Here is a 284404-nt window from a genome sequence, read left to right as displayed (position 1 = left end):
ACATTAAAGTAAAAGCATAACAAGTTTTTCTTAAAGCACCAATCTGCTCTTTAGCAAAAATTATAAAAGATTAAAAAGAGTCTATAAAATCTTACCTTATGGTCAAACATTAAAAATTAAATAAATATATCTACAAGGTTTTATTAAAATTAGGTTTAACATTAATAGCACACTAATATAAAGATAACATTTAGCTTATCTGGTATAAAAATCATATGAGAAGCATTGTTAAATGTAAAATGGTATTTGGCTTTCTTTGGTTTAAAAACTAATAAAAATAGGTGCTTAAGGAAATTTCTCAGTAAAAAGGCACTAAGGACTATAAAGTCCACTCCCAAGGTCCCCACATTTAAAACAAAAGGTCAATTTCTTAAAAATTATATACTTGTTTTATCTTCCACTTTCCTTTCTCGCAAAAAAAAAACTAAAAGTCTTTTAGCACAGGTACCACCGCTAGAATTTCCAGTAAACCAGCACCAGCCTGAAGATCACTTTCTCATCGAAAGGTGGAAAGAAGAAAAACTTGAGCCAGCCTGGGAAGGACCTTACCTTGTGCTGCTAACCAGCAAGAGTGCTGTTCATACAGCAAAAAAAGGAGGGACTCATCACACCCGAGTCAAGAAAGTGCCACCCCCTCCAGAGTCATGGGCCATAGTCCCAGGGGAAAACCCTACCAAACTAAAGGTAAGAAAAATTTAATTCTTCTAATCTGTTCTATTATTCTTTCTTCTTTCCTCATTCTATTGCTGACCATCTAGTTATTAATATAACCAAGTCAATTTCACCTCAAACTATTGCATTTAATGCTTACCTTGTTATACCCTGTGAGGACTTGCCAATTCAAAGACAGCTTTCTACTTCAGAAAAGTACTTCTGTCCCTCCTGACTCTCCTCAGACTAGGCATTAGTAAACTAGGACCATTTAATCTGGGGAGATTTCGATAAAGACCCCAGTACCAACCAGGAGTGTTGCCCCCTGATGTAGAGCTTTCATGCCAACATTCTGTGGACCACTAAAGAGCAAGGATGGACTGCCCCAACCGGTTTTTGTAATTTCCCTAAAACTATACATTCATTTTACTAGAGGATCATAGAAGTTAAAGACTTAAAACACACTTTAGCAATTAAGACAGGATACCAAGATGCAAATACCTGGTTAAAATGGATCAAATATTCCATCTGTACATTAAACAAAAGCAATTGTTATGCTTGTGCACATGGCAGGCCAGAGGCCCAGATTGTCCCCTTTCCACTAAGGTGGTCCTCCAGTCGACCAGGTGTGGGCTGCATGGTAGCTCTTTTCCAGGATTCTACAGCCTGGAGTAATAAGTCATGCCCAGCTCACTCTCTGCTATATCCCAAAGTCCCGCACCCTGCAGTTCAACCCCCGAGGGCCATCCAGCTTCCATCTCCCAACACTAAGTTCACTTCGTGTCTCTCATGACAGGGAGGAAACTTAGCATTCCTTGGAGACTTGAAAGGATGCAGTGAGCTTAAGAATTTTCAAGAGCTTATCAGTCAGTCAGCCCTTGTTCATCCCTGAGCGGATGTGTGGTGGTATTGTGGTGGACCTTTACTAGGCACTCTGCTGAATAACTGAAGTGGCACTCGTACTTTAGTCCAGTTGGCTATCCCTTTCATCCTGGCATTTAATCAACCAGAAGGAAAAATAATAATAAGACACCATAAAGACCCTTATGGGTCTTCCAACTCTCATGTTTATTTAGACGCAACTGGAGTCCCACGAGGAATACCAGATCAATTTGAAGCTTGAAATAAAATAGCTGCAGGATTTGAGTCAATATTTTAGTAGGTGACAGTTAATAAAAATGTAGATTAGATAAACTACGTCTATTTACAACCAACAGCAACGAGCTTTTCATGAATTAAAAGAAAAACTCAGGTCGGCCCCATACCTGAGGCTACCTGACCTGACAAAACTCTTTAACTCTATGTGTCAAAAAAAAAAAAAAAAAAAAGGCAGTTGGAGTTTTAACCCAGAATGTAGGGCCCTGGCCAAGGCCAGTGGCCTATCTCTCAAAACAACTAGACAGAGTTTCCAAAGGCTGGCCACCATGTCCAAGGGCCCTGGCAGCAAAGGCCCTGTTAGCACAAGAAGCAGATAAGCTAACTCTTAGGCAGAACCTAAACATAAAGTCCCCCCCGTGCTGTGGTGATTTTAATAAATACCAAAGGACACCATTAGCTAATAAATGCTAGACTAACTAGATACCAAAGCTTGCTCTGTGAAAATCCCCACATAACCATTGAAGTTTGCAACACCCTAAACCCCACCACCTTGCTCCTGGTATCAGAGAGCCCAGTTAAACATAACTGTGTATAAGTATTGGACTCAGTTTATTCTAGTGGGCCCAACCTCCAAGACCATCCTTAAACATCAGTAGACTGGGAGCTGTACACGGATGGGAGCAGCTTCACCAACCCTGCAAAGTGACTCTGAAAAAGACGACAAGCCCTGCTCCAGTCACACCTGGAAGCTGACTAGTCCATGCATGGCCGAAGCATGAGGAAACTCATCGTGGGACTCATTTTCCTTAAAATTTGGACTTGTACAGTAAGGACTTCAACTGACCTTCCTCAGACTGAGGGCTGTTCCCAGTGTATACATCAAATCACTGAGTTGGACAAAAGGTTGCTACAGTCCTATTATTTTATGGTTATTGTAAGTGTACTGGAACTCTAAAAATAAGTTGTTTGTATAATATTATTCTATACAAGGTACGTAGCCCAGGAAATGACCAACCTGATATGTGTTATGACCCATCTGAGTCTCCCATGACCACAGTTCTCAAAATAAGATTAAGAACTAAGGACAGGTGGGAGCTCATAAATGATATGAGTAAAGTGTTAGCCAAAACAGAAAAAAAAAAAAAGGTTGCCCTAACAAGTCACCTTAAAATTTGATGCCTGTGCTATCATTAATAGTAATAAGTTAGGAATAAGGTGTGGTTCTCTTAGTTAGAAAAGAGGCTACATTGCAGAAAATAAGTACATCTGTCATAAATTAGGACTGTGTGGAAATAAATGTAAATACTGGTCTTGTGTCATTTAGGCCACTTTGATAAAAGAAAAAAAATGATGAAAAGGATCCAGTCCACCTTCAGAAAGGAAAAAATGGCCCTTTCTGTATTAAGGGACAATGTAACCCCTTAGAGCTAGTAACAACAAATCCTTTTGATCCTTGCTGAAAAGAAGAGGAGTGTGTGACCTTAGGAATTGATGGGGCCAGACTAGATCCTTGAGTAAATATCTTGGTTCGAGGAGAAGTGTACAAACGCTCTCCTGAACCAGTGTTTCAAACTTTCTATGATGAACTAAATGTACCAGTACCAGAAATTCCAGGAAAAACAAGAAATTTGTTTTTTCAATTAGCTGAGTATATAGCCCAGTCTCTCAATGTCACTTCATGTTATGTATGTGGAGGAACTGTAATAGGAGATCAATGACCATGGGAAGCCCAAGAATTAGTGTCTACAGACCCAGTTCCTGATTAATTCCCAGCTCAAAAGAACCACCCTGATAATTTCTGGGTCCTAAAACCTCAATTATTGGACAATATTGCATAGCTAGAGAAGGAAAAGAATTCACTCACCCTGTAGTACGTCTTAGTTGTCTGGGACAGAAACTGTATAATGGTACCACAGAAACAGTCACTTGGTGGAGTTCAAATCAAACAGAGAGAAATCCAGTTAGCAAATTCCCAAAGTTGCAAACCGTGTGGACCCACCTGGGGTCCCACCAGGACTGGACAGTCCCCACTGGATTGTATTGGATACGTGGGCATAGAGCTTATGCCAAATTACCTGACCAGTGGGTAGGTAGTTGTGTTATTGGCACTATTAAACCACCTTTCTTCCTACTGCCCATAAAAACAGGCGAACTCCTGAGCTTCCCTGTCTATGCTTCCCTTGAAAAGAGAAGCATAGCTATAAGAAATTGGAAAAAAAAAAAAAAAAAAAAGATATATGGCCCCCTGAGAGAATCATACAGTATTATAGGCCTGCTACTTAGGCACAAGATGGCTCATGGGGATACCGGACCCCCATTTACATGATCAACCAAATCATAAGGTTACAAGCTGTCTTAAAAATAATCACTAATAAAACCGGCAGAGCCTTGACTATTCTGGCCCAGCAAGAAACTCAGAGGAGAAATGCTATCAATCAAAATAGATTAGCTCTCGACTACTCAGATGAGAAATGCTATTTATCAAAATAGATTAGCTCTCAACTACTTGCTAGCAGCTGAAGGAGAGATCTGTAGGAAATTTAATCTTACTAATTGCTGCCTACACACAGATAATCAAGGGCAAGTAGTTGAAGACATGGTTAGAGATATGACAAAACTGGCACACATGCCCGTGCAAGTGTGGCATAGATTTTACTCTTGGGCCATGTTTAGAAAATGGCTCCCAGCACTAGGAGGATTTAAAATTCTTTAATAAGAGTTATAATAGTAATAGGAGCCTACTTACTGCTCCCTTTGCTACCTGTACTTCTTTGAATGATAAAAAGCTTCATTGCTACCTTAGTTCATCATAATGCACAAATGTGCTATATGAATCACTATGGATCTGTCTTGAAAGAAGACATGGGTAGTAAAGATGAAAGTGAGAACTCCCACTAATAAAATGAGTGAGAGTCTCAAAAGAGGGGAATAAGGGAGGAGACCACCCCTCATATTGTCTTATGCCCAATTTCGGCCTTCAAAGAAAAAAGAAGTCAAAACTAAAAGGCAGAAATGAAATCCACAGCAGACAGCCCGGCACCGCACCCTGGGCCTGGTAGTTAAAGATCGACCCCTGACCTAATTGGTTCTGTTATCTATAGATTACAGACATTGTATAGAAATGCACTGTGAAAATCCCTATCTTGTTTTGTTCTGATCTAATTACCAGTGCATGCATCCCAAAGTCACGTAGCCCCTGCTTGCTCAATCAATCTCGACCCTCTCACATGCACCCCCTTAAGAGTAGTGAGCCCTTAAAAGGGACAGGAATTGCTCACTCAGGGAGCCCGGCTCTTGAGACTGAAGTCTTGCCAATGCCCCAAGCCAAATAAACCCCTTTTTCTTTAACTCGGTGTTTGAGGAGTTTTGTCTGCTGCTTGTCCTGCTACAGTGCCAGCGTCCCCACTTCCCAAGACAGGGTGGCTGGTGTAGGTGCCAAGAGGAACCCTTGGTCCTCTCAAATTTTGATGAAAAATTGCAAAAGGCTGGGTGTGGTGGCTCATGCCTGTAATCCCAGCACTTTGTGAGGCTGAGGCCGACAGATCACAAGGTCAGGAGGTGGAGGCCATCCTGGCCAACATAGTGAAACCCCGTCTCTACTGAAAATACAAAAATTAGCCTGGCATAGTGCTGCATGCCTGTAGTCCCAGCTAGTCAGGAGGCTGAGGCAGGAGAATTGTTTGAACCCAGGAGACAGAGGCTATAGTGAGTCAATATCGTGCCACTGCACTCCAGCCTCGGCAACAGAGCGAGACTCTGTCTGAAAGAAAAGAAAAAGAAAAGAAAAGAGAAAAGAAAAGAAAGGAAGGAAGGAAAGGTTGCAAAAGGCAAATCAATTGGAGTAAAGGCAGACACATTTATTTACTGTGTCTACACAAACCTAAAGATATGGGGGAAATCATTTTGGTTTTTTTTTGGAGACGGAGTCTCGCTCTATCACCCAGGCTGGAGTGCAGTGGCGCGATCTTGACTCACTGCAACCTCCGCCTCCCAGGTTCAAGTGATTCTCCTACCTCAGCCTCCCAAGTAGCTGTACTACAGGCGCATGCCATCCCACCTGACTAAGTTTTTGTATTTTTAGTAGAGATGGGGTTTCACCATGTTAGCCAAGATGGTCTCGATTTCCTGACCTCGTGATCCACCCACCTCAGCCTCCAAAAGTGCTGGGATTAGAGTCGTGAGCCACCACGCCTGGCCAAGATATGAGGGAAATTGTCCATTTTTATGCTTAGGTTCCTCAAGGTATGGACAGCCGTGCAGAAATAGAATTGGGCAAATAGGGTCGGATCTAATGAGAAAAGCCTGAGTGGGGACACCCAGCCAGGCCTGTCTGTGTAGATTCTTGTGGCCTCTCTGAGCAGTGCTCCTTCCTTCCTTCCTTCCCTCCTTTCATCCATCCAGGACCCTCTCTGGAGTGAGGGTCTTAAGATCTACAGTCTAACAAGGTAGGTCAGATCATTTCTTCATGGCCGGGTTTTACACAGAAAGGCAGAAAGAAAATTAGAGTCATATTTTTTAGATGTTATGGCTGGCTTTGGGTTCTGGTTTCCATGACTCCCCTTGGGGAAGAAGGATCCTAGTCTCTATGGCCAGATGGGAGAATGAGGGGCGAGAGACAGGAGGGCCAGAGAAGGTCAGGGAAAACATGTTGCTTCTGAGGCTGCTTAGGATGCTCTCATTTTGGATCTTGTTTTCTGAGCCACCTGGCCCTTCTCCACCCAGCCTCCCTCCTCTCTACCCTCCAGATTAGAGAATGAGCCTGATGCCATTTGAGCACTCAGTTGGGTGGGGAAAGAGTACTCCTCCTCCCTCATCTGCCTTTTGAACTGTTTGGAAAATTGAAGGCTCTCACTTTCTGATCAGAGACAGGATCAGAGTGGGCAGTGGGTTTTTTTGTTTGTTTGTTTGTTTGTTTTTTCTCAGCATGACATCTCATAGACTCCACAAAGACAGAAGAACATTGACGAGTGTTGGATGTCTCTGGGCTCTTGAATTCCCATCGCATTAGCATCACCAACTAAATAAGACACCATTCTGCCACAAAACGGTGCTGGGTGCCAAACCATCATCTTCTCAGGATAATATTTTCAACTGATTAATGTAAAATGTTTGGGAATTTCACTGGCAACCACAAAAGCATGTGAATATTTTCTCTAACAGTGTGGTGAAGTCTTTTTTTTTTTTTTTTTTTTTTTTTTTTTTTTTTTGTGAGACGGAGTCTCACTCTGTCCCCTAGGGGGTGCAGTGGCACAATCTCAGTTCACTGCAACTTCTGGCTCCTGGGCTCAAGCAATTCTCCTGTCTCAGCCTCCTGAGTAGCTGGGACTACAGGCGCCTGCCACCACGCCCAGCTAATTTTTGTATTTTTAGTAGAGACAGGGTTTCACCTTGTTGATCAGGCTGGTCTTGGACTCTTGACCTTAGGTGATGCATCTGCCTTGGCCTCCCAAAGTGCTGGGATTACAGGCATGAGCCAGGGCTCCTGGCCCGTCTTTTTTTTTTTTTTTTTTAAGGCAACAGAAACAACCAAAAAATGGACAACTAGAAGAGATGTAAATGATCCTAATTACAGGAAATTTTTGAAGCAGTCTGTCACCCAGGCTGGAGTACAGTGGCATGATCTCGGCTTACTGCAACCTCCGCCTCCCGGGTTCAAGCAATTCTCCTGACTCAGCCCCCCTAGTAGCTGAGACTATAGGCACACACCACCACACCAGGCTAATTTTTGTATTTTTGGTAGAGATGGGGTTTCACCATGTTGGCCAGGCTGGTCTCAAACCCGTAACCTCGTGTGATCCACCCGCCTCAGGCTACCAAAGTGCTGGGATTACAGTCGAGAGCCACCACACCCAGCCTTAATTACAGGAAATTTTAATCCCACATTTACCTTGTATATTTGATGTGTCTTTTGTTATATGTATTTTATGGCATTGCGGGTTACCCTATTTAAAATTCTAGTCTCACAAATCAGAGTATACAAAAGCAAATGTTGAAGAGGCCATAAGCTGTGTATTTAGAAGAAATATGGGAGATGCAAGGATGTTTGGATAGGAAGATATGACTTGGGAAATCTCGTGTCTGGCACATGGAAAAGGAATCTGAAGTAATTCATTTTCATTGCTCCTAAAAGGCAGAAATACAACTAAGAAACACAACTTCCTACGTGGTATGAAATCACTCTGCTCTTCTGCCTGAGAAAGTTGTCAGAATAGAAATGGAGTCACGAATGTTCACAAAACCCTGATGAATAGAATTGGAGAAGTCCTGAAGAGAAGATTGCCAGGCTTGCAGGCCTGATTAAAAAAAAAAAAAAAAGACTACAAAAACCACAGCCTTGCTCACAGGCCACCGCCAGGGTACACAAAAAAGACTTCTGCAAGGACATCTCCCCAGTAACCTCCTGTTTAACTTCGGACTGGTGTCACCCTTGTTATTGATATTTCTAACCACAGATAATTATTTCAAAACAATTAGGTAATTCTTCTTATTTTGTCCTCTAAAAACCTTTGTCTTCCTTTACCTCTCTGAATACGCACTTAGTGTTTACCATGGCACATGTATTCCCATTGCAATGCTTTATTCCCAAATACATTTCTTTTAGAGAGCTTGTCTCGGTTTATTTCAGTTGACACCAAATTTTCTATGTGTAAGTGAAAAAAAGGTAGGGGGGAATCATAAAGTGTCAAAATTGAGAGATGTCTTCCAGATGGTTCAGTCAGTCCCTGTGTCTTACTAAAGGAGACTAAGCATGTTAACACACACACACACACACACTCCAACCTGCTGAAAATAAAGTCTCTTTTTAAACACTTCTGTCTACATTGTTCTGCTCTCTGAATTGCACTGGAGGACACCCAGCTGGTGTCCACTGGGGAATCTGCAGAGTTGCTTGCTTGGTGTGTGGGGAAACACACCTGCCAACATCTGGTGGCAGAAGGGTTGTGTTGAGTGGAGAGTTGGAAAAAACACATCCATTGATTTTTCCTGTATGTCTTGAGTTGCAGGGGATGGAAACGCCTTTCCTTTAAGCAAGGAAAGTAGGTTTAACTGTCCCCTTCCTCCTGGGTGGTCCCCCTACAGCCCCAGGCCCACTGGCCAGGTCGGGCTTCCATTAACAGCCACTCCAGCCCAGCAAATCAGAGCTCCCCTCCTCTAAATATCCAGGGTGGGTGTTGGGCTAGGCACTGATGACATTATCATGACCAGGGAAGGGCCTGAGGACCCAGTAGTCAGACCTCCCATCAGGGGCTGGACCAGCTCCGGCCAGAGAAAGAGGATGCATTTGAGAAGGGCCCAAGCCCAGAGCCACACACCAGCTAGGGGCCAAGGGATAAAAGGAAGGAAATGATGAAGGGGCTGATTTAAAAAAAAAGAAAAAAAAAAAAAAAAAGCCTACAAAAACCACAGCCTTGCACAGATGCCATCACCACCATAGACAAAAATGACGGACTGTGGTCACCTGCAGGGCCAGAGACAGCTCAGGTGGGCTGGGCTACCATCCATACCTCAACATCCAGGAGCCCTGGCCTCCCTCACTGCAACCCTCCACGCAGGCAGAGATAACGTTCACAAAATTAACTGCTACACTTAAAGATGGTGAATATTAAGCTAACTGTATTATCCAATACTATGGATAGCCTTTGTATAATTTTTAAACCTTTCAACTTAAAAACTCATGTCAAAACCAATTACTCAATGTTTCATTTTAAATGCAGTTGTAATGGTAATCTTTTCAATATTTCAGATGTCAAAATTGCTCAAAAAATTAGGATTCTAAAAATCTAAATATACCTGTGAAAGGAAAATAAATCTTAGGGCCCCAAAGTCACTTGGCTAAAGAGAAAAGTCAAGCTGGGAACTGCTTAGGGCCAACCTGCCTCCCATTCTATTTAAAGTCACCCCTCTGCTCACTGAAATAGATGCATATCTGATTGCCTCCTTTGGAAAGCCCAAACAGAAACTCAAAAGAATGCAACTGTTTGTGTTTCACCTATTTGTGACTAGGAAGGCCCCTTCCTGCTTTGAATCTTTCTGCCTTTGCTTCAGGTTTTCCTGCCTTTCCAGACTGACCCAATGCACTTACATATATTGATTGATGTCTCATGTCTCCCTAAAATGTAAAAAACCAAGCTGTGCTGCGACCACCTTGGGCACTTGTCGTCAGAACTTCCTGAGGCTGTGTCATGGGTGCCTGTCCTCAACCTTGGCAAAATAAACTTTCTAAATTAACTGAGACCTGTCTCAAATTTTCAGAGTTCAAATACCTAAGGTATTTCTATTTTATTTACTTATTTAAGAGATGCATTCTCAGTGTCCTTTAGTTCAATTTAATCCTATGCCTACCAAAAGACAAAATTACAACAAATTTAGAGACATAATGGTTTTATTATTATTATTATTTTGAGACAGGGCTTTGCTCTTGCTCTGTTGTCCAGGCTAGAGTTCAATGGTGCAATCAGGGCTCACTGCAGCCTCCACCTCCCTGGTTCAAGCAATCCTCCCACCTCAGTCTCCCAAGTAGCAGAGACTACAGGTGTGTGCCATCAAGCCTGGCTAAGTTTTAAAATTTTTTGTAGAGAAGAGGTTTCACCATGTTGCCCAGGCTGGTCTCAAACTCCTGGGCTCCAGTGATCCTCCCACCTCAGCCTTCTAAAGTGCTGGGACTACAGGCATGAGCCACCATGCCTGGCCTAGAACTTAAGCTATTTCTCAACTGAAAGTAATCATAATAATAGGTATTATTATTATTATTCTCAGCCTTTGATTATCTATAATTCTAAAGCAATTCCATAATCCTGACCCAATCAAATATGGTTTTCTCTCCCAGGGCCCTGAAGTGAATGAATGATAGTCTCTGTTCAGATCCCATCACTTGGTTCCCAGCTTGAACTGGGATGTTGACAAAAATATGGACTGGAGCACAAAAGGGCCTTGCTTGTCTTGCACACCCTTCAGACATAAGTTACAGCTCTGTGGTTTCTTCCATCTAAAACTTGCAACTTCCCTGTCTCAATTGGTTCAGGCCACTGTGAAAGGAAGATACTTTGGGCCCCTTCAGGCTGGGAACCTCTCAGGTCAAATCTACCTCAAGTTCTATTCAGTCATCCCTCTGCTCACAGAGATAGATGCATATTGTGATTGCCTCTTGGGAAAGACTTATCAGAAACTCAGAAGAATCCAACCATCTTTCTCTCTCATCTACTTGTAACGTGGAAGCCCCCAGTACAGTGGGGGTTGGGGGGCCTTGCTTTGAGCTGTCTCTGCCTTTTTGGATGGAGCTAATGTACTTCTTACATATAGTAATTGATATCTCATGTCTCCCTAAAATGTATAAAACCAAGCTGTGTCCTGACCACCTTGGGCACACGTTGGCAGGACTTCCTGAGGCTGTGTCATGCACATGTCCTCAACCTTGGCAAAATAAACTTTCTAAATTAACTGAGACCTGTCTCAGATTTTCAGGGTTCACACCACCATAACACTGCAGTAGAGAGACTAGGTGCCGTAAACCACAGAAGTTTACTTTCTCATGGTGCTGGAGGCTGGAGTCCAAGATCAAGGTGTGAACAAGGTCATTTCCCCCTGAGGCCTCTCTCCTGAGCTTGTAGATGCAGTCTCCCCACCAGTCCTCATAGGGCCATCCCTCCTTGTGAGTCTGTGCCCTAATCTCCTCTCCTTATGAGAACACCAGATCTATGGGATTAGGGCCTATCCAAAGGAACTCATTTACCTTTATTTCCTCTTTAATGGCTGTGTCTCCAAACACAGCCACATTCTGAGGTCCTGGGGGTAGGACTTCAACTTGTGAATTTCAAGGGACATAATTCACATTATAACAGCCCCCTACCCTAACAAGCAGGTGAGCACCAGTCAGGTTTCCTCCTGGCTCCTGTTTGAACTGGACTCGCTGGCCCTCTGGGGATACTTGGATTCTTGCACTGACTGAGGGTTTGTGTGCCTCTGAGGTCATTGTTGGCAACAGCCCTCTCTCCAGACATGGGACATCATAAGATGTGGGCTAGCTGGGCGCAGTGGCTCACGCCTGTAATCCCAGCACTTTGGGAGGCTGAGGGGGGCAGATCACCTGAAGTCGGGAGTTCGAGACAAGCCTGACCAACATGGAGAAACCCCATCTCTACTAAAAATACAAAATTAGTCGGGTGTGGTGGCACACGCCTGTAATCCCAGCTACTTGGGAGGCTGACGCAAGAGAACCTGGAAGGCAGAGGTTGCAGTGAGCCGAGATCGTGCCATTGCACTCCAGCCTGGGCAACAAGAGCGAAACTCCGTCTCAAAAAAAAAAAAAAAAGATGTGGGCTAACTGCACAGACCTAGAAAGTTGGGGGCAGGGGCATCAAGGATCAGGATGTTACTGGTGTGTCATCAGCATTGCCCTGTTTCTGATCAACAGGGTGAACAGCTTAGGAGCCAAGGGAAAACTTCCCCTTTATCCTCCGAAGTTTTGTTGTAAAATCAACTGACAGAAGGCAGATTGCTACGAGGAAAGGCTTACACATCTATTAACGTGCATGGGGAGAATCACAGGGTGGTTACCTCACCATGCAATGAGGTGCAGAGTCCCTTATTCTCCTCTTAGGGGAAAGAGAGATAGGGAAGCGTGCATTATTTGAGGGGGATAGTAAATATTTTTTAGGGAAATTCAATGGGCTTGAAGAACGTACAATGGCCTGGGACAGTCTGTTGGTTTGTGACAAAGACGGCTTCTCCCAGGGCCAATTTTATAGCTAGAAAAAAATATTTACAGCTAGAAAGAAAAGGTCTGTCCAGGCGTGTTGACCGACTTCAGTCCTCATTCCTGTGATGAGAGTTCAGCCGTTGGAAACTCAGGGAAGGGATCAGAGGCCATTGTTTTCTGCTGCAGCAGGTCTGCACTTTAGGCAGATAGGGGAATTTCACAGAACAGCCTCATCCAGTGCTTTGGGAGAGACAGAAGTTTGGGAGACAGGAAGGAGGGGAAGGTCAGAGAGACCTGGAGGCTTCTTATTCAGTTCAGCATGTCAAAGCGCTGGGGTGTCAGTTTCTGAGTCCCAACAACAGCAAACAGCATTCCTGGCAGAAAGAGGAATGCAAGTATAGTAACCATGCCTTTGATTTTCTGTATTTTCAGATGCTTTGACATCCAGGGCCTCACTGGCCATGGAGGGATGGCTTCTCCCAGGGCCAATTTTATAGCTAGAAAAAAAAATTTACAGCTAGAAAAAAAATGTACTGGGATTGTGCATTTCATATACAAACTCACCAACCTCATCTATGGGGGCTGTCACACTCCAGGCCACTATCATCTCACTCTGTTATTTTGGTTGACACTCCAAATTTTCTATGTGTAAATGGAAAAAGGGTGAGGGGGATCACAAAGTGTTAAAACTGAGAGATGTCTTTGAATGGCACAGTCCAGCCCCTGTGTCTTATATAAAAGGAGACTAAAAGGAGCACATCAGGTTAATACCTACACATATTGCCAACCTGCCAAAACTGAAGACTGTTTTTAAAATTTCCCATTTGCATTTTTCTGCTGTCGGAATTGCATTGCATTGGAGGACACCCAGCTGGTGTCCACTGGGGAATCTACAGAATTGCTTGCTTGGTGTGTGGCCCAAAGCACCCAAGGTTAGGCGCCCAGAGCCTGCTGGGCTTATTCAAACCAGCCAGTGTGAGCTAGCCTGGCCTGCCTTGCCTGCTCCTTCTGGTGAAAGCCACAGTAAAGGCTCCTGCCCACACTTTCCCCTCCCTCCATCTGCCTCTTAACTGACGCTGGCGCTATCCCACGTGGTATCGAAGGCATAGCAACCCCCTCCTCTTGGGAACTGTGAGTAATAAACTGTCTTTTCAATGGTGTTTGTCTCCTGATCTGTTGACCTCACTGTACCTGAGTAATTTTTTTTAATTTTTTTTTTTTTTTTTGAGATGGAGTCTAGCTCTCTCTCCCAGTCTGGAGTGCAGTGGCACGATCTCAGCTCACTGCAAGCTCTGCCTCCTGGGTTCATGCCATTCTCCTGCCTCAACCTCCTGAGTAGCTGGGACTACAGGTGCCCGCCACCATGCCTGGCTAATTTTTTGTATTTTTTAGTAGAGACGGGGTTTCACCATGTTAGCCAGGATGGTCTCGAGCTCCTGACCTCGTGATCCACCCACCTTGGCCTCCCAAAGTGCTGGGATTACAGGTGTGAGCCACTATGCCCCGCCTCTAATTCTATTTTTAAAAAGTGAGAGGAGGCCCAGAAGAAGAGACAGCATGGAGTCCTGGCTGGGCTGCAGAATTAGGATTGTGGGTGGGGCATCCAGGGACCATGTACATAGTGAGGGCTTACACAATAGAGATGTGACCAGGTGCTGGAATTTCTCAGTGCCCCAATGCAGAAACATGAACTGGTTGGAGGGAGACCAAGTGCCAGGGAGGAGGTTCCTAGGCCAGGTGGGGGACTCATCTAGAATGCCTGCCCGTGTGTGAGCAGCATCATGGTGCTGAGCTACGGAGAGAAGTGTGGCCATTGACTAGAAATGGAGAAGAGTGAGAAGACACCACCAGGGTTTCCATGGGGTGTGCAGGCCCTGGAGTGGAGAACTGGGGTGAGAAGGTGAGTTCAGTTTTGTAGAAGATTCAGCCTGAGGCTAGGGCCTTTGAGAAGTTTTTTTAAATCTCACTGGGGGCCGGACATGGTGGCTCACACCTGTAATCCCAAGACTTTGTGAGGCCAAGGCAGGCAAATCACTTGAGGTCAGGAGTTTGAGACCAGCCCCCCGAGGATGTGGAGTAAGAAATGTTAGGTAGGTGTGTGGATATCAGAACCACATTTTGGGAAACCCTCCCCAAAAATTGTAGAGCCCATAAGGAGGAATTTAGGGAAGTTGTTACTACAGGTGGGGACAGGGTGGTGTGAGAAGCTAGACAGGAAGAACAGGAAGGAAACGCACTCGGAAAGCACTTGTGTAATTGCATGCACAGCTCTCCCTTGGACAAGGCCGCATGGGTTAAGGGTGCTGACTCCTGTCCAGTTGAAAATCCAAGTATAACCTTTTTTTTTTTTGAGTTGGGGTCTCATCTGTCACCCACGCTAGAGTGCAATCACAGCTTATTGCAGCCTCGAACTCCTGAGCCCAAGCAGTCTTCCCACTTCAGTCTCTCAAATAGCTGGAACCACAGGCATGAGCCACCATGCCCAGGTAAATTTTGTATTTTTTATTTTTTGTAGAGATGTGATCTTGCTATGTTGCCCAGGCTGGTCTCAAACTCCTGGCCGCAAGCAATCCTCCCACTTTGGCCTCCCAAAACATTGGGATTATAGGCATGAGCCATGGTGCCTGGTCTTCACATACAGTTTTAATCCCCCAAAACTTAACTACTAATAGGCTACTATTGGAAGTCTTACCAATAATATAAGCAGTCTATTAAGGCAAACTTTGTATGTTCTATATATTACATATTGTGTCCTTACAATACAGTAAACTAGAGGAAATAAAATGTTATTAAGAAAGTCCTAAGAGGCCGGGCGCGGTGGCTCAAGCCTGTAATCCCAGCACTTTGGGAGGCCGAGACGGGCGGATCACAAGGTCAGGAGATCGAGACCATCCTGGCTAACACGGCGAAACCCCGTCTCTACTAAAAACACAAAAAATTAGCCGGGCAAAGTGGCGGCGCCTGTGGTCCCAGCTACTCGGGAGGCTGAGGCAGGAGAATGGCGGGAACCCGGGAGGCGGAGCTTGCAGTGAGCTGAGATCTGGCCACTGCACTCCAGCCTGGGCGACAGAGCGAGACTCCGTCTCAAAAAAAAAAAAAAAAAAAGAAAGTCCTAAGAAAGAGAACATGTAGTTACTCTTCATGAAAGGGAAGTAAATCATCATAAAGGTCATCCTTGTGGTCTTCACACATGAAGTCTAGTTAGTAGCCCTTGCTAATGCAGATCCCCTGGTAGCATCTCCAGTCAATAAAGGTGCAAAGTTATCTTCAGGGCTAACCTCCCTTCTCCCTGGTGAAGTGGGGTGGGGGCTGGATGCCCTCTGTAAATCCATGTCCTGCCTTTAGCCACCCAGAGGGAGGGCAGTGAGCTCTCCTGTATACTTTCTTCTCCACTGCCCTGAGCCCAACGATCCCTCATCTTGCAGGAGGCATATTCTGGGCTTCCACTGAAACAAAATGCCCCCTAGGGGTGACTTCGGAAGACGGCAGGGTGCAGAATCTGAGGCCACAAAACAAGACTAGAAGACTTGGCTGGGGCATCCAGTTTAGACTCAGGTTAGCTTTTTTTATTTTTATTTATTTATTTATTTATTTTTTTTTGGAGGCAGGATCTTGCTTTGTCACCCACGCTGGACTGCAATGGCATGATCACAGCTCACTGCAGGCTCGTACTCCCAAGCACAAGCTATAGTCCCGCCTCATCCTCCCAAGCAGATGGCGGACGATAGGCGCAGGCCACCACGCCCGTTAACTTTTTAAATTTTTTTGTAGAGACGAGGTCTTGCTATGTCGTGTCACCCAAGCTGGTTTCGAACTCCTGGCCTCAAGTGATCCTCCAGCCTCCTTTGGAGGACACAGATGGACAGGGACGCGGTGGTCAGCCCATTTTCCCATCCAGGCCTGGGAAAGAAGCGTCAAGTGCACTTGGGAAAATAACTCACTTCACTTAGTTAAGGTCTTGGGCAGTTCTGGGAAAAACGTTTCTGCGCAGTCCAGAGACCTGGGCCTCCATCTCTAGCCCGCGCCCCCCGGAGGCAGCACTGGAGCTGGCTTCCTTAGGTGTGTTGGTGACGTGCTGGTCGGGTCTGGCTGACTAGTCTTGCACTTCTTCAGGCGCAACGCGGCTGCGCTCCGTCTTGGGTTCCTGCGCGAAGGGGTAGCCTAGGCTCAGGGCATGCAGCGCCACAGTGCTCTGCTTCACGGATGCCGGGGTACCGCAGTGCTGGGGTGGCGGACGCAAGGGTGTCAGATGGGGTGCTGCTGGGATTATAGGAGTGACCAATTGCAGGGATGCTGGGGTCCCTGAGTGCAGGAGTGCTGGGGCGCCGGGGTGCTTGGGTTACAGGGGTGTGGGTGTAGAGGATATGAATGCAGGGGTGCAGTGGTACCCAAGTGCAGAAGTGCAGGGCTGCCGGGAGCAGAGTTGTCAAATGGTGTGGTGCTGAGTTCACAGGGGTGCCAGGGATAAAGGGAAGCCCCGGCACTAGAGTGCAGGAATGTTGGGATGCTGGGGCTGCAGGGGTGCGGGGGAAGATGGGTACACAGTGCAGGGGTGCCGCGGTTCTGTGACGCCCCAATACTTAGGGGTGCAGTATCCAGTTGGTTCTAAATTCATTCTCACCCGCCTCACACCACAAACCAATTGGCTGATGCGCCTTCTCGAGCTTTCCAAAGCCACCCTTCATTCCGTTGCCTCTGTGCGACCCTTGGTTTTGTTTCTGAGTTTGGAATTTTTTGTATTTTATGCATGTTTGTGCCTTAATGTTTTCTCTCCAATCTTTGGATGTCACCAAGACTCTCTGACACCCCTGTGGCACAGGGATGAGGCTGCTTCGGGGTTTGCAGGGTGGAGGCGGCCGGCTTGGGTGTTCCTCAGGGTAAATCGGGGATCAGTCCAGCTCCCCTCCCCACTCATCCCCCGGAGGCCCTGCCCCCACTCCTGCTCCCCTCCCCGCGACCCTCCCCCCATCCTCCCACCCCACTTCCTCCCAGTGTCCCTCCCGGCATACCTTTTGTCTCCCATCTGAGAGCCCCTCCCCTCCCAACCCAGCCAACCCGGGTATCCCCCACTTTCCCACCTCCTCCCGCACTCCCCCTGCACCCTTCCTAGCCCACCGTAGGGCACCCCTACCCGCACACTCCGCGGTTCTCCCTTCCCTGGTGGAAACCACCTCTCCTGGTTAAATAATAAATATTTATTATTTATTATTTATTACATAAAATGCCCTTATGTCTTGTGATACGTACATTGCCGGTTTCCATATCTTCTCCAAATGGTGCTTGAAGCCACCAGCTTCGCAGTCAGCAGCCGGTAAGATATTTAATTGCAGTAGGTAAGAAGAGAAATATGTGGTATAATATTAGCTTGGGGAGGGGAGATCACTGGCGCTGAAGAACTTTTCGCCAAAAGCTACTGTAGGGCAGGAGCGGCCTCGCTGTGTGGACAGGGCCACCAAAGGCCGCCGTTCAGGTTACCCCAGACGCGCTGCTCCGGGAGCACACCTCGGGTTCCCAGGCTGGTGCCCTCGCCCGGGCCTCACCGCTGCTTCACTGATTGTCTTTCACGCTCCTGCTTTGCTTCTGCATCCACACCACCTGCCGCTGGCATTTGCAGCTCTCTTCTAAGTACTGAAATGCAATGGAAATGAGCACAAAAGCTGCTTCTGCGGACTTGGGCGTTGGGAATCAGCCGATGTGCCTCCTCGCCTTCGTCAGAGGGCCCGCTCTCTTGGGCGCCAGGTCCCCAAGGGCACCGGCCTTTGTCCCCAGTGCTGGGCTGGGGAACCCCCAGGTGCTGGCCCGGCGCAACCCAGTGCCTTTAAGCAGGGTGGTGGCGCGCCGGGAGGAGGTTGCCCTCAGGTGCCCCAGGAGTCGCCCCTGATAGAAAGGCACCTTGGCTGTGGCAGGAAGGCCTTTGTCTATAGGCTGTCAACTGGAAGCCCTGCGAAGTGCAAGGCTGCCCAAACCCTTTTTTCCTTCTTTGCAATCCTGCAAGCATTACGGGAGGCCCCAGAGTTCCCTGCAGAACTCCACAGCTCACCCTGTCATTTCAGCCACCCCCAGTTCCTCCTGCTTTAAATCACACAAGGTTCCCTCTAGTCCTTGGGAAGCCTAGAAGCCTGTCCTCTCTCTATCTGCAGAGTACTGTCCCCCACACAGATCCCACCCTACCGGTGGGGTCTGGATGGAGCATGTACATTTGCCATTGCAACGTGCAATTTTATTAAATGCTTAAAAAAAAAAGAGACGGGGTCTCGCTGTGTTTCCCAGGCTGGTCTTAAACTCCTGGACTCAAGGGATCCACCTGCTTGGGTCTCTCAAAGTGCTGGGATTACAGGCCTCAGCGAACATGCCCCGCCTGTGTTAAATGCTTGTTTGTGAGACTTAAAGGGAACTGGCTTCTTGACTGGTGGGGAAAACGCTCACTGCAGGAACCCCTTATCCTAGTAGAGAAGGATACATCATCCAGAGCTGCACAAAAATCTAAGGTGTAAAGATGGGCTGATTTCATGCATTCAGTTATTCATTCAACACATTTCTAGACTGGCTTCCAGCCCAGGTACTGTACTCTAGAACCATTAAAGAAGTGCGAGGGACAGGGGTAAGGTGTTTATTATTTTTCTTAATCATCTAAACCCAGTCACTAAGCTAGAGGCCACTGTTTCTTTTTCTTTTTTCTTTCTCTTTCCCTGTCCTTCCCTCCCTCCGTCTCCCCAGCTCTCCCTCTTCTTTCTTTCTTTCCTTCTTTCTTTCTTTTCCTTCCTTCCCTCTCTTCTTTTTTCCTTCTTTTCTTCACATGAGGAAAGCTTCAAGTTTACTCCATAGTGTCCATCTGCCAATACATCATGTTGGTCTTGATCCAAGACACTGTCTCAGTTGGCTCAGGCTGTTCTAACAAAATGCTACAGAAGGGGAGACTTAAACAACAGAAATTCATCAAAGTCTTTGGGAGAAAAGAGACCCGTGTGGGAAACAAAGAAAGACCCTGTCTCTACCAAAAAAAAAAAAAAAAAAAAAAAAATTAGCCAGGCATGGTGGCATGCACCTATAGTCCCAGCTACTTGGGAGGCTGAGATAGGAGGATTGCTTGAACCCAGGAATTTGAGGCTGCAGTGAGCTATGAATCCCACCACTGCACTCCAGCCTGGGCAACAGAGCAAGACCCTGTCACCTAAAAAATAAAAAATAAAGACATTTAATACAAATTGCACATTACAATTACACAACACATACATTTTGTGTCATTATTTTCCCCCAAAGAGTGCTGATTATCCAAGGCTAGAAGTCTGAGATCAGGGTGTCAGCAGGGTTGGGTTTTGTAGGGTCACTCTTACTGGTTTGCACCTAGTCACCTTCTCACTGTGTCCTCACATGGTGCTAGAAAGCGATATCCTAAAATGAAGACCTCAGAAGCAAAAAACTTTCTCTGATCTCCTGCCTTCCTATCTCAGTCCCATTCTCCCCCAGACTGGCCATAGAAACTAGAATCCCTCTTCCCCAAGGCAGGTCATAAAAACCACAACCCCTTTTTCCCAAAGCCAGACACAAATCCTAAAAATATTACTCTAACTCCTGCCTTTCTGTGCAAATGCTGACCATAAATTCTCTGGGCCACCTTGTTTGGTTGTAGGTCATAAGACTCCCATTTCACAGAGGGTCCTATCTCATACTCGAGAGGAACGAATGCCACGCAGAGAGGCCAAGAAGAATCTAGACAGACAGGCCTTGCTGAATATCCTCACTCAGTGTATTAGCAGTAGATCCTGCCCGATCCTATTTCTACATAGCAGTCCAAATTTTGTTGAACCTAAGCATTAAAATAGACAGCTTCTTCTGTATTCATTCTGAGGGATTTTGTGTCACACAAAACTATGATCAAATAAATGTGTATGCCTTTTCTCTTTTAATCTGCCTTTTGTCAGCTGATTTTTAGTGAACCTTCAGAGGGTAATGGGAAGATTTTCCCTTGGGCCCTGCAGCAGAGAGAAAGAGAAAAGCCAGCTGTCTTGTGTCTCTTCTTATAAGGGCAGGAATCCTACCATGCCACTCCACCCTCATGACCTAATCATCCCCCAAAGGCTCTACCTTATAACACCATCACCCTGAGGATGGGGGTTTTCAACCTAGAAATTTGGAGGGAACACAGACTTTGAGTCCCTAGCAATCACCCATGAGAACCAGGGCTGATTTCCTGACACCACCAAGCAGCCGCCAGATGGTGGGCAGAGAAAATCCTAAATCTTAGCACCTGAAAGACATATTCTTACCCAAAGTCCTTAGAATGCCCACCTCCTGTCCCACTCCAAGTTTTGTTTCAAACCTTCCCATACCAGTAGGAAGCCAGGAAGCCTTAGTAAGAACCTGGTGGGAAGACCAGCTTCTCACTGGGCTGGCAGGACCAAGACAAGCAGTGCTATATATGTATATATATTAACACTTGTTAAAGCATGGTGAGGAAGATTTCATTCAGGATGATGGAGTAGGATTAGGACCATTGCAGTGGGATTCTGCAGCAGGGTAGAGAAACTGGGCTCAACTCTGAGTACTGCACTGACAAGTGGAAATGTATAGACAGGAGTAGGGTAGATCAGTGGATAGAACAGTATTAAGAGGAGACATCAGGGCTGGGCCGGGCACAGTGGCTCATGCCTGTAATCTCAACACTTTGGGAGGCTGAGGAGGGTGGATCACTTGAGGGCAGCAGTTTTATGGCGAAACCCTGTCTCCACTAAAAATACAAAAATTAGCCTGGCATGGTCATGCATGCCAGTAATCCCAGCTACTCAGGAGGCTGAGGCAGGAAAATCACTTGAACCCGGTAGGCGGACGTTGCAGTGAATTGAGATTGTGCTACTGGGTGACAGAGCAAGATTGCATCTCAAAAAAAAGAAGAAGAAGACATCAGGGGTGAGGGGGATTCTGGGTAAACCAACTTCACAGGGCTCTTGCTGGAGGCAGGCAGAGTGATCAGACATCACCTGGGGATGGAGGATGAGGTACCCCATCAGATAGCACAGAGGGTGATCAGATATTCAGAATCAGGGGTTCTGATTAAACTGACTTAGCGGGGCTCTTCCTAAAACTGGATTTCACAAGAAAGTGCACAGATGGACTCAGAAGGAGGTTCTGGAGCCTGACCAGAGTTTGGTCAAGCAGAGAATCTTAGTCGAAGGGCTGTTTGAGAACTAAATTGAATCAAGTATTTATTAAATGGTTACCTAGCCAGCTCTCAGTGAGCACTCTAGAAATGCTTGTTAAATCAACACATATTTCAAAAGGAAACAGATAAAGTGCTTAATGTTGGGTATGCCCAAAGCCACTCAGGGAACCCACAGTCTCAAGATGCCCAGAAGACCTCAGAGGACAGACTTGAATGTAGAAGGCACTGCCTCAGCTCACAGGCTTATTCACAAGCAAATACTGACTGGGCCCCTGCTGGGTGCCACACTCTGTGCTCTGGAGACTCAGACATGAAAGCCACATCCTTCCCTGTGAATTAAGCTCAGTCAGCATGCTGGTGAGAGAGAAAGGTTCGTGCTACATATTTATGTGATGGATCTGCCCTGGGCATACAGCATGCTCTGCTGAGGTAGCCCAAGCTGCTTATGGCTGGATCAGTCCTAAGAAGGAAAGGCGCTAACAGGAATTAAGCACAAAACAGATGCTGGGCACTCTGCCCACTGCTTCACACTCATTAATGCTCAGCAACGCTATCAGGTGGGCACTGGCAGCCTCATTTCACAGATGAGTGTATGGAGGTATGGAGAGGTAAATTATCTGCCCCAGCTAGGGCAGATAAATGACCTCTGGACTAGGGCTTCTCAAATTGTAAAGTGCGCACAAGTCTTTTTAAAATGCAAATTCTGACTCAATCAGATTGGAGTGGGCCCGAGATTCTGCTTTTTTAACCAGCTCTTCCGTTGAAGCTGAAATACACAACACCTTACGTTTCTTCATTGGGAGTTAATATAATGGCGGGGAGAGAGGCGCAGCTCGGAGACAGTGCCTTCCATAAGCCTGCCCTCTGACGGGTAATCGCAAGCAATCACAGTACCCACCTCTCGGGGACACTGGGAAACAAATGAGATCGCCCATAGCAAGCCCTTTGCATTATGGCTGTCACTTCAAAGGGGTTTGGGGGGATTTTTAAAACAGTAGAAAGGACTAGGTTTCATTTGAAAACCATTCAATTTCTTTCTCCAGTTAAAACTCTGCCTCATGACTACAATTCCAATTTAAGTACGTTTGTATGTTTTCTGTACTATTTTCTGTATTTCCTAACGAACCGTTTGGATTTACAATTGAATTCTGAGAGGAATGCATCCCTTTGATCTTTGGAGGAATGGAGGGAAGGGCAAGATATGAAGGGTTAAGGTCGTTGCAAACTGCCATTCCCACCCCCACCTCCCCTTCTAAATAAGCACTAACTACCACTCCTTAGCTGTGTGCCTCAGGAAAAAAAAAAATGCCCCCATGTATGTGCCTCACAGCCAGAGAAGACTGCAATTTGGGGTTGAAACCGTTTTTCAGTTTCTTTTTAGCTACGTCCAGAACCGCTGCGGACACAAAAATCTCCAGGTTTAAAACAAAGGCTTTGAACAAAGATGCGCAACCTCAGCTCCTGTGCGCGGCGGATATGCCTTGGGATTGGTTGGACCACCGTCCAATAGGAAAGAAGAACCGGACTCTCCTCTTTGCATAAATTCCTCCCGGTGGCGGCCTCGGCGTCAGGCCGTCCAATCAGACCGTACAGATTTGGAGCCTTCATTTGAATATAAAGATGGCAAATAGCCCTGCCCGCCTCGCGTCCGCGTTCGTCTAGGAGCTCTTGTCACCCCGCCATGCCGGAGCCATCGCGGGCGGCTCCGGCTCCTAAAAAGGGCTCCAAGAAGGCCATCACCAAGGCGCAGAAGAAGGACGGCAAGAAGCGCAAACGCGGCCGCAAGGAGAGCTATTCTATCTACGTGTACAAGGTGCTGAAGCAGGTGCACCCCGACACCGGCATCTCGTCCAAGGCCATGGGCATCATGAACTCCTTCGTCAATGATATCTTCGAGCGCATTGCCAGCGAGGCCTCCCGCCTGGCGCACTACAACAAGCGCTCCACCATCACGTCCCGCGAAGTGCAGACGGCCGTGCGCCTGCTGCTGCCGGGCGAGCTGGCCAAGCACGCCGTGTCCGAGGGCACCAAGGCTGTCACCAAGTACACCAGCTCCAAGTGAGGCGCGTCCCGGCGCCCCGAACCCAAAGGCTCTTTTCAGAGCCACCTCCAAGCTCAAAAAGGAGCGTGCCACCTGGTCTGGTTGTGACCTGTGATTTAACTGGAGTAACGGGAGAAGGTAGAGTGAGTTGTGGAGGCGCAAGTCTTAGAGATAAAAGTAGTCTTCCTGTCTGTAATGGCGCATTTCCCTTAGAAAGGCTGCGTTCGTCTTCTCTTGGCCACAGGCAAAGTCAGAGAGGGCGCAGTACAGGAGATTGAACCATGGATCCTATCCAAAGATCTGTGTGTGGCGCACGCCCTGCGCGTGAGGAGCGTGGGTCACCTCCAGGAAGATCTTGTGCCACTTCCCCTCCCCCAGTGCCTCCTGGTGGCTGAGACTGGAGGACGTGCTCACTGAGGTCCGGGGTTGGGGGTGAGGGGTTTGTCGCGCCGTCTGGGTGCGGGTGCTTGGGTCCGTCCTTCTCCCGCCCCTTTCCTCCCTCCTTAGCCACAACTAGACACCGTGAGCTTCTAGCCAAAACCTTTTCAGCGGCGTTGCGCCTAAGCAGCTCTTTATGCCACGCCTTCCTGCTTGAAACATCAAAACAGCAGGCTCACATATCTCCTTATCACTCAGTTAAAATTTCCCCAATTAAGGGATTCTGGTACTTTATCCCAAAAATGTGTGTGTATGTGTGTGTACGCAAAATGCACAGTGAAAGATTATTTTGAATAATGCAAATATAGTGCTTTTTAAAAAAATTCCAGCAAATCATAGGCAAAATAATTATGATCTCTGGATGACACATTAAGTAAAAACTAAGGCATGCAGGCCTGACTGGGGCCCAGGCTGTCCTCTCCCTAAAAATACCGCGTACCTGTGTCACCCCAACCACCCTCTAAGCAGAAACGTTGCCTGGAATTAGGATTCAGATTCCAGGCTCAGTTCCCACTGGTAGAGGATGCACTCTACCCAGGCTCAGTTCCCACTGCACACCCCCAACACAATGACAGCCAAGCATTTATCAACATTTAACCTCTATGGTCTCGTAAAGTATATCAATTTTCTTGGGTTAGTTTTTTCTTAAAGGGAGTTTTCTTTCCTCCAAATTCTTTTTGTAAATAGGTTTTATTTTTTTATTTTATTTTATTTTATTTTTTTATTTTTTGAGACGGAGTCTCGCTCTGTTGCCCAGGCTGGAGTGCAGTGGCACTCTCGGCTCACTGAAAGCTCTGCCTCCTGGGTTCAGGCCATTCTCCTGCCTCAGCCTCCCGATTAGCTGGGACTACAGGCACCCGCCACCACGCCCGGCTAATTTTTTTGTATTTTTAGTAGAGACGGGGTTTCACCGTGTTAGCCAGGATGGTCTGGATCTCCTGACCTCGTGATCCACTTGCCTCGGCCTCCCAAAGTGCTGGGATTACAGGTGTGAGCCACCGCGCCCGTCCTAGGCTTTATTTTTTAGAGCACTTTTTCAGAGCAATAAGCTTTTTTATTAGTAGTACATAATAATTGTACATATTTGGGGGATACATACGATATTTTGATATACGCATAGGCATAACAATCAAACCAGGGCAACTGGGACATCCGTCATCATATTCACCCCCTCTTCAGGTCGAGATCATTCCAATTCCTCTCCTCCAGCAATACAACTAATTATTGTTACCTGCAGTCACCCTACTTTTCTAACCAACACTAGATGTTACTATTTCTCCTAAGTGTATTTTTGTACCCATTGATCGGCTTCATCTCCTCCTTTCCCCACCACTCTTCCCAGCTTCTGGTAACCAGTAATCAACTTTCTACCTCCGTGAGACCCATGTTCTTAGCTCCCACGTATGAGTGAGATCATGCAGTATTTGTCTTTCTGTGCCTGATTTGTTTCACTTAATATAATGTCCTCCAGTTCCATCCATGGTGCTGCTAATGATGGGATTTCATTATTTTTTTATGGCCAAATTGTATTTGAATGTGTAAATATACCACATATTCTTTATCCATTTATCTACTGATGGGCATTAAGGTTAACTCTCTTTCTTGGCTATTATAAATAGTGCTGCAATGAACATGAGACTGCAGACATCTCTTTGATATACCGATTTCCTTTATTTTGGGTATATACCCAGCAGTGGGGTTGCTGGATCATATGGTAAGTCTGTTTTTAGTTTATTTAAGAATGCCCATACTCGTCTCTATAGTGGCTGTACTGATTTACATTCTTATCAGCAGTGTACAAGCATTCCCTTTCCCCGCGTTCTCACCATGTTATTTTTTGTTTTTTTAATCAAAGTCACTTTAATTGGAGATGATTCCATCCAAATTATTTTATTTACTGCATAATAATTAGCCAATCTGACTTGAAATTTCCATCTGATATGGGTGAGGGGCAATCTCTTAAATACATTTCAGATTGTATGCCAGTCTGGAGGGATTTTGTAGGCATACAATCTGACATGTATTTCAGTGATTGTCACTCACTCATCTCAGATAGGTGAGATATGAACCTTAGTTTAAAAATCTGGCTTAGTTTGAGAATCTTGGCATGTCTCTCCAACCCAGAAAATGCTTCCATTTTGTTGAGTGGGTCCTAATTCCCGTGGATTCTGACATATTTGATGTGCACTCCGTTTATCATTAGCATTTGTCTTTCTCCGTTGTAACACTATAATTAGAGAAATGGGTTCTGGACACAATTGCTCTGAATTTTCTCCATTATAAAATCTCAGTAGCAGGGATCCTGTTTTACCTTCTTTGCCTCTCCCTTAACAGATTCCTGTCCTGGGAGAGAGGTACAAATCCCATGCATTCTGGGCCTGGGGGTGCTAACGCAGCAGGAAGAGACAGACAGCCTGTTTTTACTTCAAGTTTGTGTCAGGGGAATCAGAAGGACTGAGATATGAATTGACTGACGTTTGACATTATCCATCACAAAATGCCTTCTTAGAGAATTACACTTGGAAATGGTCATGAAATGTTCATCTTCTGCCTTGATTTGATCTCTGGCACCAACCAGCGTTGTTGCCTTGTGCTAACACAATCATTCACTCTCTCTGCTGGAGACTGGTTTCACTTTATTAAACCTATGTTTTAAGTTCCTTAAGGTGGAGAACTATATGGATCTGTGAGAGTAATTTCACAGCTGCAAATGTTTAAGGTATTGACTTCCAATCCATGCTGACAGGAGGCTGAGGGCTTGGATGTTCCAGTCATTGGGCACCTGTTTCATAGTGGAGAGGGCTGGATTCAATAGCTTTTCATACAAATTCTATATTTCTTGAAAATACTAAGGGTGTTGATAAGTCCGACTTACTTTTGATGATGGATCACTGTTTATTATTTGGATTATAACTGGGGATGCAAAGAATGGAATAAAATGCCTATGACAAAGTTGCTGTTCCTGTGCATTTTTTCTAAATTTTTTTGGAGCATACATCAAAACAAAACAGAATGGAAATGAGCCCGTGCACTGCTAGCATTGTAACCATATGGAAATGATCCCATGCTCTGCTAACACTGTAACCATATGAACACTGCATGCATGCAGTCACTGAGGTGGAAAGGGGAAGAGAAGAGTAGATGCACCATCCAGCTCATTAAAAGAGTCAGTTTCACTAAAAGTTTATGTTTGATAATAATCTATCAAATTATTTATGTTTTGAACAATTGTGTACTGTCAAGATGATTTTTCTAAAACACTGAGAGACTACCCAGAGGTAGTTTAAATTTCAATGTAGACTTTTTTGCAGAGAACGATAATAGACAAAACACCATTAAACATACAATAGATATATTATGGTAGGGTGAAATTGTAAGGCAAATGGAGAATAGAAATAGGCATTCAGGAAGAAAAAAATCATCTGAAACTTCTCATTGTCAAAGAAAAATTTGGTCATGTATTTTATGAATTAATTATACTATCATATTGATATTCCAAAAGGCACCTTAAGACTGATGTGAGAATTTTGATTTTTAAAAAGTCCCATATTGATATTTGTATCTTTGCAACTATTTTAATCGTAAATAAAAATATTTTAGATAGCTTTAAAATATGCAAGGTTCTCAAAGATTCTTTAGAGGAACCACGCAGGAAAAAAGGTGGGGAGTAGTGGACAAAGCCATTTTGGTAGAGGATGTTCACATTGACCTTTCCTTCCGCATCCCAGGCACACGACGCGTTCCCTTTGGAGAGATGACTTGGGGGGAAAAATAGTTTTCATTTAATTTTATTAAAAAATTATTTCTCGGCCGGGAGAAGTGGCTCACGCCTGTAATCCCAGCACTTTGGGAGGTCGAGGCGGGTGGATCACGAGGTCAAGAGATGGAGACCATCCTGGTCAACATGGTGAAACTCCTTCTCTACTGAAAATACAAAAATTAGCTGGGCGTGGGTGGCGCACGCCTGTAGTCCCAGCCACTCCGTAGGCCGAAGCAAGGGAATCGTTTGAACCCGGGAGGCGGAGGTTGCAGTGAGCAGAGACCCCGCCATTGCACTCCAGCCTGGGCGACAGATCAAGACTCCGTCTCAAAAAAAAAAAAAAAAAAAAAAAAAAATTCTCATTTAGCTTTATTGAATTTTTATTCCCTGCTGGAAACGGTGACACAAACGCTCAATACTTCGAATTTTCACAATGGTTTGGGGAAGCAATTACTGGAAATCTCCTTTTTCTAAACAAGAAAAGCCAAGTCATGAAAACGTAAACAATGCCCTTTCCAGAGCGAAAACTCTTCGTGCCAAAGAGCTTTCCTGCGCCAAAATGGCAGTCCCCAAATAAATGCCGTGAATTTGGAGGGGGTAGGAAAGGAATTCTGTGTTGCTAACGCCTCGCAGAAAACAATGTGGTAGAAGAGGGAGGTAGCTACATTTGCTCAGAAAAAGGGAATTCTTTCCCTCCTGAATTAACCCTTCCCCCACCCCCACTCCCATAAGGGTTAAAGCTACCGGCAGCTGGGGTCGCTTATTACATCCGGCTCCCCAGAGCAGGGCGCTGCTTTGACGCAGCGCTTCGATTCGGTATCAAACATCCTGCCATCGCAGTATCCTGCCAGGAAAATATCCTGCCGGAATGTTCATCACTTAAATCTAAGTATGTCTCTCTGGTCCAGGAAGGGATGGAAGTCTTAAGCAAATGCAGAGCCAGGCACCACCGCCAGGGGAACGTGACAACGCCCATGGCCTCAGAGCCCGTGGTCTTGAGCCACGTCTGGCCTCACCCATGGGGTGCGGGTAGGGATGGGGAGGTTGGCACAGGGTCTTTCTGGGGGAGGTGACCCGCACCGCTCACGTGCACCGCGCACGCCAAGCTCAGTTGGACACGGTCCTGAACCGGGCGCAAGCGCTCAACATCTAAGAATGCACCACTTGCTTATAAAAGACATTTGGGGTCGGGCGCGGTGGCTCACGCTTGTAACCCCCGCACTTTGGAAGGCCGAGGCGGATGGATCAACAGGTCAGGAGATCGAGACCATCCTGGCCAACATGGTGGAACCCCGTCTCTACTAAAAATACAAAAATTTAGCCAGGCGTGGTGGCCCATGCCTGTAATCCCAGCTACTCGTAAGGCTGAGGCACGAGAATCGCTTGAACCCAGGAGGCGGAGGTTGCAGTGAGCCGAGATTACGCCACTGCACTCCAGCCTAGCGACAGAGCAGACTCCGTCTCAAAAAAAAAAAAAAAGTCTCGTCGCGTGTTAATATGTCCGCGCGGAGGGAGGGGGTGGAGAGGGGGTCCTTGATTGGCTCCCAACATTACTGAGCTACATCACCTGAGCACTGTTTCTACCCCAATTTCTGTAATGAGCAGTTTTTCTCGTTCTCTGCCGGCGCGCGCGCACACACACACACACACACACACACACACACACACACACACACACAGAGGAGGCTCACATTCGGCCGCACCCGGCAACCGCTAGGGCGCATGGAGACATATTAGGTTACATAACCCTTCACCGTGTTCGAAACCCTTTCTCGATCGTGTGGGTGGCTCTGAAAAGAGCCTTTGGGTTCAGGACGCCGGGAAACGCCTCACTTGGAGCTGGTGTACTTGGTGACAGCCTTGGTGCCCTCGGACACAGCGTGCTTGGCCAGCTCGCCCGGCAGCAGCAGGCGCACGGCCGTCTGCACTTCGCGGGACGTGATGGTGGAGCGCTTGTTGTAGTGCGCCAGGCGGGAGGCCTCGCTGGCGATGCGCTCGAAGATATCATTGACGAAGGAGTTCATGATGCCCATGGCCTTGGACGAGATGCCGGTGTCGGGGTGCACCTGCTTCAGCACCTTGTACACGTAGATAGAATAGCTCTCCTTGCGGCCGCGTTTGCGCTTCTTGCCGTCCTTCTTCTGCGCCTTGGTGACGGCCTTTTTAGAACCCTTCTTGGGCGCAGGAGCCGATTTGGAGGGGTCTGGCATGATGGCTGTGTCTCTCCAAAAAAACGCGCAGCGCTCGGAGTAACTCTATTTGTACGTTTTGTATTCAAATGAAGGCTCAGGATTTGCTCACTTCTGATTGGATCAAACGTTGTTCTACGTCATCGCTGGGAAAGGAATACGCAAATTAGGAGTGCCAGGTTCTTTTTCTGATTGGCTACCATAGCCATCCAATCGAACTCCGCGGTCTAGCCTACCTCCTTACCATAGATAAGGGCTCGCTGGAGTTCTCTTCCCTCTTGTTTTCGGTCTGGCTTTTGGATTCTTGTTGTCTTTTGCCCTTGAATCGGAAATGTCCGGTCGCGGTAAGCAGGGCGGCAAGGCGCGCGCCAAGGCCAAGTCGCGCTCATCGCGCGCGGGGCTGCAGTTCCCCGTGGGCCGAGTGCACCGGTTGCTCCGCAAGGGCAATTATTCCGAGCGCGTGGGGGCCGGCGCCCCGGTCTATCTGGCCGCGGTGCTGGAGTACCTGACCGCCGAGATTCTGGAGCTTGCCGGCAACGCGGCGCGCGACAACAAGAAGACGCGCATCATCCCGCGCCACCTGCAGCTTGCCATCCGCAACGACGAGGAGCTCAACAAGCTGCTGGGCCGCGTGACCATCGCGCAGGGCGGCGTCCTGCCCAACATCCAGGCCGTGCTGCTGCCCAAGAAGACGGAGAGCCACCACAAGGCCAAGGGCAAGTGAGGCCGCCCGCTGTCCCCGGGGCCCCTTTGATGGACATAAAGGCTCTTTTCAGAGCCACCCACCATCTCGAGAAAAGAGTCTCACTGAGCCTGCAGTTCTTTATAGGACGGAGTCCTGATCACCCTAGGCTCATGAATGAGCGCAGTGGCCACGGGGAAGGGCGCAACGGGAACCGAGACCCTGGAGACTGATTGGGTCGCATACTCGCCTGGTGGGCAACGTGTTCTGTTAACAGCAAGGAACCCTCGCCCACAGGTGGCTACCCCTTGCTCTTGAGTCCCATCGAAAACCTCTGGTAGGGGTTTTAATACGCTCACCGTAAAGGTGTCTTCATAATTACTAGTGACAAGTTCTCTTGACTCCGGCAAGGTTCCAGTGTGGTCGTCGAGTACAGAATGCAATTTCTTAATGATTTATCTGATATTAAAAGTATTTATGATCTCTAAGTAGTTTGCACTTTAATTCTGAAGAGTGAGTCTATGGATTCTATTTAAATTGCTAAGTTTTAACAATGTGAGCTCCACCAGGGTTAAGATTTAATCTATTTGGCTGGGAATTCTAAAGGTCATGAGGAAAGGTTCAGTACTTAAAAGGAACCAGATTAGCAGATGCTGAAAAGTATAAACCTTTTAAGAAGACTTAATTTGGAATAGGATAATTATTTAAAGGAATTTAGTTTGTTTAATTCCAGTTGGTCAAACATTAATCAAAGATCCGCTTAAATTGATTGCTAAAATCAGAACAAAATAATTTGTACACTGATTCTGAAAAGGAAAACTAAATCTTCGAGTTAAGCAAATTTACAATGAGTATTGTTAGAACCAGATGAATGATGACACATGTGGACTTGAGGAAAATAACTGTTTGTAACTACATTTTTCCTTATAAAAAGGAGGGTTTAAGAGGGTCAGAGACCTCCAGGCAAATTAACTGAAATGGCTGTGTTAATAACCTCTAAATCTTGGAGGAGAGAGGTTCATTGATTTAATCCATTATAATCCCTTAAAAAATGTTTGCCACAAAATCAGAGCTCAGAAAGTGTTACTCTTCTGTTGTTATCTGTACAGTTTTCATTAATCTATTTCTCAAAATATGAATGATTCCTACTTTGTTTTTTTTCTTTAATCCCCAATGTGATAGTATTTAGTTAATTGACACCTAACAATTGTATATTGCATGGGGTACATAGTGATATTTTGAATATATTTATTATCAGATCAGGGTAATTAGCAATTATTATTTATTGTAATAACAAATATAGGCCAGTAAAATGATTCAGGAATATTATATAATTTATATTTACCCTATTAAAATTGGGTCTACTCAAGTCGCCTTCCTGGACACCAGCTAACCACAAATCTGCGTGTCTTTAGAAAATATCCCAGTGCTATGAAACTATTTGAACCAAAAATTGGTAAGCAGCTGCTCCAACAGTGTGGATCTAAACAGCACAATATTCACAGTGTGTGTCATGAGTGGGCAGCATTTCAGTAAAACAAAACTGCAAGGACTGGCCAGGAAAGGAAGTAGCCTTCAGAGCTCTTTTCATTATTTTTCTTGTGAAAGCCTTCATTTTCAGTTGAAATTTATCTTTATGTATTTATATCTATGTAGGTCACTCTATCTCTTCAAATACACTTTAATGGTATTTAAGGTTTTTGCAGGGTCTGGGGGCTTTAAGTGTTTTGATTATCACCATGGATTTCCAGATTTTGTAAAAGGTTCTCAAATGGAGTGAAGGGGGAGGTAGCGTAGTGGGAGGGCTACTTTGGGGTAGCACTGCGTTTGTTATCTCTGAGGCTGTGGTGTTTCACACACAGCAACGAACCACACAGGCTATTTAATTTTCAGATAATTAAAATTTAATACAAAATGTAGTTCATCAGTCATCTTAACCACATGTGGCCAGTGGATACCATGTTAGCACAGATACAGAATGTTTCCAGCATCACAGAAAGTTCCACTGGATAGCTTTGGTCTAAGATCTGGTTCTCTATCCGGTTATCCGATTCAGAAATGTAGTAAATTACCCAGTGCTGCCTGCTTCAGTAAAAGAAAGTTCATTAGACTCTTTTTTATTTTTATTTTCATTTTTTTTTAAGATAAAGCCATGCCCTGTGTCCCAGGCTGGAGTGCAGTGGAGTGATCTCGGCTCACTGGAACTTCTGCCTACTGGGTTCAAGTGATTCTTCTGCCTCAGCCTCCCAAGTAGCGCCCGCCACCATGCCTGGCTGTTTTTTGTTTGTTTGTTTGTTTTTTGGTTTTTTTTTTTTTGAGATGGAGTATCTCTTTGTAGCCCAGGCTGGAGTGCAGTGGTATGATCTCAGTGGAGTGGCGAGATCTCAGCTCACTGCAACCTCTGCCTCCAGGGTTGGAGCAATTATCCTGTCTCAGCCTCCCAAGCAGCTGGGACTACAGGCGCCTGCCACCACGCCTGGCAAATTTTTGTATTTTTAGTAGAAACAGGGTTTCACCACCTTGTTGGTCAGACTGGTCTCAAACTCCTGACCTCAGGTGATCTGCCCGCCTTGGCCTCCCAAAGTGCTGGGATTACAGGCATGAGCCTGTAATGGAGCACTCAGCTTCATTAGACTCTCACATAAAGAAGACATCACCGTATGGTCCTGCAATTCCAGTCCTAGGTATATATACCCAAGATAAATGAAAATATACATTTATTCACAAACATGTACACAAATGCTCATGGCAGCATTATTCATGAAATACAGAAGGTAGAAACAACCCAAATGTCCATCAACTAAGGAATGGGTAAGCAGATTGGGGTCTATCCAATTACAATGAAATATTATTCAGTCATTCAAAAGAAATGAAGCACTGACATGCTACTACAGGGATGAATCTTGACAACATGCTCAGTCAAGTAAGCCAGATACAAAGGCCACAGATTGTCTGAGTCCATTGATACGAAATGTCCAGAACAGGCAAATCCATAGGGACTGAAGGCAGACTGTTGGCTGTCAGGGGCTGGAGGAAGGGAGTGCCTGCCTAGTGGGGATGGCTTCCTTTAGGGGTGATGAGGATGTTCTGGAACTAGACAAAGGTGATAACTGCATAACATTGTGAATGTACTAAATGCACCTGAATTGTGTATTTTAAAATGGTACATTGTGTGTCATGTGAATTTCACCACTCAATGTTTTTAAAAATCTGAACCTAATACACGAATGTGTACCAAATCGTCCCGTAACCAGGAGAACAGAAAGGAAAGGCAAGAAAGCCTGGGGTCCCAGAATGGCTGCGGGGAGGGTAGACCAGATGCCCGAGAGGAGAGAGGCCCATTCTAGTGCTTTCCAGGATGCTACTGGCCTACCCCAGGTATAAAGAGGGGCAGCAGGGACTGCCTTTGGTGCAGCAGCCATAACTTGGGGACCTTGTGGAGAGAAGAGGGTCCTGTTGGTGGCTGTGGGCAGCTCATCTCCACAGGGCTGGCTGTCTTCCTGTGGATGCATCGTGACCTTTCTCTGCCCGCTGCATTCCCAGTATGCACCCACCTTCTCTGGAAGTTTACTCTTGATACTTCACACACCCCTATGGGCAGGCACTTTATGGAGGAAGAAGAGAAAAGGAGATATGTCCCAGAGGGAGAATGCAGCTGAAGCCAGCCTCAGGAGTAACCCACAGAGAGAGCTTGCAGTTTTGCAGAACGCAGCTTGGCTCAGTAGTGTTCCACATCCCTCTCCTCCCCTCTTCTGGCTGTGGGTCTCTCCCCAGCCCCAGCTGGTCAGTTCCCACATGGCTCAACACCAAAATGCTTGAGTCTTCCAATTAAAAAGAAAACAAAACATAAAAAACTACCACCTTCTTCCCTGCAATTTCTTCCTCTCCTGAGAGGCTGCATTAAAGCGTTTGTGATGCCAGTCCTTCAGGAAAGCAGTTTTGGGTACCTGCTCTGACCCCTGTCCAGTGTGGGTTGTACTGAACTCATCCTCGTTGTCCCTGTCTGTGTGTTTTCCCATCTCACAGGGCCCCCAACTCTGATCGCCAGAGTAGGCCTGGGACCTGCCTGAAAGAGTCTCTAGTTTCCTGCATGCCACTCACCAAGCGTCAGCTGCAGTGGGATGCTGGCCATATCTGTCTCACTGCTGCCTAGTGGCAGCTGCTTCTGGGCAGGCGGCTGGGAACACCAAGTCCAGGGCACCACCTGGCTTCCAGACCCTGGACCCAGCAGCCACCCCTCGTGGAGCTGCCCTTGGGCCCCAGACCATCTTTGTTGCCCAGTGGGCTGTGCCCTCAGCCCACTCATGGCCCTGAGTGGGCCCTACTGGTCACTGGCTGGCCAGGCCCAGGTTTCTCCTGTCAAGATAACAAACTAGCCCAAAGCATTGTGGCCGGTGGGCCTGTGGGGCTGAGGTGAGAGCCAGGCTTCCCAGACAGCAGGTATCTGGTGAACAGGCTAGACCTGGCTTCTGGGCCTTCGCCACCCACCGAGGGCCAGCGGAGGGTCAGGAGGGGTCAGGGAGGAGTTCAGGTGGTGAGTCAGGGAAGGGTCAATGGAGGGTCAGGAGGAATCAAGGATGAGTCAGCTGCTGGGTCAGCTGGTGGGTCCATGGTGGGCACGTGTGGCCACTGAGACACAGGCTGTCCTGGCCATGCCATAGAGAAAGGTGGGCTGGAATGGTGATCCCAATGGGAGTGCCTCAAATGAGCCAGGCCTGTTTAGCGTATCCTGAATATTCACTACCTATTGTATACTTAGTGTTGTCCTGAATATTTAGTGCCTCTTGCATATCTAGTCATCCTAGATACCTAAGCCTCGTGTTTATTTATCTTAATATTTAGTGCCTCTTGTATACTTAGGGATCATTAACATCTAACATGTACTGCATCTTGTATATATAGTGGTCATAAGTATTCAGTGCCTCTCATAAATTTAGCAATCCTGAATATTTAGTGCTTCTTGTATAGTTAGTGATCATGAATATTTAGTGCCTCTTGTACAACTAGTCACCTTGAATATTTAATATTTAGTGTACTTTGTATACCTAGTGAGCATGAACACTTTGCCTCTCATACATTTACCAATCCTGGATTTTCAATGTCTCTAATGTATTTAGTGATCCTGAATATTTAGTGCTTCTTGTATATTTTGTGATCATTAATATTTAGTTTCTCCTATGTGTTTAGCGATCCTCAATATTTAGTGTCTGTGGTATATATATATATTTTTTTTTTCTTTTTTTTTTTTTGAGATGGAGTCTCGCTCTGTCATCCAGACTGGAGTGCAGTGGCACGATCTCCGCTCACTGTAAGCTCCGCCCCCCCAGTTCATGCCATTCTCCTGCCTCAGCCTCCTGAGTAGCTGGGACTACAGGCATCCGCCACCATGCCCAGCTATTATTTTTTGTATTTTTAGTAGAGATGGGATTTCACTGTGTTCGCCAGGATGGTCTCGATCTCCTAACCTCGTGACCCGCCCTCCTCGGCCTACCAAAGTGCTGAGATTACAGGCATGAGCTACCGCGCCCGGCCTGTTTTGTGATCATTAATATTTAGTTCCTCCTATGTGTTTAGTGATCCTGAATATTTAGTGTCTCTGGTATATTTTACGACTATGAATACTTAGTGCCTTTCTGTTGTATATTTAGTGATCCTGCACATTAAGTGGCACTTGTGTACTTAGCAATCATCAATGTTTAGTGCCCTGAGGCCCCTGAGGCCTTCTGTTTACTCACTATCTCCTGCATATTCAGTATTTTGGTCCTGCCACCGCCTCTGCCTTTGAGACCCACAAACTCTACTTATGACTTATCTCTGGATCTTGTACTCCAGCCTCCAGAGCTGTGAGCCCTAAACCCTATTGTCTTTAACTTTCCCAGGCTGTGGTGTTTTGTTACAGCAGCCTGCATGGACAACTTTCATTTGTCTATTTTACTTAACTGAGTGACCAGAGAAGGATGGAGCCATTCCCGGGCTGGGGATGACTGAGGGAAGTCTCAGTGTTTGGGTGGGGCTGGGGCATGGAGAACCTTCTGTGGGATTCTCTGCAGGGTGGTCAGGCCCCTTGAACAGATGTGAGTATCAAGTGGGTGAGTATGAGCCTGGAGCTCTGGGAAACATCCACAGTCCATGGCTTGTGGTCACTCAAGTCGTGGTTTGGATGAGCTCATGGGAAAAAGGAAGTGTCAGGGTGGAGCCCACAGGACCTGTGGTGAGAGGTCCCCCCACCCTGGCACACACGGCCTTGGAGCTGTCCCTCAGCACACCACACCAGGTTGGCCTGCTGACTTGCTGTGACCCCCAGCGTGTGGCCCGAGGGACAGTGAGCAGCTTCCAGGCGAGGCCCCAGGGGGCCTTGGCCCCACCACCAACCCACTGCTGAGTCACTGATGACCCCTTCTTAATGCTCTGACTGACCCCTCCTAACCCTCCCTGACCCCTCAGCTGACCCCTCCTGACCCTTTGGGTGACCCCTCATTTCTCCTCCCTGACCCAGCCCTAACCCCTCCTGACCTTCCACTGACCCTTTCCTGACTCACCAGCTAACCCATCCCTGACCTTCTGGCTGACCCCTCCTGCTCTTGCACCTGAGCCCTGGTCTTCGTAAGCAGGACTTTATCTGGGAAAAGTCTGACAGCAGAGAGAGACAACACCTATGGACACCTGACCCCAGGATAGGAGGTGGAGAGGGGTAAGTTGACTCGCCTAGCATAGGTGTGACACCCTTACTCTAAAATTGTCTGTGAGCCCTTCCATGCCACGACCTGTAGCTTCAAGGTGACTTTTCATGAGTCCCTCAGGCACAGCAGCTGTTGGAGGCGACCCCAAGGCAAGGGAGCCCAGACACACTACTTTCCATCCAATCACCACTTTACCTCCCTTCGTGGCACTGAGTGGGTGACTGTCACATCACTCCCGCCATAAGCCAAGCTCTGGGATGGCAGGAGAAACCCCTCCTGGCTGCATTCTCAAGGACACCTGGACAGCGGATAAGTGCAACCAGTGGGACTATCCCTGCAGGTGTGCGGGGCAGCATGCTTGTGCATGATAGACTTGCCATCATCATATTTGTTTTGTTTTCAAGACAAGGTCTCATTCTGTTGCCCAGGCTGAAGTGCAGTGCAGTGGCAACAATCACAGCTCACTGCTTTCTCAACCTCAAGCGATCCTCCCACTTCAGCCTCCTGAGTAGCTGGGACTACAGGCAGGCTCCCCAAACCTGGGTAGTTTTTTGTATTTTTTGTAGAGACAGTGGTTTCACCATATTGCCCAGGCTGGTCTCCAACATCTGTGCTCATGCATTCAAAGGCCCTGGACTCCCAATTACAGGCATGAGCCACTGTGCCTGCCCCTATCATCACAGTTATAAAACTATCACATTTCCAACCCCAGGAGCTTTACCCACACAGTCTCAAAGCCCTTGCTTCTTGGAAGGCCTCACAGGGCCCTACAAAGAAAAGCCCCACTCTCTTTGTTGTTGAGAATGCTTTATTGGTCCCTTTTTATTTTTTCCCAGCTTCATTAAGGTACTGTTACCAGAAAGGGGGCTCAATCAAGACCCCAAGAGAGGGTTCTTGGATCTCATGCAAGAAAGAATTCGGGGCAGATGCATAAAGTGAAAGCAAGATTATTAATAAAGTAAAGGAGCTTTTCACAAGATGGCACTGAAAGCAAAGAAGGAAGCTCCTGCCCCTCCTAAAGCCGAGGAAAAAGCAAAGGCTTTGAAGGCCAAGAAGACAGTGTTGAAAGGTGTCCATAACCACATACAAAAAAAGAAGATCCACATGTCACCCACCTTCTGGTGGCCCAAGACACTGAGACTCCAGAGGCATCCCAAATATCCTCGGCAGAGTGTCCCCAACAAGCTTGACTACTGTGCTATCATCAAGTTTCCGCTGACCACTGAGTATGCCATGAAGAAGATAGAAGACAACAACACACTTGTGATCACTGTGGATGTTAAAGCCAACAAGCACCAGATCAAACAGGCTGTGAAGAAGCTCTGTGACATTAACGTGGCCAAGGTCAACACCTTCATCAGCCTGATGGAGAGCATATGTTCGACTGGCTCCTGATTACGATGCTTTGGATGTTACCAACAAAATTGGGATCATCTAAACTGAGTCCAGCTGGCTAATTCTAAATATATATATATATCTTTTCACCATTAAAAAAAAAGGAAGAAAGGAATAAAAGAATGGCTATTCCATAGGCAGAGCAGCCCTGAGGACTACTGGTTGGCCACCTTTATGGTCATTTCTTGATTATATGCTAAACAAGGGGTGGATCATTCATGTGTTTCCCAGGAAAGGGGTAAGCATTTCTTGGACCTGAGGGTTCCTTACCTTTATAGACCATGTAGGGAAACTTTCTGATGTTTCCATGGCATTTGTAGATTGTCATGACACTAAGGGGGGAGTATCTTTTACTTATAATTAATGTATTATAATGAGCAGTGAGGACGACCAGAGGTCACATTAGTCCCCATCTTGGTTTTGGTGGGATTTGGCTGCCTTCTTTACCACATGCTGTTTCATCAGCAAGGTCTTTGTGACCTATATCTTGTGCCAACCTCCTATCTCATCCTATAACTTAGAATGTCTAACCTCCTGGGAATGCAGTCCAGCAGGTCTCAGCCTTATTTTACCCAGCCCCTGTTCAAGATGGAGTTGCTCTAACTCAAATGCCTCTGACAGTATGATCCACAAATAAAGCTCATACATATTCAAGGTGCACAGCATGATGTCTTGGTACATGTCACATGGTGAAATGATTACCACAGTCGAGTCAATTAACACACCCATCACTTCATGTGGTTACCTGTGTGTGTGTGCATGTGTCTGTGTGTGTGCATGTGTCTGTGTGTGCAGTGACAACATGTAAGATCTACTCAGTTAATTTCATGTCCATGATATATTATTAACCAGAGTCTCCATGCTGTGCTTCAGGTCTCCAGAACTACTTGTCTTATAACTGAAGCTTTGCACTCCTCCTCACCCAGCCCCCGACTTTTTCAGACTCCATATATAAGATGGCTCATGCAGTATTATTTGTCTTTCTGTGCCTGGCTTATTTCACTTAGCATAATGTCCTCTGGGTTCATCCATGTTGTTGACATGGTTTCCTTCTTTTTCAGACCTGAATAATTTTCATTATTATAGTATAGTATAGCATGTAACAATAATATCTATACCACATTTTCTTTATTCATTCACGGATGGACATTCAGGTTGTTTCTGTATCTCAGCTATTGTGAATAGTGCTGTAATGAACATGGGAATACAAGTATCTCTTTATGACAGTGATTCTATTTCCTTTGGGCAAATACTCAGAAGTGAGATGGCTAGATCAACAAAATTAAAAGGCAACCTATGGATGGATGAAAACATTTGCAGACCATACATCTGGTAAGGGGTCAATACCCAAAATATATAAGAGCTCGTACAACTTAATAGTAAAAACGAAACAAAACAAGGACCGAATAACCTAACTTTAAAAATAGAAAAAGGACCTAAATAGGCATTTCTCCCAAGAAGACAGACATATGGCCAACAGGTATATCAATAGGTGTTCAACATTACTAGTCAAGGAGGGCCCATGCGGTGGCTCATGCCTGTAATCCCAGAGGCTGAGATGGGAGGATTGCTAGAGCCCAGGATTTGGAGACCGGCCTGGGCAACATAGGAAGACTCCCTCTCTACAAAAAAAAAAATTTTAAATCGGCGGCGCGTGGTGGTTCCTGTGGTCCCATCTAGTCCAGAGGCTGAGAAGGGAGTATCCCTTGAGCCGGGGAAGTCTAGGCTGCAGTGAGTCGAGATTGCACCACTGCACTCCAGCCTGGGCCACAGAGGGAGATCCTGTCGCAAAAAAAAAAAAAAAAAATTCAGGAAAATGCAAATCAGAATCAGAATGAAATGTCTCCGAACACCTGATAGAATGGCTACTATCAAAAAGACAAGAGACAACAAGTGTTGGTCACAATGTGGAGACAAGGGATCCTTCACACACTGTTGAGGGGAACGTAAACTGGTGCAGCCATCACGGAAAACAGGACGGAGGTTCCTCCAAAAACTCAAAACAAGGTCCAGTCTTTCTGAGGCCCCCTTCTGCTTGCCTGTGACCACCCTTCTTCCAACCCTCCAGCTCCAGGTCCCCTCTACTGCTCTTAGAGGCGGCGTCTTCGCACTCTGGGCCTTACGGCGTTTGCTCCTCCAGGTTTGCTCTCCAACTGCAGCCTTACCTGTCCTGCGCGACCACCGGCCTCCTGGTGTCCTCTGCCTATAGTGGAAACCCCTCCAACACTGTGCCATCACCTCCGTTTACTCTCACCGCCTCCTCCACTTAATTGCAAGCTCCAGGGAGGCATGTTTTCATCTGATGCGTTCACCCCAAGTACTAACAGCTATGCCTGGCACATAGTAGATGCTAAATGGATATTTGATGAACTTAAAAACAAAATTCAAACGATTCCTTTCCTCTCTGGTCAATGGAAGACGGAGAAGGAATGAAATTGAACTCCAATAGGCAAAACAAAGGGCGGGAGGGTGGTGTGCTGACCGCCTCCTCCCGCACCCCGCTGGGCCCCAACCCACCCCGCCCGGCCCCCACGGGATCCTTTTCTACAAGGGTGAGAGGAGCTGACTCCGGTTTGGACTGGAAAAAAGTTTCCAAGAAAATAAAATTAGTGGCCCAAGCACATACCCCTCCTCCGCCCCGCGCAGGCTCTGAGATGCGTTCCAGCAATTGCCCAGGGACTTGGAGGGAGCGGGCATTTTCAGGGTCACAGAGGCCATCTGGGGAGAAAGGGTGCGGCTGTTTTGCTGAAATGTGAAAAGAGATGTCATTTGGAGCCCTGGACGCCATTTCCGGCTGGCTACCTGAGGTTGCGTGCAAGGGGCGGGTCCTTAGGCATGAAAATGACCCGCCCGGCCGCAAAGGCGCACAGGCCCAGGGCCGCAGAGCCCCTCCAAGCCGGGATCGGTCTTGGAGACCTGCGCGATGCAGCAGACAGCGGGACTGCGGGGCGCTGCAGTGCAGGCTGTACAGCTGCAGAGGAGCCGGGAATACAGGGGTGCGGGGCGCAGGGATGCCGGGCGCCGGGGACGGTCACTGTTGCTTTCTACTGGGTTGTGCAGGCTCAGGTTCCCAGGGCTGGGTGGTTGCTACTCTGCATAAAACGCTAAGACTTTGAGGCCCTTATTCATTCTAGGGGACGTCTCCCAGTTGGTCAATTCAAAACCTCTGGGCCAGGTTGCGTTGGTTGCAGATTCCACCCTCTGAGTCTCCGTACGCTGCCGCTGCAGCTGCCTCGGGTCTGCTCCTCCTCCGGGGTCAGAACCTCCGATGCTCTCCTAGTTTTACAAGCGTTAAGTCACTGGTTTCTCGCAGCATCGCGTGTTCCCTAGATACATGGGCTGAGGCTTATTCTTCCTGAAAGTGAGGCTTTTTTCCCTTGGGCTTTCCAGAGCCAGCCCGCGTGGGGAGTGACGAGTGACAGGCGCCTTTGTTCTGGGCTTGCATGGGTGGGACGTGCCCCCTCCTCAGCACTCAGCCCGGGCGAGCCTGGCCCGCCCATCGCCCCTTCTCAAGTGCATTTGTCCCGGGTTCTCGACTTGGTTCACTCTTTCCTGCTTACACAGATACACACACACACCCAGACCTAAACTTTATATAAACAGACATGAACTTAAAGAAACAAAACCCCCATTATGTGTCAACGCGATCCTTTTAAACAAAATCAATAAAAATTCAACACGATGTTATTTCCATACTTTTGTTGTCTTATTATTAGAAACGTGTATGTTAACTTTCCTCCTTTTATAAATGAGACATGTTCTAATTAACCATTTGTATGGTTGTTTTTAATGCTCAAATGGTCACACTGCAGGCCCAGGGAGGTATTTTGAAAACGCTGCTGTCCTTTTGGGGTCACCCTGATTGTTGGAAGCATCTTTGCTTTTGTTTTTGCTTTGTTTTTGTTTTGCTGAGACGGGGTCTAGCTCTGCCGCCTAATCAAGCTCACTGTGGCCTCAAAACTCCTGGCTCAAGCGATCCTCCGGCCTCAGGCTCCCAAGTAGCTGGTACTACAGGTGAGCACCACAGCGCCTAATTGGTTTTGGTTTTGTGTGTGTGTGTGCGTGTGTGCATGTTTTTGTTTTTTTTGTTTGTTTTTGTTTTGTTTTTTGTTTTGTTTTGTAGACGGAGTCTCCCTGTATTGCCCAGGATGGCCTTGAACTCCTGGGCTCAAGCCGTCCTCTAACCTCAGCCTCCCAAAGTGCTGGGATTACAGTTGTGAGCCACTGGCACCCGGTTCATCTTTGCTTTCTGACAGCAAAAAGTTATTTCAGACCTACCATGGGTGTTTTGTTTTGTTTTTAGTTTTTGGTTTTTTTGATTCCAGATATGGACTTAACTGCACTCCAAGGAGTTTATGTTGCTCTTCATGAAAATTAGTATTATAGACAAAATTGAAGCTGGGAATTAGCTGCTTTTGTCTCTCATTTTCACTGTTCTCTCTCTCTTTTTTTTTTTAGACAGAGTCTCACCCTGTCTCCCAGGCTGGAGTGCAATGGCACAATCTCGGCTCACTGCAACCTCTGCCTCCTGGGTTCAAGCGATTCTCCTGCCTCAGCCTCCCAAGTAGCTGGGACTACAGGCACTGCGTCACCATGCCTGGCTAATTTTTTGTATCTTTAGTAGAAATGGGGTTTCACAATGTTGGCCGGGCTGGTCTCGAACCCCTGACCTTGTGATCTGCCTGCCTCAACCTCCCAAAGTGCTGGGATTACAGGCGTGAGCCACCACGCCTGGCCACTGTTCTCTTTTTTTAATGATGGTGTAGATGTCTACCCTGTGGAGATATATTGATCTTCAAAATCACCGTGATAGTACAGTTATTATGGAAAATATTATTAAATTCAAAATAGAACTCCCAAATGATACAGCAACCCCACTGCTAGGGATATATCTAAAGGAAATAAAATCCGTATCCAGAAGAGAGATCTGCACCATGTTCACTGCAGCACCATTTACAATAACTAAGACATGGAGCTAACCTATGTATCCATTGTCGGATGAATGGGTAAAGAAAATGTGGTACATATGCACAATGAAATACTATTCCGGCCTTAAAACATAATGAAATTCCCTCATTTGGGACAACAGGGGTGAAATGAGAACATTATGTTAAGTGAAATTAGCCAGATATAGAAAGACAAACACTGCATAATCTCACTTCTATGTGGAATCTAAAGAGGTTGATATCATAAAGCAGAGAGTGGAATGATGGTCACCAGGGTCTGGGGGCTAGAGACGCTGACTAAAGGGCATGCAATTTCAGCAACACAGGAGAAGTCAGTTCAAGACATCTAATGTGCAACACAGTGACTATAATTCACAGCAATGTAGTACATGAAAATTCCTAAGAGAGCAGATTTTAGGTGTTGTCACCACAAATAAATATGTGAGGCAATGTCTGTTAATTAGCTTGATTTAGCCATTCCCCAATCCATATTCCAAATATAATACATATTTCAAAACATCAGCTTGTATACCATATGTACAATTTTTGTCAGTTTAAAGAAATAAAGAAGAAAAAAGTCACCATGATCATTGGTAGTCCTTCCATGATAATGCTGATGCCTCATCCTCGAGTGAGGACATTTGTTTCAGTCACTTCAAGCTGCTATGACAAAACAGAGACTGGGCAATTTGTATACAGTAGAATTTTTGCTCACAGTCTGAAGGCTGAAAGTTCAAGATGAAGGTGTCAGCAGGGCTGGGGTCTGGTGAAGGTCCTCTTCTGGGCTGTAGAGGGCAGGCTTGTGGTTGCAACCTCATGTGATGGAAGGGGTAAGGCAGCTCTCTGGGGTCCCTTTTACAGGGGCCCTAATCCCATCAGTGAGGGCTCCACCCTGATGACCGAAGGCCCAACCTCCTATGCCATCCTCACATTGAGGGTTGGAGCTTCCACAGATAAGTTTGGGCTGGGGACACAAATGTCACAGGAAAGGGGTCCCAATCCAAACCCCAAAAAAGGGTTACTGGATCTGGTGCAAGAAAGAATTTGAGGCAAATCCATAGAGTAAAGTGAAAGCACATTTATTAAGAAAGTAAAGGAATAAAAAAATGACTAATTTATAGGCAGAGCAGCGGCATGGTCTGCTGGTTGCCCATTTTTATGTTTATTTCTTGATTATATGCTAAATAAGGTGGGGATTATTCATGAGTTTCCCAGGAAAGGTGTGGGCACTTCCCAGAGCTGAGGGTTGTTCCCCTTTTTAGACCATATAGGGTACCTTCCAGATGTTGCCATGGCATTTATAAACTGTCATAGCACTGATGGGAGTGTAGCAGTGAGGATGACCAGAGGTCACTCTCATCGCTATCTTGGTTTTGGTGGGTTTGGGGTGGCTTCTCTACTGCAACCCGTTTTATCAGCAGCATCTTTATGACCTGTATCTCGTGCTAACCTCCTATTGCATCCTGTGAATTAGAATGCCTTAACCTCCTTAATCTCCTGGGAATGCAGCCCAGCAGGTCTCAGCCTTATTTTACCCAGCCCCTATTCAAGATGGAGTTGCTCTGGTTCACACGTCTCTGACACAAACATTTAGGCCAAAGCAACGTTGTGGAAAGAAAGGAAAGACATTTCTGAAAACAAATGTGTGGTTCTGCCTGATGGTTCCGGTGAATCTTCCGCACTTGCTATGACAAGCAATTCAAGGAAAATAATACGTGAGAGTTGTTTTATGAAAAATGCTGCAACTTTGGCATTGTTGCTACTGCAGTTTGGGCCCAAGGTCTTGCAGATTGGGGTTTCACCCTCCTCATTTCACATAAACCCAGGGCCAGCCTTCACTGGATGCTAATTGGCATATCTACAAATAGGCCAGCCGGTCTGTGTCTCCTGATTTAGAGACTGTAAACTAAAAATAAAATCCTAAGCACCCCCAACCAACTGCACAGACACTCTATTGGTAAAAGGGACCCCATAGAACCTTAAAAACTGAGTTTTTGGCCATGATAGGATGGGAGTCAGACACATCTCATTATACCCCTTTCTGTTGAGGTTTAGACACAACTGACAGCATTCATGTTAACATAGAGACAGTCCAGGTGAGATTAAGAGAATTTTTTTAAAAAACATAGACACAGGATGGAGTCTTTGTGGCAATAAGTTGCCAAATTGTAAACAAGACCTAAGGGTTAAGTCAGCACCCTACACTTAAAGAATAAACCATGTTCTCACTGCTGCAAGGGTTTTCTTGTACTCCAGCAGCTAAAGAACCACCAGCCTCCAGCTAAGCAATATTAAGACAATTGCAGCTTACCCAGCTCACAGTGGCTGACTCTCTGACCCCCTGCTCCACCAGCCATGACGGCAGCATTCACTGGACAAGACACGACTTCAAGAGCTTTCTCCTGATGAGAGACCACAACCTTGGGCTAGTCCTGGCCAGTTTACAGAGGCTGTGCACTTGAGCACCTTTGAGTCTTTGAAAGACCTAATTGGAATACATTTACATGTGAAGCCTCCAACCCAAGATAAGCATGCATCACATGTCATGTGTATGTGTGTTCTGTGAACATATGTGAGGGCCGCCCTCACGGATCTCCATAGCCTTCCCATAGGCTGTGGAATATGTGTGTTTGGCAAAGCCAAACAAGCACAGAGCTCCTGCCCCAACTCCTCCCTTCCCCAAAGTGCCTGGGCTTGGTTGGGTTTGGCTGAGGCTGCGCTTCCCTGCCCAAGGGATGGCCACCTTGCAGGCTGTAACCCTTTACAAGAAATGAAATCTGCATTTCCAATTTATAGATCCTGTGCTTTTTTCAGTTAACACAAAGATAAAGCTGGACATTAAAGCAGTGAAAACAGATTTCCATTCAGTGCCAGCTGCAGTCAGTACAGAGCTGCCTCCATTCTAATTTGTGCAGGGGTAGTGGGGTGTCTTAAAGGGAAGGAGATGGGGTGAGCAAGGGCTCTGTGCCAATCAGATGAGACCATCTGCGTCTGCTAACCAGCTAGGCCCAAAGTCAGGATTCTACCTACTAGCAGAGACTGAGGCCTTCTCCCTCCTGGTTTCAAAGGAATGGCTCTTGAGGAGCCACTGCTGGATTGTAGGAGATACATGGACATCTCAAAGCGCCAGAGGAAGCATTCCCAGTTGTGAGCTGGTTTCAGTAAATGCTCTAGGAAAGGAAGAGCCTGGACCAGTCTTCAGGCATTGGCTGGAATAGAGTGCCAAATTCCTGCCACAGCTGCTATGGTCTGAATATTTGTGTCCTCTGATGCAGAAAAAAAACAACTGTTTTTCCTCTGATCTCACAACACAACAACGAACACAGAAGACATCTGTGACCAAACGTGTAAGGATTTCTCCCTATCAGCAAGCAAGCAACCAACCAACGTTGTAGTGGGCACCAGTTAGGTGTCCTTGAATCCAATTTAATTCTGACTCCAGCCAGGCACAGTGGCTCATGCCTTGGTAAACCCAGCTTTGGGAGGCAGAGGTGGGAGGGAATTGCTTGAGCCCAGGAATTGGAGACCAGTCTGGGCAACATAGAAAGACTCTGTCTCTACAAGAATAAAACAAGTAGGTGAGCATGGTGGTGCACGCCTGTAGTCCCAGCTACTCAGGAGGCTGAAGTAGGATCGCTTGAGCCCAGGAGTTCCAGGCTGCAGTGAGCTAGGGTATCACCACTGCTCTCCAGCCTCAGCAACAGAGCAAGACCCCATCTCAAAATAATCATAACAATTTAAAAAAAACTAAATAAATAAACAAATTCAGACAGTATCTACCTGGAGATTGCATCAGATCCCATAGGTTGAGGGCTCAGTCCCCAAGGATGCCTCCATGGACACCATGGGCAAGTCCAAGCCTCCAGAACTTCTGACGAGCTGTAAGTTGGGGTTCCCACGACCCCCTCTTTAAGCTTGATTAATTTGTTAGAGCGGCTCATAAAACTAGAGAAACACTTACTTACATTTACCTGTTTATTTAAAAAATAGCTTAAGGCTACAAATAACCAGATGAAGGGATGCAGAGGGAGAGGTCTGCAAAGGTCCAAGCACAGGACCTTCTGACCCAGGGGAGTTGGGCTGCGCCACCCTCCCAGCCTGCAAATGAATTCTCCCTCACCCTTCCTGCAAGCCCCCACGTGCTGAGCCCTCCAGAAGCCCCCAAAACCCATCCCTTTGGGCCTTTTATGAAGACCTCATTGGATGGACATGATAGAAGACAGCTGTGTAGAAATGTGACCGGACAGAAAGTGTGTGATGTAACCCCAACAGACTGAGCGGGGAACCCCAGCAGACCCCATGTATTCAGACTCTTCTTGGCCTCTCTGGGCAGCATCCTTCCTCCTGGGTATGGGGCAGGACCCTCTCTGAACTGGGAGTCTTATGACCCACAGTCAGAAAAGGGAAGTCAGAAAATGTCCTTATGGCCAGGTCCAAGACAGAAAGGTGGGGAAAGATTACAGTTTTCGTTTCTGTGGCCTGCATGGGGAGCAAAAGGAGTAGGTAAAAGCAGGGTGGGAAAAGATCAGAGAGAGAGGTTCTGTTTCGGAGGCCTGAGCACCCCAACATTCTAACAAATACTGTTGCTGCAGGACGTTTCCTTAGTTCAGCTAGAGAACTCCGGCCTGTGTAGCACCTTCAGCTAAGGCAAAGAGTGAAAGATGCAGAGGAGGGGAGTTACGGGAAGCAGCGGTGGAGAGGGCCGGCGAGTAAGGCCTGGCGTGCAGATTTCACTGGTGCTGTCTCCTGGCTGATAAGGGTCTAAAGTCATCTCACATGATTAAATTGATTCCTTCTTGGTAGAGAGACAAAGACAACTTTGTCCATTTTGTCCTGTTTTTAGGAAAATAGGGGTGAGCAGAAAGCTTTTTTGCATCCGTTGTTTCTCTACAACAGATTATTATTGGCCTTCAGCTCCAAATAATCCTTGTGCCAAAGTGACATCCTTTGGGGAAAGGGTGGCATCCCTTGAGGAGGGTGGCACCTTTTAGAAATGGGGTGGCATCCTTTGGTGGGGTGGCATCCTTTGGTGGGGTGGCATCCTCCTCTGTAGAGTGTGCCATCCTTTGGAGGGGGTGGTATCATTTGGGGAGCGAATGGCACCCTTTGGAGAGGAGGGGGCATCCTTTGGAGGGGGTGGCATCATTTCGGGAGGGGTGGCATCCTTTGGAGATGGGGTGGCATCGTTTGAGGAGGGTTGGCATCCTTTGGAGAGGGGATAGCATCATTTGAGGAGGGGTAGCATCCTTTGGAGAAGGTGTGGCATTTTTGAGGAGAGGTGACATTGTTTGGGGAGGGGTGGCATCTTTTGAAGAGGGTGTGGCATCCTTTGGGGAGGGGTGGCATCCTTTGGGGAGGGTGTGGCATCCTTTGGAGAGGGTGTGGCATCATTTGGGAAGGGTGTGGCATCCTTTGGGGAGGGGTGGCATCCTTTGGGGAGGGGTAGCATCCTTTGGGGAGGGGTGGCATCATTTGGGAAGGAGTGGTATCCTTTGGGGAGGGTGTGGCATCCTTTGGGGAGGCTGTGGCATCCTTTGGAGAGGGTGTGGCATTATTTGGGAAGGGTGTGGCATCCTTTGGGGAAAGGGTGGCATCCTTTGGAGAGGATATTCTATCTTTCAAGAGCAATGTACGTTAAGTGTGGAATGAAGAATAATGAATTATTGTGACAAAGATTTGGGCTCCTTTAGATTTAATATGGTCCAGCTAATGCTGACTTCCCACCTCTTTCAATGGGATGAGTAGCATTCCCTCACTCCTAAACTAAGAATCCCCAAATAAGAGGTGCACTAATTGCACCTGAGCACCTCCCTTTCATTTGGGGGCCCTGTTGCCACTCACAGACCCACAGGCAGGAAAGGCCAATTTGCGGTTGTGGGGTTGTTTGTTGGCAGTTCATCCCTAAATACTGGCTAATGTGGGAATCCAGGTCCCTGATTTAGCACACTAGAGATAATTTAGAAGTCTATAATAAAAAGCTGACATTGTTTTATTATCCCAACTATCCTAAAAGGAACTTTCTTTTATTCACTGGCTATAAAACTCCTTGAAGTTTCAGGTTCTCATTGCTTAACGGCTTGATTTAGGGGCCAAAGTGTACATAAGGCAGATTTTGATATTTACAAAGTGACTCACGGTTTTAACCAAATAGAAATCCAACATATGGCTGACCTGGTCTAGAAAGGAGGTAACATTTGCCTAAGAAATTACCCCCAAAACTTAGCAGCTCCAGACAACGTATATGTATTGTCCCACAGTGTCTGTGTGGCAGTCAGGAATTGCAGTGCTGCCTAGGTGGGGCCTGTGGCCCAGGGGCTGTCAGAAGGCTGCCATCAGCACTGTCCAGGGCTGGAGTCATCTCAGACCTGACTGGGGCAGAACCTGCTCCCAGCCTCTGGCCTGTGACTGTCAGCGGCTTCAAGATCCAGTTTTATTTATTTATTTATTTATTTATTTTGTACTTTATTTAATTTGTGTTTTGAGATGGAGACCCCAGTCTGTCGCCCAGGCTGGAGTGCAGTGGCATGATCTCGGCTCACTGCAACCTCGGCCTCCCAAGTTTAAGCGATTCTTCTGCCTCAGCCTCTCAAGTAGCTGAGATTACAGACATGTCACCACACCCAGCTAATTTTTGTATTTTTAGTAGAGATGGGGTTTCACCATGTTGGCCAGGCTGGTCTCAAACTCCTGACCTCAGGTGATCCACCAGCCTTGGCTTCCCAAAGTGCTGAGATTACAGGCATGAGCCACCGGGCCCGGCCAAGGTCCACTTTTAGACTCATTCCTGTGGGTTTCTGTTCTGGGCTGCACACAGCCTGGCTGCCAGCTTCCCCAGACGGAGCCACCCAGGGAGAGAGGGAGGGAACACCCCGTGAGAAGCCAAGGTCTTTCTATAACCTAATCCCACAAGTGTCATCACTACTGCCAGAACCCACTTATTTAAACCAGTCAGTAAGTCGAGGGGTGTGGACCGCCCACAGGCACAAACACCAGGAGGCAGGAATCCTTCGGGCATCTTAGAGGCAGCTGACCGCAGGGGGATTCCCTCAAAGGCCCATGGCTAGGTTTGTTTGACAACTGTGATCAGGGGTCAATTTTTTTTGTTTGTGGTGATTCTATGAGATCTCACATCTATAGTGACTGTGTGCTATAGGCTAAATTATGTCACACCACAAAATTTACATGAATATTGGAAATAAATATGTCCTGGCCCCCAGCACCTCAGAATGTGACCTTATTTAGAGATAGGGTGTTCACAGAGGTAGCTGAAAGGAGGTCATTAGGGTAGGTCCTAATTCAGTGGGACTGGTGTCCTGATAAAAGGGAAATTTGGACACAGAGACACGCTCAGAAGGAAGACAATGTGAGGAGCCACAGAGAGAAGATGGCCACCTGCAAGCTAAGGAGAGAGGCCTCAGAGGGTATCAGTACTGCCCACAGGGTGATCTGGACTTTCCACCTCCAGGGCTGTATGACAATAAATGGGCTTTGGTTTAACCCACTATATTTGTGGTAACATGTTATGGCAACAATAGAAAATGAACGCAAAGTCTGTTTTAGAGGTAGCCAGAATAGTTTGGGTTAATAGATGCTTCTGGAATTCTTTTTTTTTTTTTTTTTTTGACACGGAGTCTTGCTCTGTCGCCCAGGCTGGAGTGCAGTGGCATTATCTCTGCTCACTGTGACCTCCGCCTCCTGGGTTCAAGCAATTCTCCTGCCTCAGCTTCCTGAGTAGTTGGGATTACAGGTACATGCCACCATGCCCAGCTAAGTTTGGTATTTTTACTAGAGACTGGGTTTCACTATGTTGGCCAGGCTGGTCTTGAACTCCTGACCTCGTGATCCACCCTCCTCGGCCTCCCAAAGTGCTGGAATTACAGGTGTGAGCCACCGCGCCCAGTTGGCTTCTGGAATTCGTAAGAATAGACAGGGCATATCTGAAGCCCTGTCTAGACAATGTTTTTGTTGGTATTATGAATTGATGGTGCACAGTTACTACTAAATACACATAATCTGTGTAAAGAAGGAGAAAGTTACTATATGAGAGCTTCAGCACTCCCCTGACATGAAAAAGAGATGAGCACTTCATCCCTTTTACCTTGCTGTACTCATCCAGGCTGTATCCATTTAGTCCAGTTCCAGGTGAGGATGCTGATTTCTATCAAATAGCCTTTCTGGGATTTCTAAGACTCAAGAGAGAACATAAGATTGCATACTGTGTGTCAATAGTTCAGACTTTCAGAAAGAATGAAATTCCTCATCTGCATTTCCTCCTTTCTATCAAGAATCCCATCGTAGTTACCATGTTTATTATACCATTAAGGAGGAGGAGGGGGTCGGCCCGAGTGCACAAAATCAACAGTCACACTAGGAGCTGGTATTGTCAGCTATTCCCCTTGTTTTTTCATACTAACTTATTTTCTCTCCACATTTTTGTCTTGTAGATTCAGAAATCCCTGCGCCAACTAGAACCCTTTGAAACTAACCCTGACTATCATCAACAAGGAATGTGGCTGCTTCCATAGCATATTTGAAGTACAGAACTCAAGAAAATGCTTCCTACTGATGGAGTTTCCTGCAGAGTGGGCCGGAGAAGTGGGGTGCCAGATGGAAGGGCATATTGGATGGAGAGAGAAGGCATTCTTTCTAACAGTGGGAAACCCTAGTGCACACTGGCTTTGCAAGAGTCTTTGGAGGACAGAGCTCACCATTGCTTTGTGCACTTTTTACCCCCGACCTAGAAGGAGTGCCTGTTCCTGTAAGACCCCCTCTCTGCGCTTACAGTGAGTTTGTGAAAGTTCAGATGGTTTCAGCCTTGCTGCTGCCCAGACTAAGGAGAAATGCCAATTGATAAATTGGACAAGCGATAGCATGTTGTTGGCTGATAGGAGTGCTCCTAGAGATGATGCAACATGACCAACCATGTAGGACCCCCAAATCTCAAAGAACTTTAACAAGAGGACACAAGGCCCATTATTGCCCCAGCTGTACATACAAAACCATGGGCAGAGAGAATGAGGAGACAGAGAACACACACTGATTTACCGAATGCGTGAGGCCTTGACAGACCAGTTCCTTGGGAGGAATGTTTATATCTCACACTTTCTTCAGTTTGCAGAGGAAATCTCTCCTCTTGGGAAGTTTTCAGGGGACATTTTTCTATGGGTCTTGGTCCTTCTGGGGGTTTTAACAACATAGAACACAATGATTGGAGATCGAGAAAATGAACTGTTCGGCTGATCATCTAAAAAGAGCTTTTACATGTAATATAGAGGCTGTTCTCAAGCCTTGCCAGGGGTGGGTGGGTCCGCATTTAGGCAGCCCTGCATTCTGTGCTTCGTGTGAGTGTGCATTTGTTTGCTCAGACACATAGAACCAGGTGGCATCCTGTGCTATGTCTGGGTGGTTTGGGGGCTCAAAGCCCCTGAGAATCTAAAGGCAAAAGCCCTTATGACTGGAAAAGTGAGGTCGCAGACATATGCCCAAAACCTATGAGCCTCTTGGATGCACTCAGAGAACTGGCCAAGCCTGTGCCATGCTCCGCAGAGAGGCCTGGGCAGAGTCATGAGGCAGAAAGGGCTGCTTTGCAGGTGCTCCTGGGGAGGTCGCTGCAGGTGCTCCTGGGGAGGTCGCAGCAGCTGCTGGTAATCCATCATCCGCCCATCATCAGCCCCATTAGCCCTAAGGACACCTGGAGAGTCCCAAGGCTGCCCCTCTCGAGTGAGAGACAGCTCCAGGAAGATCGAACATGTCCAAATCCTCACAGGCAGTTAAACGGTTGAGCAGCATCTGGTCTGGCCAGGTCAGACCCCACATCGTTTACACCAGGGGTGAGCCTGGGTGGACTTCACAGGTGGATGGTCCTAGGGTCCTTCCACATGTCTGACCAGCCAACCAGACCCGATGAGCAGAGAGCAGCAGGCCTTCTGTGTAAAAACCACTGTCCAATAAAAAAACCAATCCAGACTTAGTAAGCAGAGATCTTTATGCAAAAGGATATCGCAACAGGAGACACCAGAATACTGCAATAGGGAGAAAGCATTGACCTTAAGGTCTGCAAGCTCTCAAAGGTGACGCAGAGGAGTTTTCTCATATAGGGAGGAATGAATGCGGCTGGAAAGAACCAGGTCTGGGGAAGTGGGGTGAAGGGTGGCTGAGGGGACAAGAGATTGAGGATACTTTACCCTGAGCCTGGCCTGCTCCAGGAGGGGCCAAACATCAGGGCCCTGGGGGAGGGGAGAAGCTGAACCAAGGCTGGGCAAACAAGCACCTTGTGTGGATTGACCCATGGGGACAAGGGGTTCAGGTAGTAATTGATAAGACAAAGATGGCAATGTAGTGGGTGCTATAGTTTGAATAAGGTATTTGTCTCATTAATTCTCATGTTGAAATTTAATCTCCAGTGTTAGAGGTGCAACCTGGTGGGAGGTGCTTAGGTCCTGGGGGCAGATCCTTCATGAATAGACTCCTGCCCTCCCTCGTGGGGAGTGGAGTTCTTGCTCTATTAGTTCCTGCCAAAGCTGGTTGTTAAAAAGAGCCCAGTACCTCCTCCTCTCTCTTTCCCTGTGACCTCTGCACACAGGGGCTCCCCTTCATCTTCCATCATGAGTGGAGGATTCCTGAGGGCCGCATCAGAAGCAGATGCTGGAGCCTTGCTTCTTATAGAGCCTGCAGAACCATAAGCTAAAAAATGTTTTGATAAATAACCCAGCCTCTGGTATTCCTTTACAGCAATGCAAAACAGACCAAGACAGTGGGCCTGTCATGCATCAACAAGGGGCGCTGTAGGGGAGGCAGAATTCTACCTCCCTTATCTTAGGGTCCAGGCTGGGCCCAAGAATTAGACTGACATTAGAGAGATGAGCAGGAGAAAAACATACAGTTATTTAATACAAATTTAATGTGACACAGGAGCCCTCATAAGGAAATGAAGATGCAAAGATGCAGTTAGGATCACTTATATACAGAGGTGGACAAACACTAGTAAGTTGTGAGATTTGATAAGGCCACGGGGCTTGGGTGAGGATAGTCAATGGGGTGAAGAAATGACTAGGTCAAAATGCTTACACACTAGGTTGAACAAAGAGTAGTAACTGTGGCAACAACTAGGAAGATAAGGGTTAGTTTAATAAAGTTTGTTTGTATAGATTTCTCTTGGCTTCTGTCTTAGTCTGTTTCGTGTTGTTAAAGGAATACCTGAGACTGGATGATTTATTGGAAAAAAAAAAAAAAGGTATTGGCTTATGGTTTCCCAGGCTGTACAAGAAGCACGGTGGCTGGGTGCAGTGGCTCACGCCTGTAATCCCAGCTACTCGGGAGGCTGAGGCAGGAGAGTTGCTTGAACTTCCCGGGAGGCGGACGTTGTAGTGGGCTGAGATCACACCACTGCACTCCAGCCTGGGCAACAGGGTGAGACTCAGGTCAAAAAAACAAAAAAAGCACGGTGGCCCAGCATGGTGGCTCAAGCCTGTAATCCTAGCACTTTGGGAGGCCAAGGTCGGGGGATCAGTTGAACTCAGGAATTCAAGACCAGCTTGGTCAACATAATGACAGCCCATCTCTCCAAAAAATTTAAAAATTAGCTGGATGTGGTCCCAGCTACTTGGGAGGCTGAGGTAGGAGGGGCCTGGGCAACAGAGCAAGACTGAAAAAAGAAAGAGAGGAGGGGAGGGGAGGGAAGAAGATAAAAAGAAAGGAAAGGAAGGAAGGAAGAAAGGGAGCGAAGAAGGGAGGGAGGGAGAGAGAAAGGAAGGGAGGGAGGGAGAATGGAAGGAAGCAAGTATAGGGCCCACCTCTGCTTCTGGTGAGGGCCTCTGGCTGCTTCTGCTCATGGTGGAAGGTGAAGGGGAACCCATGTGTGTGCAGAGGTCACAGGACTGCACAAGAGAGGAAGCCAGAAAGAGAGGGGAGGGGAGTGCCAGGCTCTTTTCAACAACCAGCTCTTCAGGGAACCAACAGAGTGAGAACTCACCCTAAAGGAGGGCAGGACTCTATTCAGAGGGTGACACCTCCAGGACCCACACACCTCCCACTGAGCCCCGGCTCCAACTTTAGGGATCAAATTTCAGCTTCAGAGTTGGAGGAGATTTGGAAGCTTCCACCTTCTGGTCCTTGATGATAAGAACGTTCCCTTCCTTTTACTATAAGGAGAACATCTTTCATAGGGGAATTCTATTTCTTGCCTTTAAGAAACAACAAGAAATTCAGAATGATCTTCCTACACCTGCCTCTTTTTTTTTTTTTTTTTTTTTTTAAGTGCCTTTATCTCAAAAGAGTTAATATGCCAGAAAGGCATATCTTTACCTTCTTCAGCATCCTAAGGCTCATCTGAGCCATACAGCAAAGGGAGTTCTTTGCAGGTCATAAAAAGTGGAAGACTCCTTTAACTCTGGTTGGATCCCAGAGCTGTATCACTGTGTAAAAGTGGAATGCCGGCTGGGCGCGGTGGCTCACGCCTGTAATCCCAGCATTTTGGGAGGCTGAGGCAGGTGGATCACGAGGTCAGGAGATCGAGATCATCCTGGCTAACATGGTGAAACCCTGTCTCTACTAAAAATACAAAACAAAATTAGCCGGGTGTGGTGGTGGGCGCCTGTAGTCCCAGCTATTTGGGAGGCTGAGGCAGGAGAATTGCCTGAACCCTGGAGGCGGAGCTTGCAGTGAGCCGGGATTGCGCCACTGCACTCCAGCCTGGGTAACAGAGCGAGACTCCGTCTCAAAAAAAAAAAAAAAAAGTGGAATGCCAGCTGGGCCTGGTGGCTCATGCCTGTAATCCCAGCACTTTGGGAGGCCGAGGCAGGTGGATCACCTGAGGTCAGGAGTTTGAGACCAGCCTGGCCAATATGGTGAAAACCCATCTCTTTGTGGTGGATACCTGTAATCCCTGTAATCCCAGTTACTTGGTAGGCTGAGGCAGAAGAATCGCTTGAACCTGGGAGGTAGAGGTTGCAGTGAGCAGAGATCGCGCCATTGCACTCCAGCCTGGGCAACAAGAGTTAAACTCCATCTCAAAAAATTTTTTTAAAATTAATTTTTAAAAAAAGTGGAATGCCGCATGCTGGCTTTCGGAAGGCTCTTCCCACCCAAGTCATGAGGAAGGGAGAAGAGGATTGCTGAGGAGACACGAGGAAGCTTGTGCTGGAGAGAGATGATCTCCACCGCCGTGGCCTACCCGCATCAACCCTTCACAATGCTGGTGCTAGCTCTGGTGGCCACGACCAACAAGCACTAATATAAGGGAGAGGCGGCCGAGTGGCGTGCCCTGTGGACCAATCAGAGAGTAGGGGGCCATCACGCCACCTGAGGCCAGCCAATGAAAACGCGGCAAGCTCTATAAAAGCGGGCAATCAGCTTAGGTCTGGTCAGAGGACACAGCAGAGACAACAGTTTCAAATTCATGGCCCGAACCAAGCAGACTGCGCGCAAGTCGACGGGTGGCAAGGCGCCACGCAAGCAGCTGGCCACTAAGGTGGCTCGCAAGAGCGCACCCGCCACTGGCGGCGTGAAGAAGCCGCACCGCTACCGACCTGGCACAGTGGCGCTTCGCGAGATCCGCCGCTACCAGAAGTCCACTGAGCTGCTAATCCGCAAGCTGCCCTTCCAGCGGCTGGTGCGCGAGATCGCTCAGGACTTTAAGACCGACCTGCGCTTCCAGAGCTCGGCCGTGATGGCGCTGCAGGAGGCGTGCGAGTCTTACCTGGTTGGGCTGTTCGAGGACACCAACCTGTGTGCCATCCACGCCAAACGGGTCACCATCATGCCCAAGGACATCCAGCTGGCACGCCGTATCCGTGGGGAGCGGGCCTAGGAGGGCCATCTCGCCACCTGAGAGGTTGCGCAACGTTCACCCCAAAGGCTCTTTTAAGAGCCACCCACCTGGTCGGAAGAGTTGCTGTAGCAAGCCAGGCTCTTGGGTTTTGGGGGTTCCTTCCGCTGGCCGGTGCTGGCTTACCTAATTCTGATTAGGGTGGGAGGCTGGCGAATCCTGTGTTCACCCTGTCCAGTTAGGAGGCCAGCTACTCATGCGCGTTACCTCCCAGCCTGTCTCCAGTTACAAGTCCAGCTAGTCGTGTGTGGTGCTAACTTGGTCTATCCCTTTAGATAAGAATCATGGTTGGTCTGTTTGGGGACGGGGTGTTGAGGGTAGCGTAACTGGCCTATCTGCAGTTAGGTAAGCAACCCCAGCTAGTTGTGTCAACTCAGCCTATCTACAGTTAGGTTGGAAGGCTGGCTGGTCTTGTGTGTTCTCAGCTCAGCCTCTTTCAAACTGTTACAAGTCCTGCGTGTGTGTGTGTGTGTGTACACACAGCTTCTTTCCAGTGAGGTTACCAGTCCAGCTAGTCTCCTACCTAGACAGCCTGTTAAGGCCAGCAAGTAGTATGTGTTATCTTGGCCTATTTTCAGTTAGAAGTCCAGCTACTTCACCAGCGTGGCAGCTCAGGTCTGTAATCCCAGCACTTTGGGAGGCCAAGGCGGGTGGATCACCTGAGGTCAGGAGTTCCAGACCTGCCTGGCCAACATGGTGAAACCCCATCTCTACTAAAAAGACAAAAATTAGCCAGGTGTGGTGGCACATGCCCGTAATCCCAGCTACTTGGGAGGCTGAGGCAGGAGAACTGCTTGAACCCAGGAGACAGATGTTGCAGTGAGCCAAGATCATGCCACTGCACTCCAGCATGGGCAACAGAGCGAGACTCAGTCTCAAAACCAAAAAAAAAAAAAAAAAAAAAAACAAAGTCCAGCTACTTGTGTGTGTTAACTCAGCCTACCTCCTGTTAATTTAGAAAGCTGGCTAGTTGTATATCTTGTTAACTTGGGCTATCTCCCATTAGGTTAGAAGGCTGGCTAGGGGTGTGTGTGTGTGTATGTGCGCACGTGCACGTGTGCCCATGTGCACACACATATGTAGCTGTGATGTTGGCCCATCTCCAGTTAGAAGTCCACGTCATTGTATGTGTTAACATACCCAATCTCCCATTCAGTTAAAAGGCTGGCTAGTCATGTATGTTGTTAATTCACCCTATCTTCTGTTAGGGTAGATGACTAGCTAGTTGCGTGTGAGAAGCGCAGCCAGGCATGTGCATTGTTAATTCAGCCTAAGTGAAATCAATACTGGGAAACCCCAGCCTAAAGTTCAAAGAGGGCACTCTGCCCTGGAAGTCAGCTTACTGAGCAGTCGCAGACAGGGGTGGCCCATGTGCCCGGCACTTTGAAACAGGCTTCCCAGTGCCACAAAGTAGTCTGGCAGTGCTCTGGGGATGAGAGACACAGAGACCAACTTGCTGAGAAATCCTACAGCTAGGGCAGCAGGCCACAGATCCAATAGTAGACTTATGTCGGGAAAACCTGAGGATGGCTGTGAGGATAAGGATGTAGGGATTGTCTCCCTCTGGTACAGGTTGGAATCATTTATTTGTTAAAGGCTTTATTAAACTGAATGAAGCCAAGCACTACCCCATGCTGGGATCATGGAGGGAATAAAATCCATTTCCTGTGGGAATAAAATCCAATCCCAGAATGGGCTGCTGCCCACTCTGCTTTCAAGGTGCTTATGCTTGAGTGAAGGGGGCCTGTATTGTGTGTAGAAGCAATGATAGTAAAAGATGCTCTTAAACATAGCAAGGGGTGTGCGCAAAACGCTATCAATAGGCAACAGTGGATTTTATAAGTCTCTTTGAATCCAATTTATAGCCTGTAGACTCAAAATTCAAAAGCTTCATCAATTTATTAGTACACACACAACTGAACATCATACCTTTTAAATCTCAGGATATATTTAAACTTATGAGTGCCAAATCCTTGGAGAGCTATCCAGAAAGCCTAGAATATTCAGGGAGAGCTGTGTTCTGGTTTTGAAAGTCAGTTCTGACTTTCAATACTAGACTCTTTTGGGATAAATTTAAGTTTTCCCTTTTTGTTTTTTTTTGTTTGTTTGTTTGTTTGTTTGTTTTGAGACGGAGTCTTGCTCTGTCGCCCAGGCTGGAGTACAGTGGCCGGATCTCAGCTCACTGCAAGCTCCGCCTCCCGGGTTTACGCCATTCTCCTGCCTCAGCCTCCCGAGTAGCTGGGACTACAGGCGCCCGCCACCTCGCCCGGCTAGTTTTTTGTATTTTTTAGTAGAGACGGGGTTTCACCGTGTTAGCCAGGATGGTCTCGATCTCCTGACCTCGTGATCCGCCCGTCTCGGCCTCCCAAAGTGCTGGGATTACAGGCTTGAGCCACCGCGCCTGGCCCCTTTTTGTTTTGTTTTTTCAGAGACAGGGTCTTGCCATGCTGCCCAGGTTGAAGTGCAGTGGCTATTCACAGACATGAGCATAGTGGCCAGCCTCGAACTCCTGGGCTCAAGCCATCTTCCTGCCTTAGCCTCCCAAGCAGATAAAGTTCAAGTCTTCTATACTTTACAAAGCCCTTGTCCTGATAAAGTCTTGCCCAGTGGTGGAAAGCTAAACCTATGTAACCTTGCTGATGATCTTGCTGGGCAGCCTGGAAGGAGCAGTAATTTGGGCAGCTAGCTACATTTACGTAACTGGATGCAGATAATGCATTCTTGACAGGATCATGATCAAGCTTTGCCTTCTGTAGGACACCAAGCCACTTGAGCAGCCCCCTGTCATTCTGGTCTTTGTATGAGAACAGAGCCTAAGTTTGGCAGTGTGGCACATGCCTGTAATCCTAGCTACTGGGGAGGCAAGAGGATAACTTGAGCCCAGGAGTTTTTGAGGCCAATCTGGGCAACAGACCCTGTCAAAAACAACAACAACAAAACAAAACAAAGAACAAAACAAAAAAACAACAACAAAAAACAAGAGCTTGGTCTTATATGTTCCTTGTTTTCACTGTTTAATGGAGTGGATAGTGCACGAATTGATGCCCTATAAAGATATAACAAGGCAACACAGGGCAATTTGTACATCAGAACTGACTGCTGAGGACCTAAGGTGAGGAGCTAAGGAAAGAAGTTTAGACACAGGAAGAAAGTAACCGAAGTCTTTCTGGGTTGTGTAAGCGGGTATTTGAGGAAGCCTTTCCAGCCAGGCATGGTGGTTCATGCATGTAATTCCAGCTTTTTGGGAGGCTGAGATGGGAGGATTTCTTGAGGCCAAGGAGTTCAAGACCAGCCTGGACAACATGGCAAGACTCTGTCTCTATAAAAAATATAAAAATTAGCTGGGCATGATGGCATGTGCCTGTGGTCCTAACTACTTAGAAGGCTGAGGTGGGAGGATCGCTTGAGCCCAAGAGTTCCAAGTTACAGTGAGCAGTAAGCAGTGATCACACCACTGCACTCCATTCTGGGCAACAAAGCCAGACCCTTACAATTACAATCAACACCTTTGCTTCTGTATCCTGCGAGTCCTAATGATGTGGGATAGTAACTGAAATGTGGTATCTGTTCACCATGTACTCAACTCTTCAAGAGCATATACACTATGGAGACAGCCTGAGCATGCAGTCTATAAAAGTGGAATGAGTGGTTCTAAATATCCAAAGGTTAAAATTCCAGAAATAAACAACAGAAAGGAGAGTTAGGCATTAAGAGATAGTGCCGCAGACCTTGGTGGACTGAACAAAGGAGGACAAATGTGGGAATAAAGACAAAGACAAAAGAGTATATTTGGATAAAGGGGTCAGGGGGCTCCTTGCTTCTAGTGAACAAGGGTCCTGAGCTGCTAGAGCCCTTCATATTTATTGAGTAAAGGAGATAGGGAGAAGGGGGTGGTTGTGGTCAGCTGCTTGACTTAGTGCAGGCCTGCATGACTACATTCTTTGAACAGTAGGCTCCAGATGTCCCAGAAGATAACCTCAAGGGGCACAGAGCCAGGGAATGAGGCCCTCAGTGTACCTTCTGGCAGCAGACACAGATGCGAGTTTGCCCACATCCTGCATTCATGATAAACAGTTTGCTGTTTAATCATATAGCTTCTAGTGGAGTGCTGAGTTGGTCACGACCCTCAGATTTTCGGCTCCCAACAAGATAGCAGAATATACCTCCCCAAAATATGCAGATTTGATATAAGAATTATTTTGAGCTGAAGGCACTTGAAGAGCAGTAGGTGTAAGAAGGGCCCTCTGGCCCCTCTTCCTGAAAGCAGGTGATGAACCCTCCATGGGAAAGGTGCTTGCCTCTACCAGGGGGAGAAACAGCATGACTAGGCATGGGGACTGAAGTGCAGTGAAATGTGTACAAACAGGCTTTGTTAAAATAGCTCTTATCACCGGGTAGAGTGGCTTACGCCTGTAATCCCAGCACTTTGGGAGGCCAAGGCAGGCAGATCACCTGAGGTTAGGAGTTCCAGACCAGCCTGGCCAACATGAAACCCCATATCTACTTTAAAAAAAAAAAAAAAAATTCAGCTGGGTGTGGTGGTGTGCACCTGTAGTCCCAGCTACTTGGGAGGCTGAGGCAGAAGAATTGCTTGAACCCAGGAGGTGGAGGTTACAGTGAGCCACGATCACACCACTGCACTCCAGGCTGGGTGACAGAGTGAGACTCTGCCTCAAACAAACAAACAAACAAAAATAGCTCTTACCTTCCTCCAGCCTCCCTGGGTATTCCAGTTGCTTTCTCATAATTACTACCCTTTATCCATCCAGTGGATAAGCACTTAGGCCTAACTGCTCTTGAGGTCTTCATTTTGCTGTGAAGGCTCCCATGTACATGTAAAAGTAAAACGTATATGCTTTCTCCCATTAATCTGTCTTCTTTCATTTTAGTCTATGCAGGCTGCTATAACAAAATGCTATGGGCTTGGTGGTTAATAAGTGACAGGACTTTATTGTTCACAGATCTGGTGGCTGGCAAGTCCAAGGTCAAGGTGCCAACAGATTCAGCTTCTGGTGAGATCCTGCTTTCTGGTTCACAGACAGGGCCTTCTCACTGTGTCCTCATGTGGTGCAAGGGGTAAGGGGAAAATAAATCTCTGGAAGGGCACCAATCCTATTCATGAAGGCTCCACCCTTATGGCATAATTACTTTCCAAAGAACCCCATCTCCTAACACCATTACCTTGGAGGTGAGGATTTCAAAATATGAATTTTGGAGACAAACATTCAGTTCATAACAATCTGGATTTGTTTTTCTGTGACCCAGTGGACTCTACTGTTGAGGAGTCTGAATTGAAGACATAAAGAGGCCATAGCTCTCTCACCCTATTTTCAGGAGCCCCTCTTCTTTTCTGTTTAATTCAGCACATTTTAAATTACATGAGCACTTAAATTTTGCTCTCTAATCTTTTCTACAATGTTAATAACTTAGTGGGGCTACATTCAATAAGGGCAAAGGATATTTACCTTGTAACAGTGTAAGTAAGACTTGTGTTTAAAGACTGACATTGCTGATCCTTTGCTTAAATAATTAAAAAAAAAAAAAAAAAGACAATCCACAGCAGTAGTATACAATTTAAGAATTCCAAAAGGATATATAGTGAAAATTGAGTCTCCCTCAATTAGGGGGTTCCTCAGTCCTTAATTTCCCTCATCAGATGGAGTTTCTTGTTTTTCAAGAGATACATATACAATAATTGTTTACCTAAATAGTAGCAAACTACATATATTCTACATCCTGCCTTTTATTAAACCTAACAATTTATCAAGACATGCAACTGCTATCTGATTTTTTTCTTAATGACTTGAGGATATGAAGGTTGTTCCAATTGTTTTATCATGATGATAGATTTCTCACCCCAATAACCAGGTGAGCCTAAAGGAGCATTAATAATGAGCATCTTGGGCTGATGCCACATTTTAACAAGTATTTGTTGAATTCCCCCACATCATGCTGGTATAGGGGGGAGCCTGTGAATTAAACTGACCAAAGACAGACAGGAGAAAGGCATCCACATTGTATTGATCTTAATATTTTTATGTGCATGGGGTGTACAGGAAAGAAGTGAAAACCCAAAGAAGTTGTTAGGCTCAGCTGCTTGTAACCCATTTGTAACGAAGGGTGACAAATTGTCAGCAGGTGACTAGGGCATGTGTGGTGCTATGCGAGATATATATATATATAGATATATATATAGATATATTCAATTTCCCCCCTAATTCTGTGATTCTGTTTTCCCAATTGAAGGAAACTTGCAGCTCACAATCCCCTCACTGATGCAAATGACAGGCAGAGGATTGGGTAGGGGTGGAGAGTGTGAAAGGAGAATAAATCTTGGGCCCCAAAATCACTAGCTAAAAGGAAAAGTCACGCTGGGAACTGCTTAGAGCAAACCTGCCTCCCATTCTATTCAAAGTCATTCCTCCGCTCACTGAAATAAATGTATATCTGATGGCCTCTTTTGGAAAGGCTAATCAGAAACTCAAAAGAATGCAACCATTTGTGTCTTATCTACCTATGACCTGGAAGCCCCCTCCCCACTTCCAGTTGTCCCGCCTTTCTGGATGGAACCAATGTTCATCTTACATACATTGATCGATGTCTCATGTCTCCCTAAAATGTATAAAACCAAGCTGTGCTCGGACCACCTTGGGCACATGGCTGTGTCATGGGCGTGCGTCCTTAACTTCGGCAAAATAAACTTCCTAATTGAAACTAGTCTCAGATATTTGGGGTTCACAAGGGTAATTCACTTAATCACCCAGTGTGCACAGCCAGCCTGCACCTGTCAGCACACAGACCCCTTTCTGTATGCGAGTGATGAGAGACCACGGAAGAAACACTCTACCAAGTGAGCCCAGGGAAAGCCAGCCATCTATGCCTGTGGCCAGCTGCCTACACCCGCACACCCAGGAGACTGCAGAACGGTGCCTCTTAGCCTTCAAGGCCCTGTTTTCCTGTCCGCCTGCATCCCCTGTGTGGGCCAAGCCTTAGTTTCTTCATCTGTTCTCTCTCCCCAATCCCAAGACTCTGACTTGGGGCACACAGGCCTCTGGCCCCTTTTCCTGAAAGCAGGAAATGAACCCTACATGTGAAAGGTGCATCCCTCTACTGGAGGATGAAGCATCATGACTAGGCATGGGGACCCAAGGCCAGAAGAAATGGCCACCATCCAGGACCTGGGCACGGCTGGGGGCGGCATTTTGGCTGAAACAGTAAGAGACTTTTTTTTTTTGAGACGGAGTCTAGCTCTGTTGCCCAGGCTGGAGTGCAATGGCCGGATCTCAGCTCACTGCAAGCCCCGCCTCCCGGGTTCACGCCATTCTCCTGCCTCAGCCTCCCGAGTAGCTGGGAGTACAGGCGCCCGCCACCTTGCCCGGCTAATTTTTTTTTGTATTTTAGTAGAGACGGGGTTTCACCGTGTTAGCCAGGATGGTCTCGATCTCCTGAACTCGTGATCCGCCCGTCTCGGCCTCCCAAAGTGCTGGGATTACAGGCTTGAGCCACTGCGCCCGGCCAGTAAGAGACTTTTAAACCAGAGTAACTCCATCTTGTATAGACGCTGGGTAAGATAAGGCTGAGAGCTGCTGGGCTGCATTCCCCAGAAGTTAGACATTCCAAGTCACAGGATGGGATAGGACGTTGGCACAAGATACACATCATAAAGACCTTGCTGACGAACCAGCATGTGGTGAATAGGCCGGCAAAACCAAGATGGCGACCAGAATAACCTCTGGTCATCACGACTGCTCATTATACGCTAATTATAATACATGAGCATGCTAAGAGATACCCTCACCAGTGCCACAACAGTTTACAGATGCCAAGACAAGGTCACACTTACCCTATATGGTCTAACAAGGGGAGGAACCCTTAGTTTCTGGAATTGCCCATCCTTTTCCTGGGAAACTCATGAATATCCCACCCCTTATTTAGCATATAATCAATAAATAGCCATAAAAATGGGCAACCTGCAGCCCTCCGGGCTGGTCTGCCCATGGAGTAGCCACTCTTTATTCCTTTATTTTCTTAATAAACTTGCTTTCACTTTACTCTATGGATTTGCCCCGAATTCTTTCTTGCCTAATATCCAAAACCCTCTCTCAGGGTCTGGATCAGGACCTGTTTCTGGTAACAAAACCACCTGGGGTGTCAGCAAGACCCACCCTGTCCCCCCTCGCCCCAGGTGACCTGACCTGCCAGGTGGTCCCTCCAAACCGTTCCGCCCACAGGATTGGGACGCCCCTCTCTGGACCCTCAGCTTGATGCTGACTGCCCACCATGTGGGCAGACCTGGGGGCTGGCTGCTCCTGGGGACCCTCTTCATAGCTTCTCAACCGGCACTCACTCCTGCTGCCTCGCCCCCACCCCAGCCCCCACAAACTCCTCTCCATCCCCTACCCCGACCAACTTAGCCCCCACCTAACCCTCCAGCCCGGGGCTCGTGAGCCCTCCCGCAGCCCCAACCCCAGGTTGAGAAGCCTCTTCCAATCCCACTCCCCGGACCCTGACGCTCGCATGGCTGCCCCTTGCCCCACCAGCTGTCCCCACTCCACTCCTAACCCCCAAGTAACCCCCCAACTCCCATCCCCCTCCACACTCCCTTAACCTCCCCTAAAAATCCCACCCCAGGCCAACAAGACTCCTCCCTTCGCTGGGCTGTGAACCACATCCTCCCCACCGCCCAGTAAGCTCCCCGCTGCGCCCTCCCCTGGCCCGTCCTGAGCCTCCCACCCCCGCCACCTTCCTTCCCCAAATCACCCCCAACCTCTCCTAAGAGGCGCCGCCCCCATCCCGGCCGACGCTCTCTCCCTTGCCCAGCACTCCCCTTCCCCGGCTCCCACCGCCCCACCGCTGACGCCACAAAGCCCCTGGACCGCCCGACCCCACGCCCCCACACCCCCACGCCCCGGGCCCGGCCGTGGCCCCCTGGACTTCGTGGGGGCAGAGCGCTCGGCCGGGTGCGCTAGGCGCTGTGCAGGGCCCCCCCGCGGTGAGTACCCCCGCCTAGGCCACCCTCCTGTGGTGCCTGGGCTACGACTTAAGCCTAACCCGGTCCTCCTCGCCCTCCAACGCCCGGCCTTCCCGCCTCAGCCGGCCGCCGCGTCCCTACAGGGGCTAGCGCGCTTGGACAAGGTAACTCTACCGGGACCCTAGCGGACCAGAGCGGGAAGGATGGCCATCCCCGCAGCCAGAGCCAGAGCCCCACGCCCCCTGCCGCTGCCCCTGCCCGACTTCGGTGCGGGTGGACTGGGTGCCTCAGTTAGGGCTCTTGGGGGGAAGGAGGGGGCCGGCGCCGGGTGGTTGGCGTGCAGAAAGCTCCGAGAAAATGGAAGTGGGACAGAGCCGGGGAAGTCTGAGACCCCTAGACGCCTTCGCTTTAGGGGATGGCAGAAGGGAAGGGGAGACTCCTGTTTGCAGTGTAGACGCGATTTTCAATTCCCTTTGCCACTGGGTCCCCATAGCAACCCCGTGGCGTAGGCGGAAGGCTGTGACTCTCCATTGCCCGGGGTCGCGAGTGTTCAAATTGCAGGGGGCGTCTGTGTGCACGCTCGTGTGCCTGTGCGTGGGTACGCGCGCGTACCTGTGTGTACATGCATGCATGTGTACAGATATGTGCATCTGTGTCTGTGTGTGCTGTTTGTGGATGCGTGTTTCTGTGGATGCGCGTTTCTGTATGTTTGTACGTGTGTATTTGTGTGGTGTGTATGCGTGGGTGTGCGTGTGTATACATGCATGGGTATGTGTATGGGTGTGTGTTCGTCTGTGCGTGTATGCACGTGTTTGTGCGTGTGGGCACGTGTATGCACACACGTTTTTTCTGAACCCCACCTCACTAAAAGGAAGAGAGCTTCTTTCCTCTGAGAGCCCATCCCGTTTTCCTTTGGTGAACGGGGTTTTGTTAAAGAAAAAATTCTTCTGACGCTTTAAAGGCTCTTTAGTCAGGTTACTTGCAATGGGAGTGTTGGCCAGCAAAGCCCGCTGGGGATGTATGCGGGAATGGGAGTGGGGATCTGGGGGTGGTTAGTGGTTGGAAAGTGATTAAGGGAAGGCTCCAAGGGTAGGGGCTTCTCCCTAAGCTGACCTAGCAGGCTGCTCCAGAAAGGCAGGTTGAAGGCCTAGAGGAGGAACTGATCAGATGTGGAGCTGGGGGTAGCCAGCAGCAGGCAGAAGTGGTCCAGGCCCAGTGGAGAGGAGAGGCAGAGAGGCCTGGCAAGCATTGGTCAGGGAGGGTCTGTGTAGTTTCTGGGGAGGCATCTGTGTCGGTTATTGACAAGGCTAAAAAATGATGACTCTGGACCCTCTAACTGGACGGCAGTCCTAGCCCTCCTCTGTAAAGGCAGGCTGTACAGGAAGGTTGCACACTGCCAGCACCCAGAGCATCGGCCCGCTCCCTCCCACCTCTCTCCACAGTCCCTCAACTTGGGAACCCGCCTCGTGTCTCCCAGGAGCCATGGAGGCTGTGGAACTCGCCAGAAAGCTGCAGGAGGAAGCTACATGCTCCATCTGTCTGGACTACTTCACAGACCCTGTGATGACCGCCTGTGGCCACAACTTCTGCCGCGCGTGCATCCAGCTGAGCTGGGAGAAGGCGCGGGGCAAGAAGGGGAGGCGGAAGCGAAAGGGCTCCTTCCCCTGCCCTGAGTGCAGAGCAATGTCCCCGCAGAGGAACCTGCTGCCCAACCGGCTGCTGACCAAGGTGGCCGAGATGGCACGGCAGCATCCTGGCCTGCAGAAGCAAGACCTGTGCCAGGAGCACCAGGAGCCCCTCAAGCTTTTCTGCCAGGAGGACCAGAGCCCCATCTGTGTGGTGTGCAGGGAGTCCCGGGAGCACCGACTGCACAGGGTGCTGCCCGCCGAGGAGGCAGTGCAGGGGTACAAGGTGGGCCACAGGTCAAGGAGAGGAGGCATCCAGGGGTCAAGGTGACCCAGATCATGGGGGAAGGAGAAGGTGTCCAGGGACAAAGTGGCCCAAGTCAGGGGCTGGGGAGGGGGCATCCAGGGAACAAGGTGGCCTGGGGCTGGGGAGTGTCTGTGGGGACAATGTAGGCCTACACTGTATGATGCAGGCATTGCAAAATCTTACCTCTCCTCTCTTATAGTATTTTGGGTGGCCCTGAGAACCAAACTGATTTGAGACAGATGAGCAGAAGCAAAGCACTGAATTTCATTCCCTATAAGCTTTCCATGACCCAGGAGTCCCTCCTGAGGAGCCGGAGGCCCATGGAAGCATGTTAGAGCCAAACACATACCTGAGGAGGATGAGGGTTAGCTTAGCAGGGTCCCTTTGCACAGATTTCTCTGGTTTCGGCTTTCCTGCCCTTGGTAAGAACATGGCTTTCCTCCTGGCCTAGGGCAGGCCTATCCGGCATGGTGGGCTGTGCCTTCTGCTCTTAGGAAGGCCGAGGATCACAGCAATTCTTACACCTGCCCTTTTTTAAGTGCTTTTAGCTCAAAATAATCCAAGGTGGCACATTCTGGGTGATGTATTTTGATCCCCTGCCCCTTCTGAGGAGGGTCTCTGGGGTGGGTGCAGTTTCAGCAAGCACAACTGTACTCTAGGCAGGAGGTGGGCAGATCACTGATCCCAAATCCTGCGGTTTGTGTGTCCCACAGTTGAAGCTGGAGGAGGACATGGAGTACCTTCGGGAGCAGATCACCAGGACAGGGAATCTGCAGGCCAGGGAGGAACAGAGCTTAGCCGAATGGCAGGTGGGTGTCTGGGGCCGTCCAGTCCCTTTCCTGCTGCTGCTCCATCTTCCTGCGTTTACATGTCTGTGTCTGCCTGTGGGGATATGCTGCCTCAGTGGCAGGAAAAGAAAAAAGCTGCCTCCACCCTTCTAGGTTCTATGGCTGGCCTCAGAATGAAACTGATTTAAGACAGATGAACAGCAGAGAAAAAGATAAAAAGGCAATTTTAAATTACAGATGCACACATAGGGTGGGGAGAAGGGACCTCAAAAATCAGACTTAAAGAGGCAGCCAGAGGGTGGGGGCTCAGTACCACAAAGGAGGCAGCCAGAGGGTGGGGGCTCAGGAGGCAGCCAGAGGGTAGGGGCATAGGTCGGCACCACAAAAGAATAGGGCTTGGAGCCTCTGGGCTGGGGAGGCAGATAATGTTGGTTAAGTATTTAAGCAAGTGTCTCAGGTGAAGAGTTGTTTTTGGGAATCTTCCTGATGTAGATGCCTTGACCACTGGAAATTTCCTTCATGAAAGGGCACTTTTTTATTTTTATATTTTTGAGATGGAGTTTCACTCTTGTTGCCCAGGCTAGAGTGCAATGGTGTGGTGTTGGCTCACTGCAACCTCTGCCTCCCAGCTCCAAGCAGTTCTCCTACCTCAGCCTCCCAAGCAGCTGGGACTACAGGTGCCCGCCACCATGCCCGACTAACTTTCATATTTTTAGTAGAGACGGGGTTTCACCATGCTGGTCAGGCTGGTCTTGAACTCCTGACCTCAGGTGATCTGACTGCCTCGGCCTCCCAAAGTGCTGGGATTACAGGCATGAGCCATCACGCCAGGCCAGGCACTTTATTTTTTTAGGCAGCTAATGGGGGAGGCAAACAGGTTTTCCTGCTTCTGCGGGTTCTCAATGGCCTTTAGTTCACCCTAATCCTAATGCCTGTCAAAACACAAAATCAAAACAGATTTAGAGATGTGGAGCGCAGTGATGCGATCATTGCTCACTGCAGCCTCAAACTCCTGGACTCAAGTAATCCTCCTGCTTCAACTTCCTGGGTAGCTGGGACTACAGGCACTTGCCACCAAGATTGGCCTTTTTTTTTTTTTTTTTTGTAGAGACATGGTCTTGCTATTGCCCAGGCTGGCCTTGAACTCCTGAGCTCAAACTATCTTCCTGCTTCAGCCTCCCAAAGCACTGGGATTACAGGTGTGCAACTGCATCCAGCTAAGAGGAAAGATTTATTTGTAAGGCCACCGAGTGAGGAGGGAGAACAGCTCTTAAACTCGCCTCCCGAGTGATACAGCTTAGGAGTCTTTATGAGCTAGGGAGGCAGGGTGGTCCAGCAGGCCCATTCTGTGCAGGTGTCTCTGGGGTGCATGGCATTTCACAGGACACAGGTACCAGAAATGGCAGCCTTAGCATGATCTGAGGTTGGAAATTTTGGCCCTCTGACATCAAAAGGCCACCTCGGGCACTGGGGCCAGTCCACTTGAAGGGCAGATGGTCTCAACCAGTTTCAGCTGGACAGGAGCTGCCCCACGTTCCTGAAGTGACCAGTCCCATGGTGACCTATGAATATTATCTATAAAGCAGCCAGTGAAGGTTGGTCAGCATTCAGAGGCACGGCCTTCAGCTTCATGGAAATAGGAAAAATAAAGTAACAAAAAGCAATCAGGGCAGGCTGACCTGATCAATGAACCCCTTGGTTTCATTAGCACCAGTGACTCCATTCTGGTTGGGTCTGGTCTTCTGGGACCCAGCACAGGAGCCCAGTTCAAAACAGTGGCCCCTGACCATCACTTGAGCCCAGGAGTCCGAGACAGCAGTGAACCATGATCATGCCACTGAACCCCAACCTGGGCAACATAGCAAGACCCTGTCTCTAAAAAAAAATTAAAAATTAGCTGGGCATGGTGGTAGTGACACATGTCTGTAGTCCCACTTACTTGGAAGGCTAAGGTGGGAGGGTCACTTGAGGCCAGGAGGTCAAAGTTGCAGTGAGTTGTGGTTGTGCCACTGCACTCCAGCTTAGGCAACACAGCAAGACCCTGTCCCTACACAAAATTTAAAAACTAGCTGGATGTGGTGGTGCATGCCTGTGGTCCCAGTTACTCAGATGACTTGAGCCCAGGAGGCTGAGGTTGCAGTAAGTGCCACTGTACTCCAGCCTGGGCAACTGAGCGAGACTCTGTCTCAAACAAAACAAAAAACAATGGCCACCCATAAATTTTGTTTAACATGCCCAAGAGGCTTATTTGGGGGTGAACATTCTGAACCTCCTCAGAGCAAGGGTGCATGGGTGTTTGGATGTGTGGAAGTTGCAGTTTGGGGCTCAGAGGGTTACACTCAGTGTATCACAGGATAGCAGGGGTGGCGGCCTCTGTCACAGTTCCTGGTCCCCAACTAAAGCTCAGGTTGCTGGTGATCTGTGGGTCACCAGGGCCCTGGGGAGAGGTGCCAGCATCCCTGGAGCCGAGCCACCTGCTGGCGACATGCCGGGCTTCTCCACCCTGCAGGGCAAGGTGAAGGAGCGGAGAGAACGTATTGTGCTGGAGTTTGAGAAGATGAACCTCTACCTGCTGGAGGAAGAGCAGAGGCTCCTCCAGGCTCTGGAGAGGGAAGAGGAGGAGACTGCCAGCAGACTCCGGGAGAGCGTGGACTGCCTGGACCGGCAGGGTCACTCCCTGGAGCTGCTGCTGCTGCAGCTGGAGGAGCGGAGCACACATGGGCCCCTCCAGATGCTGCAGGTGAGCTGGTGGGCTTGGCAGGCACGGGGGGATGTGAGCTCTGACAGGCATGGGCAGCGGGGGCTGAGCTTGGGGAAGAGGCAGCCAACAGGAAAGGGCTGTTAGCTCCCCAGTCTCCTAGTCCTGGAGGCTGTGTGGCTGAGGCCAAGGTGTGGGCAGGCCTGGTTCCTCCTGAGCCTCTCTCCTGGACCTGAAGATGCTGTCTCCTCCCCATGTCCTCACAGCATCATCTCTCTATGCATGTCTGTGTCCTAATCATCTCCTTCTATAAAGACACCAGTCAGACTGGATTAGAGCCCACCACAGTGACCTCAACTCCCTCCTTAAAGATGCTATCTCCAAACACAGTCACATTCTGAGGTCCTGAGAGTTCAGGCTTCAACCTGTGAATTTGTGGGGACACAAGTCAGTCCCTTACAGGTTCCAACCTGAGACAGTGTCCCCATTTCCTTCCAAGTCCAGAGAAGTGGCTTGGACACCTAGCAGCCAGGTGCGGCTCTGGGACAGCGACTCCATGTCTCAGTGTGGGGGAGGCACACTGTCCCAGGAGTGAGTTGTGTGGCAATGGGAGTGGGGAGGTGAAGCAGCCAGCCTGCCTGCCGGGACCAGCTTGTGTGCCATGGCCCTGGAGAGGGGGCTTGATTATGGCTGACGAGACGCCATCTCTACAAAAACTTAAAAATATTAGCAGGGCATAGTGGCATGTGCCTATGGTCCCAGGACTTAGGAGGCTGAGGCAGGAAGATTACTCGAGCCCGTGAGTTCAAGGCTGCAGTGAGCTATTGCACCACTGCACTCCAGCCTGGGTGATGGTGAGATCACATCTAGGGAAAAAAAAAAGAAAAGGGAAAACAAAGCAGCCTGTTCACAACCCACTACATTGGTTTGCTGACCAACTGAGAGGAAAAGCCCCTGCAGCTGGTAGAAGAGTGCTCCTATGAGCAGAGGGCCAAGTGCGTCACCTGCATGAGAGTCCCTGCCAAGAGTTAGGGTCACGCTCTGGAAACTAGAAATATGGCCTTTGGAAAACAAGTCCCTTATAGCTTCCAGGCCAGAGAAGTGAACAGTGATCTCTTTAGGGAACTCTGAATCCCTAAAGAGGCTACAGAAAATCCTCAGGTGGCTCAGTCTGTTACCCGCCGCCCTCCCTCCCCAAACCGCACCCAATTGCGCCCTGACCCCATTCCTGCTGGGTGGGCCACAACCACCTGAAATGGGAGAGAAGGGTCAGTGTCGAGTGGCCACTTGCCTGGAAGGGCTCCCTCCGCCTCTTCTGAGTTGTAGGACCTCAGGTGTGTGACCGCGGGCTGACAGGGTAGCTCAGCTTAGGTGAGGCACTGGGGGCTTTGGTAGTAGTGGGAACCAGGGCAGTGGGGAAGGCTCAGGAATTCCATGAAGCTCAGTTGTGGGAAGGGAATGCCCAGGGGACAGGACGGGTCTTGCCCTAAGACACGGACAAGAAGGGAGCAGGGACGTTGAAGTGAGCCAGGAGCTTGGCTCACTCCCTACCCTCTGTCCCTGTCTTTTGCAGGACATGAAGGAACCCCTGAGCAGGTATGTGGTCCCCTCAGGCGGGGGTGGGGGCAGTGGCAGTGGTGGGCCAGAGGGGACAATAAGATTGTGGGACCAGGGGAGTCAATAAGACTGTGCCCACTGGAGGAAGAACAACGTGAGTGTGCAGTGCCCAGAGGTTGCCCCTCCAACCAGACCCAGGACTGTGTGCAGGGTTCCTGGACAGATTGAAGTGCTAAGAGGCTTTCTAGGTAAGTGGGCACCCAGGGCCGGGACCTCTGACCCAGGATCTCTTGGCGATGCCCCACTGCACCCCCCAGCCTCGGAAGCCATCAATGGGGGGGGGGTCTGCAAGTGCACTGCCTGGTGACGGTGACTGGCTATTCACTGTGCCTTCGTAGGGCGGTGTTACCGGTGGTTCTAATTCATGGGCTGAAGCTTGTTGAGTTCCCAGTGGTCCCTCTGCCCAGCCCCCTGTACCTTATTGCCACCAATACCCACACACAGTTGGGGTGTGGAAGCATCAAGTAACCCCAGATTCACGGCAGGGGAGGCCTCTGAGTTAGGGGACCATTTGGCCACATCCACCACTAGGGCCCGGGTGCTCCCACCGTTGACCCTGAATGCCCCACACCTTTCCCCATCTCTCCGCTGCCATGCCCATCTACAGAGGATGTGGTGCCTGATGCCACCTCCGCATACCCCTACCTTCTCCTGTACGAGAGCCGCCAGAGGCGCTACCTCAGCTCTTCGCTGGAGGGCAGCAGGTTCTGCAGCAAGGACCGATTCATGGCTTACCCCTGTGCTGTAGGCCAGACGACCTTCTCCTCTGGGAGGCACTACTGGGAGGTGGGCATGAACATCACCGGGGATGCGCTGTGGGCCCTGGGTGTGTGCAGAGACAACGTGAGCAGGAAAGACAGGGTCCCCAAGTGCCCCGAAAATGGCTTTTGGGTGGTGCAGCTGTCCAAGGGAACCAAGTACTTATCCACCTTGTCTGCCCCAATCCCGGTTATGCTGATGGAGCCTCCCAGCCATGTGGGCGTCTTCCTGGACTTCGAGGCCGGGGAGGTGTCATTCTACAGCGTGAGCGATGGATCCCACCTGCACACCTACTCCCAGGCTACCTTCCCGGGCCCCCTGCAGCCTTTCTTCTGCCTAGGGGCTCCGAAGTCTGGTCAGATGGTCATCTCCACAGTGACCATGTGGGTGAAGGGATAGAGATGCAGGCCGGGGAACTCGGGCATTGCCCCTGGCTCTGCAGAAGGTGTGGGCCTTCTGCTTACTACAGGCCACCTACCAGGGTTCTCTGGCATCAGGCTGGCAGCCATTAGACATGCAGGGGGGTTTCTCAAAGTCTAAATATAATTGTGATTAAAACTGTCAAACATTAAGAGGGTATATATTGACAGATGCTTCCTAGAGGAAACTTTTGAAAGCCCCTGCATTCTGAGTGGACCATTTCTAAATCCATATCTATACACCAGGAACAGCATGGTCACGTTTTCTTTAGCCACGCCCCCGCCCCCACTTTGGAATGGCACAAATCTGTGGCTCCCAGCCGCCCCCAGGGGTTTAGGTTACTCTGTCAAAGAAGCAGAAATATCCTATGGGGGGGAGGAGCGGGGTTGGTTAGGTTGCTCTGTCAGGGATGGTCCGAGGTTGCCCATGGAAATGTCCTATGCATCCTATTGGGTCCTTCGAAGGGGGAAAATGGGAAAGGCTGAACCTCTAAAAAGCCTCAGAGCTTCCCACTGCCATCCCTTTCGACCCCCGAAGCTGCACGAGCAGGGGCAAAATCCCAAAGAGGTTAGGATTTATGTAGGGGCCTCCTTTCCACAACGCCCTTCCCTTTTCTAAGGAATCCCCCACCCACCCCTGCAGGGTCAAGCACTAGCGCGGCAGAATTCCGGAGTCAGCGTACTCCTACCTTGACAAGGCCGGAGTGTCTGCGCGAGGGGCTGCCTGGAACAGCGTGCCCCTTCGGAGTGGTTCCCGCAGGGAGAATGTGGGCCTCCTGGAGGTCCTGGAGAGATGCCCCCGTCGCATCCCCCAACTCCAATCATTCTGACCTTGGCCTGCCAAGGCTGTGAGGGCTGGGCCTTCCGAGGATACCCGCCCTAGGAAGCACGGGCTGAGGGCTGAGGACGCACTAGGGGTATGGCGAGGGGCTCCAATGCCTCAGGCTGCGGGCTCCCTTAGTCCTTGCAGTTGCTTCCGTGTGCCCCGCCCTGAGCCCCCATCCTTCCTAGCTCCGCCCCCTGCCCCATCTCTCCCCGATAGCCCATTCTGTGTGCCCTATCTCTTCTCCTTGCCCCGCCCCCTGCTCCATCCCTCCCCTGCGCCCCGCCCCCTGCCCCTATCCGCCCCCTGTCCCCATCCCTCCCCTGCGCCTCATTCCTCCCCAGGGCAGGGGTAAAGACCTCGCCACAGGAACCGGAGCGGTGGGGACGCCAAGTCAGCAAGTGAACGCTCTCCAATTCCATCCCGCCTGCGGGCCGCGTGACGAGCAGCGGCCAATCGGAGGCAAAAGCGGGTTGTTCCAAAAAAAAAAAAAAAAAAAACCCACCCAGTCGCTTCCTGCTTCCGCCTCGGCTCCTCTTCCTGCCGGCATCCGGGATCCCTACGTCCCGCGTCCCCCGAGCACCCGGAGCTTACGCGCCCAGCGCTACCGAAATCCAGCGTCCTGCGCCCTGGAGTCCCTGTGCCCCGGAGCGCGAGCACCCGGGAGTCCCAAGCCTCGCGTCCCGGAGTGCCCGCGCCTGCGCCACCGCACCCGGATACCCCGCGTCTCCGCGAGCTCCCGAGTCTCCCCGCCGCCGCCCCACGGACAGTACCGCCTTCCTCCCCTCGGTCCGCACCATGGCCGCCCCCGACCTGTCCACCAACCTCCAGGAGGAGGCCACCTGCGCCATCTGCCTCGACTACTTCACGGATCCGGTGATGACCGACTGCGGCCACAACTTCTGCCGCGAGTGCATCCGGCGCTGCTGGGGCCAGCCCGAGGGCCCGTACGCGTGTCCCGAGTGCCGCGAGCTGTCCCCGCAGAGGAACCTGCGGCCCAACCGCCCGCTTGCCAAGATGGCCGAGATGGCGCGGCGCCTGCACCCGCCGTCGCCGGTCCCGCAAGGCGTGTGTCCCGCGCACCGCGAGCCACTGGCCGCCTTCTGTGGGGACGAGCTGCGCCTCCTGTGCGCGGCCTGCGAGCGGTCAGGGGAGCACTGGGCGCATCGCGTGCGGCCGCTGCAGGACGCGGCCGAAGACCTCAAGGTGCGCCTGGGCGGGGGTGGCGCGCAGGAGCATCGGGGGGAGCCGGGGACTGGGGAGGCCTGGGCAGGTGGGAGGTTTCGGGACTGCTCCGGGCGTAATCTGTCTCTGTCTAGGGCGGGGAGCTCAGGATGCAGCCTGCCCTGGGCCGGTGAGGAGGGTATCGCGCAAAGCAGCTGTGGGGGCCCTTGACAGCCTGTCTCAAGCAGGCCCCGTGAGGCTGGAGCCATGGCCGCCAATGAGACCCTGCTCTCGGGGGTGAGGGGCGTACCTCCCATAGATAGAGGCTAAGAGAGGAAGGTGGAAGGTGGTGGAGTGGGGGCAAGGAAAATGTGGCCATACACTGGCCAGAAAGGAGCCGGGATCAGAGGAAAGTGGGAGAACCTCAGAGGTGGACGATCCTAGATGGACTCCTTGCAGGGACTGTGTTATCAGGTCAGTACTTAAGTCCTGGGAAAGCCCCAGACTGAGCAGGATGAGGGGACACAGTCGTTTCCTCTCTAACCTCCCCTCCAGGGCTGCCCTGCATTTCGGGGTGGGGTACTGGGAGCCATCTCTGCCATCTGAGATGCCAGGGCTCAGCCTGCCTCTTCTTCCCTTATTTTGCTGCTTAAAACCCAAACAAACCCCAAGCTGAAGGGCCTGGGGCACACGTTCTCCTGGCCTGCACTCCCTCCCGCGGTACTTTCCTGGCTGACCTGCTGCGGGTGTGCTCCTGGGAGCCCACGTGTGGGGTAGATGGCAGCATCTTTGGAGCTTTCTTGATTGCACTTTGTGTGTTGCACCATGGTCACTTGTGTGTGCCAGATTAGCAGTTAAGCCAGTGTTAGTACTGAGCTGGGTTTGTCCCTATCACAGAGAAAACTTCTGGGATACTAGAATAAATCTGAATCTGTCCCCTTCTGCTTTGGATTTTAGCAGAAAGGTGGTTTAAAGCCATATCCGCGGGCTTGTCCAAACACAGGTTCTTGTGGGTTTTCTTTTCGTTTTTTGCCCATGCAGGAATGTCTACACCTCAAACATGTTAGCCCAGCAGAATTACCCTTCTGACACCAATTATCCCAATGGGTGCAGAGAGTGCCCAGTAGCTCTGTAGAGTTGATCTGATATAGTTTCATGGGATAGCACTTAACCGTTTTCTTTTGCAGGTGAAGAAAAAATTTCCCTCTACCCTGTTAGGTTCAGTGGCTGGGGGCTGCAAATTAAACTGGCACAAGACAAATTAACAGGAAAAAAAAATCATACAGTTTAATATTTTAAGTTTTACATGCACAAGAACTTCATAGAAAAGTGTATTTCAGCAAAGGTTTGTAAATTGTGGAGAAGTGACTGGACACAGAAACGGGATTCGGCGTCTAGGACTGATAAATTGTGGGAAAGTGACTAGGTCATTGTAATAAGGTCTGTTTAGGCAGAATCATCTCCCAGGATTAGAGTGCCCTCCTCTTCCTAGTGGAGGGAGGGTGCCTTTCTCATGGGGAATGAATACCCTACTTCTAGGCAGATAGGAGTACAGAGAGCGCTTCCTGCATCTGCTTTTACTCAGAATAATCCTTATACCACAGCAGTATATTTGGGGATGACATATTCTGTTCCTCTTCACTGCCTTAGGGCCTATGCTATGTTAACCGCAGGAAACTGGTTTTACCTGCCCCCATAGGCCTAGAAAGCTCAGTCCCACCTATGGGGCTGTGTGTCCACTTGCCAGAGTTGGGGCCCGTTAGCTCTATGATAAGTTCACTCCTTGCCTGGCCCTGACATGGGGTCATGACAGGTGAACAAGCCCCAGGCTGGGTTGCCCCGAGGTGGTAAACAGGAAAGTCCCCGTAAGATCCAGTTCCAGGAAGCAGCATCATAGGAAAGAGAAGACAGCCCCCAGATCTTTCTAGGTTGTGTATCAGATGGCACTTGGGTGGGGAGGGGGTTTGCCACAGGAAGGAGAAGGCCAGGGAAGATCCCAGGCCTGCACCAAGCCCCAGCGTCCCAGTTCTGACTACACACAGGGTAAGAGGTTTCCGTTCTAATCTGTCCAGAGACGCAAAGATGCAGGTACCTGAAATGCAAGATCTTTGCCATGCTGAGTACCTTGTGCTGCTTTACAGCCCATTCCATCTGATCAAATGCTGTTTGTAACTTTAGTGTTGAAAACTGAAAATGTTGGCTAGGTGTGGTGGCTCACGCCTATAATCCCAGCAATTTAGGAGGCCGAGGTGGGCGGATCACTTGAGGTCAGGAGTTTGAGACCACGCTGGCCAACATGGCAAAATCCCATCTCTAAAAAAAATACAAAAATTAGCTGGGTGTGGTGGCGGGCACCTGTAATCCGAGCTACTCAGGAGGCTGAGGCAGAAGAATCACTTGAACGCAGGAGGCAGAGGTTGCAGTGAGCCGAGATAGTGCCACTGCACTCCAGCTTGGGGGACAGAGCAAGACTCCATCTCAAAAACAAAAACAAAAACTGAAAATGTCACGTAGGGACTGAGGCATTGAGGGAGAAGTTGAGAGGCACTGGGCCAAGTGTTTGAGGTAGGGTTGGGGGTCACAGGGGCCAGGCGTGAGTTTTCTGGAACAGGCCGGTAGCAGTGAAGAGAGAGGCGGGGGGACAGGGACCCCCATTTGGGGTTCTTGTAGCTCACATGAGAGCTAAGCCTAGGCAGAGACAATAAAGCAGTTGGACATGTCCTTAGTGCTCCGGAGGTGCCAAGCAGTATTCTCGAATTGCGAGGCTAGGTGGTGAACCAAAGTGAGCCAGGCAGCTGGGCCCATGTCCTGGCTCTGCTACCTGGGCAGACTTGTGGATCCTCCCAGCACCTCCATCCTTCCAGAGCATGGATAGAGAGAGATGAGAGCCATGACTTGGGGTGACTGAGAAGCAAAGAGGTGTGGCCAGCACAGGGCCTGTTGCTGATAAGGGTGTCAGATGGGGTGGAAGTGAGCAGACCCTTCGCGAAGTGGGTTCAGGGCACCCCAAGCACACACAGTACAGCGAGCTTGTGTATAGGATTCTCACTGCTTCCTGGTATGCACTTCATGAGGAACCATGGGAATGAGAATTAAGGACCAAGAAAGCAGAATGCAAGTGTACCCGTCCTGGGGCTTATTACAGTGATAGCTGATGAAGCTGAAAATGCACAAGATCCCAGGTGGCTTAGAGAAAAGATGGGGTGGGCAACCAGGCATCTCTGTCCCTGCTGACTGTCCTACCAAAACACCATGGCTTGCACATGGCAGATGTATACTACTCATAGCTCTGGAGGCTAGAAGTCTAAGATCAAGCCCTGGCAGGTTTGGTGTCTGGTGAGGGCGCTTCCTGGTTCACAGACAATGCCCTCTCACTATGTCTTCACATGGTGAAAGGGGCGAGGGTTCCTTTATAACACTAATCCCATCATGGTGGCATTGCCCTCCTGACCTAGTCACCTCCCAAAACCCCTGTCTCCTAATATCATCACCCTGGGAGTTGGGATTTCAACCTATGAAATTATGGGGACATGGGGCAGAATTTTTGGACCCCAGCATAGGCTTAGCCCAAGGCCCTTATGTGAGCTGGTAGGTGAGAAGGGAGAGGAGGAGGAGACACTGGCTTGGGAACAGGAGAGCTCGACACCTTCAGAGCCAGCTTGGGGACAGATGGAGTGGGCAGCCAGAACCCTTGAGGTAGCTTTGCAAAGGGGGGTGAGGCCTGGGGTAGGGTAGCAAGGTCAAGGTCTAGAAACACATCTCATATGAGAAAAAGGAAAGAATGTGGCTGGGGCTGTCAGCCTCTGGCAAGAGGCTGCCCACCTACCATGAGGGCTCACACTCATTGGAGGGCATTGAGTTCCCTCATTCACCAGGCAGATTTCAGTTTGTCCCCATTGTCTCTGAGGAGGAACTCAGGACAGTGTGTCAGGTGCAAAAGGGCAAGCTTCTGTGACAGGACCGATGTCTCATGGCCCTGCCTGGCCTCTCCCACAGGCAAAGCTGGAGAAGTCACTGGAGCATCTCCGGAAGCAGATGCAGGATGCGTTGCTCTTCCAAGCCCAGGCGGATGAGACCTGCGTCTTGTGGCAGGCAGGTGCTGGGGCTTCCACGGTTCTGGGTGGCAGGGCAGGGGGTGAAGGTCCTGTATAGGAGACCCCAGGGGGCAATGCTGGCCAGGCACACTTGCCCTTGGTGCCCCAGGACCAGTCACTGCTTCAGCCTGGCCCCACTGAGCCCACTGAAGGGCTGGTCCTTCCCCATGTGCACCTGTCCTGCCAGGTCGCGGGCGTGGGCTCCCATACCGCAAGGGCCCCATCCTAGGGTCCCAGCATGCTTGAGTGGCAACTCTCAGGTGGATTTAGGGTCTGGGCCCTGGAGATGAATTTGCAGGTTTTGAGGGACTAGGTCATAGATGTGGGATTCAGCCATCCCGAGGAGTAGATTTGGGATCTGTCCAGTTCTGGGGTAGATTTGGGGTCTACCCAAATCACCTAGGAGGCCCTAGGTGGTGGATTTGGGATCTGGGCAGCCCCAGGGGAGAATTTGGAGGTCAGGAGGGACCTGGGTGGTAGATTTGGGGTCCAGCTGGCCCCAGCTGGTAGATGCAGGGTTCTACCAAGCCAATGGGTGGATTTGGAAGTTGGGGAGGGACTAGGTAGTGGATTTGGGATCTAGCTGGCCCTGGGGTTTAGATTTGGGGTCTAGCTAATCCTGCGTGGTAGAATGGGATTTGGCTATCCCTGAGTGGTGGATTTGGGGTTTAGGAGGTGCCACAGGTGGGTTTGGGGTCTGGCCGGCACCAGGTGGTAGGTTTGGGATCCTGCCACACCTGGGGCTGTGCTTGGGGTTTAGCAGGCCCCGGGGGGGAGGTTGGGTGTGGCCCGGCCTCGGGGTGGGCTTGGGGTCTGACCAGACTTGGGGTCCGGCTGGGCCTGGGGTCTGGCTTCAGCTATCCTTCTCCCTGGGCCCCACAGAAGATGGTGGAGAGCCAGCGGCAGAACGTGCTGGGTGAGTTCGAACGTCTTCGCCGTTTGCTGGCAGAGGAGGAGCAGCAGCTGCTGCAGAGGCTGGAGGAGGAGGAGCTGGAGGTGCTGCCCCGGCTGCGGGAGGGTGCAGCCCGCCTAGGCCAGCAGACCGCCCACCTAGCTGAGCTCATCGCTGAGCTCGAGGGCCGCTGCCAGCTGCCTGCGCTGGGGCTGCTTCAGGTGAGCTGGGTGGGGAGCAACCTGTGCTGGGGCTGCTGCAGGTGAGCTGGGCGGGGAGCAGCCATGGTGGCCACACGGGCATGGTCTGACCACACTGGGGGAGGGAGAACCAGAAAGTGCAAGAAGCAGGGGCAGAGGTTGTCTGGGCTAAGAGGTTAATGGCATGGCTGGATGTGCCCGGCTCTTGCCTGTGAAACGCTGAGTCAGCAGCAGGACAGATGTCCCACCCGTCCTACCCCCAAAATCCATGTGCTGAAAAAGGGAAGATGGATTGTCCTCTGTAGATGTAAACAGGTGGTGTTTCTTAAGTGCTTATGTAAGGTTACTCCATCTCGGCCTGACTGATGCTGCTGCTCCCTGTAGGCACAGCAGAGTGGGCGTGTGCTTGCCGGGACCACCTTGGGCCTCCCATAGAACTCCCGCCATGGTGTCCCCAGCAGGAAGTCCTCTCCCTTCACTCTGTCCTCGCCCCGCTGGCACACCCCATGCATCTCCATTATCAGGGGTGGTGTCTCCTCCTCCTCTGCTTCTGGGAGAGTCTTTCCCCATGTGTGGGCTCCACTACCTGAGCCGGCCCCCTGGGCCTGGGCTTTCCTTGGTGTGCCCCCAAATCAGAACCAGTTGATGCCCTGGCCTCTGGCCTGGCGGCGGGTCAGGCGGCCTGGAGTTAGCTCTCCCCCTTCGGCAAGTGTGCACTGATGAGGACTGATGGCACTCCCATGCTGAGAGGCCCCATGTGGGCTGGGAGTGTCTGCTGTCATCTTCCCGTGGGGTTCATCTGGACGTTTGTCCCACAAAATGGAAAATGTGTTCCATGCCCAGCATGGTGTAGACCCAAGGGGCCCCAAGATTCAGAGGGAAACAGGCCCCTAGGCAGTCCTGGCTCCCACAGAGGAGAGAGGTCTTGTGTGAGTGAATTCGGCCGCTGGTGGGGCAGGGCTGCCAGACTCAGGTGGAGCCTACAATGCTGCTGATGTGGCTGGGCAGCTTTGCACAGGGGATGACCTGCTGCCAGCCTCTGGAGCCCAGCAGAACATCAGTCCAGGCACCAACCAACTCCTGGTTTCGTTTGTCATTTCTATCGTAAGCTTTTTTCTGTATATATATTTTTTTAAATTATTAAATTATTTTTGTAGATTTAAGGGGTACAAGTGTAGTCAGAGTGTAGCCATCCCCGTATGGTACACATTGTACCCAGTAGGTAGTTCCCCCCACCTCCCACCTCCTACCTCTGAGTCTGTAGCATCCGCCCCTCCACTCTGTGTGCTGCGTGCACCAGCTTGTACATCAACTGGCTTTGAGCCTGGGAAGCGGGAAGGACACTCAGCTAGCGTCTGTAGGAAGACTGAGGAATAAGGAGAGGGTCCTGTGGTCAGAAAATTGTGGGGTGGGGAGTTACCCAGGAGACTGAGGAGGAGCCCTCAGGGAGGGCAGAGAGGACAGGTGTTGGAGAAGCCAGGAAGGGTTTAGAAGGAAGGTGAGTTGACCTGGAAATGGGGACCCATAGGGTTTGTGTGAAGATGCGATTTGGGCTTTTGGCTGAGACGTTGTGATATGTGGGTGGGTGGGTGTTGGGTCTCATACGCCCACCTGCATTCACCCTGCTGAGTGGCCCACCTGTCCATGCCTTGACCAAGCTCCCTGCCCAGGTTTGGCCTGGCTGCAAGGCTTCAGGGAGGTCCCTCCTGCCCCCCAAACCTGCCAGCACAGAGCTGGCCTGGTCTGCATGCTCTGGGTGTCTGCCCACATGGGGGTTGCAGGAGAGCAGCCCCAGCAACTGTGTGTTGGTGTGAGCTGTGTGCTGATTTGAGAGGGAGAGGGGGTGGCTTTGCACCCTTGGCCCCCAGTTGGGTTGGGGGACCCAACCCGGGTTCCCAGTACCCAGGCCCAATGGACAGAGACTGCACAGTGGAGGTAAGGGCTTGAGTGACTCCCAGAAATCTACCCACTGGGGCTCTGGCTGCTGTGGACTCTGGGGTCCTGGCTGCTGTGGACTCTGGGGCCCTGGCTGCTGTGGACTCTGGGGTCCTGGCTGCTGTGGACTCTGGGGTCCTGGCTGCCCCCTTCAGCAGGCCCTGCTTGTAGCCGCAGAGTGATTTTGTTCAAGTCAATGCTGCGCCTGGAGGGCCCATGTTCTGTGCAGAGACCAAACCCCCTCGTCGAGGCCAAGGTTCTCCTCCACCCCCAAGCCCTTCTCCTGCTGCCCCTGCACCCGGCCTTGTGACAGCCATCACCTGTCTCCAAATGACACCAGGGGTGGGCCCCCCACCCCAGGTAGAATAACCAAGGTGGAGCTGCTCCTAGCTGCCTTGCTCACACCGGCACCATCTGCCCTTGCCCTATGCACACCCCTCCCTCATCCTGCACACTTCCCCTCTGTCTACCAACAAATTCCTCTTGGGCTCCAGAACCCTACCAAGAGTCTCCTCTTTATTTATTTATGAATTATTTATTGAGACAGGGTCTCACTCTGTCACCCAGGCTGGGGTACAGTGATGTGATTATGACTTACTGCAGTCTCGACGTCCTGGGCTCAAGCAATCCTCCCACCTCAGCCTCCTGAGTAGATGGGACAGTAGACACATACCACCAAGCCCAGCTAATTTTTAAAATTTTTTTTTAGAGATGGGATCTTGCTATCTTGCTATGGCTGGTCTTGAACTTCTGGACTCAAGTGATCCACCTGCCTTGGCCTCCCAAAGTGCTGGCTTCCTTTTTAAAAATTTTTTGGGGCCTAGAGTGTGTTGTTGTCCCCCTAGACAGAATTAACTACCTGTATATGTGAAAATCTTCCTTTGCCATTTCTCCTACATGCAGGGAAACCCTTGTCTGGGATTATGTCTTACTGACCTCTGCATCCTGGCCTGGTAGCTGGCACCACGTGTGTTAGAATGAACATGGTATGGGTCATCTATTTGACAGTGTGGGTTAAATCCCTGCAGTGAACTGAAGGCTGCTCTAAGAGATACAAGACCATGCCTCCTAGGAGCTGATGTTCCAATACTTGGGTGTATCACGCCAGCTCGGGCTGCCACATTGAGTACCACCTGCCAGGAGGCTTCCCCCACAGAGACTGATTGTCTCCTAGTCCTGCACACTGAAAGACTGAGGTCAAAGCTGGTTCCCCCTGAGGCCTCTCTCTTGGGCTTATAGATGCCTTTTCTTCCCTGTATCCTCACAGGGTCCTCCCCTCTGTGGGTGTCTATGCCCTCTTCTTATGAGACACAAGTTATGTTGGATTAAAGCCCACCCTCATGGCCTTATTTTACTATGATTTCCTCTTTAAAAGTCCTTTTTTCTAATAGTCAAGTTCTGAGGTCTTGAAGTTCCTGGCTTCAACATATGGGTTTGGTGGGATAGACACAATTCGGGCCCTAACACGGAGTCAGATGCTGTCATGTATCAGGCAGTGACACAGGAAGGAGGCACACCCAGGTGTAGGGCTGAGCAGGGAGCCCGCAGGGCAGGCGGAGCTGGGAGAGGGAGCAGTGGGACTGCAGGGTTGGGCTCCGGCTGGGGTGAAGGCGCCCCTACACTGAAGGCTGGGATGCTTGCCTGTCCTGTCCTTGGCACCCAGGGGTGCCCACTTGGGGCTCTGGGGGAGTGAGCTGACAGCCAGATGCCCTACATCCAAGTGTTAGGCAGAAGTGGGTCTCAGTCCGCAGGACTGGACTGCACCCCATTGGTGATGCCTCCTGGCACATATGCTGGAGCCTCTGTCCAGCATTCCTGTCTGTGAGCCTTGCTGCGGGTGGTTTATGGCCCCCTGTGTGTGTTTTTGCTGCCTGAGGCTCAAATGTAGGAGAGGGGGATGGGGTGAGTCTCCAGGGGCTGGGTGGGGACTCCGGGAGCAGGCGATGATCACTGACATGGAGTGTGCTGTTTCTCCTCCCCACATAGGACATCAAGGACGCCCTACGCAGGTATGAGCCCAGCCTTTCCTGGAGGGGGTGGGAGTGAGGTGGGACCCAACTATTGGCCATGGCGATGACATCTGGGTTGTCCCCTCTAGGGTCCAAGATGTGAAGCTGCAGCCCCCAGAAGTTGTGCCCATGGAGCTGAGGACCGTGTGCAGGGTCCCGGGACTGGTGGAGACACTGCGGAGGTTTCGAGGTGGGTGTGGAGGCCCTAGGTGGGGAGATGACTCCAGGAGGGTACCCGCCAAGGACCTGGGCAGTTAGCCATGTGTTCTGTGCCCCTCCACTGCCAGCTCCAAACTCACAGTGTCATGGTGGTGGGTTGTTGGGAAAATGTCCTCTGCTCATACTTCTGACATCACTTTTATGGGTATTTTCACACCAAACAATTCTTCACCGTTTGGAAATGAATTGGGTATCAAAGGATTCCATTCAGCATTGAATGAAACTCACTTCAGATGCCAGTCACAACTTCCAGGGGCTGCCCATACTTCTGTTCCCTCAGCCCCTCTGCAGATGTGAGCATTCGCTAGCACAGCCCACGGAACTCAGGAGAGCATTTCACTTACTGTCATTGGTTTGTTGTGAAGGATACCACTCTAGAAGAGCCAAATGGAAGAGACACATGGACAAAGCCTGGGAAAGAGCACAGAGCTTCCCCGCTGTCCCTGGGTGCACCCTCCCAGCACCCCAGTGTGTTCACCAACCTGGAAACTCCCCGAGTCCCAAGAACTGTTTAGGCGTCTTTGTGGAGGTTCCAGTTATCATTGATAAAATCATTGGTCATTAGTGATGGGGCTCAACCTCAGACCCCTTTCCCCTTCCTGAGGTCAGGGGATGGGGCTGAGCATTCCCACCCTCTACTGACAGGATTGGTCTTTCTGGTGGCTGACCCTATGCTGGGCTCTCTCAGGTCCCTACCTCAGCCACTGCAGTGGCATCAACTAAGGTGTGTTGGAAAGGGGCGTCTTATGATAACACTAGATGCTCCTATCACTCAGGATATTCCCGGGGTTCTATGAGCTCTGCCAGGAACTGGGGACAAAACCCAAATCTGATTCTTGTATCACAGTCACCCAAAGGAAGTACTGTCCTCAGCCCTTGCTAGCAGGTCAGGAGCCTGTTGTGTAGGAACTGTGTGCAGGCCTCCAGAGGAGGATAGATCTGAAATCTGGGAGTGGTCAGGGTTGGGACAGCTGCACTTATTCACATCCTTCATTTGGGGATTGAAAGAAAAAACGGGCTGGATGCATTGGCTTACCTCTGTAATCCCAGCGATTTGAGAGGCTCAGGTGGGAGGATTGCTTGAGGCCAGCAGTTCAACACCAGCCCAGGAAACATAGCAAGAGTCCCATCTCTACAAATAAAAAACAAAAACATTAGCCAGCCATGGTGGCACATGCCTGTAATCCCAGCAGCTTGGGAGGCTGAGGCAGGAGGATCATTTGAGCCCAGGAGATCAAGGCTGCAGTGAGCCATGATCGCACCACTGCACTGCAGCCTGGAGACCCTGCCTCTTTAGAAAACAAACAAAAAAAAGCAACCAAGATTCCCTCTTGATTTCTGAAGGCAAAACATGGACCAATTTCTAGGATATTGTAAGTTGCAATTGGACGTGGCTAGGTGGGGAGGGAGGGGATGTCCACTTGGAGACAGTTACTCCAGGAGGTCGTGAGGCTGCAGGACCCCGGGGCAGACAGCCAGGCCGTCCGACTGGGAGGATCATCATACCCACATGCCCAGGACATGGGCAGGTGGCCCCAGCTTGTCTGTGTCTGTGCCTGGGTGACCTTGGGCCTCTCTCTCCAGGGGATGTGACCTTGGACCCGGATACCGCCAACCCTGAGCTGATCCTGTCTGAAGACAGGCGGAGCGTGCAGCGGGGGGACCTGCGGCAGGCCCTGCCGGACAGCCCGGAGCGCTTTGACCCCGGCCCCTGCGTTCTGGGCCAGGAGCGTTTCACCTCAGGCCGCCACTACTGGGAGGTGGAGGTTGGGGACCGCACCAGCTGGGCCCTGGGGGTATGCAGGGAGAATGTGAACAGGAAGGAGAAGGGCGAACTATCCGCGGGCAACGGCTTCTGGATCCTGGTCTTCCTGGGGAGCTATTACAATTCCTCTGAACGGGCCTTGGCTCCACTCCGGGACCCACCCAGGCGTGTGGGGATCTTTCTGGACTACGAGGCCAGACATCTCTCGTTCTACAGCGCCACCGATGGGTCGCTGCTATTCATCTTCCCTGAGATCCCCTTCTCCGGGACGCTGCGGCCCCTCTTCTCGCCCCTGTCCAGCAGCCCAACCCCGATGACTATCTGCCGGCCGAAAGGTGGGTCCGGGGACACCCTGGCTCCCCAGTGACTCGGGCCTTCCTGGAGGAGTCCTGTTGCCTCTCCTGCCCCTCCAGGCCACTAAGTGTTTTGTCCACTTGGAGGACCTGGGAGGAGGGAGTGTGTCCTTTGAGCAAGAGGAGGAACTCCTAGTGCCTTTCTGAGCCTGTGTGGGAGAAGCCCAATTCTAGCACTCCAGGAAACTGCGGGAGGGTATGGGGCAGGCTCTGTCCTCCTTGGGAGACCCCTCCAGCCACCGGGTGCTGCTTAATGCCAACAGCCCTTACCAAAGCTGGGAGCCCCATCGCCCCAGCAGCTCTGACCTGTGGTTCCAGAAGCCAAGAAAGCTCCACTGGGGCTTGCAGAATCCAGGGTCCGCCTAAGCTGCACAGTTCCTGCAGCTTTGCCAGCCCCACAAAACTACTGTGCACCCCACCTCTGAAGATGCTGGGGGAGGCAGCCAGGATGGGAGCCAGCCCCATGCCTGTCTGTGACCCCACAGTGGGTGAGAGCCCGTCACAGTCCAGGGTGTGGCCACTCTGGAAGAATTAGGAGGCAGACGTCATAAGAGTCTTCAGATGATGGGAGGGGCCAGTGAGGACAGGAACCGAGAGTAGATGTCCCAGAATAAAGAGGCTTCTGGGAGGTGCCCAGGTACAGATGTCTGTTCAGCAGGTGTGTGGGCCTAGAGGAGACAGCACAGCCCAGAAATGTCTTCTGCAGGCCCACGTTGTGACTTGAAGCTTTCATGGGCATGTCGCCATTGGGTTTTGCCCTTGCAAAGACTTCCTGGGTCTCCAATGGCCCCTCTGGACCCAGGGTCCCAGCTGCTGCTTGGGGATGTGCACTGCTGGCCACCAGCCTTGCAGTCTCCCTACCCTGGGGAGGAGCAGTGGCTGCCCAGAGCCCAGGGCATATAGCAGAAGACACGAGTTGATTTTTGTGTTGGGTTTGGGGTTTCTTTGTCCTCAAGGTACTGTTCTGCTTCTCTTTACTCCTCTGCTTTATTTATTGTAAGCATTCCCACGTTAAATAAACTTTGGCTGTTGTCTACAAGTCATCCTGCTGGTGCCTGCTTAGTCCAGGGACAATAGCGGGTGCCCCACTGTGCCCAGCAGAGGGCAGAGCCCCAGGGAGTCTGTTGATGGGGCAGGCAGGAAGCTCAGGCAGAGTAGGGGCTGGGATGGGCAGCCACTTCCCACACCCAGGCACAGATGGGTGCTCTGCTTTCTTTGCTCAGTATATATGTTCCTTATGTGGAGCTATTGCAGGAATGTTTTTCTCAGCTATCCTGGTAAATGTTAACTGTGTTCCATTGTGCTTAATGAGTACAGTCTCCTGAATATCATTTATTCAGTCATTCTCCCATTCTTGTATTTTTTTTGGCAGGGGCCTGGGGGGGCATTATGTAATACCATGTTGAACAAGATCAGCAGTTTCATTCGGCTGCAACAAAGAGAAGTCTGAGTGGAACCCAGGAGTCTGGGCGTTTCTCTGTGTTGGGGTGGAGTTTTTGTTTGTTGTTTTTTGAGACAGGGTCACGCAGGCTGGAGTGCAGTGGTGCAACCACAGCTCACTCACTGCAGCCTCGACCTCCCAGGCTCAGGTGATCCTCACACCTCAGCCTTTCGGGTAGCTGGGACTACAGGCACACACTACAGATGGGGCCATGCCCAGCTAATTTTTGTAAAGATGGGGTTTTGCCATGTTATGCAAGCTGGTATTGAACTCCTGGGCTCAAGAGATCCTCCTGCCTCAGCCTGCCAAGTAGCTGGGACCACAGGCGTACACCACCACACCCAGCTAATTTTTTTTTTTTTTTGGGAGAGGTGGGAATCTCACTATTGCCCAGGCTAGTCTCAAACTCCTGGGCTCAAGCGATCTACCTGCCTTGGCCTCCAAAGTGCTGGGATTTCAGGCTGAGCCACCAGGCCTGATGGGATGAGTATTGCCATAGCCTGTTTCCGGGTGGCCGTGTCCAGGGCTTTCCTCCAATTGAAGACTCCAGCTGCTACATTTGTGCCTCCTGGAGTGAGGCAGCTGCCTCAAAATTGCTGATCTTGTTCAATGTGGTATTGTATAATGCCACCCATCCCCCTACCAAAAAAAGACAAGAGTGGGAGAATGACTAAATAAATGATCTTCAGGAGACTAATGAAGCACAGTGGAACACAGGAAACATTTACCAGGTTATCTCAAAAAAAAAAAAAAAAACAATTCCTTCAGCAGCTCCACATAAGGACCGCACACCTCAGCAAAGAAAGCGAAGAGCCCCTCTGGCTGGTGGTAACAGCCGGGGGCAGCCTTGTGGGTGAGACCACAGGGTGCACCCAGAATAGTTCTGGCCATATCTTTGAAATAAAGCTGCACACTCCATAAGAGAAGGGCAGACTTCATGACTTATCTTTCCAGATGTCCCCCAGCTGACTGCTGGGGCCCTGTGGGTGTCACCCATGCTTCCAGGCAGTGGAGAGATGACGGAACATGCAGGACCCTGAGCAGGGAGCTGGTCTCTCAGAAGGGGTGACAGTGAACGGCCTGAACAACTGTGTCCTGCACTATCAGGGAGCCCCACTGTGTACAGCTTGCAGTTGACCAAATATTTAGGTTCCCCCAAATTCATACGTTGAAATCCTCGCCGCAAGTTCATGTTATGAGGAGATGGGGCTTTGGGGTTGTAATTAGTTCATGAAGGTGATGCCCTCATGAATGAGATTAGGCCCTCTGCAATGGGACCAGCTCTGGGGGTCTGCACAGTACATCGCCAATGCACCATCAAGCATGGTCCAAAGACAGGGTCATTGTGCAGGTCACCCATTGCATGTTATCCACACCTGCCGTGCCCACCTAACAGTAACTGGCCACCCTCGGAGTGCCCATAATGTCCCAAGAGCTGCGGGACATTGTCATGCTGCGGGCTGCGTGCAGGGTGCCCAGCACCACCTGTACAGCACCCAACTGTCCCGGTGCCCCCCACGCCCTCGAGCCCCCTGCACCCCAGTGCCCATCTTGCATGCTGCACCCTCCCCATCTCACCCTTGCCCACCACATGCTCCCCCTATGCGCCCAGTGTCCCCCCCGCCCCGCACCTGTAGCCTCCCAGTGAGCTCAGACCCTCCAGGGCCCACGGGTCGCCCGTGCGCCCTAGATCCCCTTATGCCCTGGGTGGCCACGAAGCCCAGTGCCTCCCATGTTAGCAGTGCCCGGAGCCTCTGGTCACCCCACACCCAGCCCCATGCACTCCAGGCACCCAGAGAAGCCCCGCACGCCCTGTTTGCTTCCACGCCCCCCACGTCCTGTCCCTTCCCAGGCGCCCTGTGTTCACTGGGGCAACCCTGCCATCTGGAGGAAGCAGTGCACAGCCACTCGTGAGCCTGAGGCAGCCTCCCTGGTGCTGGTGTGGAGCTCTGTCCCCACCATACCTTGGACCCCTGTGCTCTCCCTGCCCTACCCTGCCCTCTCCAGCCCAGAGTCACCTCTCCCAACCACTCTGACTTTTTGTAACAACTTAATTGTGGTATAGTTTTCACACAGTAATATTCAGCTATTTCAAGTGTACCATTAAAATGATTTTTACTAAATCCACCGTCATCATGATTCAATTTTAGAACATTTTCGTTACCTCAAAAAGATGTCTCTGGCCTATTTCTAGTCTCCTAATATAGCATATTTCATTACCTGCTTTCCCACCATTGAACCAGTGTTAGGTTCCTGGGGTAAATCCCACTTGGTCCTTTTACTGTCTTGCTCTATGCAGTTCGCTAATACTTAAAGATTTTTACACCTATACTCGTGAGGGATATTGCTCTGCAGTTTTCTAAAAGGACAGAGTCTCACTATGTTGCCCAGTGGTCTTGAACCCCCAGCCTCAAGCGATCCTCCCACATGCCTCCCCAGTTGCTGGGACTACAGGCCTGAGCCACCCACTGGGCTGTGGTCCACAGTGTTTTCGTTGGTGCCTTTGTGTGGCTTTGGTACCAGGGCGATGATGGACTCCTGAGTTAGGAAGCATCCTCCCCCACTGTCCTGAAAGAGTTTGGGAGGGTCACTTTCTCCCTTTATTTAATGCTCTGTAATCTCCAGTGAAGCCATCTGATTCCAGCCTTTCCCTTGTAGGGGATTTTAAATTACTAGCTCAATTGCTTTAATTGTTTTGGGACTGCTCAGATAGTTCATTTATAATGTCAGTTTTGGTAACTTTTGTCTTTCTAGATATTTACTTATTTTCTCTTGGTCAGTAAAACTAACATTAGGTCACAAATGGATCTTTTTTTTCTGAAACAGTCTTGCTCTGTTGCCCAGGCTAGAGTGCAGTGCCACAATCTTGGCTCACTGCAACCTCTGCCTCCCGGGTTCAAGTGATTCTTCTTCCTCAGCCTCCCAAGTAGCTGGGACTACAGGCACGTGCCACCGTGCCTGGCTAATTTTTGGGTTTTTAGTAGAGGCAGGATTTCTCCATATTGCCAGACTGGCCTCGAACTCCTGACCTCATGATCCACCCACCTCGGCCTCCCAAAGTGCTGAGATTACAGGCGTGAGCCACCACACACGGCCACAACTTTTTATTTCATTTAATATTCTCTATTATGTTTCTGTTTTTTATTTCAATAATTTCCACCTTCCTCTTTATTGTTTTCTTTCTTTTGCATGCTTTGAGTTTAGTTTGCTCCTCTTTTTTTCTGAGATAGCATCTCATTCTGTCCCCAGGCTGGAGTGCAGTGGCATGATCTCAGCTCACTGCAAGTCTCAATCTGCAGCGGGCTCAAGCAGCCTTCCCACCTCAGCCTCCTAAGTAGCTAGGACTACAGGTGCGCACCACCATACCCAGCTAATTTTTAATTTTTTTTTGTAGAGACAGGGTCTCCCTGTGTTGCCCAGGCTGGTCTCAAATTCCTGGACTCAAGTAATCCTCCCTCCTCGGCCTCCCGAAAATGTTGGCATTACAGGTGTGAGCCACTGTGCCCAGCCTCTTTTTTTTTTTTTTTTTTTTTTGGAGACAGGGTCTATTTCTGTTGCCCAGGCTGGAGTCTAGCAGCATGATCAAAACCACTGCAACTTCTATCTGCGAAGCTCAAGCAATCCTCCCACCTCAGCCTCCCAAAGCACATGAGCCACTGCACCCAGCCTTTTTCTGCTTTCTTAAAATTGAAGCTTAGGCTGGGCACGGTGGCTTATGCCTGTAATCCCAGCACTTTGGGAGGCTGAGGCAAGTGGATCACGAGGTCAGGAGATTGAGACCATCCTGGCCAACATGGTGAAACCTGGTCTCTACTGAAATACAAAAAATTAGCCAGGTGTGGTGGCACGTGCCTGTAATCCCAGCTACTCGGGAGGCTGAGGCAGGGGAATCACTTGAACCCGGGAGGTGGAGATTGCAGTGAGCCGAGATCACGCCACTGCGCTCCCGCCTGGCGACAGAGGGAGCCTCCGTATAAAAAAAAAAAAAAAAAAAAAAAAAATTGAAGCTTAGGTTATTGATTTCTGATCTTTCTTCTTTTCTATTTATTTATTTTTGAGATGGAGTCTCACTCTTGTTGCCCAGGTTGGAGTGCAGTGGCACAATCTGGACTCACTGCAACCTCTGCCTTCTGGGTTCAAGTGAGTCTCCTTCCTCAGCCTCCTCAGTAGCTGGGATTACAGGTGTGCACCACCACACCCAGCTAATTTTTGTATTTTTAGTAGAGACAGGGTTTCACCATGTTGGCCAGGCAGGTCTCAAACCCCTGACCTCAAGTGATCCACCCACCTTGGCCTCCCAAAGTGTTGGTTACAGGTGTAAGCCGCCCAGCCTCCTCTTTTCTAATGCAGGAATTTATGGCTATACATTTCCCTTTAGGCACTACTTGAGCTGCATCCCATGACTTTCAGTATGTCATTTTCATTTTCATTTGGCCAAAATACTTCCTAATTGTGTTTGAGATTTCTTCTTTGACACACAGTTTATTTTAAAGTGCATTGTTTAATTTTCAAATATTTGTAAATTTTCCAAGTTTCCTTCTATTGTTGACTTTAATTAAACTCCATTTTGGTCAGAAAATGTTCTTTGTGTGGTGTCAGCTGAGACCGTTTTTATAGCCTGGCGGATTGCCAGTCCTGAGAAGGCTCCATGTGCATTGGGAAGAACATGCATTCTGCTGTTATCCATTGGAGGGTTCTGTTCTGTCCATGACTATACCCAGAGAGTTTAATTTATGGAGATGACTGAATGACAACAGGGAGAGCCTAATGTTATTAAAAGAAGAATTCATGGCCAGGCATTATGGCTCACACCTGTAATCCCAGCACTTTGGGAGGCTAAGGCAGGCAGATCACTTGAGATCAGGAGTTTGAGACCAGCCTGGCTAACATGGTGAAACCCTGTCTCTACTAAAAATACAAAAATTAGCCTGGCATGGTGGTGAAAGGACACAAAAACACAAAGACATACCCACCCCCCCTTGCTCCCTATTGCTACACCCTTTGTTCTGCTTCTGCTTTCTTATCTCTGCACGTACCAGGGGTTTCGAAAGTTCTGTAAGTACCTGTTTTTCTTTCTGGGGCTAGGTCACAAGACATGTTTAAGTAAGATAAACTCATGCTGCCATAAACCGGTTGTGCAACCTGACGCAATATAATTAACTGCCTTTGTACAGAAACTGCTCTTCCGTCTCAAAGGTTGAACTGAGATACCAGAAATGGCGGGAACCAATCATAGTTAGCCAAATTACCTTGTTCAAACACCAGCCAATCATACATCTGATCTGTATAATGATTCTATGACCACTCTTTTTAGACTATATAACACTGTTTAATGCTCGGTGGAGGGAACTCTCTCTCTCTGGACACTCTCATTTCGAGAGTGAGTGAGAGTTCCGGGTTCGAACCTGTAATAAAGATCCTTGCTGCTTAGCTTCAACTCTGGACTCTGGTGGTCTTCTTCGGGGAATAAACGGACTGGGCATTACAATGGCACACACCTGTAATCTCAGCTACTCAGGAGGCAGGAGATCACTCGAACCTGGAAGGCAGAGGTTGCAGTGAGCCAAGATCGCACCATGCACTCTAGCCTAGGCGAAAGAGCAAGACTCCATCTCAAAAAGAAAAAAAAAAAAAGAAAGAAAAATTTATCCCTTACGTTTCCCAAGAGAAGGAGCATGCCGGGACACCAGGGCCACACAAGGAAGCACCAGGGTCAGCCAGGGTATAAAGGAGCAGGGGCAAGCCTGGGCCAGAGCCTTTGATGGGATTTCTGTGGGAAAGACAAGGCAGGACAGGGTAACACTTAGGACTGGTGACTTTCTATAATTCTGGTGGGCTTTGGGCACAGAGAGTGTCCCTAGCTGCTGGGTGCCTGGCCCTAGGTTAATTTAGGAATATTGTCTTGTGCTGAGGGTTTGATAAAGGAGTTTGTTGGGATCTGGGCTCTGGATTGGTTAGTCTGGAGGTTAAAGGTATGGTTCTGGGCAAGACCCTTGGCTGTCTCTGAGAAATGGCCTGCCCTGGGAGGAGGAGGCTGTCTCTCCCCTGCCATCTAGGCCACATGTTCAGAGCAACAAGAATATGGAAAATAAAAATATATAGTGAATACAGTTGGCACTGTGATGACAGGTTGCCAAATAGACAAATCTAGAATCTTGGAACACACAGTTGTGGCCAGGCATGATGGCTCACACCTGTAATTCCAGAACTTTGGGAGGCCAAGGCAGGCAGATTGCTTGAGTCCAGGAGTTCGAGCCTAACCAATGTGGTGAAATCCCATCTCTACTAAATATAAAAAATTAGCCAGGCATGATGGCATATGCCTGTAATCCCAGCTACCAGGGAGGCTGAGGCAGGAGAATTGCTTGAACCCAGGAGGTGGAGGTTGCAGTGAGCCAAGATCATGCCACTGCACTCTAGCCTGGTCAACAAAAGCGAAACTCCGCCTCAAAAAAAAAGAAAAAAAGAAAAAAGAAAACACAGAACATTTATGGATGTCAGTTTTGCCCAACTGGCTGATAGTGGTTTGTAAGTCTTCTATATTCTTGCTCATTTTTTCTAGTTATTTTGTTCATTATTGAGGAAGTGCTATTGGAATCATTAACCATTATTGTTGAATTGTCCATTTTTCCCTTTAGTTCTGATAGCTTTTGCCTCATTGATTTTGAGACTCTGTTGTCAGGTGTGTGTATGTTTATAAGGCGATTCCAATCTTCCTAAATCTATTAATACTTGTTTTGTGGCCTAATAATGGCTTATCTTGAGAATGTTCCCTATGTGCTTGAGAAGAATGTGTCTTCTGCTGTTGTTAGGTAGAATATTTGTATGTGTCTTTTAGATCCAATTGGTGTATAATGTTGTTAAAGTTTTCTGTTTCCTTATTGATCTTCTGTCTGGTTGTTCTATTCATTATATAAAGTGGTGTATTGAAATCTCTTACTATTATTGTGTTAGAGTTTCTTCCTTTAGTTCTGTTCATGTTTGCTTGGCTGTTAGGTGGGAAAATGCCATTTAGCATTTCTTGTAAAGAAGGCCTAGTGGTGATGAGCTCCCTCAGCTTTTGTTTGTCTGGGAAAGTCTTCATCTTGGCTTTATTTTCAAATGAAAGCTTTGTTAGGAATAAGATTCTTGGTTAGCAGTTTTTTTTCCTTCAGCACTTTGAAAATATTATCCCACTCTCTTTCAGCCTGCAAGGTTTCTGCTGAGAAGCCCCCCAGTAATCCGATTGGAGCTCCCATGTATGTCACTTTCCTCATGCTGCTTTCAAAATTCTCTCTTTGTCTTTGACTTTGGCAATCTGATTATAACATGTCTTAGTGCAGACTTCTTTAGTTTATCATATTGGGGGCCATTTAGACTTCACAAATATAGATGTTCATTTGCCTACCCAGATTTGGGGAGTTTTAAGGCATTATTTCTTTTTTGTTTTGTAGGGCATTATTTCTTTAATAAGCATTCTGCCCCTTTCTCTCTCTGTTCTAGGATTCCCTTAGGTTTTCTTTATTCCTTTTTATTATTATTATTTTGGTCCTCTAACTGGATAATTTTAAACCATTTTTGAGTTTGCTGATTTTTCTGTTTGGTCAAGTCTACTCTTGAATTCCTCTAGTGACCTTTTCAGTCCACTTATTGTATTCTTCAGCCGAATTCCTGTTTGATTCATTTTTATATCCCACAAATTTTGACATATTTTGTTTCCATTCTCATTCGGTCTCCTTTGTCATTTCTGCTCTGACTCATGGATTACTTGGAAGTGTATTTATGTCAAATACTTGGAGATTTTTCAGATATATTTAACTGGTTACTGGTTTTCAATTTAATTCTGTTATGGGCAGAGAACATATTCTAAATTATGCAATTGCCTTAAATGTATGCATCTAACTATCTATCTTTGTATATCTCTACATCTCTATCTTCTATATCTCTGTATATCTGTCATGTCTATCTATTCTATTACATCTGCCTATCATATAACTGTCTCTATCTTCTATCTGTAGTATTTATATCCATCCATCCATATCTCTAACTAGCATATCTATCTACCTATCTGTGTCTATCTTCTATCTCGATCAATCCATTTATCTATAGCTGTAGATATCTATCTTCTATAGCTCTATTATCTATTTTTCAATATATCTTTGTCTCTATCTCTACCTATATCATCTATTTATCTTCTCTATCTTCTAGATCTCTATCATATCCATCTATCATTTCTATATTTATCTGCCTCCATCTTTATATCTTTGTATCTCTATCATATATTTATATCTGTGCATATCTATATACCTATCTTATCTCTTAGCCCAGTTGCCCAAGGCACCAGTATCCTTATCTGCAGGTGAGCATGTGGACATCTGTGTTGAAGACACATCAACCTTTGGATACAGAATGCAGGGTCTCAGGATATAAGCCAATTATTTGCATTCTGAATGCCTTTTGTTTCTGTACCATATGGTAGTAAAAATTTGCATGGTATTTTAAAAACTTGAATTTTTCATTTAATGTTCTAGGTTCTGCAGTAATCTCATTTTCATGTTACCAAAGGAAACCTGTTATGACCAGAATAAAGAATTTTCCCAACATTAAACTAAGAATTCCTAGAGCTGGGGAAATAAAGGAATGTCCTTTGCTGCCAGCCTCCTTCCTTCCTCCTTAGGATACCTCTTTAAAATTAATTATTAGTTTGGTTTTCCCATTTAATGGAGAAATTATTTAGGATGTTTTCTAAAATGGCCAAGTGGCTAGCTATAACTTGCTGTTTATTCTTTGATTGACAGTGACTAATGTCATTTCACAGTGGCCAGGAAATGTGGGCTGTATGATCTCCACTTTGAGAGGATTTTGACCCAATACCTGGTCATTTATGTGGATGGCCTCTGGATATCTGAAAGTAATATGAATCCTTCATTTGCTGGTTTCAAAGTACTGTCTTCCTGTCTATCACATAAGTGTTTCCAGTGATGCCATCAATAGTTACAGAAATTGATTTATTTGTATATATATGACCTATTGATTTCTAAACTATTAAAATCTTCTACTATGATTACCAATGCACCAGTTATCAATTTTGCCTTTTATTGCCATAGCTTTCTATTTCCTAGATACTAAGTTATTGTGATTATATATATGTGTGTGTGTGTGTGTATATATATATATGTTTTTTTCACCCACAGTTACTGGCTCATAACTCATAAAATCCTTGGGATTGCCAGAGTGTCTTCTTTAGAATGCCTTTTGTCTGATAGGTTCCAGGGTGGGGCTGGTCCTTGGAAAGATAAAGGCAGGAGTAGAGAGTTGGGACTTTCAGCCCCACACCCAATCTCCAGGGAGGGGATAGGGGCTGAAGGTCAAGTTGCTCACCAGTGGCCAATGGTTTAATCAATCATGCCTATGTAATGAAGCCTCCATAACCCAAAAGGACTGGGTTCAGAGAGCTTCCAGATAGCTGAACATGTGGAGATTCCTGGGAAACAGTATGCCCAAAGAGGGCAGAGTGGTTCCGTGCTTCTTCCTTCATACTTTGTCCTATGCATCTGTATCCTTTGTAACATCCTTCTTAATAAAGCAGTAAACATAAGTAAGTGTTTCACTGAGTTCTGTGAGCCACTCTAGCATATTAATGGAACACAAACAGGGGCTTGTGGGAACCCCAACTTGAAGCCAGTTGGTCAGATGTTCCAAAGGCCTGGACTTTTGACTGGTGTCTGTGTGGGGGGCAGTCTTGGGAAGTGAGCCCCAATCCTGTGGGGTCTGACACTATCTCCAGGTAGATAGTGTTGGAATTGGACTGAGGACACCCAGCTGATGTCTGCTGCTTGGTGGTGGGGAGAAACCTCACAGGTTTGGCCACAGAATCTTCTTTTGTGCTGATTGCTGCTGTGGCGTGAGAGCAGAGGAGAAACGCCATTTAAGAGAGCTTTTCCTTTATACAGTTTTGATATATTAGGATAATATGAGTAATTTCCCTGCAGTAATGCCTAAAGCATAACAGGTGCTATAAATGGTGTTAAGCCCTGTTGTTAGTGTTAATTGTTACTATTTACCATCATTTTGGTCGGTTGGTGCCCGGGCTGTGTTGTATTTGTCCTTACTGGAAAGTTACTTGGGACAAGAGACACAGTCCTAATCCATCCTATGTGGCCAGTGTTCTGGTCCTTGAGGGGTTTCAGATTCAGACCATGTTTATTTCACACATAACTCTCTGAGCGGACAGTCCAGCAACTCCTATGGTGACTCATGCTCATTCCTACGGTTCTTGCTCTGGTTCAGACACATTTTGTCCTTCCCGCTATCCACTGTGATTTTCTGACTCCCTCAAGATGAGTGAGACCTGTGAACAATAAAACAGCCCTGAGAACTATTCGGGAACTCCTGATGGGTCTGAATGTTGGCACTGCACAGCCTAGTCTCTCAGTCAAGCAAAACCACCATGGATGAACCTGGAAGACATTATGCTAAGTGAGATAAGCCAGTCGCAGAAGGAAAATACCACAGCACTCTACTTACGTGAGGAAATGTAGCAGGACGAGCCGCAGACAAAACCTCTGAGACACCGAGTTGTAGAAGGAAACGCTTTATTCAGCTGGAAGCGTTGGCAAGCTACTGCCTTAAAATCCAAGCTCCCCAAGTGCACAATTTCTGTCCCTTTTAAGGGCTCACAATGCTAAAGATTTCATATGAAAGGGTCATGATTGATTTGAGCAAGCAGGGGGTACGTGACAGGGGCTGCATGCACCACCGGTAGTCAGAGTGAAACAGAACAGGGCAGGGAGTTTCACAATGTTCTTCTATACAATATCTGGAATCTATGAATAACATCGGTTTCTAAGTTATGAGTTGATTTTTAACTACTGGATTTAGGCCAGGCAGGCCCAGGCCTGGTTTTGGGCCTGGCGCCAGGCTGCCCGTCTTTGATTTTACTTCCTTGTTTTTTCTTAAAACAGGTACTGAGTATAAAACAATATAAAACAATATGAGAGGGTCTCTCTCTTTCCTCATTTCCCCCCTTTGAGACTCTCACTTTTTATTAGTAGGAGTTCTCACTCTTATTTTTGCTACTTATGTCTTTCTGTGCAATAGATTGATAGTGATTTATATATATAGTACACTTGTGCTGAAGCATTTGGTGAACTAAGGTAGCAATGAAGCTTTTTATCATTTGAAGAAGTACAGGTAGCAAACAAGGGAGCAGTAAGCAGGTTCTTATTACTATTATAACTTTTATTATAAGAGTTTTAAATCTTCTCAGTGCTGGAAACTAATTTTCAAACATGGCTCCCGGATTAAGTCTGTGCCACACTTGCATGGGTACATGTGCCAGTTTTGTCACATTTTTAACTATGTCTTTACTTGCCTTTGATTATCTATGTGTAGACAGTAATTAGTAAGGTTACATTTCTTATAGACCTTTCTTTCAGCTGCTAGCAAGTAGTCGAGAGCCAATCTATTTTGATAGATAGCATTTCTTATCTGAGTTTCTTGCTGGGCCAGAATAGTCAAGGCTTGACCGGTTTTATTTGTAATAACTTCTAAAATAGCTTGTAACCATATGATTTGGTTGAGCATGTAGATGGGGGTCTGATATCCCCATGAACCATCTTGTGCCCAAGTGGTGGGTCCATAGTATTGTATGATTCTTTCAGGGGGCCATTCACCATCTTTCTAATTACTTATGGCTATGCTTTGTTTTTCGCGGGAAGCATAGACTGGGAAGCCCAGAAGTTCACCTGTTATTATGGGCAGTAAGAAGAAAGATGGTTTAATAGTGCCAATAACACAACCACCTGTCCACTGGTCAGGCAGCTTAGCGTAGGCTCTATGTCTACATATCCAGTATAACCCAGTGTGGGCAGTCTAGTCCTGGTGGAATTCTGGGTGGGCCCAGACAGTCTGCAACCTTGGAAATTTACTGAATGGATTTCTTTCTGTATAATTGGAACTCCACCATGTAACTGTTTTTGCGGTGCTATTATACAGCTTTTGCCCAAGACAACTAAGCCGCCCTACAGAATGAGTGAATCCTTTTCCTTCTCTAGCTATGCAATACTGTCTGATAACTGAGACTTTTAGAACCCAAAAATTGTCAGGGTGGTTCTTTTGGGCCGGGAATTCATCAGGGACTGGGTCTGTAGGAACTAATTCTCAGGCTACCCATGGCCATTGATCTCCTGTTACGGTTCCTCAACAAACATAACATGAAGTGACTTTTAGAGACCAGGCTACATGTTCAGCTAATTGCAAAAACAAATTTTTAGATTTTCCTGGAATCTCAGGTACTGGCACATTTAGTTCCTCATAGAAAGTCTGAAATACTGGTTCTGAAGAGTGTCTTTGAACCTCTCCTTTTATTAGGATGCTTACGCTAGGATCTAGTCCTTTTCCATCAATGCCTAATGTTACGTATTTTTTTAAATTCCATTTTGGGTCTGAGGGGTTTGTGATTACCAATTCTAAAGGGTTGCAGCTCCCACTGGTGCAGGAGGGACTGACTTTTCCTTTTTGGAGCCAAACAGGATCTTTTTTATTTTTATTTTTTTAAAGTAGCACAAATGACACAAGACCAGTATTGACACATCTCACCTAAATATGATTCTTGACAGATATACTTATTTTCTGCTATGTAACTTTTTTCCCAATCTAGAGAACCGCATCCCATCTCATGCTGCTTACTATTAATAGCGGCACAGGCATCAAATTTTAAGGTTACATTTTTGGGGACCCCTCTTTCTTCTGTTCTAGCTATTACTTTATTTGTGTCACTTAGAAAAGGACCAGCCCTTAATTTTGTTTTAAAAACTGTGATCATGGGAGGTTCAGAGGGGCCATAGCACACATAGGGCTGGTCACTTCCTGGATTACATACTTTGTACTGGGTGTCATTATATAAACAAGTTTCTTTTAGAGTCCTGGTACACTTATAATAACCATAAAATAATAGGACTGTAGCAATCTTTTGTCCTACCTTAGTGATTTGATGTATATACTGGGAACAGCCCTCAGTCTGAGGAAGGTCAGTTGAAGTCCTTACTTTACAAGTCCAAATTTTAAGGAAAATGAGTCCCACGATGAGTTTCCTCATGCTTCGGCCATGCATGGACTAGTCAGCTTCCGCGTGTGACTGGAGCAGGGCTTATCGTCTTTTTCAGAGTCACTTTGCAGGGGTTAGCGAAGCTGCTCCCATCCATGTACAGCTCCCAGTCTACTGATGTTTAAGGATGGTCTTGGAGGTTGGGCCCACTAGAAAAAACTGAGTCCAATACTTATACACAGTTATGTTTAACTGGGCTCTCTGATACCAGGAGCAAGGTGGCGGGGTTTAGGGTGTTGCAAACTTCAATGGTTATGTGGGGATTTTCACAGAGCAAGCTTTGGTATCTAGTTAGTCTAGCATTTATTAGCTAATGGTGTCCTTTGGTATTTATTAAAATCACCACAGCACGGGGGGACTTTATGTTTAGGTTTTGCCTAAGAGTTAGCTTATCTGCTTCTTGTGCTAACAGGGCCATTGCTGCCAGGGCCCTTGGACATGGTGGCCAGCCTTTGGAAACCCGGTCTAGTTGTTTTGAGAGATAGGCCACTGGCCTTGGCCAGGGCCCTACAGTCTGGGTTAAAACTCCAACTGCCTTTTTTTTTTTTTTTTTGACACATAGAGTGTAAAGAGTTTTGTCAGGTCAGGTAGCCTCAGGGCTGGGGCCGACATGAGTTTTTCTTTTTAACTCATGAAAAACTCGTTGCTATTGGTTGTAATAGATGTAATTTATTTAATCTACATTTTTATTGACTGTCATCTACCAAAATATTGACTTAAATACCGTAACTATTTGATTTCAAGCTTTAAATTTATCTGGTATTCCTTGCGGGGCTCCAATTGCATCTAAATAGATATGAGTGTTGAAAGACCTATAAGGGGCTCCTCTCACTTTACAATGTCTTGTTATTATTATTTTCTTCCTCTGGTGATGAAATGCCAGGGTGAAAGGGATAGCCAAATGGACTAAAGCACAAGTGCCACTCTAGTTATTTGGCAGAGTGCCCAGTAAAGGTCCACCACAATACCACCACACATCCGCTCAGGGATGAACAAGGGCTGACTGATTGATAAGCTCTTGAAAATTCTTAAGCTCACTGCATCCCTTCAGGTCTCCAAGGAATGCTAAGTCTCCTCCCTCCCATGAGAGATACAAAGTGAACTTAGTGTTGGGAGATGGAAGCTGGATGCCCCTCAGGGGCTGCCCCGCAGCGACTTTGGGATATAGCAGAAAGAGCTTGGCATGACTTACTATTCCAGGCTGTAGAATCCTAGAAAACAGCTACCATGCAGCCCATGCCTGGTCGACTGGAGGACCACCTTAGTGGAAGGGGGACAGTCAGGGCCTCTGGCCTGCCATGTGCACAAGCATAACAATTGCTTTTGTTTAACGTGCAGATGGAATATTTGATCCATTTCAATCAGGCATTTGCATCTTGGTATCCTGTCTTAATTGCCAAAGTTTAAGTCTTTAACTTCTATGATCTTCTAGTAAAATGAATGTTTCCTTTAGCACCTATTTTTATTAGTTTTTAGACCAAAAAAACTAAACACCATTTTATATTTAATATTGCTTTTTGTATGAGTTTTATATCAGATAAGCTAAATTTTACCTTTATATTACTGTGTTATTAATGTTAAACTTAATTTTAATAGAACCTTGTAGACATATTTATGTCTTGTAGACCAATTTTTCATGTTTATCAGGAGTTTATATAACATTTTTTGCATAAAAATTTTTTATAACTTTTTTTCTTTCACAACTTTTTCAATTTTTTGACATGTCTTAACTTTCTGACTTATTACAAACTTTTTTTAAATTTTTAAATAAGCAGTTAATTTATTTCAGGACAAGAATTTACCATATAACATTCTTTTTATATAAATTCTGCCTCCCCCCTTTTTTTTTTCCTTTCTTGAAATTTTTCAACATAGTTCCTAGTAGGGTGGGCCTATTTGTGCCTGACCCATGCTTCTTTGAGACAAAACACCACACTCACACAACGCGCACACCACCAAGCAAAAAACAGGTAAAAAGAGCACACACACACTTCTGCAGTTGACACCAAACCAAAATCAAAACCAAAATCAGAGTATCCAGAAATCCAAGCCAGGTCAACACCAAAACCAAAGTATCAAGCAATCTAAGTCAAGTCAAAAACAAAAACCAAAGTGCCGGTACAGGCATACCATGGGCGATCAGGCCACGCTTCTACTCAAATGTAGGAGGCAAGTTTCCAAGACCAGTCCTGTCAAGCAATTCAAACCAAGTCAAAACCAAAACCAACACCAAAGTGCCAATAAAGGCACGCCATGGGTGATCAGGCCACGCTCCCACTCAAATGGAGTGGGCAAGTTCCAAAGACTAGTCTTACCAAGTTTCAGATCTCCAGACTCCAAATGCCAGTTCCTTCCCGGTGTTCAGCCACTGTGTTAATCCTCCGCGGTGGTCTGCTATGCACTGCTCTGGCAAGGCGTTCCACCCGGGGAATTGCCTACCCTGGAGCGCACTTTGGATCACGTCACTCGGGCTGACCAGAGTCCCCCACAGAGATGCTCCACAGGGCAGGCCTAAGCCGCCTAAGGGGCTGCCTCAGCCGTCTGTCAGTTACCTGGCTTCCCGGTCAGGGAACCAAGAAATGTAGCAGGACGAGCCGCAGACAAAACCTCTCAGACACTGAGTTGTAGAAGGAAACACTTTATTCAGCTGGGAGTATCGGCAAGCTACTGCCTTAAAATCCAAGCTCCCCGAGTGCACAACTTCTGTCCCTTTTAAGGGCTCACAACACTAAAGATTTCACATGAAAGGGTCGTGATTGATTTGAGCAAGCAGGCGGTACGTGACAGGGGCTGCATGCACCGGTGGTCAGAGTGAAACAGAACAGGACAGGGAGTTTCACAATGTTCTTCTATACAATGTCTGGAATCTATGAATAACATTGGTTTCTAAGTTATGAGTTGATTTTTAACTACTGGGTTTAGGCCAGGCAGGCCCAGGCCTGGTTTTGGGTCTGGCGCCAGGCTCCCTGTCTTTGGTTTTGCTTCCTTGTTTTTTCTTAAAACAGGTACTGAGTATAAAACAATATGAGAGGGTCTCTTTCTTTCCTCAGTATCAAAGGAAATCAAGTTCATAATGACAGAAAGTAGAATGGGGGCTACCAGGGCCTGGGAGGAGGGAGAATGGGTTTTAATGAGGACAGAGTTTCAGTTTTGCAAGATGAAGAGTTCTGGAGATGGATGATGGTGATGGTTGCACCACATGTGAATATAATTAACAATACAGAAATGTACACTTGGCTGGGCATGGTGGCTTATGCCTGTAATCCCAGCATTTTGGAAGGCTGAGGGGGATCACCTGAGGTCAGGAGTTTGAGAACAACCTGGCCAACATGATGAAACCCCATCTCTACTAAAAATACAAAAAATTAGCCGGGTTTGATGGCACATGCCTGTAGTCCCAGCTACTTGGGAGGCTGAGGCAGGAGAATTGCTTGAACCCAGGAGGCGGAGGTTGCAGTGAGCTGAGATTGTGCCACTGCACTCCAGCCTGGGCAACAGAGCAAGACTCTGTCTAAAACAACAACAACAACAACAAAAAACTGTACACTTAAAAATGGTTGAGTGATAAACATTATGTGTATTTTATCACAGCTTAAAACTTTTTTAATTTAACAACTTTTGCTCTGTGAAAGACTCTGTTAAGGTGAGGTAGCTCACGCCTGTAATCCCAGCACTTTGGGAGGCTGAGGCGAGAAAATCTCTTGAGCCCAGGAGTTTGAGACCAGCCTGGGCAACAGACAGTGAGACCCCATCTCTAAAAAAAAGATAAATAAAGTAAATTAGCCAGGTGTGATGGCATACACCTTTAGTTCCAGCTACTCAGGAGGCTGAGGTGGGAGGATTTCTTGAGCCCAGGAATTCAAGACTGCAATGAGCCATGGTTGTGCCACTGCACTCCAGCCTGGGCAACAGACTGAGATGCTGCCTCAAAAAAGAAAAGTCTCTGTTAGGAGGAAGAAAAGACAAGCCCAAAAGTGGGAGAACATATTTGAAAACCACATATATGGCAAATGGCTGGTCTCCAGAACATACGTGGAACTCTTCATCCTCAACATTAAGTAAACAAACCATCCAGTTAGAAAATGGGCAAAAGACATGAATGGATATTTCACCCACAAGGGGATACAAAACTGTCCAATGAAATGACAACACAACACAGCCGTTGCATTCTTGGGCATTTATCCCAGAATAATGAAGACTTATAGTCACACAGCAACCTGTACATGAATGATTATAGCAGCTTTATTTGTAATCTCCCAACACTGGGAATGACCCAAATGTCCTTCAATGGATAAGTGGTTAAAGAAACAGTGGTGTATCCATAATATGGAATATTCTGCAGCAATAAAAAGGAATGAACTATTGACACATGCAGCAGCCTTCATGAATTTCCAGAGATGCCAGGCAAAAGATACCACATATAGGATTATTCCATTTATAGAATGTTCCTAAAATGACAAAGTTATATTAGTGCAGAACAAATTGTTGAGTGCCAGGGTTAAGGAGTGTTGCCGTGGGAGGAAAGTGGGTGTGGTTATTTTTATGCCTTTTTGGGCAGCATAAGGGATTTCTCGAGATGGAAATGTTCTCTGTCCTGACTGTACCAGTCTTAATGGTCATCATATTGTACTACAGTTTTGTGAGATGTCAGTGATGGGGCTTAGAATGTAATACCCCAAAATATGGCACCTTGACATGCTGAGTATCTCATGCTGAAGGAAATTGTCTCTCTCTGGCCGTCTCCTGCCTTTCTTCCTTGAAGGAAGCCATAAGAGAATTATCTGACCTACCTCCCCCAAAAGCAGGTCATAGGATCCTCATTCCAGAGGCCAAGAAGAATCTGAATAAACAGGCCTTGGCCAGTTGCCCCCAGTTTATTACCATTAAGTTACACCTGCTTTTTTTCTAAGCGTATTTTTACATGACTGTTCATTCTTCATCAAACCCAAGCATAAAAAATAGACAGATTTGCCTGTTTTTTTGGGTTTTTGTTTCTGAAGGCTCACTTGTCACATAAAACTTTTTGTTAAATAGATGTGTGTCATGCTTTATCTTGTTAACCTGTCTTTGTGATTGGGGCCATACATGCAAGGTTCATCCATATGCCTTGCAATGGGTGAGGAAAAGATACTACCTTCCCCCCCACCCCACCCTGACATCAGCATCATGGGAAAGTGAGTGCACGGTGCCTGTGCCCTTTGTGATGCATTGAGTGGTGACACGCTGACTCTCAGGAGGTCGTAAAGGAGGAGGAAGGTAAAGTCAGAGGCAGTGTGGGGGCAGAGGGAGTGAGGGCAGTCAGTTCAAGTTAGAAGATGTTTGGATTTGTTTTCTTTTTAGAGACAGGGTCTTGCTCTGTGGTCCAGGCTGGAGTGCAGTGGCACAATCACAGCTCACTGCAGCCTTGACCTCTGGGCTCACCTCCCGAGTAGCTGGTACCACAAGCATGCACCACCACGCCAAGCTAATTTTTTATTTTTTGTAGAGACAAGGGTTGTTGCCCAGGCTGGTCTTGAACTCCTGGGCTCAAGTGATCCTCCTACCTCAGCCTCCCACAGTGCTGGGATTATAGGTGTAAGCCTGTAATCCCAGGCTTGCCTGGCTGATGCTTGGATTTTAATTCAAAGTGTCCTGGGCTTAGTAAGATTTCAGGGGAGGTGTTCAGCATTTGGACACTGCAGAATGAACCCATCAGCATTAGGCCCCTGAGATGAGCTAAGAATCAGGAGGGCAGAGACTGCGGTCTACACCCTGCAGCCCCAGCCCCCCAGAAACGAAGCTGTTGTCCAACAAGTTGGCCTTATTGCTGGGGACAGTGGAGAACATATCCCCACCCTGGGAACCCTGGGGCTGCTCGAGAAGAGGATGCAATGAAGAGCTGAATGTTTTGGTGATTAAAAGGAGTGTTTAAAACAACCGGGCCTCACTCTGGGTTGCATGCTGTCAGAGAGAGCCAGGACAACTCCATCACTGGATGTCTCCATAAATCTAAGCTGGCCAGGAATCACCATGAGTCATTTTAGCCAAGAGTGGTCGGTTAGCCTTCTCTCCACCTGTGCTCAGACATAGGTATAAGTGGCCTGGCCTTGTGTCTGAGGGACCTCTGCAAAAGGTTTTATCTGCAAGAGGAGAAGGCCCTCCCTGCCAGCTCCCAGGTCTCCTGGGCTGCACCTATCTCAAGTTCCCTTTCCCACGTCAAAGAAGAGTAGGAGAAAGGGCGTTCAGGAGCGTTTGAGCGACAATGCGCACACCCCACGGCCCTGGCTTCCCGCACTCCTGGCAAGGGGCAGGGCGGGGCTCGGCCAGCGCAGTCATTGCCCCTGGAATCTCAAATACTGGGTTTTCACCGAGGCCACGCGCCAGCGACTCTGAAGCCTTCTCTCCGCCAGCGGATCGTGGCCCGCGGCTCCCCGCCCTCGCTTGCACGCTTTGCCCAAGAACTCTTCCTGGGGCAGAGAAGTTCTGGAAACAAGCCGCTGGCCCGACGGCGGAGAAAGCGGGCTGCGGGGCTGGAGGTCAGCGTGATGGAAGAGAGGAAGGCGCACGGCGGGTGGAATAAACGCGCACGGGTGTGAGGATGGAGACGCCCCGCGGGGCTGAACGCGCGGAGCATGGGAGTGAGGGAGCGACCCCTAAGGACGCCTTCTAAGGGCCTCGCAGGCCCAGACACAGCTGGGCAGCCTGATCGGCGTCCCAGCCAGAAAGGCGGGGACAGAGCCCTCACTCCCTCCCCTTCCCAAAAGAAAATAATGCAAAGAGACGGAAGACTTCTCGCCCGGCTGTGCGTTTTTATTGGCGCGTCTGCAGCGAGCCACAGCGGGGAGACCGAGAGGTGCGGCCCCGAGCGACCCTCAGCGCACCTGGGCCAGGTTGTGCCTCTTGTACAGCAGCGCCCGTCTCTTCTCGCGATCGCGCACGAAGACGCGCAGTCGCGCGGTAGGGAAGGTCACGGGCGCGGGCCGCGAACACGCCGGGCCCTGCTCTGTCAGCCACGGGCACTGCAGGCAGCTGGACGCGCAGGGCCGGCCCCTGGAACCGACAAACAGCGCGTGGCCCAGCGGCTGGAGGGGTGTGGGGAAGGGGAGTGGAAAAGGGGAGAGGGACGGGGAGGGGAGAGGGCGGAGGGGAAAGGGAGTAGCGGGGCGGGGCGGGACGGAAGGAGGAGAGGGCGGGGAGAAGAAGGAGGAGAGGGGCGCGCCTTACCAGGGCTGGGCGCACAGAGTGCTGCGCAGGAAGGCCACGGCGCCCCCGGACAGCCCCGAGTAGCAGCGGCTCAGCCGGATCAGCCCCTTGCGCAGTCCTCTCTGCAGGTCGCGTGCACCCTCGCTGCTCACCGGGTACTCGGCGCTCAGCCTGCACAGGTGGCAGGTGCACAGGCCCTGAGGTCACCCTCCTGGGGTAGACCAGGGCGGAGGGGGAGGGGATGCAGGAGCACGGAGGTCACCCACGGGTGGCTGGAGCAGGGGCCGTGAGGTCACCCTCGGGTGGACGGGGATGCAGGGGCCGTGAGGGCACCCTCGGGTATGGGGGTGCAGGGGCCGTGAGGTCACCCTCGGGTGGAGGGAGGAGACTACCCAGCCCACCTAGTAACCCCCAGACAGGCTGGAGGACTCACATGATGAAGGCTGTCACACCGATGGCCCAGATGTCTGTCTGCGGAAGAGCCCCCTGGCCCTCCAGGAGCTCTGGAGCTGGGAGGGGCACATGTGGTTGGGCTCAGGTGGAGGGGCACAGGTGGGACAGGTGGAGGCACAGGTGTGTGGGCCAGGTGTGCGGCTGAGTGGGTGGCAGTGGAGCTGGGAGAGGGGACAGCACTGGAGGAGAGGGGGCTTCTTCCTGCCCCCCGCCCCAGGTGAGTTCCCCCCAACTGTCCACACACGTACCCATGGTCTCTAGGTAGTCCTTGAACTTCTCTGAGGGCAGCACCTTCTCCTGGCTGAGGCTCTGTGCATTGCCCAGGTCCACGACCTTGAGCAGGTTGTATTCGGTGATAATCATGTTCTCAGACCTCAGGTCCAGGTGCAGGATGTGCTGGGCGTGCAGGTATTGGGTGGCGCTCAGCATCTGCCACAGGTAGTCCTTCACCTCCGATTCTGAGTAGGAGGCCCTGGGGGGCAGAAGCTGCTCAGCCCAGGCTCCAGGGTGGGGGCCACCGGGCTGTGCAGAGGGGCCTGGTCCTCGGCCCCACCCCAGAGGCCTGCGTCCATCAGTCCATCAGCTCAACCATGCCACCCCAGGCCACCCTCACCTCTCAGCCAGGCAGGGGAGCAGCTCGGGCCCAGAGCACAGCTCCAAGATGAGCACCAGGTGCCGGGGGCTGAGGTAGGCTGCATGCAACTGGGCCAGGTGCGGGTGGCGCAGGCCCTTGAGGGCCTCGTATTCACGCAGCACTGCCGTCTTGTCCTTGGGGCGGTAGGGGATGATCTTGGCCGCCAGCGCCCGCCTGCTGGCCTTCTCCCAGCACTGCCGCACCACACTGAAGCGGCCCCTGCTCAAGGGGACAGCGGTCAGGCTGGTGGGTGATCCCCTCCCATTCCCCGATTCCCAACACTCAGAACAGCAGGAGCCCAGCTTAGCGAGAAGGTGAGTGTGGGGCCATGGGTGGCCAGCAAGGGGGGGTCCAGGCCCTGGCCCCACCCGCCTGCAGCCCCCGAGGCCCCTGCACCTCCGGATCTGTGTCTGGAATGCGAAGGTCTTTGTGCTGGGCAGGGGTTGGGCTGGCCACCCCTGGCTCTCCTCCTCAGAGGCTGTGGGAGGAGGGGCAGGCCATAAGAGGGGGTGAAGAGGGCATCCCCACAGCCCCAGCTCTCCCCACCTCTCCCATCACCCTTTCCCAGGTACCCTGACAACTGGGGCTTTGAGCTCCTACACACTCCCACCTTTTGTTCCTCAGGTTCTGGGGGTATGGGCACAGGGAGGGGGTACAGCAAACAGTGAGAGCCAACCTGAGTGAGGGTGTGTATGAGGGCTGCAGGGGCATTTGAGAATGGACCACCCATAGCAATCATGCCCTCTCTGTCTGTCTTGAGCCCAGGACAGACATTACTAATCAACCCCAGCATTCCTCCACCAAAGCTAGAGGCAGCAAGGGGCAGTCACTATCAACACTCACTACCAACATTCAGCATGAAGCAGAATGGACTTGTGGGCTCGCCAACAAGTGTATGGAAGTGTAGGTGAGTGAAGGGGGGGCCTTGGGGGTGAGGTAGCCCCTAAAGTGTGTAGGCCTCGAATGCCAAGCCCAGGAGCAGGTCTCTCCCCAGAAGGAAGTGGACAGCTATGGAGACCCTGCACAGGAGGGAGCATAATCTGGGTCTTCCAGCTGCTGTTCCCACCCTCCAAGCCCTGAGTGTGGTGTGGCTCACCCAGGTGGCTGGGCCCTCCCAGGAGGACTTGCTCCGAGGGGCTGCTGTAGGGGCCCATTCCTGCCTTGCTGACACATGCCGTGCGGAAGGTGTAGGTGCCGCCCCGGGAGAGCTTGCTGGTCAGGTAGCAGCAGTCAAAGATGTCGGAGGCCAGTGTGGTCCAACTGCCACCTGGCCACACAGGAGCACGTGAGGGGCTACTGAGGCCTCTGCACACCACATCAGTGGGGGTGGAGAAACCCTTCCCTGAGGCCAACCACGGGCACAGAGCAGGCCAGGCACCTCCCCAAGGGCCCCTCGACATGGCCCCCATGAGGGGTGGCCGGAGCCTTGGGCGCAGGGGCCACCTCATACCTTCTAGGCTGCACTGCACAATGTAGGTCACAGGGCCATAGGATTCCACGGGCTTCCAGACCAGCAGCACCCCATCCGCGTACACCTCCCCAATATCCGGGCATGGCGAGGATGAGGGGCGCTCTGCAAGGCACTGCCCAATGGTCAGTGACTCCAGGGTGGGCACCCAGCCTCCAGGGGGCAATATCTGGCTGGCCCCTGCCTCACCCTGGCAGCTACCAGGGCTCTGGAGCCCACCCTCCCTGGTCCTGTTCATTCAGGGTCCAATCACAGTGAGGAATGGTAGGAGGGGCCTCTCCTGGCGAGGGGCTGGGGAGGTGTCTGCCCTGCCAGAACCCGCTCCTGGGCTGGCCCATTCACCGCGGTGTGACCAGAACCCTGTGCAGGGGCCCAGGCTCTGGTCAGAGGGGCCCTGGTGGGGCTGCTGGGCTTCACTGGGTTGCCCTACACAGGTTCAGGCAGGCTGGCCCACTCTGGTCATTGGGCCAGGGGTCCCAGAGCTAGGCCTGTAGCCCCCATCCTGACTACCTCAGAAACATGCCCAGGGAACTGTGTTGTGCTTGGAACTCAACTTTGATTGAGATATGGAACTGGAAGCAGCCCACTCCTGCATGGGCTGGAGGGATGGGCGTGGAAGGAACATGGGAAGATGATGCAATGGGTCATGTGCCCAAGAAACTCAGTTCTCCTGGCAAGTGGCCAATGGGATGGGCTTTCTCCCTGGCAGGGAGCGTGGATGAACAGGCTTCCTTCCGAGCCCTGTAATGTCAGCAACTGCATCCGGCCGTCCTTCCCAGGGCTGGTTCCTTCTGCTGGAACCAGCTCAGGACCTCCCGCCAGCCCAGGGCAGCCCGTGTGGTCAGAACTCTGTTGACCTTCTCGGGCCTCCTGCAGCCCTGGCCGTGTGCGGTGCCTGGCCCCATAGGGACGTGGGCTGCTCAGGGTCGGGGAGCGGCCGCCTCAGCGGCCAATGCACGGGCCCGGAAGCATTCCACGGAGGATGAGGCTTCCCAGCACCCCTGGCCCAGCCTCCCTAGCCCACCCCCAGTGTGGCCCACGCACCTGCCTTCCGGAGGACACCCGTGGTGGTCACTGTCCCCAGCGCATTGCTCGCGCTGCAGGTGTACACACCCAGGTCCTCAGCTGCCACCACCAGGATGGTCAGAAGCTGGAAGTTCTTGAGGGTGGTGGAGATGAGGACACGGCTGCTGCTCTCCAGGGGGGCTCCATCTGCAAAAGTACAGAGCAAGCCTCATGCCACAGCCAGGCCTCACACCTCTCCCTGGGCCTCAGTTTCCCTCTGGACAGCGAGGCATCCTGTGGGGCTGGCGATGGCCACTCACCCGATTTCACCAGCCCCCAGCCCCTGGAATAGCTTCTTACCTTTGCTCCAGGTGGCCTGGGCAGCTGGCTGGGCTGACACCTGGCAGGCCAGTGTCACTGACTGGCCCAGGACCACAGTCTCATCTGAGAGCTCCCTTAGGAATGTCGGCGCTGAGGAGGGAAGATGAGATCAGCCTTCAGGGGTGACCTCCAGGCCCCAGAGCATGGCCTGGACCCCGCAGTGGGGACACCAGGAGGAGCCCTGCCCCACCACCCACGACTCCCCACTCCCCAGACTGGCCCATCTGCACCACCACCTCCTCCTCCAGGAAGTCCTCCAAGACTGCTCAGCTCACCACACCCACCAGGACCCCTCATCGGTTCCCGCACCCCTGTGAGTGCAAGCCTGCTCCCCACCTGTCTGGCCATGCTGGTGGGACCCTGAGAGGCAATGGGGCCCGGTCTCTGTGTTGGGCCTGCTCACCTCGGTCCCAGCTCTTCAGACCTGACGGCCGGAAGGAAGCAAGGCCTGGCTTCTTCCTGGGGGGCCTCTCCTTCTCCAGACCTGCAGGAGGAAGGGGGCCGATGAAGATCATGGTCAGGAGGCCTGGCCCCTCTGGGTAGCACCAGCCGCCTCTGGCTGCAAGGACCCGGAGCAGCTGGGACAGGAAGCAACTGTGGTCGGCTGGCCCGCTGCCCACACCTCAGACTTCCAGGCCACAGAGGAAACACGAATATCAGGCACCCTCCCCACCTCCAGGCACGGGGTCAGGAGGGTCCAGGACCAGGGAGGATTATGTGGTCGGGGAGAACTATGGGGCTGTGAAGGGTTTTGGAGTTGGGAAGGGTTTTGGGGTCAGGGAAGGCCTGAGGTCAGGAGAGTCTGGGGTCAGGTAGGGCATGGAGTTGGGGAGGGTCTGGGGTAAGGTAGGGTCTGGGGTCAGAGAGGACTATGGGGTCAAGGAGGACTCAGGAGGATCTGGGGTTAGGAGGGTCTGCAGTCAGGCAGGATCTGGGGTTGGGAGAGTACAGCGTTGGGGTATCTGGGGTCAGGGAGGGTCTGGGGCTGGTCGGGAGGACTCTGGGGTCAGGAAGGATTCTGGTTCAGGAAGACTCTGGCCCCTTCAAATGCTTTCCCCAGGGGCATACCACCTACAGCCTCCCCAGGCCTCCTCAGCTATGTTGGGTCCCAGGGCTGGGTCTCAGTTGCCCCGTGGGGAGGGTTGTCAGGGCTGGAGAGGTGACCCCAAGATTCAGAGACCTGAGGCAGGGACAGGAGGTGTGGGCAGCACCTGGACACCGGCGGGGGTGCCCCGGGGGCCTCCTGCCGTCACCTGGAGTGCAGTAGCCCCAGTTACAGAATGGGGGCCCCTGGACGTGAAGGATGCCTGGGGTGGGGTGGGGGTTCACCTTCCGGCCTGCCCTTCAGGATCCGGGAGATGTGCTCCACGGAGGCCTTCACTCTCTCACGCAGCCCCAGCTCCACGGGCTCATCCAGTGGCAGGTGCCTCCCAGGGAAGTGGAAGAGGCTGCGTGACGGTGAGGACCACTTGCACTTCCTGCCCACGGCAGCCTCCGCCAACAGCGCATCCATGTCTTCTGGCTCCTCTGTGATCTCCAGGCCTGCGTGGGGGCCCATTTCACCTTGCCAGGGCCACATGGGCTCCGAGAACTCGGCCAGCTCCTCCTCAGCCATGGGGGAGGGTGGCTCTGGCTGAGCGGGCTTGGGGACTTTCCTGAAGATCATAAACTCGAATGGGAGGTACTTGATGTCGTACAGGTCCGAGAGGTTGAGGTAGGCAGGGTCCACCTCGGAAATGTCCAGGGATATTGTGTCAGCCGCCTCTGCATCACCTGACAGGTCCCGGATCTGCACCAGGGAGACCTGCCCGACGTCCTCCCATGGGGTGGGCTCTGGAGAGCTCCCAGAGGGAGCCCTGCTGACCTCAGGCACAGGCCTTGCACTGATCTGGGGCAGTGGGCTCTCAGCCCTGGCCTCCTCCTGCTCCTCTGAGGACTGGGACACAGCCCAGGCTATCCTGGCCCACATGGGTCCCTGCCCCAGCATGCCCCCCGCATCTCCACCAAAGGCAAAGGCGCCATAGCCAGCCACACCTGCGTAGCCCCCGCGACACCCCAGGGAGAACTTCCGCGTGGTCACCTGTTCCTGAGGCCGCTGCAGGGTGGGTGTGGAGTCGGACAGATCCTCAGCCTCCTGGGACCAGCCCTCAGCATCGAGGGAGGGGCCAGGCTCTGTGCCCACCCGGGAGGAGCCCACCCTGAGGGAGCTCACTTGGGAAGAGCTCGCCTGGGAGGCTGACCCTGGGGAACTGCAGGGGCCAGGTTTTGGCCTCCCAGGAAGAGAGATGTCTCCAGGCCCCATCTTAGAGTCTAGCGGGGGGCTTGCTTTGGCAGGGGCAGGGGGTACCTGGGGCTGTCCCAAGAAGGGGCTTGAGGGTACTAAGGGGGCCTCTTTGCAAGATCCTAGAGGGAAGGAGCCAGGAGGGCATGGGGCAACTGCTGAGTGGGGGCTGCAGCCCTCCTGGGGGGCAGAACCCTGCTTGGCATGACAGAAGGGGGCTGGCTGCCCCCAAGGGTGGTCCAGGGATGGACTCTCTGGCTGAGCAGTGCCTGGGGGGTCACCAGTGGATGGAAGCTGCTTGTAGCCCTGAGGGTGCCCCATGTCCCTCATAGGAGCTCCCCCGGACGGGGCTGAAGGCAGTCGCTGTGCCTCACAGCAGGCCTCTGGGGAGCAGCGTTGGGTGCTCGGAGGGTCATGTTCTGTGTCCAGGGAGCGGCTGCGGCCAGGGGCCAAGTGGGTGCCAGAAGCAGGCAGCCGGAGGGCGGTCTCGAAGGAGGGGGCTTTGGTCAGGAGGGTGGCCTGCTCCTCCCTGGCAGCCTCCTCCTCCAGCATGCAGTGCTCCATCAGTGGCTCGCGCAGGCCAGGCAGCGCCCCCGCAATGTACCCGCCTTTCAGCAGGTGCCGCCGCCGGGCTGGGTGCCGCCTGCTCCCCGGGGCCAGGGCCCCATGCTCAGGGCTCTCACCCGCCTGCTGGTAGAACAGGCTGCGGATGACGCTGTGCCGGGGCACACAGCCCTGGGCGGCCGGTGGCCCAGCACCCTCAGGAGATGCAGGCAGAGCTGAGGCCTCGGCAGAGGGCACAGTGGCCTCGGCCTCCTCAGGCAGGCTGGCCGAGGGCCGCAGGAAGCCCCGGGGGTGCAGCAGTGGCGAGTGTGTAACCGGGGAGGGTGGCAGTGACTTAGCCCGGGCGAATGGGGCAAGCTCATTGTCAGAGGAGGAGGAGGAACTGGAGGAGCCACCAGTGTCCCTGCAGAGGTGCCGGGCCACACCGAGGGAGGGGCTGTCAGGAGGGCCCCGCAGCAGCTCAGGGATGGAGCGCATCACCAGGATGGACTTGTAGCTCATCAGGGAACGCTGGAACCGCATGGGGGCAGCAGGCATCAGGTGGGGAGACCCAGGAGCTCTGGGGTCCTCTGCCCCCAGGGCACAGTCATTCCGCCTTCCTGCACCATGGGACTCTGTGCACCCATCCCCACTGTGCCCAGCAGATGACTCCCATCTCCTTTCAGCATGCTCAAAGGAGCCCAGCCCCACTTCCCTGCACTCCTAGGTGCGCAGCTGGCCCTGTGGGGCCTCAGTTTCCCCTTCACTGGTCCCTACTCAGATGGTCATGGCTCACCTGCCAGCGACTTCGGGCCAGGAGGAACTTGAGCTGCTTGGTGTTGATGAAGTGGGCCTCCTCCGCAGGCATGGATTTCTGGGAGACCAAGGTGGGCAGCCACATAGCAGGGAGACCATGGTGCCCTGATAGGGGCCCCTCCCATGATGGAAGCCCTGCTGGGCAGCCCCAGTCCTGGGATCCCCTGGATCCAGGACACCACAGCCCTCACCCAAGATGTCCAGGTGGGGCAGATGGCAAAGGCCAGAGGTCAGAGGTGACAGCGACCCCCTGTCCCTGAGCTCCTCACAGTTCTCCCTGCCTCCTGCTGGGCGTTGGGGGCTGGGGCACTGAAACGTGGTTCCAGCTTGAGGTTCCCACAGCCCTCTCACTAAAGTACAGGGACAAACGTCCTCTGGGCTGGGCAGAGTCCAGGCCACAGCCACAGTTCTGTGCTCACACACCCTGTTGCCCAGAGGCCCTGCCCCTGTTGGCCTCAGGCTCCGCCTGCATAGTGTGGGGCTGACCCTGATACTCACCAGGAACCAGGGGTGGGAGAGGCACTGGGCTGCACTAGGCCGGGCCCTGCAGGGAGAGGAAGGCTCAGGAGGGGTCAGGTGGTCAGTTGCCCCCTGGGGCAGGGCTGACTGGCCCCGGGCAGGAGAAGCCTGGGTGCGCACTCACTGAGAGGCTCTCTGCAGCGTAGCCTTGATGAAGTCTTTGGCGTCTTCACTGAGGTGGGCAGCCATGGGGCTGCTCCATGACACGCGACCCTCCAGGATGTTTAGGAGGGTGGCACGGTCACTCTCGCCAGCAAATGGGGATGAGCAGGTCAGGCTGAAGGCAGAGGGAGGGTCCAGCCCTCAGATGAGGCCCTGACTGCGGATGGGCTCTTAGTCCCACTCCCATCTAGCTCTGAGAATCCCAGCAAGTTTCTCTGATTTGCCCAGAGAGATCCAGGCTCAGCTTGGAACAGGGACCCAGACCAAGCCTGGGGTATCTGGGCTCAAGTAGCAGAAGGGATATAGGGTCAGCTTGGGTGCGCACCAGCCTTAGTCTGAGATAGGGATCCAGGCTCAGGCTGGGGCACGGATGTAGGGTCAGCCTGGGTGGGCACCAGCCTTAGTCTGGGGATCCAGTCTGGGGCAGGCATCAAGATCAGCCTGAATTAGGAATTAAGGATCAACTTGCTGAGGAGGTCCAGGCTGTCTATACCACCGTCATCCTCAGGGCAGCAGTGGCTGTTATGAGTGACTGCTGGACAACCCCCAGTCCTGCAGGGCAGTGGCTTGGCTGCCTCGTGACCCGGCACAGCCCTCTGATGACAGGGTGTTTGTGAGACCCTCTGGGCAGGAACCTCTTATCAGGGTTGGCTGACCGCCTGTTCCCAAGATAGTTGCCCCTTGGGTCTCGGGTCTCTGATCTGGTGAGCAGCCAGCGGTGCACATGCCCTCAGTGGGCCTACAAGGGAGGGGTCTTAGGTCAGCTGATGGAGCAGGGCTCTGCTCACCTGAGGTAGGAGATGACACCCATGGCCCTGCAAGACAAAACCACACATTGTGCGTCGCCCCAGGCCTGGCCCTCAGGTAAGAGGCACACACGCAGGGAAGCGGGGAGCCCAGGTCTGTAGGAGGAGACGGGTTCAGGGAGGACCCCTTGGCTGACCAGTAGGCTGCCTGCTGCCTCCCTGGGGCAGAGGAGAGGGCCTAGCCATCTGTGGGGACCGGCTTCCCAGAGAAGCTGCAGACCCAGACCCGTTGGCCCAGCCACCCACTCACCAGATGTCGGAGGCCTCGCTCACAGGGTTCTGCTGGATGATTTCGGGGGAGACGAACTCAGGGGAGCCGTACTGGCTGAACTGCAGCTCTGCTGGGGTGATGTTCTGGGCAAAGCCGAAGTCGCAGATTTTAATGTCTTCCCGGGCAGGATGCACCATCAGGATGTTAGAGGGCTGTCGGGGAGAGTTGGGAGTGAGTGAGAGCCATGCCCTAAAGGGGTGACTCCTGGGGCTGGTGGGCCTGGTGGGGACACCCAGAGGCCCAGGGACAGGGTGAGGCAGTGGGGAGCACCTGGTGCAGCCATTTGGGGACAGCCTCTGCTCCACCAGAGCCACACCCCACTCGAAAGGGCTGCCTGGAGGTGGTGAGCTCCCTGTCCCTGGAGGCAAGCAAGCCCTCTCAGTGAAGCTGGGAGTGGTGAGCCTGCCCCACTGGCCTGCAGGTCCCAGGCTTTGGGGTGCAGCGATGAGGACATATTAACCTTTATGTCCAGGTGGAGAATGCCGTGGCTGTGCAGGTAGTGCAGCCCCTCCACCAGCTGCTGGATGTAGACCTTGACCTGTAGCAAGGGCTGCTGTTCAGGTGGGAGCCCAGCCCCAGCCTCCCTCTCCACTTCAAGTCCGGCCTCCTCCTGGCTTCGGCAGCTGATATGCAAAGCCCTCCTGCGTCCTGTGTGCCCCTAAGCCAGGAGATCCCTCAAAGGTGGGGAGGATACGATGGACTTGTGACCCTCAGTGGGGGAGGGGTGGGCAGGGCTGGTCAGCTGGCCAAGTGAGGTGGGGTGGCAGGCCGTGTAGAGCCTGACTGAGGGGTCAACACGCCCTGGAGGCCATGGGGAGCCCCAGAGGCTCCTGAGCTAGAGAGGGCTGTGGCTGGGACTGTATCTGCAGGGACCTGGTGTCTGAGAGGGGTCTGGGGTAGGGTGCGTGGCTGGGGCAGTGGCAGGCGGCGGCCCAGTCACCTCGGCCTCTGTCACCACACCCTTCCTGAACAGGCGGTCCAGCAGCTCCTCGGATGAGCACCTGGGATCCCATCAAGGAAAAACAGGCTTGGGAGGCTGAAACCTGCCTGCCCCCAGAAACCCACACTCACAATGAGGTGGCCAGGACTATGGGCACATCTGATCTCTGGGGGCAGCAGGGGGTGATGCTCAGGATTGAGGAGAGTGGAGTGGGGACCCCTCTGAACCCCAGATGGCATGCAGCCCTGAAAAGGGAGGGGCTGCAGGCTGACGCTGGGGACTGAGGGCAGTCACTGCACTGGCACAGTGGGAGGGGGCATCCTGTCCCCTCTGTACAGAGCCCATCCAGCACCCTCTCCGTGCAAAGAGGACACCGACTTGGGGCAGTGGGGCATGTGTCCGGCTGACACCGTCAAGAGCACCAGAGGACAGAGGAGACCTCCAAGACAAGGCCATGTGGGTGGCAGGGTGTGCCCCAGAGTAGCCAGGCCAAGCAGCTCCTTCCTCTCTAAGAGGCCATCTACAGAGTGGGAGCGGACCCCCACCATCCTTGCTGAGGGCATCAGGTCATCAGGGCCAGCTAGCCACCAGTACCCCCTGGGGACTCCAGTCACTGCCCCGTGGAACAGAAGACTCCCCACCCAAATTCCCGGCTGGGTGGCTGTCGCCACCACCCAGCCAGGCAGGGGACACCAAGCACATGGCTCCTCTGAGCCCTGGCCTGGCCCTGCATGCCCCTCCTCAAGCCCTCTCAGGGGCTGAGGGCAGGATACAGCTCCAGGATGAGGATGAGGGTCTTGCGGGTCTCAAACTGGTCCAGCAGCCCCGTGACCAGCGGGTGGCTCAGCGTGGCCAGGATGTCTCGCTCCCTGTATGCCTGGGCCCGAGTTCTGCTCCGTAGGGGGATGAACTTGGCAGCACACAAGATCTTGTTTCCTTTGTGCTGCACTCTTTTCACGAAGCCAAACACACCCCTAGGAAAGACGGAGTGAGGAGAGCCCAGGTGGCCTGAGGAAAGGAGCCATCTGGCTGTCCAGGGGAAAGGGGGCTAGGTGCTACCTTCCAATCTCCTCCTTGACCTCATAGAAGGAGTGCAGCTTTCTCCGGTGGCTTTGCTTCTCTGAGTCCGGCTCATTGTCCCCTAAGGAATGGGAAGCAGCTGGTATGGGCAAAGGTGACCACCCTGATCCCCATAGAACCCAGTGCTGTGGTGTTAATGGGAGCTGCTTCCTGGACCCAAGACTATGGGACCACACCCACCCAGGGACCACACCCACCCAGGTACCACCAATGGGAAGAGAGGTTGCCCCATGGAGACAAGACCTGTACCTGGCCAGCCCAGCTGCAGAGCCTGGGCCCAGGAGGGGTCGACCAACTCACCGCCAAGCACCAACAGCTCTGCCTTGCAGAGCACCTGGCCACCAGCGTTTTGGGCCAGGCAGGTGTAAACACCGGCATCCTTCGAGGCCACATGCCTCAGCACCAGGGAGTATGTGGTGCCTTCTTGCTGCTGGCTAAGCCGGGTGCTGTCCACCAGCTGGACGCTGTCCTGGAGGCACAGGATCAGCAGGGCTGCCATCAGCCCACTCTGGGGGACCCCATCACCCCACCCTTCACTGAGCAGTGCTTCCGACACCTGCTGTGTGTCCAGTCTGGAGGGGATGTGGGAGGAAGTGCACAGTGTGGACTGCACCCATCTCCCGTGGGTCCCCCAGATCCTGGGGCCATTCCCGAATCTCGCTCACCTGGACCTGCACACCTACCTTGTACCAGGTCACCGAGGGCTGTGGGTCGCCCTCAATGACAGCCTCGAATTGGGCCATTGTGCCTGTCTGTGCCTGCACATCCTCGATGGTTACCTGCATGGATGGGGGCCCTGGGAGGGCAGGGAGGGAACCATGGAAACCACCTCCCCAGCCACACAACCCTGGGTGCCAGCCACAGCCCACCATGCCTGGGTGGTTGTTGAGGCCCTGAGATATACTGTGGGCAACTGAACGCCCCCCACAGCCCAAGCAACAGCACCCCATCCTGACTGCCCAGGCTTCTGACAGTTATGGGTGCTCCTTCAATGGAACCACTGCCTCTCCCACTCTGACCTCAGCTGGCCAGGTGATCAGGAGGAGTTGGTGGGGCCAGTGGAGCTCACTAACTTGGCTGCCGTTCTCAGGGACAGGATCCTATTAACACCAAGTTCACTGCCACTTGCGTCTCCCCAGTGGAGGGTTCTGGCCCCTCTGAAGGGACACAGTGAGTAGAATGTGGGCATCCCAGGCTGGGGCAGGGCTGAGACAGGCTGCGTGGCCTCTGCAGATGTGCAAATGCCCCCCAGCCCTGGACAGGGGGTATGGGGATCACACTTATAACCCAGCTGGGCCCAACCCCGTACTTGCGGTGTGTGTGTCGATGGCCTGGTATGTGTAGGTCCTCTGTGTGGTCTCCGTGACCACGTGGCTATGGACGTCCCAGAGCAGCTCCCCTGTGCCTGCCCCAGGCCTGGCTGCACCCTCCATCCTGGGGTTAGGAAGTGGGGTGAGGCTCTGCCGGGCCCCCACACGTTCTGAGCAGCCAGGCCTCCCGATGAGATAGGGTATCCCTGCTCATCACCACTAGGAAGGGGCTGCAGCAAAGCCTCTCTGGGATGAGATGTACAGACGGGTGCCCAGCCCTTAGTGTGGAGGGGGCCCCCCAACACCTCTCATCCCAAGGGTGGCCTCTCCTCCCAGACCTGCCATGCCTGGGGTAGCTGCTGGCAAAGAGTGGAGGGCTGTGAGGACACCGCAGTAACTCGTGCCCTGCCCTGCCTGCCCAGAGATGTCCCCTGGGGTTGGTCCCCAGTGCAGGACCCAGCAGTCTGGGGTGGTTACCGAATGGGCACAGTCCATTCCTGGGCTCTGGCAATGGCCTCTGGCTCCTGCTCTGGGCCTTCGTGGAGGAGGGGCTGTGGCACCCTCTGGGGCACGGCTGCTGGGAGATGAGGGCCTCATGAGATGGAGCCCAGGTGGTACCCGCATCTGGTCCCCACATTCCCAGGCTAGGAAAGCCCAGGCAGAGCTTTGGGCTCCCGGGGCCCTGGGCTGTGGGTGAGATCCTGGCAAGGTCCTAGGCCCCAAACCCAGTACCCAGCCCACAGCTCAAGCATGTGCAGTTAGCCACCCTGCAGAGCCCAGGTGCCAAGCACCCTCCATATCCGACCTGGTGCCACCAGCCCCGAGGGTCCCCTGCCCACCCGCCAGACTGACAACTGGATGCGGTGGCCTCTGCCCTCTAGAACACTCCCTGCCAGCCAGGCAGGACAGGCAGCTCTGTCTCAGCACCGTGTGTGCCAGGAGCATTCAACAGTTCCTAGCATGCAAGCAATGGTGGGCAGGATCCAGAGGGCCAGGGCATCACCCCATGGGGCTGCCCAAAGGTCACAGGTATGGCCCTTGACACCACTCCACCCAGCTGTGAGGGAGAGGACAGGAGAGACCCAGGGCAGACTGGGTAGAGGAGTGGGGCTCGGGACAGCCCCGGCCGGTGGCACAGGCAGCGCAGGCAGGGCAGGTGGCTGTGGGAATACACTTGAGCTTCAAGCAGGTGGACGAGTGGAAAGGGTGTCCGCCACAGGCAGGGCGGGTGGGGTCATGGCCAGAGCAGGCCAACCCATGCCCACTCTGCAGAGGCATCGGGCAGAGTGAACGAGCGTCAGGCCTGTGAAGGAGCCCACGATCTGCCCCGGATGGGCCAAGCGGCACCTAGGGCAGGTTTGTCTGCTCAACCACTGTGGCCCTGGCACACAGCCCATTGGATGTGGCAGGGTACACTCCACCCACAAGGCAGAGTTCAAGTGAGGGCCAGGGCTAGTCCTCCCAGACCCCTGCCCCAGCCTCGGCCTGTCCTTCTCTTACAGACGCCGGCCTTCGGTCACTGCATGGGGAAGAGTGACAGGCAGAAGAATGAGAAGAGACCATTTCCCAGGGTGACAGGGATGCCGTGCCCCTTCTCCTGGGCCAGGCCTTGCTCCCAGCCAGCCCCGTGATAGGCAAACAGAGCAAATGTACACCAAGTTGGGGCCTAGAGAGACGCCCCTTAGCCCTAGGTGGCCCCAGGGTGCCCAGGCAGCTAGAGGGAGGAGCCTGCGCTCATTGAAGGCCTGGGGGCTTCTGTGCCTGTTGTGGGGAAGCAGACCTGAGGGGCTGGCCTTCTCATCTCATGGGGGAAGGCGGCTTGCTTGCCCCGAACCCTATGCCACCTGGCCTGCGGGAGGCCACAGAAGCAGCATAGGGACTGTGGGACTGTTGGAGCATGTGTTCAGGGGATTAAGCGTGAGACCATGGTGGGGGACTGTCCCGTGCTGTCCTTGGGGAGGGCACTGAGCCCTGGAGGTCTCATCCTGTTTGGCTCCAGCCTGACGGCCTTTCTCCAAGGTGATGGAACCAGGTAGGGGTGGCCAGGGAGGGTGCATCAGGGAAGCCCCTGCAAGATGGTGTGGGGTGACCAGAGTGGGTAGGCACACAGGATGCAAGGCCGTGATGGTCTTTTGTGTGAAGACAACCAAGGCTGGGGCTGGGCCAAAAGAGAAGGAGAAGGGCATGGACCCAAGAAGCCCACAGAAGCAAGATGCAGAGGACGCTGGACGGGGCAGGGGAGGAGCCTGGCTGCCATCCTGCCCCAGCTCTGGCCTCGCTTCAGCCCCGTCCTCATGGCTCTCTGGACGCCTGACTCCAGGCCCCCATCCACCTTCGGTGAGCAGCAGGGATTTGGATGAGATTCCCCCAACCCAGGCCTCAGTTTCCCCAGATGCACTATCTGTCCCTTTAGGAAAAGTTCCTTGATCGGGGACCTGAAGACCGGGCTGGAGCGAGGCCAGGGCTCGGGCAGGTGGGCAGCCAGGCTCACACCCGTAATCCCAGCACTTTGGGAAGCTGAGGCAGGAGAATGGCTTGAACCCAGGAGTTTGAGAGCAGCCTGGGCAACACAGCAAGACCCCATCTCTACCCAAAAATAAAAAAATTAGCTGGGCATGGTGGCATGGGAGCTACTTGGGAGGCTGAGGTGAGAGAATCACTTAAACCCAGGAGGTTGGGGCTGCAGTGAGCTGTGGTCGCACCCCTGCACACTGCAATCCAGCCTAGGTGACAGAGCAAGACCCCGTCCCAAAGACAAAAAAAGAAGAAGCCATTAAAGTGCTTCAAAACAGGAGACCCCCAACACCTGGGGGAAGGGGCTTGAGTGACCCACAGAGCTGCCTCTTGTAGCAGCCAGTCTGATTTGGTCTGTCTGGGGTACTGGCTGCTTCTGCCCCTCCCTCCTCCACCTCCTCCTCCTTTCCTGTCTTCTGCCCCCTCCATCCCCCTCCTCCTCTCCCTCTTACTTCTCCCCTGTCTCCTCCTCCCCTTTCTCACCCCCTGCTCCCCCTCCTCCCTGTCTACTGAGGAGCACAGGGCACCTGAATTTGCCATCACAGGCCAACCATGGGAAGCCTCTGGCTCCTGGAACAGATTCAGAGCAGGAGGAACCTTCCAGAACCCATTCTGTGCCAAGATTCTGACAGGGAAACTGAGGCCAAGCAAGAGGTAGGCTTGGCCCAGGACCCCCAGTGCATGGAGCCACTGGGATTCCAAATCGGAGTCACTGGGGCCTAGCCAGTTCATGCCCATGTGATGGGTACCCTTCACGTTGCACAGCCAGGTTGGGGTCAATCCCTGGGGGACTTTGTTGTCAGCATGCGTCTGGGCCTCACCGGGTGCCTCCGAAGATCCGGTGACTGGAGGTTGGGAGCCGGTTTCCTGGAGTGCAGGTGCCCCCCCAGGGCAGGGGCTGGGGCCAGTGAGGTCCCCTGTGAAGGGGCCTGGCACCCTGGGGCCCAGCAGTCTCTCCAGGACGGATGTGATCTGGTCCACTCGCTCCAGGGTGGTGTCTGTAGAAGAGGCAGATGAGTGAAGAGCAGGTGAGACCCAGGGGTCTGGGATAGCTGCAGCCTCCGGAGGGGTCTCCAGGAACCCCGTCCCCCTCCTCAGAGACTGCCCAGGTGGTCCAACACTGGGCTCCTCCCCACCCACTCCCCTCTCAGGAGGCTGCCTGGAGGTGGAGGCCTGGGACACAGAGAGGAAAAAACCACAGACCCATGCTGCAGGCAGGCACTTCCTCCTCCTAGACTCCCTGCGAGCTCAGGCCCATCCTCCCCGGGAACCTTCAGGAGAGTGTCACCACCTCCAGGGAGCAGCCGGGCCTGGATACCTGCCCCAGGCCCTGGCTCTACCACTGATTGCAACCCCCTACCAGGGCTGGCCTCTCCTCAAACCTGGGCACAGCCTGGTGCCAAGGCGAGAACCAGAGGAAGCTTGGGTTCAGTGGGTGTCCAGGCAGCCATGACCGTGGACCCCTCCCTGGGGATGGGCCCTCCCTCCCAGGGCAGCCCCTGCCTGAACTCGCCTGCCAGGGGCTTTCTCTTCTCCACCTGTGACCCAAATCTGCTCTCCCTTCTGCCTGCAACCCCAGCCCCGACCGCCCCACCTGGCCCCTTGCTGGCTGCAAGAGACTCCTCTAGAGCCCTGCTGGGCATGGTCCCCACTGGCAGCTCCCCCTCAGCAGCCTCCCCGTCCACCTGGCCATCAGCCAGGCACCTCGCACACGGGTCCAGCAGGTCACCTGCCCCAAGCCTCCCGCCTTGTTTGTGTCTTCAAGCCCTTGCTGAGGGCCCTTGCCGCATCCCCAGTTGCCAGCCTGGAGAGGAGACCTGGGCTGCTCTCTACATTGCCAGGGTACCCTCCTCTCTACCCTCCTCACTCCAACGCAGTCAGCAGGACCCCTGGGCCAGCCTCGGAGCTGGAGGGCTTGGGGTTGTCCTCTAATGGTGCTGGGATCGTCCGGCCAGAGACAATGAAGTTGACCTCTGATGCTGAGATCCCATGGGGTCACCACATCCCCACGTCTGCCATGACAACAGTCCCAGCTGCCCAGGGCTGGGGAAGGCCTGCCTGGTACCCAGCATGCTAGGAAGGAGCATGATTGGCTGTTCTGGCCATGCTGTGTGCCCCTGTGAGTGGCCTCTCCATGATGGGAACCAGCTGTCGCAGGTCCACTCAGGGACCCCAGGGTGGGCCGGGACTCCACAGGCAGTGGCCAGCCAGGGGACCTCACAGTCAAAGGCAGATGAGGGTATGGGCTCCCCTGAGGGCTGCAGGTGGAGGGGACCCAGGGCTGCCCAGTGGAGAGGCAAGGAGAGTCAGAGAGGTGTGCAGGAAGCTACTTTATTCTTGCTGAGAGACAGGCTGCTGCCCACACACAGACCCCATGTCCACACTGCAGAGAAGGCCAGGAGGGCCTGCAGAGCTGGGAAGCACCCACCCAAGGGTCTCAGTCACCAAGACTGCAGAAGAGGCAAGGTCATGTCAGGCCTGGCAGCTGTGACCAGGAGGGATGGACCTGGCCCACATGGGAACAGGACAAATGCCCAAGGCTACATCCTTCGTCCACAGTCCCAAGGCTCCTGCCAGGCTGAGAGGAAATAGCCCAGAGCTGAGGTCTTTGAGCCAGTCATTCTGACGTTACAAGCGCCACCCAGTCCTCCTGGCTGAAGTTGAGTGAGGTAAGAAGGGCCCAGGACCAGGGACAGGGAGGCCCTCAGGAGGCTCCTAGGGGCTGCTGCTGAGGCTGGGCAGTGTCCTAGGCCTCAAGGGCACGCCCCTCTCCCTGCTGCCCCAAGCCACCACAGCAGCAGCATCAGGGCTGTGCCCCCTCATCCCCATCCTTGTCTGGGCAGATATGAAGGGTGACCGTCTCCCCCACTGTCCCAAAGTTGATGGTCTGGGTGGAAAGTTCTGTGGTGAAGCTGCTCTGACCACTGTCCACAGAACGCCGGATGCGAGTGCAGAAAGACTGCGTCCAGGGAGCACTGCCCACAGGCCGAGCCGGGGCCTCCGGCAAGAGGAAGGAGGTGGCCTCAAGGCTACGGACCTGGGGTCCTGGTGGTGATGCCCCACGGAGCTCAGGCCTAAAGAGGCCGAGAGGGCCTCGGGGACCCAGTGCATGCCCCACACTGAGCAGCACAGGCTGCCCCACCGTGGGCTCCCCGATCTCTCTCTGGATCACTGAGACCTCGCAGGGAGGGTCATCAGGGGCGCCGGGCCCAGGGCCACCACAGCGGAAGGTCTCCCCTTCCCCAGGCACGTAATCTTCCAGGTCAGCCAGTGTCAGCACGCGGCCGTTGTGCGTGAGGATCTTGGGGTCACGATCCCCAAGGCTGTGTGTGTCCTGGTACTCCTCCGTCACAAAGGCATCTCCGTCTTCCCCCTCTTCCTCTCCCGCCTCCTCCATGGTGCACTCCTCCTCCAGGGTGACGCCGGTCTCCTCCAGCTCCAGGCTGCCCACGTCAGAAGCAGCCCAGTCCACACTGCCTCTGGCATCCACGTGGAAGACGAGGGGCTCTCTGATGCTGACCATGGCTGTGCCCTGGGCCCAGGCCTCCTGGGCCAGCAGCTTGTTGTTGGAGTTATTGGAATTGGGGTCCCCTCCGGGGGTGGCACCGGGCAGCGTGAAGAGATGCCCTGATGAGCTCCTGGGCACGTCTCTGGTGGGAGACACACCCTGCGGGCCCATCTTCTTCACCTGGACTTCAATGGTCTCCTCCACCTCCACCCACTTGGGCTGGGACCCTGAGAGTCTGGGCAGAGCTGGAGAGTGGGCCTCGGCCTCTGTCACGTACAGTGTGGGCACCAAGGGCTTCCGGCCTGGCTCTGCCTCAGGCCTGCGGGGCTGGCCAGCCCCTGGCAGGTACAGCAGGTCAGGGGCCAGTAGGCCCGGCCTCAGCGGGCTGGCAGAGCAGCGGGAAGGTGAGCGGGAGGGGGACTTGCTGGGGGACCGTCGTTGGCCACGTGGGCTCTTCACCACAGTGGTGATGGTCTCTTCTCTGGGGGAGGGAGGAGAGGGCCCAAGAAAAGATGGGCACAGTGCCCAGGATTGCCAGGGCAGCGTAAGAGCTCAGGTTATTGTACCAGCAAGCGAGCGGTGAGAGTGCACAAAGAACTCTTACACATGCATGTGAGCCCAACCTGCAGAGTCCCCCACCCCCTGCCATAGAACCAAAGAAACAAAGCACAAGGTCCCATGTGGCCAACCTCAGTCTCTGGTGTGCAGATCTGAAAACAAGAGGTGAGGTATATGGGGAGGCCCGTGCCGCACTGCAAAGGCAAGTGCCTCCAAAAACTGGGTCACATCCTAAGTGCAGTGGCCCCAGTGATAGTCTCCCCTCCAGGTCCATGCCACCAGCAGGCTTTGTGCTTTGTATCATGGGGGACGGTGAGTGGCCAACTCTAAGAGGGCAGGGCCTGCACACCCCGAAAATCCTCAGCCAGGGATGGGCTGGACAGCTCATGCCATGGGGGCGGGGTGGGGGTTGAGCTCAGACCTTTTCTCCTAGCCTTTGGGTCTGAGAGTGTGAGGCCTGGAAAGGCTTTAGGCAGGCCAAGGAAGAAACCTGGCTGGATACCTGGCCCCAGACTTGGCTTGGCCGTGATGAGCCGTGTGATGTCAGACAAGCCCCTCCTCCTGCCTGGTTCCATCTCCCAAAATGGGACTGGGGAGGAGTGATGGAGGCAGAATGCAAGGTCGGCTGTATGTGGCTGTGCATGGAGCACTTTGCAAGTTCTCTTGTCTGACTCTGTAGTAACCTGGGAGAGGGTCTGATCCCACTTCATAGGGGACAGAGAGGCTCAAAGAGGCTCAAAATCTGCCTGGGGCCAAGAGGGAGAAGTGCAGCAGTCAGCCCAGGTCCTCCTCTGGTGCCCGGTGTCCCTGACCTTGCTGAGCACTGAGAGCAAACTGAGTAACAGGTAGGGAAGCAGAACGTGCTGAGTAACACACAACACATACCAGTTCACTGCCTATTACTCATTTTGCCCTCAGCCCTGCACTTCCCTCAGGCTCAGGGCAAGGAATGTGGCACGTATGAGGTGACAAAGTTGTCACCACGTGAGCTACTGCCAGCTGTCTTCTTTGTCCAAGGTACTGCCTCTCTCTCGTTTAGCTTTGCTTTTGTCTAATTCAGGGCTCCATCTGGAAGCAGTTGCTCCCAGGGATGAGCCCAGAGATGTGTGACCACCCCTTGGGGTGCACAGCAATGACAGGTCCTGCCTCCTCCAGCCCTCAGCTATTAAGGAGGGAGTGATGTATTCCACTTAACTGATGGGGAAGCTGAGGCTCAGAGATGTGGCCCACTCATGCCCACAGGCTGCTTTCCTGCCTCACACGCAGGCTCTAGGGCAGTACGCTTGTTGCTGAGAGCCTGGACCAGGCCCCATCTGCTCACCTCACGTTGCCCGATCTGCTGCATGCTGATGCAGGGTGGTAAGTTGAGTGCAGCCCAACAGGTGGATGGGGATGGGGACTCCTAAATATCCCCCCAAATGCTGGACTCACTGCTACCTGCACAAGGACACATGGGCATCCTGTACTGATACTACAAGCACAGCACATGGGGTCTGCCTCCAAGCCCTGTTTCCTTCTCGGGTCTACTGCCTCCCTGGTGCCTCTACCTGTGTGGTCCACCCTTGGGTTCAGCGCTATGCCTATGCAGTTGGCTCCCTCCATTCCTCAAGTTGAGTGGGTAAATTTTTCTTTGCAGGGTGAGGGTTCCCACCTTCCTAAGTCTGGAACAGACTGGACTTGTATGCTTGTAAATCACCTGGTCCTCCCTTCCCTAGGCATGAGTTGCCTCTGAAGCTTTGCCAGTGGGGCATTCTGGCTCCATCTCTGCTCCTCCATTTTCTTATCCATAAAATGTAGATAATAATAGTGCTCCCAAAGGGACAAAATGTAGAACTAATCTATGTGAGGCTCTGGCACCGTTGCATACTCCAGGAGTGGGGTGCTCACGAGCATCCAGGCAGTCCCATCTATTGTGGGGTGGCATCATAGAAGCAACTTGATTTAGGGAAGGAGGGAGAAAGCCAAAGAAGGGTTAACCCAGGATCTCAACAAATGTCTGGCAATGGGATTTTCCTATAATAGGGCCAACTGAAGGCCCCTTTTGGAGGTTGTAGGCCCCTTGAGAACTAAGAGTTTTCCCGTGCTGGAGCTTCTCAGCCATCTGGCCTTAGGAAACCATAGTCTTTCCTGCCTCCTGGCTTTTGCAAGCTCTTCCATCACTCCCACCTGCACACACCTTCTATTGGAAGTCCTCTCAGATTATTCAGGTCAAAACCAACCCTACATTTATGGGTTCACCCAGTTCTGGTCCTCTTGTGTTACTTCATCAGCAGCAGCATGTGTGATTTTGCTAAATCCTTGAGGCACTGAAGGATGAAGAAAGGGACGGTGGGCATGGCACTGGGGAAGTGGGATCTCCGCTGGCTTCCAATCATTAGCCACCCAGAGCTAACCTCCTCTCTTCCCTGAACTTCAGTTTCCCCATCTTCCAAATGTGAAAATCAGGCTTGGGGACCTCTAAGGGCCCTAAGGCTGTGCTGTCCACTATGAGTGTACTATGCAAATTAAATTCAAATGAACAAAAATTAAAATTTAAAATTTGTCCTTCAATCACACTAGACACATTCCAGATGCTTCAAAAGACGCATGTAGCTAGTGGCTACTGTAGTGGACAGGGGAGATATAGAACATTTATTTTTATTTTTTTTTCGAGACAGAGCTTGCTCTATTACCCAGGCTGGAGTGCCGTGGCATGATCTTGGCTCACTGCAACTTCTGCCTCCCGGGTTCAAGCAATTCTCCTGCCTCAGCCTCCCGAGTAGCTGGGATTACAAGGGCCCACCACCACACCCGGCTAATTTTTGTGTTTTTAGTAGAGACAGGGTTTCACCATGTTGGCCAGGCTGGTCTCGAACTCCTGACCTCCTTGGCTTCCTAAAGTGCTGGGATTACCGGCGTGCACCACTGTGCCCAGCCAATATAGAACATTTCTATCATCACAGAAAGTTCTGTTGGACAACACTGTCGTAAATCCCAGGGTGCTGAGGATTAGAATTCTGTCTCTGGCCCACTGAGGAAAGCAGCTGTCAGGCCTAGCACCTGATGAATCCCTGGATGAACCACTGTGAAGTGTGTGGAATAAGTCTACTCTGCTGAAATAGTGGGACCATGGAGTGTACTGAGGCCCTGGAAGAGAGAGCTGTGAAGTGTGGAGGTAATCGAGGCCCCAGGGGAAGGTGCCTATGCAAGGTAACTGCAAGTACCTGTAAGGTGCTGGCAGTCAGAGGGTGAATGTTACGTGAGCAGACAGGCGGCAAGCAGGTGGCTAGGCCACACGGGCATGATCCAGGCAGGTCAGTGGCATGCAGGAGGCACTGCAGTCAGAAGGAAGGTTAGGAACACGCCTGCACTTACATGATGACGGTTTTCTTGGGGACTTTAGTCTCTTGCTCAGTGACTACAAAGAAAACAGTCGGAATAGCGAGGGTTACAGACCAGCCAGTGCTGGGGGCTGAGCTATCTGAGTGGCACAGCATTATAGTCGCCTGCTAAGCTGCCCCTGGGCAGGCTGTCTACTCAGAGCCCCAGTTCTCTGGTCTCTGACATGGAGGTGACGATGCCTGTCCTGAGTGGCTGTGGAATGAGGGCTGAGGACAATGTGTTCCCTCGTGAAGGCAGGACCCACTGTCCCTCTCGAGGGTCTTGCAGGGTCTCGAGGGTCTCGAGGGTCTGGGGGAGAATGAAGACCCTACCTACACTCCCAGCACAGAAATCCCAGCTTCTCCTTCAACCCATGTGCCAAGGGAGCCCTGTGAATTTGTCAGACCTACAATCCCACTTCTCAGACACAGAAACCAAGTCCTAGAAGGGAATACATGGCCTGTGGCTGCATAGGGAGCCAGCAGCTACACTGAGGCTGAGGCAGTTGGGGCCTCTGTTACAAAAAATCCTCAGGAGAGAGGGACTCTGGAGTCCTGAAAGTGGCACACCTGAGCTTTGTGGCACAAAGCCACAGAAGTCCTGCCAAGAACAGCCCCAGGGGATGCCTGGGCAGGGTGCTGAGCTCCGAGTGAGCGTCAGCCCAAATCTCCCTATAGGAGCATCCTCAGTTCACACACTCCATGGTCTCTCTTGGTTTTCCTAGCTGCCTCCCTCCCCAGAGCCAGCAGGATGGGGCCTGTGGTTCCAGCTATGGGATGGGACGCATCTGGGATCAGGCAGCTCCTCCTTCCAGTTCACCTCAAGGACTCCTCCTCTGCAGCTCCCAGGCAGAATCATCAGGGCACAAAGATGGCCTGCCAGCCCTAGCCAGCTGGCCAGTGGACAGTCCACAGGCCACCAGCACCTTCACATCTCAGTGACCCTTCCCAGCACCCTGAGGGAAAAAAACAAGCAGGAGGCCCAGAAAAGTCAAGTAACGTGGCCTGGGGCACACGGCCTCACGGCTCTGGGTCGGGGGTGGGACACCGTCTGCTTTGCTAGATTGCCATGTGGAGAAAGGCTTTACACCTGTCTCAGATGAGAAGCACATGAATTTCAGGGACTACCTGCATCTATATGTACACTTGCAAGCCACACGTACTGTGCATTTCTGGGCACACATGTGCAAATGTGTGTACGTGCATGCATATGTGTGTGCATGCACACGTATACATATGTGTAAGTGTGTATTTCACAGGCTCCCCCTGGAGAGAGGAGTGCCCATGGGAGGAGAGAATGAGATCCAACCAAAAGGCTCTGTGTGTTTAGACTAAGCTGACCCCAGAGAAAGCCAATGTGTCCACCACCTGCAGGCCAGTGATGGGAACTACAGAGTGATGGGAAAATCCAGGGCCTCCCCACTCATCCTCCCCGTACTTGGGGCTGACAGCCAGGCACCTCTGGGCCCATACACTCTCTGGCACCTTCATTCATGTACCTAAACTGCCACCTGATCAGCTGTGGGCCAGAGTGAGTATTTGCGACCATGGGAGGAGTGCAGCCGTGCGCAGCGTGATCCACAAGCAAGGGGGCAGCGCCCACCCCGCAGAGGCCTGCCAGGGCCTGTTCGGGCTGCAGAGCTGCTGGGTTAAAGATGAAGCAGCAGGATAGGAGTTAGAAGCGGGGAGGTGTTGGCTCCAGCTTCAGGGTCTTCAAGGACCTGCGTTCTCACCTCGCCGAGGTGCCAACACCCTGTCCAGCACTGGTGGCCTCTCTCCCCTGCCACCCCCTCCTCCAGACCCAGAGAGAGATTTGTTGTGACAGCCAAGTGAACGACTGTGGAGGACACTCCTGTCACCAGCAAGACTGGGACACTGGGTGTCCCAGTGTCCCAGCTGGGCACCTCCCTGGCCGTGAGACACAAGACTCATGGGAGGCTGAGGTGCTGGCAGCTCCAGAAGCAGTTGTGTGTGGTGCTGTGGCCACCAGTTGTGGGGCTGACGGAGGTCACAGGGCCCCCAGAGACACGTCAGACATGGGGCACTCGCAGTCAGGGGTTGGCCAGTGCCTGTGGCACTGTGTAGGCTGAGGAACAAGGACATTTGCCCAGCAAGGGAGGGGTCTCCCTGAGGGTCATGGAGGGCATCAAAGATGGCCCAGCTCTGTGGGGTCCAGATGGGCAACTGGCTTTCAGACACTGGGCACTGGGAGAGACAGTTGAGGTGGGGTTGCAGGAGCCAATGTTTAAGACTTGGAGGACACGTATTCCAACCCACAGTGAGAGTTGCAGCTCCGCCAGGTGTTGAACCAGCCTCCACTTGTATGTCCCCAGTGATAGGAGGCTCAAAACCTGTCCAGACGGGCAGCCCAACTGGGAGCCCAAGACGGATGCCCGATGACCCCCTTCCCATCCTGGCTGCCCTGCCCTGAATAAAGCATCCGGGAGCCTGGAGGAATGAGGTGATGTGTCCCACCTCTCCCCCGGCCCATCACCTTCCACCCCTAGTGAGGTCATTCTGCAGCCCAAGGCCCTCCCAGGAACCCAGGAGCAGTCCCAGACCAGGTCAGGTCTCTCCACAACCAGCCCTACCCTCAATGGAGGGGTCAGGCCCCTGACACTTGCCCCTTCTCCTGGGAGCCAAGCTGGGGCCCAGTGGCCTGGCCCTCTGCAGAGACGTCCTTCCTACTGTTCCTGCCGCAACCTCCCCACTGCCTCCTGCCCACTGCCTCCTGTCCACCACCGGCGAGCTGCCCTGGGTGTAGGCCTGGCCTCTGTGCACAGGCTTTCCCTCTCTGGACCGCAGCAGGGCTTTGGGAACCCCGCTCACCCAGAGTGACCTCTTCAGCCTCCACTCAGGCTCTGGGCTCAGGGCCCACACTCCACCAGCCCACACAGGTGCTGCCTCCAGCCAGGGGCTGGGACTTGTGCCTGGCCCGCAGCAGCCTCCTCATCTCCCATCTGTGGCTCTCCCTGCCCCACGATGCCAGCCCAGCCCTCCTCCAGGGTCCTCCAGGCAGCAGACCCTGACTGGGAAAGGTGAGAGTCATGTCCCCCCGGGCATGGCCAGGCCTGTGAGGGTCCAGCGTGGGTCTGAGCCGTGGGGAGCTGCCTTGGTGGCAAGGACAGGGGTGGGACTTACCTTCCACTGCCCCTGCGAGCTGCTCCCTGTGGCACTGCTCCCGGGCCTGCAGCGTGGGGCTCTGAATGTGCAGCTCTGCACTAGCTCGTGTGGAGCCCAGCCGGTTCACCAGCTGCAAGGACAGCAGGGCTGGCTCAGAGCCCAAGGCTTCTCACGGGCAGGGCCCTCTCCCTGTGGCCATGTTGGGAGCATGGGCAGCCTCCATTCTGGTGTGTCCCCCACAAGGGGAAGGGCCCCAGCCCAGCCACAGCATCCCTGGGGGACCCACATGGCCCTAGGGTCCCCTGCAGTGATGAGGATGCTCTCCGTCTGCCCTGTCCACGTGCAGCTCTGAGCATGGGACATGGGGCCAGAGCAGCCAGGGAACCGAATCTTTAACTGAACTTAACTTCGTTTTATGTATGTTTTAAAGCTGGGTCTCGCTCTGTGACCCAGGCTGGAGTGCAATGGCACGATCTCAGCTCACTGCAGCCTTCAACTCCTGGGCTCAAGGGATCCTCCCACCTCAACCTTCCGACTAGCTGGGACTAAAAGTGTGCACCATTGGGCCTGAGTAATTTTTTAGTTTTTTTTTTTTTGCCTATGCATTTTCTTTTATTTATTTATTTTTATTATACTTTAAGTTCTAGGGTACATGTGCACAACATGCAGGTTTGTGACATATGTATATATGTGCCATGTTGGTGTGCTGCACCCATTAACTCGTCATTTACATTAGGTATATCTCCTAATACTATCCCTCCCCCCACCCCCTCCCCACAATAGGACCCAGTGTGTGATGTTCCCCTTCCTGTGTTCAAGTGATCTCATTGTTCATTTCCCACCTATGAGTGAGAACATGCGGTGTTTGGTTTTCTGTTCTTGCGATAGTTTGCTGAGAATGATGGTTTCCAGCTGCATCTATGTCCCTACAAAGGGCACAAACTCATCCTTTTTTATGGCTGCATAGTATTCCATGGTGTATATGTGCCACATTTTCTTAATCCAGTCTGTCACTGATGGACATTTGGGTTGATTCCAACTCTTTGCTATTGTGAATAGTTCCGCAATAAACATACATGTGCATGTGTCTTTATAGCAGCATGACTTATAATCCTTTGGGTATATCCCCAGTAATGGGATGGCTGGGTCAAATGTTATTTCTAGTTCTAGATCCTTGAGGAATCGCCACACTGTTTTCCACAATGGTTTAACTAGTTTACAGTCCCACCAACAGTGTAAAAGTGTTCCTATTTCTCCACATCCTCTCCAGCACCTGTTGTTTCCTGATTTTTTAATGATTGCCATTCTAACTGGTGTGAGATGACACACCAGTCAGACAAACATAAACCCTGTTTAAGAGACAGGGTTTCAATATGTTGCCCAGGCTGGTCTCAAACTCATGAGCTCAAGGGATTTTCCTGCCTTGGCTTGCCAAATTGTTGAGATTACTGGCGTGAGCCACAGCACCTAGCTTTGGATTTAACTTTAGTTGATTTAAATTTAAATTTAAATCCCCATGCATGGCTAGTGATGGTATTAGTGCAAGTCAAGAGCTCACTTGGGTCTCTGGTTTCCCCAGCCAGAGTGGTGTGGGGCAGGCTCCCCACAGCCTCACAGCAGCAGCTACATGGTGGGGGGTGGTGGCCAGACAAGTGCCCCTGGAGGAGCTGGACAGAGGCCAGCGCCTGGGGTCTGGGGCACCTACAGTTGGCACACAGCCACCATGACCACCACAACCACTGCAGGCTTTGAAGGGCCAGAGGACTGGGACTGGGCCCCACCCTGGGGAGCCCCTGCCCTGGCCCTGCAGACACAGTGGCTGGAGCAGAAGGCAGCTCTGTCCACCTGTAGGCTGGACATCTCCACAGGTAAAAGGTACCTGAGCAGGGCCAGGCTACATTGGATGACTGACACTCCATTTGACATGAATGACAAAATTCATGAGGCCATGCCGGGCCCCCCAAAGGCAAAAACCAAGTGGCATCCTTGAAATGGCCAGGGAAGCCAAGGAAGGCATCCAGATTGACATGGGAGCCGAGGAGAGGCTTCGGGGCAGAGGAAGAATAAGGCCAGGGCATGGGGCAGTGGTGTGGCCAGGGATGACAGTGACAGTGGCATGGTGGCCCCCACCTGTGATGGGGGGGTGAGAGTGGCATGGTGGCCTCTGGCCTGTCATCAAGGAAGGGTGTAGCAGTGGGTATGGTGCCCCCTGGCCTCTGCCAAGAGCCCCCCACCTTGAGGACAGGGCCTGGGCTCTTAAGCCCCTCCACAATCAGACCCCAGAGGATGGCCGGCACGGATGGCCTGGGCCCCGAGGCAGGTCCCCACTCCTGCACCTCTCACCTCACACTCGTAGAGCCCCAGGTCCTCCTTGCCAGCCGCCCGGATTACCAGCACTAGCAGGCCGCTGCGAGGCTCACTCAGTGTCTGGAACTTGCTGCCAGGGGTCAGCAGGGCCCCGTCCTTGTACCACCTGGAATCCACCCGGAGGGCACGTGAGGCAGGCAGGACTCGGGCCATGCTCTACCCCGCCGGCGACATCCTCCTATGTCCTGTCTCAGGGCCAAACCCGGCTGTGCTACCTGTGCTCACGACCCAGCTGTCCTGCCTTCAGACCCCAGGGGTCCTCAGAGAGCCCACCCTTCCAGAAGCCAAGACACAGCCTGGCCGTGTCCTCCTGGCTGAGGGGTGTCCCACATCCAGAATGAACCAGAGCCCCACAAAGCCCATTCTCAGCTGAAGGTCAGTGTCCATGTCCAGCCCAGCCCTGACACGGGAACACATGGTCCGTGCCCCATGCTCCAGGTGGGAGCCGGCCCCCTCATGCCCCATCCCCAGGCAGGCCTGGGCCCCACCTGATCTGCGGGTATGGGGCGCCTTCGATGGTGCAGGTGAACTGGGCATCCTCTCCCTCCACAAAGGGCGAGGCTCGGACCTGGTTCATGAACCGTGGTGGGACTGTGGGGTTGTGGAGGGAAGAGACAGAGAGAGAGAGAGAGAGAGATAGAAACATAGAGACAGACAGACAGAGACAGACATAGAGATAGAGATGGAGACAGAGACAAAGACTTACAAAGAAAGAGACACAGAGACAGAAAGACAGAGATGGAGAAACAGAGAGAGATAAAGATAGAGAAGGAGAGACAGAGAAAGAAATATAGAGAGGAAAATAGAGAGAGACAAAGAGACAGAGATGGAAAAACAGACAGAAAGAGACAGAGAAAGAGAAATTGAGACATAAATGGAGACAGAAAGAGAGAGAGAGACATAGACATCGAGACCAGAGATAAAGAAACAGAGACAGAGAGACAGATGGAGAAACAGAGACAGAAAGATAGACAGACAGAGAGACACATAGATAGAGATGGACAAACAGAGACAGAAGGACAGAAACAGAAGAAAGACATACAGACACAGGGTGACAGAGACGGAGATCAAAGGACAGAGAGAGAGACATACAGACATGGACAGACAAAGACAGAAATAGACACAGTGCATCAGACACAGAGACATACAGAGAGACATAGAGATGCCATGACGGAGCTGAGGCTGATGCCAGGGAAGGGGCTGCAGGGTCCCCACCCCTCCCAGTGCCCTCTATGAGCCCCCAGTGATCCCCTCAGAACACGGTTGGATGTCCATCCCACTGTCCCACCACCCCGCCGCAGCTGGGCCTGCCATGGTGGGAGGGTCAGGGTGGCTCCTCCCCCAGGAAGGCCTCCAGGCTAACCTTGCACCAGGATCTTGCCCAGGGTACTGCAGTTGCCAGCGGCGCTGGCCGCGAAGCACATGTACTGGCCCGAGTCTACACTGGTCAGGCTGTCCAGGATGAGGGCACATGAGCCATCAGGGTCTTCAATGAGGATGTGGTGGGGGTCCACCTGCACTGGTTTCCCATCTGGAAAGGACAAGCGGGGGCCATCACTCAGGTGGGGACCCAGGGGCTCACTCCATTAGCGGGGAGAAGCTGGGCCTGGCCTGGGGGCTGCAGTCATGGTCGGGGAGGGGACGGAGGGGCCACACTTGCAGCACAAGGGCCAGGCACGGGCTCCCTGCCGGGTCCAGCTTCCAGGTTGACCTGCAACTCTGGAGGGAGAGGCTGACACGAGCTCCCATTCTCTCTGTTGTCTCTGCTTCTCTGTCTCCATCTTTCTTCGTCTGTCTCGGACTCAGCTTCTTTCTTTGTCTCTATCTCTGTGTCTGTTTCTATTTTCTGTCTCTGTCTCTCTTTCTGTCTCCTTGTTGTCTCTGCCTTTGTGTCTGTCTCTGACTCCACGTCTGTCTTTATCTGTCTGTTTTTCTGTCTGTGCCTTTTGTGCCTTTCTGTCTCTTTGTGTCTCTGTCTCTTACTCTGTCTCTCTTTCTCTGTCCACCTTGGACACTAGCTAGAGGCAGGGGGCAGGCCAAGGGACCTGAGCCCCACAGAGGACATCCCCTATGGGCAGCTGAGTCCTTGGTCACCTCAGCTCTCAGCAGTCCTGCAATGTTCTGAGGACCTCTAACACACTGACTGCACCCCAGCTCACAGCACCTTGATCCCCTCTTCACCCCTGCCTGCCCAGCCTAGGGCCTGCAGCCCCTTCTCAAAATCACTGCCCACAGCCCTCCATGCCTTCTTTCCCTGCACCTGCTCCTGCGGAGAACACGGCAGCCCAAAGTCTCACCCCCAGCTCCACTCTCCTCTCCCAGGCCACATCCTCATGCCTCCAAATGCACAGCCTTCTAATACGAATATCTGAAGACTGAAGAATGTGAAGTAAATCACCTTGGTATGAACACACAACTGACTACACCTCTCTGGCCAAGGCATGCTTCCTTCCCAGGTGAGGGACCAGAAGGCACGGCCTCTCACTGTGGAGAACTCCTTCCCACATAATGTCTAAATATACAAAACAGCATCGATTCACATTCCAATAGTGTCGGGTGTGCCCCACAGATTGCTTAAATCACAAAGGTCACAACCAGCACTAACTTATGATTTGTATAGAACTATAAGAGATATATATTATATATACACACACACATATATATATATACACATTATACACACACACACGTACACACATACATATATATATTTGTAGAGGTGGAGTCTTGCTCTGTTGCCCAGGCTGGAGTGCAGTGCGGCGATCACAGCTCACTGCAGCCTCGACCTTCTGGGCGCAAGTGATTCTCCCGCCTCAGGTGCGCCACCATGCCTGGCTAATTTTTTTAACTTTTTGTAGCAACAGGGCCTCACTCTGTTGCCCATGCTGGTCTCAAACTTCTGGGCTCAAGCGATCCTCCCCGCTTGGCCTCCTGAGTAGCTGGGACTATAGGTGTGAGCGACCCCACCCAGCTCAGAAATAATCTTAAATAATTTTTTTTCAAAAACCTTCTAGTTACCACCTCAGATCTCTGCACCCCTTTATGGCAACTCCAGAAAGGAGCTGTGCTCACACCCTCCAGGGCATCTCTTCCCATCCCCACTAAGCCCATCCCCTAGGCTCCATTTCTCTCCCCCAAAGCTACCAGCAGTCAGGGCCGCCATGCTACCAGCAGCTCTGTCCTCATCTTGCTGTGAGAAAACAATTCTCCCTGGAATTCAGATTCCACATTTCAACCCTCTGAGCAAAGGCACTCACAGCCAGGTTTAGAATAGAAGAAGAAGAAGAGAGTAGAGAAGAAAGTAAGGAGAGTGAAGCAGAAGATGCCCATCTGCCTGGCTGTATTCCAGGGCAACAGAGACAAAACCCTTCCATTCCTTTCCTGGGAGACATTTCTGCATCCCAGGGTAGGAAGTCATCCACTATCTCTGGAGTGAAGCATGGGCAGATGTACCAGCAGCCCCATAAAAAGAGCTCCAAGTCTCCTAAGATTCAAGATTTCTCTCTCGTGGGGCAACCCCTGCATGCAACTAACACCTGGTTCCATCGCCTCCTCACAGAAACGGGTGAGGGCAATGATGAGAGACACTGAGGCACTGCTGGTAAAAAGTCTTTGTCTCTGACCCATGAGTCTTGTGTCTTTTGTCTACATCTGGCTATCAGGCTGGCTTGCAAGATTGCAAGTGGGGTAAAATTGTGGGCCCTTCACAGTTTTTGATTTACAATTTTGGAGACAGGGAAGTGACACTGTCAGAGGCATGGCCTTCTGGAAGGAAAAGAAGAAGTGGCCCTGTGGATCTCTTTCTCTACTTTGTTGCCCTGCTAAGGAGAGAAACTAGGCAGGTAGTTGCAGTCTGAGAACTGAGGAGTGGGTTCAAACACAGACACCTGGGCGGTGCCTTGGTTGGCGCTCTTTCTCCAGTCCCTGCCAGGGACTTTGCTGGTTCAGCCTCAGTTCAACCACTTCACAATAAATGCCAGAGCCAGTGCTGAATCTGAAGGAAGACTCCGACCCTGTTCAGACCACAGCCACGGACACTCATGCCTGAACTGAGTGCTGGGGTAGGGCCACCAGCAGCCACGATGGGTGAGGCAGGAGAGGGCTCAGCCCATCTAGCTCTGGCTGGTTAGGAAGGGAAAGGATGGGCACCAAGCCCGCACTCAGGAAGAATAGCCACAGCTTGGGCGTCTTGTGGAGCAGCCTCCTGCATCCAGCATGCTGGCCTTCCATTCTTCTGGGGGTGACAGTAGGGGATCTATGTGTTTGCGGTAGAGACAGGGTCCTACCTCCATGGTTGGCTGAGCCACGGAGGTGTGTCTTGTTCTGTCATTGTCCTCTAACCCCTTCCATCCCCTCTATACCAGATCCTTTCCTGGCTCAAGCAACTTCCCCGAGATGACAGACTCCCCCAAGGGAAGGCAGAGGGGACACGGCAGGGAGTGCATGGACTCCTCCTGCCATGGCCTGCCAAACAGCCAAGATCACAGGCATGTGACACCATGCCAGGCTCAGAGATAATTTTAAATAGGTTGGCAGGTTAAAGACACCTCTTCCTGGGGCAATGAACAATGAAGTGAATCAAGGCTGCTGATGGGGACACCCTGGCCAGACTGCCAAGGCTCCTGTGCAGAGCCCCCAGGACACCACCTCACTGAGCCCCACCATAGGCAGGGTACAGACGCAGAATCTACATCACATGTCAGACTGAGGACATTCTGGAGAGACATTCTCAAGCCTACAGGAGAGGAGAACACATTGCATGTGGTGAACCCACTCTCCATCCTGGCAGACTGCTCCTATGAACCCAGTGTTGGGGTTTAGAAAACAAGACCCCAAAATGAGGGCCTCCCAAGCAGCCACAGAAGCAAAATTCTCTCTCTGACCTTCTCCTCCTCTCCTGTCTCTAGCCCCTCATTCTCCTCCCAGGCTTCCATAGAAACTAGAATCCCTCTTCCCCAAGGCGGGTCATAGAAACCAGAACACCTTTTTCTCTAAAGCCAGCCACAAAGCCTAAAAATAGGACTCCGATTTTCTCTCCATCTTTCTGTGTAAAACTTGGCCATGAAGAAATGATCGGACCTACCTTGTTTGGCTGTAGATGCAAGACCCCCATTCCAGCAAGGGTCCTGCTTCTCACTCAGAAGGAAAGGACACTGCTCAGAAGGCCAAGAAGAATCCAGACACACAGGCATAGCAGGATGTCCCCACTCAGTCTGTTCTCACTAGATCCAACCCTATTTGCCCAATCCTATTTCAGCACAGTTGTCCATACTTTATGGAACCTAAGCATTAAAATAGACAGCTTCTTCTGGGTCTTTGGTCTTCATTCTGAAGGATCCAGTGTCTACACATTCAATAAATGTGTCTGCCTTTCCTCCTATCTGTTTGCCTTTTGCAAGCTGATTGTTCAGCGAACCTGCGGAGGGCCAAGGGGAATGTTCTGCATGGCCCCTAGGCCAGCTGTCCCTCTCCAGGCTCTCTGTGGAGGCCTACCTGCTATGAAGCTGCTTTGGGTCTCCAGCCACACCATGAAGGCGTGTGCCACGCACACCCCCTGCAGTTTGATGTCCTATGACATCTACCACAAGAGCCACTCAGCAAGGGGATGGCAGTCTGACTGTGCCCACCTCCTCTTGCCCTACAGACCTTTGGAAGGCAGTCCAGTCACCAAAGGCAGCTGTCCCCAGAGAGGAGCTCTCTCGTGCAAGCTGCCTACTGGTGGTTAGGAAGCGAGGGAAAGGGGAGGTCCTCCATCCACAGGGAAACCCAGGCTCTGCCATGACCAACCCTCGGTGGCAGCCTGGTCCAAAGGGAGCGGGGCTCAGGGCATTCAACTGGCTTCTGGCAGGCTTTGATAAAAAAGATTTTGTTCCTCTTGAACCTAACCTCCCAGAGGAGAGGTCTGGACAGGTGGCAGGAGGGAAGCTCCTAAGACCCCAGGGAGCAGGCGTTAATGACCCATCCGAGCCTTCCTCCAGAAGTATCCCAGGGCAGCCCTCCAAGCCATTGTGTTCATCAGCTCTCACCAGTGGACACCGGGATGGCCCCTCCCAACACACCCAGGCAAAACTCCCTAGAGTCCTTCCTCTCCAGCCCCGTCCTCAGTCATGGGCAGACCTGCGGGCCCAGCTGCTGTGGACAGGGAGAACAGGAAGGGCTGAGTGCCTGGATGGTGCCTGCAACACCAGAACAGCACTAGGTTATAAGGACTGAACTGGGGGCTTGGAGGCCAGTCAGCCAGGCCAGATGAGGTTAACCTGACAGCCCAGGTGACCCCCTGGGGGGTCATCTGGGAGGTACCATCAGTCAGTACTGATGTGTGCCTTCCTAGGAGTCCCCAAATTGTAAACAATAACTGTGTTCTCAAGACTTCCTGTGTGGGAGCCACACACGTGGCGGCTGTTGCCTTGGGGTGGTCCAGGGCAGCCCCACAGGTTGGCATCTCCCCTGCTGGGAGGCTTGATTAAATGCAGCCTGAGTTAGACTGGAAGGACGACATACCAGCCAGCGTCAGTCAGATTAGCCAGGATGGCTGAGGGCTGGGCACAAGTGTGGGAAAATCCCCGAGCGGCTGGAGCCTGTGGAAATAGGGTGGAGCTGGGTCTCTTGGGGCACAATGCCCCGTGGTTGGCCAGCTCCTGCAGCCCAGATGCTCCAGACAGCAGTGCTCACACAAGCAGACATTCCAGGACAGTGGAGCAGAGATGCCTCCCTCCCTGGAGACACCCAAGGTGATAAGATGCAGCCCCTGAAATCCATGGTGCAGCACATGCATGTGCAGGCTTCTCCCACACTACCCCTGAGAGCTGTGGCAAGAGCCTGTTCTGGCTGCTGCTTCATGTTGATGATGAATCATTTCTGTCTTGGACGTCTTGTGTCTTCTGTGTGTGTGCAAATAACTATACATGTATATATGTGTATATGTAGCATTTGTGCATGTTTACATGCAGATATGTGTGTAGTACGTATGCTTGTGTGTACCTATGTGTATGGTGGGTCTATGTGTATATATGTGTACTGTGTATGTATGCATGCAGACGAGTGTGTAGTATTTATGAATATAAATATATGGTGTCTATGTGTGTAGCATGCATGTGTGTTGCATGTATCTGTGCATGTGTATTGTGTATGGTATGTGGCTGTGTACATATGTATATGTGTGCAGTATTATCTACGTGTGCACATATGTGTGGTCTCTAATATGTATATTTATATATGTGTAGTGTGTGCATACATGTACGTGTAGCTATGTATAAAGTGTGTGTGCATATGTAAAGTATGTACTTGTGTGTAATGTGCATGTATCTATGTGTATAGTGCATGTTTGCATGTATCTGTGTATATATCTATGTAGTTGTATAGGCACATGTAGTGTGCACTTGTGCATGACGCATGTGCATGTGGTGTGTGTGCATGCATGTGTACCTGTATAATGTGTATCTATGTACATATTCATGTGTATGGTATGTATTTGTGTATATGTATTGTATACTATGCATGTATGTGTAGTATCTGTATGTGTGGTGTACATCTACGTATATTACACATATAGTGTTAATGTATATGTGTGTGTAATGCATATATATGTGGTGTGTATGTACATATGCATGAGTGCATAGCATGTATCTCTGTATGTGTCTCTATGTACGTGTGTGTGCAAGTGTGTGTAATGTGTACGTGTGTAAACCGTGACAGGCTGACTTGCACATGTGTGAAGGGTAGAATGGGGACCCTGGCAGCCCTGGATGCCCCTGCCCACTCCCTGCTGGCCTCTCCCTGGCTGGCTTCCTGGGCCCCCACTTCCCTGGCCGCTCCTTCCCTTGGGTTCGCGTCCCCTCATTTCTGCAGACTCTGGAAGTGGGGGCTCTCAAGCCTGGGTGCTTGGGCCTCACCCCCTCCACATGCACTCTGCGTCTGCATCAACTGGCAGGTCAGATGCTCTGTGAGCTGACAATGTCCCATTCGTCGCCTCCGGCCACATCCCTCTTCTGAGCCTTACTTGTACTTCTCCGACCACCCCTCGGCCCCTCTGCCAGCATCACTGCAGGCACCTTGACTCTGCAGGGTCCTCCCAGGCCTGGTGCTTCTTCCTCCCACCCAGCCCCGTCTGCACACCATCGTGCCTCTCCCCAGCCTTCTACCTTTGCAAACGGAACCACCCTGGTGGATGTCCAGCCCCAACTGTGTGCACATCTGGATGCCAAGCTCTTTCCACATAGCCAGCCACCCTATCAGCAAATCGGGCCAGCTCAGCCTTCAACACACCCCTGGAATCCACAGCCATCCCTGAGCCCGGGTCCCCAGCTCCAGCACGATGACTCCCAGGCTGGTGTCCCAGGTCCCCTCTTGGCCCTCCCCAGCAGGTTCCTGGCATTACAGCCAAGGTGACAGATGACAGAGCCAAACTGTGTCCCTCTGCTGCTCAAACCCGACATGGCTCCAGCACAGCTCCCCAGGGAGAAGTCTGCAGCTCCTAGGAGGTGATCTCAGGCCCTTGGGATATCCTGTCTGGTAAAAGCATCTGTTCTCCTTGGGAGCCCTGGGCCACATGGGATCATCTATGCTGACCGTGAGATTTCTGAGATTCCTGGGGGTCCCTGGGCCATACAGCATCAGCTTGGCTTCCAGAAGGGCTGGAGCCCAAGGCCCACCACAGAGCAGTGAGCCACGATTCCATGGCTGAGCCTGCAAAACCCTGGACACCATAGCCAGGGAAGCACCTGGTTGGCACCACCCTGTGCATGTCATCACATGCTGTCACTGGCAGAAATGATGCCCCCGGGAGGGGACAACTGGAAGTTCATGCCTAGTGCCACCTGGACCTTTCCCCAGGTAGCTCTCCCAGCAGCTACTTTAACCTGGGCCCTTTGGCTGCAATCAGCCCTGACTATGGGACTAGCAGCTTTGCAAAGCCAAGTCCCCTCACTGAACTCCCTCCTCTCCATGTCTCGGCATCTCCGTGTCCCCAACCATGCTGCCTTTGATTTGGAAGCCAGGTGGCAAGTGAACGTATGAGGCCTGTCCTTCGTGCCCCAGGCTCCCGGCCAAATCCCATACTGGGTCCCCAGCCCTCACAGCCTGTTTCTCTCGGGAGGCTCTTTTCTGTTGCAGGGCCAGCATCTTGGACAGGAAGGCCACAGCCCCCGGCCCCGGGGTTTACCTTTGTACCAGCTGATGACAGGCTTGGGTGTGCCTGTCACGCGGCAGGCCAGCTTGACTGTCTCACCGAGCTCCGCTGTGCAGTCAGCCAGCTCCTCTTCAAAGTCCGGGGGCCCTGAGGACACACACAGCCCTGAGTACTCTGTGGGGGGACATTGGGCTGCGGCACCCCCAGGTGCACCTGGCAGGTCATCTGCCTTGCACCACGAGCCCCACATCTGATGGTGTGGCCACTATGGGGACTGTCCTTTGTTGCCCCTCATCCAAGGTCCCCATCCAGAGTCAGGTGAGTGAGGCAGGTGTGTGTTAAACAGAGAGCAGTGGGGGCTCGGGGGAAGATTCTGTTCTAGTTGAGGAAGCAGACCCTGGGCTGCCAGGCCCTTCACAGCCCCTGACATGATCTGGGTGGGTGCCTTGAGCTTGGGGCCCCCATGGTATCCCCGACCTTGGGTCAGGGCCAATCCAACACCCAGCCCAGGGGCTCCCCATGAGGCTGTAGCCATCACATGCCACAGGCTGGTTGAGCCGTCTGTCCTAGGAACGAGCCCACCCCTCACACCCACCCAGGTAGGGACCTGTGCAGCTGCAGGAACAGGCTTGGGTGCCCCATCCTGGCTCAGCCACCTGGGTCCCCGGGGAGGTGGACACTCACGCCACACAGGCAGGGCCAGACGCTGCTGGATGCCACAGATCTCCTTCACCCACGAGTTCTTGATAATGGCTGTCCGTGCCTGCAGCAGGTACTTGCGCACCGAGTCCTCCCGCTCCTGCCACACCTCAAAGGCACGGTCATCCCCCTCCACCTGGTCATTCAGGTCGATGCTGCTCAACTGTGGGTAGGGGAGGGTGTCAGCACAGGGATGGGGACACGGGCTGACCATACTCAACAGATGTGGGACTCGATGAGGAAACATTCAGGCCACCCTGGACCAGTGGCTGCAGGCGTGGCCACCGGCATCCACCCCGGAGCTGAGGGACAGGGAGCCACGCCCAGCAGCCAGGAGCCCACAGACCTTCATCATGTTCCGGAACACGTAGCTGAAGGTATCGGTGCGGGAGTCTCGCCGGGGCTTGCAGATTACCAGGTGGTTGCGGAAGAGGAACACGTGACGGTTGTGGCCCTTCCAGGGCATTCGGGCCCCTGGTGCACCCTCCCACACGATGAAGTGGCCCTGGGGGAGGGTGTAGACTGCGGTCAGCCTGTGTTGGGCCAGACTGCTCAGAGGTGCAGACCCCACAGCCACCCAAGTACCCAGTGCCCTGCCCAACTCATGCACACATCCCCACTTTCTGGCAGCCCCAGATGCAAGCCCCCAACACCCCAATATCCACCCACCTCACACGCATCTCCCGGCCCCAGCCCCTGCCCCTCCCCAACCTGGCGGATGGGCTCGCCCAGGGCCTCCAGGGTGCCCGGGTACTTCTCCATGAGGGACACGTGCAGCTTGTTCTCGGCACGCTGCGGCAGGGCAGACACCACGGCGTAGGCCTGCTCCAGCAGCGCGCAGTTCTGTCTGTTCCTCGCCTTGTTGCGGATCAGCTCCTGGGGCCGGGGCGAAGGTCAGGGTTCAGACTGCTCCACAGGCTGGACCCCAAAAGACCCAGCCTGGGCAGAGGAGGTGGGGCAGGGGAGGTGGTGCCCACCTTCAGCAAGCCCTGGTATCGCTGCACCCGCTCAACCGGCTGCTCCAGGTAGTGCTGCAGAGGTGGCGGTGGGGGCTGAGAGGGGTCCCCTGCTGACAGGGCCTCCTCCGCATATTTCTGTGGGAACCAGGAGGGTGGATTTTAGGGCAGGAATGCAAGGCCCCCGATGGCTGTGTCCCTGAGAGCTGGAGGGTGGGTCCCCAGGGTGCACACACCACCTGCACCCCAGGTGACAGCTGTCATCACCTACTGACAGGTGACAAGCACAGGACTTGGGCTGCTGAAGTGGCCTGCCCAGGAGCACAGGGCTGCAGAAGCAACTCCACCCGCATTTCTGAACTGAGGCCCAAGGGGGCCGCAGGGAGGCTGTGGGCAGTGGCAAGGTCGGGGATGAACGCAGGTTCTGATGTGGGCAGGCCAGGATGAACCTTGGAGGATGCCTGGGCTCAGTGAGCCTTCAGAGGGAGCCAAGGGCAGGCACAGAGGTTCAGGAGTCCATGAGCTCAGGCATGGGCACCTTGTAGAACTCCTGGATGGCCGTGCTGACGACCACCGACTCAGCCTGCACGCGCCCCACCAGGAACTCCAAGTACTGCTCAAAGGCTGCCTGGTTCTTGATGAAGCACATGGCCACGTCGTCGTCTGTGTCGCATTGCTGCAGCTCCTGCAGGAAGCTGCTGTGAAGGGGGATGGCATCAGGACTCAGCCTGAGCCCCATAGCCTGGCCCTGAGCCCTCACCTCTGGGAGGAAGCTGGCCCTGCACAAGGGCTGGGGCCTGTGGCTCCTGGGGTTTGTGAGAGTATGCATGCAGACATGTGTGGGCATGCAAAGAAGTGCTTGTGTGCCGTGTATGAAAGCTCACAGGAATATTACATGTGTACATGTATGTGGGCATGCACATTTGTGGATGCATGTAAATGTGTATGAGCACATGTGGCTGCATACACAGGCAGGTGGTGGGGGAAGGAGATGCTGTGTTATATGCATGTGTGAATGTATTCAAGTGTTAAGATGAAAGGATGTGCATGTACATGCTGGATGTGCACATATGTGCAGAAGTGCATATGCATAGGTGTGCAAAAATAGTGTGGAAACATGTACATATGTGTGTCCATGTGTATAACATGTATACATGTACACAGGCATATATGTGTACACACGTCTATAGGTATGCACTGTGGGCACACAGGTGATGTACACATGTGTATGGGTATATGTGTGTACTGTGTGCATGTGTGTGCATTTACAGATGTGCACATGTGCCATGCACATGGGTATATGGTGTTAAAGGCTGCACCTGTACACATGTGTGTGTTCATGTGTGCACACGTGTGAGGGTGTGCATGCAAGTGGGCCTGCGCACATGCCAGTTAGCTGTTGGTGCACCGCAGGCCTTCCCATGAGTAAGCCAGGTACACATGTCTGGGTTTCTGAGGGGAAGTGCGCTGAGGGATAAATCAAGTCAGCACAGGTTCTCTCCCTCCTTGGCTCCAACCCACCTGCACGAGGCCTGGCCCTACAGTGCGTCTATGCATGGACGTGTGTGTGTGGCCCCACCCACCCACCTGCTGTGAAAGAGGCCGATGTCCCGCACATTGCGGAAGATGACTGCCTTCTGGCTGGCCACAGCTGCGGGCACGTGGGGGCAGCGCTCCAGGTGCTGCAGGTGGTGGCTCTGCAGGAACTGCAGCTCCTCCACGAAGGCCTGCTCAGAACTCAGCAGCTCCTGGATCACAGAGCTGGGCAGGAGGGGGCCGCCATAAGGGACCACGGAGCTCCTGCTTCCCGTGCAGGGACTGTGGGCCACGAGGCTCCCGCTCCCTCAGCTGCTAAATGGGAGCACCTCCTGCTGCGCAGCCTGTCGCCTGCTCACAGGAAGTGGGAGAGCAGGTGGAGAGAGGCTCCCTCTCGGACAAGGCCGGTCCCAACACCAGGAAGCCACCCAGATGGGTCCTGCCAGTACAAGGCTGGGAGGGCAGCTGCGGGAACCCAGGCAGCTCTGGGCCTGCTCTGCTGTCCTTGGCCCCTACCTGTCCCTGATAGGCTCACACAGGAGCACTGTTTCAGAGGCCCCTGCAGAGGAATCAGCATAGCCATGACCCCAAGACCTCCAGGGTTAGGGCCTGGACCCAGAGCCAGGGCAAGCGGCCAGCTTCTTTGGAAGACTGTCCAGTCAGTGGGATGCCAGTGCCACCACCTCCAGCCCAGCAGGCACTCACCTCAGCCTTGACTTGTATTCATCTTCAGACACGGCCTCCCCGGGGAACTCAGGGGCCTCAGCAGCCCCCCACTCAGGTGACAGCTGGTGAGGGACAGGAGTATTCCGGTCGGGGTGCTGAACTCTGGCCCTGCCCTATGGGGATTGGGCTCTCGCCCCTCAAATTGGGACGCCCCTCCTTGGGGCCTCCAGGACCCCTGAGGACCCCTCCTGCCTGGCCATTCAGGTACCTTGAGCCTCCTGTCCAGGTAGGCTGGTGACACCCAGCCCTGCCGTGAGGGGCTGGACTTGGTGGGCTTGGTGCGGACGAGCCAGCGCAGTGGGTGGGCTGCATCCAGGACCTCCACGTACTGGCCTTCCCGCAGTGCGATGGCATCCTGCTCAGCCCCCAGGGGCAGGTAATCGGCGGTGACCACGTAGATGTCAAAGATCTGAGAGGGGGGTGGGGGTGCTAAAGTGGTGAGACCCGGGAGGTGCCAGCTGGGCCTGCCGAGATCCCGAGCCACAGGGCAGGGATCCCCAGTCAGCATGCACACGCCTGGTTCCTGTCCCACACAGAACAGCAGGAATGTGAGAGACCTCCCCTGCCCCACCCCCACCCCTAGAGGTCACCACAGCCCTGGGGTCTCCAGGCCTGGACTGCCTACACTCAGTTACTTGTTTACCTTCTCCCCGTCTCCACACCCACTCCAAGCCCTAACAGGGTGCCTGGTACACTGGAGGCCTGAGACACTTTCTCCTTTGAAGGAATGAAGGAGCGAATGAATGAACTAAACAAATGGCTCTCCAGGAAGGCAAATCTCCACAGGACGCCGTGTGGAGAAGATCCTGTTCTCACCAGTTCCTGCAACTTGCTGGGGTCCCACCTCCCTAAAGTCCCATGGGAGTCCTGCCTCTGAGCCCCTCCCCACCCTTCACCTTCTCTTCAGGAAGGTCAGGGCCTCTCCCTGCCCTGCTCCCAGAGGATTCCAGCTGCCCACCTCGCCTCGGGCGTCGCCGTCCTCTGACTCTGAAGAAGACTCCTGGATGCTGGAGGATGGCCGTGATCGGCCATGGCGGGGGGATGCAGATGGTGTCTTGGAGTCATCATCGCTGTCACCTCCAGGCACCTGCAGCTTGGCTGGGGGTGCAAGGATCATGACACCCTGGCCTGCCTCTGGCTTTCCAGGGCTCAGGGGAAGGGCAAACACCCCGGACACATCCCAGTGACCCTGGCACATGGGCCGCTGCCCCTCACCCTGCGTGATCTTGGCCGATACCATCTCGGTGATCTGGGAGGTTAGTTTCTGCAGGAACTCCTCTGTGCCCACCTCAGCAAGGGAGAGGTGTCTGAGGGCCTCCTTGGCAGCCAGAGGCTCTCCTGGGGATACAAACACTCTGCTCAGGTTGCTGCGTGCCCCTCAGATGTGTACCAAGCACCCCATGCTGTAGGCCCATCTTGGGCCCTGGGAGCCAATGGTGAACAAACAGCCAAGCCTCCCCCGCATGGTGCTGATGTCTAGCAGGGAGATGATGAGACTCAGTGGCTGGCAAGGCGGGAGGCCAGTGGCAACTGGCCAGGATGAGGAGTCACTCTGGCTCATGAGTGTCAAGCCGAGGCACGACCAGCGGGCTGAGAATGTCCAGAGACAGAGGGCATGGTGGGGACTGCCAGTGGACAGTGGATGAGGGGCATTGGGGACAGAGTCAGCAGAGGCCAGACCTGGGCATCAGGCTGCAGAAGGGGCCATGGGTCCAAAGCGGGGCTGTGTTGCCTCTGTTCTCAGTGCCCAGCACCTAGGAGTTCTACCCAGACCCTGGTATCTACACAGCCCGCTGGATGTGAGCTCTGTGCCCAGGGCTGGCCCAGGGACCCCGCAGGCTCCCAGATCCATGGGGATCAGACATGGTTCCGACACTAATCAAGCCTGAAGTCCAGGCACGGGTTGGTCCTGGCTGTGTGAGGAGGTGTCTCAGTGCTGTGCTGCTCAGGAGGGGCCTCTGAGGCCTGGAGCCACCCCCGGGCAGCCTCCTCCCTGATCCCAGCATCAGGGGATCACCCTGGCCCCTCACAGGCATGCACCCAGCCTGACTGTACCTTTCCTCTGCCCACCAAGGTCGGCAAAACTCGCAGTTTCCAACCCCTGTGCTGAGACGGCTTGTGTGGTCCTAAACGGGCAAAGGGGGTGTCCTGAGAGGCCTGGGCTGGACCCCACCACCCTCTGTCCTTATGCAGAAGCTCCTGACAAAAAGAGGGTCTGGGGACAACAGACCAAGATACTAGAGAAAGGGGCTCCATACCAGAGAGGCCCAACAGAAGCCTTCGCTTTACAATGGGGAAACTGAGGTGCAGAGAAGGAAGAGAGCTGGCCCAAACCACACGGCCTGCATGGGGCAGAGCCAGGACACGCTCTGGGACAGGTGTTCTCCCAGGGGCAGCGCTGTCCCATCCCTCACTCCTAGAGCATCCTCCCTGGCCCTGACTGGAACAGCCTCCAGGGGCAACCCTCACTTACCCCTGCAGGAAAGTGGAAATCAGTGCTTCCTTCACTTTCTCCTGCTCCTCCACCTTAGACACTGTCAGGGAGGACCGGGCAAACCATCAGGACGGTGCTCCCAACCCCGGCACGTCTGATTCCAGATCTGGACTGGGTCCCTCCGAAGCCCTGAGCAGGGGCTGTGCCCAAGCTCACCTCCCCATCCCACTCTTGGCCTGTGGTCACCCCAACAGTGATGGGAGGAGAACAGGGGTTCTCCTGTCCTCAGAGGGGCTGAGCAAGGCCCAGGATGCAGGGGGCTTCAGGAAAAGTCCCTGGAGCTGGCGGTGCAGAACCCACGGGTCCTGGGCCCAGAGGGGACTCTGAGGCTCAAAACCACCAGCACCACCAGGGCCTGACCCGTCTTGGGGTCTCCCTGGTGCTGTCAGAGAATGAGAAGAGGAAGGAGGGTGTCCCACAGGGTCCCAGCCCAGATGGTGGTGATGGGCAGTGTGCCCCAAGGAGACTCCAAAGCTACCCAGTGCCCACCTCCCATGCCCCAGCCCTCCACCCCCCCACCCCCTACTCACGGCCCGAGACACGCAGGCTGGCGGAGCAGAGGGCCTGGCCGGCAGCGTTGCTGGCGATGCACGTGTAGGTGCCCTGGTGCTGCCGGCCCACATCCAGCAGGACCAGGCTGTGCTGCTGTGCAGAGCTGGCCATGGTGTAGCCTGGCGTGTCAGGGCCAATCCACAGCACACCCCTCTCAGCCTCCTCCCTGAGCCAGTGCACGGTGGGCGCCGGGCGTCCTGGGGCGGGCAGGAGGTGGTAAGTGCACCCCGCCAGGAGCAGGGCCTCTGGAGGTGGAGCCCTGTCTGTGGCCCTCCCTCAGGATGATGTGAGTGGGGAGGGGGCACCTCTGTCCCATCCCCCAGGGGTGATCTTTCCACAGCAGGGGACAGGAAATGCCTTACCTTCTACCTTCACGGAGAAGGTGATGCTGGAGCCTTTCTTCACTTTCTTGGGGGTGAACCTCTCCAGCATTCGGGGTGGCACCAGCTGCTCATGCACATCTAGGGGGCACAGGGTGGCTGGCAGAGACCTTGGCACAGTCCCTACCGCCTGCTTCCTGGCCCCCGATGATGTCTGCAGGCCCCCAGGTGGCTCTCCACAGCCAGCACCTGGACAGCACCACACTGTTCCCTCGGCCGGGCTGTCTCCTAGGTGCGCCCTCCCTGAGCCAGCCCATGGCCACCCACACCTCCGCGGTCAGCCCTAGGGTCAGGCCCTCAGCACCCATGGCCACCTGGCCTCTCCCTGCCCGTCTGGGGCTGCCTCACCTGATGCAGGCTTCTCTTCTGGCTCATCGGGGCCTGAAAGAGGCACTAGAGTCAGACACCTAGCACACACAGGACCCCGCCATGGCTCCTACTCAGCGCTGTGCGGGCCAGCAGTTCTACCCCCTGCAGTGAGGGAACTCAAGGGCAGCGCTGCTCCCCAAGCAAATGTCCTAACCCCTGCCTGAAACCTGGGCCATGAAGCCCTGCAACTTACACACTCTGGTGACAGAGGCAACAGGCTGCATGGACCAGACCCAATGCCCCACCACCCACCCTCACCCTGCCACGGACTCTGTGGCCCGACACTGGAACCAGCACACAACCAAATAATGCTGCCCAGAGCAGCAGAGGACTCACACCTGGGGACGCTGGGGAAAGCTGCAGCAGTGGCAGGACGGGTTTGGGTGAAACTTGGAATGAACTCTCAGTGCTCAGAACTTTTTGAACAATAAGGAAGTAGGGTCCTCTAGTCCCAAGCTACACTGGCTCTGGCTGTGCGTGGATTTACCTAGAGCCTCAATGTTTACCCACTTTCCTGGGTCAACTTCAACCTCCAGCCTGCCCATTAGTCAGGACAGAGGGCTGCACACCCGCTCCCTGAAGGGCCAACTTCTGGCCACCTGTGCCACTTTGTACCAGGGACCCCCGCTGAGGGCCTGATATGGCAAGGTGTGCAGGGGATGTCAGCCCTGGCCAGGATGCTGCCCAGGGCCCAAGTCTCTGCCCAGCCCCTCAGAGCACCCACCTCGGACCAGCAGCCGGGCAGATGAGTAGGCGGCACCCATGGCATTGCTGATGTAGGCCGCATACTGGCCAGAGTCCTCCCGAGTGACTGAGATGATCTCCAGGGTGTGCAGGGTCTTTTTGTCAGTCATGTGGATGTGGGCAGATGCGGTCAGGGGCTGGCCATCTTTGAACCAGTATAATCTGGGAGCAGGGTAGCCTGGGCCACGGGAGGGGGAGTGGTCAGCCTGGGCTACCACCCACGGGCACTGTGTCCTCCAGATGGGAGACAGATGAAGGCCTGGAGAGAGGGTCCTTCAAACACCCCCACACCACCAGTGATGGAGTATCGGCCTCCAGCACCCAGGCAGCAGGGAGAGTGACTGCCTGACCCTGTTGCTGGGGTCTCCTTTCAATTGTAGCTGATGGGGCACGGCTCCTTGGCCTCCATCCTGCCATGGCCGTGTCCCCACTCCCTCTCCCTCTCACCTTTCACCTTGAGCTGGAACTTGGCCAGGCGTGTGCCAGGGGCCACCTGGAGGTCTCTCAGTTCCTCCACCACCTGGGGCAGCTGGCCCTCATCAGTGGTGGACTCTGTTCCCTCCTGCTCCCGGCTGGCAGGAGAACAGAAAAGGGGTCAGCCAGAAAGTAGGGCAGTGAGGGGAGCAGGGTGGGCGGGGTGCTGAGGGGCTTGGGCATGGATGACGTTGGAAGCCCCTGTTTGCTGACAGAGACTGCCAGGGCTTGGAGGAAGGCTCCAGGATTGGACACTGTCAGACCAAGCCCTGCCCTCACCCAGCAGCATCACTCCCCAAGAGGCCCTGCAACGTCAGTCCGTGGGGCACAGCCCACCTCTGGCAGCTCCTACCTGGACAAGTAGCCTTGGGCACTGAAGTAGGATGAGGTCTCCGTGGCATCCGCTGCAGTGTCATAGTCTGTGCTTGTCACTGGGGAAGGAAGAGGGGAACTGGAGCAAGGCCTGCCATCCCATCTGCCCCAGCACGAGCTCCTGCACCAGGATGGCCTCGGCCCTCAGAGGTCCTCACTACGGAGCCTTGCCTGGAAGCCACTTAGATTTGGGAGCTAGGAAGTCATAGGGGGAATAGTGATATTGTAGCCTCTCCACCCCCAGCTATTACCAGCCCCATACTTCAAGGCCTATAACTAACTACAAGCCTCTTTGACATGACAAACTAATAACGAATGATCCAGAGGCCTCAGAAGAAACAGTGATAGTGGTAGAACATTCCAGTTCCATCCTACTAGGGAATAATGGGATGAAAAGATACAGGTCTCAAACAGCTAGGACTTGTGTTTCTAGTCAAGATGGAGTGACTGAGGTTGGACTTACCCTCTTTTATGGACTAAATGTTGAGATGCCCCCCAAAGACCATATGCTGAAATATTAACCCCCTATGGATGAAGAGATGGGCCCTTGGGAGGTGATTAGGTGATGAGGGTGGAACTTCCATGAATGGGATTACTGCCCTTATAGAAGGGACCCCAGAGACCTCCCTCATCCTCTTTCTATCATGTCCTTGAATTATGTATTTTTTTCTTCTGTTATATATATACATATATATATATATATATATATATATATATATTTTTTTTTTTTTTTGAGACGGAGTCTTGCTCTGTCGCCCAGGCTGGAATGCAGTGGCACGATCTCGGCTCACTGCAAGCTCCGCCTCCCGGGTTCATGCCATTGCCTCACCCTCCCGAGTAGCTGGGACTACAGGCGCCCGCCACCATGCCAGCTAATTTTTTGTATATTTAGTAGAGACGGGGTTTCACCGTGTTAGTCAGGATGGTCTCGATCTCCTGACCTCATGATCCGCCCGCCTTGGCCTCCCAAAGTGCTGGGATTACAGGCGTGAGCCACCGTGCCCGCCCTCTTCTGTAATAAATTTATAATCTTCTTCTCTACTTGCTATTAATCCTATCCATTGGATTTTTTATCTCTGGAAGTTCTACTTGGGTTTTTAAAATATATTCTGTCTCAACATCACTAATCATCAGGGAAATGCAAATCAAAACCACAATGTGATACCACCTAACTTCTGCAAGGATGGTCATAATTTAAAAATTAAAAAACAGTAGATGTTGGTGTGGATGCAGTGGTCAGGAAACACTTCTACACTACTGGTGGGAATGTAAACTAGTACAGCCACTATGGAACAGTGTGGAGATTCCTTAAAGGACTAAAGGTAGAACTACCATTTGTTCCAGCAATCCCACTACTGGGTATCTACCCAGAGGAAAATAAGTCATTATTTCAAAAAGACACTTGCATACGCATGTTTATAGCAGCACAATTCACAACTGCAAAATCATGGAACCAACCTCAAATGCCCGTCAATCAACGAGTGGATAAAGTAACTGTGGTATATATATAGGATGGAATACTACACAACCATAAAAAGGAATGGATTAACAGCATTTGCACTGACCTGGATGAGATTGGAGACTATCATTCTAAGTGAGGTAACTCAGCAATGGAAAACCAAACATCATATGTTCTCACTGATAAGTGGGAGCCAAGCTATGAGGATGCAAAGGCATAAGAATGATACAATGGACTTTGGGGACTTGGGGGGAAGCATGGGAGTGGGGGCGAGGGATGAAAGACTACAAATAAGGTGCAGTGTATACTGCTCAGGTGATGAGTGCCTCAAAATCTCGCCAATCACCACTAAAGAACTTACTCATGTAACCAAATACCACCTGTACCCCAATAACTTAACGGAAAAAGTAAAGAACTGAAAAATAAATCTTGAGAGATAAAAAAAATTAAATAAAATATATTCTATGTCTCTACTTTTCTTTTCTTTCTTTTTTTTTTTTTTTTTTCGAGACAGAGCCTCACTCTGTCACCCAGGCTGGAGTGCAGTGGTGCAATCATAGCTCACTGCAGCCTCAACCTCCCAGCTCAAGCGATCCTCTTGCCTTAGCTTCCCAAGCAGCTGGGACTACAGATGTACAGCCCCATGCCTGGCTAATTTTTTTGTACTTTTTTTGTAGAGACAGGGTCTCACTGTGTTGCCCAGGCTAGTCGTGAACTTCTAGGCTCAAGTGATCCTCCTGCCTAAGCCTCCAAAAATGCTGGGATTACAGTCATGAGCCAAAGTGCACCAGGCCAGGACAGGGATTTCCTAAACATGGGAAACAAAGATGAGCCCTATGATTGCGCCAGTTTCCTGCCTTGAATTTGTAGACTCAGGGAAGGGAAACTGAGGTAGGTCCCAGCAGACTCCTTGAGATGAGAAGATGGAGCTCAGAGTCCTGGGAGACTAAGGCAGCTAGAGTTCACAGACAAAGTGCTGGAGAAAAGAAAGCAGTACAGAGAAAGGACCTGCCTCAAGGACTCAGCAGAATACTGATTAGCATTTGCATGTGAGGAAAGACCCACTTGAAAGGATTAGAGAAAACAGTACCAGGAATAGCTCCTGGTTCTACCAGTCAGACTAGAAAAATTCCTAACTCAAAGGGCATTGAGTAGAGTACTCAGGAAAGTTCTTGCCTCAGCAGTGGGAAATAATTAGCCCTAGACTGAGCACTGCTCTGGAGCCACCAAAGAAATCATAAAAGCTAGGCCCCAAAGAATAAAATCGCATCCAAGTATCTTCACTGTATCCCAGAACAAAGCTCAAGAAGATCGGCAGAAATACAAAAATATCCTAACAGGGTAAAGTTTACAATGTCAGGCACTCAATCAAAGATCACCAGACATACCAAGAGACAGGAAAAGATGACCCATAAAGTAGAAAATAATCAACTGAAACCAACCCAGAACTGATGCAGATGTTAGAACTGGTAGAGGAGACATGAAAACAGGTATTAGAATTGTATTCTCTGCATTCAAAAGGTTAAGTAGAGATGTAGAATATATTTTAAAAAACTCAAGTAGAACTTATAGAGACAAATAATAAAATGAATGAGATTAATAGGATGGATATTACAGAATAAAAGACAGTGGACATAAAGGCATGAATAAAAACTATGCCAAATGAAAGATACAGGAATTTTTTAAAGTGAAAAGAGCATTAGTGAACTGTACACACTCCATGTGACTTAATATACAGGTAAATGAAGAAAAGAATATTTGAAGAAATAATAATAATACGTCTTAATATACACGTAATTGAAGAAAAGAATATTTGAAGCAATAATGGTCACAGAAATTCCAAACTTAATGAAAACTCTAAACCCACAGTTCTAAGAGGGTCAACAAAGTCCAACCTCAACAAACATGAAGAAAAGTACACCAAAGAACATCATAATCAAATTACTCATAACCAGTTATTTAAAAAAAAAATCTTTAAAAAATACCTAGAGAATTTTTGTGAAGAAAGAGATAAGCTGATCCTAAAATTCATATGAAAATGCAAGGCACCCAGAATAGGCAAAACAATCTTGAAAAAGAAGGAAGTTGGAGGACTTACCCTCCCAATTTCAAAACCCAATACAGAGCTACTGTAATCAGGACAGTGTCATGCTGGCATAATGAAAGACATTTAGATGAATGAAACAGAATTTAGAGTCCATAAATAAACCCATACATTTAGAGAAAATCAAATTTTGACAAGAATTCCAAGACAATTCAACGGTGAAATAGTCTTTTCAACAAATGGTGCTGAGACAACTGGGTATCAACATTAAAAGAACAAACTTGGGCCCTTACTTCGTTTCATATACAAAAAAAAAAAAAAAAAAAACAAACAAAAAAAACAAAACAAAACAAAAAAACCTCAAAATGGACCAAAGACCTAAATATATGAGTTACTATAGGCATAGGTGTTTAACTCTTTATAACCTTGGATTAGGCAATAATTTCTTAGAAATGACAACTAAAGCACAAGCAACCAAAGAACAAGTAGGTAAATTGTACTTTATTAAAATTTAAAAACTTTGTTGAGGCAGGAGGATCACTTGAGGCCAGGAGTTTGAGGTTACAGTGAGCTATGATTATACCACTGCCCTCCAGTCACAGTGCCATGAACCATTCACCATGCCCTTGAGCTTCTCCTGAGAGGCTTCCTGATCAAGCCATCTGACAGCCTTCAAAAGGGACCTCAAGGGAGTGGTTGGGGTAGGCTGGACTCACCCTTCTTGACCCCCTCACCTTACTCCATGAGGTCCACTTCCAAACCTTCCTGGGTCTCTGTTCCAGCCAGGATGCCTCTCACAGAGATGAGATCCCTCAACCCCTTACCCCAAGGGGCTCCAGACTGGGGGCCTGTCTTGGCCCTAGCTCCCAGAGAGCTTTCCATCAGCCACAAGATTCTGAGGCCCCAAATCCTGCCTGGCCTGAGACCCATCCTCAAGACCAACTCAGGAGCCCCTACACCACCCACCCTGGAGACACCAAACCAGACGCAGTACTCACAGTCCACACGGAGCTCAGCCTTGGTGGAGGAGACACCCACGCTGTTCTCAGCCAGGCAGCGGTAGACACCCATGTCTGCTGGCACCACGGCTGTGATGATGAGCTGATGGCCACCCTGTTGGTCTTCATTAATCATGTAGTGGTCATCCTCCTCCAACAACTTCCCATCCTTGAACCAACGCACACTAGGCATGGGCTGACCTCTCACGACACAGTCAAAGCTCACAGGATACCCATCCTGCACTTCTTGGTTCTGCAACTCGGTCAGGAACACCGGGGCTGGGATAGATGGGTGATTTAGCCCCAGGGAACAATGATCATGTCCGGCTGCCACATACATGCAAGTTGCCACCAGATGAATGGTTTGACACATATGATGTACAGAGCAATCATTCATATGGGAGTGCTCATAGACCCTGACAGCTAAAAGGAATGGTATCTTTGCCTGCTAAGCTTCTCTCTCTTCCTTGTTCTCTAAGAATTCTGTTTGCCAGCTTGGTTCCCAAGCTGCTCTGAGGCAAAAGCGATAAAGGGTTGGAAACAGGGAGGAAAAGGGAGGTAAAGCAAAGATAAAGACTGTGTGGCCTGTAAGTCCAGGAGGAGCAGGTGAGGGATTTGCAGCAAGGCAGAGGCTCAAAATTGGAGAGAAGTTTCAAGAAATAACACTGTGGGTCATTCATCCTACCCTCTTTAACATTCCTAGAGAGATACAAGTAAATAAGGAAATGGCTTTTTAATTACTCCTAGATGCTGGAATGGGAAACAGTAGCAGACTGGACCATGAGGAGTGCAGCATTTTATACAGGTTTCAGAGTCTCCTTTTTAAAAAATTCTAGAGAGTGAACACAAATGACCTTTGAACAACATGCATTTGAACTGCATGGGTCCACTTATGTGTGGATATTTTTCAACCAAACTGGATAAAAAAATACAGCATCTGTGGGATGCAAAACCCTGTATAGCGCTGACTTTTCATATATATAGGTTCTGCAGGGCTGATTTGGGGACTTGAGTATGTGTGGATTTGGGTACACATAAGGGTTCTAAAATCCATCCTCTGTGTATACCAAGGTAGAACTGCATTCCCATTCTCATTTCACAGATGTGAAAGCTGAGGCACAGAGATGCTAAGCAGCTTCCCCCAAAGCACATAGTTAGTAAGAGACAGGGTTGGAGTTCAAATTCAGCTCTATTTAACTTCAAAGTCAGGGCTTTTCACACCTCAGTGGGCTGCACCTGCAAAGAACCCAATGGTGGGCACGGGTAACCCCTTAAGCTTGCAGCAGACTCTGGATCCTTCTCCCCTGCCTCTCCCTGCCTCTGCACCCTGGTTCGTGACCCCAGACCGAGGCTGTGTGCAGACTCACCAGCATCAGAAGTCAGTAGGCTGGGCAATGGCTCTGGAGGCACCACAGGGGCGGGGGCCTCTTTGCTGATGCGCATCTCTACCCTCCGAGGCCCCTCCTCCACCAGGTTGATCTGCACCCCGATGCCCAGTGTGGCAAACATCTCCTGGAAGCGAGTTACCGCCTGGCGGGCCTCAGTGAGTGCCTCAAAACGGATGCAAATGAAATGCTCATCTTCGTGGTATGTCTGCCAGTCCGCAGGCTCCTCTGGCTCTGCAGGGCCCTCATCTGCACTCAGGAAGAGCTCCTCGTCTGAAACCTCAGCCGGGCTTTTGGTGCGGAAGAGCCGGTGCAGCCGCCGGGCAGCCCGGCGGAAGGCATCGTCCAGCTCACCCCCAGAGGAGCTCTCGGCCTCACTCTCTGTCCCACTGACCACCACGCAGGCACTGTGGGCCACCTGGCCAAACTTGTTGCTCACCTGACAGGTGTAGTGGCCAGCATCAGCATGGCCCAGGCCAGTGATCAGCAGAGAACAGGTGCCATCCCCAAGCTGGTCGATGTGATGGTGCCGCCCGTCGGTCAGCTCCACACCATCCTTCAGCCAGCAGGCTCGCACATCTGCCTTGCTGGCCACAACACACTCCAGCCGCAGGGCATCCCCTACCTGTGCCTCGGTGTCCCCAAATGTGTGGGAGAACATAGGCCCTTCCTGCTGCTTCATCTCCTTCCGGACCTTGTAGCCCTTAAAGGCGGCCTGGATCTTCACAGCTGCCTTGTCCATTGAGGGATCACCCAGGTCTTTGGTGCTCAGGTCTCCCAGCGGTGGGCGCACAGCAGCCAGCGGCTCCTGCTGCTGCTGTGGCTTCACAGAGGGGGCTGCTGGGGCCCCAACCTGTGGGCACAGAGCCTGACGTCATGGTGAGATAGGGAATCTGAGGCCAGGAACTGGGCACGACTGGTGTGGAACGCATGGCAGGGGCAGCTCCAGGTCTTGCTCCAGTATGCCCTTTTTCCTCCTACCAATTGGACCAACACTAGCTTCAATTTGACCTAGATGTCTGACAGCACCTTCCAAAATGCAAGCCCACTTCCTGGAAATCACTTTACACAATCACTCAGACCACGATGAACAGGGTTGTGAAGAACACCATGAAGAGACCAGTTCCAACTCTTCAGGCAAAAGTTTTAATGGTCAGATGTGTATATGAATGGATGGATGCAGGGTGGATGGAGAGATACATCAATTAATGGATGGTTGAATGGGAGAACCGGTGTATGGATGGATGGATAGATGGATGGGTGGGTGGGTAGCTGGTGGATGAGTGAATGGTTATACAGATGGTGGTATGGGTAGATAAGTGGGTAAACAGGCTGACAGACAAACAGACAAACAGGTGAACAAGTACAGGAATAGATTATGGACAAATGGTGGATGGATGGGTGAAAGAGTAGGTGGATGGATGATAAACAGCAGATGGATGGAGTTGTATGGTTGTATAGGTGGGTAAACAGGCTGACAGACGAATGAACAGGTGAACAGGTGCAGGAGTGGCAGATGGATAGTAGATGGATGGATGAATGGAATGGAATGGAAGGATGGTGGGTAGATGGTAGATGGATGGATGAATAACAGGATGGTGAGTAGATACATGAATGGATAGTGGGTAGATGGGTGCATGTCAGATAGGAGGATGGGTGAATAGATGAAAAGAAGGAAGGATGGTAGTATACATGGATGGACAAATGGAAGGATGGTAGATGGATGATGAATGGATACATGCATAGATGGACAGATGGAAGGATTATAGAAAGATGATGAATGGACAGATGGTGAGATGGTGAACAGATGATAGATGGATGAGTATATAGATGGCAGATGGGTGAATGCATGACTAGATGGAAGGAAGAATGTGTGCATGGATAGATGGTGGATGAATAGATGGAACAAAGGAAAGAAAGATGAACATATGGATGAATAGATGGCAGATGAAGGAATAGATGAAAGGAAAGAAAGATGGACACATAGACGAGTGGATGAAAGAAAGAATGAATGCATGAATGGATGAATGAATGAAAGGAGGAATGGATACATGGATGGATGGATGGATGGATAGAAGGAAGAATAGACAGATGCATGGATTGAAGGATGGATGGTGGACAGACAGAAGAGAAGAAATGCATGCATTGATGGATGGATCATGTATGGATGGATGGAAGGATGGATGAATGGATGGATGGATGGTAGATGGATGATGCATAAACAGATGAAAGTAAGAAAAGACAGATGTATGAATGGATGGATTAGGTAGAAGGATGGAAGGACAGAAAAATGGATGCCTGAATAGATGGATGGCAGTTGGATTGAATAGATGGATGGCAGTTGGATGAATGAAAGGATGGGTGGATGCATGGATGGATGGATGCATAGATGGATGAATGGTGGATGGGTGGATGGAAGGATAGATGGATTGATGGATGCATAGATGGGTGGATGAGTGGTTTAGATGGATGGATGCATGAATGAATGGATGAATGGTGGATGGATGCATAGATGGGTGGATGAATGGATGCATGAATAAGTGGATGAATGGTGGATGGATGCATGCATGGATGGATGGATGAATGGTGGATGGATGGATGCATGGATGGGTGGATGAATGGTGGACGGGTGCATGAATGGATGGATAGATGAATGGTGGATGGATGGAAGAATGGTGGATGGATTGATGCATGGATGGGTGAATGAATGGTAGATGGATGCATGGATGGATGGATAGATGAATGGTGGATGGTTGGATGAATGATGGATAGAAAAATGCATGCATGGATGGATGAATGGTGGATGGATGGATGCATGGATGGGTGGATGAATGGTGGATGGATGCATGGATGTAGAGATAGATGAATGGTGTATGGATGAATGCATGGATAGAAAGATGCATGGATAGATACATGGAAGGAAGGAAGGAAAGATGGATGAATGGATGTATGGATAGATGGATGAATGGCAGATGAGTGGATGAATGGAAGAAAAGATGGATAGATGAGTAGATGCATAGATGGGTGTATCAATGGCGAATGGATGAATAGTGGATGGCTGGATGGATGGATGGATGGATGCATGGATGGATGGATGGATGGTGAAGGTCTCAGACCTCTCCTTGCAGGGCAAGTTGGGGGGGCTCACCTTGCTGGTCAGTGGTGAGGTGCCTTGCCTCCCAGCCTTCTTGAGGTAAGTGACCAGGGAAGGGGTGCCTGCCCGGGACTCATCATCAGAGCTGGTGTGTGAGAGGTCAGCCTCTCCAGTGCGTGCCAGCTCATCAGCCGTTGAGTAGCCTTCGGAGAGATCAGGTGCCACCTCCTCTGCCTCCTGTGGCAGGTGCTGTGAGCGGCCATCCTCCTCAGGCAGCTCGCTAATGGAGTCTAGCGTGGGCTCACGGCTCATGCGACGTTTCCGAGCCAGGGCCTCCCATAGTTGGTGCAGGTCGCCCTCCTGGGCTGCCTCAAGGGGCAGGCTGGGCTGAGGAGGGGCCTCATCCACAGAGGCTGGGCTCAGCGCCACTGAGGAAGGCAAAAGACTGGTCAGTGGGCTAGTTCAGAGCCATCAGCCCAGACCTCAGCTGCTTATCAGTATGTAGCTGGGCTGTGGCCTTGCTAGGCCTCTACCCCCACCTGGCACTAGCTACTTCCGATGGCACAATCTTTGCAAGTCTCAGAGCCCCTGAGCCTTGGCTCCCCCACTTTGAGTGAGGCCACAGTCTACCTCCCTGCACAGGGTATGTGATGACTGGAACAGGAAAGGACTCTGCAAAAGCAAATTGGGCTGATTTGAGCCCTTCTGGCCCTGCTTCTGGGATAGAGTGCCTAGACTCATGGGGGTGCTGGCTGCCATGCAGGGAGGATCAGGCTCAGAGTTCAGGGGACAGGCCTCAGAGTGTGGGAGGGCTCAGAGCACTGGGGTTTTCAGGGGGTTCAGAGTACAGGGGATGTCTGTGTGCAGGGGCCCAGAAGCTTAAAGGGACCAGAATAGGAGAACCAAGGGCTGCACCACCCAGGACCTGCTCAGGGACAGGCAGGCTGGCCTAGGCCATCAAGACTCTGCAACATGGGGTTTACCACATCTCCCTACGCAGCCTCAGTCTCTCCTATGTGATGGGCCTCAAAAGGACCCTCAGCCCTTCCCTAAGAGAGCCTGTGAGAGGAAGGCCAAGCTGCACCCCCACACCAAAGCTCCCCACCCTGGAACCTGGAAGGACAGGGACGACGCACCCTGGAAGGTGGCAGCCGCGGGGCAGGTGGAGCCCTGGGCTGGGCCACAGTGGTACTCGCCCTGGTCTTCTGCCGTGAAGTCCCTGATCACCAGCATCTGTTGCCGACCCTGGGAGACCACCTCGAACCGCCCACTGGGCTGGATGCGCTCCTTTCCCTTGTGCCAGATGACCTCGCCAGCCTCAGCTGCCACCTCAAGCTCCAGACAGACATCCTCACCAGCTGCCACCTGCCGGCTCTCAGGGGCAGAGGGCTGGGGAGGCACAGGCTTCGGTGGCGTTGCTGGGTAACAGCATTCACGGACAGAAGACAGGCTCCATCAGCAAAGATGCACCCAGGGTGCAGGCCCCACCCCTGGGGACCCCTCCCTCTTCTAGCTTGTGGGGGCTGTGAACTCCCCAGGCCCCAGTGAAGCAACTCACCAAGCCGCACAGTCTGGGGCAGGTGAACCGGTTCCCCAGCACCCACTGGGCCCACAGCTGCCACACGGAAGCGGTAGGTCTCCCCGGGGGCCAGGCCATCCACCACACACTCAGGTCCAGGCACCAGCTCGTGGCACAGCCGCCACTGGCCCATGGCCCCCTCCTTCACCTCCACGCGGTAGCCACAGAGACCACCGCCTCCATCACTCATGGGAGCTGCCCAAGACAGTGTCACAGTGTGGCTGCTGCAAGCCACCACTTCAGCATCCTCTGGGGGGTCAGGGAGGCCTGGGGAAAAGGGGAACCAGTCAGGGGGGTGGCTTCCTGTCGGCACTAACAGCCCCTCTGGAAGCCACTGGGCTCTGATACTGGTTGCAGGTGGTGTGGCTGCACCCGAAGGCAGTGTGCTGCTGTACCTAGTGGCCCAGCCCGTCTCAGGGAGTGAGGGATGCTGCCCAGGCCCTGTGGTGGCGCACTTGCGTGTCACATGGAGACTATATGTGCCCAGAGCCCACCCAGTGTGGAGAGCCCCTGGTGGTCTCTGCACCTCCTGTCTCCCCAGAGCTGGGCTCAGATCTGCATTAGGAGTTGGGGGAGCTGAGGGGGAGGTGGAGCAGAATGAGGGGACTTTGGCCTTATGAACCCACAGGGTGGTAGACTCATGCATCGTTATGCCTGGCCAAGGGCAGCCTCCCAGACTCCCATGGCCAGGCCCATATCTGCAGGCAGTCAACCTCAAGCTCTGCAGTGGGCAGATGCTGCAGAACCCAGCCCGGGATGGTCACCCACAGACCCACAAGCTCTGGAAGCCAGGCGGGCCCCAGACCCGACCTGCAGGGGAGGGAGAAGGGAGCCCGCCCACCACCCACCCAGCACGGTGAGTCGCGCAGAAGCCACGGCGTCGCGGCAAGCGAAGGTGACCTCCCCGGCATGGAGGAGCTGGGCGCTGCGCAGCAGTAGGGCGTGGTGACTGCCATCGGCGGTGACAGTCCAGTCGGCGTCATCCGGCTGCACCGCGGCACCATTGATGTACCAAGACGCCTCTCCCACGGGCACCACCTCGCTGAGCGTGCAGGTGAAGAGGGCCTGCGCACCGGCCCGGACCACCGCATTTTTCAGCGGCTCCAGGATCTCCAGGCGCCAGCCTGCGGGTGTGCCCGAGGAAGGGGTGTGAGGGCAAGGGCCGGAGCAGGGCCTGGACTTCAGACCCTCACTTCTTCCCACCTGCGTGGGTGGGAGGGGTCTGGGAGACCGAAGCTCCCCACCTGCGGCCCCAGCAAACCCCTCTCTCAAAGTCAGCCCAGCCTCCCGCGGGAGACACCTCTCATCTGGCCCCCAGTCATGCCTGCCTTCAACCCAGCCTCCTGTGGGTCCCAGAGACACGTCCCCCTCCTGGCTCCGGAGAGCCTCTGGTCTCGGCGCACGGCGAACACACCGTGCACCCCTCCTGAGCCTCGGGCCCCGGGGCTTCCACCCACTGCGGAGCGGGTGGCTCCCAGCCTCAGGTGGGAGGGGCCGGCCCCTGGCAAACCCTGCCCTTTGTGCCGCTCCCTTCCCCGGCCCTGCCAGCAGCACCAGGGCCTCAGCGCCTCAGCGCCTCTGCAGCGCGGGTGGCCCAGCCTCCTGCAGGAGGGTCTTGGAGACTGACGTCCCCTCTGCAGCTGCAGCCCCCCAGCCCCGCCCCCTCTGCCATCCGCCCCCCGCAGCCTCTAGTGGGACCTGGCCCCGCCCCGCACCGGCACAGCGCAGTCACCTCGGACCGTGAGGAACGCGGACGTCACCATATCCCCAGCCAGGAAGGTCACCCGGCAGCTGTCTTGCGGCCGCAAGTTTTTGAGCAGCAGCAGGTGGCGCAGGCCATTCTCAAAGTAGACCACCTCGGCGTTCTCCGAGGTGCGCACAGGTTCGTCGTCCAGCAGCCAGGTGTGGGCAGCCACCTCAGGCTGGGACAGCTGGCACTCGAACAGCGCCTCGCCGCCCTCCAGCGCCTCCACGTTCTCCAGCCCCCGCACCACTGTGTTCTTGGCTGCGGGGAGAGGGAGGCTCAGACTATGCCTGCGCTTCCAGGATCCCCACGTCCCTTGGGAGTGTCCTGAAAACTACAAAAAGTCAAACAAAATGCCCCCTCCCCAGAAGCTATGTGGAGGGGGGCACTCAGTGTCCAGGGTGGAGCCACCGTGCCTGCCTCTGTAGTCACCCAGGCCCCCCCCCGCCACACCATGCCCTGCCCACTTTGGCACTAGGTTCCTGACCTCACAGGTGAGAAACCTCACAGGTGTTCACGAGACTAGAAACTCGCCAACCGCACAACTGGGCTTAAACACAGCCATGAGGCTCAGAGCCATGCTTTACCTGCCATGGCCCCACTGCAGCTTCAGTGTCTGGAAACAGCCCCCTTTCTCTGCACCCCCAAACAGAGCTACTAGACCTGCTGCCTGGCCCCTAGGATGCCATGCTCAGACTCACAACAACCAGAGACCTCCTCCCTAATCCACTGCCCTCCTCCGCTCTCCCCTCCCTTTCTAATTCTCTTGTGGGTTCACGTGTAGGAGTCTCGAATTTGGCCACACATTCTTCATGGAAGCCACAAGTTCAGCAGCTGTGCATGCCCCGCCTACCCACAGCTCAGCTCCTGGTGTAGCGAGCTTGCCACCTATGTGGCCTGTTTCCACCTGTCCAAGCCACCTGTGTCCCAGAGCCACCAGACACTGCCTGCCATTCCACTATCACTGCACAGCCAAAGCTGTGCCAAAGCTGCCCCGGGCCTGGGGCTGCCCACCAGGCGGCCTCACCTTGCACTTGCAGCAGGGCCACTACGCGGGTGCCCGCAGCCTCACAAGAATAGATGCCACTGTCACAGGGCAAGGCCGGCCTGAAGGTCAGCCTGGCCACGTTCCAGTCCTGCTCTATGATGACACGGTGCCCATCCGTGCGCACCTCCCGCTCGTCCATCTTCCATGTGGCCTGCACGGGCCGTGAGTACTGGCAGAGGAGCTCGGCCGAGCCACCCTCCTCCACGGCCAAATCCTGCATGGCACTGACCACCTCCACCACGGGATCTGTCGGCCAACATGCCGGACACACATCAGCCCCTGGAGCTGAGCCACCGCAGCCATCCCCACCCTCTGCTGTCAGCATTAAAGGCTTCAGCGGCAGCAAGCGCAGAGCTGTGGCAGGAAATGGCAGAGCAGTGACCAGGGAAGGGGGCCCACCACGACAGCCCAGGGCTATCCACCGCAGACACACCTCACCCCCACCCATGGGAGACAGCACTGTCGGGCTTGATATCTTTCCAGGGGAGCCCCTCCTGGTCCCCTTTGCCTCTACCTCCCTCTGGCCCTGGGCACACTGCCCCAACAGGGACACAAACCCTCCAAAGTCCCCCCACCCCATGCCCTCTGGCCCTGGCTCAGGAGCCAGAGCCCCAGCCCAGCTTGCCCCTTCTGCAAGGACTCTGCCATCTTTCTTGGGGTCTCTGTCCCATCTCCACTGTACAAATCCTGCTCCACAAATGGCTGTGTGCCCCGGGACTCAGGTGAACCTTCCACATTTTCTTTGAGGGTGCACAGGGGGCAAAGCCACCATGTAAGTCACTGGGAGGGGACTCCCATATGGCCAGCTCTTTCCCAGAAGGGCATAAACCTAGCCTAAGCCCACAGCGGAGGAAGCAGGTGACAGCAGGGGTAGACTCAGCAGGGGCTGCTTTTGGCTACACAAGGGACTGGGTTTCATGGCTGGGCATGTGCGGCCAGCAAGGTGATAGCCAGTAGGGCATGGGTTGGTGTCCAGCTACACCACTCCCTAAGCCCAGACTTCTCATCCACCCTCCATGCCCACCTGTGCCACTGCAGGCAGACAGCATGCATAGAGTGGTGCCTACTCTGTGGCCCTGGGGGCCAATCCCTAATCCCAGGAGCCCGCAGGAAGCATACAAAAGTGCCAGCATGGCAGGGGTTGCCATCGGCCAATACCTTTCATCAACAACTTGGCCGTGGAGACCAGGGGCCCTGCGCGGAAGGTGACAGTGCCGGAGTCGGCCACCCCCAGGCCTGAGAGCGTGAGGGAGTGAAAGATCCCGTCTCGCACAGTGATGGCACTCTGGGGGCCATCCTGTAGCAGGGTCCCATCCAGCCACCAGCGGGCCTCCGGCCCACCCGCATGAGACACCTCACAGGAGAACGTGGCCACCTCCCCTGCGAAGACATCCACATTCTGCAAGCCACGTACCAGGCATGGCGCTGCCTCTGCACAAGAGGGTAAGAAGGAGGGCGAGGCTGGGACACCCTGGAATCCACAGGACTGGGCCACTTTAGGGTTCACTGGTGTGGGGGTGTGGCACAAGAATAGATTGTGTCTCTGCTCCTAAAGCCCTCAGAAGTTCCTGAGTGTTCATAATGTACTCCTTTGACTACACCTGAGTTTATGCTAATGATGTGGCTCAGGTAGGGGTCCTGGACAACATCAGAATGGACCTCTAGAAAGGCCAAGTGTTTAGAGGGTTGGAACTTTCCTACCCTCCCACCTCTAGGAAGGGGAGAGGGGAACAGAGATTATGCTCTATAAAAGCTCTTGAATGAGATTTGATGAGTTCCCAGGTTGATGAAGATATGGAGGTGCTAGGAGCATGGCACACCCAGAAAAGGCATGGAAGGTCTATGCCCAACCCCACCCCCATCCTTTGCCTTTAAATCTTTTCCACATGGCTATTCCTGAGCTGTATCCTTTATAATAGCTGCTCAATACAAGTGTTTCTATGAATTCTAGGAGCTGTCTTAGCAAGTTAATCAAACTCAAGGAGGAGAAGTGGGAACCCCATTTCATAGCTGTTCAGCCAGAAGTGTGGGTGGCGTGGGACTTCCCACTGGCATCTGCAGTGGGGCAGTCTTGTGGGACTAAGCCCTTAATCTATGAAATCTGACTCTCACTCCAAGTAGAAAGTATCAGAATTGAATTGTAGACAGCCAGTTGCTGTCTGCTAGAGAATCGCTTGGTGTATGGCCCCCACACATCTGGTCACAGAGTGTTCTGTGCTATGAGAGTATAATAGGAGAAAAACAGTAAGTGTGTTGTTCTGTAGAATTGGTGTCAGAAGTAGGACTTGGCCAGGCACAGTGGCTCATGTCTGTAATCCCAGCACTTTGGGAGGTCAAGGTGGGAGGACTGTTTGAGCCCAGGAGTTCAAGACTAGCCTGGGAAACATAGTGAGACCCCATGGAGGCATGTGCCTGTAATCCTAGCTACTCACCAAGTTGAGGTGGGAGGATCGCTTGGGCCCAGGGGGGTTGAGGCTACACTAAGCTATGTTCACATCACTGCATTCCAGCCTGGGCAACAGGAGACCCTGTCCCCTCACCCCCACCAAAAGTGGGACTTGCTAGAATAGCCTTGGGGCTAGTAACTGGTACTGGGGCCACCTTGGGGTCTGCCAGAGCAGGCATCACCCAGACCAGGAGGGTGACCTAGGGTTAGGGAATAGAAATCCACCCAGGCAAGCTGGCCTACCCTGATCACAAAGGGAGACACAGAGGCCACCCACAGTGAGCCCGTGGAGAGTGGCTCAGCCTCAGCTCATAGACCCGCACCCCCACACACCCCTTCAGAACATGCCTGGTTTCACCCACAGGAGGCTGATGACAGGCACACATGCCCTTCTCAGAAGGCAGAATGGACAAGCTCCAAGCCCCATGGCTGGGGTTCTTTCTGGCATTTGGTGCCTTATCTGACCCAATGTGGGTTGGATAGGAGAAGCCACAGGGCCTCCTACTGTGAGCAGATGGGAGTTGGCCTCAGAAAGTGAGTTCCCTGTCCCTGGGGGTGTGGAAGCAGATGCTTCTCCCATCCCAAGAGGGCATTTTGTCCAGATGTCCTCCAAGGCCCCTTCAGCCCAGAATTCCAGGGCCCTTATGTGGAGTGGCAACTGCTCCCTGCCTGGTCACACAGCAGGGCCCAAACTCAAGGAGCTGCCCAGACATGTTTGTGGTCACTGCCTGCCCTGTGCCTTCCACACTCTCCTCCTCCCTCCCATCCACCTCTCAGATGGAAACTCAGTGTGGTCATGGCAGATAGAACTTGCCCAGGCTACTGCTGCCCACACAGTTGAACCCCACACCACACAGGCAAGGGAGGAAGACAGAACCAAAGGCTTATTCCACCACCTGCTGCCTGGAATCGGGCAACGGAGATGCCGCCCTCCATCGTTGCTTGCCCCTGAGTAACTTCCCGAGACCATCCTGTGAGCCTCCTCACAAAGAGAGAGAAACTGCAGTTGGCAAAGCCCAGACAATACACTTCCATCCCATGGGGTGAGGAAGTGTGGGTGGGGAGAACTTACAGAGATACCAGCCACCCATTAGGACAACACCAGGCAAATCAGCCCCTGTGCCCACCCAAGCAGGCCCTCCGCTGGAAGCCTCTCCATGCTCTTCCTCATGTGTACCACTGACACCCCACCACCAGCTCCTGGTCTTCCCTTGACTGTCTTCCCCAAGTGCACATCTGACCACCTCCTCATCTTGCCCCACCAACTCTTCATTCTTGTCTCCAGCAAGTTCCCAAGTTCTTCCACCATACCACCTAAAACCTACCTAGGTCTGAGATGGGCACCCATTTACACACCTGTGCCAGGGCCCTCACCACAAGGTCACAGCCAGATGTCTGTATGTGAGTCAGCTCACCCAGGCTGAGAATACCTCACCTAGAGAGGGGCCAAAGCACAGCCCAGCTCCATGCTGCTCCATACAGTTGCCCACTCTGATGAACATACCAGGCCCCTGCTATCCTGCCCCTGCTCAGGACACCTGGGAAACTTCCTGTCTTCACCATTCAACTTGAGGGCACTGGCATCTGGAACCTTCCCCAAACCCACAGGTGACAGAATTGACTGCATCTGTCTCCTTTTAAAGACTTGGGAGTGGGAGGTGGCACCTAGGATGAAGGACACACTATCTCCATGTCCAACTCCTCCAACAGATTGGGGATCCCCTGAAGGCAGACCGCATCTGGCCCATCATGAGGTTCAGGACTTGCTAAAGGGTAGGAGCTTAGAGAGTATATTCTATGGTGAATGAATGGATAGCAGGTGGATTGTGAATGTATGATGGATGGTGGATAGATGGTGGATGAATGGAAAGATAGCTGAATAGTGGATGAGTGAGTGATGAATACATGAGTGGATGGGGGAAGGGTAGATGGATGGTAGACAGGTGAATAGATGGATGGATGGGTGGATGGTAGATGAATGGAAGGATGGGTGAATGGATAGTGGATGGATAGATGGATAGTAAATGGACGGATAGCAGATGGATCAGTGGGTGGGTGGATGGATGGTGGGTGTGTGAATGGATAACGAATAGACGAATGGAGGATGTATAAATGATGTATGGATGGTGAATGGGCAGATGGATGGATGAATGGAGGAACAGCGGGATGGATAGATGAATAGTAAATGGATGGATGGTGGATGGGTGGATGGTGAATGGATGGCTGGTTGATGGTGAATGGATGGATGGTAGCTGTATGGATGACTGGATGGATTATGAATGGACTGATGGACAGATGATAGAAGGATGGATGATAGATGAATGGCCAGATGATGGATGGATGGTGGATAGCAGATGGATGGAAGGTGGATAGGTAAATGGATAAATGGATGAACAGATGGATGATGAGTACACAGATGGGACCCATTTGAGACCTAAAGGCAGGACAGTAGGGGAAGAACACTCAAGGACAAGCACTCAGGGATGACCAGCTCTGGGTGCAAAGTATGACCCAGGCTGAAGGCTCCTAAAATCTTGTTTGCATGCTTGCCCAAATCCATACACTTGTCATAGGCATGCTTTTGCATCTGCACCTTTGAGCCTGTCAGGCATGCAGATGTGTGTAAACATAGATGCGCTGGCATGTGCGTGCATCCGTAGCATAGGAGTAGGCTTTTGGAGGATGGAAGTCAGGAAGGTCCTGCCTCCACCTTAGGGCCCAAGTCTATGGCAGCTGGGCCCCCCATCTCCCTCCCACAGGTGGCATTAATCCTGGACAGGGACCCCACACACACCCTGGAATTTCTCAAGACTACCTTCACCAGCCTACTCGCCAGTGACCTCTCTGGTCCTTGGCTTCAGTGGCCAGGGGTTGGAAAATTGCCAGCCCCAAGACAAGATCACTGTAGGAAGTCTTGGGTTTCTGCCCCCTGCCCGCTGACAGCTGCCAATGGGTGGGACGTTCTGGTGCCCAGGAAGCTGGGCATCTGCAGGCAGAGTGACCGGTGTGGAAAGGGGCTGCCCACCTGTGACTTTCAGCTGGGCCTCAGAGCTACACGTGCCCACGTGGAAACTGACAGTTCCAGCATCTTCAAGGGTCACCTAGGAAGCAGGGAGAGACATGCTTGGCCCTGAGAGCCCCCATCCCGACCAGGAGCCCAGCCAGCTTGCCAGACCTCAGTGACAGGAGGTCATCACTTCCCCAACACAACCCCCTGGTGGAAGACCTTCCTGAATGGAGTTGGAAGCATTCCTGTCCCGGTACACTCAGGTCCCAGAGGCCTCACCTTGTGCAGGGTAAGCAGGTGGAGTGTGCCCTGCTCCACAGTGATGTCATTCATCTCGTTGTCCTGCAGGGGCACCCCTCCTAAAGCCCAGCAGGCTTCCTGGCCTGAAGCTCTGGATAGCCGGCACTGGAAGCTGGCATCCTGGCCCTCACTGAGCTGTACGTCCTGCAGGGGCTCCAGGATGGTCACCTCAGAAGCTGGACACAGGGGAGGCATGGGTGTCAGCCTCAGCGTCTGAGGTGCCCCCTCAATCAGCACAGTCTCATCATCCTGGGAGTCCATCCCTGGGTATCCTCCCCCACGCACAAAGACATGCACATGGGGGCCTGTTCTCAGCTCCCCACTCCAGTTGCAGGCAGAGTCTGCTCTAATGGACAGTGGATGGGTGAATGGATCAATGGAGGAATGAATGGATGGATAATGGGTGGATGGATGGATGGCTGATCAATGGATAAATAGATGGATTGTGGATGGATCGATGGATAATGGATGGATGATGGATGGATGGATAGTGAACGGGTGGATGAATGGGTGAATGGTAAATGGATGAATGAAAGGATGGATGACGGGTGGGTAAATGGGACTAGTGTGAGAACTAGAGGAGATGGTGCAGATGACTGAGGGCTGGGAGTGGGCTATGGTTTGCAGTGGCCCCGCCACGAGGGCCAAGACCCAAACTCCAACACTGTGTCAGCCTATTGGAAGCTCACAACCACCTGCCTCACCAGCCTGACTCAGCCTACTCTCCTCTGACATCCTGGGGCCACCCTGAAATGCCAGCTCACAGGTCCACCTCCCTGCCAGGCCCCAGCCTCCAAAGGCAGGAACCTTTGCTGTCTGGCTCCATACCCAGCAGGGCCCAGACATTCTAACCCCGTGCAGTCACTGGTGGGGCCTGCCTGTGGCTACCTCTGATGGTGAGCTGGGCGGAGGAAGCACAGTTGCCCAAATGGAAGGAGACAGTGCCAGCATCCTCAGGTGTCACACCCTTCAGTCGCAGTGTGTGGATGCGGCCATCCTGCACAGTCACTTCTGTCACCTCATTGCTTTGCAGTGGCAGGCCTTGTAGGCACCACTGCATGCCTGTGGCTCCAGCCCTGGACACCTCGCAGCTGAACTCAACATCCTCATTGGCCAGCACCTCTGCATCAACCAGCCCCCGCACAATGGTCACCTCAGGCTCTGAGGGGTGGGGCGAGATGGTTCCCTTTACCAGCCAGGTAAAAGAGCCTAGGCCAAGCTCCCATGCCCACTCCTCCAGGAAGTCTTCCTGGGCACCCTCACACTCTTCTGCCATGGCCCATCTGTCCCACATGGCTTTTGTTTCCTGATGTGCTCACAAGCACAGATCCTGCCATGACACTGAGCTCTTTGGGGACAGAACCTGGGCTGGAAGTGTGGGCCAAGAGGGCAGTTGTGTCTGAGGAATGGGAAGGGGTCGTGGGACACCCAACTGCCTGTCAACTCCCACAACGCAGCCAGCCCCATCCTGGCTAGCACAGCAGGGAGGCAAGGCTTATAGGAGAAATAGGTGGGGGCTCAGCAGCACACCCTCGCACCGGCCTCAGGGGTGGGCTTGAGGGGCTGCAGCCTGTTTCCTTGCTGCCCAGGTTCTCTCGGAGAGCACTGACAGGGACACTGGGAGGTGCGAGGGTGAGGAGGAAGACAGCGTGAGAGCAGGGGACTCAGGTGCACCCAGAAGGCAACCATAAGCGGGTGGGATGGCAGGGAAGGGCTCACCCTCTCCTCTGGGAGGCTCCACCACTCACCTGTGACCCTGAGGGAGGCAGTGGTTTTCTGGCCACCTGTCACGCAGGCATACTCGCCCGTGTCCTTGGCCTCCAGTTGGTGGATCAGCAGCTCCCGCATGGCCCCCTGGCTCCGCATTTCGTACTTGGGGCCCGCATGCAGCTCCACACCCTCCTTGAGCCATTGCACCGTGGCACCCGACTCTGCATCGCTCAGCTGACAGCACAGCCGGGCTATGTCACCTGTCTCCTGCTCCAGGCTCTGCAGCCGGGTCTCGAACTTGGGCCTGGGGACTGCGGGGGATGCAGGAAGGGATGCTTAACACTTCTTGCCTCTGACCAAGGGTGAGGGGCTGTGGGAGGCAGGGGTTGGTGAGCAGCTCACCACGGACAGAGAGGCTGGCCATGCTGTGTGTGTGGCCTGTGTCGCACGTGTAGTCACCCGCATCCTCCTGCTCCACTCCGTGTACCAGCAGCTCCGCAGCTGCACCATCCTGCACCATCTGGTACTTGGCACAAGGGAAGAGCTCCAGGGAGCCCTTGCGCCACTCCACGCTTGCACCCGCCCGGCTCAGCTCACAGCGTAAGTGTGCTGTGCCTCCCTCATCCACCTCCTGGGGCTGCAGCTCTTGGAGGAACCGCACAGGGGCAGCTGCAGGGAAGGGAGCAGGGCGTGAGGGCAGGTCCCTGAGGAGCTATAAGGGGGAATGAACAAGTGTGATACAGGGCAAAGTGGGGAGGGGGAACCGCACCAGAGCAGCTACCGGGAAGGAGGCAGGCCCAAAGCACTGGAACTGTGCTATATCCTGGGCCAGGCCAGCCTGGGTTCCCACCTGTGACAGTGAGGGTGGCGCTGGTGGCCTGGGAGCCACAGGTGCAAGTGTATTCTCCAGTGTCTTCACGTCGTAGGCCCCGTAACACCAGCTCCGCAGTGCAGCCCTGAAGCCGTGGCTCCCGGCGCCCATTGGCCCGCAGCTGCAGGCCACCCTTGCTCCAGACCACTGTAGCAGTGGGCTCAGACAGCTCACACTGCAGGGTGGCTGTGGAGCCCTCCTCTGCCTGCAGACTCTGCAGCGGCTCCCGGAACACTGGCTGTGGGGCTGCAAGGGGCAAGGGGCAGGGTCAGCTCCAGATCTACACCAGGCATCGCTCTCCAGGCCGGCAGATGAGGACCTGGGCTCCTCCCAGCTCCCTGGCCTGGCTCCACAGGCGGTGCTGCCTCAGATGGTACCACCAGTCTGTGATTCAGGAGCGAGAAGGCAGCGTGGTGGGAAAGCAGGGAGGGGCTAGATCTACCCAGGGCTTAGGAGGCTGTCCTCTCACCCAGGACCCCACTCCCAACCCCCGCAGAGCCACACCCTCCAGAGCCCAGGGCAAGGATGTGTACTTCAGAACCCAAGGTGAGGCCCTGTACCCCATACCCAAGGGCAGAGCTGAGTCCCCCAGATCCCAGGGCGAGGCCAGGGCCCAGGGCTATAGGTTCCACCTCCCCTCCGTGGGCACCCAAATCCCAGGGCAGGAATGTGTATTCAGACTCCAGAGTGAGGCCATGTCTTCCAGACCCCAGGACAGGGCCATGTCCCCCAGACTCCAGGGCAGGGACCAGGTTCCCTTAGACCCTCAGGTGTCATGGGGGCTGTTTGCCCCACAAGGCTACACTGAGAACCAGGGCCAGCCTGCAGGGCCCAGGGCTCTAGGTCCTGCCTCCCTTTCCTGGGCACCAAAGGCCTCCCTCCGAGAAGGACATGAGATCCTGTGGCTAAAAGACTTCAGGTCTCAAATGAAGGATGGCAGAAAGTTGGATTGATTAGGTAGTGATGGGAGGCAGGGGGAGAGAGACAAGGTGGGAATTCCTTCCCTACAACCATGACTGGTACACAAGGTCACATGGCTGAAGCTCAGTATAGATACCAGGGCACGGGATAACGTTGGAACCCATGAGCAGAGGGGACAGAGGAAACAGCAGGAGGAAGAGGAAAGGAGCATCCACAAGGAGAAAGTGTGCTGTCCCCGTGACTGCACATGGAGGAAAGACACACACCCACATCAGTCCATATGACCACATGTGGTCATTACCCTTGACAATGAGAGTGGCTGATGTCTTCTCCTGCCCACATACACATGAGTACTCCCCAGTGTCTGCCACGGACAGGCCATGAATCTGCAGCTCACATCTGGTCCCGTCCTGCCTCAGGCTATATCTGTCCCCATCTCTGAGGGTTTCAGGTCCCTTCCTCCACTCAACAGGGGCCGCCTTGCTCAGCTCACATTGCAGCATAGCTGTGGCCCCTTCTGTGGCCTCTTCATTCTTCAGACCCTTTGTGAACTTGGCAGGCAAGGCTGGGGAGGTCAGAAGATAAGGACACAATCATGCCTCTGAGTCCACAGAAGAGACAGGACACGGATGACAGAAAAGACACAGAACCCAAATGGACATGAACCACATCGGGATGTGCTGAGCACAGGCTGTGCACTGTGGCTTCCCTCAGTCCAGGCTGTACAGCACATGACCATGGCCCCTTCTGTGGCCTCCTCACGCCTAGGTCTTTGTATGAATCTGGCACATACAGAGCTGGAGAGGGTCAATCACACATGAAAATCAGATCATCTGGAGCACTTTGGTGGACAGAATATGAGAGAATGGAGGACAAGACATAGAGCCCAACAGGGCAACATGACTGAACCCATGCTGGTACACAGGTGGGAGCTGGCTGGAGATGCTGTTTTCTCCTGGTTTCTGCAACAGCCCAGGAGGCTGGAAGGGATTCTGTGGAATTATGGGAACAGGATGACATGGACACAGGGAGACGACACGGAATGAGAGGAGACGGAGGGCATGAAATCAGTACTGGCACACTAGAACATGGCTTTGCTTGGCCACATGTGATCTTTACCCCTGATGGTGAGTGTGGCTGAGGTCCTCTCCTGCCCACAAATGCACGAGTACTCCCCGGCATCTGCCACAGCCAGGCCACGAATCTGTAGCTCACACCTGGTCCCGTCCTGCCTCAGGCTGTGTCTGTCCCCATCTTGGAGGGTTTCAGGTCCCTTCCTCCACTCCACAGGGGCCGCCTTGTTCAGTTCACACTGCAGTGTGGCTGTGGTCCCTTCTCTGGCCTCCTGGTTTGTCATGTTGTCTATGAATCTGGCTGGCAGGGCTGGGAAGGACCAAGCAGTCGCTGAGATCATCAGACTATCTGGACAACTCTGTGGACAGGACACAGACACACACAAGGAGCCACACAAACCACCAAAGGACCATGGCAGAATGAGCAAACGAATGTACGGAAGGCGAGAAAGCACTTGGCCCAAGAGGAACAGAGAACATGCAGGGATGGGGATGAACAGGAGGACATCTCCTGATGAAGAGAAGGGGAGGCAGGAGATGCCCAGAGGACCCCAGTTAGAGGACAACTTCAGGGTTCCCACAGGGATGCCACATTTGGAAGTAGAAAGTGGTGACACAGAGACACATAGATCCCAAGCCGCAAGTCCATGTGACCACACGGGATCTTTACCCCTGACGGTGAGTGTAGCTGAGGTCCTCTCCTGCCCGCATACACACAAATACTCTCCAGTATCCTCCACAGCCAGGCCACGAATCTGCAGCTCACACCTCGTTCCGTCCTGCCTCAGACTGTATCTGTCCCCATCTCTAAGGGTCTCAGACCCCTTCTGCCACTCCACAGGGGCCACCTTGCTCAGCTCACACTGCAGCACAGCCGTGGCCCCTTCTGTAGCTTCGTGATTTCTCACATCTTCTATGAATCTGGCCGGGAGGGCTGGGAAGGACCGAGCAGTCACTGAGATCATCAGAATAACTAGACGATTCTGTGGACAGGACACAGACACACACAAGGAGGCACACAAACCACCACAGGACCATGGCAGAATGAGCAAATGAATGTACAGAGGGTGAGAAAGCACATGGCCCAGGAGGAACAGAGAACACAGTCCCCATCTCTGAGGGTCTCAGGTCCCTCCTTCCATTCCACAGGGACCACCTTGCTCAGCTCACACTGTGGTGTGGCTGTGGCCCCTTCTGAGGCCTCCTTGGTCTTCAGATCTTGTGTGAATTGGGCAGGCAGGGGTACGAAGGGTCACATGGACAGAAGCCATCAAGCCCTCGGGAGGATCTGAGGGACACACCTGAACATCGAGGAAGAAAACAGAAGCAGGAAGGCTGGAGGGACTTGGGATGAGGTGGACCAAAGTGCATTTGACAGTGAAGACTTCCTACATTCTGCCTGTGAGGTGCAGATTGGGTGGGAGATGGGCTCCATTCTGGATCTCTTCTCAGAGGGCATCTTGTCCTACCTGTGAACTTTCATCATGGGGAAGCAAGACAGGCTCCTTCAACTTGCAACCCACATATGCAATAATGTGATGGACATCTCTCTATGATGACATAGGAGGCACCTTCAGGTCCCAATATCCACTGATCCCTTGTCATCCCTCACACAAGAGACAGCCTGACCAGACAGGCCTTCCATCCAGCACTGCCCATGCTTAGATATACCTCAGCTCACTGTACAACATCCCAGCCCACACAATGCCCTGCTACCTCCATCTAACATGCTCCTGGACTGACCCTACGAATCCACATTCCCACATATTACCCTGATTCATATCACCTAGATCATGAAGACACCAGATGTGGCCTCGAACCACACCTCTGAACCTCCAATCTACCATTCTCTCTTGCCTCCTGACTCCAGGCAGGGGGCTCACAAGTTAGCAGAGCAGAGCCTAACCCAATTACATAGCCATAGCCTGCTATGGGTTGTGTTTCTACAGAAGTCAAACATTGAAGTCCTAACTTCCACTATCAGAATATGACTGTTTTTGAGATAGGGCCTTTAAAGAGGTGATTAACGCTAAATGGGATCACAAGGGTGGCATCTAATCCAATATAAATGCTGTCCTCATAAGAAAAGGAGATTAGGACACAAACACAGAAGGACCAGTGAAGACACAGAGAAAATGGCTGCCTACAAGCCAAGGAGAGAGGCCTCAGAAGGAGCCAACCCTACTGACACCTGGAACTCAAACCATCTAGTCTCCAGAATGGTGAGGAAATACATTTCTGTTATTTATACCACCCAGTCTATGATACTTTCTTTATGGCAATCCAAGCAAACAAATTCAGACTTTGGTACCAGGAGTGGGGTGCCAAAGGAACAAATACCTATAAATGTGGACGTGGCTTTAGAACTTCGTAATGGGAGGTAGCTGAAAGATATTTCAGGCGCATGCCAAAAACCGGGGTTTGCAGGCAGCAATTGTTGGTGAAAACATGGGTGTTAAAAGTGATTCTGGTCAAGCCTCAGATGACAATGGGAGACATATTATTAAAAACTGGAGAAAGACTATCACTGTTATACAGTGGCCAAAAACCTGGTCAAATTTTATTCTAGTGTTCTGTGGAAGGTAGGATTTGCAAACAACAAAATTGGATATATTTACCTGAGGAAGTTTCTAAGCAAAGAATTGAAACCATAGCCTGGTTTCTGTCTAATATGAAAATGTGAGAGGAGAGAGATAAAATTCAAAAAGGATTTGTTAAGCAAAAAGGAACCAGAACTTGAAGATACAGAAAAATTTTCAGGCTATACGTACTGCAAAAAAAAAAAAAAAAAAAAAAAAAAAAAAAAAAAATTGAGAAAGCATTATTCTGGGAGAATATCAATGCTGGACAACCATTTGCTAAACAGATCAGGTGTGTGGTTTATGGATCCATTCAGCCCTCTCAGCAGAAGTCAGTAATAAAAATGAGATCATCAAGGAAAGATCTGTGGAAAACTCTTGTCTGGTGGCTTTGATCCACATAGATCGCATGGGACAAAGTTTTTGAGACCTTTATACCAGAGGAAATGCTGTGCTAGCTTGAATTGATTGGAACAGAGATGGGACAAAATGAATGAAGGATGTCAGACTTCTGAGAATCCACAGGATGGGCCAATAGAGCTACATGGATATAAACATGATATTCCGCAAGAAAAAGGAATAATGACCCCAAAATTGGTTCAGGGGTTGACAGGAATGGCACTATAACCAGGGGGTAGAGGGCACAGGCTCCAGAAGTAAGGCTGTCTCCTCCTCAGTTACAGAGAGCCAGACACCTCCACTCAGGGCTGAGGGGGTAGAGTTGCAATCCTATTGGGTCCAGAGGACAGGGCATTAATCCAAAGCCTTAAAACCTAATGATATTTGTCCTGCTAGGGTTACATCTTGCTTGGGACCCATGACCCATTTCTCCTTTCCAGTTTTTCCCTGATTAAGAATGTCCATCCTGGCCGGGCGCGGTGGCTCACGCCTGTAATCCCAGCACTTTGGGAGGCCGAGGCGGGCGGATCACAAGGTCAGGAGATCGAGACCACGGTGAAACCCCGTCTCTACTAAAAATACAAAAAATTAGCCGGGCGCGGTTGTGGGCGCCTGTAGTCCCAGCTACTCGGGAGGCTGAGGCAGGAGAATGGCGTGAACCCGGGAGGCGGAGCTTGCAGTGAGCCGAGATCGCGCCACTGCACTCCAGCCTGGGCGACAGAGCGAGACTTCGTCTCAAAAAAAAAAAAAAAAAAGAATGTCCATCCTATGCCTGTCCCACCATTGTGACTTCAAAGCAAATAACTTGTCTGATTTCTCAGCCTCACAGATGAAGAAAAATTTTGCCTCTGGATGAGTCACACTTTGTCTCCCTCACAGTTGACTCAGATTATATTTAGAGGTGATTTGGACTAGTTGATACTGAAATGGGCTAAGATTTGGGACTGTTAGAAAGAAGTAAACATATTTCGCATGTGAGAAAGGCCATGAATTTTGACAATCCACATGGTGGAGTGTTATGGTCTGAATTGCACCTCAGAAAAAATGCGTATGTTGAAGTCCTAACCCCCAGTACACTTCAGAATGTCACTGTATTTAAAGACAATCATTGAAAGGTAAAATGAGGTTGTTAGGGTGGTTCCAAATCCAGTATGACTGGTGCTCTTATAAAAAGAGGTTATTAGGACACACATATGCACACAGAAGGACAACACGGGGAGAAGACAGCCATCTACAAGAAGAAAGGAGCTGACACCTTGGTCTTGAGATTTCAGCCCACTTCTGAGAAAATAAATCTCTGTTATTTGAGCCACACTGTCTGCAGTGATTTGTTACGTTAGCCTGAGCAGATGAAGACAATACTCCTTTAGAAGCTCAGAATGACCACAAGGATCAATCAAAACACTCACCAGACTGAAGAGGGGCCTGGCCTAAGCCACTGCTATGTCTGTCAAAGGACACATTTCCTGACCTCCGTGCCTGGGGCCCAAGAGCTGGTGGACATCCACAGGCCCTTGCAAGATGGCAGGGGCCCCAGACAGCTCTCCTGGACCCTGACACCTGTCTGCTGCTCTCCCTGTCCTGACCCCTGGGGTCTGTATGCCCAGGCCCTAGATGAGGTCATCCAAGTGGGTTCTCAGTGTGCATCTGTCGGAGGGACCGCACAGATGAGTGACTGAATAAAATGTCAACGACATTGAGAGCCACTGGGAGAGCACAGACCATGTGGGTTAAGTTGGGGAAGACAAAAGTCATTCAGGTGGTCACATGTGGTCTTTACCCCTGACAGTGAGCGTGGCCGAGGTCCTCTCCTGCTCACATATGCACGAGTATTCTCCAGCATCTGCTATGACCAGGCCATGAATCTGCAGCTGACACCTGGTCCCATCCTGCTTCAGGCTGTATCTGTCCCCATCTCTGAGGGTGTTGGGCCCCTTTCTCCACTCCACGGGGGCCGCCTTTCCTAGCTTACATTGCAGTGTGACTGTAGTCCCTTCTGTGGCCTTCTGACTTCTCATATCCTCTATGAATCTGGCAGGCAGGGCTGAGAAGTACCAAACAGTCACTGATATCATCAGACTGTCTGGAGGATTTTTTGGACAGAACATGGACACCAATAACGAGCCACACGAGCCACCAAAGGACCACAGCAAGATGAGCAATATACAAACAATGAGAAGGCAAATGGCCCAGGAGGCACAGAGAACACACAGGGACATGCATGAGCAGGACATCTCCTGATAAGAAGGGGAGGCAGGAGAAACCTAGAGGGTCCCAGTTAGAGGACAGACAATCACAGGGTTTCCACAGGAGCTGTGCCACATTTGGAGGCAGAAGGTGGTGACACAGAGAGGTGTACACACCAAGCCACAAGCCCACATGGCCACACAGGATCTTTACCCCTGACAGTGAGTGTAGCTGAGGTCCTCTCCTGCCCACACACGCAGGAGTACACCCCGGTATCTGCCATAGCAAGGCCATGAATCTGCAGCTCACACACAGCCCCTTCTTGTCTCAGGCTGTATTTGTCCCCATCTCTGAGAGCCTCGAGGCCTTTCCTCCACTCCACAGGGGCTGCCTTGCTCAGCTCACATTGCAGTGTGGCTGTGGCCCCTTCCATGGTTTCTTCATTCCTCAGACCCTCTGTGAACTTGGCGGGCAGGGCTGGTGGAGGGATCAGAAAGACATGGACACAATTACACTGAGCACATGAAAAAGACAGGACATGGATGGCACAGAGAAGACACAAACCCCAACTGGACACAGACCACATGCAGGGTATGCCAAGCACAGGCTGTAGATTCCCTCTGTTCAGTCTGGTAACATCACAGTCATGGCCCCTTCGTGGGCTCCTCAGGTCTCAGAGATAACATGAATCTGGCATGCAGGGCCAGAGAGAGTCAGAAAACACAGAGAACATTAAACTCCTTGGAAAGCGCTGGTAGACAGGACATGACAAGATGAAAGAAAGACACAATCCAATAGGACAGGGCCCACAGTATCACAGGAGTGGGAATCTGGATGTAGATGAGCTTCTTCTGGTTCCTTCAGCAGCCCAGGAAGTTGGAAGGGATAGCGTGGCATGATGTGAAAAGTGTGGCAGTCTGGGGGAGACCATGCAATGGGCAGAGATTGACGGCAGGAAGTGAACAACTGGACACCAGAACACAGATTGGACACATGGACTTTACCCCTGATGGTGAGCGTGACCGAGGTCCTCTCTTGTCCACATATGCATGAGTATTCCCCAGCATCTGCCACAGACAGGTCATGGATCTGCAGCTCACACTTCGTCCCATCCTGCTTCAGGCTGTACCTGCCCCCATCTCTGAGGGTCTCAGGACCCTTCTTCCATTCCACAGGGGCCACCTTGCTCAGCTCACACTGCAGTGTAGCTGTGGCCCCTTCTGAGGCCTCCTTGGTCTTCAGATCTTGAGTGAATCGTGCAGGCAGGGCTAGGAAGGGTCACATGGACAGAAGCCATCAAATCCACTGGAGGATCTGAGGGACACAACCTGATTATCCAGGAAGGAAACAGAAGCAGATCTCGAGGACATGGGATAAGGTGGACCAAAGACTGTGCGAGACTGAGGTCTTCCTGTGTTCTGCCTGTGAGGTGCAGATTGTCTGGGAGATGGGCTCCATCCTGGATCTATTCTCAAAGGACATCTTGTCCTACCCATGTCCTATCGTTCTAGGAAGCAAGACAGGCTCCTCCAACTTCCACATATGCAATAATGTGACACATCTCTCTCTTCTCTCTCTCCAGTCTCACAGGAGGCACCTCCTTGTCCTGACACCTGCTTCCCCATTCTCATACAGGAGATACCCATCCCAGGCAGGGCTTCCATCCAGCACTACTCATGCATGGGCATACCTCGGCTCACTGCCAACCATACCAGCCCACACAAGGACCTGCTGTCTCCACCTCACTGCTCCTGTCCTGACTTTACTGGATACACATTGCCTTGGCTCAATCACCAAAACCCCCAACAGACTCCAGATATGGCTTCGACACCACACCTCTGACTCTTCAACCTGCTGTCCTCTCTTGCTTCCTGACTCTAGGTAGAGTGAGAGCTCACAAAGTACAATGGAGCAAGCCCCACCCTGGTTACCCCCTGTTATGGTCTGATTGTGTCCCCCTAAATTCATATGTTCAAACCTAACCTCTGGAACCTCAGAGCGTGACTGTATTAAAGATAAGGCCTTTAAAATGGTAACTAAGGTTAAATGAGGTTGTTAGGGTGTGCCCAAATCCAATATGACTGGTGTCCTTATAAAAAGAGGATATTAGGGCACAGAGACACACTGAGGGGCGACCACGCGAAAAAACAGACGACTGCATCAACAAGCCAAGGAGAGAAGCCTCAGAGGAAGTCAACCTAATAACACTTCACCTCAGACTTCTAGTCAGAAATCTAACAGAAATATTGGTACCAGGAGTAGGGTGCCATTGTAACAATTATCTAAAAATGTGGAAGTGGAAATCTAGATTGCTGTGAACAACCTGTTCATGTAAAGATGGACATTAAAAATGCTTCTGGTCAGACCTTAGATGGAAATAAAGAACAGGTTATTGGAAAGTGGAGGAAAGGTGATCCTCGTTATTATGTGGCAAAGAACTTGTCCAAATTGTGTTGTTGTGTGTAGAAGGTAGGACTAAGAAACAATAAAATTTTGCATGTTTAATTGAGGAAATTTCTAAGTAAAGTGTTGAAGGTGCAACATGTTTTCTCTTTGCTGCTTATTGTAAAGTGCAAGAGGAGGGAAATAAATTGAAGAAGGAATTGTAAATAAAAAAGGAACCAATACTTAAAGCTTTGGAAATTTTTCAGCCTAACCACATGGTAAAAAATGAGAAACTGTGTTCTGAAGAGAACATGAAGGGTGTGGCTAGACAACTATTTGCTAAAGCACCAGGTGTGCAATTTATGGATCCAATTAGTCATCTCAACAGAAGCCAGGAATAGAGATGCAGTTATCTGGAAAAGCCTCTTGTCTGATGGTGTGGACCTCCATGAATTGCATGGGAGGCCAACTCAGTTTTTGATAATCTTATACCAGCAGATTGGAGTGAATTGGATTGAGGTGGGATAAAATGAAGGAAGGCTATCAGACTTCCGGGATTCACCAGGATGAGCTATTATCACTATATGGCTGCAAACATGTCTTATCCTTCAAAATAAAAGAATGGCCCCAAAGGCATCAGCAGGGCTGTCACTGCCACTAGAGGTCCAGGGATCCGGACCACCTCTTCCCAGAACAGAGGGGGAAGAGGTTGTTACCCAAGGATGAGTGGATAAGATATTACCCAGGTCTGAGAGATTGGGGACAACACTCTGGTTGGCATGGAGGACTGGAATTAAGTCAAAGAGAATTATTTTTCAGGCTTTTAGAAAAAAAGTAGAGATGGGGTCTCACTGTCACCCAGGCTGGAGTGCAGTACAATTATAGCTCACTGCAGCCTCAAACTCCCAGGCTCAAGTGATCTTCATGCCTCAGCCTCCCCAGTAACTGGAACCCCAGGTGTGCACCACCACATCTAATACTTTTTTTTTTTTTTTTAGCAAAAGGGTCTTGCTATATTTTCCAGACTGGTCTAGAATACCTGGCCTCACGTAATTCTCCTGCCTCGGCCACCCAACGTGCTAGGATTATAAACGTGAGCCACTGTACTGAGTCACCAGCCTTAAAATCTAGTGAAATTTGCTCTGCTAGGTTCAGACCTGCATAAGATCCATGACCCATTTTTTCTTTCCAACTTCCCCTCTTTTGAACAGGAACGTCTATCCTATGCCTGCACCACCATTGAATTTTTGAAGCACAAAACTTGTCTGGTTTCATGCTTCACAACTGAAGAAGAATTTTGCCTCAGAATGAGTCATACTTCACCTCCCTCACGCTTGACTTAGATGACATTCAGATGAGATTCTGATTTTGAGTTGATGCTGGAATGGGTTAAGATTACAGGCTCTTATGAACGAGCAAATGTATTTTGCATGTTAGAAGGTAATTAATTGTGGGAAGCCAGAGGGCAGAATGTCATGGTCTGAATTGAGTCCCCTCCCCAAATCCGTATGTTGAAATCCTAACTCCTAGCACTTCACAATGTCAGAGTATTGAAATAGGATCTTTGAAAGGTAAAATGAGGTTGTTAGGGTGGGCCCAATCCAATATGACCAGAGAGCATCTACAAGCCAAGAAAAGAGGCCTAAGGACAAACCAACTGAGTGACTCCTTGATCTTGGAATTTCAGACTCCAGAAGTCTGAGAAAATAAGTATCTGCTGTGAAGTTACCCAGACGTAGTGCTCTGCTGTGTCCGCCGAGCAGACAAAGGCAGCAGTCCTTCAGGAGCCTGGCATGACCACAAGAACCACTCAAACACTCTCAGCAGATTTAGTGGAGCCTGGCCTGACCACCTCCTCAGTGAGCCCTCAACCCTACTGTGCATGTCCATCAGCAGAAACACAGGCCCTCACCTCTAGGCCTGGGTCCCCAGAGCCCACGCACATGTGCAAGCCCCAGCAAGATGCCAGTGGCCTCAGACAGTTCTCCTGGACCCTGACGTCTGTCTGTGGAGCTCTCCTTTGGGTCCCTGCCCTATTCACTCTTGAAGTCCATATTCCCAGGCCCTAGATTAAGTCATCCAAGTGGGTTCCATGTGCATTTGTGGGATGTATCACACAGGGGAGTGACTGAATGAGTCACTTGAGGCATTGTCTTGAGGCAATGACATCAACAAGCATTGGGAGAGCACAGAACATATGGGTTAGGCGGGAGGAGACAGGAATCACTCAGGTGGCCATATGTGGTCTTTACCCCTGATGGTGAGCGTGGCCGAGGTCCTCTCCTGCCCACACACACACGAGTACTCCCCAGTGTCTGCCACGGACAGGCCACGAATCTGCAGCTCACATCTGGTCCCGTCCTGCCTCAGGCTGTATCTGTCCCCATCTCTCAGGGTCTCAGACCCCTTCCTCCACTCCACGGGATCCGCCTTGCTCAGCTCACACTGCAGCACGGCTGTGGCCCCTTCTCTAGCCTCCTGGTTTTTCACATCTTCTATGAATCTGGCAGGCAGGGCTGGGAAAGACCAAGCAGTCATTGAGATTATTAGACCATCTGGAGGACTCTGTGGACAAGACATGGACACCCACAAAGAGCCACACAAAACCATCAAAGAACCACACGTGAAAGAGCAAACAAACGTACACATGGGGAGGAGGCAAATGGCCCCAGAGGAACAGAGAACACACAAGCAAAAGGATATGAGCATGAGGATACCTCCTGGATAAGAAGGGAGGCGGGAGATGCCCAGAGGACCCCAGTTAGAGGACAGACAACCATGGGGTTGCCACAGAACCATGCCACATTCAAAGGCAGAAGGTGGTGACACAGAGATGTGGAGACACTAAGCCATGGTCCACATAGCTACACACGATCTTTACCCCTGACAGTGAGTATGGCTGAGGTCCTCTCCTGCCCACACACACACGAGTACTCGCCGGCATCCACCACAGCCAGGCCACGGATCTGCAGCTCACACCTGGACCCATCCTGCTTCAGGCTGTGTCTGTCCCCATCTCTGAGGCAGTCATGCCCCTTCCTCCACTCCACCGGGGCCACCTTGCTCAGCTCACACCACAGTATGGCCGTGGCCCCTTCTGTGGCCTCTTCATTCCTCAGACCCTCTATGAACTTGGAAGGCAGGGCTGAAGAGATCAAAAGACACAGATATAATCATATTCTCTGAGCACATGGAAGAGATAGGAATGACATGGATGGCACAGACAAGACACAGAACCCAACTAGGCACAGGCTGCATGGGGGTGTGCTGAGCACAGGCTGTGGACTGGGACTTCTCTTAGTACAGGCTTTACAGCACATGGCCACGGCCCCTCCTGTGGCCTCCTCACATCTCAGCCTTTATAGGAATCTCTGGCACCAGGCCCAGAGAGGGTCAGAAACACATGAAGAACATCAGGGGACAGAATGTGACAGGATGGAAGACACAGAATCCAACGTGACGATGTTGACAGTCTTCAGAGGCACACAGTGGGAGCCGGCTAGAGAGGCTGCTTCCTCCTGCTTCCTACAACAGCCCTGGAGGCTGGAAGAAGCTTGTGCAGTTACACAGGCAGGCACAGACATGGGGAGAGAACGCAGCATGGGCAGAGACAGATGGCGTCAAGTCAACATGTGGACACCAGAGCATGGCGCTGCTTGGCCGCGTGTGGCCTTTACCCCTGACGGTGAGCATGGCTGAGGTCCTCTCCTTCCCGCACATGCACAGGTACTCCCCAGCATCCTCTGCCACCAGGCCGCGGATCTGCAGCTCACACCTGGCCCCGTCCTGCATCAGGCTATGTCTGTCTCCATCTCGGAGGGTCTCATGCCCCTTCCACCACTCCACAGGGGCCACCTTGCTCAGCTCACACCGCAGTGTGGCCGTTGCCCCTTCTGTGGCCTCTTCGTTCCTCAGACCCTCTGTGAACTTGATGGGTAGCGCTGGAGGAGGATCAGAATATATGAACACAATCTTGCTCTCTGAGCACATGGAAGATACAGAACATGGATGGCAAAGAGAAGACACAGAACCCATTTGGACACAGGCCATATGTGGGGTGTGCTGAGCACAGGCTGTGGACTGGGGCTTCCCATGCTCCAGCATGTCAGCACTGTAGCTGTGACTCCTTCCATGGCCTCCTGAGTCCTCACACTTTATGTAACTCCGGCTGCCAGAGCCAGAGTATGTCAGACACACACAAGGACCATGAGAGCCTCTGGAGCACTCTGGGGGGAAGGACAGGACAGCGTGAAGGGCAAGGTACAGAAGCCAACAGGACAACATGATGGAGCCCATCCTTGTAGGCACATGGGGTGGAAGCTGGCTGCAAGGCTGGTTTCTCCTGGTTCCCACAACAGCTCTGGAGGCTGGAGGAGACCCTGCAGAGTGATGGGAACAGGGTGGTGCAGATGCAGGGAGAGCACATGGTGTGAGTACAGACAGACGGCATGACATCAATACATGGACACCAGAATATGGCTCTCCTTGGCCACATGTGGCCTTTACCCCTGACAGTGAGCATGGCCGAGGTCCTCTCCTGCCCACACACACACGAGTACTCCCCAGTGTCTACCATGGACAGGCCACGAATCTGCAGTTCACATTTGGTCCCATCCTGCCTCAGGCTGTATCTGTCCCCATCTCTCAGGGTCTCAGACCCCTTCCTCCACTCCACAGGGGCTGCATTGTTCAGCTCACACTGCAGCATGACTGTGGTCCCTTCTCTGGCCTCCTGGTTTTTCACATCTTCTATGAACCTGGCAGGCAGAGCTGGGAAGGACCAAGCAGTCGCTGAGATCATCAGACTGTCTGGAAGACTCTGTGGACGGGACATGGACACCCACAAGGAGCCACACAAACCACCAAAGGACCACACGTGAAGAAGCAAACAAACATTCACATGAGGAGGAAGCAAATGGCCTGGGAAGAACAGAGAACACAAAGGGATCAGCATGAGCATGAGGACACCCCCTGGACAAGAAGGGTAGGTGGGAGACAACCGGAGGACCTCACTTGGAGAAGAGACAACCCCAGGATTGCCACAGGGGCTGTGCCACATTGGAAGATGAGAATGACATGGTGACATGTAGATACCAAGCCACGGGTCCACAAGGCCACACATGATCTTTACCCCTGATGGTGAGCGTGGCTGAGGTCCTCTCCTGCCCACACACACACAAGTACTCCCCGGCATCCGCCATGGCCAGGCCACAGATTTGCAGCTCACACCTGGTCCCCTCCTGCCTCAGGATGTATCTGTCCCCATCTCTGAGGTTCTTGGGCCCCTTCCTCCACTCCACAGGGGCCACTTGGCTCAGTTCACACCACAACATGGCTGTGGCCCCTTCCACAGCCTCTTCATTCCTCAGACCCTCTGTGAACTTGGCCAGCAGGGCTGGGGTATCAGAAAGAGATGGCCACAATCACACCCTCTGAGCCCACAGAAAAGACAGGACATGGACAACACAGAGAAGACAGGGAAGCCATCTGAACACGGGCCACTCCTGGGGTGTGCTGAGTACAAGGTGTGCACTGTGGCTTCCCACGGTCCAGCCCGTTAGCATCACGGTGTGGCCCCTTCTGAGGTGTCCTCAGGCCTCATACTTTCTATGAACCTGGCTTGTAGGGCTGGAGAGGACACAAAGACCATGAGGCCCTCTGGAGACACCTTGGGACACTCAGCAAGGACACACTCCAACTATGGAGGAAACTAGGAATTAAAGCATGGACACGTGGACGTGAAACAGTGCCCTGGGAGCAGAGAACAGATTGGCCACGGACACGCAGGGGAAAGCCGCCCAGGACACAGAGGAGCTGGAATCCTAGCAGGGACCCCAAGATGATGGCAGACACATGCAGTGGCCACAAGACCCATGACATGGGGAGGAAGAGACAGAACCAAACAGGATCTCCCCATCCCCAAGGTCTTCTGCAGCCCATCCTGGCTCAGACTGAATCTGTCATCATGCTCAAGGGCCCAAGACCAGCCTGGTGGCTCAGTTACACTATACTGTGGCCCGGGCCCCATTCTGTGGTTCCCTATTTTATAGCTCCTTCGTAATTTTTTTCTTCTTTTTCAGACAGGGTCTCAGTGTTGCCTAGGCTGGAGTGCAGTGGTGCCATCACAGCTCACTGCAGCCTCAAACTTGTGGCCTCAACCAATCCTCCCACCTCAGCCTCCTGAGTAGCTGGGACCACAGGTGTGCACCACCACAACCAGCTAATTTTCATATTTTTTGTAGAAATAGGGTCTCCCTGGGTTGCCCAGGTTGGCCTGGAACTCTTGAGCTCAAATGATCCTCCTGCCTCGGCCTCCTAAAGTGCTGGGATTACAGGTGTGAGCCACCGTGCCCAGCCTCATGATCTTGATGAATAGCTGGAGGAAAAAGACACAAAATCAGCTGCCTAAAAATCTCCCACAAAATCATCCAGGCTCCTGCTTCTCATCAGTTCCTGCTGCTCCTGTGGCCAGAGCCCAGGGCAGACAGGGAATAAGGAGCCTGCTGCTGGGAGAAAGGAGGGTGCCACCCTCCACCTTGACCGTCACCCTGTGTTCATGATGCAAGCAAGAACCCCACGCAACAGGTGCCTTGGGGCATGGGTCCAGCAGATAAGAAATGACCAAACGAATACATGAAGGAACGGTCCACCTGTACATGCCCTGCATGCAGGAGATAGCCATGGACCACAGGGACAGACGAGGGCCACTGTCTCCTGTGCACTGAAGCTGGGTGGCTTCCCAGCCCACCAGATGGAGACTGGAGCCTCAGAGTGCCCAGCTGCATCCCCTGGACGCCCCCAGGGAACTGCAGCTCAGAGCATCCTTGGGGCTTCGGGGTCCAGTGGAAACTTCCAGCATGCAAGGGTGCCCTCTAAGGAGGCACAAGAGGGGGTCCAGCAGGGCACCCACCACCTGAAGCTTCCCTGGAACTCGCCCACTTCTGGAAGCAACTGCCTCAGGCAGCCGGCAAGGGTCCACTCTGGTCATCTGCTCTTCAGCCACCCATCTGAGGAGGCACTGGCATCCAGACAGCCATGCCTGGCCCCCAGAACCTGCCCCTTCACTGGCCTGAGGGATCCCTCCTTGCGGTGTGACGGGAGCCCACCAGAGTCCTGGGCAAGAAAGTCCTCGAGCTTGGGAGAGTCCTTCCCTGCATTCCCTCTAAGGTGCTCGGGCCCTCCACCCGGGCCGGCTTTATCCCATGTGCTTTCCCTGACAGAATCAAGCCAGGCCAAGGCCCCGAGCACCTGCACACGTCGCACCACACCACCAGCCACACCGGGCCATGGGTCCCAGCTCCACAGACACAAGAGGCCAGGCCTGCAGGGTTCTGTCCCTTCTGCTAACACTGGTGGCTTGAGACTGGAATCCTCTCCTTGCTGTGACTGAGAGGTTCAGGGCCCAGGGTGAGTTCTGCAGCCTCATGTCCCTAGGGCACCCAGCCATGGCTGAGATCCACTCCTACCCCCCACACATGACGACACCCTAGATCCACTGCAGGCAGGCCACAGGGCTCCGGATGTCCTGTCCTGGTCAAAGCCCCCATCTTGGATCGTCTTGGGCCCCTTCCTCCACTCCACACAGCTGCTCTGCTTGGCTGACACATGAAGAGTCACTGTGGCTGCTCCTCCCCACAGTCACCCCCATCACCTCCTCCCCACAGTCACCCCATCACCTCCTCCCCAGTCACCCCATCACCTCCTCCCCACAGTCACCCCCATCACCTCCTCCCCACAGTCACCCCATCACCTCCTCCCCACAGTCACCCCCATCACCTCCTCCCCACAGTCACCCCCATCACCTCCTCCCCACAGTCACCCCCATCACCTCCTCCCCACAGTCACCCCATCACCTGCTCCCCACAGTCACCCCATCACCTGCTCCCCACAGTCACCCCATCACCTCCTCCCCACAGTCACCCTACCTCTCTCCTCCTCACAATGGACCCTCCCCTCCCTGGCTGTGCACTCCAGCCCACGTGCCATCTCCCCACTCCTTTCTGTGTTCCATTTCTGGGGCTCCTCCTGATTGCCTTCCTGCCTTCCTGGTGTTAACCCTGGAGAAGATCTATGATCTCACTTTTGTAATGATTTGGTTCTCCCCATATCCTCTGTCTCTGCCTACAACCCCACAGGGCTCAAGCAGCCCTCTCTTCTCTGCTGTCTTACTGCTCCTAAGACAGGTAACACGCAGCAGGTGTGAGGAATCCCTACTGAAGGAATGATTCAGGAACCCCATGCAGAAACAGGGAAGGCCATAGCGCAGACATGGGCACAGGGCAGGAATGCGCATACCCACTCGGACACAGCCACCCATGCACGTGGCCAGAGGCAGTCATTACCCTTCACGGTGAGAGTGGCAGAGGTCCTCTCCTCCCCACACACACAGGAGTACTCCCCAGCATCTGCTACGGCCAGGCCACAGATCTGCAGCTCACACACAGCCCCATCCTGCCTCAGTCTGTGTCTGTCCCCATCTCTGAGGCTCTCACGGCCCTTCCTCCACTCCACGGGGGCCACCTTGCTCAGCTCACACCGCAGTGTGGCTGTGGCTCCTTCTGTGCTCTCTTGGTGTCTCAGTCTTCCTATGAAGTGGGCAGGCATGGCTGGGGAGGGATGGACAGACAGACATGCAGGAGATCAGACTCTGGGAAGCACAGGGGGACAGGCAATGGCGAGATGGAGGATAAGACAGACTCCCACAGGACAGGTCCCAGGGTGCCTCGAGGGTGGGAGTCTGGCTGCAAATGCCAGGTTCTCCTGGTTCCTTCGATAGTCCAGAAAGCTGGAAGGGATTCCGTGATGTGCTGGGAAGGGCATGGCACAGTTGGGGGAGACTGGAATTGGTGCAACTGACAGCAGAGGTAAAGAACTGGACACCGGCCACGACTCTGGACACAGGGTCTTACCCCTGATAGTGAGTGAGGCTGAGGTCCTTTCCTCTCCACACACACATGAGTACTCCCCAGCATCCACCATGGCCAGGCCACGAATCTGCAGCTCACACATGGCCCCGTCCTGCCTCAGGCAGTATCTGTCCCCATCTCTGATGGTCTCAGACCCCTTTCTCCACTCCACGGGGGCCGCCTTGCTCAGCTCACACCGCAGCGTGGCTGTGGCCCCTTCTGTGGCCTCCTTGTTTCTCAGTTTCCCAATGAACTGGGCAGGCAGGGCTGCAGGAAGGTCAGACACAGAGAACATCGTCTTTGCTCCCCTGCATTGGAGGAAGTGGCATCTTTGGGCCACATGGGCAGGGTGAACAGAGATGCTTACCAGTCACCGTGAGGGTGGCAGAAGTAGTCTGGTCCCCGAAGGAGCATGAGTACCGCCCGCTGTCCTGCGGCCGGAGGTTGCGGACCACCAGCTCCAACACAGCACCTTCCTGGCGTAGGCTGTATTTGTCACCTGGCCTCAGGACATTGTCTCCACAGCGCCATTCCACGGGCGCAGCCACAGATGACAGCACACAGCGCAGTGTGGCAGCACCACCCTCCCACACCTCCAGGTCCTTCAGGGCCTCCTGGAACCGCACTGGCCGGGCTGCAGACAGGCACAGGCTCAGCTTGCCCTCCCCCGACTGGTCCACTAGGGGTCCCCTATAGGTGGTGGAGGGCTGGGGACATCAGCTGCAGGGTCCCCCTTCTCCTTTGGGGCCTGTGGCAAGGACCTCGAGACTTCTGGAAAGGGGCAGCTCTGAGGGTGAGGGATAGAAAGGATGAACCAAGCAGGAGAACAGAAGGGTGGGGTGTCAGGGACCTGTGCCCCCAAATTCACAGTTGGAGGCCCTAGCCCAGACCTCAAAGCGTGGTAGTGATGAGGGAAGTAAGGTCAAATGAGGTCACGGTGGGCCCTAAGCCACTGTGGTTGGCGCCTCCTAAGATGGGAGGTCAGGGACACAGGCATGCACAGAGGGACAGCTCTTCAGGGACGCTGAGGAGACAGCTCTGCAGGGCGGCTCCTGCGGGTGGCAGAGGCCAGAGCGGAAGCCAAGCAGGGTGGATGAGGTGCCAGGGAGAGCCAGGAAGGACACGGGGAGCTGTGGGCACCCCATAAAGGATGCACAGGAGCCTGGGTCCTCCCACCTTGGGCTCCTTGTGGGCGCACATGCCCTGCCCTGAAGACGGTGCTGCCTGAGAAGAGAGCTGTAGGCACCTGGCCTGTGGCTAGGCTTTGGGGCTGCTGGGGCTCACCGTGCACCCTGACAATGGAGCTGCTGCAGGCGCCCCCAGTCTCACACTTGTAGCGTCCGCTGTCCTGCAGGGTGGCCCCAGTGATGAGCAACTGGGCTCGGTGGCCCTCTTGGCTCAGCTGATACCGGGCAGATCCCCGCAGGGTCTTCCCATCCTTGGTCCAGCACACAGGGCTGTCGCAGGCACTGGTCTCGCACACCAGGGTCAAGTCCTCACCCTCTGTGATGGTGGCATCTGTGAGCTCCCGGGAGAAGACACTTGGCTTACCTGGGGGACAGAGAGAGAAGCAGGAGCATGTGGGATCCTGTCGTGCTGCTGCTGGAGGGGCCAACAGGGATAAACCCTGGGTCTCACTGCGGACCAGGCAACACCCTGGCTCAGCACCCACCAGTCACCCTCAGGCTGGGGCCACGCAACAGGCTGTGGAGGGAACAGGGAAGGCTCTGTGCGGCTCCTGCCCCAGTGGGGATGCAGCCTAGCCAGTGCACACCAAGAACAGTTCTGCAAACCATGCAGAAGCACTCATTCTGAAAGCCCAATTCAGCCTTCCGAGCCCCCACCCCACAGTCAGCCAAGGGTGCTTTCTCTGTGTGCCCAGGGATACTAGGCACATGGCTGAGCTGCCATCTGCCTCTCCACCTGTCTGCAGCTCTGAGCAACATGTGCAACGTGAGCATGTGACCCACCAGTGACCCGCAGGGCGGCTGAGGCCCTCTGGTCACCCGCCTCGAAGTAGATGGTGCCCGAGTCCTTGAGCGCCAGCTGCCGCAGGGTCAGCACGTGGTAGCCCCCAGGCTGGGCCTCGATCTCATTGAGCTCGTTGGCATGCAGGGGTGTCTTATCCAGGAACCAGTGCACAGGCTCGTAGTTGGCCGGGGAGATCCGGCAACGGAAGGTGGCCGAGGAGCCCTCCTGCACATCCACGTCCTCCAGGTCCTCGATGATGTGCACTCTCCGGCCTGCAAAGGCACAGCGTCCTGGGCAGGCTCAGCCAGCAGTGCTCCCCAGGACAGACACTCCCCAGGACAGAGCAAGATGTCTGTGTTTTAACAAGTTTGCAGGGACAGAACTCCGAAAACAGTAAGTGGGTCAGAGTTTGAACGGTCTAGATACTTGTTTGAGGGCCACTCGGAGCCCCGAGTCCACCTCTCTGCACCTTGGAGGTCCTTCTGCGAGGCTTGCTGGGCGAGTCTGCAGCCTGCTGAGAACCCAGGAGAGCACACTTCTGCCCCCTATCCAAGCTGTGCTCCCAGGAGCGGTTGGCTCCCAAACCTGCATACACAGCTGTGTGTATCATTACAATTGTGCCATGAAATTAACTCTTGTAGTAACAGATGAAAGAGGAGTGTGAAAAAAAATGGCTATAGTTACGCTGAACTTGAAATCAAATGCTTGGAAGATAAGAAATGTGAATTCCTAGAAACGAGGTTTTTTGGCTGCTGAATTAGGGATGGTAAAAGATGAGCGTTTACGAATATCGAGACAGGTCCTGCATTCAGATTCCTTCTGCATGCATGAGTGTCCTGCAGGCATAGCTCCACCTCAAAGAAGGCAACCCCAACCTGGGCAATCCACATGGATGAAGAGCTCTCATCAGTGGATGGCACACAAGGAAATGGCTTGGGCCCCTGACCAGGCCAGCCAACATCCTCATATGTTAAACTTTTATTTTATTTTATTTTTTTAGAGATGGAGTCTCACTCTGTCTCCCAGGCTGGAGTGCAGTGGCACGATCTTGGCTCACTGCAACCTCTGCCTCCCGGGTTCAAGCAACACTCCTGCCTCAGCCTCCTGAGTAGCTGAGATTACAGGCACGTGCTACCATGCCTGGCTAATTTTTGTATTTTTAGTAGAGATGGGGTTTCACCATGTTGGCCAGGCTGGTCTAGAACTCCTGACCTCGTGATCCACCTGCCTCAGCCTCCCAAAGTGCTGGGATTACAGGCGTGAGCCACTGAGCCCGGCCATGTTAAACTTTTAAAGAGCATCTTTTGTTATCTTATGACTCTCACTCTTGATGGCTTTTAAAAAAAATTAACTACGGGTACCAACTTTATTAGATCATGGGGCTTTACTGTGTTAACAGAATGCTTTCACCAGGGTCACCAAATCCATTGGAGAGGAAAAATCAGTGATGATTCCTGCTTTACATTACTTCTCATGATCACAACTGGGGCCTTTCAAATACTGAACCCTGTGAACACCCTGTGGTCAGACCCCAGTAGGGACCCCCTGCAAACTCAGCTCTGGACACACCAGCCCGGGACTTCAGAGCCAAGTGAAGGCTGTGGTGAAGGGGCTGGGCCTCGCCTGCTCTGATCCCAATGTGCCTGATGACCTTGCCCTGGCCATGGACCCACTAAAGCTTCAGTTTTCTTATCTACAGAGTGGGGAGAATGACAGCTGTCACTCTGCCTGCCACTCAAATGTGGAGCCAAACAGTAAGATCAAACAGCCACCTGCTATGATCTGAATGTCCCCCTGGAAACTCATGTTGAAACTTAATCCCAATGTGGTAATATTAAGAGGTGGAGCCTTTAAGAGGGGATTGGGTCCAAGGTGGGAATGGATTAATCCATTCATGGATCAGTGGGTTAACAGGTTAATGTGTTAAAGTGCTTTAATGTGAGTGGTGGCTTTAAAAGAAGATGAAGAGAGGCCTGAGTTAGCACACTCAGCCCCCTCCCCATGAGATGCCCTGTGCCACCCCCTGGGGACTCGGCAGAGAGTCCCTGCCAGCAAGAGGGCCCTCACCAGATGTGGCCCCTTGACCTTGAGCCTCCAGAGCTGTAAGAAGTAACTTTATTTCCTTTATAAATTACCCAGTTTCAGGTATTCTGTTGTAAACAAGAAAAAGACTAAAATGCCACTGTAACTCTCAATGACAACCCTAATGACCATCAGTTCTTCCCTGGGAGCACCTGAGGCTGCCTGGCACAGCTGAGTCAGGCTGTCCCTCTGGGATAAGGGTGACATGTTGTATGTACAGATACACACTGAGCTCACGCATGGGGGCCAGGCACACAGGGCATGTGGGAGAAGTGAGCACCAGCAGCTCATTCACAGCCATGCTGGGGAGCCTCAGTGACCACCCAGGGTGCATCCCTCTACCCTTATGATAAGAAACTGAGGCTGGGCCTCTCCACCTCCAAGTCTCCAGTGCCGTTCAAAGCCTAGACCCGAGCACACTTGGGCACCTCACCTTGCACGAGGAGCTGGGCCTGAGACTGGGCCTGGCCGATGTCGCAGGTATAGATGTCGCTGTCTGCCTTCTCCAGGGCACTGATGGTGAGCTGCAGGGCCAGGCCGTCCTGGCTGGGCTGGTGCTTCCTTGAGGCCCGTAGCTCCAAGAGGCCCTTGCGCCAGGTCACTGTGGCCGCGGGGTGCTCCGTCTTGCACGTGAATACAGCTGTGCCTTTCTCCTCCACCTGCAGGTTGGTCAGCTCCTCTGTGAAGCAGTTTGCTTTTTCTGGGGCAGGGAGACGGAGGCAGAATAGGTGGGGCATTAGGCCTGCACAGACCCCAGGCCGGCCCTGTTATCTTCCAGGCCTGGCTGGGGAAGCTCTGGGACCTGGGTGAGCCCTTTCACCTGGGACAGAGGAGCTCAGGCTCCAGGGGTGGCCCTGTGCCCCGCTAGGGTAGAGACGCCACTCCAGGGCCACGCGTGGGGCTCCTGCAGCATTTACCTTCCACACAGAGGCTGGCTGTGCTCTTGGAAGCCTCCACCTCACACGTGTACTCGCCCACGTCCTTGAGCGAGGCCCCGCGGATGACCAACACAGCCATCGTGCCCTCACAGACCACATCGTACTTCTGGCTCTTGCGGATGGCCTTCCCATCCTTCAGCCAGCGCACAGGCGTGCCCGCCCGTGACAGCTCACAGCGCAGCTCCACGTCCTCCCCTGGCGCCACCCGCTGGTCTTCCAGGGGCTTCATGATGGTTGCCGGCCTCTCTGAAGAGAGCAAAGACAGCTGCCCTTGAAGCACAGCCAGGGCCACGGAACCAGCCACAGATGACTGCAGTCACGGCCCCAGCCACCATCCTGGCTACAGCCATAGCTCTACGCACAGACCCAGCCAAAACCCTACCACCTTCACCATGACCAGGATTGGGGCAAGGACAAGTGTTTGAGAACACTGATTCTCTGGTGACCAAGACAACAGAACCTGCAACCCCCAAACTCTGGGACCTCGGCCCTCAGGAGCTTCAGAGTCCTGGAATGTTAGTGTCCCCACTGTCACCAGGGTGGGACTCAGGAGGCAGGAAGATCAACAACTACAGAATTTTATCCTCTGGCATCTTTCAGGCCCACGCTGGCATCCTCTGAGCGTGCCCCGCCAAACTGCACCAAGTGTGCTCGTCAGGGGCGCGAACTCGGGCGCTGGTGGTGATGTCAGCAGAGCAGGTGGCTGGGCCCTCAGGCCAGTGCTGCCAGACTGGCCCTGTGAGCCACAGCTCTGGGAGCTACCAAGTGCTCAGGGCACTCAGAACACAGATTGGAAAAGAATCCAGGCCTATATCAGAGCTCAGAGAAGAATGCAACCCCACTTCCACATGAGAACTGCCCCCAGCATCCAGCAGGTGCCTCAGGCCCTGTGGCTCCTAGAAGGGGTGCTCTGCAGCAGCTGGGGGAGGCAGGCCCCAAAAGCACCTCCACCGGCTTCTGCAGCCAGTGGGGCCCAACTCCTGGACTCCTGGGGACAGGCCCAGGGTCCCCACTCCTCAGCCCAGGTGATAAGCCCCCGTCCGGCAGGCCCTGCCCACCTTTGACAATGAGTGAGGCCTTGGAGGTGAGGCTCCGCACAGAGAAGACCACCTCCCCAGCATCACTCGGCGCAGCCTCCCGGACCACTAGGATGTATTTTCGGCCCTGACGTGTGGCCTGGAAGCGGCTGGAGCTGCCCACCGTCTTCCCACCGACTGTCCACATGGCTGGGTCGCTGGCACTCTCATGGGACAAGACGCACTCAAAGCTGCAGCTCTCCCCCTCCAGCACCTCCACTGTCTTCAGCCTCTTGGTGATGCCCACGTGCAGATCTGCGGGCCATCGGAGACTGTCAGGCCAGGCAAGAGGACAGCACTGCCCTGGGCCAGACATAGGAAGGGCCAGACCCTGGGAGGGATCAGAGCCCACAGGGACCAGACCCCAGGAGGAGCTGGATCCCTTAGAGGAACCAGACCCCACAGGGACCAAACCCTGGGAGGTGTCAGACCCTGGGAGAGGCCAGGCCCTGTGGGGGCAGGGTGCCACGTTGCACCAGCCAATGAGTAGACACCCCTCTGCTGGAGCTGGCTGTCCCCTGGCATTTGCATAACCAACAATTCTGAGCTCCAATCAGGGTAGCAGGGAGAGGGAGGACCCATGGTCGTCACAGGGAGGAGAGGAGGCACAGGACCCCATAGTCCCAGCTCCAGGACAAACTCGCCACGCCTCCTGCCCCTTCCCCATCTCGTTACAAGACTGTCAAGGACCAGCAAACAGGCTGGTTACGCCGCCTGTCACCCACACCAGGATGCCACTGGGACTGTGCATACACACACAGGGGGCCAGGTAGCCACCCTGCAGTTGAGGGAACTGCCCCTGAAAAACAGGACAGACTCCAGGGCACGCACACCCCCAGTGCTGCAGGGCTGGATTCAGGGATGGCTCTACCCTGTCAGCCCAGTGGCCCTGGGGCCTTGCTGGGGCCCCATGAAGGACAGAGACATGGCCTACTCACAGCCCCTGCCTGGCATCTCGGCTTCTCCCTGGCCATCCCCATTGGTGTCCCACACTGGCCTGGTGGCTTCTGTGCAGACACATCCCTTGGTACAGGGCAACATCCCCGGGCTACGTCGGGACCACCAGGCAGGGACAGCACAGCCTCCAACCCTGGCTCCGGGACCCATAGTCCCCAGGTCCACCTGCCTGCACCCAGGCCTCACAGGACCATGTCAAGTCATGGCTCCTCTAGAAGGCTCCCCTGACCTCCCCGGCTCAGCAGAGCAGCCCTTCAATCTCAGAGAATGATGTGGGCCACCCAGGTAGTGGCCAGCCCCACATCCATGCCCATCCAGCACACCTCCCTTCTCCGAGCTCCGCCATGCCCACAGCCACACACCGTGCACGCTGACCCGGGCCTGGGTCTCCTCGGAGCCCACGTGGCAGGTGTACAGGCCGGCGTCCTCAGGGCTCAGGTCATGCACCACGAGCCCCCGCGTGCCCGCCGTGTGCAGGAAGTCATACTTGTCGCTGGGGCCCAGCTGCACGCCATCTTTGCGCCACACCACATGGGCCTCGGGGTCAGAGACCTCACACTGCAGGGCCAGGGTGCCATGCTCCTCTGCGGACAGGTCATCTAGCCCCTTCAAGAACACCACCGGCTTCACTGCAGGAGGGGTAGGAGGGTGAGGGGAGCCCAGCACCTGTCCCATCCCTAGTGGGGAGCCCCGAAGACTGGTGGGATGGCTCACCTCGGACCTCCAGGTGGGCAGAGGTTGACACCTTGGGGGAGGAGGCGCATACTGTGCCTGCATCAGCACGCCGGACGCTCTTCAGTACCAGCGTGTGGCACCGGCCCCTGTGCGAGATCTCATGGAAGCTGTCGTTGTACAGGGGCATCCCATTGAGCGACCACTCGACCTCCTCGTCCTCATGGGACAGCTCACAGGAGAAGCTGGCCCGGCCCTCCTCCATGGCCTCTGCATCCTGCAGCGGCCCTGTCACTGTCACCTCCCGTGCTGCAAGGGACACACCGGGCCTCAGTGCCCACATCACCAGGCAACCCCTCCCCAAAACCCTCTCAGTAGCCCCGTGTCCCTCATGCCCCACCTTCCACAGTGACCTCAGTACTGCTGTGGGCGCTGCCCGCCTGGCACCGGTAGACACCAGCATCGGCAGGCATGAGCCGGAGGATGCGCAGTTCGGCCATCTGACCCTCCAGGCTCATCTTAAACTTCTCAGAGGCAGACAGGGGTGTGTCATCCTTGTACCACTGCACAGCCTTGGGGGCTGGCCGGAAGTCGCAGGACAGGACCACTGACTGCAGCTCACGCCCTGTCTTGGGCTCCAACGGCCGTGTGAGGACTACGGGGATGTCTGCAGGGAGTGGAGACAGGCTGGGCCACGGGGCCACAGGAACCAATCACCCTGTCCTGTCTGCCAAGCCCTGAGCCTGCTCACCTATGGCCCTGAACTATGTCCTCCCCTGGCCCTGAGCCGTGTCCACTGTTCCCTGAACTGTGCCTTCCCCTGGCCCTGAGCTGTATCCTCTGTGGTCCTGAACTGTGTCCTCCCCTGGCCATGAGTGATACCCATCTGTGGCCCTGAACTGTGTCCCGTCACTGCACTGAGCCTTCTCCTCCCATGACCCTGCCCTGTACCCACCCACAGCCTTGTCCTTTTATGCCTCTGCCTCGCGTCCACCCACCGGGGCGGGAGTGCTCACCTGAGACCACCAGGCGGGCAGAGGAGCGAGACTTGCCGATGGTGAAGTGCACGGGCCCGGTCATAGTGGAGCAGGTCCGCCGCAGCATCAGCCGGTGCACCGTGCCCTCCTGCTCCAGGCCCACGTTCCCCCCAGCCTGCAACACTGTCTTCCCCAGGAGCCACTTAGGTGGCCGCACTGAGGGGATGGAGGTCTCACACTCAAACCAGGCAGGAGCAGGCTCCATCACCGTCACGTCCTGCAGACCCCGCACAATGGTGATGGATTGCTCTGTTGGGGAGGAGCAGTTGCTGGCGGATCCCATGGATAGGACAAGTTGCCCCTCTGGCAGGGTTCCTTCCTGGGAACAAGCCCCTGCCCCACTAGATGCATGTTAGCATCCTCCTGAGCTACCCAGACCCAGTGTCTCCAGGAGTGTAGGGCAAACCATGGACCTAGGAGACTCCCCCCAACAAAAGCAACCTGCAGAGCTGCCCTCCCTGCCTGCACCTTCCACAAAGAACTGTGCACTAGTCTTGACATCGCCGGCGTCGCAGGTGTAGGTGTCCTCGTCCTCTGCCTGGACGTCACTGATGATCAGCTTGCGGTAGAGGCCATCACTGACCAGCTCGTACTTGGGCCCGGGCCACAGCTCCTGACTGCCCTTGAACCACCGCACCTGGGCGCTGGCCCGGGACACCTGACACTCCAACACACCGCGGTGCTTCTCCATGGCAATCTTGTCCCGCAGAGGGCGCACGAGGGTCACTGGCAGCTCTGTGAGCATAGTTGGGGCACGGGGTGGATCAGAGACGGTGCTCCAGGCTCCCAGGCCCAGGCTCCGACAAGGCACTGGGTGTTTTGGGCAACCAAGGGCCCGGACCCCACTAGGCCCCAACAGCCCATGTCTGCCCGCCAGGGGACAGCAGGTGTTTAGGCTGAGTATCCCCCTTGGAGCTGTGCTACGACCTGCTCCACAGAGCAGACCACCAGCAAGGGGAGTGTGCCCGCCTCTGCCTACCCTGCCCTCCCATATCCCACACTCCCACTTCCACCACCCAGGTCCTGCCCGCTGTCCTGGACCACCAAGAGCAGGGTAGGCTCTGCCCCATGTAGTCCCACCCCCTGCAGTCCTCTCCCCAAGCCCCCACTTTGGAACCATAACCACATACCCTAGCCCAGTCCCAGGAACTCATGTCCCCTCCCCGCACACCTCTGACTTAGCCCTACTGGCCCGTCCCCACTCCACCTGTCTGCAGAGCCTCCCTCCCTGCTGCCCCAGCACCACTCTCCCTGATCCCCTGATCCTCCTCCTCACTGCCACCAGGTAGAACTCCCCGAGCCCGACAACCCTCCCCCTCCCCCCGGCCCCACAGGGCCTCATGCCTGGCCTCTGCAGCACATGCTGCAGCCAGATGGAGGATTCACCAGGATCTCGGTTTTAAGGAAGGGAGAAGCCCCTCGTGGCCGCTTCTCTGGCCTCTATCTTCCTGCCAAGGAGGTGACAACCCCTTCCCTCCTCGTGAGTCCCTGCTGTCCTGGTCCTGAGAGCGGGCTTGGGGTGTCCGGGCCTGTGCTGAGCCAGCTGGCCACACATGCACACTGTCCAGCCTCGCCCTCCCCTCAGCCCCCACCTCACCCTTCACTCGGAGCTGGGCTCGAGATTCTGCATTTTCAGCTACAAATTTGATCTCTCCTGCATCTTCCGCCAGGACCCTCCGGTAGATGAGAGTGTATGTCCTTCCTGGGGAAAAAGGCGGCTCAGTATGGGCGGGGACAGAGGAGGACCTGGGGGTTGGGCCGTGCCCACCATAGCCACTGGTCCTCGCACCTTCCTGGCGGATGCGCACGTTGTCACTGGGCCGCAGTTTGCTGCCCTCCCGGAACCACTGGCCAGGCACCTCGTCGTGGGAGACCTCACAGGAGAAGGTGGCACTGTCCTTCTCCATCACTTCCACATCCTCCAGTGACCTCACCATCTGGATGTTGCGGCCTGGGGTGGCAAGGGAGGCCCTGCCACACCTGGACACACAGAGCCACCCCCAGCACCCCCCACCCAGTGCCCCAGCGTGCCAAGGGTTGTGAAGGTGAAAGCAGAGTGGCCAAGCCCCTGGCTGGGGGACATGGAAGACAGGAGGAGGTGCCCACACCTGCCGTGCCCCACGTGCCCCACACAGCCCTCACCTTGCACCTTCACAGAGGCAGAGCTCTGGGCGTCATGGGCATCACACACATACATGCCCTGATCCGCGAACTCGCACCGGTAAATGGTGAGGCTCCTGCAGGTGCCCTGGGCCGCAATGCCCACCGTCTTGCCTGCCCGCAGCTCCACACCGTCCTGTGGAGCGCAGAAGCCCGGTCAGGCATACAGGTGGTTCAGCCCTGGGGTTCCACTTGGGCCTGCCCCCAGGAGAGGAGGGAAGGAGGCAACAGAGTGGGGTCAGGGGGAGGCACCTTTAGCCAGCGCACATCCACATTAGGACGAGACAGCTCACACTCCAGGGTAACCTTCTCCTTCTCGGTGGTCACCACATCCTGCAGCGGGCGGCTGAAGTTCACAGGCAGCTCTGGGGAGGAGGAAGTAGGAGGTGGGAGGAGAAAAAGGGCTTGGAGGAGCCTTCAGAGTGGGGACAGGACTAGGGTGGGACAGTGCCCAAGCTGGACAGAGTTATATGGAGCTGGCTCATCCAGGTCCCTAGAGTCCCCACCGACCTCCCAGGGATTCCCTCGGGACAGGTAGGCATGATCTGTGCTGAGCCCTGCCGGTCCCCCCAACGCACCGGTGACCACGAGCAGTGCCGACGTGTGCACTCCTTCGGCCTTGAAGACCATAAGGCCACTGTCCTCTGGCCTCAGCCCAGAGAGCGTGAGGGTGTGTGTGGGGCCCCGCACAGCCAGGTGGCACGTGGGCCCCTGCTGGAGCCGCAGACCATCGCGAGTCCAGCTGCCCTCCACGTCCGCATGCGACAGCTGCACCTCCATGGTAGCCGTGCCCTGCTCCTGTGCCTCCACAGCCTGCAGGCCCCTGATGAGCCGTACCTGGCGCACTGCGGTGCACAGGCGGGGTCACGGGTCAGCCGCTGCTCTGAGACCACCGCCTTAGAACCCTGGGGTACAGCCAGCTTCCCCAGGAGCTCAGGGAGGGCTGGGGAAGCCTCCCAACGCCCACCCCCAGCGCTAGCCCCTCCGGCGAGAGACCTGCCCCTCCCCCAGCCCTAGGCCCCATCCAGAGGACTCGCCCCTCCCCTCAGTGTCCCGCCTGGCTCCTCCCTCCTCCCCTCAGTGCTCCACATCCCTCCTCCCTCCTCCCCTCAGTGCCCCACCTCCTTCCTCTCTCTTCCTCTCAGTGCCCCTCCTCCCTCCTCCCCTTAGTACCCTGTCTACGTCCTCACTCCTCCTCAATTCTCCGTCTCCCTCCTCACTCCTCCTCAGTGCCCCGCCCTTCCCGCCCGCGACTCACTCTCCACGGTGAGTTTGGCCTGTGTCTTGTCATCTGGAGTCTCGCAGCCAAAGAAGCCACGGTCGGCAAAACCTACGTTGTGCAGAACCAGGCGGTGGCGGGCGCCCTCGGCGTGGATCTCCACGTTCTTTCCTGGCGCCAGGGCCGCCGCGTTCCGTGTCCACCTCAGCTCCGGCCACGGCCGCGTCAGCTCCACCTCCAGGGTCACCGAGCTCCGCTCCTCCACCGTCTGCGGCTCCAGCTTCTTTTTGAACAGCACGGGCGCCTCTGGGGTCGCAGGAGAGGGGAGGTCATGGCAGTCCTTCCCCTCCTCCACGGGCAAGCCAAGGTACAGAGGGCCCGCCCAGCCCCGGCGCCTGCCCTGAGCCGCGCCCAGGCAGAGCGATCCCAATCCAAACGGCGGCGCGGCCCTGGCCACACGTGGGCGAGGAAACACTTTAAGCGAGGAAACCGGGAAGCTTCCTTAAGCCCCGCTTCTACCTCCAGCTCCCCTGTTCTGAACAAGACGCCAGGCCCTCGTGCCTCAAAATCCTAGGCGTAATCCCCACTAGTAGCACTGGCGGGAACTGCAGAGGCGGGAAGACAGAGCTCCCCCAGGCGCAACGGGGGTTTAGCAAAGCCCAGGAGTCCTGCACAGGTTGAGGAAGAGGCGCTGGCGGGCCTCTGCCTTAGGCCACCCGTGAACTCCGCAGAAGGTGAATCTACTGCATCACTCCCTTACTCCAGAACCTGCCATGACTCCCACTTCCCTTCAGGGAAAGTTCTGGCTTCTGGCTTCAGCAGCATGGGAAGCCCATGTCACTGCCTGCACTGGTGCTAACCCCACTCTCTCTTCCCTGCCATCCATCAGGCTAAGTATGCACCCACCTACTCCAGAAAGCCTCCCTGGATTGCCTCAACCTCCACCCATTCCCCACCAGGTGCACCTGCAGGATTGCATCTTCTCTATACCAAGAGAAGGCACCTGATCCATCCAGCCTACCCGAATCTCCTCTCTGCAGTCCACACACCCTGTGTCTCCTGAGATCAGCCAGATCAGCCATAACAGGACAGCAGTTCCAGGTGCCCACTCAGAACCAGCCCACAGGGGAGGTGCCTGTGCAAGGAGCCCCGGCCAGCCAGGCAAGTCCTGCTGCCCCCCACACTCACCTCGGACCCTCAGGACAGCAGAGGATGAGACGCCCTCAGCCTCCACAGTGATCTGGCCCGCGTCCTCCAGCACCAGGCCGGAGATAGTCAGGCTGTGACTGGTGCCACTCTGTGATATGGCAAACTTCTCGCTGGGCTGCAGCAGGGCACCGTCCCGGAACCACACGACTGCCGCATCACTGGGGGACACCACACACTGGAAGGTGGCCTCGCAGCCCTCCTCCGCGACCACGGCGCTCAGCCCGGACATAAACTTCACCACTCGGGGTACTGCAGACAGGAGCACTGCTTAAGAGGCGGGCGCGCGGGACTGGCAGAGCCCCCACACTGCAGGAGTGCCAAAGGCCACCTCCTCCAGGAAGCTGCCCTGGATAGGGACACCCGACCCCTCACATACCACTGACAGTGAGCTGCGCACTGGTGTGGTCATCACGGCTCTCGCATACGTACTCCCCCGCGTCCTCCGCGCGCAGCTCCAACACAGTGAGCAAGCGCACAGGCCCCTTGGCCACCATCTGGAAGCGCTTGCCCACCTGAAGCTGCGTGCTGCCACGGCGCCACACCACCTCTGCACACGCTGAGCTCAGCTCACAGGCCAGTGTTACCGTGCCGCCCAGCTCACCGCACACAGGCTTCAGCGGCCGGCAGAACTTGGCGGCCACCTCTGTGGGCACGAAGGGGACATCAGCCAGGTTCCTAACAGACCAGACTTGAGCCCCAGCTTTGCCCCTGCCCAGCTCTGGGAGAGAGGGGTCTGGAGGAGTCCCCGCCCCGTGCCCAGCTCACCTTCCACCTGCACTGGGAAGTCCTGCCCCTCTGCGCCCACACGGCAGCTGTAGACGGCACTGTCCAGCACCTGAGCGCCATGCACGGTCAGGGTGTGGGTGTCCCCCTGGCTGGCTGTCTCGTGCCGCTTGCTGCGGCGAATCTCCACACCATCCTTAAGCCAGGTCACTGTGGCCACAGAGGGTGTGGCCAGCGTGGCAGTCAGGACGATGTCTTCATGCTCCTTGACCACCAGAGGCTCACTGCGGCAGGGTCTCTCTGAAATTTGGGGCTCCGGCCCTGGGTAGAGGTGAGTTGGCATGAGAGGGGGACCCTGGCATCCCTGGACTGGCCCCGCTCCCCTTCAGGGCCACCCTAATGCCACCTGGCACCCCTGATACCCATTGCTCTTCAAGGATGGCCCAGTGCCGTCCTGAGCACCATCAACCACCATCCAGAATCCCAGGAGCCATACAGTGTGGCCATCAGCTCCAGGTGAAGCGGATTTGCCACCCCAAAGCACTGACCTGCCACGTGCAGGTGGAAGGAGAGCCACTGGCCCCCCGCCTCACAGCTGTACTCCCCAGCATCTGCCTGGCCCGCCTGCTGCACCACTAGCCTCCGTGTGCAGCCCTCGGCCTCCACGTGCACTTTCGAGCTGGAGCTCAGCTTCTTCCCATCCTTGTACCACGTCACCTCCATCTGGCCCTGGGCCACCACACAGCTCAGTGTGGCACTGGCCCCCGCCTCCGCCTGCACCACCCTGCATGCCGGCTGCTCCTTGGCAAACACCACCTTGGGCTCTGGGGATGGACAAGGAGGGATGTAGGGTTAGAGGCTCCAGAGCAGACGCAGCCCATGTGTTAGCCCAGCGACAGCCAGGCGGGGCTGTCCATCATTGAGCAGTGCATTGTGACGCACAGAGCTCCCCCCGGCACTACCAGAGCCGAAGGTCTAAGAGTGCATGTTGGCAGCACCACCATCATGTCCCTTGGGAAGAGGATGCGGTCCCTTCCCTGCCCTGGTCTTCCAGGGCCCTGGGGCCCTCACCCGTTGCCAGCCCTCCCCACCACATGGGGCCACAGGCAGCAGGACATGAAGGGTCAGGAGGGATGGACCAGCAACCTGGGCTGGCCCAGAGGCAGCAGAGTGTCGGGCAGGGCCACCGGAAAGAGGATGCCAAGCTGAGTGTGGTTTGTTGTCCCTGGCTCAGAGACAGGGTGGAAGGGGTCGGATGTCAGAAAGACAGGTGGACACATGGTGATGACCAAGGGGCCCAGCACAGACTTGCAGAGATCTAGGGCCCAGAGCACAGAGACAAGCCCCCCACCACCCAGGACACGCTCTCCAGTTACTGCAGGGCCCTCCCATAGCCCAGCACCCACAGAGGAGTCAGCAGATCACATTAGACCAACCCAGACCCCAGACCCCCACCCCAAGGACATCACACCACTGTCCCCACCACCCAGACAGAGGTCATCACATCTGACTACACCTGGACCCCAGACCCCCAAGGACATCACGCTATTGTCCCTACCACCCAGACAGGGGTCCTCACATGAGACCAGACCCCAGACCCCCACCCCAAGGACATCATGCTACTGTCCCTACCACCCCCAGCTCAGCCACTGCAGGGCACACACCATGGTCAACTCAGTCCATGGGCCTGCTCTGGTCTCATGACATAAGGACACTGGCCTGAGAGCCACTGGGGAGAGCTGGGGACACAGATTCTAAGGTCTACAGAGAGGGAAGGTGCCAGGGCCCACAGCACCTTGGGCCACCCAAACGTGCCCTTGTAGTTTCACACCCGACACTCAGGATCACCTCTATTTCACCTAACCCTGGCACCCACCAGCCACATGTAGGTGGAAGGAGAGCCGCTGGCCCCCAGCCTCGCAGCTGTACTCCCCGGCATCCGCCTGGCCTGCCTCCTGCACCACCAGCCTCCGTGTGCAGCCCACGGCCTCCACGCGCACTTTTGAGCTAGAGCTCAGCTTCTTCCTGTCCTTGTACCACATCACCTCCGTCTGGGCTTGGGCCACCTCGCAGCTCAGCATGGTGCTGGTCCCCGCCTCAGCCTGCACCTCCCTGTGTGCCGGCTGCTCCTTGGCAAACACCACCTTGGGCTCTGGGGATGGACAAGGAGGGACACATGAGGTCAAAGATACAGCCTAGGTCAGGAAGACCACCCTAGGGTAGGAGGGCCTGGATGAGGAAGTAGGAGAAACAGAACCTTCCCCAGGCTCTGCACTAGCTGTGTGACCGGGAGAAGCCCTGCCACCTCCCCACACAAGAATCACAGTTTGTCTATCCACTGTGCACGGCGCCATAGGCTATCACAGGTGGGGCAGCTATGACAAACCCTCCATGCACGAGCACCTCCAGGGCAGTGACTGGGGTGCCTGCACACGTGGCTCTTCTTCAAGCATGTATAGGGCTTTAAATCCACTTGTCATTTTTGAACCTCGCATCCACCAAAACCACATTTGTTTGGATTTTGACTAAGACTGAATAACTTTCATTCTTCCATACTTTTATCCACTTTAGATCTTTACTGTCTCTCAAAAGTGTTACACAGCTTCCCCCCCCCGCCCGCAGAGCCTCTGGACATCTTTTATTAGACTGGAATCATAAACATGATGCCTTTGAGGCATCTGTCAATCTTTCACGTTTTCGTTTTCCAACTGCTTGCTGCTAGTCTACATGTATGGAAGTTTCTTCACATAGATCTTGCAAGGGTTGATCTTTCTCAACTCTCTAATAATTTATCTTCTGGGTAAACCATATCTTCTGTCAGTTCACCTTTTTCCAACTTTTACACCTTTTGTTTTACTTTCCTCCTAACTGTGTGTCCAATGTTGGATGGAAGTGCTGACGACTGGCTTCCTCATGCTGTCCCTGGCTCAGAGGCAAAGCTTACAAAGTCTCCCTTTGTGATTTTTGTGTAATACCCTGGGTCAAATTAAGAAAAAAAAACTTTTATTTATACTTTGTTAAGAATTTAATGGCACGATGGATGCTAAATTTTGCCAGACATTTCTTCTGAATGTATGAGGTTAAATTTTTATCAAATATGGTACTTTATTCTGAGTTTAAGATAATTACATTGTTTTAAAATTTCAATCACATAATATCATGATTTTCTAATGTTTTAACATGAAAGCAGCCCTCATTCCTAGACTATGAATTTCATCATAGTGTATGATCATCTTGATGTATTGCTGAATTCAGTTTACTAATATTTTGTTTAAAAAATTGGCCATGATATCCATAATTGTTTGATCTACAATATGCAAACTTCCTATTTTCTGGCCAGATTTTAGTCACAGCATTAAGCTATCTGCATATAATGAGTTAGAGGGTATATCTTCCTTTTTCCATTCTCCAGAAGAATTTCCATGAACATGGAAGAATTTCTGGCCAGAATGTTTGGAAGAATTTCTCAATAGGGCCATGTGGTTTAGATATTGTTTGATGGGAAGATTTTTTGCTACCGGTTCTAGTTTTTACTAGGTTGTAGTAACTGCAGATAACTTCGGTAACAGTAGATAACTGCATATAGGTTATCTATTTCTTAAGTCTGTTTTTGGTTTCTAGAAATTATATAATTTAACACTTTTCAAATTTACTTGCAGTGAGTATTTTTGGTATCTACACATCAGTAAGCCATTTTAGACATACATAACACCAACTGTTATGTGGCAGCACTCAGGGCTCAGGGTTGGAGTTTGAAGTTAAACTCTCCTAACAAACAACAGGAAAGTAAAGATCGTTCTCAGACTTCCTATGAATCAGCCAGAGAGGACAGGCACAGGACTTGTCAAGGAAACAGGATGATGTAAATATGGCTTCCCCAGTCAGCAGCTGCTACCACCGTAACTTAATTCTACCGGTGTGTGACTGTGCCATAAGCTACTTATTCCTATAACTTTTAAATCTATCCAAAGGGGAATTCGGACACAGAACATTTTAACAGAATGCAAAGGGAAATTGAGATTGGCTTCCGAAATGGAATTCCAGTGTCATGTGTGCACCTGCCAATGAGCTGCTCTTTACTCGTTTTGCACACACTAACGCTGTGGATCTGGGTTTTAATGAAGACTCAGACAGGGCTTCTACATCCACGGGGAAGGACAGAAGTGCGTCCCAGAACACTAAAAACTTTGGGAACCCAGTGTTCAGTGTTGATATAATTCCAATTAAGACTGTGTGGCTGGAATTTCCCTACACCCTGGCTGAACGAATTCAAATCTCTTTGCACAGGGAGAGCCCTCACGTGGGGCCAGATGAGGCCGTGCAGGGACTGCAGGAGCATCCCCGAGGGAGGGATGTCTGGCCTACCACCATCTCGTGCATTAGATAGGACCAGAGTCCTGGACACCTCGGGACATCAGTGGTTTGGAGAAGGTACTGGGAAAGTGTGACCCAGCATGTCTGCACGGAAACACCACCCAACATGGACAAGGAGGGCCGTGACCCTTCTGTTCACTCCCTTCCCACTAGGCAGCCCAGCTCCACCACAGGCATAAAAGTAGGAGATGAGAGGATGGGAGAAGTTGAGGGATGGAATCTAATGGAAAGCCCACTGAGTCAGCAGTGGTTCTACTCCAGTCACAGCAGCAGCTCCAAACAGGGCTCACTCAGCATCCCCAAAGCACTGACCTGTCACATGTAGGCGGAAGGAGAGCCGCTGACCCCCAGCCTCACAGCTGTATTCCCCAGCCTCTGTCTGGCCCACCTGCTGCACCACCAGCCTCCGTGTGCAGCCCACGGCCTCCACACGCACTTTCGAGCTGGAGCTCAGCTTCTTCCTGTCCTTGTACCATGTCACCTCCGTCTGGGCCTGGGCCACCTCGCAGCTCAGCGTGGCACTGGCACCCACCTCAGCCTGCAGCTCCCTGTGCGCCGGCTGCTCCTTGGCAAACACCACCTTGGGCTCTGGGGATGGACAAGGAGGGACACATGAGGTCAAAGATACTGCCCAGGTCAGGAAGACCACCCTAGGGTAGGAGGGCCCGGATAAGGAAGTAGGAGAAACAGAACCTTCCCCAGGCTCTGCACTGGCCATGTGGCCGGGAGAAATCCCACCGCCTCCCAGCACAAGAATCACAGTTTCTCCATCCACTGTGCACAGTGCCATGGGCTGTCCCAGGCGTGACAGACTCCGTGCACGAGCTCCTCCAGCGCAGGGACTGGGGTCCTGATGCCTGCACAGCTCCCTTCACGGATATACCAGCGTCTCCCCCACGGGACTGCAGGGCGTGTCCTCACCACAGGGCCCCAGAATACTGAGTTTCCCAGTCCTGCCACTGTCAGGAGGATCAGTGTTGGCCTCTGCAGGGAAGGCCTGGGCTTTGTCATGCATTGCCTGGTGACATGCAAGGTGGAGCCCTTTCCACCACTTCTGGCCGTTACATCAGCTCTTCTGGGGTGTCACTCTTCAGGCTTCTGTCCAATTTTCAATAGCCTTTTCTGTCTTTTCCTTTCTTATTTTTAGGAACTCTTTATATATTTTAAATGCTAGCAAATGATAACTGTGTATTTGTAAACATCTTACCCATGTCCTTGACCTGCCTTTTCACTCTCAAATGATGTCTTGACAAATTAAAGTTGTAGTTTTAATGTAGGTAAATATACCATTGTTCCACTCTGTAGTTTTAAGAAATCTTTCCTTTCCCTGAAGTTTTCAGCAATCTATGTTATCATCTAGGGGTTTTATGGTTTTACCTTTATACTCTGTGGCCTCTAACCTCCCTGGAACTTACTTTTTAGTGTGAAATAAGTTACTAGTCTAAATTTTTATAAGGTTAAAAAATCAAAGAACCATTTTTTTTTTTCAGAAGATCATCCTTTCTCCACTGCCTGTTCAGGTGTGAAGGTTAAAAAAAAAAAAACACACACACAAAACACAAAAACAAAAAAACAAGAAACAATAAAAGAGAGAATCCATGTATTTGGGTCTGATCATGAGCTCACGATTCTGTCCCTTTGGTCTGACAACTGTCCTTGTGTTGTGCCTGGCTGTCTCCATTCCTGCAGCTGATTGGTTCTTAATATCTGGTAGACAAATGCTCACAAGTGGCTCTTCAAGAGTGTGTTACTCCACTTGGCCTTCAGAATCTGCTTCTCAACCTTCACCTCCCCAAAGAAAAACATTTGTTTGGGTTTTGACTGGGTGTGAACATATTTGAGTCTTCCATGGGTTTCTATCTATTTATTTAGGTCTTCTTACTGTCTGCCAAAAATGTTTCACAATGGCCAGGCACAGCGGCTCACACCTGTAATCCCAGCACTTTGGGAGGCTGAGGTGGGAGGATTGCTTGAGTTTGAGCCCAACCTGGGCAAAATAGTGAGACCCTGTTGCTACCAAAAAAAATTCTTAAAAAATTAGCTGGGCGTGGTGGTGCATGGCCTATAGTCTCATCAAGTCAGGAGGCCGAGGTGGGAGGATCTCTTGAGCCCACCCACGAGGTCGAGGCTGCAGTGAGCCATGATTATACCACTGAACTCCACTCTGGGTGACAGAGTGAGATCCTGACTCAAAAACAAAAATGTTTGACAATTTTCCTCCACTGAGATATTAAACATCTTTACTATACTTGATGCTGTTCATGCTCTTGTAAATCTTTTAAAATTTCACCTTACAACTGTGTTGCTAGTGTGCGTGTGTGTGTATGTGTACATACATACATATATACGTGTATTCTGCATGTTGAATTTCTATGTGATGTTTCTCAACTCTCATATTATTTGTTATTACTTATTATTTATCTTATTATTTATCTCTCTATCTTTTGGATTTTCTGAATTGATACTCATATCATCTGTGAATCCCACTTATGTTTTTCTCCAAGTGTTATACCTTTTCTTTTTCTTTCCTCCTTCCTCTGCTGTACAGTGCTGAATGGAAGTGGGGATGGTTGGTTTCCACGTGTTGATTCCTATCTCAAAGGCAAAGCTTTCAAGGTGCTCTTTAAATATGCAGTTACCTGGTGTTTTCTGCAGTACCATTGACCAAATTAAAGAAGGACACTTTATAATTTGTTAAAAATTTCATGACATGAATTGATGCTGAATTTTATCAAATAATACTTCTAAACTTTAATATTAAATTTAATCAAACACTGTATTCTGTATTTATTAAGATCACACAACTTTTTCATTGCATCCAATTACATCATCCTTTATACAGATTTGCATATTTCAAAAACTAAACCAGCCTTGCATTCTGGGACTACATCCTTCCTTAGAGGGTCTTGAGAGATAGCTAAATTCAGTTTGCTAATATTTTTTTTTTATATCCATAATGGATTGGTCTAAAATTTTAATTCTTGTTAACATTCCTTGTCCATATTATGATATCCATATTATATTTCTTATTTTTCTTTTTTTTCTTTTTTGAGACAAGAGTCTCAATCTGTTGACCTAGCTGGAGTGCAGTGGCGCCATTATAGTTCACTGTAACTCCAACCTCCTGGGCTCAAGCAGTCCTCCCACCTCAGCCTCCCAAGCAGCTAGGACTTACAGGCACCCACTACAACACCCAGCTAATTTTTAAATTGTTTTTCAGAGACAGGGTTTTGCTGTGTTGCCCAGGATGATCTCGAACTCCTGAGCTCAAGTGGTCCTTCTACCTTGGCCTCCCAAAGTGTTGGGATTACAGGCATGAGCCACTGCCCTAGGCTATATCATGTTTCTACAAGACTATCTGGAGAGTATATCTGCTTTTCTGTTCCCTAGTAGAAGAATCTGTATGAACATAGAATAATTTATTTCCTAAATATTTAGTATAATTTAGCAGTAAAGCCACCAGGCTTACGTCTTTTGCTATGAGCAGATGGTTTTCATGGTTCAATTTTTTTAAGTTTCTAGGACTACTAGAGTTATCTATTTCTCTTTGTGTCACTTTTGATATATTTCTAGGAACTGGCCAAACTGTCAATATTTTTCAAATTTATTACTACAAAATTTATTACCACAAATATATTTCTATAAAATAATTTGTCATATTCTCTTAAAATTTGACAAACATACAGAGTGAGGTTTTGGGTGTATATACACCCCCCAAATCACTCTATGCTGATGCAGTAACAAACTGTTATATGGTGGCACCTAGAGGTCAGTGTGGGACCTACAGCCGGGGTTACTAAGACTGTCTTAATGAAAGGAAAATAAATTTGTTTCTCAGACTTCTCTATGAAGCAGCCATGGAGGCTCAAACACAGTAACCATTAGGAAATTCTATAAAATAAATACACATAACAAACAGAGGCTGCTACGAAGGGAACTCGCCTTTGACAAAGTGTGGTGGTGTCGCCTACTCTACTTACTCTTTTCTATTTCTGAATCAAACTACAAGGAGAACACTGACACCAAATACTCCAATTGAGGAGAAAAGGAAAACATGCTTTGTCTTAGAAACAGTATTCTAAGCCCATGGATGCACTGCACAGGCACGTCCCCACTGGGGCACCACTCCTTACGATTCACACAATCATAGCAAGTCAGGGATCTACATTTTGTAACATACGGGAAGAGGGAAGAGTGTCTCTCCTCCTCTAAAACTATGATAAGCCAAATTTTAGTTTTGGGAAAATTCCAAGGACAATCTGGTGACTGAAAACTCCCATTATCTTGTTTGGATGAAATGGAGGCAGCTCCCCTTCCCCTGGCGAGAGCCCTACGCTCTGTGGGGTGAGGATGCGGGAGCTGCCAGACATCCAACAACAGCACATTCACCTCTGTGCATGCGACAGACGCGAGGTTCACCTCAACCCCCAGCTCCAGGGGCAGTGAGACTCCTTGGACACCAAGAAAACTAGGAAGGTGCCCGCAGGTGTGACTGAGAACTACCAAGTACAAACACGTCTCCCGTTTTGCAGGAACAGGCCCTCTCCCTCCCAGGCACACCCCTCCCTTGGCCCAGCCACAGGGATGGAAATGGGAGTGGGAGGATGGGTAGCCCGAGACATGAAGGCTGAAGGAAAGTGCACAGAGATATGCTAGGGCTATGAGCCAGAACCACCATCACCTCTGAAGAGGCTCCTAGGGCCCCCAAAGCACTGACCTGCCACGTGCAGGCCGAAGGAGAGCCGCTGACCCCCGGCCTCGCAGCTGTACTCCCCAGCGTCTGCCTGGCCCACTTGCTGTACCACCAGCCTCCGTGTGCAGCCCACGGCCTCCATTCGCACTTTCGGGCTGGAGCTCAGTTTCTTCCCGTCCTTGTACCACGTCACCTCTGTCTGGGCCTGGGCCATCTCGCCGCTCAGCGTGGCACTGGTCCCCAATTCGGCCTGCACCTCTCTGCGCACTGGCTGCTCCTTGGCAAACACTGCCTTGGGCTCTGGGGAACGCAGGGATGCACAGGGTGACCACCACCATCTAGATCAGGAAGGCAGCACTGGGGAGAGAAGGCCTGGGCAGGGAGGCGGGAGGGAGAGAACCTTCCCCAGCCTCAGGCTCTGCACTGGCCATGTGGTCGGGAGAAGCCCCACCACCTCCCAGCACAAGCAACACAGTTTCTCCTTCCATTCTGCACGGCACCATGGGCTGTCCCAGGCAGGGCTGCCATGACAGACCCTCCAGGGCAGGGACTTGGGTCCTGACACCTGCACAGCTTCCCTCATGGATGTGCCACGGTCTACCCAGGGGACTGTGCAGGGCATGTCCTCACCCCGGGGCCCCAGAGTCTGAGACTCCCAGTCCTGCCACTGTCAGGAGGGTCAGCTCTAGCCGCTGCAGAGACGGCCTGGGCCTCCTGTGGCTTCCTGGGTCCCTGTCAGGAAGACTGTCAAGCTGAGCGCCTTCTGACGGTTTGGGGACAGAGTCTTCGCTCTTCTGTGGTGTCACTGTTAAAGTGTTTTGCCCAATTTTCTTTTCTTTTCTTTTTTTTTTTTTTTTTGAGACAGGCTCTCACTCTGTCACCCATGCTGGAGTGCACTGGTGTGATCATAGCCCACTGCAGGTTCAATCCTTAGGCTCAAGACATCCTCCGACCTCGGCCTCCCAAGGAGCTTGAGACTACAGGCATGCATCACTATGCCTAGCTCTTTTATTTTTTATTTTCTAGAGGCAGGGTCTTGCTATGTTGCCCAGACTGTTCTCAAATTCCAGGGCTCAAGCAATCCTCCTGCCTTGGCCTCTCAAAGCGTTTGGGTTACAGGCATGAGCCACCATGCCCAACCCCAATTTTCAGTAGCACTGTCTTTTACATATTTATTTTTAGGAACTTCATATACTTAAAAGCTATGTATGTTACAAACATCTTCTCTATCTCTGTGCCTTGCCCTTTCACTCCTGTATGAAAATTCTCTGATGAAATAAAGTGATCAGTTTTATTGCAGGCAAATAATCATTCATCCTGTGTGGCTAGTGCATTCAGGTTCTGTTCAAAACATCTTCTATTACCCAGAGGTCGCCAGATAATCTATATTATCTATATTATCTGGTAAGAGCTGTTCTACCCACATATTGAGTTGATTTCTTGTATGGGGAGGTAGACACCCAATTTTATTTTATTTTTGCGAACAGTTAATTGTCTTAGCACCATCTGTGAAAAGATCACCCTTCCTCTACACCTCCTCCTAGCACCAGGGTAAAAAATAAAGAAAGGGAGGAGGAATCTGGTTCCATCAAAGCTGTTTGGAGCTCAGTATTCAATTATTTTGGTCTGTTGATCTCTTTCTGCCTTTGGGTCCAGGTATCTGGATCACCACTGCTTTAGAGGACACTCTGCTGTCTGGTACAGCAAAGGCCCTCACACTGTGTTCTTCAAGGGTAGCTTGGCTCTGCTTGGCCTTTGCTATGTGCTTGTCAGTATTCTCTCACCCAACAGAACTATGGTTGACTGGGATTTATACTTTCAGGTCTTCCACAGCCTTTTAACTATTTATTGAGATCTTTTTTACTGTCTCTCAACAATGTTTAATAATTTCCCCCCCACAAACCATCTAAAGATCTTTTGTTGGCTTGCAATTGGTAACTACAAGACTTTGGATGGTACTGGAAATCTCTTAAAACATTATTTTCCATCTACTTGTTTCTGGTACATAGATCTAGAAGTGTTTTCTGTATATTGATTTTTTTATGTGATAACCATTCCCAAATGTCTTACTAATAATTAGGGGGTTTTTTGGACTTTCTAAATTAATAACCATATCATCTGTGAGTTGCATGTTTTATTTTCCAAGTTTTACACCTTGTACTTTCTTTTCCTCCTCTGTCTGCTATACAGTGTTGGAAGAAGTGGTGATGGATGGAGTCCTTGTCCTGTTTCCAATCTCAAAGGCGACACTTTCAAGGTTTCATGTTTGTGTAATATTAGCTTGTTTTCTTTATACTACTGCTTATGAAATTAAGGAAAAAATGTTTTTATTTAGAGTTTGTTAAGAATTATATGACATGAATTGATGCTAAATTTTTCCAAATTTTTTTTGCATATTTATGATGTTGTACTTTATCCAATGCTTTTAGTCTCCATATTGGGGTAATCACATTCGTTTTTCTTTCAATCTATTAATGTCACATTTTGTACTGATTTTCAAATGTTTCTCATGTTAAACCAGCCTTGCACTACTGGACTATGACTTTTGTCATTGTGTGTTATCCTCTTGATAAATTGCTGAATTCAAGGTGCTAATACTTAGTTTAAGATAATGAGCCTTGACACTGATAAGAGATTGGCCAATTTTAATTCTTCATATTCACTCTGTCAGAGCTTTGTATTAATGATATTTACCTACATTAAACGAGATAGAGCACTGAGGTCCTTTTTCAATACTCTAGAGGAATGTGTATGAACATGGAATAATTTCTTTCTATAATATTTGGTACAGTTTACAGTAGAGCACTGGGGTAATCTTCTATGAGAAGATTATTTGTTGCATTTCTATAAAAGGTTATAGGACTGTTCAACTTACCTATTTTTACTTTTGATATAGTTTTGAAGAAATTGATCAATTTGCCAAAACTCTTCAAATTTGATTGCATAAATAATAGGGCCGGGCATGGTGGCTCACCCCTGTAATTAGAGCACTTTGGGAGGCCGAGGCAGGTGGATCACCTGAGGTCAGGAGCTCAAGACCAGCCTGGTCAACATAATGAAACCTTGTTTCTGCTAAAAATACAAAAAAATTAGCTAGGCATGGTGGTGCATGCCTGTAGTCCCAGCTACTCAGGAGGCTAAGGCAGGAGAATCACTCGAACCCAGGAGGCAGAGGTTACAGTGAGCCAAGATCGCACCACTGCACTCCAGCCTGGGTGACAGAGCGAGACTCCATCTCAAAATAATAATGGCATGTTCTCACATAACAACATTTCCAGTACCTACAAAGTGGGGTTTCTGGCATCTATACACCCCCACAAACTCCTAGATGCTGATGTGACACCAGTGTTAAGTGTCAGTACCTATGAACAAGTGTGTGACTGCACTCCATCTCCATCCAACAAAAGACTCTCTTACTAAAAGAAAATAAAGCTGGTTCTCAGATTTCTCTATCAACTAGCCATGAATTATTAGAATGGTATGAAACACATACTGCTTTATCTGTCAGTGGCTGCTGTGTAGTAATTCATCTTTAAAATGTGTGTTGATGTAGCTTGATTTGTTTATTCCTCTTCAGTTTTAAATATACAAAATTAAACTAAGGGAAGTTTAGTCACAGAATGTTCTGACATAAGAGCAAATGAAAACAACATACACTTTCAGAAGATAATTCCAAACCTCACAGTGGTGTATCGCAGTCCAAATCCACCAATTCCCAGCTCTGTATTTATTCTGTAGGCAGTATAATAAAAACAAGCCGGGTATAGTGACTCACACCCGTAATCCCAACAGTTTGAGAGGCCAAGGCGGGTGGATCACTTGAAGCCAGAAATTTGAGACCAGCCTGACCAGCATGATGAAACCCCATCTCCACTGAAAATACAAAAATTAGCCAGGTGTGGTGGCAGGCGCCTGTAATCTCGGCTACTTGGGAGGCTCAGGCAGGAGAATTGCTTGAACCCAAGAGGCAGAGGTTTCAGTGAGCTGAGATTGTGCCACTGTACTCCAGCCTGGGTGACAGACTCTGTCTCAAAAACAACAACAACAACAACAACAAAAAACCCAGGATATAGATTTTGCCACATGTGGGTTCACAGTGACCTTTTATGCCCATAAGAAAGATGAGAAGAGGGTCCCCGAACACCTAAAACTTGGATAATCCAAAGTTCAAATCATGAGATAATTTCAAGAATGATTGTGTGGCTGAAATTTGCCCTTATCCTGGTTCAATGGAATTCAACCATCTCTCCATAGGGAGAGCCCTCAGGTCGTGCTGGTGAGGCTGGGTGCAAGCTCTCAGATGGCCTCAGGTGAGAGACATCTGGTCTACTTCAGCCTCCTGTAGCAGCCCCCTCAGTTCCATTGAGCCAAAGGGCGGGACACCTGGGAGCACCTGTGGGTTCTGACTGGGTGCTGGGAATATATGAACAGCATTACTGCCTGTAAACACAACTCACAGTGTCTCCTGTACACACTCATCCCTTCTGGCCAACCTCGGGCCAGCCATGGGTAGGAAAACGGCAGCTAGGATTACGAGAGACTTCCAGAGATGAACTCTAGTGGAAAGAGTACTGGGGTCTATCAGCCAATCTCATCATCACCTCCACACAAGGTAACTCAGCATCCCCAAAGCATTGACCTGCCATGTGCAGGCTGAAGGAGAGCTGCTGGCCCCCAGCCTCACAGCTGTACTCTCTGGCATCTGCTTGGCCTGCCTGCTGCACCACCAGCCTCCATGTGCAGTCTGCAACCTCCACATGCACTTTCGAGCTGGAGCTCAGCTTCTTCCTGCCCTTGTACCACATCACCTCTGTCTTGGCCTGGGCCACCTCACAGCTCAGTGTGGCACTAGCCCCTGCTTCAGCCTGCGCCTCCCTGTGCGCTGGCTGCTCCTTGGCAAACACTGCCTTGGGCTCTGGGGAAGGCAGGGATGCACAGGGTGACCACCACCATCTAGGTCAGGAAGGCAGCACTGGGGAGAGAAGGCCTAGAAGGGGACATGCGAGGGACAGATGCTCTCCAGGCTCTACACCACTGCCTACCAGTACAAGGAACACAGTTTCTCCATTCATTCTCCATGAAGGATCTGTCACACCCCCAGGGCATCCTGCAGAACAGTAGCATGTTCCTGTGGTCCCTGCTGCTTGGGAGGCTGGTCTCGAATGCCTGAGCTCAAGCCATCCTTCTGCCTCAGCCTCTCAAAGTGCTGGGATTACAGGTATGAGTCACCGTGCCAGGCCTGATGCTAAATTTTATCAAAGAGCTGTTCAGAATTTATGATGTTAAATTTTATCAAACTTTTCTTCTGCATTTATTGAGATAATCATACTGTTTTTCTCTTTCAATCTGTTTGACATTTTCTGATGTTCTGAATATTGAACCAGTATAGCATTTCTAAATTATGCCTTTTATCATAGTGCATTTTCCTTTTGACATACTGATCATACCACTTTGAAAATATATTGTTGAAGCATTGGCCTACATATCCATAATGATTGGCCTGTAATTTCAAATCGTTATACTGTTCTTGTCAAAATTGGTATCTATGTTATGCTATCCACATAAAACAGATTCAAGAGTGTATCTTCTCATTCTATTCTCTGAAAGGATCTCTAAGAACATGAAATAATTTGTTTTCAGGATATCTGGTATAATTTATCAGTAGATCCACTGGGCTTAGACCTTTTATTAAAATATTTGTATCACTGGTTCCACTTAATTAAAAGCTATAGGACTATCTGAGTTGTCTGTTTCTTCCTGTGTAACTTTTTCATATAGTTTTCTCTAAGAAATTGGCAATTCTCCAAAACTTATAAAATGTATTACCATTAAATAATTTATCGCACTCTCTTAACACAATATTTTAGAAAGATACATAGTGGGCTTTTTTGGTATCTATACACAACTACAAATGACTATATACTGATAGAATGCCAAGCTCTCAAGGGTTGGCATTTGGGAGTCAATATAGTACCACAACCTTTTTCTCTCTGATATTTAGCCTGGTTTTTTGTTATTGTTATTGTTGTTGTTGTTTTTATTTTTTATTTTTTCCAGAACAGGGTCTCACTCTGTCGCCCAGGCTGGAGTGCAGTGGTGTGATCATGGCACACTGCAGCCTGGAACTCCTGGGCCCAAGTGATCCTCCTGCCTCAGCCTCCTGAGTAGCTAGGACTACAGGCATGTGCCACTTCATCCAGCTAATTTCTGTATTTTTTGTAGAGACGAGGTCTTGCTATAGCGCCTAATTTGGTCTCAAACTGCTGGGATCAAACAATCCTCCTGCCTCGACCTCCCAAAGTGCTGGGACTACAACAGTCATGTGCCACTATGCCCAGGCCAGACTCTTTTAACAAAATATATACATATCTTAGGTGTGCTGAGATAGCTTAAGCTCTTTCTTCCTTTCTACTGCTAAATTCATAAATCAGACTCCAAGGGGGAATTCTGACTCAGAATGTTGTAACTAGAGACAAAAGGAAAGCCAGATTAGCCTTAAGAAGAGCACTTGGAATCTCACAATTGTATCCCAGGGGCACAGTCACCAGCCCTCTGGGCTGGGATTTTTTGCACAGACACTGCAAGAAAACAAGGACCGAGATTTTGCCACGTATAGGTGCACAGTGAGCTTCTAAAGCTTCTAGATCCATGAAAAAAAAAGGAGTCTCCTGGGACACCAAAAGCTTTGATGCTCCGAAGTTCAGTCTGGAGAGAATTCCAACTGGGACTGCGTGGGCAGAATTTCCCCTATGTGGTTCATATGAATTCAAAATGTCTCTCATGGGCTAGAAGCCCCACATGGTGCTGAAGGGAGGCAGGCGGGAGATACTGGATGATAGAAAGGACACCCCACTTTCCCAGGGGAGGCACCTGGTCCACCTCAGACCACAGGGCCAGATAGTGCCAGGGGCCTGGACACCAAAGAGCACGGGGGTTTGGGGCAGGGGCTCAGTGTGATGAGGCTGCACTGCATGGGAACGCCGCTCCAAGTGCACCACAGGGCCTGGCCCTCCCTGTACCCTCCCATCCAGCCAAGCCTGGCCCAGCCACAGGCATGAACCTGGTAAGTGAGGGCATGGAAAAGTGGAGAGGTGGAGTCTCATGGAAAGGGCACTGGGGGCCGTGAAGTCCATCAGCCAGTCTCATCATCACCTCCACACAAGGTCACTCTCCATCCCCCAGAGTACTGACCTGCCACGTGCAGGCGGAAGGAGAGCCGCTGGCCCCCCGCCTCGCAGCTGTACTCCCCAGCGTCTGCCTGACCCGCCTGCTGCACCACCAGCCTCCGTGTGCAGCCCTCGGCCTCCACATGCACTTTCGAGCTGGAGCTCAGCTTCTTCCCGTCCTTGTACCACATCACCTCCGTCTGGGCCTGGGCCACCTCGCAGTTGAGCGTGGCGCTGGCCCCCGCCTGGGCCTGCACCTCCCTGTGCACCAGCTGCTCCTTGGCAAACACCGCCTTGGGCTCTGGGGAAGGCAAAATGCACAGGGTGACCACCACCATCTAGGTCAGGAAGGCAGAACTGGGGAGAGAAGGCCTGGAAGGGGAGGTGCGAGGGACAGATGCTCTCCAGGCTGCACCACCACCTCCCAGCACAAGGAAGCTTCTCCATCTATTCTGTACGGTGCCACAGGCTGTCCTTGGTAGGGTGGCTGTGACAGATCTTGCAAGCACGAGCTCATCTGGGGCAGGGATTGGTGTCCTGATGCCTGTACCCTTCCCCTCATGAATGGAGCAAGGGTCTCCCCATGCGGCTGTGCAGGGCGCATCCTCACCACAGAACCCCAGTCCTGAGGCTCCCAATCCTGCCACTGTCAGGACGGTCAGCTTTGGCCTCAGTGGGGTGTGTCACTGTGGCTTTCTTTATTGTTCTACGGCTCACAGGGCTGAGCATCTTTCTAGAGGATTGGCCATTCTGTTTGCTCCTCTGTAGTGTCACTACTCAATTCTATCCCATTATTAATAGCACTGTCTTGTCTTTATTCACTTTAAGGCAGCAGTCCCCAACATTTTTGGCAGCAGGGACCAGTTTCATGGAAGACAATTTTTCCACAGATGGAGGTCTGGGGGACAGTTTCAGGATGAAACTGTTCCACTTCAGATCATCAGGCATTAGATTCTCGTAAGGAGCACAACCTAGATCCCTCCCATGCACAGTTCCCAATAGGGTTCATGTTCCTATGAGAATCTAGTGCTGCTGCTGATCTGACAGGAGGCAGAGCTCAGGCAGGAATGCTCACCTGCCACTTACCTCCTACTGTGTGGCCCAGTTCCCAACAGGCCACAGAACAGTACTGGTCCACAGCCTAGGGGTTGGGGACTCCGGCTTTAAGGTCTTCTTTATATATTTAAATGTTAGAGAGATCAGAATTATGTACTTTGTATCTTCCCTACCTGTGTGACTTGGGTTTTCATCTTTTATGGCGTCTTCTGCTGAATCAGACATTTTAGTTTTAATTTACTCAAATACATCGATCTTGTCCATTGTGGTTAGGGCATTCGTGTACTATTTAAACACTTCCTTAAACCCTAAATTCTAGATAGCCTATGCTTACCGTCTTGGGGTTTATGGTTTTACCTTTTACCCTGAGGTCTCTAACCCACCAGGAGCTGACTCTCGCACATGCTATGAATTACCAATATGCTTTACTTCTTCCCATATGTTTAAATGGTCCACACACTAGTTATGAAAACACTATCCTTGGCCAGGTGCAGTGGTTCACACCTGTAATCCCAGCACTTTGGGAGGCCAAGGTGGGCAGATCACAAGGTCAGGAGATCGAGACCATCCTGGCTAACATGGTGAAACCCCGTCTCTACTAAAAATACAAAAAAAATTAGCCAGGTGTGGTGGCAGATGCCTGTATTTCCAGCTACTCAGGAGGCTGAGGCAGGAGAATGGCGTGAACCCAGGAGGCGGAGCTTGCAGTGAGCCCAGATCGCACCACTGCACTCCAGCCTGGGCAACAGAGCTAGACTCCATCTCAAAAAAAAAAAAAAAAAAGAAAAAAGAAAACACTATCCTTTCTCTATTTCTTGCACAGATGCCATGGTAAAAAAAAAAAAAAAGGGGGGGGGGATGTCCAGAGATCATCGATGCATGGGACTATTTCTGAGTTCACTATTCCATTTCTTTGTTCTGATACCTAACCATTCGTTGAAATCCATTGTCTTAATTACTGTAACTTTACAATAATTTTTGACATCTGGTACAGTCATGCTCATACTTTGATTTTCTTTTCATTCCCCCACAAAAAAAATTGTTTGGATCCTGATTGTTAATGAACATATTTTAATTTTTTCATGAATTTCTATCCATTTAATTAGATTTCTTAATGGTCTTGCAAAACATACAATAATTTCCTAGTCCCTCCCCAGGCTTTAAACATCTTTACTAGACTTTGAATTAGAAACATTGTAATTTTGATGCTACTGTAAGTCTTTTCAAATTTCATTTTGCAACTGTTTACTGCTGTATATAGATACAGAAATGTTTTCTGTGTGTTGATTTTTTTTTTACAGGATAATCATTCTCAACAATGTTACTTAGTCTACTAAGTTCTCTATTGGATTTTCCAAGTGGATGGTCATATCATCAGTAAATTTCACTTTTACTTTTTCCAAGTGCTATGCCTTTTGCTTTATCTTCCTCCTTACCCTTACATACAATGTTGGATACAAGTGGTGACACTGCCCTGTCTCCTCTGAATCAAACCTTTGAAGGTTCACTCTGAGTGGGATCCTAGTGGTGCTTCTGCAGTATCATTTATCAAATTAAGGAAAAACACTTCTATAAAGTTTGTTAAGAATCCTATGATAGTGCTAAATTTTCTCAAATATATCTTCTAGATTTTATCAAATACTTTTAATCTGCATTTATTGAGATAACTATATCATTTTTCATTCAATCTGTTAAGGTCAAGCTTATTATACTGACCTAATGCTTCTAAAGCCAACTAGCCTTGCATTCTGGGACCAGGATCTTCAACAGAGTGCACTGTCTTCTTGATACGTTGCTGAATGCCATTTGCTAATACTTTGTTTATGATTGTGTTCTTGATATCGATAATGACAAATCCATACAGATTGGTCTACAATTTAGTTCTTCCCACTTCCTTTGTCAGATTTTGGTGTTAATGTTACACTATCTACATAAAATGATGGCCTGGACATGGTGGCTCACACCTGTAATCCCAGCACTGTGGGAGGCCAAGGCAGGTGGATAGCTTGAACCTAGAAGTTTGAGACTAGCCTGGGCAACATGGCAAAACCCCGTCTCTACTGAAAAAAAAAAATACAAAAAAATAGCCAGCATACATGCTATTTTTGTGCTGGTGGTGCATGCCTGTAATCCCAGCTTCTTGGGAGGCTGAGGTGGGAAAATCACTTGAACCCAGGAGGCAGAGGCTGCAATGAGCCGAGATCCTGCCACTGCACTCTAGCCTGGACAATAGAGTGAGGGCCTGTCTCAAAAAAAAAAAAAAAAAAACATAAAATGGCATATGGAGTCCATCTCCTTTTACTATTCTCCAGAACAATATTCATGAATATGGAATAACTGCTTTCCAGAATATTTGAAACAGTTTACTAGAAAATTATTGGATTTAAAATATTTTTTTACTACTGCCTCCATCTATTTAAAACTTATAGGACTATTTAAGTTTTATGTATCCTCTTATGTGAGTTTTCATGTAATTTACTAGGAATTAGCCAAATAGTCCCAACTCTTCAAATTTATTACATGAAACATCTTGTCATATTCTCCGAAAATAACTTCACAAATATATACAGTGGGATTTCTGTTATCTATATATATATCCACATAACACTGATGCTGATGTAATACCAAACTTATGTGTTAGCACCCAGAGGTCACCATGGGACTTCAGCCCACCCCTATTTGGCATCAACACTCTCCCTTTTTTTTTTCTGAAAGAAAATTAATTGTATTTATCAGGCTTCCCTATGTACCAGCCAAGAGAACACAGACATACACAGCAGCAAACACACTGGACTTACTGGTGAGACATTTGCATTCCAGAGGATGGGAAATAAATCTGACTAAAATTTAGGGACCTTCTACCTCAGTAAAATGTCTAGAGGTCCAGTGGTGTGGGGCCTGTCAAGATATTCCTTCTAAGGTGAAGGATAAGTTGCTGCATTTGGCCCCTCCTACAACCAAGAAAGAGGCACATTGCCTATTCGGATTTTGGAGGCAACACATTCCTCATCTGGGTGTGTTACTCTGGACCATTTATCAAGTGACCCAAAAGGCTGCCAGTTTTGAGTGGGGTCCAGAACAGGAGAAGGGTCTGCAACAGGTCCAGGCTGCTGTGCAAGCTGCTCTGCCACCTAGGCCATATGACCCAGCAGATCCAGTGGTGCTTGAGGTGCCAGTGGCAAATAGGGATGCTGTCTGGAGCCTTTGGCAGGCCCTCACAGGTGAATCAGAGTGGAGGCCTCTAGGATTTTGGAGCAACACCCTGCCATCTTCTGCAGGTAACTACTCCCATTTTGAGAGACAGCTCTTGGCCTGTTACTGGGCTTTGGTGGAAACTGAACAATTGACTATGGATCATCAAGTCACCATGTGACTTGAATTGACTGTCATAACCTGGGTGCTTTCTGACCCATCTAGCCATAAAGTTGGGCATGCACAGCAGCATTCTATCATCAAATGGAAGTGGTATATACATGATAGGGCTAGAGTAGATCCTGAAGGCCCAAGTAAGTTACATGAGGAAGTGGCTCAAGTGCCCATGGTCCCCACTCCTGCCACCCTGCCTTCTCTCCCCCAGCCTGCACCAATGGCCTCATGGGGAGTTCCCTATGATCAACTGACAGAGAAAGAGAAGACTAGGGCCTGATTCACAGATGGTTCTGCACGATATGCGGGCACCACCCAAAGGTGGACAGCTGCAGCACTACAGCCTCTTTCTAGGACATCCCTGAAGAACAGTGGCTAAGGGAAATCTTCCCAGTGGGCGGAACTTCAAGCAGTGCACCTCGTTGTGCACTTTGCTCGAAGGAGAAATGGCCAGATGAGTGATTATACACTGATTCATGGGCTGTAGACAATGGTTTGGCTGGATGGTCAGGGACCTGGAAGAAGCGTGATTGGAAAACTGAGGAAAAGGTATGTGGATGCACCTCTCTGAGTGGTCACAAACTATGAAGATATTTGTATCTCATGCGAGTGCTCACCAAAGGGTGACCTCAGCAGAGGAGGATTTTAATAATCAAGTGAATAGGATGACTCGTTCTGTGGACACCACTCAGCCTCCTTCCCCAGCCACCCCTGTCATCACCCATGAACAAAGCGGCCATGGTGGCAGGGATGGAGGTTACACGTGTGCTCAGCAGCATGGACTTCCACTCACCAAGGCGGACCTGACTAAGGCCACTGCTGAGTGCTCAATTTGCCAGCAGCAGAGACCAACAATGAGCCCTCGATATGGCAACATTCCTCAGGGTGATCAGACATCCGCTTGATGGCAGGTTGATTACATTGGACCTCTTCCATCATGGAAAGGGCAATGGTTTGTCCTCACCAGAATAGACACTTACTCCAGATATGAGTTTGTCTATCCTGCACACAACACTTTGGCCAAGACTACCATCCATGGATTCACAGAATGCCTTATCCACCGTCATGGTATTCCACACAGCATTGTCTCTGACCAAGGCACTCTATGGTTAAAGAAGTGTGGCAGCAGCCACCAAGATGTTGATGCCTAAGAAGAACCAGATTGCCATTTACGAACTCCTTTTTAAGGAGGGAGTCATGGTGGCCAAGAAGGATGTCCACATGCCTAAGCACCCGGAGCTGGCAGACAAGAATGTGCCCAACCTTCATGTCATGAAGGCCATGCAGTCTCTCAAGTCCCGAGGCTATGTGAAGGAACAGTTTGCCTGGAGACATTTCTACTGGTACCTTACCAATGAGGGTATCCAGTATCTCCGTGATTACCTTCATCTGCCCCCGGAGATTGTGCCTGCCGCCCTATGCCGTAGCCGTCCAGAGACTGGCAGGCCTCGGCCTAAAGGTCTGGAGGGTGAGTGACCTGTGAGACTCACAAGAGGGGAAGCTGACAGAGATACCTACAGACGGAGTGCTGTGCCACCTGGTGCCGACAAGAAAGCCAAGACTGGGGCTGGGTCAGCAACTGAATTCCAGTTTAGAGGCGGATTTGGTCGTGGACGTGGTCAGCCACCTCAGTAAAATTGAAGAGGATTATTTTGCATTGAATAAACTTACAGCCAAAAAACCTTAAAGTAAAAAAAAAAAAAAAAAAAAGAAGTGTGGCAGTGGGCTCATGCTCATGGAATTCACTGGTCTTACCATGTTCCCCATCATCCTGAAGCAGGTGGACTGATAGAACAGTGGAATGGCCTTTTGAAGTCACAATTCCAAAGCCAGCTAGGTGACAATACTTTTCAGGGCTGGGGTAAAGTTCTCCAGAGGCTGCGTATGCTCTGAATCGGTGTCTAATATATGGTACTGTTTCTCCCAAAGCCAGGATTCACGAGTCCGGGAATCAAAGGATAGAAGTGGAAGTGGCACCACTCACCATCACCCCTAGTGACCCACTAGCAAAATTTTTGCTTCCTGTTCCCATGACATCACCTTCTGCTGGCTTAGAGATCTTAGTTCCGGAAGGAGGAATGCTGCCACCAGGAGACACAACAACGATCCCATTAAACTAGAATTTAAGATTGCCACCTGGCCACTTTGGGCTCCTCCTACCTTTAAGTCAACAGGCTAAGGGAGTTACATTGTTGGTTAGGGTGACTGACCCAAACTATCAAGATGAAATCAGTCTACTACTTCACAATGGAGGTAAGGAGGCATGTGTGTGGAATATAGGCAATTCCTTTGGGCGTGTCTCAGTATTACCATGCCCTGTGATTAAGGTCAGTGGGAAACTACAACAGCCCAATCCAGGCAGGACTACAAATGATCTAGACCCTTCCGGAATGAAGGTTTGGGTCACTCCACCAGGAAAAAAATTAAAATATCTCTCGCTGACCAGAACCAGCATGTGCTGCTGGGTGAGGGCATATGGTAGCTGCCAGAGCATATACTGAGAGGATATTCACAGAACCCCAGGAGAGAGACGCCTGGTCAACCTCAGAACCCAACAAGGGAGATCCAGAGTCCCAGATGTCAAGGAGCACCAGAAAGGTTCTGGGCAGGTGCTGGGAACAAGTGGCTGAGCATTATAAAGTGCAAACACGCCTCCGGGTTTGCAGATACAGCCCCTCTGCCTCCCATGCACACCTCTCTCTCGCCCCAGCCACAGGGATGGAAATGGAAGCAGGAGGATGGGAAGCCCGAGACATGAAAGCTGAAGGAAAGTGCACAGAGATATGCTGGGGCTACGAGTCAGAACCACCATCACCTCTGAAGAGGCTCCTCGGCGCCCCCAAAGCACTGACCTGCCACATGCAGGCGGAAAGAGAGCTGCTTGCCCCCGGCCTCGCAGCTGTACTCCCCGGCGTCCGCCTGGCCTGCCTGCTGCACCACCAGCCTCCGTGTGTAGCCCACGGCCTCCATTCGCACTTTTGAACTGGAGCTCAGCTTCTTCCCATCCTTGTACCATGTCACCTCTGTCTGGGCCTGGGCCATCTCACAGCTCAGCGTGGCACTGGCTCCCGCCTCGGTCTGCACCTCCCTGTGTGCTGGCTGCTCCTTTGCAAACACCACCTTGGGCTCTGGGGAAGGCAGGGATGCACAGGGTGACCACCACCATCTAGATCAGGAAGGCAGCACTGGGGAGAGAAGGCCTGGGCAGGGAGGCGGGAGGGAGAGAACCTTCCCCAGCCTCAGGCTCTGCACTGGCCATGTGGTCGGGAGAAGCCCCACCACCTGCCAGCACAAGGAACACAGTTTCTCCATCCATTCTGCATGGTGCCATGGGCTGTCCCAGGCAGGGCTGCCATGACAGATCCTCCAGGGCAGGGACTGGAGTCTTGACGCCTGCACAGCTCCCCTCACAGATGTGCCGGGTTCTCCCCAGGCGACTGTGCAGGGTGCGTCCTCACCCCAGGGCCCCAGAGTCTGAGGCTCCCGCTCCTGCCACTGTCAGGAGGGTCAGCTCTGGCCTTTGCGGGGAGGGCCTGGGCCTCCCGTGGCTTCCTGGGGCCCTGTCAGGAGGACTGAAAGCTGGCTGCCTTCTGATGGTCTGGGGATGGAGTCTTCACTCTTCTGTGGAGTCACTGTGCAAGTGCTTTGTCTGACTTTCAATAGCACTGTCTTTCTTTTACACTTTCATTTTAAGATCTCTTTTTACATTGAAATACTAGAGCAGTGACCATTAGCATGTTAGAAATATCTTCCTTTTCTGTGTAGCTTGCCTTTTCATTCTCTTATGGTGTCTTCCAAAGAATCAAAAATTTTAATTTTAATGTATTCAAATATATCAAATGTGTTTCATTGTGATCAGGGCATGTGTATTCTGTTTAGGAAGTCATGCTTTACTCTGAAATCACCAGAAACATCTCTGTTTTCCTCTAAGACTTGTATGGGTTTCCCCAGGATTCTGGCATCTCTAACCAACTGGAGTTGACTTTGTGTGTGGTTGAGATCCTGGTCTGATGTATTTCCCATGTGGTTTAATGATCCAAATCTTTTTTTTTTCCTTTTATTTTCTGAGACAAGGTCTCACTCTGTCACCCAGAGCGGAGTGCAGTGATGCAATCATAGCTAACCGCAGCTTCAGTCTCCTGAGTTCAAGCCATCCTCCCACCTCAGCTTCCCAAGTAGCTGGGACTACAGGTACATGGCACCACAGCCAGCTACTTTTTTTTCAATTTCTTTAGAGATGGGATCTTGCTTTGTTGCCCAGGCAGGAATGCAGTGGCGTGATCATAGCCAACTGCAGCCTCCAACTCCTGGGCTCAAATGATCCTCCTGCCTCAGCCTCCCAAGTAGCAGGGACTTACAGGTGCACACCACCATGCCTGGGTAATACGACTTTCTTCATAGCATACTATTCTCTTAGTATATTGCTAAATATATATTAATAATATGCTGTTTAAGATTTTGTCCTTGCTATCCATAATAGGTTGGCCTATTTTTAATTCTTCTTACTTTGTATCAATGTTATGCTACCTACATGAAACAAATCAGAGAGTACATCTCTTCATTGTATTCTCTAGAAGAATCTCCATGAACATGGAATAATTTATTTGCAGATTGTTTGGTACAATTTACTGTATAGTTATTAGATATTGCTTAGAAATTTACTGGTGAAAACATTTTTTGTTACTAGTCCCATTTATTTAAAAGTTATAGGACTATCTGAGCTGTCTATTTCTTCTTATGTTACTTTTTATATACTTTTTAAACAATTTAACAATTTGTTGAACCTGTTCATATTTATTACCAATAAATAATTTGTCATACTCTCCTAAAATAGCACTTTAGAAAGACACATAGTGGGTTTACTGGCATCTATAACCACCCACAAACCACTGCACAGTGGTAATACCAGACTGTCATGTGTTGGCCCCCAGGCATCAACATGGGGCTGCAGCCCACAGATCTCTGATGGGAAGATTCTCTTAATGAAAAGAAAATAAATGTGGTTTCAGAATTCTCTATGACCCAGTCAGGAAAAGCCACAACATAATTACTGGGAAATGCTACTGAATAAATACTACTTTTGTCAGTTAGGGGCTGCTTGATATGGTTTGCCTCTGTGTCCCCACCCAACTCTCACCTTGAATAGTAATAATCACCACGCTGCAATGGTGGGACCAGGTGGGGGTAACTGAATCATGGGGGCAGTTTCCCTCATGCTGTTCTCGTAATAGTAAGTGACTACTACCAAGATCTGATGGTTTTATAAGGAGCTCCCTTCTTCACTCGGCACTCATTCTTTCTCCTGAAGCCCTGTGAAGAGGTGCCTTCCACCATGATTGTAAGTTTCCTAAGGCCTTGCAAGTTTCCTGAGGCCTTCCCAGCCATGCAGAACTGTGAGTGAATTAAACCTCTTTCCTTACCCACTCTCGGGTATGTCTTTATTAGCAGTGTGAGAACAGACTAATACAATGCTACTATTGCATCTCAGTTGTATCAGTGCCTGGTGATGTCATCTAAGCTACTTATTCCTTTCCATTTCTCAATTTAAAAATCAAGCTCCAAGGAGAATCTGACATATTCTAACTAAAAACAAAGGAAAACAAGAGTTGTTTTTGGCAGAGAATTCCAGACCTCATGGGTGCATATCACAGGCTCATATGTACAAATCCATGCTGCTGTTTTACTTGACACAGACACTGCAACAAACATGGATCTAGGTTTTGCTACCTGTGGGTGCACAGCTAACTTCCATGTCCATGCAAAAGAAGGGAGAAGGTCCCAGGACATCGAAAATCAGATAATCCACAGTGTGATACTGAGATAATTCCATGTATGGTTGTGTGGCTGAAATTCCCCTTTCTCCCAGCTGAGTTAAATTCAAACATCTGTCACTAGGGAGAACAAGCATGCGGGCATGTGGGAGCTGCCAGACATCCAGTAGAAGGAAATTCACATATCCCCAGGTGGAGACACCTGGTCTACCTTGACCACAGGGCCTGGTAGAGACAAGAAGAAACACCAGCAAGGTTCTAGGCAGATGATGGGAACGTATGATCGAGCATTACTGCATATAAACACCATTCCAGGTACACAGCAACAGCCCCTGTCCCTCCACACATACCTTTCCCATCTGGCCTCCCTTGACCACACCAGTTATGAAATAGGAATTGGGAGGATAGGAAACCACAGAGGTAAAGGCTAATGGGAAGAGCACCAGAGTCTATCAACCAGTCTCATCATCACCTCTACAAAGTTAGTACCCCTAAAGCACTGACCCGAAACATCCAGGTGGAAGGAGAGCCGCTGGTCCCCGGCCTCACAGCTGTACTCCCCAGCATCTGCCTGGACTGCCTGCTGCACCACCAGCTGCCGCATGCAGCCTGAGGCCTCTACACGCACTTTCGAACTGGAGCTCAGCTTCTTCCCGTCCTTGTACCATGTCACCTCCGTCTGGGCCTGGGCCACCTCACAGCTCAGTGTGGCACTGGCTCCTGCCTCAGTCTGCACCTCATTATGCACTGACTGCTCCTTGGCAAACACCGCCTTGGGCTCTGAGGGTGGACAGGAGGGATGCACAGTCAGAGACACAAATCTGGGACCAACCCATTTCACAGGCACTGAAGATTCAGGATTCAGCAACAACAAACAACTAATGAAAGATATAAACCCACAGACTCAAGATGTTCTACAATCCCAACCAGGATGAAGACAAAGGAAACCACACCTACGTTCATAAAAGAAATACTACCACAAAGCGAAATCAAAAAGAAAATCTTGAAAGCAACAGGATGAAAAAAGGTATATGACCCTTAAAATATCCATAACAAATTTCACAGTTCACATTTCAAAGAAAATATGGACACCAGAAGGGAGTGGGGAGTAGCTGCTAAACTGTAATGTTATACCCAGATAAAACAGCCCTCAGAATCAAAGGGAGAACAAATATGTGTTCACAAAAGAAATAAAAAGTTAGAGAAGGCATATGACCAGCTGACCTGCTAACATAAATACTGAAGACATAGTTCTACAAGAAGAAAAAAAAATAGTAATCCCAGAATATTGCGTCCAAATTCTGACTGCAATTTTCTGGCTTTGTGAACTGTGGTGAGTTACTTCCCTGTGTGTTATTTTAAAATGAGAATAATCAGAGTTCCTCCTCACAAATTGTTTTGAAGTTTAAGCAAGCAGAAAGACAAGAAGCACTTCACAAAATCTAGGTCCTCAGCACACAATTAATACCTGCTAGTTGTTATTACAGGGGAAGCTTTATGAGAAAAAAGGCCCTTGGGTGGGACTTCCATACATACCCTAAGTACATAAAGATTATCCTAAAAGCATAAGAAAGACCTCAAAAAACTCACCTGTGATGTGTAGTTGAAAGGAGACCCTCTGGCCCCCAGCTTCGCAGCTGTACTCCCCAGCATCTGCTTTGCCCACCTGCTGTACCACCAGCCTCCTTGTGCAGCCCTTGACCTCCATGCGCACTTTTGAGCTAGAGCTCAGCTTCTTCCCATCCTTGTACCACTTCACTTCCATCTGCGCCTGGGCCACCTCACAGCTCAATATGGCACTGGCCCCCGCCTCAGCCCACACCTCATTATGCACTGACTGCTCCTTTGCAAACATCATCTTGGGCTCTGAGGGTGGACAAGAAGAGATGCACAGTTAGAGACACAAATCTGGAACCAACCCATTTCACAGGCACTGAAGATTCAGGATTCAGTAACAGCAAACAGCTGATGAAAGACATAAACCCACAGACTCAAGATGTTCTACAATCCCAACCCAGATTCAGAGAAAGGAAACCACAACTAGGTTCATCAAAGAAAAAAAGGCCACGAAGCAAATTCAAAAAGAAAATCTAAAAGCAACATGATGAAAAAAGATACATGACCCTTAAAATGTCTACAGTAAATCTTACAGTTGATATTTCAAAGGAAATATGGAAACCAGAAGATAATGGAATGACCTCTTTAAAATGTTAGGGAGTGGAGGAATAGCTGATAAACTGTAATGTTATATCCAGATAAAACAGTCCTCAGAATCAAAGGGAGAACAAATAGGTTTTCATATGAGAAAAAAAAAATGATGGAATATATATAACTAGCAGAGCTGCTAACATAAATACTGAAGATAGAACTCTTCAAGAAGAAAAAAAGAATAATAATCCTAGAATACTGGGTTGAAATCTTGACTGCAATTTTCTGGCTTTGTGAACTGTGGTGAGTTACTTCCTTGTGTGTTATCTTAAAATGGGAATAATCAGAGTTCCTCCTCATAGAATTGTTTTGAAGTTTAAGCAAGCAGAAAGACAACTAGCATTCACAAAATCTATGCTCCTTGGCACAAAATTAATACTTGCTAGTTACTATAAGGGAGGCTTTGTAAGAAAAGAGGCAATTAGGTGGCACCTCTATGCTAATGTCGCTAAGAATTATCCTAAGGAACATAAGAAAGATCTCAAGAAACCCATCTGTGATGTGCAGGTGGAAGAAGACCCTCTGGCCCCTGGCCTCGCAGCTGTAGTCCCCAGCATCCATCTTGCCCACCTGCTGCACCACCAGCCTCCGTCTGTAGCCGTTGGCCTCCAATATGCACTTTCAAGCTAGAGCTCAGCTTCTTCCCATCTTTGTACCACGTCACCTCTGTCTGGGCCTGGGCCACCTTGCAGCTCAGTGTGGCCCTGGCCCCTGCCTCAGCCTGCACCTCACTGTGTGCCACCTGCTCCTTGGCAAACACCACCTTGGGCTCTGGGGATAGAGTGTGACACACAGGGTCAGACATATTCCAATTACTAGAACTGAATGATCTCAAAACTCTGATGGTTCAGCCACAGCCTGCCCTCTTCCTGGATTTCTCAACAAAAAGAACTTTACATTTTGAAGATGCACAGGGCAGACGATAGGTTAGTTCTCAGAATCTGAAGCCTCCCAGTTAGATAATTTTTAGACTGGTATATGTTGCAATTCAGGTTTTCACATTTATTTACCAGCTGTGATCTCCTAAGTATAAAAACAAAGAGAAGCACAATTTGTGACCTGCACACCAAAGCATAGGTATTTTCAGAGATAATTCTTTAAGCAATACTGGCAGAATGGGCAGTAACCCTGACTCACACAAAGGACTGCTAATACAGCCTACAACTTCTAGAGGGCCAATTGTCATTGGTATAATCTAATCCTAGGCCTTGGGATTGGATCTTTTCATTATTTCAGTTTCCTCATATCACTACTTCCAGTACCTATTCTGTTACTTTAGATGACATTTTCCTCTTATGAAGTGTATCTATTGGTAATTCTCTCAGGAAGGTTTTGTGAATGGTAAACTTTGTCAATCTACTTCCTGAAAATGTCTTTATTTCACACTCACTTTTGAATGATAGCTTAGCTGGGTGCAGAATTCTAGGTTGACAGTTGTTTCCCTTCCTAATTTGGACATTATGCCATCATTTCATTTCTGGGCTCTTCATTGCTGCTGAGAAATCTATAGGAAGGATAACTGTTGTTCTCTTAATATATTCTTCTGTGTGGTAGTTTTAAGGCTCTCCTCTTGGTTTTTTGGCCTTCTACAATTCACTATGTTATGTCTAGCTGAGAATTTATTTTCTTTACACTTACAATGATTTCTTGTGAATCTACAAATTTTAGGACTCATGTTGTTTATAATTTCTGAAATTTTTCTGCATGACCTCTTTTATTATTGCATCTTCCTCACTCTGTAGTTTATCCTAAAAGTCCTTTTTTAACTTTACAAAAAAGTATACGTTTATTATGAACAATGTGTTTTGAAATATGTATATACTGTGGAATTGCTAAATTGTGCTAGTTTACATACGCATTACCTCATATATGTATCATTTTGTGGTGACAACACTAAAAATCCACTCTCTTAGCAATTTTCAAGAATACAATACATGTTATTAACTACAGTCACCATGTTGTACTATAGATCTCTTGAACTTATTCCTCCCAACTGAAACTTTGTACAGTTTGACCAACATCTCCATGACCTACCTCCTCCCCAAGACTCTGGTACTCTACTCTCCATTTCTACAAATTCAACATTTTTAGATTCCACATATAAGTGAGATTGTACAGTAACTGTCTTTATGTCTTATTTCACTTAACATAACATCCTCCAGCTTCACCCCTGTTGCTGAGTGGCAGCTGAATAGCATCCCCCTGCATACTATAATATACAACACATATTCTTCATCCATTCATCTGCTGTTGGACACTTAGGTTAGATTTTTTAAAAATCTTTTAAAAAACGTATTTGTGCCCAATATACAAAAGGTGGTGTTTTATGTTGTAAATTAATTTTTACAAAGGAAATAATGATGCATCCAGCTGCCTGCCTTTCACTAGCTCATCCTTGTTGACCTGGTGGCTCTGCTAGGGCCGGCAGATGGACAGCAGCAGGTGGTGAGGCTCTGACACCCCCTCATGACACACCAGTAACCAGGGGCCACAGGGGCCAGAACCAGCCCTGCATCTTACCCCTGCTCTCTCTCTTGCCCTTCAAAGCCTGACTTGGGGAAACAACCATAGACACCAGCTGTGTCCACATCCTCATCTCAGATCTGCTCAGCAGCCATGGAGCCGTTGCTCCTGCTAAGGTCAGCTGTGCCCATTGGGGTTGCAGTCCTTCAGCCCTTCCCCCGTCGCTCCTGTTTCACCATGGCATTCACACCTGCACATCACCTGTGCATCAAAGTCTTCACTGACCCCAAAACACAACTCTCTAGATTCTTCTCCTGCTCCTTTGGGCCTCTTCCTTGGTGGTCTCAGCTTCCTCAGTGTTGCCCCAGGGCGAGTCTTGTTATCACGGTCCCTTGCCCACGGTGTCCCAGTGCACAACATCCTCTCCTGCCATTGACATGCCAACAAATCCCAAAGCTCCCTTGTCAGCTCAGCATCAACCGAGGTGCAGCCCAGAGAGCCACTGCCTCCTGGATGTCCCACATAGGCTAATGTAATATCCCCCGGCGCCCCTAGCACTTTCTTTATCTGTCCTGACCCACCTGCAACTTTTCCCTTCCAGGCTTGAACCAGGCATAGATAAAGGTATTTAGGTTGTTGCTCGACACTCTGAGAAATCAGCCATCTTGCTAAATACAGAGAAAGCCACCCTGCTTGGCCCTGAGCCAGAGTCCTCAACCCTGAGATAAACTCCATACCCTGATCCCTCATGGTAGACATGCCTGGGTGGGACATCTGCCTTCTTGCTGTTTGTTACAAGCATATGCTGTGGTCCTCCTCTGTAAACAAGTTCCTCTAATAAAGCTCTGGACTGATCACCCTGGTGTTTGGTGCTTCTTTCTGTGGAATCCTAACCATCCCATTGTGGGATGGTTTGGGGCACTCCCTTGTGGAAACTCCTTTCCACTGCCTTTGTGGCAACTCCAGCTCCAGGTTGGACAGGATGGAACAGCTCCTCACCCGTTTCTCCTTGCACACCTACTTCTTGCCTACTGCCCCATCTCAGATATAGCCCCTGCATCTACGCATCTGCCCAAGCTTGCAGTTCACCTCCCATCTCCTCTGTTCTCAACCCTGAACCCGCCTGGCCACGGCTCCTCTTTTTTTTTATTTTTTTATTTTTTATTTTTTTGATGGAGTCTCGCTCTGTCGCCCAGGCTGGAGTGCACTGGCACATTCTTGGCTCACTGCAAGCTCTGCCTCCCGGGTTCATGTCATTCTCCTGCCTCAGCCTCCTGAGTAGCTGGGACTACAGGCACCCACCACCATGCCCGGCTAATTTTTTGTATTTTTAGTAGAGATGGAGTTTCACCATGTTAGCCAGGATGGTCTCGATCTCCTGACCTCATGATCCGCCCGCCTCGGCCTCCCAAAGTGCTGGGATTACAGGTGTCAGCCACCGCACCCAGTCTGTGCTCCACCTTTTAAATGGCTCTTGAGCCTATGGCCTCCTCTCTGCCCTCGGGACCTCGGACCCTCTGCAGGCCCAGCCCTCTTCTCCACCCTCAGGACTGCTGTCCCTCTGTAGGCCCGGCCCTCTCCTCCACCCTCGGGACTGCTGTCCCTCTGTAGGCCCGGCCCTCTCCTCCCTGGACCAGGCAGGGCAGAGCCTCCTGCCTCTGATCCCCCCTCATCCTAATCTAGTCTCCATGGTGCAGTCAGAGTGTAACTGTGAAACTTCTATGTTTTCATCCCCAGGAATTAAGGACCAAAGTCCACTTCCCAGGTGTGCAGGATGGCCCAAGTGAGTGGACACCAGCTTTCAAATGCACCTCCAAGTCCATACCTGTCTTCAAAACGATCACTAAAAGAGTTGCTGTGTTTTTAAACCGAGTTGACTAAGTGTTACCGCCTCACTGAGCATGCTGAGAAGTCCCAGAGCCGAACCTCTGCAGCCAAATGTTCTCAGGGACCCAGATATGGATACAGGCACTGCGAGTATCTTGCAGGGACCCACACAGCGACCTGTCAGCAACACGTCTTCAGCAGCAGTGCTAGCACTGGGCACATGGCAGACTGGCACCCTGCACGAGCACCTCTAACATGAGCACAGATGCAAATCCAGTCACACAGCCGCAGTGTGCTCAACCCAGCTGGGTAGCTGCATCTGCCGCTCATTCCATGGCCCTCGAATCAGCCTGATCACCAAGGGAGGGCTTCCCCAAGCTCTTTTTGTTATGTTTGCTTTACAGAAGGACTCACAAAGTACTTTCAGGGAAACTGTCTCTCTTTGATATGCACTTCACAAAATCACTCACAATCACACTGCGTGTGATGTGTTTGAGAATGCGAATGTGTTTTAATGGGTGTACGTAACATGTACAAGCAAGTGTGTGTGTATGTTTAAGTGTGTTTTCATGTATGTGTATGTATGTGTATCATGCATGTATTTGTATGTGTGTATAAGATGAAGCATGTGTATGCACATGTGTTTACATGTTTGTGTACATGTGTGTTTAGATGTCTGTATGTGTGTGCAAGTGTACATGTGTTTGAATGTATGTATATAGCATAAGTGTGTATGGGGGATATATGTGTATATGAGTGTATATGAGAGTGAGGTGTCTGTGCGTGTATATATGTAGGTAAGTGCATATGTAGGTATTACGTGTGTATTATGTTTAGGTTTGTGTGTGTCTATGTATGTGTGTGTATATATGTCTTGTGTGTTGTTTGTGTGTTTAAATGTATGTATGCATATGTAAATGTGTGGTTGGGGTATGTATGCATATGTAAATGTGTGGTTGGGGTATGTATGCATTATGTGCAAGTGTGTGTGTGAGTTCATATGTGTGTGTCTGTTCATATGTGTGGGTGGTATATGTGTGAGTGCACGTGTGCATGCGTATGTTGTGCAAGTGTGTGTAGGTGCATGTGAGTGCATGTGTGCATATGTGTGTACATTCATATGTGTGAGTGCATGTGTGTGTGTAGGTGTGCATGTGAGAATATGTGTGTGTGCATATGAGTGCACTGTGCGCATGTATACGGGCACATGTATGTGTAGGTGTGTGTAAGAGTGCATGTGTGTGTAAGTGCATGTATATGAGTGCATGTGTATGTGTAAGTGCATTGTGTGCATACGTGTGTGTGAGTGCCCACCTTCAGCTGCACTAGGGAGGAAGCCTGCAGCAGTCTCGGTGGCCCCTCAGTGCAGCTGAGCCACTCCATCAGGTCCCCAGCTACCTACCTGGTGGTTTACCTGCCACATTCGCCTAAATGAAATAGAAATACCCTCACAAGGATGCTTAGACTTGTCTCACAAGAAATGCCAAGGTTTGGGTTTATTTGCATATTTATAATAAAACTTGCAGTTTTCAAAAGTACCTACTGGTGGCTCCACTCCTGGAGGTGCAAACCCCCCATCTCACCCGTGAGACCAAGGAGTCGCTATCTGAACACTCAGAAAGGAGAGCAGCAGGTGGATGGGGGCAGCAGAGGAACAGCATTCAAAGTCCCAGCACCCTTCATCCCATGACCTGTGCACCCAAAACCCAGAGGCGGGCATTTGTGCAGACAGAGCAGGCTCCCAATGAATCCTGCAGCCTCCCTCAAGGTATAGAAAAGGGAAGCACAAGTGCTCAGAGAGGACAGAAGACACCCCTGTTTCTTCTCCTTTCTCTCACACCCCAGACCATGCAGGTGTGAACAACTAAACTGATAAAGGAAACACTCTGTCTAGTCACAGTGGCTTACTCCTGTAATCCCAGCACTTTGGGAGGCCAAGGTGGGTGGATCATTTGAGGTCAGGAGTTCAAGACCAGCCTGGCCACATGGTGAAACCCTACCTCTACTAAAAATACAAAAATTAGCCAGATGTGGCCAGGCACAGTGGCTCACGCCTGTAATACTAGCACTTTAGGAGGCTGAGGCGGATGGATCACCTGAGGTGAGGGGTTCAAGATCAGCCTGGCTAACATGGCAAAACCCGGCCTCTACTAAAAACACAAAAATTAGCCAGGCGTGGTGGTGCATGCCTGTAATCCCAGCTACTTGGGACGCTGAGACAGGAGAATCACTTGAATCTGGGAGGCGGAGGTTGCAGGGAGCCAAGATCGCACCACTGCACTCCAGGCTGGGCAACAGAGTAAGACCCTGTCTCAGTTAAAAAAAAAAAAAAAAAATCCGGGTGTGGTGGCAGGTGCCTGTAGTCCCAGCTACTTGGGAGGCTGAGGCAGGAGAATCACTTGAACCTGGGAGGTGGAGGCTGCAGTGAGCCAAGATGGTGCCACTGAGTGACAGAGTGAGATTCCATCTCAAAAAAAAAAAAAAAAAAGAAAACACTCCTCTTCAATGGAAGGGGTTCTGATCTCAAGAAAGCAGGGTAAGCACTGCTGATTTTTTTTTTTCTCTGTCCTCCTGGCGCTCAGCTCTGGCACATACAGTTGCAACCATAAGAACAGTATCAGGGCAGCAAACACAAAGCTCCAGTTTTTTGTCTGTAGAACTGAAAATGAAGCCCCAAGAAAGCAGAAAGTCCTGGAGAGGGTCCTGGAAAGGGAGACTCTCGAGAAACATAACATAAAGTTGTTCAGGAACTCCAGGGCTCCCCCTAGAGGCACACGTCACTGAACTCGGGACAAACCATTGCCCACACATGACCACAGAAGGTGCACAGACAGGACAGAGCAAACCGCTCAGGCTTTGAAGACATCAACCCACAGAAGTCAACCAGGCTGATTTCCAGCTTAAAAAAAAAATCAACATTGCCCTATGATGTAAAGAAGACCTGAAGTCAAGTAACATAGTCTTCAAAATACTCAGCACACCATCTGAAATTACTGGGCATAGGAAGAATCAAGTAGCATGCACATGAAAAGATTACTAACAGATACCACTGTCAAGATGACACCAATACTGGAATTATCTGACAATTTTCAAGCAGCTAATACAAAAATGCTTCAACAAGTAAAAGCAAATACCCTTGAAAGGAATGGGAACATTAAAAAGTCTCAGCAAAGAAACAGAAGATATAAAGAAGAACTGAGTGGAAAGTTTATAAGAAGAAAAGACAGTAACTGAAATAATTCAATGTATAGGCTCAATAATTGAATATGAATAACAGAAGTAAGTTAGTGAAATTGAAGACAGGTCAACAGAAATTATCCAATACAAACAACAGAGAGAAAGGGATTTAAAACAAAATAACAACAACAACAACAACAACAACAAAAAACAGAGCTTCAGGGACCTGTAAGATGATTCTGAAAGATCTAACATTGAAGTCATTATCCCTAGAAGCAGAAGATAAAATATAGTTCAGAAACAATCATCTGAAGAAATAATGACTAAAAATCTCCTAAATTTGGAAGAAGACATAAACCAGATTAAAAGAATTTGGCAAGCCCCAAACAGAATAAACCCAAAAAAATTCCACACCCACATGTATCATTTTAAATGAGTTAGAAATTAAAGAAAAAATTTTTGAAAGCAGGCAGAGAAGACCAACACATTATTTGTAGGGGAACAGTTTGAATGACTGTTAATTTCTCACTGTGTGTGTGTGTGTGTGTGTGTGTGTGTGTGTGTGTGTGTGTATAAAGTCATGATGTTGTACAGCTTAAATATATTCAATCTTTATTTGTCAATTAAATATTTTTTAATCATGGAGGCCAGAAGGAAGTGGAACATTTTTTCAAGTGCTAAAAGAAAGGAGGCCTCAACCCAGAATTCTCAATCGACCAAAAATATCTTTCAGGAATGCAGGTGAAATAGACACATTCTGAATAAAGGAAAACTAAGAAAATACATCAATGGCAGAGCTGCTCTAAAAGAATTGCTAAAGGATGTCCTTCAGACAGAAGTGAAATGATGTCTCAGGGAAACTTGCAACAGCAGGAATGAGGGAATGGTTACAGAAATGCTGAACATCTAGGCAAATGAAACAGACTATATTCCTCCTCTTGAGTTCTTTAAAATAAATTTTATAGTTAAAAAAATTATATTATCTGATGAGGTTTCCAATGAATGTAGAGATAATACGTAAGATAACTACCATAATAACTTAAAGGTCAGGGAGTAAAAGAGACCTATGTATGTGATGGTAGGAGTTCTGTATTCCAGCGGAGGTGATAAAATACTGATCTCAAGTAGATGATGAAGAGTTAAGTATGTTAAGTGCAGTCCCTGGGTGACCAAAAAAAATCACAATAGATAAATTAAAAAGAAATACTAAAAAAAAAAAAAAAAAAAAAAAAAAAAAAAAAAAAAAATCGAAATAACCCAAAACGGGCAGAAAAGTTGAAACAGAAGAACCAAAAAAAGAGGGGAAAAACGGAAAAACGTAATAAAATAGTCAACCTGGATCTAAACGTATTAATCACAACATAAATGAAAAAGGACTAAACACATCCATAGTAGCACAGAGATTATCAGTTGGAAAATAGTGAGCCAACTACGTATTATCTACAAGAAACTCACTTCCAATATAATGATACGGGCAAGTTCAAAGTACAAGAATGGCAAAATACATGTAATACAAACACTAATAACACAAGTCTGCAGTGTTTGTTCATATTAATATCAAACAATGAAAATTTCAGAACAAAGAAAATTACCATGGAGAAAGAGGGACATTACATAGGGATAAAGATGTCAATTTGCAAAGAAGACAAAATGATCTTCACAATGGAACTTCGAAACACATGCTGCAAAAATCGACAGCACTGAAAGTAAAACAGACAAATCCACAATCATAGCTGAGGATTTCACTCTTCTCTTAATAACTGATAAAACTGGCAGACAGAAAAGCATCAAGGATACAGATGAACTGAACCATGAGCCACCATGACCTAAGTGACACTGGTAGGATCTACCCAACAACAGCAGAAGACACATTCCTTTCCAGAACACATAGAATGTTCGCCCACCTAGGACATATTCTGGTTCATGAAATAAATTTAAGAGAATTGAAATGTTTCGAAGTTATGTTATCTGATCAAAATGGAATTAGACTACAAATCAATAACAGAAAGGTAATAGTAAAATCTCTGAACACATGGAAATTAAGCATACTTCTGAATAATCCACACATTTAAGAGGCAGTATCAAGGGACATTAGAAATTATCTTCAACTGGACAACAATGAAAATACCACATCAGGGCCGGGCGTGGTGGCTCACGCCTGTACTCCTAGCCCTTTGGGAGGCTGAGGCGGGCGGATCACCTGAGGTCAGGAGTTCAAGATCAACCTGGCCAACATGGTGAAACCCTGTCTCTACTGAAAATACAAAAATTAGCTGTGCATGGTGGCAAGCGCCTGTAATCCCAGCTACACAGGAGGCTGAGGCAGGAGAATCGCTTGAATCTGGGAGGCGGAGGTTGCAGTGAGCTGAGATCGTGCCATCGCACTCCAGCCTAGGGGATAAGAGCAAGACTTCGTCTCCAAAAAAAAAGAAAAGAAAGAAAGAAAGAAAATACCACACCAGAATGTTTGTGATAAAGCTAAAGCAGTGCTTAGAGAAAAAATTGCTGTATGAAATATTTATATTAGCAAGAAGTACTTCAATCAGCAAACTAATAGTCTACCTTAAGAAATTAGGAAAAGAAGAGCAAAATAAACCCAGAGCAAGAAGGACGGAAATAAAGATAAAAGCAGAAATCAATAACATTGATGAAAATAGAGAAAATCAATGAAACCTAAAGCTGGTTCCTTGAAAAGATCAATAAAACTGACAAACCTCTACCAAGACAAAGAAAAAAAGAGAGAGCAAAGACAAACTAACAATATCAGTAAAGAAACAAGGGTATCCCTGCAGACCCTACAGACACTATGGTAATAAGGAAACACTACAAACAACTCCATGCACCATGCACATAAATTAAATCCATTTGATCAAATGGACCAATTCCTCAGAAACTACAAATTACCAATACTCACCCAAGATGAAATAGACAACTTGTACAGTCCCACAGCTATTAAATTGTCTGGCTGATTTAAATATTCCACAAAAAGAAATCTCTAGGCCAAGATGGCTTTACTTGCTTTGTCAATGAAATAACTTAAAAAGACATTTTAAAAGTAACAGAAATAATACCAATTCTACACAATATCTTCTTGAAAACAGAAGAGAAGGGGAATGCTTTCCATTCCATTTTTTTGAGGACAGCGTTACCCTGATATCAAAACCACACAAAGACAGTATATGAAAACCACAAACTAAAATTCTCCATTAACATAAAAATAAAAATACTCAGCAACATATCAGCCAACTGAATCCAGTATGTAAAAAGAATAACACACCCCAAACACAAACACAAACACATCCCAAGAATGCGAGGCTGGTTCAATATTCAAAAACCCCTGGCAGAGATGTCAGCAAAAATGACAAAATAATAACTTCTGAAAAACCTCTCCTCCACAAAAGAAAGAAAAGCACTGGCCAAAAACATATGTTGGAATCAACTTTTCAGAAGTCTGAAAATTAGTCAAAGACTTGCAGCAATCTGGGGAGCATTCATCCAAGAAAAACCAGTGCATCTCAGTAAGAACAGCTAGATGTGTGGTGTTTTAACTCGCCCAACTCTTAAACCTACCAGCCTCCAGCTCTGAGATAACTGTGAAAACTGACAGTCCACAATCAGGATGAAGACCAGCACCCTGGCGACCAGCACCCTGGCATCCAGCAGAGAAGGCCATTCCTAGAGCACTGTCATTATTTCACCAGTTTAGTAGCTCCCTGGAAAAACTGCTCACCACAGCTGCATTTATTTGACCTGAGTAGTTCACCCGGTGCAAAGGTATTTTCGCCAGAAGCATTTGTTGAAAAAATATCAGAGGTAATTACAAACACCATGACTGCTTGAAGCAGTGGAGAATGGTTGCAATGAACAATAATCTAATCAAAAGTCTCCAGCCTAAAAGGAAATGCTGGAGAACAAGACATCCACAGGAGGCTTTGGAAAGATCCAACAACACACTCCTGGGCACAGAGAGGGTCGTACATATCCAGAGGTTGTGTGAACACTCAGGAAACATCTGAGAAGACCTAACACTCACACAGCTGGCTAGCCTTGAGGTTCTGTGAGGCCAGAAGTAAAGGCACAGGTAGAGCTGTCGTCTGCCTAGCTGTGTTGAATGCATGGGCCAGTTCCCACAAAGAGGCCCCAAAGACAGAGAGACTTATTGTTGGAGACATCTAGTAAAATCACTGTTCTAATCATCAGCTGGCCAATAAGCTCACTGAGCAGAGGCTTCAGTGGCCACTCACGATAAGGAACACAGACTTTAAAGAATTAGTTCAGAAAAGTCACTAAACATACACAAACAAAAGCAACAGACACAGCAACAAAAATTAACAGCATCTGTGATATGCTGTGATATATACATCCAATGGAACACTATTCAGCCATAAAAAGTAATGAAGCACTGGAACATGTTACGCACAACTTGGATGAATCTTGAAAAGTTTACACAAAGTAAAAGAACCAGATACAAGGGACGCATATTGCAAGATTTCTATTACATGAAGTAACCAGAACAAACGAATCTATAGAGACAACGAGCAAAATGTGGGGTGGCCAGATGATGGGGGGAGGGAAGAATGTAAAGGAATAACCCAATGACTATGGGGTGTTCTGGTGAAAATTTTCTGATGAAAAATTTTGAAACTAGACAGAGGTGGTGGTTGCACAACATTGAGAATGCTTTAAATGCCACTGAAGTGTACACTTCAAAATGGTTAACTGTATGTTATGTGAATTTCAGCTCAATTATAAAACTAATTCTTAATTAAAAAGTCATTATCCGTCTGTCTATAAGACATACACTTTAGAGCCAAAGACGCAAACAGGTGGAAGGCTTAAAGATGCTCCATAAACCATAGCAGCCAAAAGAGAGCAGGAACAGCTCCCAAATGCCAGGCAAGGCAGACCCCGAAACCAAACCGCCAGAAGAAACAAACAACACTACACACTGTGAAAGGGCCAATCTCTCAATAAGATATCACAATTATAAACATATACTCACCTAAAGCAGAGGGCAATATATGAGAAGCAAAAATCAACCGAATTACAAAAAGAAAAAATGTCTACAATATTGGAGACTTCAATACCCCACTTTCAATAATAGAATGACTAGAAAAAAGATCTATTAAAACCAAGAGGACTGAACAATGCTATAAATCAACTAGACCTAACTGATTTATATGGTCAGCCCTCCAAATTCACAGGTTCCACGTGTGCAGATTCAGCCAACCGAGGATCAAAAATATTCTGGAAAAAAAATGATGACACAACAATAAAAGTAATATACATTTTTAGAAATATATATAACAACTATTTATATAACATTTACATTGTATTAGGTACTATGAGTAATCTAGAGATGATTTAAACATAAAGAAGGATGTGCGTAGGTTATATGCAAACACTACACCATTCTATATAAGGAACTTGATGATCCATGGATTTTGGTACCTACAGGAGTCCTGGAACCTATCCCCCACAGGGAACACTGTATAGAATATTCCAATCAACAAAAGACTGTATAGAATATTCCAACCAACAGGAGAAAAATACACATTTTCCTCAAGTGTATATGGAACACTGTCCAGGATAGACCATCTATTAGGCCACAAAATAAGTGTCAATACATTTTTATGAGTTGAAGTCAGACAAAGTATCTTCTCTGACCATGATGGAATAAAGCTAGAAAATGGAAAGAAAACTGTAAAATACATAAATATGTGGAAATAAAGCAACACACTTTTAAAAAAGAAATTAAAAGAAAAATTAGAAAATACTTTAAGATGAATGAAAATGAAAACACAACATACCAAAACTACAGGATGCAGTGAAAGCACTGCTCGGGGGACATGCACAGCTGTAAATGCCTACACTTTAAAAAGAAGAAACATCCCAAAGTAGGAAGTAAAACTGTCTCTATTCAGAGACAGCATGATCTTGTGTACAAAAAATCCTCAGGAATTCACAAAAGAACTATTAGAGCTAATCAACAAGTTCAACAAGGTTGCAGGATACAAGACCAACATATAAAAGTCAATTCTATTTCTGTACCTTAGCAATGGCACTCCAAAACTGAAATTACGAAAACAGTTCCAAGGAGAGTAGCATCCAAAATATTAACTACTTAGCAATAAATTTACAAAGGAACTGCAAACTTTATATGTTGACAATTAGAAAACACCATTGAAAGAAATCTTAAAAGACCCAGATAAACAGAAATGTATCCCATACTCATGGATTAGAAGAAATGACAATACTCCCCAAATTGATCTACACATTCAATGTAAACCCTATTAAAATCCCACCTACCTTTTTTCCAAAATTTGAAAAGCTGATTCTAAAATTCATATGGAAATGCAGTAGACCTTGAATAACCAAAACAATCTTGAAAAAACACAAAGTTGGAAAATTCACACTTTCTAATTTCAAAACTTACTACAAAAATATGGTAATCAAGACTGTGGTATTGACATAAGGATAAACTTAGAAGTCAATGGAATAGAATTGAGAATCCTGAAATAAACCCTTTACATTTATGGTCAAGGGTGCCAAGAAAATTCAATGGTGAAAAATGTCTTCAACAAATGATGCTAGAACAACTGGATTTCCACATGCAAATGATGAAGGTGGACCACTATTTCACATCATATTCAGAAATTAACTTAAAATGGATCAAAGTCCTAAATGTAAGAGCTAAAACTACTAAAATCTTAGAAGAAAACAGAGGTGTATATCTCATGACTTTGGATTGGGCAATGGTTTCTTAGGAATGACACCTAACACACAAGCAACAAAAGAGGATAAATTAAGCTTTATTAAGAAAATATTTCTTTTTAGACAGGGTCTCACTCTGTTGCCCAGGCTGGAGTAAAGTGGTGCAATCATAGCTCACTGCAGCTTCAATCTCCTAGGTTCAAGCAATCCTCCCACCTCAGCCTCCCAAGTAGGTGGGATTACAGGCACACATCACTATGTCCAGACTAAACTTTATCAAAATTAAAAGCTTCATGTAGCAAAAGACATAATCAAAAAAAAATGAATGAAAGAAAATATTTGCAAATCATTTATCAGAAAAAAAGGTCTAGCATCATGGCCGGGCATGGTGGCTCATGCCTGTAATCCCAGCACTTTGGGAGGCCGAGGTGGGTGGATCACTTGAGGTGAGGAGTTCAAGACCAGCTTGGCCAACATGGCGAAACCCCATCTCTACCAAAAATACAAAAATTAGCTGGGTGTGGTGGTGCCCACCTGTAGTCCTAGCTCCTCAGGAGGCTAAGATGGGAGGATTGCTTGATCCTAGGAGTTCAATGCTGCAGTGAACCATGATCACACCACTGCATTCCAGCTTGGGCAATAGAGTGAGATCCTGACTCTTAAAAAAAGAATAAATAAAATATAAATAAATAAATGGAAAACAAGAAGAGTTGGTGAGGATGTAGAGAAACTGGAACCTTCATACATTGCTGATTGAAGAATGTAAAATGGTGCAGCCACTCTAGAAAACAGTCTGACAGTTCCTTACTAAGATAAATAATATTACCGTACGACCTGGCAACCCTACTCTTTAGGTATCTACTCAAGAGAACTGACAACATACATTCACACAAAAGCCTGCATACAAATGTTTATAGTAGTATTATGTACAGTTGCCAGAGTGGGAACAATTCAAATGCTGGTCCACCGATGCATAGATAAACAAAATGTGATCTGTTCATACAATGGAATGTGACTCAGCTATGAAAAGGAAGTACTGATACATGTTACAACATGATAAGCCTTGAAAACATCATGCCCAGTGAAAAAAGACAGACATAAAAGGCCACACATTATATGATTCTGTTTAAATGAAATGTCCAGAACAGGCAAATCCAGGGAGACAGAAAGCACGTTAGTGGTTGCTAAGTGCTGAGGGGAAGGGGAATGGGGAGTGACTACAAAGGGGCATAGAGTTTCTTTTAGGGTTGATGAAAATGTTCTGGAATTAGACTGTGGTGTGGTTGTGCAACCTAGAAACCACCAAATCGTACACTATAAAAGGGTGAATTTTATGTTACGTGAATTACGTACTTTAAAAAATCAATCAGGTCTGGTGCAGTGGTTCATTCCTATAATCCCAGCACTTTGGGAAGCTGAGCTGTGAGGATTGCTTGAGCCCAGAAGTTTGAGATAAGCCTGGGCAACATAGCAAGACCCTATCTGTACAAACAAAAAATTGAGAAAATTAGCCAGGTATGGTGGCACGTGCCTATAGTTCCAGCTACTCAGGAGGCTGAGGTGGGAGGATTGCTTGAGCCCAGGCGGTCAAGGCTGCAGTGAGTCATGGTCACACCACTGCACTCCAGTCTGGGTGACACAACAGGACCCTGTCTCAAAAACCAAACAAATAAAAGGTGCCGGCAGGTTCAGCTGCCTGGTGAGGGCTGCTCTCTGCTTCCAAGACAGCGCATTATTGCTGTGTCTCACATGGGAGACAGGATGGAAGTGGTGAACTCGCCCTTTTATAATCGAAGGGTACTCATCCATTTACGAGGGTGGAGCTTTCGATGCCTAATCACCTCCCAAAGGCCCCCTCTTAATACTGTTGCTCAGGGGACTAAGTTTCAACATGAACTGTGGAGGGGACACAACATTCCAAGAATAGCAGATGCGCATGATACAATATGTTAAGAAGTCAATTTAACAAAAGCATTTACGCAGAGAACACGCTAGCCTGCCAGTCCTGCCTTTGGGGTAAAACCCTGAGAGAGACACAAAACCTAGCTCCCACATTCTCACTGCTATGGTTGGAATGTCTGTGGCCCCCAAAATTCCCACGTTGACATCCTTATCCCCAAGGTCATGGTGTTAGAAGGAGGAGCCTTTAGGAGGCAGTTGGGTCATGAATGAGATGAATGCCCTTATAAAAGAGACTCCAAAAGCTCCCTCATCCCTTCCACTGTGAAGACTCAGCGAGAAGGCATCTTCTATGAACCAGGAAGTGGCCTCACCAGACACCGAATCTGCTGGCACCTTACTCTTGGACTTCTGCAAGCAGCACACTTCACACTTCTGTGGATTCTGAGCTACCCAGGCTATGGTGCTCTGCTCTAGCAGCCCTCATGGACCGAGGCACTTGCTGAACATCAGCATTCCTCTGTGTGGCCACACAGGACCCCTGGCCCATGCTGTAGACATTGTCTGCTTCTCTACCTGGTGCACAAATGTGACAGAGCCCGCAGATGTGCAAGCCTGGGCCCCCTAGTGTCTGAGTCATGTGTCACCCCAGGGGTAAAAACAGCAGCAGGAAGACGAGATGAAGCAATTAGTGTAGCCCCTGCCAAGCACCATCTCATGTTCATCCCCTCTCCTGCCCTCAGAGCCGGGTACACTTGGGATCCGCATTTTACAGACAGGGAAACAGGCTGGATGAGCCACTGCCACTGAGACCTTTCCAGAGACCCTGGTGCCCACTCTGCTGGTAGCTAGTGCCTCTGAGCTCCTGCAGCCTGGCACACCTCCATCCCCTCCCACCCCGCACCACGGCCCTCTGGGGTGAAGGCCTGCCAGTGTCTACACCACCAGGCTGGCCGTGCCCTCCTTCCTTGACCTATTTATCCCCCAAAATCCAATCCCAGCAGCTATAATTCACAGTGCCCTGCACAGGCACAGTCCCCAGATGCCATAATAATGACTCCCATGTTGTAGATGAGGAAACTGAGGCATAGAGAGGCCAACTGTCTGAGTTTATGGGGGCTGCCATAAGAGCTCACCACAAGATAAGTGGCTCAGAATGACAGAAAATCATCCTCTTACGGTTCTGGAGGCCAGAAGTTTGAGATCAAGGTGTAGCAGGGCTGTGCTCCCTCAGGAGGCTCTAGGGGAGGACCCACCTTGCCTCTCCCAGCTCCTAGGGGCTCCTGGCATCTCTGGGCTTGCGGCCGCATCGCTCCAGTGTCAGCCTCCATCTCTCATGGTTGCCTCCTCTGTATGTGTCTCCCAGTCTGTCTAAGGACACTGTCACTGGACTCAGGGCCCACCCTAGTCCATGACCTCATCACAAGGTGCCTCACTTAATTACATCTGCAAAGACCCTGTTTCCAAATAAGGCCCCATTCTGAGGTTCCAGGTGGATGTGAATTTGGGGATGAAACAACATCAACAACTCGCCCAAGGTCACTCAGCAGACAGACAGGAATGAGACACAAGTGGCAGTCTGACCCCACACACACGCCGATCCCACCGCCAGCCTGCCTCAGAAAGAGGTGGAAACCCAAGCTATGGAATATGAGCTGCGGGGCCAGTCCCAGGCCAGCTTCTCCCACCACAGGTCCACCTCCTCCTCCTCCACGTCCCCCTGCCAAGGCTGTAAGGCCAGGGGCACATTCTCCAGGTTACCTGGAGCTGAGCATGGCTGCAAGACCCCACCAAGTCAAGGAGGCATGGGGGTTGATGTGCTCCCTACTTCAAGAAAAGTTTTTGTTTTCCAAACAGAAGAGACAGCCAGAAACATCCACAACGAGGGAGGCAGAATTCTAAGAATGCCCAAACACTAAATCTAGGTGCTGCTGTGAAGGAAACCTGCAGATGGAATGAGGTCTCAAATCAGCTGACTTTAAGTTCCTCGAAAGGAAGATGATCTTGGGTGGGCTGGACCTAATCAGGTGAGGCCATAAATGGGAGGGGTCTCTTCCCTGGCAAAAGAGATTTGAAGTCTGAGAGTGACATGACACAAGGGAGATTATCCATTACTGGCCTGATGACGAAGGCCACATGGCAAAGAATGAGGTGGCCTCTAGGATATGACAGCAGCTCCCTGGCTGACAGCCAGCCAAGAAATAGGGCCTTGGACCCATGGGCTCACAGACCCACAATTGCAAGGAATTGAATTCTGCCAACAACTTGGGTAAGCTAGAAACAGGAACCAAGAGAACTAATCAGCAGGCACCTGACTTCAGCTTCTGAGACCCTGAACAGAGAACCCCGGCACACCATGCCTGTACTTCTGACTTACAGAACTGTGAGATACTCAGTGAGCATTGTTTCAAGCCATTAAGTTGGTGGTAATTTGTTGCAAAGCAGTTAAAAAAATAAGCAGAAAACAAAAAAACTAATACACACCCTTTCTACATCTTCCCATCTTGAATATGATGGCTGGAGCTATGGAAGCCACCTTGTGACCATGAGGCAAGCATTTGAAAGAAAAAGATACCATGTTCAGGATGGCAGAGAATTAAACAGAGCCCATGTCCTTGTGATAAACTGTTAAAAAGGTTGTGATGAGTCAAGATGCCCTGGGTGCACAATGTTCTACAACAGGACATGCCACTCCCCCACTGACAGTAGGGTCTACTTCCCTACACCCAAGTTCCTGCAGACTAGGCTGGCCTTATGCTTAGCTTTGAGCAACAGAACATGGGGGAAAGTAATACTCTGGGAGTCCTGAGAACCCAGGTTAACAAGGCTCATAGTTTCTACCATTCCCTAGGAGAAGAATCCAGTCACCATGGAAAGAAGCCCAAAAAGAGAGTGACCACGGAGGAAAGAATGAGGTTGCAGGCATGGGAGTGAGGCCAGCTGACACCAGAAGAAGAGACAGGCCTATCATCCTGGCCATCCGCCATCCACTGGAGCCATCCCAGCTTAGACCTTGGTCAGGTGCACCAATGAGGCCAGTCAGATCCCCCAGCCCCAGCCAACACCACATGAAGCACAGATGAGCCACCCCTGCTGAGCCCTGACCAAATTCTCAACCTGTAGAATGGTGAGAGGTAAACTGATCATTCTTTCAGGCCTCTAAGTTTGGAGTGATCTGTTACTCAGCAGCAGATAACTAGCTGAAACAGGCCCTTAGGAGGCCGCCAAGCACTGTCCCAGCCTATGCTGAAACACTGCCCCCAGGCCTGCTCCCATGAGATGCTCAAATGTCTGCTCGATCAACTGACCTTTGACGTCCAGATGGAAGGACAGCCGCTGGCCCCCAGCCTCACAGACGTACTCCCCGGCATCCGCCTGGCCTGCCTGCTGCACAACCAGCTTTCGCGTGCAGCCTGTGGCCTCCATGCGCACTTTCGAGCTGGAGCTCAGCTTCTTCCCATCCTTGTACCACATCACTTCTGTCTGGGCCTGGGCCACCTTGCAGCTCAGTGTGGCACTGGCTCCTGCCTCTGCCTGCAGCTTCCTGTGTGCCAGCTGCTCCTTGGCAAACACCACCTTGGGCTCTGGGGATGGACAGGGAAGGATGCACAGTCAGAGACTCCAGCGCACAGAAACTGAAGTTTCAGATGCAGAGGCTGCTCAGGCTGGAGCCCACTGATGACGGGCTGTCTGTGGCCCATGAACAGTGGCCTCACCAACCGCCAGCCAGAGGGTTTGAACAAGAGAGAACACATATTGGAAGCTTCAAACATCAGCATGGGGAAGAATTTCCCAAGGCCCATCAGCAACATGTAGCAGATACTCTGGAGTCCAAACATTCCGTAACGCCTTAGAAAAAAGCACCACCCTGGCAGAGTTCCCCTTTGAAAGGAAAAGCTGCTGGTACTGTGTGAAACACCCACATCATGCCCTTGGCACTTACGAAAACTCTGCCTGAGAACCCAGAAAGCCTGGAGAAATAGCAAACACAGACACCCTCTTGGGTTCACGCTGAAAATCACAGGACATGTGGGAACCTCTCTCCCACAAAACCATGACCCAAACAGACCATCCCCTGGCCACTTCTCCCCTGGTTTGCACTAAAGCCAGAGCTGCTCTGTATCTGTCTGGGGTTTCCCTCAACACAGAGAGGAAACTCATACATCGAAAAATTGCTTATGAGGCCAGGCACAGTGGCTCATGCCTATAATCCTAGCACTTCGGGAGGGCAAGCTGGATGGATCACTTGAGCTCAGGAGTTCAAGACCAGCCAGGACAACATAGTGAGACCCTGTCTCTACAAAAAATTAAAAAATTAGTTGAGCACGGTGGTATGCGAGTACCCAGCTCCTCATGAGGCAGAGGTGGGAGGATTGCTTGAGCCTGGGAGGTCAAAGCCGCAGTAAGCCCTGACTGCACCACTGCACTCCAGCCTGGGCAACAGAACAAAATCCTGTCTCTAAAAACGAAAATCCCTTATGCTACCTCTTAACTAGGATAACATGTACACATAGTGACATGCACAGATCTGGTGCACAATTCTATGAGTTCTCACAGATATGTGCACCTACGTAACCCACACCCCACTCACACAGCTCCCAGTTGCCTCCCCTACAAAAGCGACCACCATTCTCATTCCTAACCGTAGAACCTGTCTTCAAACTTTGAATATATGAAATCAGACAGAAGAGTTTTCTTTTTAGGTGCTATCTGTGCCCATTAACTAGCTACAAATACACATGCAGACAAAATAGTATTAAAAACTAGAGTACCACAAAAAAAAATAAATAAATAAGCTAAAACACACCAAAACACCATGCCCTACCCCTCCACCTGGCCCCACTACCTAGCTCTGCAGAAACTCCAATTTAAAGTCCTTTCATTTTTTCCCGAGTTCTGCCTTCCTATTTCTAAACAATATGTACATGCTGTTGATCAGTGGGTAAGAAAGAATATGCAGAAAATAAAGAAAAAAACAATACAATGAACACCCACACACTCCCCACCCGGTAAAGAAAGAAGAACGCCATCACCACTAGTTACCCCTCAGAGGTAACCCCAGCCTGAATCCTGGTTTTGGAATCTCCTTTTATTGTCTCGGTATGTGTGTTTATTGAGGGTGAATGTGCAAGTCAGGCTGCTCTGTTCAACCATTTACCCACGATGTGACCTTGGACAAAGTGACTTCACCTCTGCACATCGACTTCCTGCTGTCTGAAATAGAATGACCAAGGATTCACACAGGTGAGAGGTGTGGCACTCTAAGAGCATCTCCGGAGATTCCAGGCAGGAGATAAACCACAGCTGCCATGTGTTGCTGCCACTGCGTGTTGTTAACCACTAAACACAGAATGTCACGCTGTGCTTTGTAACCTGCTTTTCCAGTACAACACCACGTGCATCGATCGCCCTTCTTCAGCTGCAATGCGCAGCCCTATGCTCGTTTTGACTGCTCTATGGTACTGCAAAGTACACAAAGCCCCCAACTTCACCTAGTCATTCTTTTGTCTTTTATTATTATTATTATTATTATTATTCTACTTTTTTATGTTTTTAAAGGCAGGGTCTCATTATGTTGCCCAGGCTAGTCTTGAAATTTCTGGCTCAAGTGATCCTCCATCCTTGGCCCACCAAAGTGTTGGGACTACAAATGTAAGCCACTGCACCCATCCTACAGTTCCCTCTTATTTTTTGGTCCCTGGGCAATCCCTTTTTTCAAAGTTCCTTATACATTTGATGTCCCATTTCAAGTCATTTTGTAGAGGGTGGGTTTCTGAACATTTCAATGACGTTCTAGAAAAGACACAACTGGGCCAGGCGCGGTGGCTCATGCCTGTAATCCCAGCACTTTGGGAGGCCAAGGTGGGTGGATCACGAGGTCAGGAGATCAAGACCATCCTGGCTAACACAGTGAAACCCTGTCTGCACTAAAAATACAAAAAATTAGCCAGGCATGGTGGCAGGCACCTGTCATCCCAGCTACTCGGGAGGCTGAGGCAGGAGAATGGCGTGAGCCAGGGAGGCAGAGCTTGCAGTGAGCTGGAATCGCGCCATTGCACTCCAGCCTGGGAGACAAAGGGAGACTCCATCTCAAAAAAAAAAAAGAAAAGAAAAGAAAAGTAAAGAAAGAAAGAAAAGGCACAACTGACATAGGGAGAGAATCAGGACAGCAGCTGCCTGGAGCAGGGTGAAGGGTAGACCGCATGAGGGAACTTTCTAGCAAGACAGAGATGCTCAGTACCTTGATGCAGACATGGTAATGCATGGTATCTACATTTTCCAAAATCCCTCAAATGATACACTTAAAATCTGTGCATCGATTACATCTCAAATGTCATTATTAAAAAATTGTTGGGCCAGGCGCAGTGGCTTATGCCTGTAATCCCAGCACGTTGGGAGGCCGAGGCAGGTGGATCATTTGAGGTTAAGAGTTCAAGACCAGCCTAGCAAACATGGCAAAACCCTTGTCTATACTAAAAATAAAAAATAAAAAAATTAGCTGGGGGTGGTGGCGGGCACCTGTAATCCCAGCTACTCAGGATGCTGAGGCAGGAGAATTGCTTGCACTTGGAAGGTGGAGGTTGCAGTAGGCTGAGACTGCGCCACTGCATTCCAGCCTGAGCAACAGAGCGAGACTCCACTTCAAAAAGAAAAAAGAATTCTTAGTCACGTGCAGTGGCTCACACCTGTAATCCCAGCACTTTGGGAGGTCAAGGCAGGGGGACTGCTTGAGGCCAGGAGTTCAAGACCAGCCTGGGCAACACAGCAAGACCCCATCTCTACCAAAAATTTCTTAAAAAATAACCACGTGTGGTGGCACGTGCCTGTGGTTCCAGCAACTCAGGAGGCCAAGTCGGGAGGATCACTTGAACCCAAAAGGTTGAGGCTGCAGTGAGCCAAGATCACACCACTGCACTCCAGCCTGGGTGACACAATGAGACTCCGTCTCAAAACAAAACAAAACAAAAAATCTGTTGGCACCAGAGCTTCCTTGATTTCATGATAACAAAGACAACTTTATATGTGCAATCAGATATTACACTGGAAATTTTAACTCAGGGACCAAGACAAAGTAGATATGATACTCCAACATAGGAAGCCACAAGGAGAGACAAATCTTGAAAGAAATTAGCAAAAAGAAAAAAACCAACAAAAAATTACCAAAAACAAAACTAACCAGTTTTGCTGATTTGACCCTCTCCCTGCACACAGGGTAGCAGCCACAGCAGTATGGCAGCTACAGAGGAGGGTCTTGGGAAAGGACCTCACTGGATAAGGACGTGCTGCGGGTCCCATCCCCCACCCATGGAGCACCGAGAGGAGAGGGCTGCTCCCCCTACAACCAAGACCAGCACCTCCACGGGACACACGGAGCACCTATAGGCACCAGGGCACCACGCTCCTGAGAGCCACCACCATCTTTCCCAATCCCAAACTCAGCAAAGCCACATGTGTAGCTTGAGATGGGCAGGGGTGGGTTCATTTACCCCATTGGGAATGGCGCCAAAGCTGTCCCAGAGCTGGTCGCCAACCACAGGGGCATTCTGCCTCCCACCGAAAAGCCTAAACACTAAGGTGGGAGCGGCCAGAGGCCTCCCCGAATCATGCAAGTGACAGATGCGCAGGATTTCCTCGGCCAGGATCGGGCTGAGCCAAGGCAGAAGAAGGGGTGTGCAGGAGCGACAGGACTGCCCAGAGGTCCCAGTGTCCTCTGCAGGAAGAAGATGATGTCCGGTGTTTTAGGAAGCAGAGGAAGAGAATGAGGTGGCCCCAAGGAAAGCATGACCTTGGCAGGGCACATGCACGTGGACCCTCAGGGACAGGTGATGGGGCTGCCGATGAACCCACTAGGGGGGCTCACTCTAAAGCCCTGGCGGGGCCCACACAAGGTCATCTTAAGGCAACTCCAGTCAAGCGTGAGCTTCCGGCACCTTCCTGGTTCCTTCTACTCTAGAGGCAGAAGCTGCAGGCAGCAGTGTGGCCAGGAGGGGAAGACAAGGAATGCTGTCCCCACACGCTAAGTCTGGGAGCAGAGGGGACACACCAAGGGTCCCCACGGGAGAGGAGACTCCATGGTCAGCTGAGACTGCAGCGCCCTAAACAAAAGGCACAACTGCAGCTCCCTCAGAACAAAGACAAAAGCCACTGGTCTGCGGAAGGTCTCAACCAGGAGCAGAAAACAGGCTTCTGAATAAACATACAAAGGATCCTGGCTAGTGCAGCACGGTGCTCTGTGGGTGTGCACAAGAATGCTGGATTTTCTAACAGAACCGCTGCAGGCAGCACAGCCTTCCCTTACAGGCCAGGAACAGGAGACGCAGAGAGGGGCAGAGGTGCTGAGTGCCAGTGCAGCACACACTCCACCACCTGGACAGGCGCTGACCGTGCCACTAGGGACCCACCTGCAACGTCCAAGCAGAAAGAGATCCTCTGTCCCCTGGCCTCACAGCTGTACTCCCCAGCGTCTGCCTGGCCCGCCTGCTGCACCACCAGCCTCCGCGTACAGCCCACAGCCTCCACGTGCACTTTTGAGCTGGAGCTCAGCTTCTTCCCATCCTTGTACCACGTCACCTCCGTCTGGTCCTGGGCCACCTCGCAGCTCAGCGTGGCGCTGGCCCCCACCTCGGCCTGAATCTCCCTGCGAGCCAGCTGCTCCTTGGCAAACACCGCCTTGGGCTCTGGGATGGATAAGGGGGAAGGTGGGGTCAGAGGCCCTTCCAAGTGAGGTTTGCAGGGCCTGGTTCTTGGTTATCAGATTCTGTACCCCAGGCATGCACAGTCCCGCCACAGGCTCCTCCGTGGTCCGTGTGCTCAGGCGTAGCTCTTCCCATGCACAGGCAGCTGTGATGCCCAACCCCTGCCCCGTGAAGGCCCTAGCATGCGCCAGGAGGGCGGGGCATGTGCCTACGAGAAGCTGTCAATAGGGCCTTGTGGCCTGGGTGTCCTTCGCAGACCCAGCATGCTGTCTCTCTCTCCCCTAAACTCCCGCCCGTCCTGGAGGTCCACCGCCTAGGGACACAGGCCATGATGTGGACCAAGACGGAGAGAAGGTTCAGCTTCACAGATGCTCCCGATGACTCAAACAACAGAGAGCAGGCACAGGCTGTGTTCTGCATTGTGGACGAATTGGCCATTGGACTGTGAAAGTTAGAGGGCTGGGCTGGCATGATTTTTAAACTTTTATATGTTAAATGCCCACATACCTCCCCCTGGAAGCCAGCAGGATAGTTTTCCAGAGCCTGGCCTTTGGGCCCTCCCTGTTGTGGCTTATGTGAGCGGGACCCGGCCCACAGAGGTCCCACAGCCATGCTCCCTGAGAAGCCCTCTGTGTTCCTCCTTCAGCCTCCCAGTCAACATCTCTGGGCCCAGGAGTCTTCCAGAAAGAGCCAGGGCTCAGAGCCACCTACATTCAAATCTTAACCTGTCAAAGACACTCCCATCTGTGGCTCCGCTCAGCCTCAGTCCCCTCATCTTAAAAACAAGGAGAAGGGCTTTAGAAACACTTTTGGCCCAAGCACTTTGGGAGGCTGAGCCAGGAGGATTGCTTGAGATAAGCCTGGGCAACATAGCAAGACCTCATCTCTACAAAAAATACACAAATTAGCTGGGCTTGATAGCACGCGCCTGTGGTCCCAGCTACTTGGGAGGCTGAGGTGGGAGGATTGCTTGAGTCTGTGAAGTTGAGGCTTCAGTGAGCCGAGATGGCACCACTGCACCCAAGCCTGGGCGGACCCTGTCTCAAAAATAAAATAATAAATAAAATACAAAATAAGATAAAAACACATTTTAAATGAAGTGCCCAGCCCTAAGCCTGGCCCACAAACACATAATACACAAAAGCGTCCGTAGAGCTGTGAGTGAGCCCCAGCGGCGACGATGAAACACAACAGAAGACAGAGGCCCAGGTGCAGATGGAAAAAATTCTCCTAAAGCCTAAAAAAAACCAAGTCCATGTCCACTTTCCACAATTTCCTTCATGTTATCTTTTCTTATTTTCTACATTTAGATTCTTTACCCATGTAAACGTCAGTTTTTCATGTCATTTCTTTTCCCAAACAGAGAAGCAAATGTCCTCTGGGACAAGGCAGCAAACATAAGAAGCTATGTTTGCTCATCCTGGTCTGCCAGCAGAATTCACCAATCCTGGCCCAGTGAGTGAGCACAGCCCTGGGGGACAGAGTGCAGGTTCCCATGTCTCTTGCCTGAAGTACAGCAATTTTAGGAAAGGTAAGTTCAATGGTGCGGGCCCCTTCTTCTCCCTGCATGTGAGATAACATCTGGCAGTATTCATGACTGTGCCTCTGTCATCTGTAACCAGGTGCACCCAAGCTGTGAGGAGCTCTGGCTCTAAAGGTACCTTCTGAGCAGCTACAGAGCCTTCCACACCTATGTATGACCTGCAAAACTCTGCTTTGGAGCAGCTTAATAGAAAGTTTGAAAGACTCTCTTGGGCCACAATTCTCGAGCCTTCTGAATAAAACTAATTCTTTTAAAACCTTGATTTTTTTTTTCAGTTGACACCCTGAACCATTTGCTGGAGAAAAGAAGGGTCAGGAAAGTCAATCCTGCTGTGCTGGAGGCAGCCAGACCTGCTCCCCACCCAGCATGGGCCGGGATGCATGCACACACAGCGTGCTCACCAGAGACGCGGAGCCGGAAGTCCACAGAGTCCTCGCCCACACGGCAGGAGTAGATGCCCTCATCCTGCCTGGTGACTGTGGCTGCCACCAGCCGGTGCCGCGTCCCCACATCCTCCTGCAAGAAGCGCTCACCGGAGCGGCCCAGCTCCATGCCATCCTTGTACCAGTGCACGTGGACATGGGCTTCGGAGGTCTCACACTCAAACTGCACCGGGCCCCCAGCCACGGCATCCACACAGCTGCCTGCCATGTCCTTGTGCAGAAAGCACGGGAGGCCTGCAGGACACAGGGCGGGTCAGGGATTGCAGAAGCCCTGAGCACAAACTCAGCCACAGTGCTCACAAGCTGGAGCTGCTCCGGCTTCTGGGACCACACAGGACACCCACGCTCACCAGGCCAGAGGGACCCTGCTGGGCAAGCAACCAGCTCGGCCTGCTGACTCTAACCTTGGGACTTGTGCCCACCAGAGCAACCACCCAGTTACAGAGTCCCTCCTCCTACCACACTGGGCTTGCCCCCACTGCCTTGTCCCTCACCCTCCCCACAAAGTCAGAGAACCCCGCAGAGGCTGCCAGCTGCCCCCACCTTGCACGGACAGCTGGTAGGCGATGCGGCCCCCGCAGCTGACGCACTCATAGAGGCCTGCATCTTCCCGGGCCACATCTCGCACAAGGAGCACCCGCCTCCCGGCCGATGCCTGCACCTCATACTTGGGGCCTGGGGGCAGCATGCGACCATCCTTCAGCCACGTCACAGCCGCAGCCTGATCTGACAGCTCAGCCAGCAACTGCGCCTCCTCGTGCAGCCGAGCCAGCACCTCCCGGGCAGCTGCGGCTGGCGGCTTGTGGACAGTCAGCCCTGGTGCCGCTGGGGGCCGGGTATGCGTGGCCAGAGGGGAATGGATGGAGAGGCACAGAAAGGTGGACAGAGGAGAATGGACGGAAGGGGAGACAAGGAGAGACAGACACAGGGCAGAGAAAGAGATAAAGGGAAGGACCCAGGAGAACAGCACGGGAGGACACCGAAGGAGAGGCAGGCAGGGGAGAAAATGGCAGAACAGAGGTCACAAATATACCAGAGAAGCAGTGGAGACGGAGGTGGAACAGCCAGGCATGGGACGGCAGAGACAGAGAGAAGCAGGAGAGAAGCAGGAAAGAAACGGAAGGGAAAAGATGAACAAGAGAGAGGAGCGAGGAGTGGGAAAGGAGGGAAGGAGGGAGACAGACATGAGGCTCTGCCCAACAGGACCCCTGCAGCCCCAGGCCCTCACCCAGATGCCAGGGACCAGTGCCACCAGCCAGCCTGAGTGAGTCCTCGCATGCCCACCACCCTGCCTGCTTCATCCCAGTGACCTGCAGGCTGAAAGGGTGTCCTGGGGCCCTCAGACCTGTAGCAGCCCTACCTGGAGCCCTGACGGAGCCCACCCTGGAGAAATAAGGCTCAGGGTCCCAGGCTGGGACCCTGCACCTACCCCGGACCTCCATCCGGATGCTGCTCTCAATGCCATTGGCCACGAACTTCAGCTGCGCCCCGTGCAGGCTGGCAGGCACCTCCCGGATGGTAAGCATGTGCCAGGTGCCATCCGAGCGGATCTCAAACACACTGCTGGTCTTCAGGGCCTGCCCATCCAGGAACCACTCACCCGCTGAGGCCACCGTAAGGTCCACAGAGAAAGTGACCTCGCCACCCTCCACTGCCTGCACTGCCTTCAGTGGTGTCCTCACGGCCAGCTGGGGAGCTGTGGGGCAGGCAGCGTCAGAAAGGGGCCAAGGAGGAGTAGGGAGTACTGAGGGGGTCTCTGCCTTCCCCTCCTCTTCCTACAGAGCCTGGACCCAAATGTCCCTTCTCCAAGAAGCCTGGCCAGCACACAGAGCGCCCATAGCACAAGTCAGGCTCATGAAGGAACAAGGACAAGGTACAGCTACCCCGAGACCCCTCCGGCATCCCATAAGCCTCACCAGACTGGGGCAGCCCTGGAGCCCTGTCCCTTGGGTCTGCTGGAGACAGGCAGGCTCCCGGGGGCCCTGTTGTGGGGTCACCTCTCCTTCCCACCATGAAAACTGCATCAGGGCAAGGCCTTGGCAGCCCCCCTCCCCACAGAAAGTCTTCATGAGACCACTCTGACCTTCCCTGAGGCTGGACCTGGGGCATTCCAGGGCAGGTGAGCAGTCCCATAGGTTGTAACAGGAAGGCCCCACTTACCCAGGTGGACATTCCCCGGGAACTCCAGGTAGGGACTCTGACCAAAGCTGTTGAGAGCTGACACTCGGAACTGGAAGTCCCCCTCCTCAGCCACATCAGCCACGGTCAGCTCAGGTGTAGCCACCCATTCAGCATCGTGGCACCTGGTCCACGTGTAGGTGCCAAGTTTCCTCTTCTCTACCAGGTAGCCGTCAATGGTGACAGGGCGCTCCCCATGGGGTGGTGGGGACCAGCTGAGGATCACAGAACTCTCTGTCTTGGCCTTCACCACAGGATCCACAGGGGGCTGCAGGGGAGGCTTCCTGGGGGCTGTGTGGAGGGTGGGCAGAGGTCACCTACTGGGAGCCTCTTCCTGAGCCCTGGGTCTGGAATCACCTGGAGGGGTATCACAGGATCCCCAGCTCTCTTGGGGCTGCTCTGGACACCTGGACCACTGGCCACAACCTCCATCCCCAGACCTGCAGCCACTTCTCTGGCTGCAGCTGAAAGACTGCAGGGGCTCCGGGAGCCTAACCTTGGAGGGCCAGGACTATGGTCTTGCCCTGGCGGCCCTCTGTGCAGCAGCAGGTTGAAGCCCAGAGAGTTGAGCTAATGGAGGGCAGGGGACTGGGACCAGGGAGACAGCAGGGAAGCGACGCCATCCTGGGAGCACCCTCAGGCCCTCACCCGACACGCAGAACTGAGTGGACGTCCGGCAGTCGCCAGCCATAAAGACCACCTGGCCCACATCCTCCAGGCAGCACTGGGAGATAGTCAGTGTGTGGCGCGTGCCCTCTGCGGAGATGGCTACGCGGCCCCCGGTCACCACCTCCTCCTGGTTCCGCACCCAGCGGACGGGGCCCACCGGGACCGCCAGCTCCACGCAAAACATGGCCGTGTCGCCCACGCGCACCGCCGTCTTCCGAGGGAGCTTTCGGAGGAGGTTTCCTGGGGTGGAGGGAGCCGGGCCGGTCAGACCAGCCCCTGCACCCTCCGCTCCAGACTCGCTCCTCCGCTCGCCCCCATCTCTCGGCTGCCTCCAATTCACTCCTCCGCTCAACCCCTTTCCTGTCCCGCCGGCTCAAGTTCCAGCTCGGTCCCGCAAGACCCCTGCCCACTACATCTCCCATTCCCCCTAATCCTCACCCTGTGCCCCGCCCCAGCTTGCTCCTCCGCCCCCACCTTACCTGCCCTTCCCGCCCCAGTCCCGCCCCTGCCTGCCCCGGTCCCAACTCGTACCTCGCAAGCCCAGCCCGTCCGCACCCTGCCCGTCCCCATGCCCACCCAGCCCGTCCGGCCTGGCTCCTCCCGCCTCCCTCCTCGGTGCTTCCTTGCCCCCGCTACCTCCCCGAAGCTGCCCCCGTGCCCCGCCCCGCCTGCCTTGGACTGCGAGCTCCGCCACCGTGCGGCTGCCCTCCTGCGTTTCGCAGATGTACACCGCATCGTCGTCGGCCGAGACATTGCGCACGGTTAGGCGGCGCTCGGTGCCCTCCTCTTCGATACCGTACTTGGCGCTCGCCCACAACCGCGTCTCCTCCTTGAACCACGCGGCCTCAGTGGACGGCTGGGGCACCTCGCACAGGAACGTGGCCGACTCCTTCTCCCGCACCTCCAGATCTTGCAGCCGCTTTTTGAAGGGAACCGCGGGTTCTGCCAGGAGAGGAGACTGGTGAGAGGGGCGGGGCCGGAGAGTGCAGGACGAAGGCGGGGTGGGAGGGGGAAAATTGGGGGATTGTGGGCGGGAAAGGAGACTGAAGGATGCAGAGGTGAGGGTGTGGGAAGGAGTAGGGAACAGGAGCAGAGGGGCTGGGTGGCTGGAAAGGGGAGGGTGCAGGGTAGAGGAGTGGGGTGCGGAGAGGAGCTAGAGGGGCTACGGGTTGGGAAGGGCGCAGGGGAGAGTCGGGAAGTTGCGGGGCGGGGAGTAGAAGAGCAGAAGGCGGAGTGGTGGAGGTTGGGGAGGGAGCAGCGCGAGGGAGAGGGCAGGGCTGAGGAGGTGGGATCCCCTGCGGCCCCGCCCCCCTCACGCCTCTCCCCCCCCCCGTCTGTGGGCCAATGGTGGGGTGGGGTGGGGTGGGGTGGGGTGGCACGCGGAGGGGGCGGAGGGGGAGGGGCGGGCAGGGGACTGGGTTGGGAAAGCGGGTTGCGGGTCATTAAGGCAGCTCATGGGGGGTCGCCCGCATTTTGCGCACCAGGAACGGACACCTGCAACCCTGGATTCCACGACTGGACAGACGCGGATGGGAAACTACACCCGCAAGGGCGAAAGGACTCAGGTGCAGGGGTTGGGGAGGAACCTGGGCCCGCGCGCCCCGCACCCAGAAGCTCACCGCGCACTACGACCAGCACGGAGCTGTAGGTCTGGCCCACGAGGTTGGACGCCGTGCAGGTGTAGAGGCCGCGGTCCGACTGCTTGCAGAAGAGGATCTTGAGCACGAAGTTCTCCTGCGCGTCCTCGTACACCACGTGACGCCGGCCCTCGGTCACCAGCTGGCCGTCCTTCTTCCACACCGTCTCGGGCTTGGGCTCGCCGGTCACGTAGCAGCTGAGGCGCGCGTGCTTGCCTTCGGTCACAGTGCAGGTGCGCGTGCCGGTGCTGGGCGGTGAGGCCGGGGCGCCCTCGACGCGCATGGCCTCGCGCCGCCGCTGCAGGTGCGCCAAGAGCGCGGCAGTGGAGGTCCCGGGAGGGCTGGCAGTGTCCGCGGCGTCTGAGTCCACCACGAGCGCAGCGGCGGCGCTGGCGGCGCCCAGCGGGTTCTCGGCGCGGACCTCATAAGTGCCGCCGTCGCGCGGCCGCGCCGCCCGAATGCGCAGCGCACTCGCCTCACCGAGCTCCTCCACGCGCACGCGGGGGCCGTCGGGCTCACCCAGGCGCCGCCCGTCCTTGGACCAGCTCACTGCCGGCTTCGGGGAGCCACCCACGCGGCAGCGGAAGGTGGCCTCTGAGCCCTCGCGCACGTGGATGGACGTGGGCCGCAGCAGGAAGTGCGGCGCCTGCTCGGCGCAGGCGGCCTCCGCGTCCACCTGCAGGCCCACAGCGGCGAAGGCCTCGCCTATGGCATTGCGCGCGCGGCACACGTATTGCCCACTGTCGCCCAGCGCCAGGTCCAGGATAGTGAGGCGGTAGAGGTCGCCGTCCTGGGCCAGACGGAAGCGCGCGCCCGCCGCCACCGGCTGCTGGTCCTTCTCCCAGCTCACCTGTGGCGTGGGATTCCCCACGATCTGGCAGCTGAGGGTGGCGTCCTTGCCCACCGACACCACGAAGGCCTTGGGCCGGGTGAGGAAGCGGGGCGCCCCGCTGAACTGTGACTGATCCATGAGGGTGGCAGCGGGGATCTGCGAGGAGGTGGGGATGCTCTTAGTGGGGATTGGAATGACGCCCGGGTGCACCCCACCGTGCTGCCTGGGGAACCCAGTTCAACACCTCCATACATCCTATTTCCACCCCCCACCCCCGCCTCGCGCCCTGAGGAAGCATCACCGGTTCACATCTGGCCCAGGAGTGCCGACTTGCCCCTTTCTGGGCATTTGGGGTTTGGTACCCTCACCTGCAAACGGCTCTTCTAGCGTCTGAGAACATCTCCTTCCCTCTCCGTACCTACAGAGACCCACTGCCCCAGCTACAGTTACTGGAGCACATGTCCCAAACCTACACCCCCCAGCAACCAGGCAGGGCCCCCTCCCTCGAAGTGCCCGCTATTTTCAGTTCCTCACAGCCTACAAGCTTTGCAGCACCTTCCTGAGGCACGCAGACCTGCCTGGTGGGGGGGGTGTCCTTTCTCCTGCCCCACACACTGCTGCCTCTGGGGCCTAAAACTTCAGCTGGCCTGTGTGTCTCCCACACCAAGAAGGGGAGGCTCGCTGGGCCCCGGCAGCCCTGGGTGCAGGAGGCCCACCATGGGCACTGGTCTCATGCCCATCTCCTCTGCCTATCACACAACAAAGTCACCGGTTCTCCACCCTGGCAGGCTCCCCTCTGAGCCTCTTCTAGGTGAGCTGCATCCTCTGCCCTGGGCAACACCCTTCCCTCCTCTTCTTCACCCCCTTCCCATCCCACCCACCCCCCCCCCCCCGCCCCCGACCCCTAGGGCAGCTCTCCTTCAGCAGCCCCTCCAGGTTGCACTGAGCGGCCAGTCCCGCCTGCAGCTGCCCTTGCTGCAGAGGGGCCTCACCTCTTCTGCAGGGTCACACACCTCCCTCCTCCCCAGGGGCATGCTCATCCATGAGCCGGAAGGACTGGAAACCACTTAGCTGCTTGTTCCCAGGCCCCTCCACTGAGTCCCAGGGTCGGATTGGGATGCAAGGGCAGCACAGTCAGATATCTGGCTGGGGAGCATAGCTGGGGGACCCGAGTCTGGAGCTGGCAAGGCCAGTAATATCCCCCTGGAAGAGCTGGAGACCTCCAGGCTGAGACCAGCTGGGCTGGGTCAGCTGGGCCCAACTTGGTCACCCCACAGTTCTCAGCCACACTGGCCAGCTGGACATGCTGCAGGGTTGAGGGTGGACACCTGGGTCCTCCGGGGCACCTCAGTACCAAAGGCCCCGGGTGACGCTGTCCTTTCACCACCCCAGGCCAAGCCCGGAGGCCAGCCACCCCAGTACAGATCCCCCCATATAGATGGTGTGGGGTGACACTGCCCTGCCCACCTGTGCAGCTCTTCTGTAGGAACAGCAGGTGTGAGTGGGCCCCGCTGACACTGGGCTGGCCCGGGGTGCCTTGACTCCCTCCAGCTCTGGCAGACACAACCACCTCATGGTGGAGAGGCCCCTGCCAGGGCACCTTGCCTGCACTCTCCCTCAGGCCAGAGCCACCAGCTTCTGGGCCTGGGCTGCCCACTGTGGGCTGAGCCAGGGTGACTCTCCTGGGCCCTCCTCCTGGTCCTGCGATTCAGGTAGTTAATCCCCCTTAATCCCCTTGGTCAGGCTGAGGCTGGAGCAGGGCTGGACTGCGGGCAGTGGGTACCAGTCTGCTGACTCACTGTGCAGTCAGCACCTCTGCTGCAGCCTAGCCTCCCCACCCACAGCAGGGCTCTGGGGCTGGGGAGGACCTGGGCAGGGGCCCGCCCACAGCAGGGACTGGGGTCCAAGTTTCACCCTTTCCGGGAATTTGCTTCTATGGGCTCCTCCCAGGACTCAAAGGGCTACTTTGACATCAACTCTCCAGGGCCCACGAGCTCTGGGCTGTCCCCAGCACTCTCCAAAGTCATACAGTCAGGCCAGGTTGTGGTGGCAAGCACATGTAATCCCAGCACTGTGGGAAGCAGAGGTGGGAGGATCCCTTGAGCCCAGGAGTTCCAGGCCAGCCTGGGCAAAATGTGAGACCCTATCTCTACAAAAACAATTTTAAAAAAAGTTAACTCAATGTGGTGGCAGGCGCCTGCTGTCTCAGCTACTCAAGAGGCTGAGGCAGGAGGATGGCTTGAGCCCAGGAGGTCAAAGCTGCAGTGAGCTATGATTATGCCACTGCACTCCAGCCTAGGCAAAAGAGCAAGGCCCAGTCTCTTAAAAAAAAAAAAATCATATGGGGAACCCACAGACATGTGGGTTCAAAAACAGAACGGGGTGTTCTCTCCCCCAACCTCTGCCACACCCAGAGCCCCAGCTGGCGCTGCCAGGGTCACAGTGGAACAACAGATGAGGCAGCATGTGTGGGTAACTTCTCTGGGCCTAGAGGACTGGGACAGGTCAGGGAGCTCCCGTTACTGCCCATGCTAAAGGGACAGAGGGGCACAGGCTGACCTTGGCCTGGGAAGAGCGGGTAGACACTGAGGTCCTCATCAGCTGCCAGGGATGGCACCATGGCCCTGGGGCCTGCATTCTGTCACCTGGTGCAGACCCAGGAGGCCGACTGCAGGGTCTGGGGGGCTCGTGGCAGCCCCGTCAGGAGGCGTCCCCGCCAGTCAGCAGGCCTGGGGCCAGAGAAGGGCTCACCAAGCAAGGACACTTGAGGATTCAGGAGCCATCTTCCTCCCTGACAACCCGTATCACAGATGAGGAAACAGGCCGAGCAGGAAGGGGGCCATCACGGTCACCCCTGGGGCTCCCAGGAAATCCATCAGGCACTGAGACATCTGCAGAGGCTGTCTTCTTTCTCTGCCACGTTTTGGGTCTGGGCACCCCACGAGCTTCCCCGGGGGGGCAGACCTCAGCCTCCCAGGAAAGCCTTTTACCCACCATGGACCACACTTGGGCTCCTCAACCCTTCAGAGGCGTCACTCCAACCCCGTGGGACCCCCCCAACCATGTCCCGGGTGACAGGCCCTGTCCACAGCCGCCCACCCCTCAGCAGCCCCTCCACCCTGACTGTTGCAGAACTTTGCCACTCTGGTCCTCCAGGGGCCCCGGGACCATCATCAGGAAGAGTCCAAAGTGGGAGGCAGCTCCCAGGGCGCCACCTCACCGGCCCTCCCCACCCCCACACAAACAGGCAACCTGGGCAGCCTGTGCTCCTGCGCCCTTCCAGCATGAAGTTCCAAGGGCAGTGTCCCAGGGCTGTGCCTCACCTTAGACCCCACTGGAGGCTTCAAGCGCTCCAGGGAAATTCTTTCCTGGAGTCAGGTGTCAGCGCCCCTCTGGCTGTCCCCTCTGCTGAGCCAACAGGCCCAAAATAGCCCCAGCTGTCAGCGGGCATCTATCTCAGCAGTGCTGGGGGCAGGGCCAGCCGGACCCCCAGGCCGCTCTCTGAGCGAGGGTCAACTCTGGGGTAGAGGGAACGGTGGGTGTAGGGCACTGCCCCAGCTACCCCACAGCCCCAGGCCAGCTTAGTGGCTCCATCCCTATGTGAAGGGCCTGGGGCTGAGAGGGAGCAGCTCTGGGGCTGAGAGGGAGCAGAGGCTGGAACCCCAGCCCGGCCACAGGGAGCCGCACTGTGGCCAGACCCCAAAGGCTTCCCCACTCCCCAGACGTGATCTTTAGTGGAGCCACCCTCCAGGGCACAGAACTGCCCCCACCCTGCCCAGCTCTGTCTCCTCACCTTTCCCTGTGGGGGCTCTGGGCAGCACACAGGCCGGGGGTGCTGGCTGGGAGGCAGGGGCTGCCGGGTCTCACCTCCCTCCGAGGGCCCAGGACCAGCAGGCTACCTACCAGCAGCCCACACTCCAGCCGCTCCTCAAACTGGACGGGGACAAAAGGACAGGCAGACACTGTCAGTTGGAGAAGGCTGGGCCCGCCCCCACCCCACCCCCTGTGTGGGCCAGGCTGGCCCAGCCCAGCTCCAAAATAACCCGGGTGTCACCATCCCGGATTCAGTTTCACCCTCGGCCCTGTGGGAGGCAAAGGGCAGATGCTCGGGGCCACAGCCAGGGAGGGGGGACAAACGCCTGTGTCCTCAGCAATGATGGAGGCCAGGGGTCACAGCCAGGGATGCGGGACCCCGTGTCCTCAGCAGTGATGCCAGCCGGGGGGCAACAGCCAGGGACGGGGAACACACCCGTGTCCTCAGCAGCGATGGAGGCCGGGGGCCACGGCCAGGGACGGGGAACACCTGTGTCCTCAGCAGTGATGTGGGACAGAAGCCACAGCCAGGGACGGGGGGACCCTGTGTCCTCAGCAGGGATGGAGGCCAGGGTTGCCTGTGTCATCAGCAGTGATGCAGGCCGGGGGCCACAGCCAGGGACAGGGGTACCCTTGTCCTTAGCAGTGATGCAGGCTGGGGACCACAGCCAGGGATGGGGGGACCCTGTGTCCTCAGCAGTGATGCTGGCCAGGGGCTGTAGCTGGCCTGCTCCCCTCACCTCAAACCAGCATCCTGGAGTGTGGGCCAGGAAGGAGCCTGGGGGACCCAGGAAGGCTCTGAGGGAGACAAGGGACCATCCCAAGGGGAGTCCAGGATGGATCTTGAGGCAGCCCCAGTACTGCCCCCAGAGGGGATGCAGAACCACCCCCTAGAAGGACCCAGCACCCACCTGAGGGCCGGCAGTTGAGGGATGGGGGCAGGAGCCTGGTGCACCCTGCTTGGCCAGGCCCAGGCCTGTGGCAAGCCGCTGCCCACCAGGGGCCCTCCTGGAGGCCTCAGCTGGGTCTCAGAGTCATCCTTACGTGGGAGCAGCGGGGTGTCCTGTGAGAACTCAGCCTGCCCCAGGGGAGGGACCAGCCCTGGGGAGAGATGCTGATGGCACCCTGCTTCATACCCGAGGGGATGACCCCGTCCCCACGGCCCTGGCCAGGAAGAAGTGTGGACCGGGCACTAGGCAGGCCCCACCAGGGGAGGAGCAGCCAGAGAGGGTCGCCCAGTGGGAGCCCTGTGCCAGGGTGGGCCCAGGTCCAGAGGAGGAGCCTCCATGGAGGGAGGAGGGAGCCTGCACCCTGCACCTGGGGGCACCTATCCTGAGGTGTGCTGCCAACAGGGTCCCAGCTGCCAGCACCAGGGAGCCAAAGAAGGGGCCGGCCGGCCAGGGCCTGGAGCTGGGCCTAGGAGGACAGCTCAGGCTGTGGCAGGAGGGAGGGTGGGGAAGACGGGGGTGCTCAAAATCTGCTCTGTGCCTCCAGGCTTCGCCCCATCCCTGATCCAGTGCCAGGCCTCTATGTCCTCACAGGGTATCCCAGGCTCTTCCAGGCAATGGCCAACATCTCTCATGTGTCCTCCATCGGAAAGAGGGCAAGGGTCTCTGGAGTAATGGTCATGCCATTATGCAGCCTTATCTCATGACTGATCACCTCCAAAAGCTCATGTTCTAATCCTGTCACCTTGGGGGTGAGCATTTCAATGTGTGAATCTTCAGGACACACATTCAGACCACAGCACCAGGAAGAAAGGAAAGGCTGGAAGGAGAGCCCACTCTCCCACCAGGAGCTTGGCCCTGAGCTGCCTCAGCCATGCAGAAGTGTGTGTGCATCATGTATGCTCCAATACATGCCCCACTCCCTCCTGGACAGGGCAGTGGAGGGTGCAGAGAAGATGGCTGTGCGTGCCAGCCCCCTGCAGGTCCTCCTGGACCTGGGAGAAGCGATGCCCCCACAGCCTCCAGGAGCGACCTGCCCTCCTGACACTCTTCACTGCTGCCTGCTCCGCTGCATCTCCAAACACCACTGCTAGCCATCAGGCTGGATTTTCTGCCTCCTTCACAGGACCCCTGTTATTCCTTATTTCCCTGCAATGTATTTGTTGAAGACAGTGGGATATTTGCACAACAGAGCTTCTGGAGGCACTGTGCCCAGGGTGTCCTTCATACCATGGAAGGCCACGGGACACAATGGCTGGCCATGGACCTTGCCTATTCCTGGCTGGAATCCACTGCAAAGAGAACTTTCATGGAGCTGCTGTCTGTTCAAAGGGGTACAGGTAGAGAAGGAGCAGACACAATTTCCTGAGGAAAGCAAATGTCACGTGTCCCTTGAGTTGCCAGCTTCCACAGAGATGTCCCGTGATGAGCCCTCCTCCCAGGGGCTTTCACAGCTGGGTGGGCTGGCATCCTGGGTGCAGTTTAACTGAAGGGGGTGTTCTCATAGCCACCTCCCAAGGCCTGAGGGATGGTGGGCCTGGAGGCCTCAGACCTGCGCCTGAGGCCTAGGTGATGGGGTGGCTGGGCCCCGGGTGCCCACGAATTATAGGCAAAAAAACCTTTACGTCAGTCCCACAGGGTTTCCTGAACATTTTATGATCCCCAAGTCATATCTGAACATGTCAAGAATCTCTGGTGTCTTGGCTTGGGTGTAAAGATGAAGTTCTTTCCTCCTCTGTATTCTAGGAGGAAAGAGGGTTTTCATTCCCTTCTGAATGTTAGGAGGGAAGGCATTTTCCATCCTTAACCAGCTTGTAGATGACACACATTCAGCAAATGCACACTCCCAGCAGCACCGAGAGAACACACAGGTGTGCCACATTTTTGTGTTCATAAGGCCTTTTCATGTCAGCATCTTATTAGATATTCCCAAACAAGGGTGTTTTTTCATGTTATAGAAGAGGGGCCTGAGGCTCACAGGGTGAAAACAATTTGCTTAAGCCTACACAGCGGCTGTGCTGGCAACATTTCTCCTGTTATAAATGAGAAGCAGCCTTTATGGTCACAGAGATGTGACTGCTAAGCGCATTGTCCCACCCTGAAGGAGATCCTTCCTCAACAAGAAGACATTAGTGCAAAGACTGATGAAGTCTGTAGTTTCGGTTTTTTGGGGTTTTTTTTAAGCATAAGGGGTTAAATAATCTTGTGAGGATGCAAATGCCAAGTTTGAAAAAAGCTGCCCAGATGGAAATCTGCTTGCATTTGTGCAAGCAGATAGGTGAGGGGTTTTTATTGTACTGCCATGTCCCCTACCTGCCCCAGCTTTATTGAGTTATAATTGACAAGCAAAAATTGTTTATGTTTAAAGTGTACAATGTGATGTGGCTTTTTTTTTTTTTTTTTTTTTTTTTGAGACAGAGTCTTCTTTATCACCCAGGCTGGAGTGAAGTGGCGTGATCACAGCTCACTGCAGTTTTAACTGCACAGGCTCGTGATCCTCTTTCCTCAGCCTCCTGAGTAGCTAGAACCACAGGTGTCAGCCACCATGCCTGGCTAATTTTTTAATCTTTTTTTTTTTTTTTGAGATGGAGTCTCGCTCTATCACCCAGGCTGGAGTGCAGTGGCCGGATCTCAGCTCACTGAAAGCTCTGCCTCCCAGGTTCACGCCATTCTCCTGCCTCAGCCTCCCGAGTAGCTGGGACTACAGGCGCCCACCACCTCGCCTGGCTAGTTTTTTGTATTTTTTTTAGTAGAGACGGGGTTTCACCGTGTTAGCCAGGATAGTCCCGATCTCCTGACCTCGTGATCCGCCCGTCTCGGCCTCCCAAAGTGCTGGGATTACAGGCTTGAGCTACCGCGCCCGGCCTATTTTTTTTTTTTTTTTAAGAGACAGGGTCTCCCTGTTTCCCAGGCTGGTCTTGAACTCCCGGACTCAAGCAATCATTCCCACCTTGGCCTCCCAAAGTGATGGTATTACAGGCATGAGTTACTGTGCCTGGCCAGAAATGAATTATAATTAAAGACTTCTGTATATTTTAATGGAAATACCTCCTTTCATTGCAGCTGGGTTGCTTACAAATACACTACTTCAAAGTAAACTTTCTCTAGTAACATATCAGGAGTAAAGTAAAATCTGTTTGGAGCAAGTAAATCTGACTGTTACCCCAGTAAGTTATTGCTTTAATTTTACTGACTTGTTATTGATATATAATTGTACATATTTACAGGGCACACATGATGTCCTGATGCCTGCACACAATGTGTAATGATCAAGTTAGGGTTTATGACACCATTCCCTCAAACACTGATCATTTCTTCACACTCCAAATCTTCTCTTTTAGCTATTTTGAAGCATACACGAGAAGCTGGTTCCTGGACCCCCGCATATACCAAAATCTGTACATACTCAAGTCCTACTGTCGGCCCTGTGGAACCCAAATATAGGACAAGCTGGCCCTCCCTATACACACAGGTTTGACATCCAGAGAACACTGTTGGTTCCCTTCCCATTTGGTTCCAGAAAATCTGCGTATAAGTGGACCCAGTGGTTCAAACCCATGTTGTTCAAGGGCCAACTATATATGATGAATTATTGTTACCTACAGTCACCCTACCATGCTACTTAACACTAGAACTGATTCATTTTCTCTGACTGTGTGTCTCTACCCATTAACCAGCCTCTCTTCATCTCCCTTCCCGCTTCCCTCCCCAGTCTCTGGTAACCATCATTCAACTCTCCACCTCCATGAAATCAACATGAGTGAGAACTGGTGAAACCCAAACATAGTCTTGAGTTTAGATTTTTTTTTTTTTTTTACTGTAAGAGGCTAAACATTGAGAAGGACACAAAAAAAGTCTGGATACAACTGCCCATATGAGAATCTTGCACTTGCACAAGTAGAAAGGAGAGTTAGTTTTTATACCATTGCATCCCCAATCCCAGCTTTATTGATCCATAACAAATAAAAATTGTACATATTTAAAGTGTACAATGTGATGTTTTGATATATGTCTACACAGTGCAAATTAGCTCCCACAAAGGAATGACAACATGCGATATTTGCCTTTCTGTGCCTGGCTGATTTCACTTAACATAATGGCCTCCAGTTCCATCCACGTTGCTGCTAATGACAGGATCTCGTTCTTTTGATGGCTGAATAATACTCCATTGTGTATATGTACCATGTTTTCTTGGACATTCAAGTTGATTCCATATCTTGGCTATCATGAATAGCTACAGTGAACATGTACCCTAGTAACATATTGGATAGACACCACACACTTAGGTAGCATAAAACAAAGGAAAGTTATTGCTGTTTTGAAAAACACCTAATTTACAAAGTTATTCATGTGTATTAAATTACACCATAAAAATAACAGGGCCTTTGTCTTTCTGGGATTTTTCTCCTGGGCCTACCTCAGCACCTTCCTCTTTAGATCACATGTTAGGAAAATGCTGTTATGGAGGAAAAGATCTCTTATTTCAATTATCTTGTTCTCCTAATTTGAAATAGGTTTGTCCATTTTGTTTCTATTTCAAGACCAAGGGATAGAAGCTCTTGGTTTTTCTGTTTGTGCTGCTAAATATATATATATTCATTCTATGGTGACAAAATATAATTTTTAAATCATCTATTACAAAATTAGGCAGTCACACCAAGAATGGGAAATAAAATGGAAAATGCTACCTTTTTAGATAAGGTAAATTATAGAGAGAAAAATGACAATTACTAAATACGATCATTTATTTCACTTTTACATTGTAGAAGGTTTATTAAAATAAAGAGCTGGTGCACAGCCGCTGTGTAAAACAGTATGATGGTTCCTAAAAAACTAAACATAGAATCCCTATGTGACCCAGCAATTCTATCTATCAGTATGCACCCAAAAGAATTGAAAGCAGGGTCTCAAAAAGATATTTGTACACCCACTTTATTTTTAATTTAAAAATATTTTTTAGGCCGGGCGCGGTGGCTCAAGCCTGTAATCCCAGCACTTTGGGAGGCCGAGACGGGCGGATCACGAGGTCAGGAGATCGAGACCATCCTGGCTAACACGGTGAAACCCTGTCTCTACTAAAAAATACAAAAAACTAGCCGGGCGAGGTGGCGGGCGCCTGTAGTCCCAGCTACTCGGGAGGCTGAAGCAGGAGAATGGTCTAAACCCGGGAGGCGGAGCTTGCAGTGAGCTGAGATCCGGCCACTGCACCCCAGCCTGGGCGACAGAGCAAGACTCTGTCTCAAAAAAAAAAAAAAAAAATATATATATATATATAGAGATGGGGTCTCACTATGTTGCCCAGGCTAGTCTTGACCTCCTGGGCTCAAGTGATCCTCCTGCTGCCACCTCCCAAAGTGCTAAGGTAACAGATGTGAGCCACCGCAGCCGGCCCACCCATATTTATTGCAGCACTATTCCCAACAGCCAAGAGCTGGAAGCAACCCAAGTGTACATCAACAGATGAGTGGATGAACAAAAGGTGGTGGATACACACAAAGGACGGCTATTCAGTTTATTTTATCTATCTATCTATCTATCTATCTATCTATCTATCTATCTATCTATCTTGTTGCCCAGGCTGGAGTGCAATGGTGCGATCTCAGCTCACTGCAACCTCTGCCTCCCGGGTTCAAGCGATTCTCCTGCATCAACCTCCCAAGTAGTTGGGATTATAGGCATGCGCCACCACACCCAGCTAATTTTGTATTTTTAGTAGAGATAGGGTTTCACCATGTTGGTCAGGCTGGTCTCGAACTCCCGACCTCAGGTCATCCACCCGCCTCAGCCTCCCAAAGTGCTGGGATTACAGGTGGGAGCCACTGCACTGGGCCTTCAGTTTATTTTTAATTCAGCTTTTAAAAGCAGGACATTTGTAACATCTACAATAGAGATAGTTCTTGAGGACATTATGCTGAGTGAATAAGCCAGGCACAGAAAGACAAAGATTGATTGCACTCCTGTGAGGTCCCCAGAGGATTCATGCCCACGGAGACAGAGGGTAAAATGGGGGTTCCAGGGCTTGGGTGGGGGTATGGGGATTGGTGTGTCATGGGGACAGATTGTCAGCTTTGGAACATGAAGAAGCTCTGGAGATGGGTGATGGTGATGGTTGCACAACCACATAAATGCACTTAATGCCACTGAACTGGACACTTAAAATGGTCAAAATGGTAAATGTTGTGTTCTCTGTATTTTAACACAATAAGAATAATGGGGGAAAAGTGAAGAGCTAGCCACTGAGACAACCAATCACAAAACGGCAAGGGTTCAGCATGCCAGAACTCCATGCCCACCGATCACAAGGCTGGGACCCGTTCCTCTGAAGCACGGGGGTAGCTCTGGCTGAGCTTTAGAAGGAAAATCATGTTGTCTTTGCAAAGGCGAGCCTGTGGTCAGAACCCTGCAGAGTTTGCATCATGAATGAAAAGAGCAGATCTGGGGAGAGACCCAAGTGCGGGAGCGCTGGGAAACCCATCCCCCAGGACGGGACTCTGTAAGGAAGTGGCTTTCTGCTGCAGGAGTGCATTTTCACAATGCCACTGTATGTTGCCTCAGCAGACAGGGTCGGTAATTACCCTGGCTTTGAAGTATTTATGCCTCTTTTAATCTCCCTGAAGGTTTCTGAATGTGTTTTGTTTTGTTGTGTTTTGTTTTGTTTTGTTTTTGAGACGGAGTCTCGCTTTGTCACCCAGGCTGGAGTGCAGTGGTGAAATCTAGGATCACTGCAACCTTCACCTCCCAGGTTCAAGTGATTCTTCTGCCTCAGCCTCCCAAGTATCTGGGACTACAGGTGTGTGCTACCACACATGGCTAATTTTTGTATTTTTAGTAGAGACGGGGTTTCACCATATTGGCCAGGGTGGTCTCAAACTCCTGACCTCATGATCCGCCTGCCTCAGCCTCCCAAAGTGCTGGGATTACAGGCGTGAGCCACCACACCCGGCCCTGAATGTGGTCTTAAAGGCCATATCTCTAGCATGTCACACATGCATAGGAAGAGTCTGTGCCTCATTTTTAAATCCTACCTGTGCCAGAGAAGGCCAAGTCTGAGAGGCCTGTCAGCTTCACTCCTAAGATGGTGTGAGAGCCTCATGAGCAGAGGGCCCGGCCTTTAGTGACATCCAGCCCTATCCCTTTTGTGGGGAAGTCAGCCATGCCTGGCTCCCGCTCAAACAGGTACGTGTGTGTCTTTAGAAAAATAGTTGCAGAATCTTACTGGAAACCGACTCTGCATACCACCAAGCCTTGTCACAGAGCTCCCAGTCAGATACTCCACATCTGGGTTACTGGAACAGTTCAGGGTCTGTGGAATTAAAGGACATGTATATCTGGTCTTTGATGCAAACCACGAAGACCACAGGCTGCCACTGCCCAGAAAACTGACTCCAAGATTTGCCAAAGGGGAAAAGAAGTTCATAAGAACAGAAAGTTCTAAAGCACTCCCCATAGGAACTGACTATTTGAAACAGCACATGGGAAAAGAAGTTCAACCCTAAGGGTGCTCTTGAAAACAACTGTTCCTCTTACCTAAGACCAACAAGCTCAATCTCAGGCCAGCTAGTTCACCAGAGGAACTTCAACAGGACACAGCTAAGAAGAATGTCCTGGGTCAGAACAAACCTCAAAGACTGGGTCAAAATGACCCCCGTGCCTGGTTTATTTGCTCAACATAATAACCTCCAGTTTCATCCGTGTTACTGCAAATGACATGATTTCATTCTTTTTGATGGCTGAATTACATTCCGTTGTGTATATATGCCACATTTTCTTTATCCATTCAGGCACTGGTAAACACTTAGGTTGGTTCCACATCTTGGCTATTATGAATACTGCTGCAATAAATATGGGGGTGCAGGAAGCCCTTTGATATACTAACTTCCTTTCCTTTGGATAAATACCCAGTTATGTATCAATACAAATAAATTAAAAAGAAAAACAAAACAAAAATGACCCCCTGACCAAAAGACAATGGAGGAATTTATGTTCCCAGGGCATTACTCAAAACAGTCTAGATTAATCAGCCAATATTAACAGCTGTGGGTGGCATTAAATAAGACAGTTTAACAGAGGGACTAGGGAAAGAGACAGTCAAAGAGAGCTCTCCTGGCTGGGAAGAGTGGCTCATGCCTGTAATTCCAACAGTTTGGAGGCTGAGCTGGGAAGACTGCTTGAAGCCAGGAGTTCAAGACCAGCCTGGGCAACATCAAGAGACCCCATCTCTATAAAAAAAATTTTTTTTAAGGACCAGTTGGGCATGGTAGCTCACACCTGTAATCCCAGCTACCTAGGAGGTTGAGGTAGGAGGATCATTTGAGCC

General features: G+C 51.6%; 7 protein-coding genes, 2 long non-coding RNA genes and 2 pseudogenes across 63 annotated transcripts; 8 read left to right on the top strand and 3 right to left on the bottom strand.

The window, feature by feature from the left end:
- Window positions 1-23257: 23257 nt before the first annotated feature.
- H2BC27 (H2B clustered histone 27) lies at window positions 23258-27036 on the top strand. Its single transcript, XM_028826627.2, has one exon. The coding sequence runs from the start codon at window positions 23287-23289 to the stop codon at window positions 23665-23667; it is 381 nt and encodes a 126-aa protein (XP_028682460.1). The 5' UTR covers window positions 23258-23286; the 3' UTR covers window positions 23668-27036.
- H2BC26 (H2B clustered histone 26) lies at window positions 25736-30070 on the bottom strand. Its single transcript, XM_077939339.1, has one exon. The coding sequence runs from the start codon at window positions 30052-30054 to the stop codon at window positions 29674-29676; it is 381 nt and encodes a 126-aa protein (XP_077795465.1). The 5' UTR covers window positions 30055-30070; the 3' UTR covers window positions 25736-29673.
- Window positions 30071-30325: 255 nt separating this feature from the next.
- Window positions 30326-30810, top strand: H2AC25 (H2A clustered histone 25). The gene is given in 1 exon segment (NM_001265626.2): window positions 30326-30810. A coding segment is annotated over 1 exon segment (393 nt). The 5' UTR covers window positions 30326-30364; the 3' UTR covers window positions 30758-30810.
- A 7552-nt stretch (window positions 30811-38362) lies between these two features.
- Window positions 38363-38927, top strand: LOC144329852 (large ribosomal subunit protein uL23 pseudogene; annotated as a pseudogene).
- A 17491-nt stretch (window positions 38928-56418) lies between these two features.
- On the top strand, window positions 56419-58087 carry H3-4 (H3.4 histone, cluster member). Its single transcript, XM_015114708.3, has one exon. It carries the CDS (start codon window positions 57133-57135, stop codon window positions 57541-57543), a length of 411 nt encoding a protein of 136 aa, XP_014970194.1. The 5' UTR covers window positions 56419-57132; the 3' UTR covers window positions 57544-58087.
- An 8248-nt stretch (window positions 58088-66335) lies between these two features.
- Window positions 66336-76068, top strand: TRIM17 (tripartite motif containing 17). Of its 5 annotated transcripts, XR_013395526.1 has the most exons (8): window positions 67892-68443; window positions 69178-69273; window positions 71762-71992; window positions 73524-73546; window positions 73652-73755; window positions 74175-74353; window positions 75389-75662; window positions 75913-76068. XR_013395526.1 is itself a non-coding variant. In XM_077939160.1 (7 exons), the coding sequence occupies exons 2-7, from the start codon at window positions 68015-68017 to the stop codon at window positions 74723-74725; spliced, it is 1434 nt and encodes a 477-aa protein (XP_077795286.1). In that variant the 5' UTR covers window positions 66336-66553; window positions 68010-68014; the 3' UTR covers window positions 74726-74898. The 5 variants fall into 5 exon arrangements, 2 of the variants coding, with proteins under 2 accessions (XP_077795286.1, XP_077795293.1); XM_077939160.1 differs by lacking the exons at window positions 75389-75662; window positions 75913-76068 and adding an exon at window positions 66336-66553 and having other exon boundaries at window positions 68010-68443; window positions 74175-74898; XR_013395529.1 differs by having other exon boundaries at window positions 73652-74353.
- On the bottom strand, window positions 73238-75737 carry LOC144329867 (uncharacterized). Its single transcript, XR_013395567.1, has 3 exons — window positions 75435-75737; window positions 74303-74389; window positions 73238-73436 (listed from the first exon to the last, which is right to left on the bottom strand). It is a non-coding gene; the product is annotated as an uncharacterized LOC144329867 (long non-coding RNA).
- A 33-nt stretch (window positions 76069-76101) lies between the features above and the next one.
- Window positions 76102-89238, top strand: TRIM11 (tripartite motif containing 11). 2 transcript variants are annotated; one of them, XM_078001259.1, is made up of 6 exons: window positions 76102-76774; window positions 80729-80824; window positions 81712-81939; window positions 85840-85862; window positions 85952-86052; window positions 87666-89238. In XM_078001259.1, exons 1-6 carry the CDS (start codon window positions 76367-76369, stop codon window positions 88211-88213), a joined length of 1404 nt encoding a protein of 467 aa, XP_077857385.1. In that variant the 5' UTR covers window positions 76102-76366; the 3' UTR covers window positions 88214-89238.
- Window positions 89239-109495: 20257 nt separating this feature from the next.
- On the bottom strand, window positions 109496-275330 carry OBSCN (obscurin, cytoskeletal calmodulin and titin-interacting RhoGEF). 50 transcript variants are annotated; one of them, XM_077938817.1, is made up of 114 exons: window positions 275121-275262; window positions 274651-274845; window positions 270478-271483; window positions 269531-269800; window positions 268838-269098; window positions 268172-268480; window positions 267441-267707; window positions 266555-266836; window positions 265970-266245; window positions 263732-264007; window positions 258638-258913; window positions 238632-238907; window positions 237546-237821; window positions 234123-234398; window positions 226874-227149; window positions 219707-219982; window positions 215302-215577; window positions 212492-212767; window positions 211164-211439; window positions 210658-210936; window positions 210269-210535; window positions 209872-210141; window positions 208723-208989; window positions 208043-208309; window positions 207717-207829; window positions 207447-207600; window positions 207094-207255; window positions 206902-207006; window positions 205773-206039; window positions 205284-205553; window positions 204668-204934; window positions 204310-204576; window positions 203958-204224; window positions 202621-202893; window positions 201542-201808; window positions 201058-201324; window positions 198542-198814; window positions 197856-198122; window positions 196939-197205; window positions 196575-196838; window positions 196008-196271; window positions 191343-191606; window positions 190547-190810; window positions 189918-190181; window positions 186285-186548; window positions 185494-185757; window positions 184874-185137; window positions 180786-181049; window positions 180162-180425; window positions 179344-179607; window positions 178101-178367; window positions 177653-177919; window positions 177289-177561; window positions 176429-176701; window positions 175520-175716; window positions 175259-175334; window positions 170946-171218; window positions 169767-170033; window positions 168728-169000; window positions 167844-168119; window positions 166975-167262; window positions 166553-166834; window positions 165471-165844; window positions 162305-163175; window positions 160938-161216; window positions 156417-156495; window positions 156038-156162; window positions 155571-155768; window positions 154826-154858; window positions 154460-154558; window positions 154076-154294; window positions 153525-153585; window positions 153107-153177; window positions 152267-152389; window positions 152010-152149; window positions 151260-151460; window positions 151031-151113; window positions 150377-150550; window positions 149328-149487; window positions 148811-148927; window positions 148545-148709; window positions 148180-148338; window positions 147819-147996; window positions 147168-147281; window positions 139371-139538; window positions 138496-138598; window positions 137984-138113; window positions 135659-135770; window positions 125914-126090; window positions 123056-123155; window positions 122578-122702; window positions 121952-122064; window positions 121518-121737; window positions 121248-121329; window positions 120962-121162; window positions 120189-120249; window positions 119709-119786; window positions 119228-119400; window positions 118960-118986; window positions 118134-118286; window positions 117989-118034; window positions 117471-117548; window positions 115180-117205; window positions 114254-114334; window positions 113830-113940; window positions 113509-113676; window positions 112447-112569; window positions 112093-112263; window positions 111393-111474; window positions 110976-111215; window positions 110611-110834; window positions 110343-110418; window positions 109931-110080; window positions 109496-109756 (listed from the first exon to the last, which is right to left on the bottom strand). In XM_077938817.1, the coding sequence occupies exons 3-114, from the start codon at window positions 271463-271465 to the stop codon at window positions 109579-109581; spliced, it is 25965 nt and encodes an 8654-aa protein (XP_077794943.1). In that variant the 5' UTR covers window positions 271466-271483; window positions 274651-274845; window positions 275121-275262; the 3' UTR covers window positions 109496-109578. The 50 variants fall into 50 exon arrangements, 42 of the variants coding, with proteins under 42 accessions (XP_077794943.1, XP_077794941.1, XP_077794957.1 ...); XM_077938815.1 differs by lacking the exon at window positions 274651-274845 and having other exon boundaries at window positions 275121-275330; XM_077938831.1 differs by lacking the exon at window positions 274651-274845 and having other exon boundaries at window positions 121569-121737; window positions 275121-275330.
- Window positions 130379-130869, top strand: LOC144329868 (uncharacterized). Its single transcript, XR_013395573.1, has 2 exons — window positions 130379-130517; window positions 130795-130869. It is a non-coding gene; the product is annotated as an uncharacterized LOC144329868 (long non-coding RNA).
- Window positions 232385-232953, top strand: LOC694687 (small ribosomal subunit protein eS10 pseudogene; annotated as a pseudogene).
- Window positions 275331-284404: the final 9074 nt, after the last annotated feature.

The sequence above is a fragment of the Macaca mulatta genome, chromosome 1 (genome assembly GCF_049350105.2).
Source record: "Macaca mulatta isolate MMU2019108-1 chromosome 1, T2T-MMU8v2.0, whole genome shotgun sequence".
NCBI lineage: Eukaryota > Metazoa > Chordata > Mammalia > Primates > Cercopithecidae > Macaca > Macaca mulatta.
The sequence above is the reverse complement of the archived record's forward strand: the minus strand, read 5'-3'. Positions and strand labels throughout refer to the sequence as shown.

Coding starts and splice junctions, on each gene's coding strand:
- H2BC27 (XM_028826627.2), top strand. CDS start 23,287: ATGCCGGAGCCATCGCGGGCGGCTCCGGCTCCTAAAAAGGGCTCCAAG.
- H2BC26 (XM_077939339.1), bottom strand. CDS start 30,054: ATGCCAGACCCCTCCAAATCGGCTCCTGCGCCCAAGAAGGGTTCTAAA.
- H3-4 (XM_015114708.3), top strand. CDS start 57,133: ATGGCCCGAACCAAGCAGACTGCGCGCAAGTCGACGGGTGGCAAGGCG.
- TRIM17 (XM_077939160.1), top strand. CDS start 68,015: ATGGAGGCTGTGGAACTCGCCAGAAAGCTGCAGGAGGAAGCTACATGC. Junction 73,547..73,651: donor ATGAAGGAACCCCTGAGCAG/GTATGTGGTCCC, acceptor TGCCCACTGGAG/GAAGAACAACGTGAGTGTGC. Junction 73,756..74,174: donor AGTGCTAAGAGGCTTTCTAG/GTAAGTGGGCAC, acceptor GCCCATCTACAG/AGGATGTGGTGCCTGATGCC.
- TRIM11 (XM_078001259.1), top strand. CDS start 76,367: ATGGCCGCCCCCGACCTGTCCACCAACCTCCAGGAGGAGGCCACCTGC. Junction 76,775..80,728: donor ACGCGGCCGAAGACCTCAAG/GTGCGCCTGGGC, acceptor CCTCTCCCACAG/GCAAAGCTGGAGAAGTCACT. Junction 81,940..85,839: donor CTGCGCTGGGGCTGCTTCAG/GTGAGCTGGGTG, acceptor CTCCCCACATAG/GACATCAAGGACGCCCTACG.
- OBSCN (XM_077938815.1), bottom strand. CDS start 271,465: ATGGATCAGTCACAGTTCAGCGGGGCGCCCCGCTTCCTCACCCGGCCC. Junction 212,768..215,301: donor CTTCCGCCTACATGTGACAG/GTCAGTGCTTTG, acceptor GTCCATCCCCAG/AGCCCAAGGTGGTGTTTGCC. Junction 154,295..154,459: donor CTTCTCCGTGAAGGTAGAAG/GTAAGGCATTTC, acceptor TGCCCGCCCCAG/GACGCCCGGCGCCCACCGTG.